This window comes from Dipodomys merriami, unplaced genomic scaffold (assembly GCF_024711535.1).
Source record: "Dipodomys merriami isolate MVZ:Mamm:240054 unplaced genomic scaffold, mDipMer1.0.p SCAF_32, whole genome shotgun sequence".
NCBI classification, from domain to species: domain Eukaryota; kingdom Metazoa; phylum Chordata; class Mammalia; order Rodentia; family Heteromyidae; genus Dipodomys; species Dipodomys merriami.
In genome coordinates, this window is record NW_027204715.1 from 6,266,901 (window position 1) to 6,553,951 (window position 287,051).

Sequence of the window (287,051 nt, forward strand, 5' to 3'; positions counted from 1 at the left end):
CTTTGGGCCTGGCTTACTTCACTTAATATAATTTTTTCCAAACCTTTCCATTTCCTAACAAATGGGGAAATGTCATTCTTTCTGATGGAGGCATAGAATTCCATTGTGTATATATACCACATTTTCTTGATCCATTCATCTACTGAGGGGCATCTGGGTTGGTTGCATATCTTAGCTATGGTAAATAATGCTGCAATAAACATAGTTGTGCTGGTAGCTTTAGTGTGGTCTTGTTTGTGATCATTTGGGTAAATGCCCAAAAGTGGGATTGCTGGGTCATAGGGGAGTTCTATGTGAAGTCTTTTGAGGAACCTCCATACTGCTTTCCAAAGTGGTTGAACAAGTTTACATTCCCACCAACAATGAAGTAAAGTTCCTTTCTGTCCACATCCCCTCCAGCATCTGTTGTTGTTAGAGTTCTTGATTTTTGCCGTTCTAACTGGAGTGAGGTGGTATCTCAATGTTGTTTTGATTTGCATTTCTTTTATGGCTAGGGATGTTGAACATTTCTTCATGGTAGCACACTGTCTTATGGGCGGGAATTTGGATGGGCTCAAATGGACAGCCTCACAGCTCATTCTTCATCTGTGACCAGCTGCCATGGCTCTGCACCTGGGGCCATCTGACCACTAGCAGGACCAGCACAGGTAACACTGGAAATTGAGCCATTACACCCTGCCGGCTGACCAGGCACAAGGCAGCATGGGACTATGGAAGGAGCCCCAGGAGCAGCCCAAGAACAAACCCTGGGAACACATGCCTTCAAAGTCCACACTTCTCACATCTTGCACGGATGACTCTGGGTTAGATCTTATCATCAAAATTAACCAAACTAAAAATTAAAATGTTGACTGAAATAAGAAGACACTAATAATAATCATATTCATAACTTTACCTTGAGAGCACAATCTACATATAGATGAGTTAACTGAAGTATGATTCTGATATATAATGAAGTCAATACAAATTAATTTTTCTCTAGGGAATATGCACCATTTTCAATATCATTGGAACATGTATAGAAACTGATCATACCTTTAGACCACAAAGGACAATCTTGTTATATCTAAATTAGAAGATACATGAGCCATAATTTCTGACCACTTGGAAATGACAAAATTGACAGAAATTAACAAAATATATGAATAAGAAATTTTAGATAAGAAATTAAAATCCTTTCCCGGATAATTTTAGAGGTTTATAATTGGAGGTATTTTTGGAAAAGCAAAATAATAGCAAAATTTTATACTAAAATACGGAATGCATCATATTAGGAGTCACTGGACTTTTCCTGTGAGAACTACAAAGTGTGTGAAGGCACCACCCATCCACATCCCATAAACTGGGACATATAGACATGTTGAGGTAAAGCTTTATTTACAAAACAGACACCAGGCTGGATTTGGCCCGTGACTGTGGTTTTCCCAAACTCTCCTTTATATTAATCAAATGTTAAGTATTTAGAAACTTCTAACATCACATGTTTTTATTACCAAACAAGAAGGACTATAAATCAAGGAAATAAGCAATGGTCTCTAGAAGCTAGAAAAATAACAATAGTAAAATAGAAAAAGTAAAAATGAAAAGTAATGAATCTAAAAACATAATAAAATAGAGAAATTGTTGCATTAATAAACATAATATTTGATAAGGTTGATAAGACCAACAAATCATAAAAAGTATGTCAATAAAATGAAAAGGAAACACAAATATATATTATCAAGTATCAGAAAGGGATTACAGATGCAGACAACATTAAAAGTCATACATTATCAACAAATACTGTGAAAACCTTAAAAGTCATATGCTATCAACAAACATTATGTATACCTCTGCAGTAATAAGTGTTTAGCTCTCAATGAAATTGAAAATTTTTATCTAGGAATAATGTATGAATTCAAATGGGCATGGGTAGGGTCATGAATCTGTATAAATTCTGAATCAGAATAAAACAAGAATAGGAAAAGATTTAACCTTTCTCCAGCATTTGGTTTGGTTCAGTATTCTTTGGCCTAGAGCTTTATTATACTATCTGAATTAATTTGCCACAAAATCTCAGGATGTAAGTGTACCATCTTACCATGCTTTCTTGTTCAGGTGAGGGCAGGAAGGTTAGAAAGCTTAAGAAACTGCCTGCAGTGTGTTTATTAGAATCGGCACCCTTCACCCAAGTAGTGAACACTTTCTGGCTTGAGCTGAGTTCAAATCCCAGCACTACAAATAAAAAAAAAATTTTGACAAAGAAAATGACAAATTCATCTGGAAATTATGGATATAAAAATGTTATCATACCAAATCTAGAAATATATTAAAATAATAACATTCTGAACATATATAGTTTGTAATAAAATGTATATATGGCTGATAGTGCAAATTAAATTCTGAATATGTTATGCTAACAGATTAAGAAATGAAAATGATTCTCTTGAATAGACTCTAAATTTTATCTCCTGATTGAAGAAAAAAATTAGGAAGACTAGGAATGTGGCTCAAATGGTAGAGTACCTGGCTAGTAAGATATGAATCACAAATCCCAGCCAAAAGAGAAAACTAGAAAAGGAGAAAAACACTAATATTTCTTTTTATGTTAGATGTCTTCTTAAGCAACAATCAGCATGATCTTTACTACTAAAATACCATGATAGTGTTTTCTAAAGTAAATAAATCCATTCCCATTTGGAGATTCAAATTATGCCTTACAGGATTAAATCTAGAATGATAGCAAAAATAACAAGTAAATACAGAACAAAAAGACACAAAGATCTTATAAATACACAGTGCTGGATTCTGCAGTAAGAGTGACTGGAGGAACAGACATATAAAACATTCAGAACTAGTAGCTGATCAATAGGCTATTTTAAAACAAGAAATAAAGATCAGAGTTTTCAATAAAAAGATATTGAGACATCTAGAGCATAGACAGAAATACATATACTTTTCACATTTCGAGCTTATACTTTTTTGAAGTGCAATTGCCTGATGACTTTAACTTATCTGTCAAAAATGAAATCATAAAGGTGGTTTAAGGCAACACTGGGATTTCAGGTATGAAAGTGACTGTGGAAGTGTTGGACTCTTTCTCCTCTCCCCCCCTCTCCCCTCCCCACTCCCTCCCCCTCCCTTCCTCTTGGTCTCTCTCTTCCACTCTTCTCCCCTTTCCCCTGCCCTTCCCCCCCCTCTCCCCCTCTCCCTCCCTCCTTCCTTCCCTCCCTTCCCTCTTTCCCCTTTCCCCTTTCTCCTGGAAAGTATATAAGCAACAATAAGTTAAAAAACCTGTGAGGCTGTGGCACATGCCCCACCTGCTCCTGCCTCCTGGCTGGCTCTCCGGTGGTCGACTCGAAACCCCACTTCAGCTCTTTATTGGGGATGATGGGGTTTGCTGGAATGTGTCAGAACATTCACCTCCCAGAGTTCTTCATGTCTGCGGGACATCAACGCTTAACAGAGAAAAGACCTGGCCCATGGAACTCCCACGCCTCAACCAAGAAGAGACTAACCAACATGCAACCTAATAGGAGACCAACACCTAAGAACAAAGCCCCCATGTCCGTGGGAAGCAGCCAGAGAAGACAACCACCTACCTCTTCCCCATCTCCTCTGACAAGTCTAATCTTTTTACCTCCAAAGACCCAATAGGAAGGACTTACCTCTCCCCTCAGAGCCCAGTCGTCCTGCATTTCTAAAGATGGACTGTGAAGGATCGACTCCAGCCTTATTCCTGCAGGTCAAGCAAAACACCAGGTGCACACTCAGGTGCTTCACCTCAGGCAGGTCAAAGCCCCTGACCCCAGGCGGACCGTTCCACTGGGCCTGGCTAAGGGCACCCGCCTTTGGTCCCCAAGAGATCATAACCTATTTTTAGTTTTCTGCTTCCTTGTTGAGACCCATAAGAAGCCCAACCCCAAACCCACCCCCTGGCACAACCTCCATTCCTGCCACTCACTGCTGTACCTCAACAAACAGGCCTACCCTGTTAAAAACAAAACAAAACTGTAACACCTTCCTTCTCAATGAAATTTGGAGAGAAGTTTTATCCACAGATTTTTAAAACACAAGATCAAAAAGTATCGCTGTGTCAGACACCAGTGGCTCACACCTGTAATCCCAGCTACTGGGATCTGAGGATTTGGGTTCAAAGGCAGTCAGGGCAGGAATATCCCTGAGACTCCTATCTCCAATTAACTACCAGAAAATTGGAAGTGGGGCTGTGTGAAGCCTGAACTAAATATAGCAATGTTAGGTTTGAATTCCATTTTGTCCAGGAAATGTGTCAGCAACTCCCTTTGATTCCCTTGGGCCTAAATTCCAGGAACAACCCTACAGTAAATTCCACTAACTACAGCTAATTAGCAGATAACAGGAAAATCCCAAAGTTCCAGATGTTCCTGCAAGTGAAAGACCACTCAGTTGTGGCTCAGACCATCTGCTTTAGCCAATCGTTTCATTTCGAAGAGCATCAACCCCGTGAACCAGCCAATCCCCAGTACCTGGTCGGTTCTGCCACTGGTGACGCTAATCATCTTTTAGAATTATTTTATGATTTCCCTGCGGTGTGATATGACGTGTTAAGTGTTGCAATGATGCCTAGAAATCCCTAAAAACCTTATAAAAACCCTGCTAGAGGAAGGGTCAGGGCTCTCAACTCTGACCCGCTGCATCGGTGATGGTTGTGAATCCAGGCTCGAGCTTGTAATCAATGGAATCGGCTCCTTGGTGGTCTTTGGGTATCTTTATCTGGGCACAAGAGCTGTGGCTCAAAGTGGTAGGTTTAAGCAAAAGAGCTCAGGGATAGTAGCACCTAAGCCCTGAGTTCAAGTCCCCACAACCAACAACAACAATATATATATACTTATTTATTTATTTATATTTATATGGGTGACTTCCTACAAGCCACTTGGATAGGAAAAAAAGGAGAAAGTAAAGATACACTGCCATCAAAACTCAAAGACTGCCACAACAATGCCCCACAAAAGAGAAAAACCCATGCCTTACTTTCAGTTGTGTCATTAATGAAGGACAGTAGTCATGAAAGATGGGAGGTGGGTGGAGCCAGTGGCAAGAGCCCCTCCTGGCCCAGGTCTGGTTGTCAGAAGCCCAGAGGGACCTACATAAAGGAATGTTTCGAAGGCCATGCTTGTCTCTGGAAAGCAACCTTAGCCCATTTTTCTAAAAAAAAAAAATTACAACCTCATCAAAAAAAATGTGACCATTGGATGATGCATAATAAGAGAAATTAGCCCAGCTTCACACAAAGATGCTCCAGCAAATACTTTGTAAAAGAGCAATAACATTTATCAGTAGGAAGAACAAGAAAAATGTTGCTCACAGAAAAGACAAAACTTTAAATATTTCACCATGAAGTTTAAAAGACTTAATGAGGCCATTATCTCCCTGAGGGAAGTTCAGAAATACAGGAATTTAGGGAAGATGTGGTACTCATCAGAAAGAACTCCAACACAAGCTGACACAAGGAACAACAAATGGCTGGGGATGGGTTCAAGTGGTGGAGGATGAGCCTAGCAAGTGGAAGACCTCGACTTTAAACTCCAATCCCAGCACCAAAACAAGAACAAGTGAACAAATATTAAAACAGTAAAAAAAAAAGAACACGCTAACAAACACAAAATAAGCTAAATGCCAGTGGCTTCTGCCTATAATTCTATCTACTGAGGAGGTTACAATCTGAGAATTGTGGTTCAAAGTCAGCCCAGGCAGGAAAGTCCATAAGACTTTTATCTCCAACTAAGCACCAAAAAAAAGCCAGAAGTAGAGCTCTGGCTCAAGTGGTAGAGTGTTAGGCTTGGGTAAAAGCAGCTCAGGGATAATGTCCCGGCACTGAGTTCAAGCTCCAGGACAGCACGCGCAAATGTGCACACATACACACAATGTTTCAAGTTCAACAGTGCAATTCCACAACAAAGATATAAAGCACCTCCCTCTGTCCTTCATGTAGAAAAATTAATGATAGAACACCTACATAGCATAGCTAATAAAGTGGGCTTGGTGTACATATCCTCAAATGCATACATGCAACCTAAAAAATGAGAAAAACATCTTCAAAGGCAAACACCATGCAAGTGTTCGAATGGGACCTGATCAGGGCCTTCCTGGGGCTCCAGCCAGAACACAGGTGTGAAAGACACCCCAAGAGGCAGTGAGGCAGGCAAGAAGGCAAAGGCTTAGTCACTCTTCTCCAGACAACACGAGTGCAGCGTTGGAGCGGGAGGGGTCAGGGCTGGATTTCTAAGCATTTCAGATGAGAAGGAATTCGCTGCCAACGTTTGTCAGTCTGGCTTAGCTAGTTGACCCAGGAAGCTATTGAGGTAGCCAGTGGTCTGAGGTTTCCACCAAGGCATTGGTCAGCATGTACAAACCTTCTGGGAGGTACGATGTCAAAACCAGACACAGACAAGACTCTGCTGGAGTTCAGAAGAATCATCCTACAAAATAAACAACCTCCCTGCCTGACAGAATGGAGTCCTTCACAAAACAGACTGAGTTAGGCTAATAGGAGTTGGGGGCTTGCAGTCAAGCCTAAAAGAAGTGTCTAAGAAGCAAAAACAGCAGAAAACTTTGTGGGGCTGGGATGTAGCTCAGTGGCAAAGCGCTTGCCTAGCAAATGCAACGTCCTGGGTTCGATCCCCAGTACCAAAAAAGAAAAGACAAAAAAAATACAGTTAAGAAAACTTTGTGATCCCAATGCAATAAAACCGGAAACTTCAAATCAAATCAATATTTTTTTCCAAAAAGCCCTTCTACCAGAAAAACAGAACACTCATAAACAATACTGAGGCAAAGAAACTAGATAAGCAGAAATGCATAATATCTCAAACTCAATAATGTGTGCTTACACACAAGAATCTGTGGAAAGAAGCCAAGCAAAGCTTAACTTGATACACAAATTCTATTCTGTAAAGAAAGAAAAGAAATGAAGGGTGAATAAAGGTAAATTAATAAATCATCCAACTCAAAAAAAAAACTTAGGAAGAGAATGACAAAGTAAACTAAATAGAAGCTAAGTGATGAATTATAAGAGAAAACATAGAAATGTGTAAGTTTGCAATCAGAAAAGCAAAAAATAAAACTGCAGAAATCAGGAAACCGTAAAGGTGTCAGCACAACTATGTTCATTGCAGCATTGTTCACCACAGCCAAGGTATGGACTCAGCCCAGATGCTCCTCCGTGGATGAATGGATCAAGAAAATGGGGTATATATACACAATTGAATTTTACTTGTTCATTAGAAAGGATGATATTGTACCATTTGTAAAGAAATGGAAAGATCTGGGAAAATTAGTAAGTCAGGCACACAGAGACAAAGGATGCTTGTTTTCCTTTGTATGTGGAAGCATGATTTAGCTTCTAAACTTATAAGTAAATACGCTGGGTGGTATGCAAGTGTATACAAATACATTAACTGAAATACAGTAGATTCAGGGGAGAACTCAGTATAATTCCTTCGAAATGCAAAATCAATCATCAGCAAAATAAAATACCAGGAAGTAGACACTCAAAAGAGGTAGGTTGAGCCACACCAGTGGCTCACGCCTGTAATCCTAGCTACTCAGCAAGCTGAGATCTGAGGATCACGGTTCAAAGCCAGCCTGGGCAGGAAAGTCCGTGAGACTCTTATCTCCAATAAACCACTAGAAAACCGGAAGTGGTGCTGTGGCTCAAATGGTAGAGCGCTCACCTTGAGCTGAAGAGCTGAGGGACAGTGCCCAGGCCCAGAGTTCAAGCCCCACAACCACCCAAAAAAAAAGGGAGGGGGTGGTTGTGGTCAAGGTGATAGGGCTGAATGAATGAAGAGAAGAGGAAGAGAATGCAGGCAAGAATCCAATGAATATCTACAAAATTAAGAAGAGTGAAGGTAGGTAGGAATGATTAGGGAAGGGACGGATGAGAATATTGAAAGGAGTGACATTCATCAAGATGTATTCATAAACTGCTTTGTTATGTTAAATGACAACTCCTTTGTAGGACTACTGAACAATAATAAAAATATACTTAAAAGAACTGAACAAACACTAAAAAGTAATAATAAAGAGAAGAAGAAAATCTGCAGGTGGGCTTTGCTCAGGGAAGTTTGTTTGGGCCGCCTCACTGTTCCTAAGATTTCATCTGCACACCTCTACATGATTATGCCCCAGGAAAGGAAAAGAGAATTTCAGATAGAAGGCATTCATGACACCGAAGAAATTCCCGGGACAGAACCAGGGCGGACCGTGAAGACAGCCCTGAGTTATTGGGAGGATAAGGTTAGAGAGCTTTGTGGGGAGCTAAAGTGAAGAGTACGGGTTCTAGATGACATTTGAGAGGTGCACGGCAGAAAAAATGAGAGGCATAGAGCACAGTAAGTGTGAGGGTTAAGGACGGCGTGCTGCACCCACTCTGCTGACTGCATTTGCACTTGGGGTGCACCCTTTCCTAACTCCCCACCACAGGCCGGAGAGCAACCTCGGCTCTCACACACCTGAAAATGGCTGTAGTCACACTCCAAACCCATGGAGATATTAAGCACGGTGCTCTGGTGTAATTCTAGTGTGAAGTGGTTCTCCCTCCAGATTTTCAAGGTGTTACTCAATTTGTCTTCATATCCTCTGTTGAGCAGTTAAAAGAAACAGATCAATATAGACTCAAATGGATAGCTCTCCAAGGCACAATGCTGAATGAAAATTGCAAGTTCGGGGTAATTTACAAGAGAAGAGGTGGTATCTTTTCCATCCAAAGGATCTGCAAGGAATTCGCAGTGCTACCCTGGAGAGCAGGAGTAGGAACCCTAATGTTGGGAAGGGAACTGTTAAAAGGAGAGGGGACAGTAGACTAAATGTTGCTAGTCTCCAACTTATCAGAAGAATGTCCTCTTATCAGATACTTAGTAAGTGCACAACGCTAGGTTCTTATAGCTTACCATGTTTGATACTTTTTTTTGCCAGTCCTGTGGCTTGAACTCAGGGCCTGGGCCCTGTCCCTGAGCTTCTCTTGTTCAAGGCGAGCACTCTACCACATGAGCCACAGTGCCATTTCTGGCTTTTTCTGTGAATGTGGTACTGAAGAATTGAACCCAGGGCTTCATGCATGCTAGGCAAGCACTCTACCACTAAGCCACATTCCCAACCCCTGTTTAATACTTTTAAACTTAACTTCCTAATACAACTGGAACGTATTCAGGTGTATAATAGGTCTTGGTAGCTAGATAGAATTTTTTCCCATTTCCTTATCAAGAACATTGAAGGTATGTATTATCATCCACTACACCAACCCAGTAGTTTCTTAATTGTCTTTGTCTTAGACATTGTCTTTCTCAAATTTTAAAAATATTTTACATTTCTAACATTGTTTTGTGCTTAGATTTGATCCAGGTTAAAAAGTTTGTTTGGTTTTGCTTATTTTCTGGGGCTTGGCAGAAGATAGGGAATTAGTACTTAAGTTCATTTATTCACTCAGCAAACTTTGCCTGACGCTGCTGTGGTTGGGATGTGGTTTCCATGTATTAGACATTCTTCCCCAGTGTGGCGATGTGAGAGGTGGTGGTACCTTTAAAAGGCATGGCTTAGAACAGGTGGTTAGGTCACATGGAATGTGCTCTTGAAAGAGATGAAGGTAGTTCTAAGAGGACATGAGTTCATTCCCAAAAATCTTACAAGGAACTGGGTACCAGTGGCTCATACCTGTAACCCTGACTAATCAGGAGGCTGAGACCTGAGGATCACAGCTTGAAGCCAGCCCAGGCAGGAAAGTCCATGAGACTTTTATCTCCAATTAACCATCAAAAAACTAGAAGTGGAGCCGTGGCTCAAGTGGTAAAGCATCAACCAGCCTTGAGCACAAAAGCTCAAGGATAGTACCCAGTCCCTGAGTTCAAACCACAGGACCAGTACCAAAAAATAAAACCTGACAAGGAAAGAATGACTCTGACCCTGACTCTCTGAGCTCTCCTGTCGGGTCACATGATCATTCACACAAGCACCTGCCATGTTCATGATCTTGAATTTAGCCTCCAAAACTGATTAAATAAACCTCGTTTTGCCAGGCGCCCATGTCTCACACTTGTAATCCTCACTACTCAGGAGGCTGAGATCTGAGGATTGCAGTTCAAATCTAGCCTGGGCAGAAAAGTTTCCGTGAACCTCTTTCTTATCTCCAATTATCCACTAAAAAACCAGAAGTGGTGCTATGGCTCAAATCATAGAGTACCAGCCTTGAGCACAAAGAAGCTCAGGGGCAGCACCCAGGCCCTGAGTTCAAGCCCCACAAAATAATAATAATAATAAGCCTCTTTTGTTAATAAGGTACCCTCACAAGGCATTTTCTTATAGAAGTGGAACAAGCAAATACAAGCACCTATCACATTCTGTGTCCTGTTCCCACACAGATGGTGTTAGAGATGAAGACAAGGGCTCCTCTTACTACACTTTCAGACAGGATGCTCCTTATGTAGCCCAGGCTGGCTTCAAACTCATGATCCTCTAGCCTCAGCTTCCTGAGGGCTGGGATTCTACGCGTGTACCACCACACTCAGCTGCCTCTTACTTTTTTATTTTTAGCTATGTAGCTTTTCAAGTGTTTACAGTTTAGTTATTTGATCCAGCCACCCTGGGGCCCTGTGTTTCACAGGAGCTGCTAATGCCTCTCCTTTGGTTTGGGAGGACAGTTACTGACTTTCCATTGGCTGCATTGCTTCTCCAGGAAGCCAGGGCTTACTCAGGCCACAGCCTGCTCTGCTCCCATGATAGAAGGAAATATCATTTGGTAGAAGTATTAAGCACAGTGTGCCAATGTCAGACTAAGAGTCCTCTTCTTCCCCCTACCTCCCTCAAAACAAAAACAATTGACTATAAGATCTACTGTGCTCTTCTCCAACAAGAGTCCTTGGAACACAGACAACATCCTATGAATACTTTGCCACCCTTTCCAGTTAGCTCTGATTTATTATACAAACGGCAGGCCTCTACTCTCCCATGGTTTCATGAAACTCTCTGTGGTCTTCTGGATCTATAAACCAATGAATAGATATTACATCTAGCCATGGGAGTCAGCTGCTCATCCACAGTGAGCACAGAGTAATGCAGAAGAGCATTCTCCATTTAATAAGCCATTTAGATGCAGGAAGTGACTGTAGGAAGGAGGAGGCTCCTGGTAGTAGCTTAACTCTTGCTTGGAAGAACTGAGTTCAGTGGAAATCCAAGCAAGGTGGTTTTTGGTGTTTGGATCTATGACAAATCCAAAAACAAACTAAAAGTGGTCTGCAGAAGGTCATCATTTCCCTTACTGCTTTCACCGTGTGCATTTATGTCATTTAAATAAATGATGCTTCAGACCAATGTGCAGATTTTCTTCATAAAGATAAGAATTGTAACCTGAAACAGCCTTGGTAAAGGAAACTGCCTAGGCAGGTGCCCCGATGCAGTGGCATTTGGCAAATGGATTAGAAATGGGCTTGGGGGCATGACTCCTCAGCCCTCAGAACACTAGCACCCAAAATCCTCACCCACAAGCATGCGCAGTTTGCTCCCTGTGTCCCTGCAAACATGGCTGTTTCTGCAAAGGTCATGAAGTGGGAAAGGTAGAAAGGAAGTTCTGCAACCATGTAACTTAAGCCAAGGAAATTGCTGTGTCAATTTTAGAGAGAATAGAAAAGGCATTGGGCAAATCATCAAAACTGAGGGCATTCTCGATGTGCAATAGGTTTTCCTATTTTCTTCCTTGCCGTAAGTTTGCCAAGAGGAAAATGGTCCTGAAAGCAATGGCTCCTTGCAAGTAAACATCTGCACCCTGCGGGTGGGAATGGGAAACAGCGCAGCTGCTACGGAAAGCAGTTGGCAGTTGTTCAAAAACTTAAGCATAAAATTACCACATGACGCAGAAATTGCATGCTTAGGTATAGACCCAAAAGAACTGAGAATTGTCAAACTATGTGTGTATGTGTGTGTAACATGCATATTCATACTAGTACTATGTACAATATCCAAAAGATGAGAGCAGCCAATATGTGCATTAAAAGATAAATAGAAAAACTGTGGTATGTCCATATGGTGGAATATCATTCAGCCATAAAAAAAAAAAAAATGAAAAAGCCAGGCTCCGGTGGCTCCCACCTGTAATCTTAGCTACTCAGGAGGCTGAGATCTAAGGATTTCAGTTCAAAGTTAGCCCAAACAAGAAAGGCTGTCCAATTAATCATCAGAAAGCCAGAAGTGGCACTGTGGCTCAAAGTCATAGAGTGCTAGCCTTGAGCACAAGAGCTCAGGGACAGCGCCCGGACCCTGAGTTCAAGCCCCATGACTGACAGGAAAAAAAAAAAAGAACGAGTATGCTTCAAGGAGATGAATCTTTAACATATTGTGCTAAGTGAAAGAAGCCCAATGCAAAAGGGCACATGCTTTACGTTCCACTCACACGAAATGTCCAGGATAGTTCCATCCACAGAGAAGAGAATACAAACTGGGGCTCCCAGGCCGGAGGAAGGGTGGCATTGTCGCAGCTGCGTCATCTGCCTGGGATTCTGTCTGAGGTGATGAAAAGGATGGGAGATTGGAGATGGTCAAATGCACTGAACCCAAAGCTGCTGGCTTTTAAATGCCATGTGACAGAACACTAAGCCACTATAAAAAGGAAAACAGAACCAGGCACTAGTGGCTCGCGCCTGTAATCCAGCTACCCAGGATGCTGAGATTTGAGGATCGCAGTTCAAAGCCAGCCCAGGCGGGAGAGACAGTGAATCTCTTATCTCCAATGAACCACCAGAAAACCAGAAGTGGTGCTGGGGCTGAGTGGTAGAGAGAGTTAAAGGATGCAACCATTGAGCCTGTCTTCTTGGTGGCCCTGGTGGAGCCTGGTCACTGCATGGCACTTGGGGAGAGAAGCTCCCAGGTGAGTTTCCTTTCTCCTCTCCCTGCAGGCTTCCTGCTAACCAGCCCATGCTGCAGACATCCACCAAAGCACCACATCCAGCCCCAGTCCAGAAGTCCAGGAGGACTTCCCAGGGCCGGCCCCTGCTGACCCAGCCAGCTGGTGTCCTGTCCCTCCTGACAGAGGCAGGGGCAGGGGGAGGGTCTACCCTGCACCCCTGCACCCCTGCTTGCGCCAAATTTGGGGAGCCCAGGGCAAGAGATGCAGTACTCAGGACACTGCAGTGCCTAGCAAACCTGCTCTTCGATGCCGGACAAGCAGCGGAGTCTCCACCCAGGCAAGTCCTCAGACAAAAGGTAAAACAACAGCCATGTCCGCAATGAGCCCCATGCCCAAAGCAGACCTGATGTCCACAGGTCTGTGCAAAACAGGCTGCACCAAGAGCCCCCAAGCTGTCCAAGACAGACAGACAAGTGTGATGCCTCTTCAGCCACCTAGTATTTTAAGGTTTATTTTCCAGGGTGCTATAACAGTTGACCGCAGCCCAGGGGCTTCAAGCAAGGGGAAATTTTCCTCCCACAGTTCTGAGCGCGGGCGTCAGCCGGGCTGTGATCCCAGGGGAGCAGGGCTGGTCCCAGCCCCTCCCAGCTTGCCAGGGCCACCTTAACCTGTGTCTGCATCACTCCACTCTCTGCCACCGCGGTCACCTGACCTCCCAACAAATCCCATCACTATGCCTGTTTTCTCTTCTCAGGGCACCATCCCCCACCAGCACGATAACCACATCTTCAAGGTTACCTTCGGGCCAAGAATTCTGTTCAACACAGTGGGGCTGGAGGATGTGAGGGACTGGAATAGCAAAATAAGATTTGGGATCAGATCTAACCATCCATTTATATCCCTAGCTCTATAGTCCTATGAATTATCTGATGATCATTCAGTTATGAGCTGTGTTTAAAGACATTTTCAGATTTGTTTAATGGCTTTTTAAAAACACAACTCTAATGCACTTTAGATGCTCCCGTGAGGTACTCCTGTGCCACAGAATGCAGGAGTCTCGAGCTCTGTAGTATCCCTTCCCTGTAATCTTTGAACACAGTATGAGATGTCCTATTATAGAAGTATTACATGAAGATACATTGACGATAGCCATAAAGTATGAATGATTTATTTATCCTGGTTTTAAGTATCTAGTTTTTTTTCCACTTATAAGTGAAATGTCAAATGTTTTACAGCATATAATTTTTCTTTAAAAAAATAAAATCATATTCCCCTAAAAAGGAAGACTTGGGGTCAGGATGAACAGTGATCATCCCTTTCTCTACAGCCTCCGTGTGTCAGGCAATAAGCCCTCCCCACCCCCAGGAAACCCCAGCCACGTGCGCCCTCTGCGCCTTCCTCCTGCTCTCAACCTCTGCCTTCCTCCAAATCCCTCAGCCTTCCGTCCTCAGCTAAGTGTAAAGTTTGTGGTGAGAAGATTAAATCTGATTTTTACCTGCTTCATTTCATTCTCATTTTTTTTTCTGGTCATGGGGTTTGAACTCTGGGCCAGGGTGCTGTCCCTCAGCTCAAGGCGAGCACTCTACCACTTGAGCCACAGCACCACTTCCGGTTTTCTGGTGGTTCACTGGAGATAAGAGTCTCAGGACTTTCCTGCCTTGGCTGGCTTTGAACCAAGATCCTCAGAACTCAGCCTCCTGAGGAGCTAGGGTTACAGGCGTGAGCCACCAGTGCCTGCCTACATTCTCATAATTTTGAGTCTCTGGGATTCCCAATATGAAAGGAAATATTTGGACATAGCAAAGCCCACGGGGCAGCCCCAGATGGCAGCCGGAGGCCCCTGGAAGGGTCTGGAGGTAGCAGAGAGTGGCCCCGTGCATGTGTGTCCCTTGAAGCCACTAGCTGACTCAATAGATGGCCTCAAGAGAGATGCAGTAATGGCCAAGAGTTTTCATCAGAATTTCATCATAAAATAAAAAAAGAAAACTCCAAGGGAAAGAAAGCCTTTTCCTGTCATCCTAGCTACTCAGGAGGCTGAGATCTGAGGATCATGGTTCAAAGCCAGACAAGACAGGAAAGTTTGTGAGTCTCATCTCCAGTGAAGTGCCAAAAGCTAGAGGTAGAATTGTGGCTCATTCGACAGGACATTAGCCTTGAGTGGCAAAGCTAAGAGACAAACACCCAGAGCCTGAGTTTAGGCCTCCATAATGACACAAAAGAAAAATAGCTACATAACTTGAGTGGGAGATTTTCCTGGATTATCAACATGGACCACAGAGGACTTTCCTGGCTGAGCGCAGGAGAGCGGTGAGGCTGCGGGGGCTCAGAAAGGTGGAAAACACCAAGGAGGTGCGCCGCTGGCCGCTGCTGGGTTTGAGGATGGAGAAGATCAGGAGCCGTTTCTGGAGGCTGAGGGCAAGCCCTTCCTGACACCCAGAAAACGCAGCCCTCAGTCCTGAACCTGTAAAAAACAGACTCTGTTCCACAAGATAATAAATGGCTGCTGTCTTAGCTGCCAAGGCTTGGAGTGAACTGTTATAAGGGAAAATGAATACACAGAATGACACAATTTTCTCTCCATGTGTCCTTTCTGAGAAAATTGCCTGAGGATGTGCTCTTAAAAAGAAAAGGAAAAGTATAATTCAAGAAGATGATGTGCGGAGGGGGCTAGGAAATCATGTTAACCGGAGGTCAGCGCAGCGCAGCGCAGCGCAGCTGTGGCCTCCCCGAGGAGGCCCTGGGACGCACCCAGAGAGCAGCTTGCAGGCCCCGCCAGGGCAAGGGAAGCGGAACTGGTTGTGTGGGCAGCCGCACCAGTTATCCACCTCCTGGTCAGTCTGGAGGGGCCCAGGGGGTTCTCTGAAAAGGAGCTGCCCCATTCAGCAGTCCCCAAAATAGACAGGTGTGAAGAAACCTCCAGGAAGCAGAGACATGTCTGCCTAGGAGGGCTGACAGTGCTAATGGCTCCTCCCTGCAAATCTCAGGGGACAGGAGAGGACCGACCCTGGGGCCTTAGGGAGGAGTTTGTTCCAAAGCCATTCTGCTGGTTCCCTTGAGTCCAGGTAGTAAACATCTGTGGGGAGGGAAAGGAAAAAAGGAAAAGGGAGGGAGAGTGTTTTTCTGGTTGGTCTGAGAGGAAATGGACATGTAAATACATTATTTAGTTACCCATTCAGAGTAGAACTAAACAAGACATGTGGCTGTGAGGAGAAGGAAGGAGGCAGGCCCTCATCTGCTTCAACCGGGAGCCAACAGACGGAGTCTAGAACTGATAAATCAAGATCGCTGCACGAACACCTCAGTACTAACCCCAGACGATTAACTAGGACAGTTAAAAGCAGCCCCTTGGATAAATGAACCAGGCTCAGGAGGATCAAGGAAAAGACAAAGTATCTAACATTATATGCTCTCTGTACTGTTTGGTGTTGTAATCCCACACGTGAAGTCCTTTAAAATAGAATGTTTTTACAAAAGAAGGGAGGAGAGGGGAGAGAGGGGGGAGGGGAAGAAAGAGAGGAAGGAAAAGGAAGAGGAGGGGGAGGAAGAGGGGGAGGAGGAGGAGGAAGAGAGAAGGGGGAAGAGGGGAAAAAGGGGGAGAAGGAAGAAGAGGAAGGGAAGGGAGGGGAGGAGAGGGGATATCCCCGCATCCCTGCCTAGACTTACATCACAGGATCCAAGGTAGATTCTGCAGGGGCCTGCAGCTGGACCTCTCCGGGAGCTCTGCAGTGCCACCCTCTGCACTGTGGGGCGCACTGCTTCAGAGATCAAGATGACCTGACCCGGCTCCAGAGAAGCCAGGTCCTGGGACAGAGGACCCGTGGTCAGGAGGATAAGGTTGTGTGGACAGGAGGGTCTGGGCGCTTACTAGGACATTCCAGAATGTGGGAGTCAACTCAATGTGGACCAGTGAGTCCAGGAATGAAATCTAGAGAATAGCCCTTTCCCCAAACATTCTAAAAGGACGTGTGGCAAAGCCAGGAAGGGCCGGCTGGTGAGCAGTTTGCACCTGGGCAGCCGGAGCAGGGTCTCTCTGATACACTAGTCGTCATCCCTGTTGGTGAGGTCTGTGTGGGTCTTCACAGGCTTCCTGGCCCATGGATCAGGCCCAGGGGTGGGATCTGGAGCTGGGCAGTTGCGCTCGCCAGTGGGATTGTCCTCTGAAGGTTAGGGAGCCCCCTAGGGGCCTGGATGGGAAGCACCAGCATTCTGCTGTAAAGCAGCCTGACCTCTGCCAGTCCGACTGCCATTCCCACAGCCTCCCTGTTCTGAGACTCTGGTATGTTGGGCTGCACCGGGGGTTCACTGTGCCACAGGATCCTGTGTCCCACTGGGATTTTCCTCCTCCTGGATCAGCATTCCTGGGTAGCTTTGATGGCTCAGTCATACAGCCCATTGGCAAGAAGCCTGGCAAGGAGAGATGGGAGGGGAGGGCTGGGATCTTAATAAACCAACATGGGTCACTGAATCCACAGGTGGAATCAGTCCTGGGAGGTCGTTTTGGGTGCCCTCTTTAAGTTACCCCAGGAGCTGGCAACAGGAAGCAGGTGTGACTCCAGAATCTCCATGCAGAAGTTAGACCAGACAAGGAAACGGCAGCCAGATCTGTCCCCCACCTGTCCAAGAACATTACTAGAGCGAGCCTCTTCTGGCTAGAATGGGCTGCTCAAATCCTCCACAGATACATGCATATACGCTGAGGGCACCGGCACACGTTTAAAACCACAGAATACTGGCCATGGTTCCAAATGCACCAAGAAAGGGTGGGGGACAAAGCAGCAATTTTTTCATGAAAGCAATCCAAGTCTGCTTGGGCTAGGTGACACCGCCTGCCCTGGGACCCCTCCCTGTAATATGTAAACAAGACGTGTGCGTGGGCAGCACACACACCCTTCTGCAGCTTCTTGGGGCAGTTATAACACAGAAGGTAAATATGGGACACATTTCTGCTTTTATTCCCCAGGCCCCCCAGGCCTCCCATTGCATGTGTCTTCCCCCGTGACATCTGATCGCATCACTACTTTCAAACCACCCTAAACTCAGTGATTAGAAAGAAAGGAAAACAAAAGTTGGACCAGGCTTTGGTGATTCGTGCCTGGAACCCTAGCTACTCGGGAGGCTGAGTATTGCCGTTTGAAACCAGCCCAAGCAAAACAGTCCATGAGACATGTTTCCAGTTAACCACAAAAAGCCAGAAATGAAGCTGTGGTTCAAATGGTAAAATGCTAGCCTTGAGCACGAAAGTTCAGGGACAGTGTCCAGACCCAGAGTTCAAGCTCTAGGACAGGCAAAATGGGTTTTTTGTTTTGGTATTTAAGAGTGTGTGTGTGATGTGAAGGGTAAACAAAGGAGGAGGCTGCAATGCTTGGTAAGAAATGTACGCATTATCCTGCCCATGTAATTGTAACTCCTCTGTACAGTATGTTCACAAATAAAATTAAATTAAATTAAAAATAAAAAAAATGAAAAGCTTGATACAGTTGACTCAATATTAAGAACTGTCAGGCTGGGAAGGTGGCTCAGTGGTAGAGCGCTTGCCTTGCATGCTCGAGGCCCTGGGTTCAATTCCTCAGCACCACATAAGCAAAAAGAAAAAAGCTGGAAGTAGTGTTGTGGCTCAAGTGGTAGAGCGCTAGCCTTGAGCTGAAGAGCTGAGGGACAATGCCCAGGCCCAGAGTTCAGGCCCCACAACCGGACCCCCCCTCCCCCCCAAAAAAAAGAATTGCCATTCATCAAAAAGAATTGTTTAAGGGCACTAAAATGTAATTTAATAACTAAGGAAAGGTATTTGTAAAAGAAACACCAAGATAAGGACTCAAGTGGTTTTTTTTTCTTGCTATTGTTTCTAACATATTTATAAGGTGATTTTTTTTTTGTTGCTTTGTATGTCCCTCCCCCACGGTATAACCCCTGTTTCTCTGTATTTGCTGTTGGTATAATTTGGGGAGTGGAAGGGAAAAAACAAATTGTTTAAATAAGGATACAGGTGGACCCATTGCAGCAATGAAATGTACAACATGCTATGTCAAAAAAAAAAAAAAAACTTTACAACTTTGGCGGTGGGGGAAAGCTGGGAGGACAGGGATGGTAAGGGGAAACAAAGAAGGAGGCAGCAATGCTTGATATGAAATGTACTCATTACCTTGCTCATATAATTGTAACCCCTCTGTATGGTATTTTCATAATTAAAAAACTTATTAATAAAAAAAAGTGTGTGTGTGTGTGTGTGTGTGTGTGTGTGTGTGTGTGTGTGTGTGTGTGTGTGTGTGTGTGTGTGTGTGTGTGTGTGTGTGTACTTGTCGTTTGGGCCTGAACTCAGGACACTGTCCCTGAGCTTTTTGGGTTTTTTTGCTCAAGACTGGTGTTCTACCACTTGAGCCTCAGCTCCACATCTAGCTTATTTAGAGATAAGAGTCTCACAGACTTTCCTGCCTGGGCTGGTTTCAAATTTTGATCCTCAGACCTCAGCCTGCTGAGTAGCCAGGATTCCAGGTATGTGCCATCAATACCTGGCAAAATAATAATAATGTTTGCAAATTCTAGGATCAGAAATTCTGGCCAGGTACACTACGCTGGCACTGACTTCCTTGTTCTCAAGATCTCTAAGATCCCTCTCAGGAGAACTTGATGATCTGATCTAAAAGCTGGGATTGAAATGACCTTTTTTCACTGTTTTTTTTTTTTTAATTTTTGCCACTACTTTTGTCTTGAACTCAGGGCTGGGCACTGTCCTTGAGCTTTTTCACTCAGGGTTAACATCCTACCACTTAAGCCATAGCTACACTTACAATTTTTTTTTTAATTTTATTTTATTTGAGAACATACTGTACAGAGGGGTTACAATTACATTGGCAGGATAATGCATACATTTCTTACCAAGCATTGCAGCCTCCTCCTTTGTTTACCCTTCACCTCCCTTCCCAGCCTCCCCCCTCCCCCCCACCCAATCATACCCCCCTCCCCCCCACTCCGACATTGTAAAGCTTGCTTTGACATGACATTTTGTAATTCTCCTTGTTACAACAGGTCCACCTGAATCCTTAAACGACTTGTTTGTCCCCCTCTCCTCCACATGTTACTTACAATTTTTTTGCTAGTTAATTGGAGATGAAAGTCTTGCGCACTTTCCTGCCCAAGCTGGCTTTGAACTGTGATCCTCAGATCTCAGCCTTCTGAGTTAGCTAGAGTAACAGGCATAAGACACCTCACCTGGCTGTCTTCAGACATCTTTGCTGATGCATCTTGTGTTCTTAGTGGAGTACTGTCTGAGGGCTCAGAAGGCCTGTGGACCCAACATCTACACCCACCCACACACACACAAACACACAAACACACACACACACACACACACACACACACACACACAGAGTCTCTGCACATGGGCTCCTCAGGGCTCCTCACAACTTGGCCACCAAGTGCTAATAAAACACAGCTGACACACATGGCAGAGTTACGATCTGGCTGTGGAAGCCATACAGAGCACTTTGACTGAAGTCACAGTTGCCCAACCAGAAAAGAGAACACAGGCTCCGCCTCCTTAGAAGAACTTCTGGGATGGATGATATTGTTGGCGCTTATACGATTACTGCTGAGCTCTCTTGATTACCCATCTCCATTCTCCATCTTCCTCCGCCTCTCAGATCTCAAAATCCAGCTTCCTCAAGTACACAAAACAATTCAGCGCTCCTTTTGTCTCTCCTGGATATGCCCTAGAAAACCTCCCCTCTCTGTCTTCCAGAGTGGTTTTCTACCTAGTCAGCACTATTAACAGCACACAGGTGCACACATCTAGGAATTACCATGAAATACCTAGCCAAAAGAGGATCTTCCAAAAGATAAATTAGGTGCCGCTGAAGGCACACAGGAATTGTTTCGCCATGATTTATTGAAGCTGCAGCCACAAAGCTGTATTCATACTTTACCCATAGTTGGGGGGCAAAAATATTTAGTGAGTGAATGGATAAATAAATGAATGAATCAAATCTGGACTATCAGCCGAGACATGGAAATAACCTCATTACTCTGAACTGAGTGTTTTAATGTTATTCATTAAAATAGATTCTATCTGTGTTTGTGATAGATGTACTCTTAAAATTCATGGGGAAAATGAGCATTTTAATTACAAAATGCCGTGATCATTAATAATTTAAAGATCATTATTCGGCATCCTTTTCTAAGTCACTGAGACCACTCAGCCTTTATTGACGTATCACAACAGGCAAGCACACAGGGGTGGGCCCAAGGGAAAAGAGGAAGGGAAGGAATGAGTGTCAAGAGAGTTCAAGGCCAGCCGAGCCCCATGTGAGTTCTGGGATGGTGTGGGGAGGAGGAAGGGCAGAGGAGGATGTGGGGCCCAGAAGCTCCAGCTGGGCTGGGTCTCTGCTGAGAGGCCACGCCCCTCCACACCCTTCCACCCTGGCAAAGATGGCCTCCCCTTTCTGTCCCCTGTCCCCCATCTGGAAACAATCCTGCATCTTCTACCTCTCATCCCCTCCACCAAAGAATCTCACACTGGCTTTGCCTCCTCCACAAGGAAGGATCTCTCCTTAATTTTTCCATCTACTAAATCAAACTCACCTATGGGAAGCCCTCAAAGGTCACACTCTCCAAGAACCAAGGGGTCCTGCACACTCAGCTCCCCTGCTCTACTTCCTCTGCGCTGCCGGTGTGGCTCTTTACCATGTTCTCTGTATCTACAAGGCCCAACCTTTGGGCTCCCACGGCTAGCTCAGCCCTCACCCACTCAGTGGCACAGCATCGCCCTCACTTCACTGAGAGACCAAGGACCAAGAGTTCAAGCCTTGCTTGGGCCCCATACCAGGGTCACCTGGAGCTCGGAGGTCTGTTGGGGGCCTGGGCAGGGGCCACACTAATGAGAATGTGCACACGTCCCATTTTTAGGCTCCCTGTCAGGGTCTGGTGCCAAGTGAGGGGGAGGTGCAGATCACATTGCTTAACAGAGCAGAATGTGTACTGAAATAAGGGACCACAAATACCTTCTGTCACCTAGACTCACCCTTGAAGGCAAGTTGCTTACAATGTTGCCAAACACCAGGAGGTTAGTTATACTTTATAGGCACAGAACATACACGTGTTCCAGGTTGGCTGGACTCTTCATGTAAAAAAAAAAAGTAAATAACAAGTAACTATTCAAGCATCAGTACAAATATTTTTTTAAGTAGACCCATCCCATCTGTCCTCTCAGAGTCAAAGTAACCTTTTAATTAGTACATGGGAGAAGTGTGATAGGCAGTTTCTGAAAACAGACAAGGAAATGTTTTCATTATTACACGACCTTGCTGCCCCTGAACAAGGTACGTCCTCTATTAAAAGACTCTCATCACACTTAAAAGTGAATTTCCTAATCCATTTAAAAGATTTCCAAGCAAATATTTCCAGAGGATTTTGAATTCCATATGTTCAGAATTGCTCGGCTGGTAGATGGGATTTTCAAAAATGAATTTCATGGCTTGGTAAACAGGGCCATATGGACCCGCAGATATTTGTGGGAACTCGCTCTGCTAAGGAAGCGCTGAACACCGTGTCAAAATAGGCTGCACTTAGAATCGAGACTTCAGATCGCTAAGTCACAACACAGTGAACAAGATTTTCATGACGGTATCTTTGATCATACTGCTATTATTAAAATTCCTTAAGACAGTTCAGGGAAACCACAAAGGAAACGGGCCCAAAATTTTCTATATCATTAGTAAGGGAACGGAAACACATTATTCTTAAATGTTTGCATGTTTTAATCTGTATTTTACTCTGTGTGTGTGTGTGTGTGTGTGTGTGTGTGTGTGTGTGTGTGTGTGTGTGTGTTTGCACGCATGTTTGCACTGCTACTGGGGCTTTATCACAAGGGCCTGGGTGCTGCACCTGACCTTTTGCACTTGAGCCACAGCTCCACTTCTGGGTTTTGTTTTTAAAAGGATTTTTAAAAAACAATCAGAGGGATTTCAGTTCCGTGAGTCGGTCGGAGAGTTCATTTCCTTTTGGACAATGTCCCCCTTCCCTCACTTCCGGTTTTGTGCTGCTTAGTTGGAGATAGAGTCTCGTGGGCCTGCCTGCCTGGGCTGGCTTTTAGAACCTTAATTCTGAGAGTTCAACCTCCTGAACAACGAGGTTTACAGGTGTGAGCCAGCGATGCCTGGCTCTTCATCTCACTTTTATATGCTATTTTCATACATTTTGTGGCTGTTTTGTGAGTACCTTCCAGAAAAGAATCGTGGCAGGGCCAGCTCAACAGTTGAGCTAGTGGATCCAAGCAACGGTAGTAGGGGAAGTCGGGTCCTCTGGCTACCGTAGAACCATTAAAGTATTCAGAGGCTCTCCCTGTCTGCCACCTCTGCCTAATGACTACAAAAAGTAAAGTAAAAAATGGAGGGGCCCCCTCTTTCAGGCAGCCATCCTAGATCAGTCTCTGCCCTGAGCCAGCCTCTCCATGGCATCTTCTGCTCTGCTTTGGCCACACTGTATTTCAGAGCTCCACGGGACCCCATGGTAAGGCTGAAGGACTCAGATCCACCACCCAGTCTCCAAACTAAAGCCTGGAGGTTCAGAGAAGCATCACCAGCGCTCCACTCTCTGCACCCAAGGAAGGGCAGCCCAGCTCCTCCCCGCAGAATGTAGGCTCCACCCACCCACCAGCCCAGCACCCGCTGATCAGTCAGATAAAATGTAGTCTAGGCACCAGCCTTCTTCCCGTGTGATGTGCCTTTAGCCTGCCCAGTAGGACCTGCCACCCACTGGCTTTGCCCAAGCTGCTTGCCTATTTCCCCCTGCCTTTCTCTGTCTCTCCAGCTTCGGTGACAAGGATTGACTCCTATACATGCACATACACTCGCACACACATGCTTGCACACATACACACACGTGCACACACACGTGCACACACACGCATATTGGAGACTTCACTTACTTTGAGTCCTTTCATTCAACTTTCAAAACCCCTGTAAAGTGGCCATTTCCTTTGGAACCAAAACTCATTCTATATTGTGGGTCCTGGAAGTGTATAAAGAATGGAGGATGTCCACGGAGCTTTCTCTCAGTGTGTGTGTGTTAATGTCTGTGGCAGGGCCTCGCGGTATCACAGAACGAGGCCGGCAGATGGTATGAGTGCCTTTCAGGCCTAATTGGCAGTCATCTCTTAAGTAAATCAAAGCCTGAAAGATGGTGTGGCACGGTGCTTCATTCCACAGTGAACCCAGGGAGAGTCCTCAGGGTACCACACCCAGGCCAGCAGCTGGGCTGGAGAAGAGAGACCATGGGTGGCCAGAGGAGCATCACGGTGCTGGCTGCTCTCTTAAAATCAAAGAACAAGGTATAGTGATCAACAGGGTCTAACTGGGCCTTCAAAATAGACCAGGTCCGAATGCTCTGTGCCTGTGACTGTGACCTCATTTGGAAACAAGGTCCTTACATGCTCAAGCTTAAAGGAAGTCATTCCTGTGGCTAAGGACCAGGTCCTTATCAGAAGAGGAAGTTGGAACAGACACAGATGTCCCCAGGGGGAAGAGATCACAAAGCCAGAAACGTGAGCATGGGAGACAGGGACGGGAGAGATGCGGGTGCAGCCAAGGAAGGCCGGGGAGCCCAGACTCCAGCAGAAGGGAGGAGGGATGCTAGTTGTCAATGAAGAAAAACATAGGCCAAAAACAATACTCATCAGTGTCACCCAGAGAATGGTCAGGGAGAGTGTCCAGCAGCTCCTGAGATGGACGGGGCAGTCAGGACAGGCTCCCTAAGAAGGAGATTCGAGCAGAGATGAATGAGGAGAATGGCTGTTTCCTACCAAAGGCATGGCTGAGATGGAGGTCCTGCGCTCCAGCCTCTGGCAAAGCAAGCCTCCATCCGGAGCAGAAGGGACAAGCTCAGCTGAGACGAGCGACAATGCTCGGCACCAGTGTACATGAAAAAGTCCAGGACTGGGGGCGTGGCTCAAGTGGTAGAGCTCCTGCCTAGCAAGCATGAGCCATGAGGCCCCGAGTTCAAACCCCAGTACTACCAAATAAGTGGCTACTAGAAAGGGGTGAAGGGGGGTCAAAGGGAAAGGAGTAGACAAAGAGGAGACAAGGGGGGAGAAGGCAGTCAAGAATTCCATGCACATCCTACAGAACCAAGAAAAGTGGGGGAAGGAGTAGGGAGGGGAGGGATGGGTGAGAATGTGGAAAGGGGTGACTTGGATCAAGATGCCCTGTCTTCATAAACTGCTCCGTTAAATGGCAACTCCTTCGTGCAACTACTTAAAGATAAGTTAAAAAGAAATAAATCCTGCAGGTCAGGCTAGGTCCCAGCACTAGCTGTACCACTTTTCTGTGGATGGCCTAAAAAGAAAGTTATTCCCTCTGAGATTGGGAGACCGGAAGAAAGGTATGCCCTCTAAGACTGGGAGACCAGAAGCCCAAAATCAAGGTGTCAGCAGGATGGATCTACTCCTTGGGAGGCTCTGAGGGAGACTGTGTAGCGCCCCTGGCGGGGAGGAAGTTGAAGAGCAGTAGAAACAGGCTGCCTACTTAGGCACAGAGTCGATGACAATGACTGAGAAACAGAGGCAACAGCACTTGGACACAAGACCACACATGGCCCCGGGAAGGAGACCACGAGACCACCTGACATCACTTATCAGCAGCAAAGCAGCATGTGCCCCAAAGAGACTACAGGGAAATGGAGCCGGTCCCTCCCAGCACACTCCCTGCCTGTGCTAAGGGCCTGGCACGTGTCCATAATCAGATGTGGCTGGGACAGGGTGGGCCTGGCGTGGGGTTCAGCCTCGGGGGAAATGGCACAAGCCAGCCTAGCACCTTCTTCCCGATGGCCCAGGCTCGGGACCCTCACCCTGACTGATGGTAGGGAGAGGAGGCAGGGAGAAAGACAGAACTCCATTGTTAACAGCTGCAGGACACCAGCCACAGCACTACCACCTGCAACCAGCCAACCAGCGCGCACGTAGAGGTGGGATTTCCCCCAGACCTGCAGCCTCGGGAAGGCAAATGACAAGGCGGGATTGACAGATAGCGCTGGACTCTGGGAGGAAAATCAGTTCCGTGGAGCCAAAACTGCAGAGGCCTGCTGCTTCCTGCCCTTCACCTACATAAACGTTTAGAAAGTAAAATACAATCACACTTGTGCAGCTGGAAAACTGAACATTGTCAACCCTCTCCTTATTCCAGTAGTTGAAAGGAATTGGACTATCATGTTTCAGATGTGTTTTGTACCTTTACTTACCTATAAATACCCATGGGGAATATATAATACCAGTGCATTTGTGACCTATGCCCCTTGGCGTATCATTCCTTAACTTGCTCATTTTCATGCAAAGTATTCCTGAGACTCTATCAATGCCAGAATATTGATTCTGCATGTACCATTAGCTGGTGAGTAATATTCCTGTGTGTGAATAAATTGCATTTAAGCATTTGACTATTAGCGGGTAGCTATTTCCAGTTTTCTGCTACAACCATCAAAAGGTCAATGAATGTTGTTCTTTGCATTTCTTCTCATACATGATGTTCTTTTCTTTTTGTGCTTAGCCATTCACTTACTAAAGACATCGGGAAAGTAATGATGAATAATGCTGCCCTGAACATGTAGATGCAGGTTTTTATTTGAATAGACATTTTTTATAGTTTGTTTGGGGCGTATTTTGTTGTTGTTTTTGCCATTGGACTCAAGGTCTTGTTCTTGCTAGACTTTCCGCTTGAACTATGCCCTCCGATTTTGGCATTTTGCTTTTTGTTTGTTTGTTTTTTGCTGTTGTTCTTTTAGATAGAGTCTTGTCCTTTTCCCCACGTAAGCCTTGGATGGAGATTCTCCTTCTGCTTCCTGAGGAGTTTAGCTTACAAGTGTGCCTGGCTACCATAAACCTGACCGTGAGTTTTCAACTCACTTGGATAAAATAAATAAGTAAAATAAAGAGTTGTGGGCTATCTGTCAGAGAACGTTTAACTTTATAGGAACTTTCAGCCTGTCTCCCGCTGCACGCCGCACCAGCCATGAGCGAGCATTTCTAGCAGTCCCCCTCCTCCCAGCATCACACTCCGAGCCCGACGACTGTGATGAGTGTGTAGCGCTTCACACTAGGTTTTCACACATGTTTTTTAGGTTCTGGCGACTTTGTTGGCATGAGTGAGTTAGAGGGATGTCAGTATTACCAATAAATAAGTAAGCTCTCTTTCTCCTTTTCCTTTCCCCCCTCCTCTGTTCCCTCTCCTACACGTTCCCAACAAGACAGGGCAAAGATGTCCAAGGCCAGCGACTTGCTCCACGAGTTCATCAGGGAATGGAGTATCTTCTGCCTTCTATCACCTTCAGCAGAGAGTTTTCACAAAGAAGCCATAAGAAGGCTATTGTACTCCTGGTGTCTAGACCATATTCTAGGCAGGAACAAGGCGAAAGAGCCAGACCCCACCTGCTCACAGGTGCTACCTTTTTACCTGGTGAGGACTCCTTGTTTGCATTTCACGGAGCTCACCTTTATCACATGGCCAGCACTAGGTGCAAAGGGTTCTGGGAGGGCATGTACTTTTAGTATGTTGTCAACCCAAACAAATGTTTATTTTTTTTGTTCTGAAAAGAAGGAAGGAGAGTATCTAGGCCCTTGGCCCGATAGGCACAGGTCTATTTCAGGTCCCTGACCGACTTTCTTTCTGAAATGCATATGGTCTTTTTTCTTTAATTTTTTTTCAATTTCTTATTGATTCTTGATAGAAGAAGAATCTTTACAAGTTCTAATTACATTCAGCACTCCTGCTAAACTAGGTTATGTGTGCTAATTCTCTGCTAAGTGACTCTTTTGCTTTTTCAAATTGAACAGTTGGTCTTAGTACTTCAGAGAACAAAATATCTGAAAACATTGAATTACTCTCCCATTCCAATTTTATTTATTCCTCTCCAATTATATCTTCCTTTCCTTTTTTTTTTTTTTTTTTTTTTTTTGCTTTTCCTGAATTTTGACAAAAACATATAATGTAGGAAAACGGGCCTGGTTATAATTTTGTTGCACTGTTAACTACATGGTTCCTGTAGTTTGTGAGCTTCTACCCTTTATCATTCCAGGGATGATTCCACATGCGTAGCTTCTATTCAGTTTTCTAGGTGCTTCAATCAAGAATAAATGTCTATCAAAGGGAAAAACAGAGAGGAATATCAACTGTGAAAATGACAGAGTTAGCCAGGCGCTGGTGGCTCACGCCTGTAATCCTAGCTACTCAGGAGGCTGAGATCTGAGGATCGCGGTTCAAAGCCAGCCCGGGCAGGAGAGACTGTGAGACTCCTATCTCCAATAAACCACCAGAAAACCGGAAGTGGCGCTGTAGCTCAAGTGGTAGAGCGCTCGCCTTGAGCTGAAGAGCTGAGGGACAGCGCCCAGGCCCAGAGTTCAAGCCCCACGACCGACCAAAAAAAAAAAAAGACAGAGTTTTCTCTGTCTAATCTACTAGCTCATTTTCTCTGTGCCAAAACATATACCTCTATTAATAAACTATAGGAATTTATTAATATTTTCTTCAGAAGTCTAATAAGCCTTTCATTCTTTCTTGTGTTTCCCTGTCAGGTTTTTATAATAGGATTTTTACTCACTTTGTAAAATGTATAAGTTAGCTTTCCATCTTTTTCAGAAATCTAGAACAGCTCTAACAGTTGTTTTCTCTGGGTTATTTGTCCCATGCATATTGTCTAGAACTCATCCATGACACCCCAAGGACTTGTTACCTCTTGAATAATAATCTTTTATCTCTTCCATTCATTTTATGATTACATCTTTATTCAGGTACCTATGCTAAGATGAATTTTGATCATTTATGTTGTCCTAATAAGTTTGCCACACAGCTACCATCAGTGTATTAGAATAAAGATCTTTCATTCTTTCACCAGTTGAAGGTCAATTATATCTACAGATCTTTTGTTGTTTCCTTATGGCATTTATTTGTGCCTTGTTTCTCTTTTATTAATTATACCAGCCAAAAAAATCAATCTGTTTTATTAATGATATTATACAATTTGCTTTTGGTATGGTTAGTTAACTTTTGGGATATTTTATTCATTTGTTTGTATCTTTATTATTTCCTTCATCATACTTGCCCTGAATTTGTGTTGATTTTTTTACTAGTTTCCTAAGCTGAAAGCTGAGCTAATTTCTTTAAAAACCTTCCTGTTTTCTAATAAATGTGGTCTAGCTCTAAGTACCCCTCTGAGCACTTCTTTGGCCTTAGCCTATAAACGTTTTATATGCTGGACTTTTACAGTCATTTGGTTTTAAGTACTGCAGCTTCCATTTTGATTTTTCTCTTTGAGACATAAATTACTGAGAAGGGACTGTAAACCTTCCCTTCTTTGTGGAAGGTACTTTTGTTGGTTACTATTTTTATTGCCTTGCCCCGTTAGAATGAAGGACAGGTGACCTCAGCCTTGAGAATCACAGGGCTTCTGTGTGGTCTCCTGAATGCTGAATTTTTCATGAATTTCCCTCTGTAATGAAAATGAATGAGTACACTCAGATACCAAGTTAAGTTCTTCAAATCCTTTATGGTCTTCTACTCCTAAGTCAGCTTTTGAGAAGCATGTTCATTTCCTGTGGCTGCCATCACAGAAAACCACCAACTTGGTAGCTTAAAGCAACAAAAAATTCATCCTCTCACAGTTCTGGAGGCTGGAAATTCAAAAGTAAGGTGTTGGTAGGGCCACATGTTCTGGGTAAAATCCATTCCACGTCTCCTCTAGTTTTGGGTGGCTGTCCATCTTCCTTGGCATTCTGTGGCTGTTACTGGAATCTCCACCTCCATCTTCACCTGGCCTCCGCCCTCCCTGCCTCCCTCTAACCAGGATGCTGCTGGCGGGATCTAAAGCCCAGGTCCCATGGCCTCATCTCAATGCTTAAAGTGATCACATTTGCAAAGACTTCTATCCAAAATAAGAGACTATAAGATTCCGGAAGTACAATGTGGAAATACCCTTAAGGTCATCATGCATCCTGTGCAAGAGAGAGTAACCCCACCTCTGCTCCTCCCCCGCCCCCCCCTCCCAGTCAGCACCTCCGTGTAATTCAGAGAAACAGCTAAAGTACTTCCAAGATGTGCTAGCAGGAACACAAGAGGTCAGCTCTCTTCTACTGCCTACTGACTAGGTGTGTTTTCCTTCATTAATGTGATCTCTCTCTCCTTCTCTCTGTGTGCCCTTCGTAATCCTTTGCTTCTTGAATTATAATTTATCTGAGTGCATAAATGTTACTACATTCCTTTGCACTCATTTTTTTAAACCTTCTGAGCCTGATTTTTTTTTCTTTTATGCCAGTACTGGGACTTGAACTCAAGGCCTAGATGTTGTCCTTAAACATTTCTCGTGGAAATTTTTTGCTCTACCACTTTAGCCACAGCACTACTTTCAGCTTTTGATAGTTAATTGGAGGTAAGAGTTTCACAGTCCTTTCTGACCCAGACTGGCTTCAAACCATGATCCTCACATCTCAGCCTCCTGTGTAGCTAGGATGACAGGCACCTGGCTTTTGATTTCATTCTTACACCTTCGGGGCAGATGGGCTTATTTCTGCCACTGCAACATGTTTTTCCTCTTGGCCCTGCTGCCGGCTGATTTCTGGCTCCCCCTGTGGTCCCACAGTCTGACTTCTATTTATTTCTCTGCACAGCTGGGGCTGGGGCCTAGGGTGTCCCACGTCCAGTCGTTGTTTCCAGGGGAGGTTCAGATTGTATGAAGGATGAAGTCACTCCCCCCGACATGCACATTGGCACATCTCCCTACAGGCACAAGATCGGAAGAGAAGGGACCTGTCACCACGTGTCCCCCTTTGCCAGAGCCAACCTTATCCCCACAGTCCCCCCAGCAAACCCCTCACTCCAGAACACGTTTCCATATAAATGCACTATTTAAAACGACATCTAGTCGCTCCTTTCCTTTGTCAAAAAATAATGATAGTCATCATATGATGTTAAGGTTTGAAAGTACCCCAAAGATGTAGCTTTTCCCCTTGCACAAGCTAGGGGAAAAGCTACCAAAGGTGCTGAGTTTTATAGACAGTAAATGACAGCCAAATGGAGCCCTGTCATCTGAAATTGTCACCCCTGACTTTTCTGAGCCAAGCTGTGGCGTGTTGGTGGTGAAGGGGGCAGAGTTACATAAGGGGCCAGTGTGTTCCGAGCGAGCGCAGCCCCGCAGGTGGGATGAAGCAGTCCGGCCTGCGTTTTCTGGCCGCCCGGAGCAAGCTTTCTTGGCTGGCTGCTACTGCAGCTGCTGAACTAGTAAAATCCAAGAAAAGAAGGAGCTAGTGAATAAAGCAGACAGAAATGAAAGAAGAGGGCGCAGCCAAGAGAGTCTCCAGATAAGGCCGAGGCATTAGGGAGAAAAGGAATTTATAACTCAGAGAATACACTTAGCTGGGCTTTTCTCACATTTCCACGCTCGCGGTGGAAATGATCCGGGTTGGAATAAAGGAATGCTCTGTCCTGGATGTTATTCATGTTCCTCTTAAAGGCACAAATTCCAGCAGAGGCAATTTCTGTGGGAACTGAACTATTTATTTACTGGCGTCTAGCTTACGCGGCCAGTGCAGCAGGCAAGCATGAAAGCCTTCTGCAGCCCCCCACCGGCGTCCTGCGGGGTATGGCTTTGGGGGGGCGGGAGGCCTTGCGTGACCCAGCGCCAGCGCTGTGGTCAAACTTGGCAAGGCCGCGGGCAGAGGCAGGAGGGAAGCCATACACCGGGAGGAATGACGTCCTCTCCTGGAATTTACTCCTTGCCTGGGGTTTAAATCACGGGGTGCCCCAATTACCACAACTGTGGATGGGTGACCCGGGCATCTGCAAAAGCAAAGGCGCTGGGAGGCCCTCATGAGCGGATTAGGCTTCCTGGCACAGAGTGATGAAGAAGAACCCACAGACGCCCCCTCCCCAGATGGGGTGCGCCACACACCTCGCAGTGGGGCTCCTCAATTCTCTGCTGCAGAACGCGAAGGATGAATGGTGGGGAAAACAGGAGAGGACCCTGGAGGGAAACGAAGGGGGAGGCTCTGCCTGTCATCCCAGACCCATTCCACAGGGTCTGTGTCCCCAGCTCCGGGGCCAAGGAGCCCTGCTGCGTCGCCCATCCCAGAGTGGGCACCCATCCCAGTGCCCATCTGACCCCAGCCACACTTGCTGATCGCCAGGGCTGGCGAGAGCTCCCTGCTGGGGTTCTTCACAGGAGCAGCCAGCTTCAGAGGGTGTGGCTCCCTGAGTGTTTCACCGGAGTGCTGCACACGGTCCTCCCAACGCGCCCCCCACGACCACCACAGAGAAGCCACATCTCCATGGTCTGTCCCTTCCTCTATGGCTTCCTCCTCCTCCCCCTCCCATCATCCAGGAAATCAGGCCCCGGTGTGGTCCCCAGGAGCTCTGGTCCCCTTGGTGCTGTCTCCGTGACCCTGGCATCTGGGGAAAGCCATCCTCACCGTGAGGCTAGGACTCATCCCAGGACTCTGTGCTGTTCTGATTATGTTCTGGCACTGTGGCTTGAACTCTAGGCTTGGGCATTTGTCCCTTAGCATCTTTGCTCCAAGGCTGATGCTCTACCACTTGAGCCACAGCTCCTCTTCTGGCTTTCTGCTGGTTAATTGGAGAGAAGAGCCTCACTGCCTTTCCTGCCTCGGCTGGCTTCAAACCTTGGTCCTCAGACCTCAGTCTCCTGAGTAGCTAGGATTAAGGCATGAGCCACCAGCATGTGGCTCATCTTGGAATTCTGTAATAGATCATTGGCAAGCTGGGCATCATTCTTCATCCTAGCTGACCCTGGGCCCTCTTCCAAGGAGACCTTATGCTGTCTCTGCCCTATGGTCTTTCTTTTTTTTAATTTGGTCAGTCATGGGACTTGAATGCAGGGTCTGGGCACTATAGCTGAGCTCTTTTGCTCAAGGCTAGCACTTTGTCCTTTGAGCCACAGCATGACTTCCTGTTTTCTGGTGGAGATAAGAATCACACAGGGGCTGGGAAGGTGGCTCAGTGGTAGAGTGCTTGCCTTGCATGCATGAGGCCCTTGGTTCGATCCCTCAGCACCACATAAGCAGAAAAAGCCGGAAGTTGGGGTGAGGCTCAAGTAGTAGAGCACTAGTCTACAGCTGAAGAGCTGAGGGACAGTGCCCAGGCCCAGAGTTCAGGCCCCACGACCAACAAAAAAAGAAAGAATGAAAGAAAGAATGAAAGAAAGAAAGAAAGAGAGAGAGAGAGAGGAAGAGAGAGAGAGAGGAAGAGAGGAAGGAAGGAAGAAAGGAAGGAAGGAAGGAAGGAAGGAAGGAAGGAAGGAAGGAAGGAAGGAAGGAAGGAAGGAAGGGGAAAGAAAAGAGAAGAGAAGAGAAGAGAATCACACAGATTTTCCTGCCCAGGCTAGCTTTGAACTGAGATCCTCAGATTTCAGCCTCCTGGCATGAGCTGCAGTGGCCAGCTTCCTTTGGTCTTTCTGAGATGGAAGATAATGGTGCTGTGAGGCCCTGGGGCCAGATAAGCAAGGGAGGCCCTGTCTCACCGATGGGTGGATGTGGGCAGTGGTCATCTCCATCCCTTTCCCCGCCCAGCCTGGATATTGCCTGCCCTGGTGAGCCTGGATCCCTGCGTGTCCATCAGCCAGAGGCATCCTCGCTAGACTTTCTCCTGAGCCACATGTCAACTTCCACCAGCTTCCATCAACTCCCTGTGACAGGCAGGGCTGGATCTGAGATGTGAACCAAAGCCACCCCTAGAAGCTGAGGTAAGGACACAGAAGGTCCCACACAGACTCGCCCAACTTCATGATCTTTTTTGCTTTTTCAGTGACCTGTCTTCCAGGCCCGACCCCCTGCTCCCAAGCTGAACTTCTATCCTTGTTCTTTATTTGAACTTACAAACTCAACTCTGTCTCTTCAGTCCTCATCTGTGGTCCCCCAGGGTCAGCCTGGGACCCTGGACTCCTAGGGAGTCTCACTGGTGCCTGTTTTAGTTAGTTTTCTGTTATTATAACAAAATATCATAGACTGGGTAACTTATAAAGGAAAGAACTTCAGGGTGGGTGTGGTGGTACAGGCTTGTAATCTCATCTACTTGGAGAGTGAGTGTAGGAGGAAGAGAAAGAAAAGAAGGAGATGGAGGAAAGAGGAGAAGGAGGAGGAGGAGGAGGAGAAAAGAGGAAGAGGAGGACGAAGATGATGACGAGGAGGAGAATGAGGAGGAGGGAAGAGGGAAGAGGAAGCAAAGGTGGAGAAGGAAGAGGAAGAGGAGGAAGAGGAGGAGGAAGAGGAGAAAAAGAAAACGAAGTTTATTTGGGCTCCCAGTTCTGAAGACTGTGAAATCTAAGAACAATGACACTGGCATCTACTTGACTTTGTCATCCTCTGGTTGCATCATAAATGGCAGAAGGCATTGTGGGAGAAACCAAATTTACTCTTAGAACACCCTTCTCCTATACTAAAGGCTGCGTCTCTGTGCAGATCAAAACTTCTCAGACTACTGTGGACAAAAACCAGGGTTGAACTTCTAATGTACACAGAGTAAGTTTTTTGAGAAACTATTAACAATAAATTCCTGGAATAGTAAAAGGAAACGAAGGGGGCTGGGAAGGTGGCTCCGTGGTAAAGTGCTTGTCTTGCATGCATGAGGCCCTGGGTTGGATTCCTCAGCACAACATAAGCAGAAAAAAAATCCAGAAGTGGTGCTGTGGCTCAAGTGGCAGAGCGCTAGCCTTGAGCTGAAGAGCTGAAGGACCGAGCCCAGGCCCAGAGTTCAGGCCCTATACCCAACAAAAAAAAAAAGGAAAAGAAGACATACAAAGCAGGCCCCTAGATAGTTTATCATTAGCTTTGACAGCTGTAAAATCACTTTATCAGAAGGCTGTCAATGGCTCTAATCACTCTCCAATATACTCTTCCATCAATATCTACCACAGTGCAGAAAGTAACACACATCTCTGGAAAGTGCTGCCCACGCAAGAGTCAGGGCATACCTGTGCAGTGACCGGCTGAACCCTTCGCAGCCGGCGTGTCATCCAGGGCTGTTCTGGTGGTGCAGCAACAGAATCGATAGTTGAGACACCCATTCACCAACTGATCTTTTACACACACACACACACACACACACACACACACACACACAAATGTTCACCAATCGCACTGCCGCTAACTTAGGAGATGTCATTCATCCATCTCTGAGGTCCTCTTGGAGATGTGGCCACCTCCAGAAACCATGAGAATTCCACTGGCAGCCAGGAGGAGCTGGCGTTTGCCCAGCATGTAGCCCCCAGGCCGGCCCTATCAAACAACAGAGGTGTGTTTTCCTAGTTCTTGGGCTCAGGCTCTTCGAAGGGCTGCACCCTTCCAGGTGTCCAGGCCGGAGCCTTCCTTGTCTCTTGCGGCCCCTGGAGCCCCTGCCCTGTCCCATCCTCTGGCTGCATCACTCTACAACTGTGGCCACATGGCCTTCTCGTCTGTGTCTGCCTTCTGCACATGGTCACTACACCTGCTGCTGGATGGAGGACCTGTCTGGAAAAGCCCAGATGATCTTGTCTCTGGCTCATTGGCCTGATTCTATCTACTGAGATCCCACTCTACAGAAGGTGACATTCACAGGATCCAGGATGGATAGGTCACAGGCAACTCCTGGAGCCTCCCGTTGGACACACGGTGCGCCTCCCACGCCATCCCCATCGCACGTGTATGAGGATGAATAACTCCAGGACAACAGGCAGGGGAGAGATGCCGCGGACCCGGCCCGTCGCCAAACGCGCTGCGTGCCCACGGCCCGGGCGCTGCGCCCACGCAACGCACGGGCTCCCACTCTACCCACTCACGTCCTCCAGACATCGAGGCCGCCGTGGGATCTGGCTGTCACTGGTATTACACCTTCCAGGGGAAAAGACTGCGCAGGGTGACAACAAAGGTCACGCAGGACAACTCAGCTCTCAGAACAAAGCCATGCTCACAGCGACTGTACTAAGCAAGGCTGTAGAATGGCAGACGGATTCCCAAAGCCGAATCCCCACCGAGGTCTGTCAGCACAGGGGATCAGGCAGAAAAGCACCCCACGGATGACCTCTGGTGGCCTCTGGGAACTAAGAGTAACCCTGCGGCTCAGCCTCACGGGGAGGGGGGGGGGCGGCTCCACACGTGAGCACAGGCCTAACCTCTTGCCTTGCCATGGATGACACTGCTCTTCCTCTTCCTATTCGCTGGCCAAAAGTAGACACATGCAAGGGGGTGCTGCACCCCACGAAAGAGACCCAGAAAGTGCGGGTAGATGGAGCCCCACAGATGGTAAAGCCATTTCACCAAACCTCCCATTCTTGGGGCTTGTCTTGAAGGATGGGAGGAGGGAGGCGGAGGGCGGCCGCCAGTGAGCGGGGCGCAAAGGCGCCTGCTTGAATCGGACAGCAGAGCTGCCGCCTGGAACGCCGCAGTGATCAGGTGCAGCCCACGGGGCTCTCCGAAATTCTCCTTCAAGACTCATCACCCCTGGGCTCGGCTTAGAACCAGCCGGTTTACTGCCCCACCTGCTGGAAATGTAAAGTACATCCATGGCCACCAAGCGTATGAGGGGACATGGTGCCAGATGAGCTGCAGAGGCCCAACGGATCAGAAGAGTTCAGAGGCTCAGGGGACCTCAGAACGGACCTAGGGGTGCAGCTATCGCCCTCTCCTCATTCACCTGCTAGTGGAGAAAGGAGGGGAGGAGGAAGACAGGAAGCCACCCTTCCCCTCCAGGGACACACGGGGCCTCTTTACAAACCCAGAGTCTCATGGACTTCCCTGCATGTACTGGTGTCAAACTGCAAGCCTCAGATCCTCCTGAGTAGTTACAATTACAGGCGTGAGCCACCAGTGCCCAGTTCTGTCTTCAATTTAAGAAGAGTTACAGTTGGCCCTACATCATCTACATATGTTGGACAGGAGAGAAGGAATTCTGCTCTGCACTTTGCCAGGAAATAAATACATTGAGATTTAGAAAATATATATGTGGCTAGGACATTTTCTTTTCCCACAGTATTCCACTAACACAGCCAAATAACCAACAGAGACATTAATATAGGTTTAAACAAGTATATCTCCTAAGCAGATCCTTAAATTCCTTTAATTTTACATTAGGATATAAAATTGCTCATTTTAATGGGTGACTAAATGCATAGTCCTTCAAAACATCATTGATGAAAACACAGTCTAGGCAGAGGAAAATATACTGTTATTTCTGCTCCGGCTGTATTTCCATTTCCTAATAACAATAATGAACTTGAAGCATCGTATTTGCATACAGATAGGTCTAGATTCCCATTCGGCTGCCGCTATACAGTTAAGCATGTCACTGATGTGCACTTCCCAGCCTCAAAACACAATTTAAAGATCACTTTATGGAGTGTCGAATTACAGCAATGTGTTTTAGCATTAGGGCTGTGGCTTTTCTAAAAATGGTTGGCAACACCGCCAAGTTCTATGGCCCATAAAAGCGTATCGCAAAGTTCTGAGCTGCTATAGCTCATGGCTGCTGTGGTTCTTTCCGTTTCTTTGTGACACCTTGCGCAGGGCATGGCCACCCACTCTGTTTCCCTGCTCCTTCCTTCCCCGCTGACACAGTCACAAAGGACTGCTGTGGCCATGCACAGAGCTGGTCACCATGTAAGCTTAATTGTGCACAAGTGCCAGCCACCATCGACTTGGTGTGCCTGGGCCAGCTGGAAACTTAACATAATGCAAGGTGGACACAAGGGGCCTGAGAGTCACCATGAACGCTTGAACATGAGCTAACAAGAAAATAACAGGATGAGAAGATGCGCTAGAGATGACATCCTCCACAGTTATCAAAGTACAGAGGTGCATTGAAAGTAGAGATGTGCAATGTTCTTGGAGGCAGAGCATGGTGAGCAGGCATATGAAAGGCAAAACCAGATAATGACCATCCTTTAATATGGAGCCTATGTGCTCATCTGACAGGCAGCAGGCAGAAAGGGCATCAATAGGCCTTATTGAGCCAGGTACCAGTGGCTCACACTTGTAACCCTAGCTACTCAGGAAACTAAGAGCTGAGGATCACAGTTCAAAGCCTGCTTGGTCTGTGAAATTCTTTTTATCTAATTAAGCAGGAAAAAAAAGCTGGAAGTGGAGCTGTGGCTCAAGTAGTAAAATGCTAGTTCTGAGCCACAAAGCTCAAGGACAATTGGTGCCCAGGCCCTGAGTTCAGGCCCCAGAATTGACACACACACACACACACACACACACACACACACACACACACACACAAGTCTTATTAGTTTGGTGGGCCAATTGTTACTGTAGTTAAGCAAAATAACTTTTTACAAATATTTTGCTTTAGAGCCACAGCATGCAGGACAATGGAGTTCCGTAGAGTAAGAGAAGAGAGAGAAAGCAAGGAGATGAACTTGCTCAGGTACAAACCCCAAGTTCTATGTAGAGGAAAGCACGGGGGGATGGAGGTCAGAGACTGTCACTGAGAAACAACTAGAAGCTGATTTGCCACAAGCTTAGTATCTGCATGGATATAAAGAAGAGCGAAAATGGACAAAAGGTGTCCACCTTAAGTATATACACTGAAGTTAAAGCCATTTTCTAAAGTCAAGAATATCACACACAAAAAAAACCAGCTTAGGGGAGCAGAATAACTCAATAACTCAGACTTGCCCATGCTCCCGCCATCCATGTGGAATTCTCCTTGGGTGGGACATGATGAACTCAGCTGGCAACACACAGCAAGATGGGCTCCTGAGAACAAATGGCATGGGAGTCTGGAGTCAGGGGAAAGTGGGGGAACGGGGACAACCATATCCGTCGCCATGGTAACATGACCAAAACACACGCTGGATGCAACAGGTAACCACCAGGAAAGGGCCTACAAGGTTGCTGGAAAAGCCACCAGGATGGCATTTGCCTTGGTGAACTCTTTGGCTGGCCGCTCCGAAGAGAGTAGAGACCAGCCGAGGCCCTGCCCGCTGGCTCGGGTCACCAAAGCCAAGCGCTAACGAAGGACCTGGATCTGACACACCAACAGTGAGAACTGTAACAGGAGCTGGTCACTGCTCAGGACAGCCACGGCATTCTCCCGGTGTGGATAAGCTGGGGGCGGGGGGCGGGGGGAATGAATGATGAACTGGTGACCTAGGAAGTGGGGGACCAGCCCCACAAACTATGTGGTCTCCCTTTGAGAAAGGAAGGGGTGGGTGGACCCCCGAGTCCAGCATCCCAGCTTCTCACCCAGGAAGGAGCGTGCACACCTGAGCAGCCCCTGTTCTCTCCACATGTCATGTTCAGCCCTTCCTCCTCAAGAGTCCCCGGTGCCTGGAACAAAGCCCAGAGGCCTTCACAGGGCTACCCACCCAGCTCAGCTCACCATGCCCACAGCACTTCTGAGGAAGATGGTAGCTATGTCTATCTCCACACAGTAGCCCCCAGCCCTCATTTCTGCGAGTGCATGTGGTACCGTGACTGAGCACTTCCCTGTGCCAGGCAGTGTGCCACGGTCTCAGAAGTTCTCAGTGCATCTGATGTTCCTCTAGCATGGCTGCTTCCAATCCTAGGAAGGTTTGGGGCATCATGAAGCCCGTGTGACAGGGGAGGAGTCAGAAGAATAGAGAACGTGCTCAAGGCCACCCCAGGGAAGTGGAGTTCAAGCCACGCATCGCCACCGTCTGAAAGCACTCACATGTGGACTCCACTGGGCTGGGCTTGCCTCATCGATGCATGAAGCCTCTGCACTTATTCTGTAGTAAGTGTAGACTACAAAACTAGGAAAATGAGGGAATGGGTGGGATCAGAGCAGATGGGGAGAGAGTGATGGCTATGTCGAGGGGCACTGTACACACAAACGGACATGCTGGATTCAAACCCCTCTGTACAGCTGTTAAACACGGTTTCTAAATGTCGATTTGAATTTTTAAAAATGTCTTTTCTCGTATCTCCATTTAACCACCAGAAAACCAGAAGTGGTGCTGTGGCTCAAAGTGGTAGAGTGCTAGGCTTGAGCAAAAGAGCCCAGGGACAGCGCCCAGGTCCTGAGTTCAAGGCCCACAACCAACAACAACAAATATGTCTTATTATTTAGAAGAGCAGATATTTGGGCTAAGGATGTCACTCCGTGCTTGCCTAGTTCTGGCTTCCATTCCCAACACCACACACATACACACACTCCACACACACACACACACACACACACACACACACACACACACACACACACACTTTTTTGAACAAACAGTAAACTAGATCCTCAAGACTCTTGCTTGGGTTTAAAAGCCCCATTTAATTTACTCCACACACATCTCCTAGGAGGTGGAGAATTGCATTTCTTGTCAGCCACTCTGACTGCTCCTCCCGCAAGCCCCTAAGTTAGCCAGATTGATGAGGTTTTCCTACCCAGTGGCCCTCAGCTGTCAGGCAGCACAGAGCCTAATGTCCCAACTACTAAGTTTGCCTCTTGGGTGTGAATACTGGCTCTGCTATGAAACTGCTGGGTAACCTTGGGCAAGTCCATTAACCTCTCTGACCCACATTGCTTCATCTATCACATGGAAGTGATCGTCACCACCCATCCATCTTTCGGGGTGACAGACACAGAGACCCTGGGGATGGGACTGGCACAAAGTAGACGCTAATAATTACCACCTGATATTATTCCATACTGTGTCGGAAAAACACCGTTGGGATATTTTGTTTGAATGTTAAAGTGGGATGTAAGGCTTTCTTTGCTCAATTCCATGCAAGAAGCTCTTGGGAAAAATGGTAAATATAAATGATAATGAAATCTCCTGCTTACTTTGGACCGATGGCCCGCCTTACTTGTTTTCTCCTCTGTGGCCCCGCAGGAAGAGGCAGCCATTCTGCGCCTGAGCCACACCAGCAGACACTAAATGCACGGCTAAAAAAGAGGAGAGCTCGAGACGTTAAATTCTGACTCCTTCAAACAATCCTACCACTCTCCCAACAGTGCGCCGACATCATGAAATACTTTAAAATCAATGAAAACACATTTGGCAGCGGGAGGCAATTATTCATACATTATCTGCAAACAATAAAGTAAAATATACCTTCCACTCAATTCCCAGGCCCATCGATACTACAGGTGAGCATTTATTTTTGGCTGACTTTCCCCCTTTCCCTCTTTTTGCACCAGCGGTTACTTTGTGAGGGTCAGAGAGAGTTCAGTTGTATAGAGAGAGTACTAACTACTGAATGGCTCTGTCAGGGTCCTGTATTTAAGGAGACAGAATTGCATATTACAAGAAAATGATTGTTCAGCTACCTTTTCATTAACAATTTGTCTGAAAGGAGACAGACTTAACTGCCTCTATTGAAGTTGGGAAGCAACAAATTGAATGTGTTCCATAAGGGTTATGTCATTCTTCAGACATATGGTGCACTCCAAACACCAGGATAGCTCTCTTAGAAATAGTGGTGGGATCGCTATATTGTTTGGTGGCTGTTTAATTGAACAGCCATAAATACTACTAAAAAAAATGGGGAAGAAAGGAAGAAACTGTCATGTTCAGCACAGTCTCCGGTGAAATATTGTGATCACATTCTTCTACATGTATTTTTGGTCCCTGACACATTAAAGAAAAATTTCTTTGGAGGACCTAGACTAAAGGTTGTTATGGGAACACTAGCTATAAAATGCGTGCACTTCCATGTTGGAGTTCAGAGTAGACAGTCAAAAATTAGGATAGGAAAGAATCCTAAATAGCCTTGGGGTTCGTGTAGATAGGCCTTAATGATGCCCCCCAAAACAGAGTGGTCCCTTGGGCTTGCTTCTGCATCTGTCTACACAGAAAGTCTGGTTTTTCCACATCTCTGTCCCAACAATGTTCTAAACTTTGTTAACACACCAAATGACAGCACTGACCTAAGCACTTTCAGAAAGCACTATGTGATTGTGGCTGCCGTGGCTTGTAAGACCAAGCCCAGCCTTTTGCCTATAAGGCTCTGGATCGTAGCTCAAGGAGTCTAGGTTTATTCTGTGTTCACATTATCATTTTCCCAAAAGTCTCTTGAATGGAATTGAGCAAAGACAGCCTTACATACCACTTTAAAATTCAAATAAAATATCTATCCCAACAGTGTCTTTCCGACACAGTGTAGAATAATATCAGACGGTAACCGAGAGGTTAATCTGCTCTTTCACAGTCACTAAATATTGCCGTTTAATGCTCATTGGATATAAAGTTCCTGTGCTCAATACCAAAGCAAGCATTCTGCTCTCTTCCTGACTAGAGAGAGGCCTCCACTACAGGTTCAGAGGGAAGAAGAACCTATTCCGTACAGAACAAAGGATGCCCAGGAAGACCACATTGGCAAAGCTGGCTCCAGCTGTCAGCTACAGGGGAAAAGCAGAGGTCTGTGGAGAGGAAGGAAGGAAAGATCCTTTCTGACAAATTTTAAAAAATAGTATTTTGATGTGACTTGTTGTTAAAACTATAAAGAAACAGAGCAGTTGTTCTCTAAATGCAAGTCCTTTTTATAACAAATACTTTGTTACATGTCTGAAATGTAGTTTGTGTAAAATATAATGGTAGCTACTATCAAAAATACAGAAAATAACAAGTGCTGGCAGGACTATCGACAAATTGAAACCACTTTCCACTGTTGGTGGGAATGAAAACTGATGCAGCCACCATAGGAAAAAGTATGGTAGTCTGAAGAAAATGTAAATGTCAATGTACTCCAATAATCAAGCTTTTGGATTTATACCCCAAGGAACTTAGAGCAAGATCTCAAATAAATAATTACATACTTTTAATAGAAGCACAATAGCCAAGAAGGAGTCCCAAATGTCCACTGAGAAACAAATGGGTAAACAAAATGGAATATATATACATAGATATGTAAAACAAAATATTGTCTAGAACCAGGCACCTGTAGCTCATGCCTATAATCCTACATACTCAGGAGACTGAGATCTAGGATCCCAGTTTGAAACCAGCTCAGGCAGGAAAGTCTGAAAGTGGAACTATGGCTCAAAGTGGTAGCATGCTAGGCCCTGAGTCAAGTCCAATGACAGACAAATACGTGTGTGTGTGTGTGTGTGTGTGTGTGTGTGTGTGATATACATATGTATGTGGTATATCTATATTTATGTGTGTGTGCATGTATATATGTATATATAATCTAGACTTTAAAATGGGAACTTTTACTTCAAACTATATTACAGAACTATAGTTATAAAACATTAGGAAGCTAGCAGGAAAACAGACCCCGAGACCAACAGAACAGACTAAAAGACCTAGAAATACATTCACACACCTTCAGCTACACTGATCAAGATGCATTCATAAACTGCTCTGTTAAGTAGCACCTCCTTTGTACAGAGATGCTTAAAAAATTAAAGAATATGAGCAGCAACAAATATTGGCCAGCATGCAATGTAGAAGGCACTCTAATACACTATTGGTGGGAATGTAAATTAGTACCACCACTATGGAAGACAGTATGGATATTTCTCAAAAAAAAAAAAAAAAGTAACCATAGAACTATGATGCAGAAATACCACTCCCGAGCATTTATCTGAAATTGCAAGTCAGGATACAATAGAAGCACCTACATACTCATGTTAACTGTAGTACTATGCACAACAGACAAGTTATGGAAACAGTCTGTAACTGTTTCTTACAGCTATGGTTTTCAACTGACAAGAGGATCAAGGAAATGTGAAATATACACTCACAATAGAGCCTCATTCATCTAGCAGCAATGATGAAAACTGGGGTGCTATTTAACTTTTGGGGGAGCTACCTGCTTTGCTTGGTGGACTATGCCCACACTGAGGGGAATGTCTGTGTAGTTTTTACTTTGTGATCGTCATCTCCTGCTGTTTAGCCAGACTGTTCTGATGCCTAGTAGCAAATCAGGCAGCTATCCCAATGCCAGTGGCACAATGAGTACGTAGAGAACTCGAAGACAGGGGGCTTACTGAGGGATGTGTCACAAAGAAACTAATATTGGCCACATGTCCTGTACATAAAGAAAGCCCCCTCACCCCCCACAGGGCTAAGGCCACGTAAGAAGCATGCCTGAGACATCTTAATGCCAGGCAGTTCTCTCTGTACCCACGTACTACATATTCATTTATTGCGCAGCTGTTGTGTACTGGTAGGAATACTAAAATTGTCTTACAGAGAAGATAGTCAGCGCCTGTATCCACTCAGTTTCATTGTAGGGTGCTGGCTGCTGTCACAAAGGCAAATAGAGCATCTTCAAGAACATGGAGCAGGGGATGATGGAAAGAGTTGGCAGTTGACAGCACAAATATCCAACAAATGAAATGCGGGAGATGAGGGGACAAAGGGTTTCTGTGGCTGACTGACAACGAACAGTAAAGACTGGAAGCAAAGGTTCATGTGGAGACAGAGCCGCGCCAAGGAATCATTATTTGATATGCAGTTTTCCACTTAGCAGAGCAGGTACACAGAATTCAATTTGGGAATGATCTGTACTCTATCCCGCTTCCTCCGTAGCACTCAGATGGAGGCAGGGATGGGGGCGGATTTATCTTCCTGCAAATTCCCTCCCTCAGGGTCCCCTGGCTCCCCGGCAGGTCTCAGCACTAGCTGGGTGGGAGGCAGAGCAGACAACAGCAAGGAATTACAGCCACAGATCGCCCCATGGGAGTCCTGTGGTGAACCTGGCAGCTTCTGCCTGCTTCTACACGCTTCTAGAATCGCAGAGTCTAAACCGCTGCCAGGAGAAAAAAAAAAAAAAAACACCTACCTGCAGAAGGGAGAATCTTCCCCAGCTCCCCCAAGAAGCTGGCCTTGCTCTCCTGTGGAGCAGTAAATCTTTCCTAATACAACTTTGTGGGCTAAAACATTGGGCCATTTCAGAGCGCTTTTATCATTTTTAATTTGGGGAGGGGGTGGGTTTTGCAGTCAAATTGCCTATTTTAAGCGGTAGAATTTCTTTTTCTCCCTGCCCCTCATACCGTCATCAAATGGATAATGTGCCTTGCAATTAGTAACATCTTAGGATCAAGGAAACTCAATCATGGCCATGATTTAAACTGCATTTCCATAGCGCGAGAAGCGAGCTGAGAGGCTCACCGTGGCTTCCCAGGCCCACCCACCATCAGTGGCTTGTGTTCACAACTCATGTGCCACCCACTGGTTTGCCTTCGGCAATCCCTGGGGAGATGGGCCTTCCCACTGAGTTGGCCAGGCAAGTCTTCTGGCCAGGACAACCCAGGCAGGAGGAAGCTGCCTCCATCCCTCCGAGGGGGCAGTCTGAGGCGCAGACATGAATTTCAGCCACCGATCTCAGGAAAGCTGTGGCCCTCACCTCTTCTGACTTCTGCCTCTGGTGCAGCCATTCGAGATCAGGCCTAGAATCTGCAATGGTCAGTAACTGTCCCAGCTGTCCACAACGGAGCTGCAGAATGCTCAGTGGCTGCCAAGTTTCATGACAATTCCAGGACAATGGTCTGTGTCTTGGACACAAGTGTCTGAGAACTCTGGTCTTTGGGGAGAAATATCCAGAAACCGCCATGCCAGTGACCCACTCCATGACAACACAGATCACTGCGAACCTCTCACTGCATGGTGGGATTTTATTCATCTTCCATCCTTGGGGCTGTTCATGGCTTGGAAATGAGGTCTCTTATCTGGAGTCTCCTAAAGGGGTTCACTACAAAAGAATTAGTAGACTGAGGGCTGATGGCTCACACCTGTAACCCTTGCTACTCAGGAGGCTGAAATCTGAGGATTGTGGTTCAAAGCTTGCAGTGGCAAGAAAGCCTGGAAGAGTCATCTCCAATGAACTACCCCCAACAAAAAGCCTTAAGTGGAGCTGTGGCTCAAGTGGTAAAGCACTAGCCTTGAGCAAAAAAAAAAAAGCTCAGGGACAGAGCCCAGGCCCCCCAAAAAGGAATTAGTAATGATGAACTATAGGAACTTCTTTGCAATGCATTGATATTAAGAGTAGGCCAAAAATCATCTGACCTGGTATAGGATTTTCATGACAACCAACCAACTGTTAAAATGAGTACAAACATCGCCACCCCAGCAGACAAACTGGCAAAGGCTGAGTCTCGGTCAGTCCGTTTCACAAGCTATTAATAGCCCGAGCAGGAACACAGAATTGACAAAAACAGTGCCCTCCACAGTAGCCTGTGGGGGCTGTGGGGACTGTGGGGGGCTGTGGGAGCCTGGGGGCACCAGGCATCTGTCAAAACACCTACAGACCCAGGCTCTCAAGGGGGAAGACAGAAGAAGAACATTGCAAGATAGCTGCTGTGTCAGGAAAGGAATGCAGTGTCCTGAAAAGAAAAGGCGAAAGGGAGAATGGCCAGCTAATACTTGAGAGTCTAAACATGTAGTGCTTCTCTGCTGTCTCTTTAAAATTAAAAATAGATATACTGAGGAACCAAAAAGCCCAACCTCAAGTTGTAAACACATTGTATTTCTTAGACACCGTTAACGGTACAGCATACTATTGCAACATCAAAATACAAAAACCACCCCCAGACATGCACACTGTAGCCCAGGACAGAAAAGGGCAGGGCTGTGGGAGGAGAAGGCTTTGGTTTGGTCTGAAGCCAGCTGGACGCTGGTTCACGAGATGGAGAGAACTTACAGACAAAGGCACTCACCAACTAGGGGCACTCTGACCGGAGGTGAGCGAGAAACTGAGAAATTGAGGGGCTTGCTTGTTACAGTATGGCGGGACCCTCACACCCAGCTCTGAGCCTTGGAGCATGCAGGATGGAGTCAGCTCCCAGCTAAACCCTGTCTCTTCTTCATTCCACAATCCCATCATTTTCTACAAATATAATGGGCCATAGATGTGCTTGCATACGGGGACATTCATATTTTTCCATATGCATACTCTAATATCGCTTTGATAACTGTAATGGATGTCCAATCTTTTTTTTTAATGCAGGTCCTTGGGCTTGAACTCAGGGCCTACGTCCTATCCTTGTCTCTATGTTTTCTTTGCCCAAGACTAGCACTCTACCACTTGAGTCACAACTCCATTTCTGGCTTTTTGGGGGTTAATTGGACCGAGCTGGCTTTGAACCATGATCTTCAGATCCCAGCGTAGGATGAGCTAGAATGACAGGCCTGAGCCACTGGCTCCCAGCCCAAGTCCAATCTTAATGAAGTCCCCTGTGCGCTCTGAGCCTCTACACTATCACCTGGGATATCACATGCGATTGCCCAGTACCAGATGGTCTATCCAGACTCCAATTCAGCAGTAGTGAACACAGGGCCTTACTTAAATTTGCTTTGGTTTCTTACCACCCAGCCAGTGAGCTGTGTATGATAAAGATACAGAGATATCAAGACCCCACACACAAAAAGCTAAGAGACAGTGCCTTGGCCCTAAGTTCAAGCCTCAGCACAAAAAAAAAAGAAAAGAAAAGAAAAAAGAGTCACACAAAGAGCTGGACACTAGTGACTCATGCCTATACTCCTAGTTACATAGGAGTCTTAAGATCTGAGAACTGAGATTCAGAGCCAGCCCAATCAAACTAATCCACAAGACTCCTGCCTCCAATTAACTAGCAAAAATACCTGAACAGGAAGTGTGGCTCAAGCGGTAGAGCACCAGCAGCAAGCAATGGGTTGACTTGTGGAGATAGCATGATACAGCCTTGCCATGCATGGAACACATTGCCACCTTGACCTTGGACCTGCCAACCTCTGGGATGGTGAGAAATGGACACCAGCCATTCTAGTTGTCTGGCCCAGCATTGGACACTGGCTTGTACATAAAGCTTGCTGTGAGCTGGGTTCAGAAGCCTGTGCTACCACTGCAGAGCGGAGCGGCGGTGGTTGTCTCCCTCAGTTTCCCTCATTCCCTTGGCTCAAGTGTGTGATGGGAAATCTGAAGGGGCGGCAAGAGCGAAAGTGAAGAAGCTGCTCTCATTAGGAGAGCACTCAGCCTGCCACGTACCCCAGCAAGGCATGGCTCAGCTACCGAGTGCCATTTCTTTTTGTGTGTGTGTGTGAAAATACCGTACAGAGGGGTTACAATTACATGGGCAAGGTAATGAGTACATTTCTTTTCCTGTCACAGTTTATCTGAACATATTTGCCTTTTCATTACAAGTAAACATATAAAAGAAGTTTCAGCCCCCATCATTTTAGGTGTTTGAGAATTTGGTAGAGCTCTATTAGCCATCATCTTCCCAAGTTCAATCTTTTCCATCGTAATCAATCTCAGGAAAAATAAATAAAAGTAAATGATGGATATATGATGTCATTTCTGATTCTAATGCTACTGCGGGCCTAATACATGATTTTTATGTCTTTGTTAACATCATCATCTACCTTTGTGCAAATAGATGGAAAATATGTAACATTGTACAAAAAGATAACTATAAAAATGAAAGCTCTAGGCAAAAAACCATAAGCAGAAATAATCAGCTACAAAAAAATGCCTCTCAAGTTGAATAAAAGTTGAAGTTCTAGCTAAGTATCCATCTTGAATAGGAGCACGCTGCTGTAGTTAGCAGATCAGCCAAAAAGGATATTTTCTTGTCCCACTTTTCAAATTACAGTGTGAGCCTTTCGTTAATGGAGGGCAGGTGGTGAAGTGAAAAGCCCCAATGTGAGTGATGTAACTAACGTACCTCAGCAGAGCATGGGGCAGAGAGCAGTGTGCGGGCGTTAAATGCGGCTGGCTTTACTCTCACAGAAGAACTTGCCACACCTCGGCTCTCAAAATCCAAGAAACTGGGTCACGAGGAGAAGTGGAGGGGCAAGACTTAGAAAAATAAATACTGGCATATAAAATACGTTTTCCAGGGCTGGGAAGGTGGCTCAGTGGTAGAGTGCTTGCCTACCATGCATGAATCCCTGGGTTTGATTCCTCAGTACCACATACATAGAAAAAGGACAGTGCCCAGTCCCTGAGTTCAAGCACCAGGACAGGCAAAACAAAACAAAACCAAAAACCTATGTGAAAATATGTTTTCCAAAATTAAAATGAGTCTTGGTAGAGCTGATACTGTAGCTCAGTAGTAATGTGTTTGCCTAGCATGCATGAAGGTCAAGCATGACCTTCAGCACTGTGCACACACACCACACGCATACACACACACACACACACACACACCACAGCTTGTTGGCTGGGAGTGCCACTCAGTGGCAGAGCATTTGCCTAACATGGGCCAGGCCTTGGGTACCATCTTCAGCAACACCAAACACACACACACACACACACACACACGCACACACACACACACACACATACACACACACACACACACGGCTTAACTGATGAGAATTAGCAATAGGAAATCATAACTGTGGTTCAGGATGATTTCATTTCTCCAGAAGTGATAAATATTCAATTCATTAAACTCATTAAACTGATTACTTACCTAAAATTGATAGACTTCCAGTGAAGAGGAAGGAGGGAAAGAAGGAAGGAAGGAAGGAAGGAATGAAGGAAGGAAGGAAGGAAGGAAAGAAGGAAGGAAGAGCAGGAGGGAAGGAGGGAAGGAAGGAGGGAGGGAGGGAGGGAGGGAGAGAGGGAGGGAGGGAGGGAGGCAGGGGAGGACAAATGATGATATGGAGATAGATAGATAGATAGATAGATAGATAGATAGATAGATAGATAGATAGATAGATAGATGGAATATCTATGTGTGAGATACCATGAAGCCTTTTCAACAATTAATGTGCACCTTAACAAAAAAAGAAAGTTAGGAAGTTGAAAGGTCCTATCTGGGATGCAGGCACGAGTGGGAGGAGGGCGGGCAAACAGAAAGGGCGAAGGAGGGAGGTGCATGTGTGAGGATGGAGCAGGGGAGCTCCTGCAGATGGGGTCCGGAAGGCACGTGGGGGGAGGGGACCAGCTGAGTCTGTCAGTGCCTTGCATGCATAGTGGACATGTCAGAATGAAACCCCCTTGATTGATACCAGTTTTGAAGAACGAACTCTGAGCAGGCTGGGTGCCAGGCTCAGGTCTGTAACCTGGCAACTCAGGAGGCAGAGATCTGGAGGATCATGGTTACAGGCCAGCTCAGGCAACAAAGTTGACAAAGCCCCATCTCAACCAACAGCTGAGCATGGTGGTTCACATCTGTCATCCAGCCTATGAAGGAGGCTGAGATTGGAAGGATCAAAGTTCCAGGCCAGCCCAGGCAAAATGCAAAACCCTATCTCAAAAGGAACCAGAGCACAAAAACAAGTCTAGAGGCAGGGCTTGCAGTACAATACATGCACACAGCACAAGCATGAAGCCCTGAACTCAAACTCCAGTGCCGCCAGTTTAAAAAGCACATTCTATATTGTAATACATATGTCAATCATACCTCTTCAAAACTGGCAAAGAATTGGGCTGGGAATATGTCTTAGTGATAGAGTGCTTGCCTAGCATGCATTGAAGCCCCTGGGTTTGATTCCTCAGTACCACATGAAGTGGCGCTGTGGCTCAAATGGTAGACATTAGGTTTGAGCAAAAGAAGCTCAGGGACAGTGCCCAGGCCCTGAGTTCAAGCTCCAGGACTGGGGGGAAAAAAAACTAGTAAAAGTCTACCCAATTGAGCCAGGCATTGGTGGCTCACGCCTGTAATCCTAGCTACTCAGGAGGCTGACATCTGAGGATCAAGATTCAAAGCCAGCACAGGCAAGGAAAGTCTGTGAGACTCTTATCTCCAATTAACCACCAGAAAACTGGGAGTGGCATGGTGGCTCAAGTGGTAGAGCGCCCACCTTGAGCTGAAGAACTGAGGGATAGCACCCAGGCCCAGGTCAAGTCATACGACGGGAGGGGGTGGGGAGACTAGTGGATAAAGAATAGCTAATAATCTTTACTAGCCATACAACGGACAAGGGTCTCATATCTAAAATATACTTGGAACTCAAAAAATTAAACCACCCAACAACAAATCCTCAAAGAAACAACTGCCCAATAAATAAGTGGGCGAAAGACTTAAAGAGAAGCTTCTCTAGCCGGGCGCTGGTGGCTCACGCCTGTAATCCTAGCTACTCAGGAGGCTGAGATCTGAGGATCGTGGTTCAAAGCCAGCACGGGCAGGAGAGACCGTGAGACTCCTATCTCCAATAAACCACCAGAAAACCGGAAGTGGCGCTGTAGCTCAAGTGGTAGAGCGCTCGCCTTGAGCTGAAGAGCTGAGGGACAGTGCCCAGGCCCAGAGTTCAAGCCCCACGGCCGACAAAAAAAAAAAAAAAAAAGAAAAAAAGAGAAGCTTCTCTGAAGAAGAAAGAAGGATGGCCAATAGACACATGAAGAAATGTTCAACATCCCTAGCCATAAAAGAAATGCAAATCAAAACAACATTGAGATATCACCTCACTCCAGTTAGAACAGCAAAAATCAAGAACTCTAACAACAACAGATGCTGGAGGGGATGTGGACAGAAAGGAACCTTACTTCATTGTTGGTGGGAATGTAAACTTGTTCAACCACTTTGGAAAGCAGTATGGAGGTTCCTCAAAAGACTTCACATAGATCTCCCCTATGATCCAGCAATCCCACTTTTGGGCATTTACCCAAATGTTTACAAACAAGACCACACTAAAGCTACCAGCACAACTATGTTTATTGCAGCATTATTTACCATAGCTAAGACATGGAACCAACCCAGATGCCCCTCAGTAGATGAATGGATCAAGAAAATGTGGTATATATACACAATGGAATTCTATGCCTCCATCAGAAAGAATGACATTTCCCCATTTGTTAGGAAATGGAAAGGTTTGGAAAAAATTATATTAAGTGAAGTAAGCCAGGCCCAAAGAAGCATAGGTCCCATGGTTTCCCTTATTTGCAATATCTAGTATAGGTATGAGTCAAGCGGAAAAGGTCAGATAATGTGATGTTAGGAAAATGAACCCTTAAATATGTATTTTAATGTTTTCGTTTCTTTCATGCATGTGTTTCTAACGCATTTATAAGATTATTTCTTTGTTGCTTTGTATGTCCCTCTCCCACAGTGTAACCCCCGCTTTCACTATATTTGATGTCAGTATAACATGTGGAGGAGATGGGGACAAACAAGTCGTTTAAGGATTCAGGTGGACCTGTTGCAACAATGAGAAGTACAAAATGTCATGTCAAAACCAGCTTTACAATGTCGGTGTGGGGGGTGGAGGGGGGTATAATTGGGTGGGGGGAGGGGGGTAAAATTGGGTGGGGGGAGGGGGGAGGCGGGGAAGGGAAGTGAAGGGTAAACAAAGGAGGAGGCTGCAATGCTTGGTAAGAAATGTATGCATTATCCTGCCCATGTAATTGTAGCCCCTCTGTACAGTATGTTCTCAAATAAAATAAAATACAATTAAAAAAAAAAAAGAATAGCTAATATGACATTTTGTTGTTTTGTTGTTGGGCTTATCTTTTTTTTTTTGCCAGTCCTGGGGCTTGTTCTTAGGACCTGGGCACTGTCCCTTAGCTTCTTTTGCTCAAGGCTAGTGCTCTACCATTTAAGCCATAGCACCACTTCGAGCTTTTTCTATTTATGTGGTACTGAGGAATCAAACCCAGGGCTTCATGCATACTAAGCAAACACTCTACCACTGAGCCACATTCCCAGCCTGCTAAGATGACTTTAATAGGAGAGAAATACAGGAAGATTATTTGATTACCAAAACAGGTAGCTTCTCGACCCATGGTGGCTACCCCGGGTGATAGGAAGGTAAGTAGAAAGGATTGCTCCGACAGCAGGAAACAGAGCTGCGCCCTCCGGAAGTCTGGAAATTAACAGATCTGTCCAACAAATGGTGCCGTGGAAGTTATTTCTCCATGGGGAAGAATATTCAGAAGTCAATTCCTACATCCTGCCCTAAACAATAATAACTTTCAATTGGATTATATATCTAACTTTAAAAAGCAATACTTTGAAGTTGTTCAAAGAAAATATAGGCAAATAGTACCTTGGAGTAGGAAAAAATTCTACAAACTTGACAAATCATAAAGAAAATAATTGATTCCTTAAATTTCTGCACAATGAAATATGCCTTTAAAAGGTGATAGGAAAAAATAATAGACTAGCAGTAACTATGAACATCAAATCAAATGATTAATTCCCAGAATCTAAAGAACTCCTACAGATCAATAGGAAAAATACAAAGAAGAGCAAAATATGCTTTTTACAGGAAACACTAAAGGCCAGGAAACAAACTCATATTCAGCAAAATTTAAAAACGTTCCGTTTAACACCACAGTTAACCAAGTGTCAGTGGCTCATATCTATAATCCTAGCTCCTTAAGAGTCAAAGATCCAGAAGATCACAGTTCCAGACCAAGTGGGCAAAAATAGTAAGTTTGCAAAGCTGAGCACAATGATGCATACCTGCCATCCATCCAGCTGTGGTACAAAGCACAAATAAATAGGGATCTCTGTCCAGGCCAGCTCAAGCACTAGGAATCTAAGTGCCATACTACAAATCTCAAAACAATGCATTTGTAGAATCATACCATTTAAATTTTAAAAACATAAAATAGCACTCTATAATATCTACTCTTATTTACAGAGTGAACTCATCCAAACACATGGGAGGGAGACATGGGCATGCTGTGTGTCCACAGGTGTGTCCGCTCGCAGAGGTACAGGGGCTAGTGGAATTCACAGACACACAGTGTAAAGGGGTTCCCAGGAGCTGCAGGGGGCATTGGGGACCAGTCATTCATGTTTAGTTCTAGACGTGAATGATGGTGACAGCCACACGACCATGTGACTATCTAACGACATTGACTTTTCTAGTTAAAGATGGTTAAAATGGCCAATTTCATGTTGTATATATTTTAGCACAATTAAAAAGTAATTGTAGCTGAGTGCCAGTGGCTCATGCCTGTAATCCCAGCTACTCAAGAGGCTGAGGTCTGAGGAGCGTGGTTCAAAGCCAGCCCGGGCAAGAAAATCCATGAGACTCTTATCTCCAATAAACCACTCAGAAAACTGAAAGTGGCACTGTGGTTCAAGTGCTAGAGTGCTTGCCTTGAGCTGAAGAGCTGAAGGACAGCACCCAGGCCCAGAGTTCAGGCCCCACAACCGACAAAAAAAAAAAAAAAAAAAGTAATTGTAAAAGAATACTTTCGTATACCACCAGGAGATAAGACAAGCAGAAGAAGATGTCACACAGACACAGAGCCGAGGCCCTGCCTTGTCAATGGACAAGTGCCCAGACAGGGCAAGGTGCCCAGAGCCCCAAACGGCAAACGGCCCATAACCTGGGAGCTTGGTTCTGCCATTTCTCTTACTGTCTTCGTCATGTGTGGTGGATAGCTGTGGCCGCGAGAAGTCTAAGAGTCCCAGAGCTGCCTGTGGAAAGCTGGGGGCAGCAGCCTCGGGTTGTGCATCCAAACCCGCACCTGGGACAGGCACCTAACACGTTTCACCTGTGCTTAAGACATGGGCGCCTAACTGGAGGTCAACCATGTGTTGGTGTCCAAATTTTTACAAGGTCGCTCCCTCCCTGCATTACTTCAGGCAGAAGGTCCACGCCCCAACACAGTGCAAAACCAAAGTGCACGGTTCCTTGTCCAAAAACTGTTAAGAATTATGGGCAGCGGCCGCAGAGCCAATGAGGCAGCAGGCGGCATGCCCACAGAGCCAGTCCTGATTTGCAAATGACAGAGGCTATAGGGTAAATACAGGCTTCATGCTGGCTTCCAAGAAAGTGCTCCAGGCCTCACGCAACCACAGCAGGGATGTTACAACTTCAGTTCTTCACCAAAGAATACCACTAAAATAACAAGTACGAATGAAGGAGAAACGTTGCACGCACGCACGCGCGTGCGCGCGCACACACACACACACACACACACACACACACACACACACACACACACACTTGAGGTTTTCTGCTTTCTGAAATATTATTAGAATAAACAGCCACCTGGGGGAGAGGGAAGAGGAGGGAGAGTGACAAAGGACAGGAGTCTGATCACAGTACTTTGGATCCTCATACAACTAATTGATGCTGATAAAAAAAAAAAAAAGTGTGGCAAAAACAGCCAACTATAAAAGACCATAATGCAGTTTAGTCGATAGAGAGATTAAGCTAGTCTTTACTATGGCTAGGTAATAGAACTACAGGTGGCGTAGATTCTTGGTCAATCTTTTTTTTTTTTTTTTTGGTTGGTCGTGGGGCTTGAACTCAGGACCTGGGCGCTGTCCCTGAGCTTCTTTTGCTCAAGGTTAGTGCTCTACCACTTGAGCCACAGTGCCACTTCTGGCTTTTTCTGTGTATGTGATGCTGAGGAATCAACCTAGAGCCTCATGCATGCTAGGCAAACACTCTACCACTGGGCCACCTTCCCAGCCCCCTCTTTGTCAATCTTATTATTCAGAGTTATGCAACAGTTGCACCTTGGGTCCTGATCCCTTGATTTGCTAACCCTTGTGAGCTGGGAGCTGCCTTGCCCATCCTTATTCCTGACATATGGCTTGTGCTTGAGCTTAACACAGCCTGAAGATGCAGTGGTAGCTCTGCTTCTTTGGGGCCAATTCTTCACGTTTGTTTGCTGTACCCAAACTGAGTGGAACTGATGCTGTGAATCTGAGGTCGGGCTTGTCTCTGATCAATGACTATATACAACCCTCTCCCCGCCAGAGGCAGCTGAGCAGAGAAGCATGGGTGGTTTAAAGAGAATCCATCACCACTTCTGACAAATTAACTCAAGACATGTTCTTCTGACAGTGATTCAATAGTATCACCTTTGGATACAAAGCGTAGGCCCATGATCGATGGGCATCTTCTCGTGTCAGCTCTACTTCTTTAATTAATGAAGGACCAACTCCAATGCATTGAATTAATTGGTTATATTATATAATCGAAGTTTATGAGAGGTTTGGAGATTTTTTTCCCTATCCTTATTATGGATTAGGTCAGTCAGGATAGACTTGTTTACACAACAATAACAAACAATCCCCAAACTCCAATAACTTTAAATATTTCATCTTACCTATATCTCTGACTATCGTAGATGGCTGGAAATCTGCTCCATGTCGCCAGGCTGACAAACACTGGCCACCAGGATGTCACGGATCAGTATGACAGGGAAGGGAGCATGGTAAATTGTCCTTTCCACCCTTAAGAGATTCAGCCTAGAAGAAATAGCTGTCATCTGTGCTCACATTGCATTGGCTAAGTGAGCCACATGGCCACGCCTAGACACAAGTACAGTCCTGCTTTGCCAGCATATTGGTGAAGAATTGTGATGATAATTACAGCCCACTCCTCTGGTCACCCAATGAGCAGCTCTATTATCTTCCTTTAAACAAAATATACCTGTTCTTTCCCCCAAGAAAGACCATTGCAGACATCTCCATGGAGGACGTTCTGTAGTATTTTCTTTCATCAGGAACGTGGCTCACGAGAACCATGACCACAAAACACCACAGACTTGGAAGGGTGTACTACTCACAGTGCTGGAGTCTGGAAGCCCAAGATCAAGGCCTGTTCGGATTTGTTTTTTCCTGCAGTCTCTCCTCCTTGACTGGCGAAGGGCTAGCATCTCCTCTGTCCTCACATGACGCGCAGCCTTTCTTTTGAGGAAGCATTCCTGCTGTCTTCCTTTTTTTTTCTGTCGGCCATGGGGCTTGAACTCTGGGCCTGGGTGCTGTCCCTCAGCTCTTCAGCTCAAAAGTAGCACTCTACCACTTGAGCCACAGTGCCACTTCCAGTTTTCTGAGTGGTTTATTGGAAATAAGAGTCTCATGGACTTTCCTGCCCACACTGGCTTTGAACCATGATCCTCAGATCTCAGCATCCTGAGTAGCTAGATGACAGGCATGAACCTCTGGCACTCAGCTAAGGCTAATTTTTTGTTGTTGTATTCCTTTTCAGTATACGTTGATTTGCACACGTAAAAGAATGCACACTTATTAAAGTCTGAACTCCAATGGTGACCTTGACAAATCCAAGTCAATTCCTAAAACAGGCAATAGTTTAAAATACTGAATGGCATTGTGCCACACAGAGCAACTCGGAGACAATGCCCAGCAAGCAGCTGGAAGCTCCTGTGTCACAAAATATGTGAAGAGAGATCCTCTCTGTCAGTGAGCCATGCTAGAGCCAAGCGGAAAGGTCCTGTGGGAATACATCTTCAACTGGGAATATCCTGTGCTGTACATGTGTGAGTGCTGGTTTGCTGTACCCAAGGACCCAGCCATGCCTCTCTATAGGATCAGCTTTGGAACATGCTGTAATTGTATCCACTGTCTTCTGACTCGCTCTCCGGTTGTTTAGCTTCTTCCCTTGCAGGACTTACATTTTCCCGTTGTGATGTCAGTGCCCTCAGAATAACTGCACTGTCCCCAAACCTTGCCAAAGACACATATGTAAGAAATGGCAGGTTGTTTTTCTGGGGAAATGCATGACTTGTTTTTTGTTTCTTCCTGAGGAAGTCTCTTTCTGGAAACAAAACAATCCATTCTCCATCACACGTAGTGGTGTTCTAGATGCTTCTGGATTTGAGGCATCGCAATGCTGATGCTTATTGGCAATGATGAGACTTTCCCCGCCGTATAAAGAAGTCTGTATACAACTTAGAAAATAATTCCAGAGTTTGTGCAGCTAAGAATATGATCCATGAGCCATACCATTTGAGCACCACCAGTGCCCTGTGTTGTGTGCAAACATCTCAGGCAGCCTGATGGTTCACCAACATCAATGCTTCATCTTTGGATATCGCTTCAACATCTTCTTCCCATTTCCGTCATGGTCTGCCTAGCACCCCATCCCCGGGAAGCCACCCTTCCTGAAAGTCATTCACACAGGATGCCTTCGAGAATGTCCCAGAACCGCTTCATCTCCAGCACCCCCACGGGCTGCAATTGTCACTATATAGCAGATGTCGGATGAAGAGCAACCAGGATGTTGACCATGAAGGCAAATCCCATCAGGGCTTATACTCACATCCGGCCCAGCCAGGGAGCTTCCAGTGCAGTCACAGCCATCCTCCCATTGGATAGAATGTCTTTCTCCAGTGCCCTGTCTCAGGCTGGCTAGGGCCCAGCCCACATCATGAAAACCAGAAACATGGGAAGAATTCCTAGTTGTTGGAAGAAGGAAGCGTGACTGATCTTAGTTGGCTCCAAGGCTCCACCAAGACGCAATTATAACATGTTTCATTGCCAAAAGGCTCATCCAATTTTGTCTCCCATTATTTGGAATCGAAAATTAGTGAGCCTCACATGTCCCATTCATGCCTGCTTGGAATCCTGCAGCTTCTTATCTGACTCATCTCATAGTACTTTGTCAAATTCAACCAATAGAAACCCATCCCCACTACAAATATGCCTCTTTCCCTAGAGCTGTAAACTCATCGGGCATATAATCTGCCTTCTAAGACACCATGTTTGTTTGTTTTTGGTTTTTGTCAGTTGTGGGGCCTGAACTCTGGGTCTGGGCGCTGTCCCTGAGCTCTTCAGCTCAAGGCTAGCACTCTACCACTGCTTATATGGTGCTGAGGAATCGAACTCAGGACCTCATGCATGCAAGTCAAGCACCCTACCACTCAGCCACCTTCCTAGGCCCTTAACCAACTCTTAACGCCTGTATAACCTACCATCTCTGTAGATTTCATAAATTTATTTACTATTTAAAACTTCAAACCCATGACAAATAATACTTTTACTATGATAGCACCCTTCCCCTGGTAGCAACCTCTGTATTAGTCAGAATAAAACTAAGTTATAAAAATAATAGATGGAAATGTAAATAATTAATTTTCTCTCTAGTTGCATGTCCATTATACAGTAGCTGGCTGGGGCGGAGGGAGGGGGCGGTGGTGGAAGAGCCATGTTGCTGTCAGCAAGGGCAGCAGTCTGATGACTGGAGCTATGATGGACAGAAGTGAATGTCAGGGCCAGAAGCTGGTGGCTCATGCCTGTAACCAAAAAGCCAGAAGTGGAAGTGTTGCTCAGCATGGAGTGAACAAAGATAAGCTAGAGAGCTCAGGCCTTGAGTTCAAGCCCCAGGATTGACACACACATGGAAAAAAAAGACACAAATGTCATTGATGCACTAGATCATAAAGACTTTCACCCATGTTTTGTCGGTTAAATCACCTCACATAGCCTGCTTTCAAGGAGATCGGGAAGTACCATGACTCTGGAAAACACAGTATTGGAAGAGAAATGAACACTTTTTTTGCCAGTCCTAGGGCTTGAACTCAGGGTTTGGGCACTGTCCCTGAGCTGCTTTTGCACAAAGCTAGTGCTCTACTCCTTGAGCCACAGCACCACTTCCAGCTTTTTCTGTTTATGTGGTACTGAAGAATAGAACCCAGGGCTTCATGCACGCTACGCAAGCACTCTACAACTAGGCCACATACCCAGCCCCAGCACATTCATTTTTTTTAATTGAGGTACTTAAGAATAAACTCCAAATACCTTCCCACAAGACATCTAAAAAGGGGTATGAATGTTCGTTGATGTTTCTACCTGTATTGAGAATGGCCTTCAAAGCATAAGTTCTATTGAATTTTAAGAGATACTATGTGGAGAAAAAAAAAAGTGTGTTCTAACAAAGCTGATAAAAGGTGGATAAAAGGTGCATTGCCAAACCATTCAAAGCCTCTCACGGACCTGGTGTCACCTAAGTAACACCTTAGAAAAAACAAAAAACCCACAGCTCAATAAATGAATATATTCTGGGTTATGTGCTAAGTTCTTGTCTCTTGGGTGAATTAGCTCTGAATGTGGTTATTTTTGGAAGGATTATAGGCCCAAGAATCACCAGTACCTAGCAAAAGCATCTCTGTGCTGTGGCTCTAGCCTGCCAGCGCTGCGTGTGCTCTTCGGATGTGGGGAAGGATCTGCCAGTGTTTCCAGGGAGAATCCGTAATTCTCCCTTCCCAGATTCTCTTGGCTCTCCTCTTCTGTTCCTCCATCAGGCAAAAGTGTGGAGCTGATCCTTTCTCTAGTGCCCTGGTTATCCATGCAGGAGTTATTTTTCTATAAATAATATCCTGTAATCATAGTACTGTAATTTCACTCAGTGACCCGTAGAAGAAAGCTATTGCTATATTCTATAGACTCCATGATTCTGACCTAACTCGCTTGTGCAACCTCACTGGTACTAAGCTGGTACTCTGACATATTCCTCCTGAGAACCTTAGCGATTGGCCACAGTGTAACCATGATGCCTTAGTTCTCTCCCTAGGGAGGACAGAGAGGCCATGCGTGACATTTCTCCCTCTTTGTGTTCTTGATTTTGGAAATGCAACACTGACTTACCTCTTGTTACTAAACCTGACCATGAGAAACTTCATGTCTGTTACACTGGGGAGAGTGAGTCTTCTCCCTTTCTATTCTCCTGACTTATTTATTTCAACAGCACTGGGATCTTGCTGGAGAAGGATAATGCACATGGTTATGACTTCCCTGGGAGCTGCAGACAGGACCAAGCCAGTCTGCCGAGTGTACGCATATGGGGATTCCAATGCGAGCAGACAGAAGCTCTGCTGCTCAGTGAACAGAATAAACTGCAGCTGCTCTTAGTTCTGGCACAGATCAGAACTTGTGACTTGTGCCATCTCCAAGGGCTGGTTAAAGCTCTGATTCATGCATGAGCCACCCAGGCCATATGGGGGAGGCAACTCAGAGCTGGAACTTTCTATTGAAATTTTATCAAGTCCAGGAAAATAGTGCTTCCCATACCAATCCATTACCATTTTCTGGTGATCACTTGAGCAGAATCGTTTAAGGCCATACACTTTTCATTGCTGAAAATACAATCTGGCTTGCTCATAGAAAAAAAATCTTTGTTGTTCTCCCAACCAAAATGTCATCGCCATCTCTTTAAACAAAGGCATTTGTCTCTGGCATCTGTCTCCTGCCTTGTGTCCCAGCCCGTCACGAGCAATGTCTTCATGTGCAGTGTGGTTAGCATCCAGAAGGGAATCCAGAAAACATTTCCAAACACTGGTGAGATTCTTTTTCAAAGTGTACGTTTTAGCTGGTGGCTCATACCTACTGAGCTATTCAGGGGGCTGAGATCTGAGGACAGAGGTTCGAAACCAGCTCTAGCAGGAAAGTCTGTGAGATTCTTCCCTTTAATTAACCACTAGAACACTGGAAGGGCTGCTTGGCTCTAAGTGGTAGAGCACTAGTCTTGAACAAAAGAGCTCAAGGATAGCACCCAGGCCCCGAGTTCAAACACAACTGACAAAAAAAAAAAAAGAGTAAATTTTGTGTTCTAGTTTGTAGCTCCTTGTGACAATTTTAGTAAAAAAGCAAATAATGATGGCAGTATTTCTCTCACTCAGGGTCTTGTCAGGAAATAGAAACCACACCTATAATTTTAATAGAGAATTTAATATCAAAAGTTGATAATCGGGTTAGGTACCAGTGGCTCACACCTGTAATCCTACTCAGATGGCAGAGATCTGATCTGGTTCAAAGCCAGCCCAGGAAGAAAGGTGACTCTTATCTCCAAAAAGCTGCAAATGGAGTAATAGCTCAAGTGATAGAACACCAATCTTGAGCGAAAAGCAAAGAGACAGAGCCCAAGTCCTGAGTTCAAGTCCCAGTACAGGTATGCACACACACACACACACACACACACACACACACACACACACACACACACAGAGCTTATCATCAAGCTCTGATGAGCATAAAGATGCAGAAAGCAGCTAGCACACTAGAGATCGAAAACAGATTGGGTTTATGAAACCTAGAAGCAGAAAGGCCCCACCCCAGGACTGGGCCAAGGGCTCTGAGGAGGGGGTTGCATGTCTGAGTGGGTGTGTTTGCAGGGTGGAGAGGCAGGTTCTGGACATGTGGGCAAAACTGCAATGTGGAAGCAATCATGGCTGCCCAAACTTCTGCTTCTCATCGTGGGGTACAGAACTGTCACTAGATTAGAGCTGAAAATGAGAAAGGGGAGATGTGGACTCATTCTGCCAGCCCTGCAGGCACCGTGTAGCACCCCCTCTTGGCAGGACCTAACGGAGCAGCTGCAAACAAATGTGCTTGTGGAGTCTCAGCCTGGCAGCCTCCAGCTGGACAGGGAGGCCAGGAGCAGAGAGGAGAGGCAGTAACTTAGCAGCCAGCAGAGGCTCTGCCTGCTTTCTGTTCATGGATCTATTGAGTGATGCTCTAGGGTGCAGGGCCCTGGCCTGTCCTTGTCTGTGTGCGCCTCTGCCAGGTGTGGTGGAGTTGTGACAGTGCCCCGGCCTTGGCCACAACCACCTCGTGGGATCCACACGGGGCACCGAGCAGCCCAGGGGCTCCAGTGCCTCCATTCAAAGGAACTTTTTAATGACCTAGGGCATAAAAGGCCACTCTCTCGGTTTCCTCTTATGTAACAGGAGGAGATTGGAACACATGTTCTTTAAGTCTGCTCCAATTTTAGAATTCCTAGAGCACATCATGGGAAATTCATCTTTACCGGTACCGTGTGTGTGTGTGTGTGTGTGTGTGTGTGTGTGTGTGTGTGTGTGTGTGTGTGTGTGTGTGTGTGTGTGTGTGTGTGTGTGTGTGTGTGTGTGTGTGTGTGTGTGTGTGTGTGTGTGTGTGTGTGTGTGTGTGTGTGTGTGTGTGTGTGTGTGTGTGTGTGTGTGTGTGTGTGTGTGTGTGTGTGTGTGTGTGTGTGTGTAGAGGACCTCAAAATGGACATTTCTGAGAGTAATGGGATCCAGAAGAAATGAAGGAAGTACACAAAGGAGGAGAAAACAAAAACCAGGATAAAAGGTGGCCAAGAGAAGTGTGTAAGGGTGTCAGGGACAGCATGCACCAGAGCAGGAAGAGGTGAAGGTGGCACTCTACCTGCCCACCAGGGCTCCCAGGACTTCTAGTCTTTGCAAATGGAGCTTTTCTATGTTCTACAATCCTGTGAAGACTCAAGATTGAACAGATGCCATCCCACTCCAAGAAAGGCCAGCCTTCCATCCTCCTCCTCCTCCACCTCCTCCTTCTCCTTTCTTCTTCCTTTTCTTCTCCTTTTCCTCCTCTTCTCCTCTTCCTCTTCTTCCTCTTCCTCCTCTTTCTTCTTCTCCTTTTCCTTCTCCTCCTCTTTTTCTTCTTTCTCTTCCTCCTCTCCTTGTCAGGAACAAATTAGAGTCCCAGTGTTAAATCTTCTCTTCCCCCTTGGGCAGAACTGGGAGAGACCCAGGAATAGTGTCATCTGCCACAAAACAGTTGGTGACATCCAACCTCCATTCTATAGATTAAATACCTTGTGAAGAATAGTGTTGATTCCATGCAGCATACATGACTCACTCCCTTGCTGGGGAACAAATCACTTCTAACTGCATCACAGAAATGACAGGTGCATACCAAGTGATAGACAATGCTTCATGATATCCTCTCTGATTTAATGAGGGCCAACCCCATCATAATAGATTGCTCATCTGAGCTGGTGGTGTTTCAGCCCTTTGTTTCACTGTCAAAGATTTTTTATTACTATAAGATATTTGGTAATATTCTTTATTAGGCTGATAAGTTTTGAATTGCTTTTCATTTTATTAGCACATTAGTTCCTTCTTAATGGTTTTACTAGAACTCAGAAGTCTCTCGAGTTTTAATAACCTCTCTTTTTTTCCAGTACTTATAGTCATGGAATTAATTGTATAAAATCATGATCCTTCACTGAATATGTCACTGGGCCAAAAGAAGAAATTCAATAAGAAGAATTAGACCTTGAAGAGTGATTAACGATTCATCTTGGTACAGATTTTTCACTTCAGGATTTTCATTTGCTTTGCAGTAGCATGATTTCCCTTTTTCCTAACTCTAAGAATATTCTGAAGACTGAGGGATACTTTGGAATTCTCTGACGTGTAGGGCAATAAAATCAAACTTTTTAAGACATTGGCTGGCTTTATAAAAACAAACATATATGTGTGTATATATATAAGTACTGAGGTCAAATCTTCTTTATTAAATCATAATGCATTTTAGTTAATGTTAAAGGAACAAGATGTCAGCTAGAACAAGCTATGAAAGAACAACATTTTTAATGACCCCTTATTTTGGTATTGTCAAACACCGAGACTACCAACTGGAAATTATCGAGTTTTCTAAAAAGAACAAACAATTAAATGCCCAATTATAGGAATCAGAGTTGAACAAATTGAAATCATCCTTACCATAAAATAATTTTCAAGAGAACAATTATCTGGGGTGATCAGAAACTTGCACTTTCCCCGGGGTTTAATTGGAATACCACTATTGTCTTGCAGCAGCAAATCAGAGCATTATCCTTGTGTCAGAATTTCTCTTCCAAATCTGTCACATAAGGGATGAGCAATAAATGTCTATTAAATGAATGGGTTTGTTCAATTAATGGTTTTAATCAGATAAAAGAGAATGGCACCCATCAAACACAACTCCTTAGCCTGACAAAGCTGTAAATCATGGAAGTAGTTAATTATTGATGGATACGTTATATGGAGATCTGAATTCCTTCTAAAGACATGTAAATAAGAAAACTCTTAGGACACTATCAATTAGTATGTTAGTCGTTGATGCACATAAAGCTAAACACAGATTGAAGTTTCTTCAAAAGCATCAGGTAAACAAATGGCTTCCCTGGTGAATTCATGTTGTCAATGTTTAGAGAATAATTAACATTAATCCTTCACAAACTCTATAAAATAAACTGCAAAAACTCAAAAGGGGGCACACATTGCCCAATGCATTCTTCATTATTATTCATTCTTCATTATTACTCTAATACCAAAGATACTGTAAACCAACAAATTTACATATCAATGTCTTTTGGCACAAAATTTCTTAACAAAATACTAAAAACCAACAGGAAGATATTTTTTAAATTGTTCACCATAAATACTTAGGAATTCATGGGGGGAGTACAAGATTGATTCACTACATGAAGTATTACATTATCAACATAACACCAGACAGAAGGGAGAAAAAAATTACCACTCGATCATCAGATAGATAGACAGACAGACAGACAGACAGAGAGACAGACAGATAGATAGACAGACAGATACATACATACATACATACACACATACATACATACATACATACATACATAGATTAAAAAGCACTGGAAAAACATCTAATACCATTTCATGATAATACTTAACAAACCAGGAACAGAAAAAAAAAGTCCTCATACAAAACATACAAAACATCATATAATATTAAAATATTGAAAGAGGTACATAATAAGAGATACACAAATAAACTATTAGATGCAACTAAATATTTACAAGACTTGTATGCTGATTTAAAAGAAAAAAACAAAAAGGATGAAAGCCAAACACTGGTGGATAGACCTATAATCCCAGCAACCCCATCTCCAAAATAACAAGTAAAAACAGGGCTCAACTAGTGGAGTTTCATCCTAACAAGCTTAGGGCTCTGGGTTGAAAACCCAGGACTTCCCAAAATATGTGCCTGGGTGACTGTGTGGTTTTCTGGCAGGGCCTAACAAGTACAGAAGAAGTTTTTGTCACCTTGACAAAGATGTTTTTGGAGGTAACACCTAAGTATAATTCATTTTTTTCAAGTTTTAGTTGCCACTGTTGCTATTTTTATTTTCTTTTCCTTTTGTCTTATTTATGTTTATATTTGGGATGGTAAGGGAGCACACAGAAAAGGTAGAGCAAGGGTGAACAAATACAATGGTGGTACTCACTAGACACTATGTGGAAAATGAACTATACATCGTGTGGATGAGGGTGGGAGGGAAAAACTGGGAGAGAGCGAGGGAAGGGGAGACATGGTTGAAAAGAACTGTACTCTATACTCATTACCTGATTCATGTGACTGTAACCCCTCTGTACATCAACTCTACAATAACAGATTTTTTTAAAGTTGGATTTTATCTAAACTTAAAATCATTTTTCAAAATGATTTTAGTGCCACAAAGCCACATGCTGAAAGAAATACTGGCAAACACATACTTGATAAAGAATTTATATCTTAAATAAACAACAATCAACAGGCACCGGTGGCTCACACTTGAAATCCTAACTACTCTGGAGACTGAGATCTGAGGATCATGGTTCAAAGTTAGCCCAGGCAGGAAAGTCCATGAAACTCTTATCTCCAATTAACCACCAGAAAATGGAAGTGACACTGTGGCTCAAGTGGTAGAGCACTAGCCTTGAGTTGAAGAGCTCAGGGACAGCGCCTAGGCCTACAGTTCAAACCCCACAACCACCACCACCACCAACAACAACAACAGCAACAAACTATCAACAAGCACCTGTGGCTCATGCCTATAATCCTAGCTACTCAGGAGACTGAAATCTGAAGGATCATGGTTCAAGTCCAACCCAGGCAGAAAAATTCACTAGACTCTATCTCCAAAATAACAAGTAAAAACAGGGCTAGAGGTGTGGCTCAAGTGGTAGAGTTCCACCCAAACAAGCTTAGGGCTCTGAGTTGAAAACCCAGGACTTCCCAAAATAAAACAAAATGAAATATCAAAAATCAGAGTTAACAATCCAACTTTTAGTTGAACAGACATTTCACCAAAGATAATGTACAGGTAGCAAACAAGAATATGAAAAGATATACCATATCATAAGTCGTAGTAAGAAACCAGGGCAAGCCCATCAGAGAGGAGGCGAAAGAACCAAGGACTGCCAGGGACCCAGAGCCCTGGAGATCTCACACATGACTGGTAGGTGATATCAAGTGGACAGGTTGATCTGGCAGTGTCTTACAGAGTTAACAAGCAACCCAGCAATCCTATCCAAGACATTCAGCCATTTCAACTTAGTGAACTCATAAAAGAAAGCCCTGTGCAAATGTTTAAATGAATTAAATATTAGGAATGCTTATTCATAATCATCAAAAACTGTAAAAACAGCCAAAGGTTTTTGTACTAATGAATGACAGTCAGATATAACCGCACAATGCCCCCCAACAAAGCAATAAAAATAATAAATATTCAACAACAACAATACATATCAAATGCATTTCTCCAAGCACAGGAAGCCAGTATCCAAGAGCTACATTTCTATGATTCCATTTACACGACATTCTGAAAAGACAAAACTATAGGAACAGAGAGTAGATCAGCAGGGAAGCAGGAAAGAGTCAGAGGCAGCTGACTTCATGGGAATTGTATGAATAATGGAATCCTTTTAAGTCTCTGTTGGAATGATAGCCATGTGAGTATATAAAGTGTCAAACTCACAGTACTAGGAACTAAAAATAGTGAATTTTTCTTCCTTAATTTTTTTTCAGTTGTGGGGCTTGAACTTGGGGCCTGGGTGCTGTCCCTGAGCTCTTTATGCTCAAGCCTAGAGCACTACTATTTCGAGCCACAGTGCCACTTCAAGTTTTCTGGAGCTTGATTGGAGATGAGTCTCATGGACTTTCCTGCCTGGGCTGTCTTTGAACCACTATCCTTAGATCTCAGACATCTGAGTAGCTAGGATCATAGGCATGAGTGCCAGCACCCAGCAAAAGATTAAAACATTTCTATACCAATATTTATATATGTTGTCATTATCTGTCTATCCACAGAAGAGATTACTAATTTCTTTGGATACCCTAAAGGATTTTCTGAACAAAGAAATGAAAACTGAAAGAAAAATATAATCCAGCCTGTTTTGATCCTGTTTCCTTCTGCTGTGGGCAAAATGTGTTTGTAAACTGCAGATCATTGACTGGGAATGGGCTTAGTGGTAGAGTGCTTGCCTAGTATGCATGAAGCCCTGGGTTCAATTCCTCAGTACCACATAAACAGAAAAAGCCAGAATTGGCGCAGTGGCTCAAGTGGTAGAGTGCTAGCCTTGAGCAAAAATCTCAAGGACAGTGCAAATCCAAGGACTGGCAAATAAATAAATAAATAAAAAGCAGTCCACTGTCTATCATTCTCCTTGACATACAAATGGAGCAGTATAGTTTTGATTCCTTGAACAGTTCATTTGCCTCTGGAGAAAAATTGATCATGATCAACACAAATTCTTTTCTTGTCTTCTAGCTGTCTTCAGGATTTGACCAATAGTCACACAGGTAATTTGAGATATGTGTTTGTTGATATCAGTCTAAACATAATGCACTAGGTTGGAGAGCAAAGAAACTCTTTATGCCTATAAAAACCAGAACCATCTGTTTTCATGGAAATTCTCCTTACATAGGATCAAAATTTCATATCTTAAATGGCATCGAATAAAAACCAACCTGAGGAAATGATCACCAAATCACTGAAGATACAGAGTGAGCCCCACTGTGCAGCAGGATGAAATACCGACCTGCCTTGTGCTTATCTCCTCCTGGAGAACTGCTAAAGTGCTCTGGCATTTTGCTTCTTTTCACCTGAGCACTAAGTGAGAGGAAATGTTTTCCTCTCATTTACTGGAAACAAAAGTCGTGCTGTATCAGCAGATAGCTAAGCCATAAAACACACCAGAAACCAAGATGATGCCTAGTTAAATGCAAACAAAACAAATGACAAAGAAGCTTCATTAGGGTGTGAATTTTGCAACTAAAAGTCATATTCAGGAAAAAGTTCAATTGCGGATATAAAAGGTCTAAGATCTCAACAAGGACCGAAAGAGCAACAGCCTCAAGGGGCCCAAGATATAAGGGGAGGAGGAGAAAGGAAAGAGAAAAGTCAGCAGGACCAATTACTATGTGGGGAAAACTATTCAGTAGGATAGAATTAGTTATAAATCAAAGCAGAAACATGGTAACGTGAAATACATAGTCTATACTTAGAACCCACCCCTCCAAATATGTATTTTAATTGACATATGATAATTGGAAAACTGTTAATACAGGAAAATGCTCTCCTGATTAGTTATTATACTAAGAGAGTACTTTTTCATTCCACATTTAGATCCATTAACTGACAGAAATCATGCTGCTACTGATTAACAGTCCAGGGAAAACCCTACATGCCTGTCCTTCTTCCAAAAGCTGAAACTTTAACTAAAGCTGAGAGTTTGGGAAGAAATAGTTCTTAAGCATGACTGCCTGAGGCCCAAGGCTGTCTCCCTTCCAGCTGGACAGGAACCTGCCCTCTTGCTCTTCCTTCATCTATTATTTATAGACAGAAGAAACCTAGTTGTTCCTCCTCCTTATTGGAATTTACATTGCAATGTTTGAGCCAAGTTTGTTTCCTCTAGAACTACAAGCGATGTAGCCTACAGGCTGATTCTACCAAACTCTGAGGGGAAGATTACCAGACAGGCAATATTTCAAAACAGGATAGGTTTTAATATACAAACCACAACCCCAGGGCATATGAGTGCCCTGATGAAAATTAAACGCTAACCAGACACTGATGGTTCACTCTTGTAATTTTAACTACTACAGGAGGCTGAGATGTGAAGATGGTGATTCAAAGCTAGCCCAAGCAGGAAAATCCTGGCTGCAATTAACCATTAAAAAAAAAAAAAAAAAAAAAACAGAACTGGAGGTGTGGCTCGAAGAGGTAGAGTGCCTACCTTGAGCAAAAAAGCCAATCAAGAGCACAAAGCCCTGAGTTCAAGCACCAGCAAAAACAAAACAAAACAAAAAAACACTAATTTCTGTGTTTATTATTCCAAAATATTCAGCCAACAATGCTGTGTATGCCCAAATCAATGCAATGTCTGACTATACTATGAACTTGGAGTCCCTAGTCCTCTGGATGCACATTGTAAAAGCAAACAATAACTTCCTTTTACTGTTTCCATACTTATAATCATGGGGTCAGGGCGCAGGGAGATATTAATCTGTTGCTGTATTTCCTACTATGTCTCACTGGTCCAAATCGATTGCTCTATTCCCACATCATGGCTCCTACTTAAACACAACTACGGATAGTTTTCTATCTCCAAAGGATGTACCCCTTCTTCAGGGGTCCCTAGATCATCTAACGGGATGATCTGAGCTGTCCCCATCCACAGAGCAGCAGAACAAGAGACTCCAAGTCCCTGAAAGATCTCAGTGTCTCATGTGCTTGAGCGGGGTATGATGATACAGTGAGGCATGAGCAATGGCTGCCATTCTTCTAGTCACATGCGCATCTATGCGCCTTTATAGTCAAGACACAGAAATGTGTCATGGACACTCTGAAAACATTACAGGATGGAATAGGAGAAACCCTAGGTCTCCTTGGCTCAGGCCGAAATTTTCTGAATAGAAACCCGGAAGCACAACAAATCAAAGAAAGGTTGGACAAATGGGATTGCATAAGGTTGCAGAGCTTCTGCAGGGCAAATGTCATAGCTAGCAAGATCAATAGAAAGCCCACCGATTGGGAGAAGATCTTTACTAGCCATACAACGGACAAGGGTCTCATATCTAAAATATACTTGGAACTCAAAAAATTAAACCACCCAACAACAAATCCTCAAAGAAACAACTGCCCAATAAATAAGTGGGCGAAAGACTTAAAGAGAAGCTTCTCTGAAGAAGAAAGAAGGATGGCCAATAGACACATGAAGAAATGTTCAACATCCCTAGCCATAAAAGAAATGCAAATCAAAACAACATTGAGATATCACCTCACTCCAGTTAGAACGGCAAAAATCAAGAACTCTAACAACAACAGATGCTGGAGGGGATGTGGACAGAAAGGAACCTTACTTCATTGTTGGTGGAAATGTAAACTTGTTCAACCACTTTGGAAAGCAGTATGGAGGTTCCTCAAAAGACTTCACATAGATCTCCCCTATGATCCAGCAATCCCACTTTGGGGCATTTACCCAAATGTTTACAAACAAGACCACACTAAAGCTACCAGCACAACTATGTTTACTGCAGCATTATTTACCATAGCTAAGATATGGAACCAACCCAGATGCCCCTCAGTAGATGAATGGATCAAGAAAATGTGGTATATATACACAATGGAATTCTATGCCTCCATCAGAAAGAATGACATTTCCCCATTTGTTAGGAAATGGAAAGGTTTGGAAAAAATTATATTAAGTGAAGTAAGCCAGGCCCAAAGAAACATAGGTCCCATGGTTTCCCTTACTTGCAATATCTAGTATATGTATGAGTCAAGCGGAAAAGGTCAGATAATGTGATGTTAGGAAAATGAACCCTTAAATATGTATTTTAATGTTTTTTTTCTTTCATGCATGTGTTTCTAACGCATTTATAAGATTATTTCTTTGTTGCTTTGTATGTCCCTCCCCCACAGCGTAACCCCCGCTTTCACTATATTTGATGTCAGTATAACATGTGGAGGAGATGGGGACAAACAAGTCGTTTAAGGATTCAGGTGGACCTGTTGCAACAATGAGAAGTACAAGTTGTCATGTCAAAACCAGCTTTACAATGTCGGTGTGGGGGGGGGGGGGGAAGGGGGGGGAAAAGAAGGCTTGGGATTGGGGGGGAGGGGGGAGGCTGGGAAGGGATGTGAAGGGTAAACAAAGGAGGAGGCTGCAATGCTTGGTAAGAAATGTACGCATTATCCTGCCCATGTAATTGTAACTCCTCTGTACAGTATGTTCACAAATAAAATTAAATTAAATTTAAAAAAAAATACAAATGTGGGCTGGGAAGGTGGCTCAGTGGTAGAGCGCTTGCCTTGCATGCCTGAGGCCCTGGGTTCGATTCCTCAGCACCACATAAGCAAAAAGAAAAAAAAAGGTAGTGGCGCTGTGGCTCAAGTGGTAGAGCGCTAGCCTTGAGCTGAAGAGCTGAGGGACAGCGCCCAGGCCCAGAGTTCAGGCCCCCCCGACTAGACCCAAAAAAAAAAAAAAATACAAATGTGCTTGAGAACAGCAAAATGTCCTTAATACTGATTAGTAGATACATGAACAAAAACCATGTGATAAAATGATCAGGGTAAGTACCAGGGACAAGGTATAGAGGAAGCAGAAGGGATGGTCACCAGCAACCTTCAAGCTTTACCATCGTGCAGTTTAGCCAGCTGCTAGCTACACATTACCAGGGTTCAGCCTACTGCATCCTGCCACACCATCTCTCCTTTAACTTACATCCCACATGAAAAGCACTTCAAAGCTCTACTTACCAGAAAACTCTCAGACCCCACCACGAGGCTCTATCCACCAAGTTTTGGAGATACATATTTTTTTCTGACATAATTCGGCTGCTCAGTTGTTCATCCTGCAATACGACAGAGAAGAAAACTAACCTAATTCCTCCCTTCCATCCTTGAATTAAACCTAGTGATCAATGAGCCATTGTTTTATCAATCCTTCCAGGATAATGTTCATACTGTAATATTAAATTAGAAAAATAAGACATCTAATTTCCCTCACCTATAAAAGTTATCTGACCCTTTGTTCATGTTCAATTTGCCTCAGTTCATTGAGTCCCAAGTGTGACAATTCCAAGAGTCACAATCATAATGTGTCATTATTACAGAGCACTCAGTCTAAAGGTCTAAGAGGATTCTCAGATCAATAGAAATTAGTTTACCTGAGAAACTTTATTGTGTTATTTGGGTGTAGCTACTCTTACATTTATATAAATAACTATTTTTCTGTTTAAATATACAACCCACTCTGTTCCTTTTGCTTAATACCTGCAATGAAAGTAGTATTTTCATTGGTCATAAAATTACCTTCTTTATAAGCAGAGTTCTTCAAATGACGGGTCTCTGTCTGAGCAGATCTGGAGAGCTACTTGGGCCAGATAAGGCTCAGCACTCTTCGCAAGCTCTGCTCCAGACGCCTGCCCATGGAGGTGGATGAGGCCCCTGGCCGAGCCCGCCCCTTCAGGGACATGGCCTGCTCAGAAAAGTCTGTTCTGCCTCATCTTTCTCATGACTGCTGCAGTTCCTCTCTCTTCCACCTTGGACTTTCAACTTTGACTCCTCTGTCACCTAGTTCAAATCCTTGATGTGGCATCTGAGTACCCATCTCAGTTTTCCGCCAGCCGCTTTATTTTGGCCAGCCAACAGTCGGCCTGGACTCAGATGCCTGATCCTGCTTCCATCCACTGGAGGTCTGGGGAGTGTTTGGTCGCAGCTGCTCCTGTGATAAGGTGCCACAGTGTCACTAAAGCAACAAGGAATTACCAGTACTGACACACACCCACTCTTGGTTCCAAACACTGTTCTAGCTAAATCCTCTTGAATTCCCAAGTCTAGCTCTCCTCTCTGAGGACTCTCTTCATGGCTGCTGTGCTGATACCATGCACTTTCATTCATCAGCTTACCAACATTTTGACTACTTCCTAGTATCAGAGTGAAAAGTAGCCATATCTGCCTCATGTCTGTGGCTGTGTGGTTTTGTGTGGGGCTGTGTGAAACGCCTGTCTCGGAAGGCTGCCTCGAGGCTCCGCTGAGGTCCGCTCAAAGGATGCTGGCAGTCCTGCTAGGACAGGAAAATTCACGGTCACTTTGGGTCCTCGTAGGACTCCATTGCTGCTGTGGACGATCCCTTCTGCAACATCTCCACCAAGTGGCAGCCTCTGGCCCACATCTCCAGGGAGAAGGACACGCTAATCGACAGGCAATCATCTTAAATGAGTTTTTTAAGAGTATACTTCCTATTGAACTTAAACTTCTTGTCCCTTTAGCATCCATCCAAAACCCTGGCTTGCTCCTCAAAGCCAGTCCAAACAGTCCAACTTCAAAAAAGCAGCTTAGATGATTAAAATCCATGTTTGTATTTGCACTGGGGTTTGACAGGACAGCCATTTGGATTGAAGTGGTAGAATACCCATCTGATAAGCCTGAAGCCCTGAGTTCAATTCTTAGTACCACAAAAAGAGAAAGTGGGGAGGGGGGGATAAAGGGAGGGAAAAGAAAAGGAGAAAGGGAGGATGAAAGGAAGGAGAGATGGAGAAAGAAAGAAAGAAAGAAAGAAAGAAAGAAAGAAAGAAAGAAAGAAAGAAAGAAAGAAAGAAAGAAAGAAAGAGAAAGAGAGAGAGAGAGAGAAGGAGGAGGAAGGGAGGGAAGGGAAGAAAAGGAGAAATGGAAAGGAAAAGAAAATGAAAAGCCAAATGCCAGTAGCACATACCTATAATCCTACCTACTCAGAAAGCTGAGATCTGAAGACTTAAGATTTTCCTGGAGCAGGAAAGTCAGTGAGATTCTTATCTCCAATTAACCACCAATACACACACATACTCTCTCTCTCTCTCTCTCTCTCTCTCTCCCTCTCTCTCTCTCTCTCTCTCTCTCTCTCTCTCACATTTGTCTCCTGCTTCCAAAATAGAAATCCTATGAATCCATGGGGGCCTGGTACATCTGTTAACCTGAACCAATAGACCTTACAGAGTAAAAAAGCATACATAAATGACTGACTAAATGAATATATCCCCAAATAGTTCTCATTTACATGGAAATTATCAAGTTGACCATATCTTTGTCAGTTTAAAGATACAATCATTATTTTTTATTGCATCTTCATTAGGACAGTTTGGTATTTAGGTTATGGGTTTATTACTGAGTTCAATTCTTCTCTGTAATAAGTCGATTATCTGAAACATCACTCAATATTCATTTTCTAGAAATATGAAGCTTATCTACTCAAAAGTTTCCCTTGTCTTTTATCTAAATCAGTCAAGACTGTCTTCATAAGTGAGAAATATTAAACAGCTGCTTATAAAAATCAAAAGGCACTAGCAGAAGAAATATGCAAGCCAGGAACTGGTGGCTCATGCCTATAATCCTAGCTAATCTAGAGGCTGAGATCTGAAGATCACAGCTGAAAGCCATCCCAAACAGAAAAATATTCAAGACTCTTTCTCCAAAATTAATCACCAAAAAGCCAGAAGTTGAGCTATGTCCTAAATGGTAGAGCATCAGCCTTCAGCTAAAAAGTTAAGAAACAGAGCCTCAGGGTCAAAGCCTGGTACCAGTACCCCCCCCAAAAAAAAGAAGAAAAGAAATCTGCAACTTCCATGCATAAGCTTTTCCTTAGTGTCTAACATAATACTGAATGCCATTTACTGAACCAAAGACTATGTGTTGTGAGCTTTGCAAATTTCAGTGAGTCATTATCTACAGTGGCAGAGATATGCAGAAAACCAAGGCTCAGAGGCAATAATGTGTTGTGCAAGGCCCCCTGTTGAGGACAGAGCAGAGATCTTAACCCAGGCCAGACTCCGAGTGAAGTTCACAATCATTATTTTATTATTAAGCCTTACCAATTATTCCATGGTGTTAGGAATCTTTTCCAAATCCCAAATTTCACCAAATTCAAGATGCTATCAATTGTATGCACAGTTACCCCAAGAGGTACAACACTGCCAGTTAAAGCTATAACACAACTTCGACACACTCATTCACACATATATACTTGTATACATATACATATCTTCAATTAAACAACAATCTAGCCCTGGAGAAAATTATTCCTTATAAATATTATAAAATATGAATAGCTCTGAATCCTTTAGAAAATTAATTTTGCCATAAAGTATAGAAAAGAGATAAATCTTACATATGAAGTTGCAGAAAACAGCAAATTTTTCCTAATACATACTCTATTTAAAAATCATTTGTCTACCAGGTGTGGTGGCTTATGCCTATAACCCTACTCAGGAGGCTGAGATCTGAGGACCACAGTTTAAAGCCAGCCCAGGCAGAAAAGGCCAGGAGACTCTTCTCTCCAATAAACCACTCAGAAAACCAGAAGTAGGGCGGTGGCTCAAGTGGTAGAGCACTAGCCTTGAGCTGAATTGCTGAGGGACAGCGCCCAGGCCCAGAGTTCAAGCCCCAAGACTGACCAATAAATAAATAAATAAATAAAATTATTTGTCCTCATCTGTAATATTAAACCATACTGCTTATAACGTAAAAAGCTGTTGACATTTTCTGATCCATAAACAGGACATATTTATTTACATTTTCATGCATTCCAGCATATGAAAAGACAGCACATTTATTGGAATATTCCAATGAAAGTAGATTTTAAGTCTACTTGTTTTCTTAACTCCAGTTTTCTCTAAAAGCTACAGGAAGAATAGTGATCTGCATTCTTCATTAAAGAAAAACATGTTCACTGACAGCTGTATATTTCTCTTACAGCTGTAAGTAAGAATCTTTAGCTGAGGACACAGCTCTAAGTATCTATGAAATCTTTACTCAGAAAAAGATTTTTAGTGAGGCTTCTATCTGAATGACCAATTGAAGGCACTCAATTTTCAGGACTCTTTCCCCTTCCTCGAAAAGTGCTCACATCATAGGCCCACACAGTGTCTGTCCCCTCTCCAGTGATGTGGTCTGGTGTCCAGTGAGGAAAAGGGAACCGGCAAGCAATGACTCTTGCATCATCCTCAAGTTCAAGTTCAAGTTTCTTCTCCAACTGCAGCATCTGTGCAGAATAATAGCAGCCATTAGTTAAGTGAATGATTTGACAGAGAAATGATTCCATGTTGCCCTTCTATGTTTACTGAGTTTCTTAAAGTACTTAGAAAAAATATCATGTACGGCACAAATACATTATCAAACAAATTATTAACAAAAAGACATATTAACAGCAGTAGTAAGAATATCACCGATTATTAATTATATAATGTGCTAGTTTTAGTACTGTCAATCCTGATTTCCAGTTTTCTAACTAAAACCATGATATGACAATAGATTTAGTCACCTAACATTTTAGTATACTTTGTGTCATATAATTTAGACAATTTCCAACATGTTTAGTATCTCCAACACTGGGATACATTATATTTTATATTATTTTAGGATTATAACTGGCAATATTATTTCCCCCAACAGCAATGGTATACTTTAATGTCAACAACATACATAGTCAATAAAATGTGATTTAGGTAGGCCATAAAAAATATATACATACTGTATCAACATGTACAGATACTGTGAAATATTTCCTAAGTTTTTAAATGTCATAAAATACTGATGAGTTAGTACAGGGCTTCATACATGCTAGGTACCTCTCTACCACGAAGCTACACCTCCTCCAGCCTTAATAATGAATTCCTGGACAATCTAACGTACCTCTTTTAAATCATTTTATTATTAATCTACCAATGAGGCAATTTTAACATTTGCTATTAAATGTTGTCTGCAGTTCCTAAAAATACATTAATACTTTCATATCCTAAAAATACTTTTTTTTTGGGGGGGGGAGTCCAGTTGTGGGGCCTGAACTCTGGGCCTGGGCGCTGTCCCTCAGCTCTTCAGCTCAAGGCTAGCGCTCTACCACTTGAGCCACAGCACCACTTCCGGCTTTTTTCTTTTTGCTTATGGGGTGCTGAGGAATCGAACCCAGGGCCTCATGCATGCAAGGTAAGCGCTCTACCACTGAGACACCTTCCCAGCCCCTAAAAATACTTTTAAAATTCCACTTTCTTAGTTTAAGATGTGAAGTTTATAGATAGGTTGCAAAGAAATGTACAGCTTTACCGCAATTCACCAATTTCTAGCAATTCACCAATTTCTAACATTTTGTCATTTTTATTGTTTGTTCTATTCCTGTCGCTCTGAATTCTTTTTCTAAACTATTTGATAAGTAGTTGCATTTTACATCCATGTTTATTTCAATAATGCCTCAGTGTGTATTTTCTTTTTTTTTCCAGTCCTAGAGTTTGAACTTAGGACCTGGCACTGTCCCTAAGCTTCTCTGTGCTCAAGACTAGCACTTTACCACTTGAACCACACACTTCCAGCTTTTTTAATATGGTACTGAGGAATCGAACCCAGGGCATGCTAGGCAAGCACTCTATCACTAAGCCACAATCCCAGCCCCTCAGGGTGTATTTTCTAAGAAACAGAAAATCTTCTTACATAATCCCAGCATAGTTTTCATATTCAGGAAACCTAGCATTGTATCCCAACTAATCCCAATTACACCCCAATTATTTTTTAATATATATTCTTTATTGTTAAGGGGTTACAGTTACATGAGTAAGGTAATGAGTACATTTCCTATTGAGCATTGTTACCCTTCCTTTGTTTTTTCTATACCATCCCTTCCCGCCCCACCTCCCCAACTCCTCCCTCCCTGCCACCCCCCCACCCCAAATTGTAAAGTTCATTTCCAATTATTTCCTTAGCTCAATAGTGTTTTATAGAATTTCCTTCAGGACAGAATCCAGTCCAGGATCAGTTTTTGCATTTAGTGGTAGTAGCATTTCACTAGTCTTTTTTATCTGAACAATTTCTATCTTTGTCTTTCCTGACAAAGGACCAAATGAACCATATTTTGGGATCCCCTGGTATGTGGTCCTGATGTGCTAGGTGCATGTGTGTCTCTGGCAATGCCACAGCTCTGCATCTGTGAACTTACTAAGACTCCAGAAGCCCAGCAGATTCTTCTGCTCCTGGTGGTGGTATTAACCATGCAATTTGTGGTCAATACAGTAACTCCACAATGCAGTAATTAAGTTTGCTTGTGGGAAGAAATTTGGAGATGACTTAAACATCATTACTTATTAGACCATCCCTGCACTAGAAGTTGCCTTCCCTGATGATTCTGACTGGAAGCCATTTTTACTATAGCAACTACAAAGTGGCAATTTTCTAATTCCATTATTTCTTCCAGATGTATAACTATCATTATACTGTAAGAAAGAGCTTTCCTTTTTCCTTTCTCCCTCAGACTATGTATCCATAACTACCTGGTATAAGCAGTCACATTATTACTCATTCAGTGGGTAATAATCCACTAATGTCCTTGCTTATTCTAATGCCCAGATTGTCCTAAATTGGCCACTGAAAACCTCCTCCAACTGGCTTCTCAATCCTTCAGACATATTCGTGTAAAATATTTTGAGTACTTCCTTATATTCTGGCTCAGTAAGATGTTCCAGGTGTATCTTCCTTTCTCCTGCCTTGGATCAGTCCTTCCTCAAAGATTCTTAGTTCTTCTTAGTAAAAAATGGTGCTTAGAAACCAAGATCTAGGCAAAAACTACTCCCCAGTCCCTTTAAAAGTCACCAACTTGCTGGGCACTGGTGGCTCATGCCTATAATCCTAGTTACCAGGAGGCTGAGATTTCAGAGTTACAGTTCAAAACCAACCTGTACAAGAAAGTCTGTGAGATTTTTACCTTCAACTAACTACCAAAAAAGCTGGAAGTGGAGGTATGGCTCTAGGAGTAGAGTGCTAGCCTTGAGCACACACACACACACAAAAAAAAGGCTCAAGGGCAGCACCCAGGCAGAGTTCAAGCCCCAGGACCAACACACACACACACACACACACACACACACACACACACACACACACACACACACACACACACACACACACACACACACACACACACACACACACACACACACACACACACACACACACACACACACACACACACGTACGTTACCAACTAAAGCAAGACAAACAAATCAATAATGCTCTTGTAGAGGTTTTGTTGTTTACTTACATCTTAGAAAAGTGGCTAGGAAAAATTCCTCCATGTGACTATTGCTGGAGTGAGCCAAAATTCTAATTCATCACTAGAATCAATACCAAGATAACAAAGAATAAATTCTATTAAGGATGGGAAGTTTCTATTTTTCTAACAGCCAGTAAAGTTTTTTTTTAAGTTTTATTCTTTGAGAGAAAATTAAATAAGCAAAGGATGAGACAATATGTGCTTCTCCAAAATATCAGAGGTTTCTTATGGAAATCTGGTTCATAAGAAAAATAATTGTAAGCGTATTTTCATTATTATTATTCTTTTCTCTTTTATTGTTTCTTTTATTTCAAAATGATTGTCACATACTAAGTCAAGATAAACCTAAAAATGAAAGAAGCTATTTCAATCATGAGAAATGAACTGACTAAATTACACATAAATATGCAATGAGTCTGGTTCTTGATATCATACACAAAAAGAAGCAGTGATGTGTCATGCCTGTCTAATACAATTCAAAATTATTCATATAATTATAGGCTCCAAAGTGACACAAACTCATCACATTCTAGTTGAATCTTCAAAGCTTTAAACACAAGCTACAATCAGCTTGAAGCCATGAAACAAATCAGGCTTGACCATGATCAACACTGACCCACGACCTCATATGCTCCTCTTGGCTATTAAGGTAGCTGTGCCACCAGGCGCCTCTCGAGTCCCTGGCTGGCCACCCCTAATTTCTCATACCTCAAATGTTAGCACAGAGCCTAGGCCTTGGACGACTCTCCTCTGAGACCTTTGCTCATCCTGGCGATCTTTCTCCTGGGCTTCCTCATATCTGTGCACTGATGGCTAACATGTTCATTTTCCACCACCTTCTCTCCAGACTTCTTACCCAGTTTTCCAAGCCCACATACACTCAAGACTTCCCATGCCCATACCGTACTTCCTCAGTCAACTTTACCTGCGCCTCTCCCAGGTGAGGTCTTGGCACCTCCAATGCCAGGAGCTCAGCCAGACACCATGGGCCGCCCTGGACTCCTGTCTCACACTAGATCTGCCTATTAAACATCCATCTTTACAGTGCATCATCCACAATTTGATCTCTTCTCACCCGCTCATCTATTCTGGTCTAAGTCTCAATACCAGTCACCTGCACACTTACAAGAGCGCCTCCCTCCTGGCTTCCACTAGGTTTTCCCAGGTCAGCTCCAAGCAGTAACCTGTGATTCTTTTCAGCTCTGGAGAGTTCTCTGCCTGGTCCTCAACAACAGCACACATCCATCCTTCAGGCCTCTCTCCTCCCTCGTGCTGCCCAGCCTTACTGGTCTCCCATGTGCTTCCTGCTCCCAAGCACAGCAGACACACATGCCCCTTCAGCCCTTTCACAACTGCCGCCCTTTGCTGACCATTCTTGCATGCACGGCTCCCTCCCCTCACTACTCCTGCTTTGCTTCAACTACTCTGCAGGACTCATTTTGTTTGACTGTATGATACATTCTACATTGATGTAATATGTTCTCTCCCCAATAGTACCAAAGCACCTCCAGGCAAAAGTGTTGTTATTCACTGAGATATTACAAATAATCACAGTGCTCATACTTACCCAAGGAACAAAGGAAAGACTGGTATGTTGTTCAGTCAGGAGTCACTCATCAGAATTCCTAACTAAAATCAGTCATTCTTTTAAGTTATGAAAGTTTATAGCCTTCTAGGGAAAGTATTTCTATCACATTCATTAATTAATAGTACTTACTGAGCCAGGTACCAGTGGCTCTTGCCTATATTCTTAGCTACTCAGGAGAATGAGATATGAAGACTGAGGTTTGAAGCCAGCCCAAGCAGACAAATCTGAGATTCTTACCTCTAATAAATCAGAAAAAAAGCTAGAACTGGAGATGTGGTTCAAGTGATAGATTACCTGCCATAACTAGCAAAAGCCAAGTAAGAGATCAAAGCACTTAGTCCAATGGTACCATTAAAAAAAAACAGTACTCATTGAGTACTTATTCTGTGCCCAATGATGCCATGCTAGAGGTCAAACAGCACAGATGGCTAAGCATCAGATCCTTGAGCTCTTAGGTTCACAGTACAGCGACAGAGCAAAGCCTGTCGGAGGTAGCAGGCAAAGAAGATGTGTTCTGATTTTGAAGAGCCTTAGGCTTGTGTTAATGAGGATACTTGCCATGTGAGTGGTGGGTTTACCAGACCCACAAGAACTCCTCATGCCAGTTTGATACATGAGTGTGATAATGGTGGCTCCATTGTCTGCTACAACTGCACACAGCTGTTAGGCCTAATCAAAAGAGCATCAGAAACAGGGCTGAGGACTGCAACAGCAGGGTGTCCTGCTCTACTTGTCACCAGCCTCCATCAGACACGACGGGAATTAGTTCACAGATGCTAGCTTTGCTGAGCTATCCAGCCACGACTAGAATGCTGACCAGCACCCAAAGGATGGGAATACAGTTTCATAGATGCATGACACAGTCAGGCCCAAACAGGGAGAAAGCACTTTTCCAGGGTCACCCAACTCTTGAAGGGCAGACCGGGCCTCCAACTTCCCAGCCAGCATGTTCTCCTCGCCCCCTTCCCCACTACCTCCTCTTAGGCAAAGCTTGATGAGAGTTGAAAGTGGGCCCTCTAGACCAACAGAAGCTGGCTGTGCTCTCTGCATCTGGATGAACCCGCTAACATGGAAAACAGGTTGGCTGAATCTCTATTATTACAGAAAATGAGAGTCCCTGTGTGTATTTCAGCTGCTCCCTGCTCTCCTTGGGATTCTCTAAGTTCCTTGCTTATGAGGTGTCTATATACAGAAGAACGGGCAATAATTGCAAAAGCACTTATTAAAATAACCAGACTCTCACCACCGCTAAGGAAACGGCTCAAAATCGTGTGTGCGTCTCAGACCTGACAGCAGGAAGCACAGTGGCCAGGACAAGTTAGGTAGCCATGGCATTACCACAGGCCCCTGCTGCCCCCAACTGGGGCACGGTAGTATGGTTTCAGAATCCACACCATTAAATATCCTGTCTCTCCAGAGTACACGGACATCCTGGTAAAGAGTAACTCTATTTTCACAAAATGTGGAACTTAAGAGTTACTTGTCTTCAAAATACTAATTAGTCCATGTTAGAATGAAAACTAAAATATTCTAATAAATAGTAAATCACCATCAAAATTCTGCATCTAGTCTATGATCCCAAAAGCTGTTTTCAAAGGACCAGGAACCATGCTTCCAACCTGTCTTTACTTCTAGGACAAAAGTATAGGTATCCAAGTTTGACCTTTATCTCAGGCCTAATATCAACCACAAGCATACAAAATTCTGTCACTTTCAAGAATGTGCAACTGAGGCATTTCCAAATTGTTCTTAAATTTTAAAAACATGGTATTATATTAAAATTCCCAATAAAAAAAATCCCAATAGTAACAGTACATTTCTTAAGCACTGAAACATCTTCTATAAAAATTAAGGTATAAGTAAGAAAGCAAAACAAACAAAATTCCTTTTTAAAACTTAAAATGATATCAGTTATATAGTGCCATTTCAGCAAACATCCAATTCTGCCAAGATTATTATAGCTATCATTACAGACTTTGAAGAGTAAAAAGGGATTTATTCTTTGGTCTATAAGCCAGCAATTACAGTAAAAGCATCCCACCCTGACCATCTTTCTAAAGGCTATAGAGGACCATTTTCACTACAATACTGTGGCATTTTCACTTTTGAAAGTACATAATCAAAGTTCAATATTCAGTTCTTTGGCAAATCAGTCAATTGAGGCAAATTGAAACTAGTCAATGCTCATCCACCCTGAAAATTATCTTCTAGCAAAATTGGAGGAATGATCAATTCAAAGGGAACATCCCATTAACTTCCCCAAGTGATTCTGGCTGGGTATAAGTGAGCAGCCATGAAAATCGCAAACTACATTCGACACTGGGACCTCATAAAGCAGTTTTCAAACTGGGAAATTTTAAGGATTATGAGATTTTTATCTGAAACAAAAGTTTGAAAATATGACTGAATCATTTACGACTAAACTTTTAAGGACTTGTAGTATTTTATTAAGCCAATGACCTGAAACCCCAAGTGTCCTCAAAGTCTCTAGGAGGCCATCACTCTACCCGTGGGTGGAATACTGGTGCTGAGGGGGCCTGTGGCACCACCTGCCCGTACAGAGAACATACTCACCATCTGGGGCACGCCAAAAATAACCACATTTGAGTACTGCGAAAAGGTAACCTAAAAATGAGATGGGAAACAATGAGCAGATTAGTCCTAAAAAGCCAGACACTCACTTCTTTCACAGATGTGAATTTTCCATTCTGCCCAATGGTGGGCTTTTATAGACTTCTAAAAAAAATGTCCTCCTCAAGATGGCACAAAGAAAAAGGCAACTTGTCCCCATTTTCACTTATACTAATACAAATTACCAGTCTCCCAAAAGCATCCCTGTAACACATGTCACTTTGTCCTCAAGGGGACAGCAGGTAGGGCATGCCTCAGGTCCTGTGTCAGAATGGCCAAGGGCTCCCAGTGACCAACTGCTGGCCATTCCTGGCACTGAGTCACACGGTCCTTTGCTACTCCACTAAAGCATCTTGCGAGAACTCAGCAGATTTCAAAGCCACCAGTTTTGTGTTCGACCACCATCCTTAGAATTCTAATCCTTTTCCTTTTCTCTAAAACACTATGTAGAAAGTGCAATAAAATAGTCCTTCAACGGTTGACAAACTGGGGGTAAAAGTGCTTCAACAGTCAAAATTCTTATTGCCCAATAAAAGTCTTACTTACTCTACAGAGACTGTTTACTTCTATATGGTATAAAAAAAAACAATGCAAGTAAAACGCAAGTGGATTTTTATAAGCAACTGATGGCAATATTACAATAAAAAATTCTTATTTAAGAAAAAGCATTTTATGGAGTTTTCCTAAAGCAAAATTACAGGGTTTTAGAGTACAGATAAATTTGCAAGTATCTCATCCTCTGAGGACAAAAAGTAACCACAAGAGCATAGTTAGCACATTCTTTCTCTTCTCAATTATCTGTCTCACATACCTGGAAGGGTCAAACAGGTACCCAGAATAATTTATGAGAGTTCCACATGAGGGCTGGGAATGTGGCTTAGTGGTAGAGTGCTTGCCTAGCATGCATAAAGCCCTGAGTGATTCCTCAGAACCACACCAACAGAAAAAGCCAAAAAGTGGTGCTGTGGCTCATGTGGTAGAGTGCTAGCTTTGAGCGAAAGAAGCCCAGGGACAGCACTAGGCCCTAGCCAAAACAAATAAAAAGTCTAAAATATGTGTGCATTTCATTATTTCAAAATATCCATTAGATTTCGATGTTTTAATACACTTATCAGTCATTCGTCATATTAATTGTGAATTTAAGAGTTTTCTGCCTTACATACCTTCCACAGGTCTGAAATGTAAAACTTGGCGGAGCCATGCACACCTTCTCGCCATGCGCGGTACCTGGAGTACCAAACTAGCCAGGGATTTAATTCATAACCAACAGCTGTGAAGCCTTCCTTTGCTGCTGCTATCACCTGAAGAGAAGGATTTGTCCAAAAGAAGAAAGTCACCTTACATGTGACCTTACCAAATAATATGAGTATTTCCTACTTATGGTTTATAATCCTAAAACAACCTGTCAAAAAGCACTGCATTTGAAGACACCATTTAAAAAAATATTTCTCAGGGCTAGGAGGTGGCTCAGTGGTAGAGTGCTTGCCTCGTATGCATGAGGCCCTAGGTTCGATTCCTCAGCACTACATAAATAGAAAAAGCCAGATGTGGCGCGGTGGCTCAAGTGGTAGAGCACTAGCCTTGAGCTGAAGAGCTGAGGGACAGTGCCCAAGCTCAGAATTGAAGCCCCCTGACCAAAAAAAAAAAAAAAAATCTCATCTACATGCCAGCAGCTCATACCTTAATCTTTGCTACTTTGCTGAGATGGTTGAGATCCCTGCTTGAGGTCAGCCCAGGCAGAAAAGTCATCAGACAGCTTCTCAAGAGCTGTACATGATAGTGTGAATCAATTATAAAAACTACTTAGAGAAGTCTGGCACTGGTGGCTCACTGTAATCCTAACTACTCAGGCAGCTGAGATACAAAAAGGGAGGTTCAAAGCCAACCCAGGGAGGAAATTCTGTGAGACTTTTATGTCCAATAAACTATTAAAAAAAAAAAAAACACATCAGGGGCTGGGAAGGTGGCTCAGTGATAGAGTGCTTGCCTAGCATGCATGAAGACCTGGGTTCAATTCCTCAGAACCACAAAAACAGAAAAATCTGGAAGTGGCACTGTGGCTCACTTCCCAAGCCACACAATGCCACAAGGAAATTATCTTCTTAGAAGCCACAAAAGTACTGTTTGAATATGGGAAGAATTCAAATGCATATTCAAAACCTTCCTTCTAACCAGGCATTGTGCCAAACGCTTATAATCCCACCATTCATGAGCTGGGGGGGGGGGGGGGGGCTGCCTGGGTTACATAGCAAGACCTTGTCTCAAAAAAATAAAAACCTTGCTTCTGATTAACATATCTATTTCTCAATATCTTTTTTTTTTTTTTTTTGTCCGTCATGGGGCTTGAACTCTGGGCCTGGGTGCTATCCCTCAGCTCTTCAGCTCAAGGCTAGCACTCTACCACATGAGCTACAGCACCACTTCCAGTTTTCTGGTGGTTTATTTGAGATAAGAGTTTCACAGACTTTCCTGCCAGGACTTGCTTTGAACCAAGATCCTCCAATCTCAGACTCCTAAGTAGTTAGGATTACAGGTATGAGCCATAGGTGCCTGGCCTATTTCCCAATATCTTAAGAATCTACACTAGTGGTTGCCAGAGGGAAAGAAGGGAACAAAGAACTGATTTTCTTTTGGGGGGGGGGGGGATGTCATGGGGCTTGAACTCTAGGCCTGGCACTGTCCCTGAGCTCTTCAGCTCAAGGCTAGAGCACTACCACTTGAGCCACAGCGCCACTTCTGGTTTTCTGAGTGGTTTATCAGAGACAAGAATCTCATGACTTTCCTGCCCTGCTGGCTTTGAACCATGATCCTCAAATCTCAGCCTCCTGAGTAGCTAGGATTACAGGTGTGAGCCACCAGTGCCCGGCAAGAACTGCTTTTTAATAAATTTAGTTTCTATTTTGAAGATGAAAAGAGTTCTAAGACTGGTGGTGGTGCTGGTTATGTGAATGTACATTCAATGAGAAGGCACCTAATACACTGGAATGGATACCTAAAAATGGCGACAATAGCAAGGTCTGGTGCATATAAGCTGACACTGTATCAATTCTGGTTCCAAACCCGACCAGGCATGGGCATTACTCACAATGCGTCCATCACCACTGCCAATGTCCACCAGAGAGCCTCTCCTGTGTCCCAGCATCCTCACGACATTTTCAATCTGCTTCGAGGTTGCAGGTACAAAAGGCAAACAAACTTTTCGGAGGGCTGGTGTAATAAATGGTGTAGCTATAGCGTACACAGCCACTAGAGCCCCCCCAACAATCCCAGTGCATAAAATGCCCCAATTGCTTCTCTTCAAGTTGTGGCCTTCCACTTCCAAACTAGTAGGAGAAAATCTCAGCGGTCCTTCTTGTTGGGGCATTTCTGAGGTAGCTGTACCTATATTGAAAGCAAACAGAATTGCATGTAGCCCTACATCTGAAACCCAAGGCTGTATTTTGTTACTCCCTCCTCACCACCACCCCCATCCCCCCGTCCCCGCTGGTGCTAGGAATCAAATTCAGCACCTTGTACATGCTAGGTAAGTACTCTACCCCTGAGCTAATCTACAACCCCTTTTCCTACAATTCTTACTAACAAATTCATACTTTTAAAGGGCAGTTTAGTTGAATAAAACAAAAATTACAAGTATAAAATTATTCATGAGTTCTAAGTAAGTTCCACTTACAAAACTAAAGTGATTTGGAAACATTCATTACTAACAGAAAAGTGAAATCTTTTCTTCCCAATTATTGATTTTATTTGTGTCTAGGAATCATCCTGAAGATATATTAAGAGTATTCAAGTCTAGTAATTTATCATTTCAATATCCACTAGTGCATATTTTAACCATAAACCAGTTTTGTGTTCTGAATGAAGAACAAATAAGCACACCAAAATTTTTCTATCATTTGTAATTTGGCTGCCCAAATGCAATTTTGAAATAACAGAAGTTTTTTTTTTTTTTTTTTTTTTTAAAGCAGGTCTTGGAGAAGGACGGGTGAGAATGTAGAAAGGGTGATGTTGATCAAGATGCATTATATTCATAAACTATTTTGTACAACTCTTTTGTACAACTACTTAAGGACAATAAACACACACACACACACACACACACACACACACACACACACACACACACACACACACACACACACACACACACACACACACACACACACACACAAACAGGTCTTTCCAAACTTTTCATTGAGTGTGGCCACAGTCTTTAAAGCAGATGCAAAACAGAAAGAAATTGTTACAAAGCTATCAGAAGCACAGAATAAAGCAGATGAACTCTAATAACTGATTACAGAGAAATGAATGTCACCTTAAATATTCTCCTCTTGCATTTGTCCTCCAAAATGCATTCCTAATGGGATATGAAAATTAGGTTATGATGTTATTAGAATTAATGACAACACAGCACAGATTAGCCAGCCCAGGCTAAGATGCCACCTCTGTTCCTTTATTAACAGTGTGACTGGGAATCCCTTCTCCTTGCTGAGTCTGTGGCTATAACGTCGGTTTGCAGGGATATTGTGAAGACAGAATAAGTGAGTGTAGGTCCAGACACCAGGAAAGCAGAGTGTGTCATCTATTATGTTCTGAACAAGGAAAGCCTCCACATGGTCTGTTTGCTATCATGTACACACTGCTGCAGCCAGGCTGAGCCCCAAAGAAAACCAGAGCACCTTGGTCCTGAAGCAGCAGTGCACCAAGTGGACATGAAACCATAGCTAACAGGAAAAGGTGAGGGGATGATGATACTCAGAGCTTATCAGCAAATCATGAAAAACACTGGTTGTACTCATTTTAAACTGCTGAAAGAAACTGCCATACACTTCCTGGCTTAACACTGCACCCACTTATTCCCATTCAATGCTGGAGGGCAGATTCCACATGGGTTGGGCAGGGCTGACTACCTCCTAGAGGTTCTAGGGTATTTACCAGCTTTACATTCCTTGGCTCTGGACCACGAACCGCTGTTCCATCTTGGTACCCCATGTGTATGCATATGCCAGAACTGGGGCTTGAACTCAGGGCCTTGTACTTACTAGACTAGCTAGAAACCACAGGGACACCCTTCTAACTCTGCTTTTTGCTGGTTATTTTTAGAACAGGGTCTGATTTCCTACCCAGCCTGCGCTTGGGCCCATCCACCCACTTTCAGAACTCCTGTCATTGCTGGGATCATAGGCATCCAGTTCCCTTCACAGAGACCTCACCAAGTCTTTTCTGAGTAGCCTCCCACATACTTTGGGGTGATAGGCATGCGACAGACCCTAGCCAGTGTGAGAAGGAATTTCATGAATTTCTGCCTGAGCTGGCCTTAAACTATACTCCAGTTCTCAGCCACCAAAGTAGCTACTATTTTATGACTAAGACACCATTTCCCAGATTGTAGCACAAGTCAACTTTAGAACATTTTCATTAGCTCCACAAGAAACCCCCTTAGCCTTCAGCCATCATCCCCTTATCAACCCTCTGCCCCCCTCCCCCCCCCCCCCACAGCCCTAAGCAATCCTTACTGTTTCTAGTCACTTAGTCCAGATTTACAGGAGTGGTATCCCTTTGTATGTGGCCTTCTGAGATCAACTTGTTTTTCAGTCAGATGTCCAGCTTTGGGCACTATCCCTGAGTTTTTCTGGATAAGACTAGCACTCTACCACTGAGCCACAACTCCACTTCAGGTTTTCAGATGGCTAATTGGAGATAGATCTCACAGGCTTTCCTGACCTGGCTGGCTTCAAATCACAATCCTCAGATCTCAGTCTCCTGAGTAGCTGGATTACATGCATAAGCCAACAGGGCCCAGTGATCAACTTCTTTTACTTAGTCCAACGGCCACAAGATTCATCTACACTGTACCTTCTATCAGTACTTTATTGCTTTTTGTGGCTGAATATTCCATTGAATGGATATTCAAAACTTTTCACTGATTCATGTAGAGTTTATTAAATATACTCAAGTCAGATGATCCAAATTCTTTTTCACCTATGCACACATAAACCTCTCATGAAGTCAGGCGCCGGTGGCTCATGCCTTTAGTCCTAGCTACTCAGGAGGCTGAGATCTGAGGATCACGGTTCAAAACCAGCCCAGGCATGAACATCCGTGAGACTCCTATTTCCAATAAACCACTAGAAAATCGGAATTGGCGCGTGGCTCAAGAGGTAGAGCACTCGCCTTGAGCTGAAGAGCACAGGGACAGCGCCCAGGCCCAGAGTTCAAGCCCCACAACCAAAAAAAAAAAAAAAAAAAAAACCTCTCATGAAACCAGCAAAATACATAAAGGCTGCCATCTAGCCACCAGCGTGAATGGTAGAGTCCAGTGGAAGCAGATTCAGGTCAGATTGTGAGAAAGGATCTACTATACACAACACAGTGGGAATATGGAGAGCTACAGAAGGAAGATGAATTCCAATAATAGGGCCAGTAGGTATTGACAAAAAGCCAGAATTGGACCTACGAGCAGGGAACAGTGGTAAAAGGCAGGTGTATGAATACCAGAAGTGTGCATTTCACTTTGTAAGCACTAAAATTGAACTTTTTATGCAAAGCCACTAAAATATCTGTGAAGAAAAACAATGTCAAAGCAAAATACTGACCACTCATGCCTGTAATCCTACCTATTCAGGTTATAAGCTGAAGGATCATAATTTGAGGCCAGCCTGGGCTGAAAAGTTGCTATACTCCATCTCCAAAACAATCAGCCAAAAGGAGCACAGGAGACATGGCTTCAGTGGTATAGCACCAACCTAGCAGGTGTGAGGCCCTAAGTTCAAACCCCAGTACACAAAAATTAAAGTAAGAAAGGCAACACCAACAGCCTTGACAAAAAGTACTAAATCTCAACTTTTTATGCCTGCATGGTTTGCAAATGTATAAATTTACAGAGAAAATCTGTACCCATTGCCTAGGTTTTTGAGGACTATGTAAATCCAATGTCCAACGATAAGCTCCATTTGATAAAAGATGTACTGCTTTTATTAGTGAAAATTAGTCGCTGAACATTCAAAATTAAAGTCAAGACTGTTCCAAATATTATATATTGGTACCAGTGCTGGGGCTTGAACTCAGGGCCTGGCCTGTGTGCTATCCCCAAGATTTTTTTGCTCAAGGCTAGTGCTCTACCACTTGAGCCAAAGCTCCACTTCCAGCTTTTTTTTAGTAGTTAATGGGGATGAGTCTTTAGAGCTTTCCTGCTGCTGCTGGCTTTGAACCACAATCCTCAGATCTCAGACTCCTGAGAAGCTAGTTACAGGCATGAGCCATCAGCATCCAGCTCTATAACTGTTTTATTGGTCCTTGTTTAGCTTGTCAGACTATTTACTGTAATACACATAAACGGCAAGAAACTCCTGCCAGGTGTACTCTTTGGAACGCCAAACTACAGTGAAATAAGAGCTGCGGTAGCCACTCTTTTCATTGAGCATTTAGGAGTCCATACGTGAAAGTCAAAGACAATACAAGGTTAACTAATTCATACTGTCTCTGGGCTTCAGGTGCCTCCTTCTGGTTAATTTTCAAGAACAGATCTGAAGCTGAAGCTAAAGGCAGTGACTAAAATGCTAAATGCCAGAAATATAAACTCAATGATATTGGTTCACAAGACTCATCTTCAATTAACCATCAGAAAGCCCAAAGGGGAACTGTGGCCGAAGTGATAGCACACTGGCTTCGAGAGAAAAAGCTCCGGGATGGCGTCCAGGCCTTGAGCTCGGTGCATGACGGTGTGATTCCATGTGCAGCTAGCCTCTAGCCCGACACATATTGGGGGTTAAATATGAGGATTCATGGATCGACCAACCGGACCGAGTCTGAAAGCCAAGCACCTGTGCGTTCATGCCAACATTCTCGAGTAGGTAATAAACACGGGAAACAGCGCAGGGGCTGTCCCCTGGCCACTGAGGCTGAAAAGGCTCGGGAACCCACACCAAATACGCCCCAGGCTATTAAAAAACAAAATCAAGAGGCAGTGGCGATGCGGGGGACGCGGTACTGTGTCGATGGGGGTGCAGGTCAGACCCTCGCGCGGCCGCACACCCTGCACCGGGCCGGGGCCCCGCCGGCACGGCGCTGAGGGACGACGTCCCGCCGGACTGGCTGCACCTGGGCGGGCCACCGGGTCATCCGTGCAACTCGGAGCCCCGTGAGGGGGACACCCTACTGTAACCCGCAAAGCCCGTCAAGCAGACGGGGAAACCGAGGCACGGCTAAGCCCCGCCGGTGAGAGGCGGGGCGCACCCCACGCCCCGTGGCGCGGTCCCCCTCTCGGGAGAGCCGCCACGCGGGGGGCCCGCCGGACCCGGCGCTCGGAGCCGGCCCGGGCCCAGGGACGGACCCTGCTCCCCGAGGGGAGGCGGCGCCGCGCCCGGACGCGCGCCACAGCAGCCGCCCGCTCGCCGCAGCCCGACGCCGGACCCCGGGGGCTCGGCCGCGGCGCCCCCGCGGGCGGCGGGCCCCACGCCGCGGGCGGCGACCTCCAAGCGGCGCCCGCGCCACCGTCCCACGACCGACGGGAGCGGCCGTGCCGGCCAGGCCTCACCTCCTCTTCCTGCCATCGCGAGATTTCCGGGCCGGAAGCGGAAGTGGACTCTACCATCGTCTCGAAGTCGGGGTGGGAGGACGAGGGAAAGCGTCGCGAGCCGACGAGGTCCTCAGTGAGACCTCCCCAGCAGAAGGCCCAAATTATACTGTTTGACGACATGGCTAAATTAGTGCTAGACTTGTGGGCTCGAGGAGTTCCGGCCTCGAATTCCCCCCTACGGCCTTCTGGGTGATGGAAGTTTCCAAAGGCCGGCGCTTCCAGAAGGTACTGTCTGGCGTTAAATTAATCGCCGTTGAAAAATAAGTCTCGCGGGAGCTGCCCTGCGCATGCGCGCGCTGTGGATCCTTTCCCGCGAGAAGGCGGCGCGTTCGCGGTTCCGGGAGTGGTCTCTGCCGGCGCTGGGCAAGTAACTCCTGCTGCTGCACCATGACGTCCGTGGGGACCCTCGCCTTCGACGAATATGGGCGCCCTTTCCTCATCATCAAGGACCAGGACCGCAAGTCTCGTCTTATGGGACTTGAGGCCCTCAAGGTAACGGCCCGGGGCCCGCTAGCTGGGAATGTAGGCAGACGGCCGCCGGAGCGCCTGTGCGCCTGCGCGAACCTGGGAGCGGTTCTGCCATGTGCTGCCCGGAAGGGCCGAGCACCTCCTCCTTTCGGGGAGTCGGGGTCCGCGCTTGGCGCTTCCTTGACGGATGGGGGGTTAGGGTGTGCTGCGAGCGCCCTCGGAGTCGGGCGGGGCAGCCTCACTGCGGTTCCCGGAGGAGCCTCCCGCTTCCCCGCACCGCGCCGGCCCTGCCCGGGTCCCGCCCCGCATCGCACCGCACCGCGCTCCGGGAGAAGCCGCGGCCGCCTGGCCCGGCCACGCTGATCTCCACCTGCTGTGCTCTCAGCAACCCCCAAAGGGGAAGGACGTGTTCTTTGTCTCTTTCTTTGTAGATGTGGCCCTTCCCATCCCTGAGTGCATTTGCGAATGGTGCACCCCTAGACTCGGCGCCCTAAAAACTAGCGTTACTCCTCAAGGTAGAAAACTCGTAAGGACGAGTGAGTGGCAGGAAAGAGGAGGCCCCCAAGGGCAATATTTTTGAACAGGCGAGAGCTGGAGCCTCGAGAGATGGAACCGTTTGGGCAGGAACACGCAGGACGGTCAGTTGAGTGGAGGAACAGTGTGATGGTTCCAGTGCATCACTGGGTACTGGAGGCTATAATCGTTCGTCATGAATGCTCCCCATAGCAGACTTATTTTTTTGTCGGTCTGAACTCTGGGCCTGGGCGCTGTCCCTCATCTCTTCAGCTCAAGGCTAGCGCTCTACCACTTGAGCCACAGCGCCACTTCCCTCTCTTCCTGCTTATGTGGTGATGAGGAATCGAACTTAGGGCCTCATGCATGCAAGGCAAGCACTCTACCAACTGAGCCACTTTCCCAGCCCTTTCAGCAGACTTTTAAGTAGAGCAAATCAACATTTGATACAAAGTGAAAAAAAGGGATAAGGAAGGCAAAGGAATTTGAATCCGTGCAAAGCTAGAGAAGGAATGAAGGCTAGATGATGGATCACCCACACATATGTGCACCAGATCTGAAATGTGCTTCTTTATTTGGTGTCTTGTGGTTTTTACTTAAACTGGTTTAGAAATCATAGAGGTCCTCAGACTTAAGACATTGCAGTTTTTTCATCATGCTGAAGACTTGATAGCTATTAAATAGGGTCATTTGAAGAATTGGCCACACTGTAGTTGAGTCTTGATAATCAGTATCTGTTTGTTTTCCAGGGCTAAAAGAAGTTGCAAGCTATCTGCATTACACATTCAATTTCATTTTTCACCTAAACAGACTCCCAGTACATACATAACAAGTTAAAGTTAGAGCCAGGAGGGAGCTGGTGGCTCACAACTGTAATCCTAGCTACTTAGGAGCCTGAAACCTGAGGATCGTGGTTCAAAGCCAGCCCAGCCAAAAAAAAAGTCCTGTAAAGTACACAGAAAAAAGCTGGAAGTGGCACTGTGGTTCAAGTGATAGAGCACTAGCCTTGAGCAAAATAAGCTCAAGGACAACACCTAGATCCTAAGTTCAAACCTCAGGACCAGCAAAAAATAATAATAAAAATCATTACAGCTGCCATTTTGTGTTAATTATGGGTTGTTGCATGTACGCTCACTTTGAAATGGTTGAGTTTGCAAAATCAAACGCTTAGAACCAGAGTAGTTGAGAACTTAGACAAAGCTACTAAAGAGCACAGTGGTGGTCTAAGTCCATTTCTGAGTCAGAGGTAGGGATCTGGAACAGTGTAGTAAGACTGCACTTTACTGGCATTGCTAACCAGTGTCCATACATTGTCCTGTTGAGAGACAACAAATTGACCCCAACCCAAGAAACATTTGCCTATGATTATTATCCTCTTTAAAATTCTATTGTTTCCTGGAAGTGATGCTGTGGCTCAAGTGGTAGAGAGCTATCCTTGAGCAAAAGAAACTCAGGGATGGTGCCCAAGCTCTGAGTTCAAGGACTGGCAAAAGACAGGGGCCTCCTGAGTTCTGTAGGCTTAGGCTACCAGTCCCCTGCTAGTTGTGTCTTTTACAACATAATAAATGGGGTATCAGATAAGGATTATTGAACGTTTGAGTTGTTTCTAGTGTGTGTGTGTGTGTGTGTGTGTGTGTGTGTGTGTGTGTGTGTGTGTGTGTATGCACGTGCGCGCGCACACACACCTGGCGGGTGGGGGTGAGGGGGACATGGCAGTACTAGAGCTTATACTGGGCTTGGGCACTGTCCCTCGGCTTTTTTACTCAGGACTACTAGCACTACCACTTGAGCCACAGCTCCACTTCTGATTTTTTGGATGGTTATTTAGCGATGAGTGTCATAGGCAGGGACTTGGATGTGCTGCTCCTGCTGGCTTCAAACCACCTACAGACTGAGCCACTGGCACCCAGCTTCAATTGTTAAAAGGTTGATTGGCTCACAGCTCAAGCTGATAGATCATATCTATGATCATATCTACTCAGGAGACTAACATCTAGGGATCTTAATTTGAAGCTAGTCTGAACAACAACAAAATTCTGAGACTCTTTTCACCAATTAACTAGCAAAAAAGTCAGAATTGGACATGAATCTCAAATGATAGAGCACTGGCTGTGAGCATAAGAGTGGGTCTCAAGTTCATACTTCAGTACTGCCGCCCAGGTTTGCTCAGGATTTTGCTGGGTGGGGAGCTTTCTGTGTATCACTTCTGAGGGAATGAGAAGATATTTGAGGAACAGTCACAGCCTGTTGTCCCCAAAAAGAAGCTAAGTCTGGGATGTGAAGAGCTTTGAAAACAAAGGTGGCACTCTTCAACTTGAGCATATCTGCGGAGAATCTGGCTAGCTAGATGTTTGGTGAACCTGAATCAGAGGAGTGAAACAAAACACATCTTGGCATTCCAGAGGGTGCTTTGGGTCTCAGTTGGGTTGGTGATGGCAAGAGTGGAAAAGAAAGGAAGGAGCCTATAGGAAGGAGCCTATTTTGGAGCAAATAGCCTAGTTATGTTTGGGAGCATGGAAGATCTTCTCAAGCTTGGTTACCTTTAGGTTTTTGTTGCCATTAGCCTAAATTTTAGTGGAAGGAGCCTGGCAGGAGAATTTCCCCACAAAGTAATGAACCTGCAGTGAGGCTACCATTGATTTTCCTAGAAGGTGGAAATCAGGATTTAAGGCTATTTGGACAATTTCATGAGCATTTGTTTCTCTAAGGTTGGCCCACTTGAGTGCTATTGAAGCCCTGAGTGTAAGGATATGTACTTGTAACCCTACAAGGGGAGACCAAAGGCCATGACACACTGAAGACAACATTGTAACCATAATACCTTGAATGGGTAAAGGTTACACTTTTTCCCTTAACATTTAGAGCCATAAAAGGCAGCAAGTATTTTGTTAAGACTCTTCAGTTGTATATGACACTTCGCTGTATAGTAACTTTTCTTAAAAATACAAACAGTAAGGCTGGGTGCTGGTGGCTCACCCCTGTAATCCTAGCTACTCAGGAGGCTGAGAACTGAGGGTTGCAGTTCAAAGACATCCTAGGCAGGAAAGTCCATGAAACTCTTATCTCCAATAAACCACCAGAAAACCAGAAGTGGCACTGTATCTCAAGTGGTAGAGTGTTAGCCTTGAGCTGAAGAGCTGAAGGACATCTCCCAGGCCCAGAGTTCAAGCCACATAACCAACAATATATATAATATATATATATATATATATTCATACACACACATACACATACAGTACTTGGTTTATTAAGGGGTCATGTTCTAAAACTGACTCAAAACAAAGCAAGCTAAATACCTTCCTCAGCCAACAAAATCTTAGAGACAGGCACAAGTGGATCATACCAGTAATTGTAGTTGCTCAGGAGGCTGAGCTCTAAAGAACATGGCTCAGAGACAACTTTGGCAGATAAGTTCATGAGACTCATCTCCAGTTTACCACTGAAAAGCTGGAAGTGGAGCTGTGGCTCGAGTGGTTGAGCACAAAAGCTAAGAGACAGTGCTCAGGTCCTCAGTTCAAGCACTCCAGGACATACAGAATCATGAATCTTTTTACTGAATCTGTAACTGAACCATGATGCCTTGATCTTTAAATTTTGTCTATAAAAAGAAGAAAGATTTCCACTTTCCCAAGCTGTAAGGCAAACCGTATTTTGGTATCTCTCCTATTTGCCGTATTACCTTATCTACTTCTCTTTTCCCCTTAAAACATAATTTGTAACTGGTTGCCAGTGACTCGTGCATGTAATCATTGCTCTTCAAGAGACGGAGATCTAAGGATCATGGCTTAAGCCAGTCTGGGCAGGAAAATGTGAGACTCTTATGTCCAGTTCAGTTAATTAGCCAAAAGCCAGAAGCAAAGCTGTGGCTCAAGTGGTAAAATACTGGCCTTGATCAAAAATGCTGAATGATTGCACCTGCCACTTAGTTAAATGGAGTGAGAAGGATACCAGATAATTTACTCTAGTATTTCTGATGGCTAACTCTGAGCTCTAATTGGAATTTCAAACGTGGAAGATTTTTCAGGCACAAGAATAAGCGGGGTAAACAGAACAGTCTACCTGATGTGTGCCCTCAGAATCCCTGCTCATTGGTTGTTTACTATTCAAGACTACTTCGGCAGGCAAGGTTGGCTGTGTGGAGATCCTGTTGGCCGAGGAAACTGTTTGTACAGTGGGCCTTGGTGTCAGAGTTCACGGTGCTGCATGTTTACAGTTAGACTCTGCAAGACCTATGGTTGGTGTGTCTGTGTTTACTGTCAAAGGGATTATGAAAGGACCTACCACCTTGCTGTTAAATGAGATGATACAAAGAACTTGGTTCATAGAACTTGCAAATGTTAACAGCACTTAGATGTATAGCCTCTAAATGTAGAAATTTCTAGAGAGTAGAAAAAGGTTTTATAAGAAGCTAGGTGCTTCTACCTATTAATAATTTGTATCTGAATATTTGCTTTTTTGGTGTTTCATTTAGTCTCACATCATGGCTGCAAAGGCTGTAGCGAATACAATGAGAACATCACTGGGACCAAATGGTAAGAGCCCTATGTATTTTTTAACTAAAGTTTTAAATTGTAATCAATACAGCCTCTGGAAAGGTGGAGGAGGGAGGGAGGTTTGGGCTTTAGTTCAGTTGTAGACTGCTTTTCTACAATTCATAAGGCTCCAGGTTCATAAAAGAAAGCATCTGTTAGAAATGTGCAGGGAGGAAGTGTGAAGCTACTCTGACCCAGACATGGTATTTAGTGTGTTCCAGGCTTGTTAAAAGTTATAATGTGCATTCAGCCTTTTCTCCCCTGTGGTTTAGCCAGATAGCTCTTTCCAATGTGCTGATTTTGGTTAGCCATTCTAAGAATGTCTTAATGCAGAGGGCTGGGAAGGTGGCTCAGTGGTAGAGCGCTTGCCTTGAAATGCATGAGGCCCTGGGTTCGATTCCTCAGCACCACATAAGCAAAAAAAAAAAAGAATGTCTTAATGCAGAATTTTTTTATGCTGTTGAATTATTTGTTTCTAATAGTGTAAAGATGATAAGTGATGGAGGAGTGTATCTTTCTAACTACTTCTTGGATTGGTTGCCCAGAAACCTAAACATTGTTGTCTTCTAAGGGCTGGATAAGATGATGGTGGACAAGGATGGTGACGTGACCGTGACCAATGATGGCGCCACCATTCTAAGCATGATGGATGTGGATCATCAAATTGCCAAGCTGATGGTTGAACTGTCGAAATCCCAGGATGATGAAATTGGAGATGGAACCACGGGAGTGGTTGGTAAGAAGATAAAATACCCTTTAAGTTTTAATTTTACACAGACTACTTACACATCAGCCTGCACTCAAGTTTTACTATCCATATAATAAACTGAGTGGGTCAGTGGAAGATAACAGCTATTTAAAAATCAATCACAGGGTAGTATTTTCTCTGAATCATATTATGAGGATGGGTTGGACAAATCCAAAACAAGTGGTCTAGACTTCAAAGCTTAAGTCTGGAGGAAATGAGGGCGTTAAACAATATGACAGGACAGCCAGTGATAATGTGCAGTTTTTGATTGGGACTGGTCAGTTTGTTGAGTTACAAAGAAGGGATAGGGAGCCTCTGGCCCTGGAAGTCATTCAGTGTGTGATGGGACAGGCACCACAGGCACCTAATGTTACACTTCTGCTGCTCCAGGCCTGTCAGGCTGTGTTGATAATTGTGTATGGTCCACAGATGTTTGGGGTTTTTTGTTGATTTGTGCCAGTCCTGGGGCTTGAACCTCAAGCCCTGGATGCTCTCCTTGAGCTATCACTCTGCCACTTGAGCTACAGCTCCATTTATAGGTTATTGGTGTTTCTTTGGCTCTAAGAGTCTCATGGACTTCCCTACCTGGGCTGTCTTTGAAGCATGATCCTCAAATCTCAGCCTCCTGAATAGCCAAGATTACAGGCATGAGCCTCCAGCACTCAGCCACAAAGAATGTTATAAATATCCAACTGGCCCTTGCATAAAAAAGGTTCCTTGCCCCTCAAGGATGTTTGAGACAAGTGGGTGGACTTGATTATGGATTATGGATTATGTAGTAGTATCAATGTTAAGTGTCCTGGGTATTACTGTTAAATTGAAGTTTTGTTGGAGAATATCCTGGTTCTCAGGCTACATGCTAAAATACAGAATTCTAACTTTCTGCAGCAGATTCCCAAATGATTGAACAAAGAACAAATAAAATAGGACCTGGTGGCAGTCTGTAGGTAGCACTGGGCAAAAGCATATGAGATAAGCCAGAAGGGCTACAAGTGAGGCACAGCTGATAGTATGCTTGCCTGGCGAGCATGGAACCCTGAGTTAGTTCAGAGCACCAGTACTGGTCCCCCTCCCAACCAACTGTACCCTGGCATGTGGTGCATGTCTGTAATCCCACCCATCCAGAGGGTTTGAGACCAGTGTTAGAAAAGTTGATCCTGGCCCTACCTCAAAAAACAAAATAAGAACAATTGGGCTCCAGGTATGGCTCAAGTGGTACAGTGCTTGCCTCTCGTACCGTAACAAAAAATACATACGTGTTTGACAGGCATCAAAATGAGCGGAAAGGAAGGGAGGGAGAGTGAATTAAAAAGACAGATTTGTCAGTCCTCTTAATACCAGGATTATTTCATTATTTCCCTAGCCCAGGAATACTGCTTGTTTTTCCTTTAAAACTATTCTTGCAGGCACCGGTGGCTCATGCCTGTAATCCTAGCTACTCAGGAGGCTTAGATCTGAGGATCATGGTGAAAGGCAGCCCAAGCAGGAAAGTCCAAACCACCAGAAAACCAGAAGTGACACTGTGGCTCAAGTGGCAAGAGCACTTGCCTTGAGCTGAAGAGCTAAGGGACAGTGCCCAGGTCCAGAGTTCAAGCCCCAAAACCAACCCCAAAAAATACATAGATATGTGTATACATAGATATGTGTATATATTATTCTTCCAATATTATATTTTCTAGTTAACATGTCACTCAGGGAGAAGTAACATTTGTCTATAAGAGAAGACCCACCAATTAGACCTTCACCAGAATCAAAAGTGGGGATGGAGTCCCTTTCAGAATAGTCTGTTCGGTTTATTTCCAGGGTAGCTTCTAGCTCGTATTGATTGTCCTACTCTAAAGGTTTGTGTTTTTCCTAAACTAGTGGTCTGTTGCTCTGCCTGCAGTGCTGGCTGGTGCTTTGCTGGAAGAAGCTGAGCAGTTGCTGGACCGCGGCATCCACCCAATCAGAATTGCAGACGGCTATGAACAGGCAGCCCGTATTGCTATTGAGCATCTGGACAAGATCAGTGACAATGTCCTTGTTGACAGGGTTAATACTGAACCCCTGATTCAGACGGCCAAAACTACACTGGGCTCCAAAGTGTGCGTGTCATGTTGGTAGAGTTACAGTTACACATTGTATATGAGAACCATTGGTTTCTAAAGGCAACAGTCAATTGGCTGGTGCTTGGTATTGATTTTAAGTTTCTGTGATTTTGAATCCCCTTGTTTTTAATGTGGATGTAGATAATATGCATCTTGTGTTTTCATTGGAGGCTGACTTTACTGTTGGGTTTTAAATCGTCAGGACAATATTTGTATACTTAATAGTACTTTAGTAGTTTAAATTTTTGACCTATTTGGTCATTCTGCCAATTGTCATGACACTTTCTCATGTTTTTCTGCTAGAAAGTCATGGTAAGGGCTTACAAATTTTATTCAAGCAAATTCAGGAGTCCACAGTTTCAATTTATACTAAGGAGAGAGAGGCTTCTTTTACTAAAACTTACTTATTGTCCGCACACATTCGTTACAGTAGGGGAGTTTCAATGTGACATTTTCATACATGCCTGCAATTTACCGTCAACCTCGCCTCGCTCTTTGCCTTCTCCCTTAAAACAGTTTCAACAAGTCTCATTCTGTTTTTATATAGAGATATAAAGTACTTCACCCACACCCATCCTTTTTCATCCTCTCCACCCCTGTTGATACCTATACCCAGCATGGCCTTGTATGTGTGTTTTTACCAAGTAGTTTCCCCATGTAAATGGCGACACACATGCATATGTTTGTTTTTTTTTTCAGTCGTGGGGCTTGAACTCTGGGCCTGGGTGCTGTCCCTAGCACTCTACCGCTTGAGCCACAGCTGACTTTTTCTGCCTGGGCTGGCTTTGAACTGTGATCCTCAGATCTCAGCCTCCTGAGTAGCTAGGATTACAGGCCTGAGCCACCGGCGCCCGGCATACACATGCATATGTTTTGATGAGAATAACCCCTTCTATTTCTCTTTCTCTGACCCCTCATCGCCTGTCATTCAGCACCTTTCAGTGAGATGACTTAGCAATCTTCACACATAGATGTAAAGTATCTTAGTATTACAGCCAAGGAAAGATAGTCTTAGTTGATTTGCCAGGTGATTTCAATGTTTGCATAATTGCTTCTGTTTGCTGGCTTCCCTGGTGTCACCAAGGCATAAAATCAAAACTTATACAGAATTGCCATAAGGTAGTATAACTGTAACAATGAAGTATGGTAAGCTGGGCACCAGTAGTTCATGCTTGTAATCCTTGCTACTCAGGAGGCTGACATCTGAGAATCACAGTTCAATCAGCCAGGCCAGGAAAGTCCATGAGCCTTTTTTTTTTTTTTTTGTCGATAGTGGGGCTTGAACTCTGGGCTTGGGCTCTGTCCTTCAGCTGAAGGCGAGCATTGTATCACTTGAGCCATAGCACCACTTCCGGTTTTCTAGTGGTTTATTGGGGAGATAAGAATCTCCTGGCAGGCTTTGAACAGCAATCCTCAGATCTCAGCCTCCTGAATAGCTAGGATTACAGGCGAGAGCCACCACGCCCAGCGGACAAATGATTTTATTTTTTAATTTATTTTTTTGTCATGGGGCCTGAACTCTGGGCCTGGGCACTGTCCCTCAGCTCTTCAGCTCAAGGCTGGGTCACCATGAGCCGTCTCTGGCCCACTTAAGTCCTCATGAAAAAATGGTATTCTTATTACTTAAACTACATGAATCTTAACCTTTCCGTTTAAGCTGAACCTGGTCTATTAGAGCCCTTATATAACCCAGCTGTATTCTCCCACCCCACCCCACCCCATTCCCCTTCACCCCCAGTCCTGGGGCTTGAATTCAGGGCCTGGGTACTGTCCCTCATCTTTTGCTTAAGGTTAGCACTCTACCACTTGAATCACAGCACCACTTCTGACTTTTTCTGTTTATGTGGCATTGAGGAATCGAACTCAGGGCTTCATGCATGGTAGGCAGGCACTCTACCGCTAAGTCCACCCAGCTGTATTTATAGGTCTTTGCTATAGAAAATGCTCAGATTGTCTTGATAGTGGTCAAATGAAAACAGAGGAAAATACTTTGCTTTGATGTTGACATTTTTGGCTCCCTGTTTCTCTTTTCTGGATGACATGAGATGTCAGACATTGCATTTTAAGTGCTAGGCTTCCCTGTGGTTTTTCCGGACTAAATTTATCCAGCAGTCTTCAAGTGTTAACAGCTCAGATTTAGTACTTTGCCTACGTGATTTGTCTTTCCTATTTTAGTTGAACTTAGGAAACTATTGTTAAAATGTTTGTCCCATGCTACATTGGTCTTTTGTGTACCTTAAGGAAACGGTAACTTTCAGTTAGTAAAAAGTGAACATTTTTCTTCACTCACATTATGGTCCACTCTTGGGGTCCATGGACTAGGTTGATAGTTACTGCCCCCAAATGGTTGAAAATGTAGGCTATAATCTCCCTTTATAGAAAAGTGGACATCTTTAGATTTGCAAAATACTGTGAATTCTATTCGGTGATGGGTTCTGCTCCGGTCACAGCAGTTGTGAAATGTATGTGAGAAGTTCTGTGGTGTTTTTATCAGGGTTAACAGCTGTCACCGACAAATGGCTGAGATCGCTGTGAATGCAGTCCTCACTGTGGCCGACATGGAGCGGAGAGATGTTGACTTTGAGCTCATCAAAGTGGAAGGCAAAGTGGGCGGGAGGCTGGAGGACACCAAACTGATCAAGGGCGTAATTGTGGATAAAGATTTCAGTCACCCTCAGATGCCGAAAGTAAGTCACTGCTTTCATGGCTTCATTCTGTGTTAACTCTCAAATCCATTTGATAGGAGCTGGGTGTCTGTAACTCATGCCTATAATCCTAGCTGCTCAGGAGACAGATCTGAGAATCTGTCTATGCAGATAAATCTATGAGACACTTCTCTTCAAATAACCAGCAAAAGGCTGGAATTGCAAAATATCTCATGGTAGAGCATCAACTGTGCGCCAAAAAGCTAAGCAAAAGCACACAGTCCTGAGTTTAAGCCCTGGTACTAGCACCAAAAAAACTCCCAATGTGTTGAATTGTTTTTCTTTTTCTCCATAGAAAGTGGAAGATGCGAAGATTGCAATTCTCACATGTCCATTTGAACCACCTAAACCAAAGACAAAGCACAAGCTGGATGTGACCTCTGTGGACGACTACAAAGCTCTTCAGAAATACGAAAAGGAGAAGTTTGAAGAGATGATTGACCAAGTAAGTAGCAGTCCTTAGTGAACAGTAAACTCCCGGACGACAAGATTTCATACATGAGTGTGGTTAGTGTGGCACTAACCTTAGTTGCCATCTTGATGCTTCATTTTTTTGGCTACAAATAGCAGACAGTATAGTCTGTTCAGGTGAAGTCATAAAAATAATAACATGAGTCAAATGGGCCTGCATTTTGGCAAAGCAGTTCCTTTTGGGAATCTACTGGGGAATTTTAAGCACTAATCCTTTAGGGTATGTGAACAAAGATGATGGTTGGAACATTATTTATCATAGCAAACACTAAAGGTTTTTTATTCTCTTAGGGAGTTACTGGATTCACTTTTTTTTTTTTTTTTTTTTTTTTTTTTTTTTTTGGTCGTGGGGTTTGAACTCTGGGCCTGGGCACTGTCCCTGTACTCTTCAGCTCAAGGCGAGTGCTCTACCACTTGACCCACAGCATCACTTCCGGTTTCCTAGTGGTTTATTGGAGATGAGTCTCAGGGACTTTCCTGCCCAGGCTGGCTTTGAACTGTGATCCTCAGATCTCAGCCTCCTGAGTAGCTAGGATTACAGGCATGAGCCACTGGCGCCTGGTTCATTTTTTTTTTTTTTAATTTTTTTTTTTATTTTGCCGGTCATGGGGCCTGAACTCTGGGCCTGGGCGCTGTCTCAGCTCTTTAGCTCAAGGCTAGCGCTCTACCACTGGAGCCATAGCACCACTTCCAGCTGTTTCTGTGTATGCGGTGCTGAGGAATCGAACCCAGGGCTTCATGCTTGCAAGGCATGCACTCTGCCGCTGAGCTACTTTCCCAGCCTCTGGCTCATTTATTTCTTAATGGTGCCTTTTATTGTAGGCACTGGTGTATAACTGAACCAAACTCTTGTTAACACAGATACTGCTCAGAGAAGGCCTCTAGGAAATGAGAGTGCCGTCTGTGAGGAGCATTCCTGGCTGAGGCAGGAGCATGGCTCACTTGCATAAGAATAGCCAGTGACTGGTTGAAGCCTATTGGCAACCTCTGAGCTGGGCCAGGGGAATAGTGGCTGAGACACTGAAGGAGAAAATGACAGTTGGAAGTTTGGATAGGTCAGGTTGGGCATTCGCAGGTGGCTAAGAAAGAACCACTGCATACTGAATGCTGTTGATTGTTGATAGCCTGCATTCCTAGAGGGCAGATAGATACCAGGTTGGGGCGGGGTGGGGAGGGGAGGGGATTTGTCCTGCAATAAACCATTCAAGTGGTCTCCACGGGAGGGCCGGTCTATTTGTCACATTGCCTTCTTGAGAAAAAGCATTTGTAGGCCTTTACTTGCACAGTGGATATGTGCTTCTTACCAGAAGCATTCCTAACCACAGCATTTAGAAAGCAGAGACAAAAAGACCGTGAGTTCAAAGCCAACCTTAGCTCTACAGATCATTCATTAAGAAGCAATGTTGAGCTGGGTGCTGGTGGCTCATACCTGCAATCCTAGCTACTCAGGAGACTGAGATCTGAGGACCACAATTCAATGCCGGGCAGGGACGTCTGTGAGTCTCTTATCTCCAGTAAACCGGCTCAGGTGGCAGAGCACTAGCCTTGAGCTGAAGAGCCTGAGGGACAGCATTCAGGCCCAGAGTTCAAGCCTCATGACCACCAAAAAAATAAAAAGCAAGGTTGCTTGTCTCTGGATCTGTAAACAATTCTTTCTTGATCCTCGGAGTACTGTTCCATTCCAGTGAGGTAAGCAAGGGGCAGAAAAACATGTCATAACACTGATTTTATTTCAAGCACACAAGTGAAAAATACTTTAAGTGCTTAGGACAGGGCAGAGCTGATAAACCCACCGGGTGGGCATTGGCTTTCTTGACACGTCTTTGTCTTGCTTCTTAATAGTGAGTTTGGCATGAATTATTGTTTGTAGCTAGAGATTGGAACCAATAGAAAAATAAGCATTCGTGTGTTTCCCTCTTTCTCTTTTCTCTGCTTCACCCACCCCCTCACTCCTGGACCTGGGACTTGAACTCTGGGCCTTTTTGTCCAAGACTAGCACTCTACCACTTGAGCCATAGCACTACTTCCTGCTTTTTCTGTGATTAATTGGAGATTAAGAGTCTCATAGACTTTCCTGACTGGGCTGGCTTTGAATTGTGATCCTCAGATCTCAGCCTCTTGCCCCAGCTAGCTTCAAATTACAGTCATCAGATCTTGGCCTCCCAAGTTGCTAAGATTACAGGAGTGAGCCACTGGTGCGCAGCTTCTCTGTTTTGTTTGCCAGCCAGTCCTGGGGCTTAAACTTGGCCTGGATGCTGTCCCTGAACTCCTTTTGCTCAAGACTAGCACTCTACTACTTGAGCCATAGTGCCACTTCCTGCTTTTTCTGTGATTAATTGAAGATAAGAGTCTCACAGACTTTCCTGAGTGGGCTGGCTTTGAATTGTGATCCTCAGATCTCAGCCTCCTGAGTAGCTAGGACTATACGTGTGAGCCACCAGCACCCAGCTTTTATTTGTACCTACATGACAATGATGCATCTTTTTTTTTCCCAAACTCTGTATGTAAGGCTTAATTTTTGTTAATATGATTATGGAATTTCCTTTCCCAGATTAAAGAAACTGGTGCTAACCTAGCTATTTGCCAGTGGGGCTTTGACGACGAAGCCAATCATTTACTTCTTCAGAACAACCTGCCTGCGGTTCGCTGGGTTGGAGGACCTGAGATCGAGGTAGGGAGCCCCACAGGAGCACCTTCCTGGGCGTGGGGCTGAGCTTTGGGTGTGCACAGGATTCTGAAATAACTGACCTCATGCGAGGCTTGGGTTAGGGGAGCAGTAGGAGCTAGAGAGCAAGGAAGTGCTAGAAGCATGGCATCTTGAATAGCTTTCCAGTCCTCTCCCCTGGCCTTCTTGTTGCCTTTCTGTGGTGACTGAGTACTAACAACCCTCCTAGCATGGAGGATGTGAGCTGAGGGAGGGAGGGCTATGCCAGTAAGAGCCGGGCAGCGCCAGAGGAGACCAAGACACACCCAGCACTTTAATCTGTTCACCTAATGAGGTACTCACCATGCACAGGAAATTTTCCCCCCATCATAGTACAGTAAGGAAGTGGTGCTGTGGCTCAAGGGGTAGAGCGCTAGCCTTGAGCTGAAAAGCTGAGAGACAGTGCCCAGGCCCAGAGTTCAAGCCCCACGACTAACAGTTAAAAAAAATAGTACAGTAATTCTGTTGACAAGGGAGTCCTAGGTTAGGTTTAGCTTACTTGTGACCCAGTTTTGAAAGATCGCCAGTATCCACCAATACTTGTCTTCATCCTTCTTTCTGCCCCACCCAATTAGCTGATTGCCATCGCCACGGGCGGGCGGATAGTTCCCCGGTTCTCGGAGCTCACAAAAGAGAAGCTGGGCTTTGCCGGTCTCGTACAGGAGATCTCATTCGGTACAACTAAAGACAAGATGCTGGTCATCGAGCAGTGTAAGAACTCCAGGGCCGTAACCATTTTCATTAGAGGAGGAAATAAGATGGTAAGACTTCCATTCTTTGTTCTGATTTTTAAGGACATTCTTGGCTTTTTTGCACATAATGAATTTGACTAAGATAAAGTTATTATTTCTTTTAAAAAACCATTTTTCTCAAGCAATGGTGTATCATGGGGTAAAGTTACAGAAGACTAGCTGAGCATGGTGATAATTGCCTGTAAAGAGTTCAAGGCCAGCCTGGGCTCCATAGTGAGGTGCTGTCTCTGAAACCAGAGGCTTAGGGTTGTAGTTCAGTGGCAGTACAGTGGTCCAGCATGCACAGGCCCAGGGTTCAGTCTGTAGCCCTGCAAGGAAAAAAAATTACTAAATACCACTAAGATGCCAAGTTGCTTTCCTGCTGTCACTTAGAGAGAAAATCGAAATAAATGCTAATGAGATTTTTAGCATATTGTGATAAATGTAGATTGTTGTAAGAATCTTTTTCTAACTATGTTATGAGAAGGAAAGGTATGATAGAGATTGGGATAACCTACCCTTTCTATTTGTTTTTAACCACGATGGTTAAAAAGATGGACCCTTGAGAATATTGCTGGGCTTGGTCAGCACTTAGCCTAACCCAGACATAGCAGATACTTGGCTCTGTGGCAAATGGTCTTGGCCACACTAATTTACATAGAATTTCTCCCCAGATCATTGAGGAAGCAAAACGGTCTCTTCACGATGCTTTGTGTGTCATCCGGAACCTCATCCGTGATAATCGCGTGGTATATGGGGGAGGTGCTGCAGAAATCTCCTGTGCTTTGGCGGTCAGCCAAGAAGCAGACAAGGTAAAAGACTTAGGCACCTTAGGCACTTCTAGCTTGTGGAATACCACAACTGCTAACTGAATGAACAAAAGCAGCCTGAGTCATATGTAATGGATTTTAACCTAAATTGATTCTCATGCTATACCTTATTCAGGTCACTGTAAGTTAGTATTCCTTGGCCATTTTCAGCCATTCCAGATTAATGGAATGATTTAAAAAAGTAAGCATCTATATCTTTATTGTGTAGTGAATGATTGCTTGATCTTCTGATGTGTTAAAAAGACTCAAGCAAGCTAGGTGCTAGTGGCTCACGCTTATAATCTTAGCTACTCAGGAGGCTGAGCTCTGAAGGATCACAGTTCAAAGCCAGCCTAGGCAGGAAAGTCTGAGATTCTTAATCGCCAATTAACTTCCAAACCGCTGAAAGTAGAGCTGTGGCTTAAAGTGCTAGAGCATCACTAGCCTTGTCCACAAAAGCTTAGGGACAGCACCCAGGCACTTATCTCAAGCTCCAAGACTGGGGGGGGGGGGGGGGCGGGATGCATGCCAGCAGCTCCTGTCCTCCTAGTTACTCAGGAGGCTGAGATCAGAAAAGCATGGCTTAAGCAGGCATGGGTAGAAAAATCTGAGACTGAATCTCCAATTAACCAGTAAAGTGTCAGACTGGTGGTAGGATTCAAATGTTTAGAGGTACAAGTTACAAGTGAAAAAGCCAAGCAAGAACAAGCGGCCTGCTGGGCACTGGTGACTCACCTGTAATCCTAGCTGTTTAGGAGGCTGAGATCTGAGGATTGCGGTTCAAAGCCAGCTAGGGCAGAAGAGTACCTGTGAGACTCCAACTAGCCACTCAAAAACTGAAAGTGGCACTCTGGTTCACAGTGGTAGAGCACCAGCCTGAAGAACAAGAGGTCTTAAAGATCAAGCCTCTGCCATCACACACAAACACAGACACACACACACTGTTCAGGAGACCTTATTCTTAAATTCTTCATGAGTTTTTCACTTTGTAGTATAGTTAGGCTTACCTATAGTAAGTTTGGTTTTGCCGCATGTATTCACCGCCCCTGTGCCTTGCCAGTGCCCAACCTTGGAGCAGTACGCCATGAGAGCTTTCGCAGATGCATTGGAGGTCATCCCCATGGCCCTTTCCGAAAACAGCGGCATGAATCCCATCCAGACCATGACTGAAGTCCGAGCCAGACAAGTCAAGGAGAACAACCCTGCGCTTGGGATCGACTGCTTGCACAAGGGGACAAATGGTGAGGGACTGTCCTGCTCTTTGTGTGACATGTATATTTGTATTTTTACATTTAGTATTTGTGTACTGTGTGCATGTATAGCATAATACACAGTGGGTTTTCATCTCTTCATGTCCACAAACACACTGGGTAGTCAGGTCCTGGGATGTGGAACGTTTAAGTTGATTACCTAAGGAATGATCCGTTGTAACAACATAAAACTCAGTTTGATAGAAGCGTAACTGCAGTGTTTCCAAAGAAATGTTATAATGTTCTAATTCCTGTTGAACACAACCCTCTATCAAAGTGGTTCTGATGTCATACAGACTGTGAGTTGGACTGTTGAGTTTATGCATACTATATGGTGATATCCCAAAGATGATGGCACTGACTGTTGTGAAGGACAACCAGCTTTGTCATTTGTTTGGGGTGGGGGGGAGCCTTTTAGTTTCTTGAAAATGTGGCCCTGGGATTCCTGTATGCGGGAGGCCATTTCCGCATTCCTGTGAGTCAGTATCAAGCACAGGATTTGACAGTTCCCACACAGAAGTGGGTGTATGTTCTGACTTCATGCTGGGATAGGTCTCAAGGATTGTAATAATAAAACACATCAGACATGCATTTGATGTCTCTGAATTGAAAGTCTCTGGGTATTAGCATCTTTTTTTTTTTTTGCCAGTTCTGGGACTTGAATTCAGGGCTTAGGCACTGTCCTTGAGCTGCTTTTACAGTACTCAAGGCTAGCACTCTACCACTTGACCCACAGCACCACTTCCAGTTTTTTTCTGTGTATGTGGGTCCTGAGGAATTGAACCCAGGGCCTCATGCATGGTAGGCAAGCACTCTACCACTAAACCACATTCCCAGCCTGGGAATTAGCATTTCTTTTTTTTGGGGGGGGGGGTCCGGTCGTGGGGCCTGAACTCTGGGCCTGGGCACTGTCCCTCAGCTCTTCACCTCAAGGCTAGCGCTCTACCACTTGAGCCATAGCACCATAGCACTTCAGCCTTTTTTTCTTTTTGCTTATGTGGTGCTGAGGAATCGAACCCAGGGCCTTATGCATGCAAGGCAAGCGCTCTATCACTAAACCACCTTCCCAGCCCGGAATTAGCATTTCTCAGGAATATTTTGCATTTCGGCACCTTCGCAGGTTGGGAGTCCTTGCAACCTTGTTGCCTCAGCTTCCCTTGTAACTGGGGCTGCAGGCCTTGCAGGCCTACACCGCCATGCCCACCCATACTTCTTAACCTATGTAATCCTTATGTTGAAGCTGCTTGTTGATACCAAGTGTGTGTGCTAAGATTAACTCCTTTGCTTGTATTTTTCAGATATGAAACAGCAGCATGTCATAGAAACCTTAATTGGCAAAAAGCAACAGATATCTCTTGCAACACAAATGGTCAGAATGATTTTGAAGATTGATGACATTCGCAAGCCTGGAGAATCTGAAGAATAAAGAAAAAAGGTAGACATGTAGCCGAAAGATCCACTGGTGTGATTAAATAAACAGGTCTCCTGGGTGCCTCTGCCGTTATTTACCACGTCCTTTCTCAGACACTGGTGGGGGCTCACGAGGCAGCTGCTCGCCTCTCACTTGGTCTCACGTGTTCAGAGCTGGGTAAGTGCAGACATAGTGTCCCTGGATTTTGTATTCACTATAAGGAGATCTGTTGGAGCAGCCTTTGTCTTCTCTTCAAGAAACACTTACTGTAAGATTAATTAAATGCTGCCTTAATTGAAGGATTGGAGATTTTTTTCAATGTAAAGTTTCAGCAGCTTAAATGTTCTTGGGATTGACTTCAGCATGGGGAGGAATGATTCTCTGCCCGTCAAAATGGTGGGTCCTTTGGTTACAGAGGTGAGTCATAGACAATAAGTATGATCACTAGGCTAATCGAACACACCTGTTGGTACTGTGCTGGGAGAACCGCAGTGTGTGGCAGGGTGAAGTGAGAGTTAAGCAAAGGGGATGGTGAGACGGGTCGTTAACGGCGGTTCCCTGGCTTGGTGGGCAAAGCCATGCCCCAGCAGGTGCTCAGAGCACAATTTCAACACTGTTGTTTTCTTGATAAGAGGACAAAGGAGGTGGAGGTTGGAGTTCATTGTACAAAAAATAAGGGAGAACTCTTCAGAACTAAGGGGAAGAAGTGGCTTTTTGTACAGCTGGACTTGGGACTGCTGCTTCCTGCAGTAGCACCAGCCACAGTGGTCCTAGACCCTCTCAGGGCCGTGGCACAGTGAGGACCACTTAGTCTGAGTAAGTAAGTTCCTGTCCACACCGCACACAGCTTTCCATCATCTGCTGGCATCTCTCTAGTAAGTTGTAGAACAGGTTTGTTCTGAGCAGTCTAGCAGCGTTCCAGTGCTGCTACCGTATTCTGCCCCTACATGCTATGTGTGGTTCCCTGGACTTTTCTAAAAGAATGGTTTTTCCAGAAAATCATGGTGGCAGCGGCAGTTACATGCCATGCAGACCAGTCAGACCCCTAGAATTAGGAACAACCCTTAAATTGGCGTAAGTGACATTGAGGGCTGTGAAGCTGGACACAGCCACTTACAGCTACCATGTCCTTGTGTTTTCTGTGTGTGTAACATCGTGGAGTGCTTTGCTGAATCTTGAGGATTCAGAAATACTTGTCAGTTTTCTTCCTAAATGTAGTTTGTTCATGTGACCATACGTTTAGGAAAGTGCCATTTGCGCCTCTACATTCTGGTCCGCCTGTGAGTGCAGCCACTATGCGTTCAGAATCCAGTCAGACCTGCCTAGTCAGCTCTCCTGACCTTGTTTCCCCCCTCCAGGCACAGATGCCGGCCTGCTTGGCAGTAGGACAGGAAAAGTGTGGGCTTGCACTGGGCCTGGCTGGAATTCACAGCAGCCCTAGCGGGTGCAAGGACCCATACTGAATGTTCGCTGAGCAGCCTGGTGCGCGGCCCTTCTTTTACATGCTGCTCCTCATCCCCACCTGGTAAAAAAAAGGGCCAGGAAAGTCAAGTTACTAAATCCCTGAACACAGAGTGTCCCCTCTCTCTGCTCTGAATCCAGCATTTCGCTTGAAGCCATGCTTAGTCACCTTTGACAGCTTCTCCACCCGGTTCCTCAAGATTGTGGATCCATATTTGGACCTTGCACAACCACAAGCAACTGCCTGTGGCAGTGAAGCCTACCCTGGTGACCCCGGACAACAGGCCTGCGTGCACCAAGCCCTGTTACAGGCCAGCTCAGTCAAGGCTCCTGTTCACCACTTCCACTTGACCCTGTGAGGCCTGCTGCTCTTGCGTGGCCTGTAAGAAAACACTGTTCAGTTGAGTTGCCTCCAGATCAGGGCTGTCCTAGAGGGAAAGCCACAGGGGCCATCTTGGTGGGGTAAACCAGACACCAGGCAGCTGACTGGACCCCATCTTGGGTCACACCTTGATGCATTAAGCTGTCCAAGATGAAGTGTGCTGGGTGCAGTAGTGTGTACCTATAGTCCCAGCTACCTGGGAATCAAGGCAGGAGGGTCACTGGAAGCAGAGGTGAAAGCCAGAGGAACATCCATGACCACACCCAAAGCTCCATTTGGACAGGGCTGGAGTTTACAGCCACCATTATGGGAGACCACAGGACCTCCCCTTCCCCCCACCCCCCATCCTGCTGAGGGAAAGCAAGCAGCACACACTAGGACCCAAAGCCCTGGAGACAGAAAGGTGATAACTGCCGCTCATGGTTTTGTTAGCTTAAGGAAAAAGCTACAAATGAAAAAGTTCAAACAGTTTATTAGCTTGAAACAAAGTGGAAACTTAAATTTAACTTTTCATATTACAACATATAAAGGTGAGAATTTCAGATCTCAACACAAAGATCAATGTCTACAAAGTAAGTTTTTTTTGGTTTTTTGTCGGTTGTGGGGCCTGAACTCGGGCCTGGGCGCTGTCCCTCAGCTCTTCAGCTCAAAACAAGCACTCTACCATTTGAACTATAGTGCCGCTTCCAGCTTTTTCTGCTCATAGGGTGCCGAGAGAAATCCAACCTAGGGCCTCATGCATGCAAGGCAAGCACCCTACCACTGAGCCACTTTCCCAGCCCCACAAAGTATGGTTTTAACCTACCCCAGTTTACCCTTCCTGTCTGTGCAGCTTCGCAGCACTAGTCACTTTTCGTTATTTGGTGTCCTTGAGTTCAGGGCCAAGGGGCCCCCTGGGCTTTTTCACTTCAGGTTTGAGCCACACCTCCACTTCTACCACCTCTACCAATTGAGCCATACCTCCACTTCTGGCTTTTTGCTGATGAACTGAAAATTCTCATGGACTTTCCTACCCTGCTATCCTCAAAGTGTGATCCTCAGATCTCAGCCACCTGAGTAGTTCGGTGGCTCAGGCACCAGCTCCCAGTAGTAGTTTTAAAGGTATGCAGCACAGACTGGAAACGCCATACCTGAGCTTTCAGCTGATCACTGAAGAGCCCCAAGTTCTTCCCTACGGATGAGGGCCTAATCTATCACATCTTCAAGTAGTGATCTGTTTTGTTTTTTCTTATGTAAGAATACCTTCAACTTTGATCTGAAGTTTACTGTTGATTTATATGTGAAAGTGGCAGCTTCTGATAGTGAAAAATTGATACAGGACTTTTCAACAATATTTCTTAGATCTACTGTTATTTCCTTAAATACATGTTGGGAATTTTTTGTTAGAACTGAGTAAGTGCCCTGAGAAGGAAGGTGGAGGGAGGCTGCATTTCTGAGCACCCGAAGTTTCAGGTACTAAATTCATTACATTGTATGCTTTCTCCTATCTTACCTAGGCAATTATTTCTCTTCCCTTGAAGGGTTTCTAAGGAACCTTTATCTTCTTTATCTCTTTTTATTATATGCTGAATTCTTTGCTCAATAAATGCTCACACTTACACCAAAAAAGTATTATTCTATATTAACATTTTCTACTGCATATGTGCCTTCTACGGAATATGAAAGAAGTTTCAGAATCCCAAAGCTATATAAGGTAAAAGAAAAATGATCCAAAATGACTGTATGGCAAGCTTTTTAATACACCTCCTTTGCACAAGCTTGTGCTTGATCACCAGTCACTGCTAAACATACTTGTTCAGCCACTCGATTAAATTCCTTCGGGCCTCATCAATGTAGGGTTTGTCAGCAGGTAAACAATCTTCTTTCTTCCGATGCACGAAGCCATGAGTTTGCCCAGAAAATGTTTTAATCTGATATTCAACTTTGCAGTGTTCTTTCAACTTCTGGGTCAGCAAAGAGACCTGTTATGCAAAAGACATTGTACCGATGGCATGTTAACCCTTGCAAAATATTGCCATTCTCTAATTCTTCAGTAAATATTCATAAGAGATGTAAGATCAATGCAAGTTCCCCAATACTTTGCACTCATAATTAACACGGTTCTTATCTCTGACAAAAGATTTTTGTATGAAGTATTACAAGTCTGGGCAGATACCGGTTATCCTAGCCACATGGGAAACTGAGTTCAGGAGAGATCACAGTCCAGGCAGAAAGGTTATGATACCTCATCTCAGTGGATGAAGTTAAGCAAATGGTGATGTGCACCCATCATCCCAGCAACAGGTAATAAGTGAAAAATAGTACCATGGAACAGGCACATGACTGGACAGACCTATGACCCTATCTCAAAAGTAACCAGTGCTGGAGGTATGGTTCAGCAGTAGAATGCCTACCTGCCTAGCAAGCACGAAACCTTGAATTCAAACCCTAGTACTGCCAAAAAAAAAAAAAAATTGTGCCGGGCGCTGGTGGCTCACGCCTGTAATCCTAGCTACTCAGGAGGCTGAGATCTGAGGATCTCGGTTCAAAGCCAGCCCGGGCAGGAGAGACCGTGAGACTCCTATCTCCAATAAAACCACCAGAAAACCGGAAGTGGTGCTGTAGCTCAAGTGGTAGAGCGCTCGCCTTGAGCTGAAGAGCTGAGGGACAGCGCCCAGGCCCAGAGTTCAAGCCCCACGACCGACAAAAAAAAAAAAAAAAAATTGTGTGTGTGTAACAGCAATTAAAGTTATTTTTTATGATGGGGTCTAAACTTAATAAATCACGAACTGAAATATTGTAAGATCAAAAGCAAATTTGTAATGAGCTGCTGGTGGCTTAGGCCTGTAATCCTAGCTACTCAGAAGGCTTGAGATCTGAAGATGTAGTTTGAAGCCATCCCAGGCAGGAAAGTCTGTGAAACTTTTATCTCCAGTTAACCCCTGGAAAACTTAGAAGTGGAGCTGTGGCTCCAAGTGGTAGAGCACTAGCCTTGAGCACAAAAGCTTAGGGACAGTGCCCAAGCTCTGAAGAGTTCAAGCCCCACAACAGACAAAACATCTGTAGGGGCTGCTGTATGACTCAAGCACTAGACACCCACCTAGAACCACAAGTCCCTGAGTTGAGTTCAGTTCTACAAACAGACATCAATGTACCTCATGCAGTAGAATGGGTGTGGTGGTAGCAGAGCACTTACTTAACTGTACATGTAAGGTGTGTGTTCAACAAACTAACAACTCCAGAAAAGAACACTGAGGCTTAGTGATAGAGTGCTTGCCAAGCATGCATGAAGCCCTGGGTTCTATTCCTCAGTACCACATACACAGAAAAAGCCAGAAGTGGTGCTGTGGCTCAAGTGGTAGAGTGCTACCCTTGAGCAAATAAAGCTCAGGGACAGTGCCCAGGCCCTGAGTTCAAGCCCCAGGACTGGGGGAAAAAAAAAATCCGGTAATACTCCTGAGGTACTGGCCATCCTGGCTTAGTAATCGCACACTACAGACATTGCTTGTTTCCCTCATGACTGAGGGGCTGACTGCCTATCACTAGCTCTGGAAACAGAAACTGAACAGCCATAAGCAAGCCCCGTCGAGGTGGGGACTCTCCATGTCAATCTGTGTGTGCATTCACACCAAGTCACTGGCCATCCCTCTGGCTTCCAGTTCTGGGGATGCCACACAGGACCTTGGTGGTGCTAAGCAAGGATGAGCGCTCTACCACCGAACTATACCCCAGCCCCATGACGGCCTTCAACTCAGACTCTCCACTTTTCCCTCACGCACTCACTGGACTTGGCAATCCATCTTCCAGATAACATGGAAAGCTCGTGGCTGACTGGGGGTGAGGCAGAGGCTGTGTCCTGGCCCAGTGGCCAGGCCGGGCCGAGAACACTTCAGATCTCATGCTAACTAGGTATATTTTAGTGGTTACAATTCTACTCTGAATCTCATTTTCAAAATGTCAACACTAGAAAACAATACGTGAACTGTTCGGGACTCCACGCCCAGGGGTAAGTTACAGTATTAATACACAGCTGAGAAGAGCGAAAGGCAACCTACTTGCTCTAGTGGAATCACAGCGTCATTTTCCGCAAAGATGAACAGCGTGGGGTTCTTTAAGTTGTAAACATCTTCAGAATCTCTGACAATTCCTGAAAATGTGCATTCAAGGGTGAGCGAGTGTGATTTTCTGTCAAGCCACAAAACTGTGACTAGATTTGGATGGGTTTCTCAAAATATGTGCTTTGAGGGCTTTTTCTTTTAGCAATTTTACTAGAGGCCTGGCCTATGAAATGATAATAGAGGAGCAAAAGACACTGGGTGTCAGTGGCTCATACTTGTAGTTTTATCTACTCTAGAGGCTGAAATTCAGAGGATCATGGTTCAAAGCCAGCTTGGGCAGAAAAGTTTGAGAGATTCCATCTCCAACTAACTCAAGGTGCAAGGCTGAGGCATGGCTCAAGTGGTAGAATACCAGCCAAGTAATCTTAAGGACTCTGGTATGGGCACCTACAAACACACACACCATCTGACTTAGCTTGTCCCACTCCAGCCAAGTAATCTTAAGGCTCTGAGCTCAAACTCTGGTATGGGCACACACACACACACACACACACACACACACACACACACACACGCGCGCGCACGCACACACACACACACACACACACACACACACCTGACTTAGCTCGTCCCACTGCTCATCTCATTCACTGGAAATCAGGCCATTAAATAATTAGGGTTGGACACTGCAGAATGCTTGGTCTGTAAGTAAAGACCAGGGAGCACTCAGATAACCTTGTGGAAATGCACCTTCATAGCCAGGTACCTGTGGCTCATGCCTGTAATCCTAGCTACTCTCAGGAGGCTGAGATCTGAGAATCATGGTTCAAAGCCAGCCTGGTCAGGAAAGTATATGTGAGACTCTTATCTCCAATAAACCACCAGAAAACCAGAAGAGGCGCTGGGGCTCAACGTGGAAGAGCACTAGTCTTGAGCTGAAGAGCTTAGGGACAGTGCCCAGGCCAGAGTTCAGGCCCCACGACCGACAAAAAAAAAAAAAAAAAAAATCAGAAAAGACAAGCATGCAGCTGCTTGAAGGGGAGCCATTTTGCAAACGTTAGTTTTGGCTTCTTATCTTGGAATTTTAAAGGCCAGCAAAAAACATGCTCTGCCCAATACAGGGGTTCTGAACAACCTGAAGATACCCACTTCTGGGAAAATAACTGAATATATTGTAATAAGCTACTATTTTCAGATAAGTAGAAAAAAAACATAACTTCTTTGCTAGGTGCTGGTGGCTCACACCTGTAATCCTAGCTACTTAGGAGGCTGAAATCTGAGGATCGTGGTTCAAAGCCAGGTTGGGCACCAAAGTCCATGAGACTCTTATTTCCAATTAACTACAAAAAAGCCAGAATGGAATTGTTGGTTAAGTGATAGAGTACTAGCTTTGAGTGAGAAAGCTCAAGGACAATGCCCAGGCCGAGTTCAAGCCCTAGGACCAGCAAAAATAAAATAGGATAAAAAATTTTAAAGGAGGGAGGGAGGGAGGGAAGGAGGGAGAAAAGTACTTTTTTCCTACTTTTTCCCATTTCCAGCCACTATACAGAGAAGTTAAACAGGAAACAAAAACAAAAAAAGATGACCACACTCCCTGCCTCACTCCTGTAAAACTAAAAAAACAAAACAACAACAACAAAAACAACAACAACAAGGAAAATCGTGGCTTTTTGGTGGACATCCCCTGGGCATAAGCTCTGCCAGGCCCTTAGATGTGCATGCTGCATAATAGCCACCACCAGATGGCAACAGCGAGACACCTACTCAGGCTCTCTTGTAAATTCACACAAAGCCACCTTTGAGCTAGAAAGGCATTGGCCCATAGCAACTATCTATTGAATTTGTTTCGTTTTATGTAAATATTTACAGGCTTTCTTTTAAGCTAAAAGCAAATAAAATACCACCATCAGGAATTACTAAGACAAGAATAACTATAAATGTTTAACTACTGTATGTCATTTCTGGGTACACTCTAACATTCCTGTTTCACAGCGTAACTGGTTTTCCTTTTCTTTGCACTATGAATGTGTTCAGGCATGCACACGCATGCACACATACATGCAAGTTATTAGTTGAAAGAAATCCAAAAATGCTTTCTCCTTTTTTTATGTTACTCACAAAAATATTGCTTGGGCTTGGTGCTGGTGGCTCACGCCTAAATCCTAGCCACTCAAGTGGCTGAGATCTGAGGATCAAGGCTCAAAGCCAACCTAGGCAGGAAATTACTTGAGACTCATCTTTATCTCCAATTAGCCTCCCAAAACCAGAAGTGGACCTGTGGCTCAAGTGGTAGAGCACCAGCCCTGAGCAAAAAAAAAAAAAAGCTAAGGAAAGTATACAGGCCCTGCATTCGAGCCCCAGGACTTGCACACGCACACGCACACACACACACACACACACACACACACAAATTGGTATTGTCGGCTGGGAAGGTGGCTCAGTGGTAGAGCGCTTGCCTTGCATGCATGAGGTCCTGGGTTCGATTCCCCAGCACCACATAAGCAAAAACAAAAACAAAAACAAAAAAAAAAACAAATTGGTATTGTCCTCACAGGAAGAAATACTATTTCCGTTGTCCTAACTAAAGACATGGAGAACTCAGGGTGGGTGACCTGACCAACCACTACTGGGATCTGAGCCCTGTCCGGACATCCGCCAGTGACCTCATGGTGTAACTTCTGCCTCTCTCTGTGGTCTTGTGTTAAGTTATGTATCTTTGACTTTACTTCTTTGGCAGCACTGGGGATGGAACTCAGGCCCCAGGTGTGCCAGGCCAGTGCTCTACCACCCAGCCGCACACCTCTGCCTGCACCTGCAGATCCTGCAAGCCAGGTTCCCTACGCTGTCTGCCTGCTCACTCTCCGGCTTGTGTGGCTCTGTGTGGAATGGGCCTGGGCTTCCTCTCACTGCACTTCCCCGGGGTCTTGCTGAGTGAAAATGCACCCCACTGGCTTACCATAGAGTGACACCCCAGCCCTGACTTCGGGGTATGTGGCCATGATGTGGTGCACAGCGACTCCGCCCCAGCAGAACCCCACCACGCCAATCTTCTGGGCATGACATTGGTCTTTCAGGTACTTCAGGGCAGCATCAAACTCTCTAGAACAGAAAGAAAAGGCGCTTAAGACTCCAGGGTCAGCCAGGCTTGGCTGGGCACACCTGTCCACCCAGCACTCCAGAGACAGAGGTCAGCCCGGACTTCACAGCAAGACAGCCTCAAATGTGTAATCACACACACACACACACTGAAATAATAAAGATGCAGGGTTATTTTGTGAGCCCCCTGCAATGGCTGTGCTGCTCATAATAGGGCTGTCTCACATTTCCTGTGAAGTTGTCCTCTTATCCAGTGCTGCATCGCCCAAGGTGTCCCAGCAGGTCCAGCTCTCCTCCCACCACGTGGAGAGCTGCAGCCACGTGCTCTCTTCCAAAACAGATCTGGGCAGCAGCCCTAGATCCTCAGCCCTCCCCGCCTCCGCCCTTCAAGCCTCTTTCCTCCTTGGGCTGAGCCACCCACAGCCGGGTCCACCCAAGACTTACCTGTTGACATGCCTGGCATTTCTCGTTTTCAGCCACTCGGGGAACGTGGACCAGTCGCCAGAGGGGCTCCAGGGCTCCTGACCCACGAAGAAGTCCGGAACGAGGGTCCTGTGGAAAGCAGACATTCCATGTTGGGCGGGGCACGCCACACGCTAGGGGGCAGTTGGGCGGCTCTGGCGGAGGGAGGGGTGGAGAGCAAGGGTCACGGGGTGCCTGGCCGGTGCAGGCCAGGTCTCGTGGATTTCACAATGGCAGTGCACAGCCCAGCCCTGGGGGGGCAGGGTTCCCCAGGAGAAGTGGGGCCCCTGGATCCAGGTGGTGTGAGCGCCTGCCTAGCCCCCTCCGAGCTGCACCGTCAGGGGTGGGGACCCCGGCCTTCCCCCCAGAGCCTTCTGGGAGGAATGCCAGCCAAGACCAAGCCATTATCCCAAGCCCTTGCCCATGCTGCCAAAGGCGGCTTCCTGCCACAGAAGATTCTAGAAGAATCTACCCAGCCAGGCCTGAGTCCACAGCATTCCCCCACAAGTTAACCTAGCAGGGATGATACCAACATCGCTCCAAAAATCCAAGTTCAAGTCTCAGCACAACCACAGACTGCAAGATAACCATTTTTTTTTTTGGGGGGGGGGTCCGGTCGTGGGGCCTGAACTCTGGGCCTGTGCTCTGTCCCTCAGCTCTTCAGCTCAAGGCTAGCGCTCTACCACTTGAGCCACAGTGCCACTTCCAGCTTTTTTCTTTCTGCTTATGTGGTGCTGAGGAATCGAACCCAGAGCCTCAGGCATGCAAGGCAAGCACTCTACCACTGAGCCACCTTCCCAGCCCAAGATAATCATTTTTTAAAAACTTTTTTTAAATTTTCCTTAAAAAGTGATGCACAGCCGGGCACCGGTGGCTCACGCCTGTAATCCTAGCTACTCAGGAGGCTGAGATCTGAGGATCGCGGTTCAAAGCCAGCCCGGGCAGGAGAGACCGTGAGACTCCTATCTCCAATAAACCACCAGAAAAACCGGAAGTGGCGCTGTAGCTCAAGTGGTAGAGCGCTCGCCTTGAGCTGAAGAGCTGAGGGACAGCGCCCAGGCCCAGAGTTCAAGCCCCACGACTGACAAAAAAAAAAAGTGATGCACAGAGGGGTTGCGTCACTTACGTCAGGTGAAGATCCATTGCTTTCTGGACAATGCCGCCCCGCCCCTTCCCTTGCTCTCTCCTTTTCTCCTTCCCATCCCCATTGCAAGGTAACCCTAACAGGTCACTCAATGGCTCCCAGCCTCACCTTCCCTCTAGGTCTGATGAATAGCCTTGTAGGGTACAGCGCCCCCATTCTGACGTGTTGAGGGAGTGTGGACCCACACAGGCCCACCGCTGGCTCTTTGCTCCTAGGTCCTCTCCCTCAGGGATAACCACATGGCCCCCAGCACGTCAAGCACTGTTCAGCCTTTCCGGCACCCCTGGGGGGGGCGCGATGCCTCCCCCACCAGCTGTGGCCTCCACCCAGGAGGGGCCCTGGGACGCCAGGAGACACATCATGAGACGCTAGGCCTGCATTGTCTTGCAGGAGTTAAACCAGTTTCTCTTTTTGGGAAAATGAGGTAGGGCTGCCCAGGAAGGGGGGGAGGGGGGAGGCTTCTCTTAGGAAATGGGAAAGTACACCTGCCCAGGGCCCATGGGATTTTGCTTCTGGAGGCTGGAGAGGAAGTTCCTCCTGGAGTCTTTCTCAATGGACAGAGGAGAGGTGAGCAGGGACAGGCTCCTGCACCGGGGCCACGGCCACTGGGGCAGAGGTACAGAGTTCAGGTGACAAGCAAGCGCCCGCTGTGCCACCCTGGGCCTCCATGACAGGGCTGTGACAGTGGGGCTTTAGGCTAGGCTAACCTGAGGAGACCCTTCTGTGCACACAGAAATCTGCCCAGAGGCTGGCTTCAAAAGCCAAGTCCTGAGTGCATTTCAGCGCTGGTGCTCTGCAGGCTGGCCTGGAACTGGGCAATGCCCGTGTTGGGAAGGAGTCTGCATCTCACAGGACTCCAGGGCCAGGCAGCTCAGGGGGACCTGAAGCCCAGGGTCAGATGGGAGCACTTGGTCCATCAAATGAGTGTTTAATAAGTTCCCAATTGCAGCAGGGCCCAGAGGCTCACCCCCACAATCCTAGTTATACAGAAGGCTGAGATCAGACGGATCATGACTAGAGGCCAGCCCAGACAAAAAGTTCACGAGTCTTTATTGCAAACAACGATGGCATGGGCCTGCATCATAGTCACACATGGCAAGTGTGGCCATGAGGACTGCAGTCCAGTGAGCCCACAGAAAAGGAAGACTATGTAAAAACGAAGTAAAAAGCTGGGCACTGGTAGCTCACGCCTGTAATCCAAGCTACTGAAGAGGCTAAAGTCTGAGGATCTCTGTTCAAAGCCAACCCTGAGCAGGAAAGTCCAAGAGAATCTTCAATTAACCACCAAAAAGCTGACTCAAAGTGGTAGAGCACTAGCCTTGAGCAAAAAAACAGCACAGGGGCAGTGCCTAGGACCTGAGTTCAAACCCCGGGTCAGCACTGGTCAGTTGCCAGGGTTCATGCCTGTAAGGCTAGCTATTTAGGAGGCTGAGATCTGAGGATCATGGTTTGAAGCCAGCCCAGATAGGAAACTCTTTTTTTTTTTTTTTTTTGTCGGTCGTGGGGCTTGAACTCTGGGCCTGGACGCTGTCCCTCAGCTCTTCAGCTCAAGGCGAGCGCTCTACCACTTGAGCTACAGCGCCACTTCCGGTTTTTCTGGTGGTTTATTGGAGATAGGAGTCTCAGGGTCTCTCCTGCCCGGGCTGGCTTTGAACCGAGATCCTCAGATCTCAGCCTCCTGAGTAGCTAGGATTACAGGTGTGAGCCACCAGCGCCCGACCAGATAGGAAACTCTTTAAGACTCTTATCTCCAAAGAGCCTGAAGTGGAGCTGTGGCTCAAGTGGTAGAATATCAGCCTTGAGTGGAAAAACCTCAGGGACAACACTCAGGACCTATGAACTAGCCCCAGAACCAGCAGGAAGGAAGGAAGGAAGGAAAGGGGGAAGGGGAGGGAAGGAGAAGAGGGAGGGAAGGAAGGGAGGGAATGGGAGGGAGGGAGGAAGGAAGGAAGGAAGGAAGGAAGGAAGGAAGGAAGGAAGGAAGGAAGGAAGGAAGGAAGGAACTAAGTTCATTACCATTTACCTCATCACAGTGAGAAAAAAATAGGTTGGTTTTGGTTTCCAGTTTTGCCTTTCTGAAGGGAACAAAATGAATCACAGAAATTCCCATGGGTTTAAGGGAAGGAACAGAAATCCATACATACGTGTATCCATTTCCTGCGATCATGTCAGCCATATACCTGGTGTTGGGCAGCTTCCAGCCAAATATATCTTGAATGATAACCACAGCCTTGCCTGCGTCGACAGGGGACCTGGTGACATAGGCCTGGATGTGGCCCACCTGGACTTCATGGCCCAGGCCCCCATACTCCAGCCTGTGGCCAATGTCACATGGACAGGGCTGAGCCTCGTTAGCCATTGGCGGTCCTGATGGTGGGCTAGAGAGAGAAAAACATTCTTGATTTGCTGTTTTGGGGGCTTTGGGGGTTTGTTGTTGTTTTGTTTTGTTTTTGGTGTCAGTCCTGGGGCTTGAACTCAGGGCCTGGCACTGTCCCTGTAGCACTAGAGCTACAACTCTACTTCCAGCTAAGATTCTCATCCTGCTTGGGTTGGCTTCAAGCCACAATCCTCTCAGATCGCAGCCTCCTGAGTAGCTAGGATTCCAGCATGAGCAACTAGTACCTGGCAACAGCAGTCAATTTTATGCCACACTGCACAACCATTTGCTAAGAAGCAATTTCAGCAGCTGATTTCTTTCTTACCTGGGTTGTACTGTAAGAACTTAGGTCCCGCAGAGAGCTTTGGACATTCCAAAGCAAGCTTTAGTATGTCATGGGAAGCAAGATTATTCTCCTGCAGAAAGAGGTCGTGGCCAGCAGAGGCCAGGGAATGCCACATGTGGAAAGCTGGACGCCTGCCCAGACCATTCCCGCAGGCCTAGCTGCTGAGCCAAGCTTGTATCTAGGGGCCAGGTTCACTTTGGGAAGGGTGGATGGCACTCCTATCGACCAGCCTTCCTGGGGGGCACAACAAGGGTTAGAGAACAAATCTTTGACCTTTGACTAACTACACAATAAATACATCTTGTACTTGGGGATTTTTGTTTTTCCCCATGACATAGTTACGACAAAATCATTTTCAGAGCCGGGAAAAAAGCCATCACTATCCTACAGACCTAAAAGTTACTGCACACTAAGAATTTTATTTTAATAGGATTATAGGAGAGAACAAAGCAGACATACTAACTAGCTATAAAGAAAAGTCACAAGAGCACAAATTCATATGCTGCAAAGGAATGTGGAATGAGATGCAAATGGAGACAAAGTATTCTTCTAGGAGAGGAAAAGCATTCTAGGAGATGTGGCAGAATTTACAGTTGTAACACTCTACCAGCTCCCCCTGGCTTACAAAGAATTGCAAAGACATCATGAAAGGGGCTCGGCACAAAAGGCCCAGAGGGTGAGCCATGGCTGATGGACACTTTTCCACTTTTTAAAGCAGGGTATTTCATCGTAAGTCATGGGACTTTTCTCCTCCTGTGCCAGGCAGGGCATGTGCACTGCGATCCACATGGTTTCCCCATCAATCATGTGGCTCACCATACAAGAGGGAACACAGTGAGTGGTCACAGGGGCTCTCCTGCAGTGCCTTGGCAGCCCACCCTCCCCCCACCCGCCTCCGGCTCCGCCTCCCCTGGGCCCTGACCCTCAGTAAAATTCCAAACCCCAAGTCTCTGGGGTCCCTGTTGAGGAACCAATGTCCCTCAATGTCCTATGTGTGCCTCCCCAGGGCATTCCTTTAGAGTTTATCAAATTGCACTTACTGATTTTTTTTTGATGGGGGGGCAGTCCTGGGGCTTGAACTCAGGGCCTGGGCACCATCCCTGAGCTTCTTTTGCTCAAGGCTAGTGCTCTACCACTTGAGCCACAGCGCCACTTCCAGCTTTTTCTGTTATATGGTACTGAGGAATCAAACCCAGGGCTTTGTGCAGGCTAGGAAGCACTCTACCACTAAGCTGCATGCCCAGCCTTATTGGCTTCTTTATCAAGTCACTAAAACAAAATCCACGTGCTTGCTTTTCTATCTGCACAACAGGCATGATTTTATCTTTGGCTGAAAATTTACCTTTTATGACTGTAACTAAATTTTACCTATCTTCCTCCCCACTAAAAGTCAGAAATGGTTGGTGAAGGACGGTCGGAGTGTAGTTTTTTCTGACTTCAGACTCCAAGGATTTGAATAAGTCAGAATAAGTCAGAAGTCTCAGCTACCCCCATATAAGAGAGTTCTCCAAAAGAAACAGAAAAAAAAAAAAAAGAAGAAGAAGAATCAAGATGTGGAGCAGCAAAGGAGCTGATGCAGACAGAATTGTAACAAGCAAAGAAATCTAGGAATGAAGTCATGGAGGTTTTGAGATGAACAAGAAGAAATCATGGCTGGGCACTGGTGGCTCAAGCCTATAATCCTAGCTACTCAGGAGGCTGAGATCTAAGGATTGCGGTTCAAAGCTAGGTCAGGCAGGCAAGTTGGTGAGACTCTCATCTCCAATAAACCACTCAGAAAACCAGAAGTGGCTCAGTGGCTCAAGTGGTAGAGCACTCACCTTGGAGCCCCATAACCGACAAAAAGAAAGAAAGAGAGAAAGAGAGAGAAAGAGAAAGAGAGAAAGAGAGAGGGAGGGAGGGAGGGAGAGAAAGAGAGAAAGAAAGAGAGAGAAAGGAAGGAAGGAAGGAAGGAAGGAAGGAAGGAAGGAAGGAAGGAAGGAAGGAAGGAAGGAAGGGAAAGAAACCGTGCATGAGTACAACAGCAGCAGAGGTTCAAGGCACTCTGGATAAGGTAGAAAGGACCTGGGTGTGTACAGGTTACTGGTGAAACTTTGTAGGAAGTTGCTGTTGTTTTTCATGCCTGCCAAGGAAAGGCAAGACCGATATTGATCCTTAATTTGTCTTACCACCAGCGTCTCCTCAGTCCTCACTCTTGATTTGGCAGGGGACGTGTGGTTTTAGACAGAATTAATTAGAAGCCAAATGGCATTGGCACGAAGCGGCCTACCTCCTTTAAGATGCCAAGCACGGCCCTGTCTCTGGCCTGTTCCAGTTACATTCCAAGTTCATTTCTGACCACCTTATTTGACATGAGCTCTGAAAACAACAGGTGGCCTTTTCTATCAGCAAGAGAACAGAAACTGCAGTACCCACATTGGCAAGGCCCTGGGCTGTGAACAGTACTGTCTTTCTTGGCAAGATTCAGCCCGCATCTAGGATGTCAGACTCTGAATATCACAGTGCCTCTCACTGGGCGCACCCCAGGAAGTGCTACCAATGATTTCCACACGATTTCTTTCTAGTTTCATGCTCATCAAAAATACACAAACAGAATGTCCAGCAATAGGGAAATGTTACAGACAGTGTTTGCCACATGGAGAAGGGCAACCTTGATGCCACACTAAATTCAAGTAAGAACACAGTTTGTATACGAGGTGATTTCAACCACGTGATAAAGGCACCAGGCTAAACACTTACAGGAGAACAGATCTTCCTGTAGAGAACCAGCTGCCTGGAACAGGTAGCGTTAGGGCAAGCGCTTTTCTGCAAGAACAAAGCATGCATTACTGTTATCAGGCAAAGTCCTTTGCCACCAATCATACCCCTGTGGGAGTTCCAGGAATGCAGATCTCTAGGCTGTGTGGTCTGCAGCGACGCGCACCTACCTTGTCCCACGGCCTGGGCAGGGGCTCTGCTCTGCACCCAGGGACTCAGCAGGAAGCGGGAGCCCGCCCTCCAGGGGAGGAGCCTGGCCCAGGGGGAAGTGGACACAGTGACCCAGGGGGCGGGATTCTGGGACTGGGCGCGGGAGGGGGAGGCTGGGAGCAGGGAAGAGGAAGGGGAGGAGGGAGTATGCAGGGATGGGGAAGGGGGCTGGGTGTGGAGGCAGGTGTTGGTGAGGAGCTGACTAGTAAAAGGGAAGAAAGAGGGGCTAGAAGGTAAGACGGTCCTAAGGGGTGGGGGGATGTTGGGGGGGCAGGAGACCGAAGCTAATGCCAGCCTGGCTGGGACCTTTACATTAAGATTTAGAACCTCTCCATGGTAAATCACAACCACACTAATTTTTAGAAACAACTATTACATAGGATATACTTCACTCCTTCCTGTCTTTTTCTTTTCTTTCTTCCTTTTTTTTTTTTTTTTTTGAGGTACCGGTCCTCTGACCCAAGTCATGATTACAGATTCTGTTGACTCTAGAAGAAGGTAAAGGGAGAAAACAATGGGAAAAGACTTGTCCCTGCAATCCTAGGTAGCTACTCAGGAGGCTGAGATCTGAGATCTCAGTTCAAGCCAGCCTGGACTTTTCCATGACATTCTTTTTCTCTGTTAACCACCAAAAAGCCTGAAGTGGAACTGTGATTCAAGTGGCAGAGCACCAGCCTTGAGGGAAAAAGCTAAGGGACAGCACCCAAGCCAAGTTTAAGCCTCAGGATTGGTGCATGTAGTGCCGCGCGCACACACACACACACACACACACACACACACACACACACACACACACACACACACACACACACACACACACACACACACACACACACACACACACACACACACACACACACACACACACACACACATATACACAGAGCAGCTTCTTAACTTTCACCAAAAACCTGAAGATAAGAAAACTGAGAGGGTGAATCTGATCAAGCTTCAATGTATGTACGGACATGCAAGCATGTATAGACATGCTTAACTGAAACCCCTTTGTCCAACTAATTGATTAAAAAACAAAAAAACAAAAACATGATGCTGCCAGGTTCCCATGGCTCACACCTGTAATACTAGCTATTCAGGAGTCTGAGATCTGAGGATTGTGGTTCAAAGCCAGCCCGTGCAGGAAAGTCTGTGAGACTCTTTGTCTCCAATTAACCACCAGAAAATAAAAAATAGAGATGTGATTCAAAGTAGTAGAGCAAAAAGAGTTCAGAGATAGCACCCAAGCCCCACAATAGGAAAACAAAAAGAAAATAAAAACACGATGCTAAAAATAAATAAATAAAAATGGGTGTTAGTGGCTTAGGCTATAATTCCAGCTACTCAAGAGGTTGGGATCCAAAGAACCATAGTTCAAAGCTAGCCCATGCAGAAAAATCTGAGCTTCTGTGGAATCTGTAAGATTTCATCTCCAAAATAACCTGCAAAAAGCGTGGCTCAAGCAGTATAGTGTCAGTGAAGCAAGAAAACTAAGCAAGCCCTGAGTTCAAACCCCAGTACCTAGTACGGGCAAAAAAAAAAACAAACAAAACAAAAACAAAAACTTGAAAGCTGGTGAAGCCTAATTGATTTAGCTATGATAACTGGAAAATGTGTGGAAGCAGGCTGATCACCTGACCCTTAAGACCTCTTATTTTTACATGGAGCACAGTCAGGACCTTGATACAAGGAGACCACTAAGGTGAGGTGCGAGACACAATTCAGACAGCTAACTGGTAATTTTAAGAGAAAAGACCACCAGAACTACTTCTCCACTGGAACTCACTAACTGCAGGAATTGTACAAGGCTGCAGGACACGGAAAGACAAGCTCAGCAGGAGGGGATCATCTAGACGAACAGGATTTTCCACTGAAGCAAAGCTTTTCCTGTAAGACTGTTTTTAAGCAGTCCTTCAGTACCTTTGACACTCCATTTACAAGGAAAGAATAGATATGACTAATTGTATATCTATACTAGTTACATATCATTTTTCTCTATTTGCTAAATTTAGCTGCTAAGCATCACTATGAACTTCTGATTCAAAAACACTGTTATTAATAGAAGGGATTTTATATTCACAAGCCTGCCTTGCCACAGTTTTCTGGCCTCCTATTAAATTCAAGAGCATGCTTCAGAAGGCCTGGTCTGCTTGGAGAAAGAACCCAGGGACCTGGTGGCCAGAGGTGGCTCACAGAGGCTGGGCCCGGTTACCTGGGTTTCTGGGCCAGGAATCATCTGGCTGATGCAAGTCTGATTTCCACACAGGTATAACCTGAGCCTGAAAATGGATGGACACCTCTGGCTCCCCATTCTGAGTTAACCCAAACATATACCCCCATTCTCTTGGGACTCAATTTCCTTACCTGTAAAATGAGAGGATTAAACCACATTTTGGTTTTCAGTTTGGCATATGAATCTCCGAGGGGCTAAACTGAGGAGTACTGAGCCCTAACCACAGAGCTTATCATTCAAGGGAGATGCAGGTAAACCCTAAGAAATCCAACCCCTGGGAGCTGCATGTACAAGCATTACACATACAATTGTAATTACAGGGGCTAGCAAGAAGGAACCACATCCAAGGCTTTAGGCCAAAGTTCAGCCAGGTGTGGTGGATTACACCTATAAACCCAGTTACTTGGAAGATTAAGGTTCAAGGCCAGCCCAGGCGAAAACATGAAACCTTGCCAAAAGGAAAAAAGAAGAAAAAAAACCTTAAAGCACAAAGGGTTGGGGATGTGGTTCAAGTAGTTAAAAACACCTGCTTTGCAAATGTGAATCCCTGAGTTCAAATCCTAGTACTGCAAATACATAAAATATGAAAAGAACTAAAACTTGATAAGCAAAATCCCATTCCATCCTTGTGGCATCATTTGTGTCCTGCAAAAATCCAGGGGCTCAGGGCTGGGAAGGTGGCTTAGTGTTAGAGTGCTTTCAGAGCATGCATGAAGTCCTGGGTTGGATTCCTCAGTACCACACAAACTGAAAAAGCCAGAAATAGCACTGTGGCTCAAATGGTAGAGTGCTAGGCTTGAGCAAATGAAGGTCAGGGACAGTGCCCAGGCCCTGAGTTCAAGTCCCAGGACTGGCAGAAAGAAAGAAAGAAAGAAAGAAAGAAAGAAAGAAAGAAAGAAAGAAAGAAAGAAAGAAAGAAAGAAAGAAAGAAAGAAAGAAAGAAAGAAAGAAAGAAAGAAAGAAAGAAAGAAAGAAAGAAAGAAAGAAAGAGAAAGAAAGAAAGAAAGAGAAAGAAAGAAAGAAAAAGAAAGAAACCAGGGCTCTTCACCATGGAGTGCAACTCTCACACTTGTTATAGGAGGCTGAGGAGCTAAAGGATGAAGGAAGAGAAGAGGAGAATTGAAGGCCCTGCTGCTGCTTTGCCCCCTGGGCTAAGTTCACAGATCAGCAGTTATAGGGTGACTGAAAAGGGAATGCTGGGACATACAACTCAGTCTAGACTAGGGAACGTGTTACTAACCCATGCCAGCATGGTAGTAGACAGCTGAGCCCTCGTGAGTGGGACTCACGTCCCTGGAGAAAAGCCTGGGAACCAGAGCTGCTTTCTCATCTGGGAAGCAGAGGAAAGCACCCAAGCCTGACCAGCTGTCACCCTGATCGCATATGCCCAACTGTCCGAAATGCTTGTGGCTTAAGCCACCCGACCTATGCAGCTTTTGCTACAGCAGCTGGATGGGGTGAAGAAAACTAGCCAACCCACTAGAGATATGCTATTCGCTTTCAAACAAATGCCTGCATATCCCAGTCAAAACAGTCTGGAAGTAAACTGTTCACTATCTTGGGATTTCTCCAAAATAATACATAGGGTTTTTGTTGTTAACATCTGAATAATTAAAAGAAGTGTCAAGGTGAATAAATGAGGATGCAACTTTAGACACACATTCTTTCTACCTGAAAAACAAAAACAAAAAATCACCAATTGCTTGCAACACTTAAAATGACAGTTTTCAACTTCACCAAAATTAGTTTCAGACTCAACTGAAAAATCCATCACATGAGTGAATATTTAACCCTAAACTTGTGGCTTTGAGGCAGGGAGGCTGAATCTAACTGGCACCATTTTGGATGATAGGGTATTGCGTGCCGTACAACTGTTTGTTTTGGTTTGTTTCTTGTTGGTACCAGGGCTTGAACTCAGAGCCTTGGTCCTGTCCCTTAGTGACCCCCCAATCCAACCCCAGATCAAGGTGAGTGCTCTGCTGTTTGAGCCACAGCTCCAGCATTTTGGTTAGCCAAAGATAAGAATCTCACTGACCTTTTCACTTTTGTGCTCTGGTTGGCTTCAAACTGAGTAACTACCACGCCTGTCTTAACCCTAAACTCTGTTTTCTTTTCTTTAGCAGGTCATGAGGCTTGAACTCAGGATGTGGGCGCTATCCCTGAGCTTTCCACTCAAAGATATCACTGTACCACTTTGAGCCACAGCACCACTTCCAGTTTTCTGGTGGTTCACTGGAGATAAGAGTTTCACGGGCTTTCCTACCTGGGCTGGCTTCAAACTACGATCCTCAGATCTCAGCCTCCTGAGTAGCTAGGATTACAGGTGTGCACCACTAGTGCCAGGCAACCCTAAACTGTTAAAAAAAAAATGAAGTCCAGGTTTCCTTTTTATGGAATATCTATCTCCCCAAAATGTCACAGAATTCCTTCTAAATTAAAGAGCAATGATTCAGCAGTTACTGCCAGTTATTCTTGCAAAGCTGTTTTTTATTTTTTCATTATGAAATAAGTAACTAAATTCCAGAGCTGAAATGAGTCCAAGCTGAATTAACAAACTGGACAAGGCCAAAGTTAAAACTGCTGACTCTCAGGCAGCCCCTGCAATGCGCTGACCTTGACTCAAGGTCAGGAAAAGAACCCCACGGAACTCCTCCTCCTGGAAGACTTAGGAACAAAATGAGAAGTACTGCTGGGGTTCAGAACACCTCCAACCAGTACCTGAGGAGAACACATTCCACCTGATCTTGTGCAGGTTACTGCCAGGCTGCTGACTCGGCCCTGGCTCCTTGCCTGGAGCAGGCTGGGTGCTGGCAAGCTAGGTCTGTGGAGACAGGGTGGGGCTGGGAAAACAAAGCAGCTGGTTGCTAGAAGGCTCATGAGCCACCTTGTTACCCCTAGACAACCTAACTCAATCTCTTATTTAACTTGATTATGAAATATGCCAGTATCTATACAAGTAAATGGAAGACAACTCCTATAGCCCCCAGGTGTAGATACAGTTATAACTAACATTTGACTAAATGTGTTTCCTTGATATTTTTTCCTGAACTATGGAAATTATAGGGATAAAGACATTTCATTCCTTAGTAATTCTGGGGTAGAAAGCCTCAAGATGACCTGTCTCTGAGAATTCACACCGGAGTTGTCTCTTCCCATACTGCATCTCAGTGGGTCTAGGTGATCAGCAATGCAGAAGTAATGATGACATTTCTCTTCCAATTAGGTTATAAAGGGCTCTACTATACTCCTCTCTCCCTCTCACCTTCTCCCTCTCCCTCCCTCCCTCTCTCTCTCTCTCCCTCTCCCCCCTCTCTCTTATACACACACACACACACACACATATACACACACACACACACACACACACACACACACACACAGAGTCCATTTCCTGTTGCTATAACAAAATAGCTGAAGCGAGGTACGGTATGAAGAAACGAGGATAATAAGCTCTCTATTCTGATGGTTGAAGAATCCATACAAGAGTGTCCTAGTGTGTCATCACATAGCAGAGAAATGGACAAAGGACCGGCTGCATGCAGAGGGGACCAAGTATATGGATGTCCTCACTTTTTAACAAGGTGCTCTTGAGGCATCACACAAGAACTACATTAATCCCTTCCAAGAGCAAGGACTTCACCTGCTCCCACCTCCCACTATCTTACAGGTTTCCACATCTCATAATACATACTCCACACACATCAAAGTCACTGACATCAATGGCTCACACTGCAAAGAAAGATCAGACTATAGCCATCAGGCTAGTGATCTTGGGGACAAGTCCCCTCTCCCCCATCAGGAGTGAGATGGCTGCATCCCCATCTGATTTTTTTTTTGTCAGTCATGGGGCTTGAACTCTGGGTCTGGGTGCTGTCCCTCAGTTCTTCAGCTCAAGGCTACCACTCTACCACTTGAGCCACAGCACCACTTCCGGTTTTCTGGTGGTTTACAGGAGATAAGAGTTTCACAGCCTTTCCTGCCCAGGCTGGCTTTGAACAGCGATCCTCAGATCTCAGCCTCCTGAGTAGCTAGGATTACAGGCATGAGCCACCGACACGTGGCTCCCCAGCTGGTATCTTGATGGTAACTGGGAGGCACTAAGTCAGCACTACCCAGCTAGGCACCTCCAAGACTCTGCACCTTTGAAAACTGTGCAAGTAGTAATGTGTATTATTTCTAGCGGCTAAGTATGGGACTAAATTATGGCACAGCAATTTTAGTGAGTGCAGATGCTGATTCCTAGGAGAAAGTGGTGTTGGGACAAAACCTTGAGTGTGGGAGTAGCTTTTGAACAGGGCAATGGGCTTGGTCAGGAGTGATCCTGAAACCGCAGTGGCTGGACGAGGCTGTGAGTAAGAGGCTCAGGTCTTACTGGCTGTAGCTGCACACTGGAAGGGTGAGGCAGATGATATTAGAGACTGGAGGATGCAGTCCTTCGATACGCTGCAAAAGCAGAGCAATGCTGTGGCTTGCAGTCCTGAGGACTGAAGACAGTGTACTGGTAAGAAGATTTTCAGTCAGAATGTGGATGCGCTGTCAGTGTCCTCTGGCTGCTTCTATTAGAAGCAAAGGTGCAGGGGCCTGTCAGAAAAACGGGGCAGAGACCAAGGCCAGAGCTGAACTGAGAATTGTGACAATAGCCTTGTAGCCATCCATCCTGGACATAGCTCCTTGAGCCTCCATGAAGTTCAAGCTGTAGCCCTGGGTACAATCCTGATGGGGAATTCCTGAGAGACACTGAGCCACTCTCAGAATCTGTACTTTCATGACAAAGGAGCTAAAGAACTAAGAGTAAGAGAAACATACTTCAACATAATGGAGATGATATGACAAACCTATAGGCAACATCACACTAAACAGGTAAACCTGAATCAATTTCCTGTAAAGTCATAAATGAAACCAGGACATCTACTTTCTCCACTTTTACTCAGTGTAGTACTTGAATTCCTTGCCAGAGCAATAAGGCAAGAAAAATAAATAAAAAGGACACAAAAGGTCAAATGACATTATGTAAGATCCTCTACTTAGCTGGAGCACTGACAGTTCATACCTGAGTTGCTAGCTACTCAGGAGCTGAGATCTAGGAATAGAGGTCCCAAGCCATCCCAGGCAAGGAAAAAAAATCCTATACTTAAAAACAACAACAGCTGGCCGGGCGCTGGTGGCTCACGCCTGTAATCCTAGCTACTCAGGAGGCTGAGATCTGAGGATTGCGGTTCAAAGCCAGCCCGGGCAGGAGAGACCGTGAGACTCCTATCTCCAATAAACCACCAGAAAACCGGAAGTGGCGCTGTAGCTCAAGTGGTAGAGCGCTCGCCTAGAGCTGAAGAGCTGTGGGACAGCGCCTAGGCCCAGAGTTCAAGCCCACGACCAACCAAAAAAAAAAACAACAGCAACCCTAAAGACTCTACTAAAATCTAGATCTGATAACTATTTCAGCAAAGTAACAGGATACAAAATCAACATATAAAAATCAGCTTTTCTATATACCAACAACAAATGGACTGAGAAAGAAATCAAAAGAAAAATCTCACTCATAATAGCTTCAAAAAATAAAAACAAAAGAAGTAAAAGACCTCTAAAACAAAAACTATCAAACCTTGAAGAAACTGAAGAAAATACTAGTCAATGGAAAGACCTTCTAAATTCATGGACCGGCAAATTTAATGTAGCATAAAAGGCCATACTAAGGGCTAGGAAGGTGCTTGCCTTGCATGAATGAGGCTCTGGGTTTGATTCCTCAGCACCACCTAAACAGAAAAAGCTGGAAGTGGCACTGTGGCTCAAGGGGTAGAGCGCTTGTCTTGAGCTGAAGAGCACTCAGGGAGAGCACCCAGGTCCAGAGTTCAAGCCCCATGACCAAGAAAAAAAAAAGGCCATACTACTAAAAGCAATCTACAGATTCAATACAATCCCACCTACCAGACTTCAAACTATACTACTGAGTCATTGTTTTTTTTGCTTTTTTTTGGGGGGGGGGAGGCTCTGGGCCTGGGAGCTGTCTCTTAGCTCTTCAGCTCAAAGCTAGCACTCTACCACTTGAGCCACAGCGCCACTTCCAGCTTTTTTCTGTTTTGCTTATGTGGTGCTGAGGAATCGAACCCAGGGCCTCATGCATGCAAGGCAAGCACTCTACCACTGAGCCACCTTCCCAGCCCACTACTGAGTCATTATAATAAAAACAGCAGCAGGACACTGGTACCAAACAGACATGTGGGCCAATAGAATAGAATAGACAACTAGACAACCAAGAGACAAACAGACAGCAACAGCCACCTGAATTTTCACAACAGTCAAAAATCTCATTTTGGAGAAAATATAGTGCTGCCCTAACCTCAGTTTAGACCTTGTCACTCCATGGCACTTTACTTAAAGCAAGTTAAGCAAGAAGTAGAGAAACAGTTCCTACTTCTTGACAGTGCAAAGGGGGAAGGACACAGCACACAGTTTACAAGGGCCATCCTCCACACTACTGTCAATAATAGTGCTTATATAAGCATTCAGCAAGCTAGCTCTTGCTCTAAACCCATGACCTAGATAAAACTAGGCTAAAGGTGAATTTTGAGTCAGATTCAGTCCAGTGTTAATAGACTGCATTGATTTTGAACTGTTAGAAAGCAGTAGCAGTAACAGGTAAGTCTGAGAATTATGATCCCATTTATTTTATGAGGTTTGACCAACAACTAAGAAAAAACTCTGTAGAACTCATTTACTTTTTTTTTCCTCCCTGCTAGTACTGGGGATTGAACTCAGGGCTTGAACTCAGGAACCTGGGCATGCTTGATGGCTCTACCACATGAACCATACGTTTAGCCCACTATTTTGCTATTATTATTATTAATTTTTTTGGTCAGTCATGGGGCTTAAACTCTGGGCCTGGACACTGTCCCTCAGCTTTTCAGCTCAAGGCGAGTGCTCTACCACTTGAGCCACAGTGCTACTTCAGGTTTTCTGGTGGTTTATTCTGGTGGTCTCACGGACTTTCCTGCCCCAGGCTGGCTTTGAAAACCATGATCCTCAGATCTCGGCCTCCAGAGTAGCTAGGATTATAGGCATAAGCCACCCGTGCCCGGCTCCATTCAGTATTTTTAAGTGTATTATTATTATCTAACTGTAGGTCAGTTCTCTTTGGTTCCTGATATCTAAACATGTCACAATGTTGTAGACTAATGAAAGGATCCAGTTCCCAAAAGGATTGAGCAAATAAGAACATAATTGTTCACTAGAGCCCAACTATTGTTAAGTCCCTTGGGCAGAAGGCAAAGAGAAAAGTCAGGATGAAATTCACAAATACAGCTTAGACTTTGCCCTGTTATTGCAGGCTATGAACCCTGCTGCACTCTGGCAATGAGGAGTAATGTCTGGATGAGGCCAACATCCAACCGGACACCCATCTTTGCAGCCTGGGCTCATTCCAAGAAGTCCCAGCAAGAAGGAACCAGGCAGGAATACCAAGTTGAGGAAACATTGACAAACTACTCCCAGTCAGTCACCCCAGTCAACCAAACTCTTCACGCTCCTTCCCACTTCAAAGCTTTGGAACATGGAGCTAGGAATGTGGCTTAGAGGTAGAGTGCTTGCCAAGTATACATGAAGCCCTGGGTTGGATGCCTCAGTACCACATAAACAGAGAAAGTCAGAAGTGGTGCTGTGGCTCACGTGGTAGAGTGCTAGCCTTGAGCAAAAGAAGCCCAGGGACAGTGCCCAGGCCCTGAGTTCAAGTGCCAGGACTGGAAAAAACAAAAACAAAAACAAAAAACCTCAGAATAAGCACTTCTCTTTCATCTTGAACTTGAACCCCAAGGACATGTAGGTAAGCAATGAAACTCAGGAATGTAATCAAGGGCTTTGAGGTCTTGTCCCCTCTGACCTCCCATTCTGTAGCTTCCAACCCAGAATTTCAGCCTTCGCCCATCCTGAGAATAATTTTTCTTCTTATTCTCTATTAGGAGGCCTCTGTGTAAACTCCAGTTTGTGCCTGAGGCAGGGATCTCTTTTATTTTATTTTTTGTGCCAGTCTTAAGGCTTCAACTCAGGGTGCTCTTCCTGAGCTTTTTTGCTCAAAGCTAGCACTGTGGAGCTACAGCTCCACTTCTGACTTTTGTTGTTGTTGTTATTGGTCCTGGGGCTTGAACTCAAGGCCTAGGCACTGTCCCTGAGCTCTTTTGCTCAAGGCTAGCACTGTACCACTTTGAGCTACAGTGCCACTTATGGCTTTCTGGTGGTTAACTGGAGATGAGTCTTACAGACTTTCCTTCCAGGGCAGGCTTCAAACCTCGATCCTCAGATCTCAGCCTCCTGAGTAACTAAGATTATAGGCATGAGCCTATAATCTGACTTTTGGGTAGTTAATTAGAGATAAGTGTCTTACAAACTTTTCTGCCTGGGCTAGCTTCAGGCTGTGATCCTCAGATCTCAGCCTTTTTAACAGCTAGGATTACAGGCATGAGCACCTGGCCAAGTCCAGGATCTTAACGCTACAAGAAGCACGGTGCTACTCTGACACAACTTTCCAGGGACACCACACAGCTGGTTAGGTGCTTACAAACAAGGGAGAAGAAAGAGAAATGAGAGAAGAAAGATGAAAGAAAGACAGTATCTGGAGGCAGAGGGCTCCTTCTTACATACTGCCGCTACAGGGACAGGGGTGGCCTTCAGTGGCCAGAGGGAAGCCTGACCAATGTGTGGCTGGGAACAGGGCGGATATGTGCCATGGAGAGGGCCAGTCCTGCATAGCCCAGCAAAGCAGAGAGCAAAGCATCTGCCAGAACAAAAGAATCGGCTAGCCTCCTCCTCCATGCTCTGAGTTTTCTTCTGAACTACCTTCATCTCAGAACTCAGCTGTAAAGCAGTACTATGCGAGCCCTGGGGTGATGGAAACAGCTTTCACCCCAGAAAAAGCAGCTGAAACTTTTAAAAGTCAAAGCAGCTCATCTCTCCCTTACTACTTTCCATTGTTACCCAGCCTGCCTCCTCCTCCCTTCACCCTCCTTCATCCTGTCCTCCCCTCCCTTCCTTCATCCTTCCTTACCCTGCCTCTCCTCTCCCTCCCTCCCACATCCTCCTTCCCAGGCCCCACTGGCCCCATATCAGCATCTCTGGCTCCCTACCTCCAAGAGCACAGGTCCAGCGCAGAAGCTCACTTCCCTGCCCTACCCCAGTGGCACCCAAGTGACAACAAACTCTAGTGTGATACCTGACATTGTGTCTCAGTTTCCCTCCTCTAGCCTGTTTTCCTTATCCTCTTTTTCTCACCACTACTCTCTCATGGCCAGGCTTTAACCTAAGCCGTTCCCTCCCCCCAAATTTCCCTGACCTGTAGCCAACAGTCTGACTATGTAGAGGCAAATCTTACTCCAGCTGTAAATCCCGCAGCCCCGTCCCCAGCTGAGGGAGGCCCCCCGCTGAGCCAGCCTCTGCCGTGTGTTCTGCACTTTGTACTAAAACATCTGTAATGGGTTATAGCAAGAGATTGGGATGTCTGCCTCTCTTCCATCCAGCCTCTCCACTTGGAACTGAACTTTCCAATATAGTGAGCAGGTATTTGTTGTTATACTCAGTTGTCTATAGAGAAGTCTCTGCTTATTTATCGGTGCTGTTGCAATTCTATGCATTTGCTTTTTGAATGGGCCTCCCCACTTTCCCCAATTAGGTCTTTAACAATTCCTTCAATATGTGACTTAGTGTTACCATAGGACCAGCAATCCTGCTCCTTCAAGGCATAAAGCCAAAAGAATTAAAACCATATCCACACAACAATAGGTATATGAATATTCGTATCAGCAGTGTTTCTAATGGCACAAAGTAGAAAAGCCCACGTGTGGGCTGGGAAGGTGGCTCAGTGGTAGAGCGCTTGCCTTGCATGCCTGAGGCCCTGGGTTCGATTCCTCAGCACCACATAAGCAAAAAGAAAAAAGCCGAAAGTGGCGCTGTGGCTCAAGTGGTAGAGCGCTAGCCTTGAGCTGAAGAGCTGAGGGACAGCGCCCAGGCCGAGTTCAGGCCCCACGACCGGACCCAAAAAAAAAAAAAAAAAGAAAAGCCCACGTGTTCATTAACTGAGGAAGAAGATAAAATATGGTGTACTAATACAATTTATTATTGTTTGATGATCTAAAGGAATAAAGTATCAATGCATATTACAACATAGATGGATATTGAAAATATGTAAAGTGAAAGAGACCACAAACAAAAGATCATATATTATCTGATTTCATTTACATGGAATATCCAGAAAGATAATAACAAATGGGAATGGCTTTTTTTTCTTTTTTTGATACTTGGCTTTTTCTCACATGGCTGGTGCTGTACCACTTAAGCCACACTTCTATTGCTGTCCTTTTGCTAATTAATTGGAGATAAGAGTCTCAAGGATTTTTCCTTTTTCTTTTTTTGTGGGTCATGGGGCTTGAACCCAGGGCCTGGGTGCTGTCCCAAGCTTTCTTTTTTCTTTTCTTTCTTTCGTTCTTTCTTTCTCAAGGTTAGTGCTCTCCACTTCCAGCTTTTTGGTACTTAATTGGAGATAAAAAGTCTCACAGACTTTCCTGCCCAGGCTGGCTTTGAACCATGATCCTTAGATCTCATCCTCCTGAGTAGCTAGGATTACAGGCATGAGCCACCAGCAGCTGGCCAGAATCTATTCTGCATTGGATGTGGTCATGGTTGCATGAGGTGGTGCACTAACCCACTGAGCTGTACCCTTTACATGGATGAAGGGCATAATAGGTGTGCAGACTGGCCTTTGAGCATTGTCCAAATATTCACACTTAAGGACTGCATACCACTTCTCTTCTAAGCACAGAAAAATGGCCTCAGCTTGCAAGGCAAGCATCTTCTCACTTGAGTCCTGCCTTCAGCCCTTGCCATACTTCTTCTTCTTCTCCTCAGTGATGGCAGTGGGGGGTGGAGTGAGCAGGGGTTCCTGAAGAGCCCAGGAGAGAGGCTGACCCCACCACTGTCCTGAAGCCTCCTAGGCCAGTTCATGTCCTTCTCGACCAAAGCTGTCTGTCAACCAAAATGTATGGTGTCCTATACACCTTTCCTGTCCCCAGGAGTGGGAGACACTGTCCCCCACACCCTCATACACACACACACACACACACACACACACACACACACACACACACACACACACACACACACACACTCCACGTCCTGTTTGCAGTAACCCTGCAGGACCATCTGCCATCAGAGCCTGCCACTTGGTTGCCATCCCTCCAGGGATAGCTGGTGATCTCAGGCTTCAGGAGGAGAAATGACAAGGGCAGACCTCGCCTAGGCACAGGAGGGATTGCGTTCTGGAGTGCCTCCCCCCCATAGCCTCTAGACCCACCAGAGATGTAAGGGAAGGTCGGGGAGAGAAACACAGGCAGCAATTTGGCATGCTAACATGCCCTTGGGTGGTCCTGGAATAAAAGGAATGCAGAATGGATGCCTTAGCTGCTGCCCTTTCCCCAGGGGTTCCTGGCTCTCTTGCTTGCTTGCTGGGCTTGCTCGGCTTGCTCGCACCCTCCGCCCTATTCCTGGTTGCTGCCTCTGCAGCTCTTCAGCACAGCCACATGGGAGCTGGGGCAGGGTGCCAACAAGAGAGCTGTGTTTGGGGCTGGGAAGGTGGCTTAGTGGTAGAGCACTTGCCTTGCATGCCTGAGACCCTGGGTTCCATTCCTCAGCACCACATAAGCAAAAAGAAAAAAGCCGGAAGTGGTGCTGTGGCTCAAGTGGTAGAGCGCTGGCCTTGAGCTGAAGAGCTGAGGGACAGCGCCCAGGCCCAGAGTTCAGGCCCCACCACTGGACCCCCCCCAAAAAACAACCCAGTTCTTGGGTTCAAGCCTCAAGACAGGAACAATTAATTAATTAATTAATTAAAGGAGGCAAAGCTTTTCCTTCTGCTAGGACATCAACTAATTAATAAATATGGGAGGAATCATGAAATGGGAAAATACCACTTAGACTTATCATAGTAATCATTATATCAGAGAGAATAATCAATATCAATGGATAAATGATGGGGAAAGTTTGATGAGAAACAGGACTTACATATGGTCTTAAACATACCAACACCAAAGGGAAGACCCTTAACTCTGCAGTGGAGAAAGCTGACCAGCCTTAACTGAGCCTTGCACTGGCAGCAACAGGATAATAACAACCTGTGGCCTGATGCAACACACCAGAAACAAAATGTCTCAAAACAAGCGGGGACATTACAGAACACCTGGTCCACAGACATATCCATGTTATAAATGACACAGGAACACTTCCTCCGTCAATGGGACTAAAGAGAGTTAATAACTACATGCAAAATAGATTCTGAGAACTGGACCAGGAAAAACCAAAACTTCTTCCATTATGAAGGACATAAGTTATGGCATGGATGAACCTTAAGGATATAATGTAAAGCAAAACAATTCAGTCACAAAAGGACATTTGCAGTGTGATACCACTTATTTGAGGTATTGGGAAGAGTCAATTTCACAGTACAGAGAGATAACTGGGAGGGGAGAGGAGGGGAGCGGGGAGGGGAGAGGAGGGGAAGGGAGAGGGGAGGGGAGGAGATGTTGTTTGATGGGTACAAGGTTTCAGGCTGGGATGAAGAGAAAGTGCATAGAGGTGATAATTGCACAACATTTTAAATGTAATTTATGTCATATATTGCATACTTAAATGTAGTTAAAATAAATTTTAGACTTTATATTTTACCATAATCAAAATAAATTTTTAAAAAACTGCAAGGAGACATTAATAAATGATTGACACTGTGTAATATATAATAAGGATGATGCTCTATGTATAATTCTTTTGTGTTACTGAATATACTGCTCTTTTTTGTCAGTCGTGGGACTTGAACTCAGGGCTTAGGTGCTGTCCCTGAGCTTTTACACTTAAGGCTAGTGCTCTACTACTTTGAGCCACATGGACTTTGCTGCCAGGGCTAGTTTTGAATCACTATCCTTAGATCTTAGCCTTCTCAATAGCTACGATTAAAGGTATGAGCCACCTGTACCCAGTTTATATTATTGTTTTCTAAGAAAATGACCTTTGCCAGGTGTTGATGGCTCAAATCTGTAAGCCTGGCTACTCAGGAAGTTAAGGTCCAGAATCACAATTTAAAGCCAGCAGGAATTAAACAGCAAAAAGCTAAAATGGAGCTGTGGCTCAAGAGAGAGTGCCAACCTTGAGTGAAAAAGCTGAGGGACAACACCTAAGCCTTGACTTCAAGCCCTAATACCAGAACACACCACACCACACACACACACACACACACACACACACACACACAATTAATTTCCTTTTTTGTGATACTGAAGCTTAATCTCAGGACCATGTGATTGCTATCCATGTACGCTACTATTTGAGTCACATTAGCCTTTTTGCTGAAAAAAATTTTTTTATAAAGGTGATGTACAGAGAGGTTGCAGTTACGTAAGTCAGGTGACAAGTACATTTCTTTTCAATGTTACTCCTTCCCTTGCTCTCTCCCAGTTCTCCCCTCCCATCATCACCCACAAGTTGCGTAATTCACTTTCAGCATAATGTCTTGTGAGTGCTGCTGTTGCATTTGTTTAATTCTGTGCCACTGTTTACCCTCACAAAAACAGATAAATGGACAAACAAGACAAAAGAAAACAAAAATAGCAACAAAATCCTTTGTTTCCATTTCCTGGAGCTCATTTCAATAAATTTTATTTTATATGATCAGATGCACATAGGCACTGCGCCTTTGCTTTTGTTGTGTTTTAAATAGGGTCTCACTTGTCATGGGCTGCCTAGGCTGCAATCCTACTTATGCTTTCTAAATGGCTTGAGTAACAGGCATGAGTCACCACGCCCAGCTTAAGAAAAATGTCCTTGAAAAAGAGGAAGGTAGGGAGGAAGGAAGAAGGGAGGGAGGGAAGGAAGGGAATAAGGGAGAATAAGGGAGGAAAGGAATAAGGGAGGGAGGGAAAAGAAAGGAGGGAAGAAGGGAGGGAAGGAGGGACACACACACACACACACACACACACATAAAGAGCTAGGTGCAAAAAAAAAGGGGGGGGGCTAGGTGCTTGTGGCGCAGGTCTGTAATCCTAGCTACTCAGGAGGCTGAGATCTAAGGATCAAGGTTCAAAGCCAGCCTGGGGAAGAAAGTTCATGAGACTCTTATCTCCAATTAACCTCAGACAACTGGAAGTGGTATGGTGGCTCAAAGTGGTAGAGCCCTAGCATTGAGCAAAAAAGCTCAGGGACAGTACCCAGGCCCTGAGTTCAAGCCCCACAGCTAACCACACACACACACACACACACACACACACACACACACACACACACACACACACACACACACACACACACACACACACACACACACACACCATATTGAGGTATTTAGGAGACATGTTTACAATATACTCTCGGGGATTTAGAAAAATAAATTTATATGAATTATGCATATAAACAAAGAAAGAATGGCAAAGAAAATATGGCCAAATACTAACTTTTAGGGACTGGGGTAAATGTCTATCAGAATTTGTACTACGAATCTATGAATCTACTATGTCTACCAGAATTTGTAACTTCTCCATAACTAACTGAAATTACTTCCAAGTAAGAATTTTCAGAGCAATTGAGAGGTAGGGAGGGAGGAAGAGGAGGGAGTCAACTGACTAGAAAGAGGGATCTCTGGAGGGAACACAACTCAAGTGCCTTCGAGTTCCCATGCAATGAGCCCCCTGAACAGCTTCCACTGCGGGCGGGCGTCCTAACACAGGCTATGTCAGCTATCCCGACTGATAGGACTGAAAGAGGCTGGGAGCCATGGCAATGGAAGTGATGGTATCCCCATTCACCAGCAGAGATGGGCCAGAGCAGGATGAGCATGGGTTCCCGCAAGTATGCTTTCATGCAGGGGGTTTCAGTGGAGACAGTGAATCCAGGGCCTAGTGAAGTTCTGTCCTGCCAGTGCTGTGGCTGGCAGGGGAGGAGGGACTGGTGTTCATCAGCATCCCATCCCTCCTCCTCTTACTGCCTATACAACATGGGAAAGCCTCACTGACACGTGACGATGAAGTCAGTCAGACACAAAAGGTTCATACTATGTCATTCTTCTAAGTAAAGTTCAAAAACAGCAGGACAAAAGGATGGTGATGAAAACCATAAGTCTGTCCCAGTTGAGTAGGTACTGCCTGGGAAGGGCAGGAGGGAACTCCTTGGGACTGTGGCAATGTTTGCTTTCTCTATCTGGATCTGGGTGTTTATTAGAATTGATCAGAATGTGCCCTTTTGCTGTAAGTACTTTTTCCCAATGCATTACTTCTACGTTTGGAAAGGTTTGGGTCACCCTCCCCCCACCCTGGCACAGAGCCCTGAGATTGCATCCACATAAAAAAGTGAGGCATTCATGCAGATTCAATGGAGATTGGATTTACATTATTTGTTATTTTGTTGCTAAGCAACGTAGTCTAAGCTGCACAACCTAGTGAGGCCAACTATTATAGACAACATGGCAGGGGTGGGGAAGCGGGGTGGTATACTAAGCTAGGGTTCTCAGAGTATTCCCTGTAACTACTGTGCTCTCAGAGCTTGGGAATGGGAGTTGGGGGTCCAGCAGCAATACAGCAGAAGGCCAACCCCTTCTCTCAGCGTGGGCCGGCTTCAGTGAGCCTGCCTGACGCATCTATCACTATGGCAACTGCTTCCCAGCACTGAGGCTAAAATGAGGCTCTGTAGGTCTCCAGCAGTGATTGGAGTCTCCCCTGCCACGATGAAGAAACCAATGAGTCATTGCCCAGAAAGGCCAATTCTTAAGTGCCATGATTTCTATCAAAATGAGACAGATCTGAGGCTGACAGACCTCAAAAAGAGAAGAGGGGAAGGTTGTCTGAAGGCCTGGGTGGGCAGGACTCCAAATGGAAGGCCTAAGGGCCTGCTACTAAAATGAAATGGGGACAAAGACCACCCAAATGAGAACAAGCGAGGTCTATGCAGGGCCTCCTGCCAAAGAAGCCTGCCATCTTCATTTGTATTTGGCCGAGATTCAAAAGCAGGCAGAGCAGAGTGCTTTGGAGTGAAATAAAGGCAGCCTCTAGGGCTGCCCTGATTAGAGGCCAACGGTGTGGAAACGCTGCAGGAAGCTCACAGAACTGGGGCGTCCAATGGCCTGGGTAGGAGATGAGTGTTTGTCTTCCTCTGGCTGGTCAGTGGCAAGACTCAGGGAAGCTGGTGGTTATGGACGAAGTCCTGAGGTGCCAGGCTCCTCAGTCCTGAGGATGCTGCCTGGTTTCCTGGACTGGCTGTCACACCCTGGCAGAGTTCCATTGTCAGACATGGCCCAGCCCGTGTCAGCCTGTAGAGACTGTACTGCAATCTACACTCAGAAATTGGACAGCTCAAGAGAAGGGTCCCCACAGTTAACAAGGAGAGGGGACGTGGGGCAGAGTAGGAACACAGTTTCAGGAAGACACTGGAGATCTTGGAGCGTGGGGCCTTACAGGAGGAAGGGAAGTGAGGTTGAACACCCAGCTTGGCATTGTGGGGAGGAGGAGGACACTTCTGACAGTGAGATCACTTCTTGTGAGATCAGGCCACCATTAGCTCCCAGCACAGGCTGAGCCCACGGAGCATGGCCACGTGAGCAATGTACTCGTCCCTTCTCAAATTGAATATATCTCAAATTGAATGGTGCCAGTACTCAGTCAGCACTTGATTACTTTTGAGCTTATGAATGACTGGCTAGGATATGAAATACAAATACTGCGGGGGGGGGGGGGCTCGAAGTCAAGGCAAGGCATCAGAAATTCAGACTCGTGGTGGGTGGAGAAGGGTGCTGGATAACGGCAGCAGAGGGAGCATGCCCCAGGGGAGGGGTGGCCCCCTGCTATGGAACTGGCTCAGGCCCTCTGATTCCAGTAAGCAGGAGTGGCTTTCTAAAAGAAAACTGGGTGTTATTTTGACAGGGAAAGGAGATCACACAGGAAGGAAAAAGCTACAGACATGTGTTAATTCTAATACTGTAGACATTCTCAGAACCCAAAGTTATCTCTAAGTGGTCAGAATAGTACTCATTACTGGATTCCCCAAATGAAGTTATAAATGAGTCTTCCCAGGAAAGCAAGGCAGCAGTTTCTAATCTAATTGTAATGTTCTATGAGGGAGGAAATTGGGTTTTAGTCCGGCCCAACATGCTTATCTTTACAGTGTAACATAGTGTTCAGAACAAAACTTCAAGGAATGTTTGATAGAGGCAGGCGCTGGTGACTCACACCTATAATCCTAGCCACTCAAGAAGCTGAGATCTGAGGACTGCAATTCAAAGCCAGCTGCGGCAGGAAAGTCTATGAGGCTCTTAAAGCCACAAGTGGAGTTCTGGCTTACATAGTACAACACTGGCCTTGAGCAAAAGCAGCTCAGGGACAGAGCCCTGGCCCTGAATTCAAGCCCCAGGACTGAAGTGTGTGTGTGTGCGTGTGCGTGTGTGTGTGTGTGTGTGTGTGTGTGTGTGTGTAATTGTCCTCAGGGACAGAGCCCTGGCCCTGAATTCAAGCCCCAGGACTGAAGTGTGTGTGTGTGTGTGTGTGTGTGTGTGTGTGTGTGTGTGTGTGTGTGTGTGTGTGTGTGTGTAATTGTCCTTATCAGTTGAAGTGTGTGTGTGTGTGTGTGTGTGTGTGTGTGTGTGTGTGTTTGAGAGTAATTGTCCTTATCAGTTCAAGCTCTATAACAGAGTATAACTGACTTGAGTAGCTCATAAACATATCTCAGGGCTGGGAAGGTGGCTCAATGGTAGAGTGCTTGCCTTGCATGCATGAGGCCATGCATTCGATTCCTTAGCACGACATAAGCAGAAAAAGCTGGAAGTGGCACTGTGGCTCAAATGGTAGAGTGCTAGCCTTGAGCTGAAGAGCTGAGGGACAGCGCCCAGGCCCAGAGTTCAGGACCCACAACTGACAAAAAATTAATTAATTAATTAAATTTAAATTAAATAAAAAAACACATGTCTCATAATTCTGGAAGAACATAGAAAGTTCTAGGTCTAGGGGTTGACGTTCTGGTGACGATGGCTTCTTATTGTTTGCAGGTGGCCACCTTTTTGCCATACTCTCATGTGGCAGGAAGAGAGAAAAGTGGGGGTGGGAATATCTTCTTCACAAGGCTCCCTCCTAATTTATTGGTTCATCTAAAACTAATGACCTCCCAAAAGTCATATTTCTTAGGAGACCACAGTCCATCCCATTGCAGATCAGGGCTTTAATACAGATGCAAACATTCCATTTACAGCAACAATGAAGGTGACAGAAATTTAGCTAAGGAGCTTGATGTTTTCTTGTAAATAAAAGAGTCACATTTACTTCTGTTCAGTGTTCCCTACAAGAAAAGCCATGTGAGTCTTAGGGAAACTCCTGGTGGAAGGTGTGTGTACAGACATCTAAGCTTGGGCAGAGTTTTGAAAGTGCACCTTCTTTATTTTTGTGCCAGTCTTGGGGCTTGAACTCAGGGCCTGGGTGGTGTCCTTGAGCTTTTTTCTCAAGGCTTAGCATCACTTTATCACTTGAGCCAGATCTCCATTTCTGGCTTTTTGGGGGGTAGTTTATTAGACATAAGAGTCTCACAGACTTTCTTGCTCAGGATGGCTTCCAACTATAATCCTTAGATCTCAGCCCCGTGAGTAGCAAGGATTTACAGGAATGAGCCACTGGTACCTGCCAAAGTGCTCCTTCTTGCCCTGGAAACATCCAAACATGTCAACTTTATTCAGCAGAACAAAACCACTTTTAACAATCTGTTTACCTTTTGGAATCTTCTTGCCCTTAGATTTTGGTCTGGTAGTCACTTCACTATTGCTGTTATCTCTTTTGTGCACGGAAAAATATGTATTTGGTATTTTGCCTATTATATGCAATTCTTGATTTAAATAACCTAGCTTGCCACATCTTGGAAAGGTAAGTGAATACCATCATTTTTAAATGAGTTGTTTTGAGACAGGATATTGCTATGTAGCTCAGGCTGGCCTACAACTAAAGGTCTTCCTGTCTAGTCTCCTGAATGTGGGAATTATAAATGTGTGCTACCGTACCCAGTTGAAAAAGCCTTTTTTTTTTTTTTTTTGTCGGTCGTGGGGCTTGAACTCTGGGCCTGGGCGCTGTCCCTCAGCTCTTCAGCTCAAGGCGAGCGCTCTACCACTTGAGCTACAGCGCCACTTCCGGTTTTCTGGTGGTTTATTGGAGATAGGAGTCTCACAGTCTTTCCTGCCCTGGCTGGCTTTGAACCGCGATCCTCAGATCTCAGCCTCCTGAGTAGCTAGGATTACAGGCATGAGCCACCAGCGCCCGGCTGAAAAAGCCTTTTAACCTGGGGGTCTATGCTTGGATTTTTTTCTTGAAATTGTAGGTAATGTATTGACTTAATGAAAGTTATCTGGGAACAAAGTCCATAAATTTTATCAGACTGCCAAAGGTGTGATTGAGACCCCAGATTTGGGAACTATGGCTTGGCTTTAGAGTTTTATCAGTACTTTCACTTTTTTTTAAGCTTACACTAGTTATAGAGGGAGAAAGATTTCATTGTTACTTTTCTACACATGTTTACATTATATTCCAATTATTTCACCCCCTCTATCAGTAATTAATATTTTAAAAAATTGATTTTTAGGGCTGGGAATGTGGCTTAGTGGTAGAGTGCTTGCCTATCATGCATGAAGCCCTGGTTCAATTCTTCATTACCACATAAACAGAAAAAGCCGGAAGTAGTGCTGTGGCTCAAGTATAGAGTGCTTTGAGCAAAAGAAGCTCAGGGACAGTGCTCAGGCCCTGCATTCATGCCCTAGGACTGGCAAAAAAAAAAAAAAATTATTTTCAAATAATTTCAAATTCAAGAAAAGTTACAAGTATAGCATAAAGCAACTCCTGTCCTGTCCTCACCCAGATTCAACAATTACTAAACCATCAATCACTCTCATAACATATAGTTTCTCTGAGCCACTTGAAAACAAGCTTCAGAACTGATTTTCTATCATTTTTTTCCAGTATCTCCCCCCAACAAGCAAGGATCTCTCAAAATAGGAAACAACCATACCATACAATGGTTCACATTCAACTGTCAGTTTGCCAGCTGTCCCAAGAATGTCTTTTTCTCATTCATTCATTCATTCCAGTACTGGGTTTCAAACCCAGGGCTTTATGAATGCTAGACAAATACTCTACCATTGATCTATATCCACAGGTGCATATCTTACTTTCACATTTTTTAGGGTTTGCCAATACTGGGATTTGAACTTCAGGCCTCAAGCTAGCTGGACTTACTTTCTCATCTGATGCTCCACCATTTGAAGGTTGAGCCTCAGAAACTTTTCCGTCTATCCTGTATTTGAACCACAATCCTCTGGAGTAGCTAGGATTACAGGGCGTGAGTCTCCAACATCGGCTTTTTAATGTTATTATAAAGATGATGTACAGAGGGTTATAGTTATGTAAGTCAGGCAAAGAGTACCTTTCTTTTTGGACAATGTCACCCCTTCCCTCACTGTCTCTCCGTTTTTCCCTCCCACCCCACCCACAAGTTGTATACTTTGGACATAGCAACTACTGTTAGTTTGTCTGTGTAAGTTTTCTTGTTTAGGATCCAATCCAGGAACATACACTGCTTTTAGGCTTTTAGCTTTCAAGGGCAGTCCTTCAGATTTCTCCATGTAATTATGTCCTTGACAGTTTGAAAGAAAACAGCCCTTCTGGTTTGTAGGCTAATCTGTACTGCAGCCCTTCCGAAGGGAACAACTCAACCACACATTCTTGGCAAACTTTGCTTTTTTAATTATGTCCATCCATCCTATACTGGTCATCTTAACCTTGATCATCTACTTACCTCGATGTCATCACTGTAAAGTTCTGGTTTTCCTCTTCTTACTTCTGGAACATATTCCAACCATGTGCCTGTTCCTACCAAAACTTCATTCACCAGTTGTAGCTTCCATGAACGAAGATCCTTTCAGGGGAACTGAAAAAAAATTGATTAGGAAATAACACATATTGATACATCTATATCCATATGTAACTATTTCTAGAGCTACCTATTTACATTTTTTCAAGTGAGTTCATAATAATACTTGTGTTTCTACCCTGTACTTTTCCATGTTGACATTTTTTTCTCTAACAGAGGAAAACCTAACCATCTGTATTCTTTTTATGTATAAGGCAGGGAGGGGTAGTAGGACTTGAATTCAGGGCCTTACTTTTTTTTTTTTTAATCAAGCCTGGCTCTCTACCACTTGGCTCTCTAAGCCCACTGTAGGCTGGCTTTGAACCATGATCCTCAGATCTCAGCCTGTTGAGTAGCTGGGCTTACAGGCATGTGTCACTGAGGCATGGCTAACCATTTTTATTCTTACTATGTTTACAATTGTTCAACTAAATGAATTTCCTTCTCTCTTTTCCTTTTGGTGATACTGGTGTTTGAATTCAGGGCCTTATGCTTGCTAGGCAAGTGTTCTACCCTTCGAGACACAACTCCAGCCCTACTCTCAAGTTATTTCTTATATTGCACTTGGGTCTTACTTCAAGGAAGAGAAATAGAAAAGAAAGATGAAAAGAAAAAAAATAGGAAGAGAAGCTGAGGTGGGGGGAATCTAATGTTTAAAATTTCATAAATTGCCTTTAATAACTTAATGCGAAAAATGTTAAACTTTAAATGGTTTGTGTGGTGGTGGTGGTGGTGGTGGTGTGTGTGTGTGTGTGTGTGTGTGTGCACGCACACGCAGAGCTTGAACGCAGAGCCTCACGATTGCTAGGCAACTTCTTTATTACTTGAGCCACACCCCTAGTCCTTTTGCCTTTATTTTGTTTTCAAAATATAGTCACTATAACTTTGCCCATCCTGAAATTAAACTCATGATCTTCTCTCCTCTGCCTACTAAGTAGCTGGTATTACCGGTGTACACAACCACACCCAGCTATGCTTCTTCAGCAGCAATTCTATGCCATTGTTGGAAGGTCACCTGCTGGCTATAATTTTAAACTCATAATTAAAAACTAAGGGTTTAATGTTAGTAAGATGCCATAGATGTTAAATCAATGAGGCTTAAGTGAAGGCCAGAAGTCAGACGTGTCCCTTAATTCTTCTTTCTCTTCCAGTCTGGGTACAGCATAAGGCTAGTTACTAATCTACTGTGAATCTGATGGCTCATCTGTAAAATGGGTATATTACCTTAGGTGAGTGTTACTCATATTCACTGGATGTAATAAGAAGTTTGGTTAATCACTGTTATTGTTATAGTTAGTGTCATCCCACGTGTCCCTTCTGTTTGAATTAGTTTCTCATTACTATAATAAAATACAGCTTTTTTTTCTTTCTTAGTACTGTCAGGCCAGTAGGTAGTTTACTACTTGAGCCACAGCTCTGGTATCAGACTGCCATCACCCTACCTATGCCTCCTGTATCCTTGAGATTTCAAGGAAGTCCCACCATGTCTGACTTGCTTGATGAAATGGGGTCTCACTAACTTTTTTTTGTTATTAAGCCTCGAATGACTTGAAACTGCTATCATCTGGATTTCCAGAGTAGCTAGGATTATAGGTATGAGGCACCACGCCTAGCCTGACACATGCTACTCAGAAGGAAAAAGACTTATTTAGCTCAGAGGTTTGAGGTATCAGGGCACTTGGTACCTACCTACACAGGCTATTGTAGTGGGGTAGTGGAGCAAGTGGTTCTATCTTGATTCAGGAGCAGAGAATGTGGTTGGGGGCCAAACTTGGGCTATTTTTGTTTTTGAGAATCACCAGATCACAGGACACATTCTCATTCTCTCCTTTCTCCCCACAATAAACCTCTAGACCTTACCTTTGTCTACTGCCAGGAGATTCACATACCTACCCTAAGTATATTCAGTTCTTTTTTTTTTTTTTGGGTCCGGTTGTGGGGCCTGAACTCTGGACCTGGGCACTGTCCCTCAGCTCTTTAGCTCAAGGCTAGCGCTCTACCACCTGAGCCACAGCGCCACTTCTGGCTTTTTGCTTATGTGGTGCTGAGGAATCGAACCCAGGGCCTCATGCATGCAAGTCAAACACTCTACCACTGAGCCACCTTCCCAGCCCTATATTCAGTTCTTCAGCAAATCTCTCTCAATCTTTCCCTCTTATGTAGTTAATCCGATGGGCCCAATGATTCTGTTTTGTGTTCTATCATTGGCTTTACAGAGTGTGAGTTCTTGTTGGGGATGGGTAGGAAGGATGGGGTTATGGAAAAGTAGCATCAAATTTAGCTTCTTAGGAAAAATACAAATACCTTTACAGAACGTCTGCACAACTTTCAAGGTCAGACCTCAAAACCACTGGGTCCTTGTTACTGTGGCAAGATGAGTTTGCCTTGATTAGTATGATTTTGTCAAATGGGTGACATTACCAAGGGCTACTGTTTTTGAAGAGCTCCATTTCATTTTCTTAATTTTAAGCCTCCATATCGATAAGGACCAAAGACAGGCCTTTCTCAATTCAATATTAATATTCTTGAAGCTCTTTTCAGTCTGTTATTTTAAAACACAGGTTGCAAAGCCTTTCTGGCTTCTGATCAGACAACTGTAAGGTGCAGTGTTTCTTATCTGTATTTTGCACGAGCACACAGCTGTAATAAGTTGGGTTTCATTGTGATGGTTCTTTTTTTGTTTCTCCCCAGCAGTGGTGGGGGTTGAACTCGGGGCTCCGTGCTTGCTAAGCAGGCCCTCAACGGCTCAAGTCAAGCCTCTGCCCTCACTGTGATATTTCCGCATGTGCACCTAATGCACTTGGAAGACAAAAAAAAATCACCCCATCATCTTCCCATTCCTCCTTCCCCTCCTCCTCTCCGGCACTTCCTCAATTTAGAGAAGCAGCCAAGGATTCTTGGCCAAGTTTGCTCTCCTCGCTCTCTCGGCACCGGCGTGGCGCGGGCTCGGTGGGCGGCCTCCGTTCTCGCCGGCGTCCGCGCCAGGTTACCTGAGGGGCGGCTCATGCCCGACTCAGCCTCAGCGACTTCGCGGAGGGGTCGCCCCGACCCACTGCGCCGGGAGCCCCGCTAACACCCTGTTTCTTTTTCCCGTCTTTTTGCCCTCCGTGGCGTTACTGTGCCTCCTCAGACCGAGCACCCACGACCCGCGCGCCGGAGCGCCCGGAGCGCCGGCCCGGGATGCTGCGGACGCCGGACGCCGGGCCCGCAGAAGGTGCACGTGCCGGGAACCCGGGGGCCGCAGCACCGGAGGGCGGGGCCTCGATCCGCACGCGGGCCGGGGCGCGCGCCGCCCTCGCGGCCTCGCCAGCCGGCGCTCGCTCCCGCCGCTCTCCTGCGCGGCTTCGCGCTTCCTTTGTCCCCGAAGATCACGCAGCAGCTTGGGATCCAATCCCCCCGCCCGTCCCCGCCGCGCAGCCGTCACCGCGACGGGCTTCACCGACCGCCACCCGACGTCGGGTGCCCGGGAACGCGCGCGCACGCGCGTCACGGGCACCGGAAATGACCTGTGTCGTTGGCTCCGCCCCTTCCGGCAGAGCGCCCCGCCCAGGCCTCGCCTCTCGGCCGCGCGCCCTCCCCCTCCCCCCCAGCTCGCTCTCCGTCAGCCCGGCTCCCTCTCCCCGTCTCCGGCCTCGGCTTCCTCTCCCGCACCTGGGCGCACGCACCTGCTGGGGCCGCTCCCGCTCCCTCCGCCCCGCTCCCCCTCCCTCCTTTCCCGCCGGGCCCGAAGGCTCGGGCCGGGCCGCGGGCGCCTCGCGGCTGCGTCACCGCCGCCCCCCAGACAAGATGGACACCGCGGAGGAAGGTAAGTCGGCGGCGCCGTGGCGCCCCGCGCCTGGGCCGCGGCGCCGGGGTTCGGGCCGGGCCCGCGCGGGGCCGCGCCGCTCGAGGCGGGCGGCGGGGAGCTCCGGCGGTTTGCCCGCCCGGGCGGCGCGGGGGGCGGCCGGGGCCTCGGGGGGTGGGGGGGCGGACGGCGACCCCCGCGGCCCCGCCAGCCGTTTCCCGCCGGCGACGGCGGGGGGCCGGGACCCCGGCCGCGGCCCGGGAGGCGGGGGCGGCCGCGGAGGCCGGGGCGGCCTCCCTCCCGCCGGGGTCGCCGGCCTCCGCGGCCCGGGGCTCCCCCTCGCCGGGAAGAAAACTTGTTTGTTGACTTGGAAACTTCCCGGACCGTAGCGCGCCAGGTGACGGCCGGCGGCGCGGACCGAAGTGACCCCCGCGGCTGGACCGGGGCCCCCGGCCGGCCCCCGCGCGCGGGCCTCCCCGGGAGCGGGCGCCCCGGGCAGCCGGGGGGAGGGGGCGGGGGCCCGGGCCCCGGGAGCTCGCGATCGCTTTTGTTGTGGCGTCGCCTGGGTTTCTGCTGAACCCTCCGCCGCGGTGAGCCGGGCCGGGTCCGAGCTGCTTCGGGACTGCCTACGTGGGTGTGGAGACGTGGCCGGCGGTGCCTCCGCTCGCCCGGTGGACCGGAGCTCGGGGGTAAACAGCTCGCCGGGCCGCGTCGCCCGCTTCCTTGAGAGCAGGTTTCTGTCGGTGGAGGGAATTGCGGGCCTTGCGGTCCCCGGTCCTCGGCGCAGATGGGTTGGACGCCCTGGGGACCAGGCCTCCTCGGGGTTGTGGAGTGCGGTTTGGGGGACTTGTGGTGGAAAAAGGAATCCTTGAGCCACTGTCGTGGAGTCTAGTGAGTAATCAGAAGCTTGGTATTTCACGACTTGGGCTGATTCAACATGATTCCTACTTTTAAAAAGTCTTTCCTGAATTAAAAGCTCACGGTGCAGACGACACGGGGCATTTGATAGTTTCCCAGGTGTACTCACATTCCCATTTCCTCTTGGTATCAGCCCTGAGGAAGTAGGTAGGTCTTACTGTCTTTTATACCTGTGGAAATGGAGGCTTACTCTTAACAGCCGGTCCAGGGTTCACATGAGTCGTTGGAGACAGATGTGAACTTAGGTATTCGGATCGAGAATAGTTGCCCTTTCATCATGTGCTGATCATACGCATTGAGTTGTAAGCTACTTGCCGCTGCCCAGTCCTTTGGAAAAAATAGTAAAGGGAACCAGCTGGAGATTAGGAAATCCTATTCTTCCTGAAAGGAGGACTTTGCCCCTAAATTTCCATCCACACAGGGTTTACATCCATTTGGATTTGAGATACTTTTGCTACTTACCCACCTCCACCCCCCTTCTTCAGGCTGGCCAGGAACTCTCCTCCCTTAGTCTTCAGAGGGCTGTAGTTTCAAGTGCACTACCCTATCTAGCTTGGATTCAAGTCCCCCTCATCTCTCTTCTCCCACCCCACCCCCCACTCCCTTCTCTCCTCTATCTTCTCTCCTTCTCTCTCTCTCTCCTCTCACCTCCACTTCTCTTTTCCCCTCTCCCTCCCTCTTCCCCTCCTCATCTTCCTTTTCTTGGCAGGTTCCTGGTTTTGAACTCAGGGCCTGGAGCTGGGTTGGGCTATTACTGTACCACTTGAGTCATGCCTCTAGCCCAGCTTTTTGCTGGTTATTTTGGAGATGGAGGCTCGGGGACTTTTCTGCCCAACCTGTGTTAAAATTGCAGTCTTTGGAATTTCAACCTCCTGAGTTGCTATGATTACAGGCATGAGCCACTGGTGCCCAGTGAATGTATAAATGTAAAGTATATTATTAGATATGTATTGGCATATTAAAAGCCCTATTCTTTTAGTTTGGCAACTTAGTAATTGCTTACACTTATAGTCTGGGAACTCAGAATGTCTGTGGGTTATGAAATGAACAGTATGCTTGTAACCCTTTTGAATATTGTACTATATTAAATTAGTATTTATTGAAGAGTCACTGTGTGGTATTTTCTGATCTACGTGTTTTATAGACATCTCTCGTAATTCTGTGAGCATTTTTAGGTAGCACTATCCTTGCTTACAGGTGAGGAAACGGAAGGTTTGGACAAGTAATTTGCCCTAAGTCACACAGGCAGTAAATGGAAAGGGCAAGATTCAAATTCATGTCAGATCTCACATTTAAATATTTGTAAGTGGAGCCCAAGTGTTCAGTATAGAGATAACTTGTTTCTATCACTCTGTATAAATGAATCATTAATAAAAGTTTACAAAAACCTTATTTTACACTTATTTTGATTGGTTATGACATGAAAGTGAATTTTAATACTTCTCACACCTGATTTTGTAAAATTTTAGTTTTGTAAAATTCCAGTTGGAAGTCTTGAAATTTTATAATTTAAGTTTAACTTGAGCTAGCATTGGAAGGAAAAGGATTTCATGATTTTATATATATATATATATAAACTTGCCAGATGCTGGTGGCTCCCACGTGTAATCCTAGTTACTCATGAATGAGGCTGAGATCTGAGGCTCAAGAGTTCCAAGCCAGCCCTGGCAAGAAGGTCTGAGAGACTCTTAACTCCAGTAAACTACTCAGAAAAAGTTGGAAGTGGTGCTGTGGCTCTAGTGGTAGGGTGCTAGCCTTGAGAAAAAGAACCTCAGGAACAGTGCCCAGGCCCTGAAATCAAGCCCCAGGACCCACAGCTCCCCCTCAGAATAGTACCGTATATGATAGTGTTATGCACAGGATGTTTTATATTGGTGGTAAATTTTGTCTTCTTTTTAAATTTTATCTTTTAAGTAGTTGTACAGAGGGTTTTCAGTTCAACATGTCAGTTTCTGAGTACATCGTGTCTTGATCATTGTCACCCTCTTCATCATTCCTCCTAATTTTTGCCATCTCTAAAATGATTATAACTTACATTTTTTGTAAAAATCAAATTTATAATTTTGTAACACAGAAGTAAATGACTCCAGACTGGCAGATACCTTATATTAGTAATCTCTTCATTCATTTGATCATGCAGTGCACTGAGATTTTTTTTCCAGTTTCAGAGAAAAAGCTATCCTTAACTCAAGGGTATTTTTCTATTCTCCTTAAAGGAAGAACACTGTAATTTCAAATTAGATGTTGCAAGCAAGAACTGATCTACAAAGACATAAAGTTATTAAACATTTTGCCATAGTTGAGTGCTTACATTTTATCTCAATTATACACAAAGTTGTTTCTGTCTGTTTTGCTCCTTACATTAGTAGAACAGAATATAAAATCATTAATTTTTTCATAGGATTTGCAAGCAGTTGTACTTTTTTTTTTTTTTTTTTGGTTGGTCGTGGGGCTTGAACTCAGCCTGAGCACTGTCCCTCAAGTCTTCAGCTCAAGGCGCACGCTCTACAAACTTGAGCTACAGCACCACTTCTGGTTTTCTGAGTGTTTATTGGAGGTAAAAGTTTTCTGGACTTTCCTGCCCAGGCTGGCTTTGAACCTCGATCCTAAGATCTCAGCCTCCTGAGTAGCTAGGATTACAGATGTGAGCCACTGGCGCCCAGCTTGTACTTTTTTTCTTTTTTGGGGGCGGGGGGGGGTCCGGTCGTGGGGCCTGAACTCTGGGCCTGGACACTGTCCCTCAGTTCTTTAGCTCAAGGCTAGCACTCTACCACTTGAGCCACAGAGCCACTTCCGGCTTTTTTTTTTGCTTATGTGGTGCTGAGGAATCGAACCCAGGGCCTCATGCATGCAAGGCAAGAGCTCTACCACTGAGCCACCTTCCCAGCCCTGTACTTTTTTTTTTTTTTTTTTTTTTTGGTCCAGTCGTGGAGTCTGAACTCGGGACCTGGGCGCTGTCCCTCAGCTCTTCAGCTCAAGGCTAGCGCTCTACCACTGGAGCCATAGCGCCACTTCTGGCTTTTTTCTTTTTGCTTTATGTGGTGCTGAGGAATCGAACCCAGGGCCTCATGCATGCAAGGCAAGTGCTCTACCACTGAGCCACCTTCCCAGCCCTGTACTTTTTTTTTTTGCATGTAGAAAATTACTCATTTGGAAAACACGAAGTTGAAGTGTATTGCAGTTGATGTCATTCTCTGTTCACTATGGCAAAAGCTTGAAGTAGTTTCATCTAAGGAGAAATGACTTAAAAGGATGGGCAGATGTCAGATGCACTAGTTCTCCCCTTTACACTGTTTTCAGAACTACCTGCATCTTTCTTACTGCAGGTTAGCTTTCACTCCTTTGATAATACTTGTGTCCAAGCATACATGCATTTAACTGGGAACTCTCTAATTGAGCATCTACTATGAGGCATTATTTTGTATGCTTGGGCTAGTGAAATAAAATAGAGAAAAATCATTTTTTCCCGTAAGTTTACATCCTAGTAAGTTCGGTATGGGAGGAAGACAAGACAAAAATAAAATGTAATTGTATGGCATAAGTCAAATGTTACAAGTTCTTTGGAAAACAGAAAAACGGAAGGGTATAAGGAATGCTGGGATATGAGAGCAAGGGTTGTAGTTTTTCAGTCTTGACAGCAAGGGAAGTCTTGAAGGAGCAGGAACACAGGAGGCACTAGCCATGCAAATGCTTTTGTGGGGAGCATATTCCCAGCAGAAGGAATGGCCAGTCTTTAAGATAGGAGCGTGACAAGACTGTTTCAGAAATCACTGGGACAGCAGTGTAGTTGCAATGGGGGAGAATACTATGAGATCAGGGAGATCATGGGACAGGAGGATCCTAGAAGGGATACAGCATGTTGGACTAGATTTCTACTTTAGTACCAGAAGCAGAGAGTAATGGAATCGTTCTGTTTTGAGCAGAGCTGAGACAAATTGTCCATCTGTCACTGGCTACTTCCCCTGTATGTACTTACTTGCTACCAACTGTTAAGCCCAAATTTCTGGGAGGTGGTACTGGGAAAGGTAATAATGTCAGATAAATATCATGACTGGCTGTGTATTCTTTTTTTTTTTTAATTTAATTTTATTTTATTTGTGAACATACTGGCTGTGTATTCTTGAACTAGGCAAACATCTCCTAAAAGATGCCTGTTGTATTGTTTGTTGAACTGGACCACTTAGGATGAAATGCCATGCATGGTGGCTAATGCTGGGCTACCAGATACCCTGTCCACACACCATTACCCTTTCTTTCTGACCACACTATTACTGGTTTTTACTTCTCTCTGATAAGGACATGAAGATCACTTATTTGAGTTTCATAAAGAAAAAGGAAAAGTTGATAAAAAGGGAACAGGAAGAACTAAGGAAACTTTTATGCCAGCTGTATTTAGATTGCTATTGCAGTGGCTAGGCTAGACGTCACAGGAGTTTAACACAGTGGGAAAGGAAAAAATGTACAAGAAGCAGACTGGGCTGGAATTAGTAGAACATAGTAATTGATGAAATAGTCCAAGGAGGAATAAAAAATGATTGATTTCTAGAGTAGCTTCATCAACCAAGAATGGGAAAAGTTCGATTTTGGTGATTGTTTTAGTTTTCAGGAGTTAGCAAACAAAGTACCATAAAACTGAGTCCTTAAATGAAATGTATTTTTTTTTTGGGGGGGGGGTCTGGTCGTGGGGCCTGAATCTGGGCCTGGGCGCTGTCCCTCAGCTCAAGGCTAGTGCTCTACCACTTGAGCCACAGTGCCACTTCTGGCTTTTTTTTTCTTTTTGCTTATGTGGTGCTGAGGAATCGAACCCAGAGCCTCAGGCATGCAAGGCAAGCGCTCTACCACTGAGCCACCTTCCCAGCCCATGAAATGTATTTTTTTATAGTTCTGGAGGCTAGAAGTTTGAGATCAAAGTGTTTGACAGGGCTGATTTCTTCTGAGACCTCTCTGCTTGGCTTGCTTTTTGTCCTTCTGTGTCTTCACGTTGTCTTCCCTGTGGTCTTTGTCTCCTCTTATAAGGAGGCAGTCCTACTGGATTAAGAGTCCACACTATTAGAACCTAATCATTATCACCTAATAATTGCTCCACATGATCAGGTTCTGAGGCACTGGAGGTTAGGGCTTCAAAATGTAGGGTTGGGGGGTGGGGGTGAGGAATGGAGTCGGGGAGAAGCACAATTCTGTCCATAAAAATGATAGTTTCTGGAAGACATTAAAGCATTTCCTGTACCTTGATTTCTTATACCTTAACTCAGAATATCCTTTTTATTTTTCTGTTTCTCTTTCTTCTCCTACCTGATGGTGTGTGCCAGAAAAATAGGGCCAAGTTAATAAGGAATAATTTATACACAGTGCAATACAATTTAGCCCTTTAAAAAAAATCATTTGTGGGGCTTGGGCGCTATCCTGAGCCTCTTTGTGCTCAAGGCTAGTGCTCTACCACTTGGGGTCACAGTGCCACATCTGGGTTGTTGTTGTTGTTGTTGTTGTTGTTGTTGTTGTTGTTGTTGTTTTTTGGCCAGTCCTGGGGACTGAACTCAGGGCCTAGGTGCTGCTCTTGAGCTCCTTTGCTCAAGGCTAGTGCTTTGTCACTTGAGCCACACACAGCTCCATTTCTGGCTTTTTGGTGGCTTTGAATCTTGAACCTCAGATCTCAACCTTCTAAGTTACTAGGATTGCAGGCATAAACAGCAGTGCCTGGCTTGAACACTTTTGAGATGGAAGATTTGTACATTCTATGCTTTCTGTGCTTTGTTCTCCATTTACCAAATACTGAACATCTGTGTTGTTCCTAGGACCTTTGTCAACAGTCCTTTTTCTGCATAATTCTTTTCCCTTTCCTCAGACATTGCAGAGTACCTAGAGGCACTTTAATTTTTTTTTTTTTTTTAGTGTTATAGCTTTGCAAGTAATAATGCTATAACAGTTGAATATCCATAGACCAATTGGATGGAGCATTTTGAAGGGCCACTGATGAAAAGATCATTGGTTCTCAGAGTTTGACTTCAGAGCTCCTTTATAGTTAAAATTGAGGGTAAAGAGCTTTTGTTTTTGTGGGTTGTATATATAGATATTTACCATGTTAGAAATGAAAAATGGACTTTTTTTGTTTGCTTATTTTTTTTGGGTCCGGTCGTGGGGCCTGAACTCTGGGCCTGGGCGCTGTCCCTCAGCTCTTCAGCTCAAGGCTAGCGCTCTACCACTTGAGCCACAGCGCCACTCCAGCTTTTTTCTTTTTGCTTATGTGGTGCTGAGGAATCAAACCCAGGGCCTCAGGCATGCAAGGCAATCGCTCTACCACTGAGCCATCTTCCCAGCCCCGAAAAATGAACTTTGAAAAATTACTTAGAATATTTAAAAGTAACTTTGAGTATGTAACTATGATATATAGTTTTAAAGATGAAGTCAGTGTGAAGGGTAAATAGTATTTTGTGTGCAGGTAAAGGCTGGTGTGCTGTCTCTTAGCTTTTTTGTTCAAGGCTAGCACTCTACCACTTGAGCCACTTGAGCTTTTTTGGGTGGCTAATTGGAGATAAGAATCTCATGGGCCAGGTGCTGGTGTGGCTCATGCCTGTAATCCTAGCTATTCAAGAGGCTGTGGCCTAAGGATGGTGGTTTGAAGCCAGTCCAGGCAAGAAAGACCTTGAGACTGATCTCCACTAGAAAACCAAGTTGTATTATGGCTCAAAGTGGTAGAGCACAAAAGCCCAGGGCCAGAGCCCAGGCTCTTGAGTTCTAGCCCCACACCCAACAACCTAATGGACTTTTCTGCTCAGCTGTGTTTGAACAGTGATTCTTAGATTTTTAACTTCCTGCATAGCTAGGATTTCAGATGTGAGCCACCATTTTACATTTACATTTTAAAGATCTCTATGTCTGGATTATTAGAAGTCCTACCGTTTGAGCCACAGCTCCATTCCCAACTTTTTGGTAGCTAATTGGATGAAGACAAGAGTCTTACAGACTTTTCTACCCAGGCTAACTTTGAAATGGAATCTTCAGATCTCAGCCTCCTGTATAGCTAGGATTACAGGTGTGAGTTACCAGTGCCTAGTCAAATGATAGTTTTTTAATCAGTGTATTTGAGAATGTGTTAATTTGTGTTTAATTTAAAAATTAATACTATTAATCCACTGGTCTGATGATGTAAATTGGACAATAGACCCAAAATATTTAGACGGTATATATTTTACAGAAGTGTAAAAACAGTTTCACTTGAGAAAGTATAGGTTTTTTTTTTTTTTGTCATTCTTCTGGCTTGAACTCTGGGCTTGAGCATTCTACCACTTGAGCCACAATGCCACTTCTGGTTTTTGAGTGGTTAATTGGAGGTGAGTGTCTTCACAGGGACTTTTTTGCCTGGTTGGCTTAGAATCACAATCCTCAGATCTCAGCCTCCTCAGTGGTGTGAGCCACCAGCTGTTTTGTTTTTAAGAAATGGTGCTGCATGGGCGCCAGTGGCTCACGCCTGTAATCCTAGCTACTCAGGAGGCTGAGATCTGAGGATCGAGGTTCAAAGCCAGCCTGGGCAGGGAAGTTCATGAGACTCTTACCTCCAGTTAACCACCAGTGAACTGGAAGTGGTACTATGATTCAAGTGGTAGAGTGCTCACCTTGAGCTGAAGAGCTGAGGGACAGCACTGAGGCTCAGAGTTCAAGCCCCATGACTGACAGCTGGCGGCTGGGAAGGTGGCTTAGTGGTAGAGTGCTACCTAGCATGCATGAAGCTCCGGGTTCGATTCCTCAGTATCACATACACAGAAAAGGCATTGGCTCTGTGGCTTACTTGGTAGCGTGTTAGCCTTAAGCAATAGAAGCTCAGGGACAGTGCCCAAAAAAGATGCTAACACAAGGAGACACTGTGTTTTGAATTTATAGGAACTCTAATCTCATATTTCTATAAATCTCAAACCATTCTACAAAATAAAGTCTACTAGTAATAAAAATCCTTAGATTTTTCACTAGTTTATTGCCAAAACGGTGAATTGAGATTTTGAAATAGAGAACTTTCAAAATTGCTAATGGCTTAAGAGTTATATACTCACAGCTTTTAAAGCTCCCTCCCCCCGCATTGTAGGCACTTAATATATGTCATTGAACTGGATTGGTGGCTAAGAAAAACTAACCTACTTGATTCTCCCCCATTCCACTAGTAGCTTCTTTTCCCTCTTATCTCTTGGGCTTCTCTGTGCTCAAGTCACTTAAGAATTTGAAGTTTCTTATTTTAAAAAGTTTATTACTTGTGCTAATACTGTTAGGAACTTTAAATGATATGATTGTATGAAGTTACAAGGTATTCAAATCAAGCAACAAAGTTCCCTTAGGATAAAATAAGACAAACTTGTCTTTGAAAACTAGGAGCCTTATTGTTTCTAAGCAGGGTTGCAGTAGCTACAAGAAAGACACAGTTTGGCCAGGCACCAGTGGCTTACACCTGTAATCCTAGCTAGTCAGGAGGCTGAGATCTGAGCATCACAGTTCAAAGCCAGCACCGGGCAGGAAAGTCTGTGACACTCTTATCTCCAATAAACTACAGAAAAACCGAAGTGGCAGTGTAGCTCAAGTGGTAGAACGCTAGCCTTGAGCTGAAGAGCTGAGGGACAGCTCCCAGGCCCAGAGTTCAAGCCCCATGACCCACCAAAACAAACAAACAAAAGACAGACAGTTTTACTTTGGCCTAAGCAAAATTTTTAGCTTTATTGTACGTGTGCAGTTTTACTGTACATATGAGAGCCTAACTTTTTATGAAGGGCCTCCGGCTACACCTTTTGTTGGTGTCACTCTTTTTGTAACCTTGGTTCTTGTTTACCCTGCTGAAATTTTGATTTTAGTTATACTTTCTTGGCTTTATGTTTTGGCAGTTGTGTTTGCTCTTCGTTTTCTTTGGTTTGCTGGCTTGTTTTTGAAATTGCTAAGGTACTATATAGGCTAAGTTGTGTTCCCCTAAATCTCAGCACCTTAAAGCTACCCGTGAGCTGCTTACTGACATCACAGTGTGGATGTCCACATTAGATGATCCAGTGCTCCTTTGGCAGTATTAGAGTTTGAACTCAGGGCCTTGTGCTGAGAATTAGGGTTAAGGTTAGTGACCAGCAGCTGCTCCACTGTGTGCCATGCTCACAGCTGGAAGGAAGTTACCTTGCTAACTGTGGTCACTTTAGAGTACCAGCTTGACAAAAGCACCATTGCTTGCTTACTAAAATGCCTCCATGACAAATGTGTTACATTGGAAGACAGGGTTCAAAAGTCAACATTCCACTTGACTTGTGAAACAGTAACCCTTCATACAATATCTTCATAATTTTTTTTTTCTTTTGCTGGTCCTGGGGCTTGAACTCGGAGCCTGGGCTCTGTCCTTGAGCTCTCTGTGCTCAAGGCTAGCGCTCTATTACTTGAGAGCCATAGCGTCACCTTTGGCTTTTTCTGTTTATGTGGTACTGAGGAATTGAACGCAGGGCTTTCATGCATGCTAGGCAAGCACTCTACCACTAGGCCACATTTCTAGCCCTAATTTTTTGTTTTGTTTTGTGGGGGTGCTGGTCCTGAGGCTTGAACTCGGGGCCCGGACACTGTCCCTGAGCTCCTTTAGCTCAAGGCTAACACTACCATTTGAGGCATAGCACCACTTCTGGTATTTCTGGGTAGCTTGTTGAAGATAAGAAGTCCATGGACTTTCCTGCCTCGAGTTGGCTTCAAACTGCACTGCTGACATCTCAGTCTTTTGAGTAGCTAGGATTATAGTCATGAGTTACCAGTGCCTGCAAATATATATATATATATATATATATATATATATATATATATATATATATATACATACATATATACACACACACACACACACACATATATGTAAGTATAAAGTTACTGCATGATTCTACTCATGACATGGCATTTTGGAATTTGAATGTTGTACTGTTGCGTATACTAGTAGTTAATTCTTTTTTTTTTTTTTTCTTTTTTCTTTTTCTTCTTCATTCCTGGGGCTTGAACTCAGGGTCTGGGTGCTGTCCCTGAGATTTTCTGCTGAAGGCTAGCACTGAGCCACAGGTCCAATTACAGCTTTTTTGTGGTTAATTGGAGATAAGGGTCTCATGGGCTTTGCTGTCTGGGATGGGTTTGAATCGCAGTCCTCAGATTTCAGCCTCCTGAGCAGGTAGTATTACAGGCGTGAGCCACTAGTGCCTGGTGGAAGATTGTGTGGGTGTGTGTGGGCGCGTGGGTGTGGGCGTGAGTTGCGTGCGTGTGCTCCTGGGGCTTGAACTCATGGCCTGGGTGCTGTTCCTGAGCTTTTGTACTCAAGGCTAATGCTATACCATTTGAGTCATGTCGTAGCTCTGCTTCCAGGGACTTGAACCTCAAGGCTTAGGCACTGTTCCTGAGCTTCTTCAGCACCACTTTTGGCTGTTTTTGTTTATGTGGTACTGAAGAATCAAACCCAGAGCTTCATGCATGCTAGGCAAGCACTCTGCCACTAAGCCACATTCCCAGCCAAACTTAGGGCTTTTTTTAAGGGTGCTTAACTGTAAGTAAGAATCTCAAGGACTTTTCTACCCAGGCTGGCTTTGAACTGTGGTCCTCAGATTTCAGCCTTGTGAGTAGCTAGAATTGTAAGTATAAGTCACTGATGCCCAGCTAAGAACTTTAATTTTTTTAATTAATATTTTTATTGTAAAAATGTTGTGCAGAGGGGTTACAGTTACATGAGTAGGTAATGAGTACATTTCATAGTGAGCATTGTTACCTCCTCCTTTATTTTTCCCCTACTATCACTTCCCTCCCCACATCCCCAACTCCTCCCACCCTATAGTGTCCTGTACATCTCGTCATCACAATGAGTCAGCCTGCATGTTTATTTAAGGATTCTGCAATCTCCCCTCCCCTCCCCAAATTACAAAGTATATTTTGCTTAACATTATCTTATATTAAGAATTTTAATTTTTAAAACTATTTATTTTTGTCATTTGTAGGGCTTGAACTCTTGGGCCTAGACACTGTCCCTCAGCTCTTCAGCTCAAGGCGAGTGTTCTACCGCTTGAGCCACAGCACCACTTAACATTTTCTGATGGTTAATTGGAGATAAGAATCTCAACAGACTTTCTGCCCAGGCTGGCAAAAAGTAATCCTCAGATCTCAGCCTCCTGGGTAGGTAGGATTACAGGCATGAGCCACCGGCAAGAATTTTAAACTTACTTACAATAACATACCATTTACATTTTCAAAAAAGCATATTTTCCAAAATCGGTGATTTGTTTTATGCAGATCTCAGCCTCCTGGTTAGATAGGATTACAGGCATGAGCCACCGGCATCCAGCAAGAATTTTAAATTTACTTACAATAACGTACCATTCACATTTTCATAAAAGCATATTCTCCAAAATTGGTGATTTGTTTTATATTTGGTTTAACGGCAAGCAGGTGAAATTTTTTATATGGATGCATTCAATCCATTGCCTCACATATTATGTAGAAAATGCCATTGTTGGGGCTGAGAAGGTGGCTCAATGGTAGAGCACTTGCCTTGCATGCATGAGGCCCTGGGTTCGATTCTTCAGCACTACATAAGCAGAAAAAGCCAGAAGTGGGACTGAGGCTCAAGTGGTAGAGCGCTAGTCGACAGCTGAAGAGCTGAGGGACAGAGTTCAGGCCCCACGACTGGAAAGAAAAAAAGAAAATGCCATTGTAAATTTGTAAGACAATGAGTAAAAAAGATATATTATTATTATTCAGAATAATTTTGACTGTGCAGTCTTTTTTTTTGTTGTTGTTGGTTGTGGGGCTTGAACTCTGCCTCGGCGCTGTCCCTGCAGTCTTCAACTCAAGGTGAGTGCTTTACCACTTGAGCCACAGCGCCACTTTCAGTTTTCTGGTGGCTAATTGGAGGTAAGAATCTCACGAACTTTCCTGCCTGGACTGGCTTTGAACTGTGATCCTCAGCTCCCAGCCTCCTGAGTAGGATTACGGGTGTGAGCCACCAGTACCCGGCCCTGACTGTGCAAGAGACTCCAATCTCTGGGATCCAAGTTCTCTGTACCATTGTTTTGAGCAGAGCCTGGTACTTGATTTTAGGTTTGCTGTATTTGCTTAGTATTGTATTTGTAGTTTGTCATTCAGAAGGATGAGGGTCTTTTTGGAAATTACCGTCTTGCCTGATTCTAGGTGTATCTTCTAAGTAGATCTCTTCTCCACCTGATTTCTCGTCAGCCACTTGCCTACCAGCCATTGTTTGGAGTAAGTAGTACCTTTTGAAGATGATCACTCCAGGAGTTTGCCACGGCCTTGGTCTCACCTCAGCCTTCACTGGTCACACAGAGCTGGGTGGCTTTGCAAGGGTCTTCATTGTCGAGTGAACTCACCAAGAGTCCAAGCAGCAATGTTCTTGCCTTCTGTTGACCTTGCCTCCCGAGTGGCAGTGGATTGCCAACTCCTATCTTTTTCCTTCCCCAGTACTCAGTTGATAGCTTATCAGTAACCCTCATTCATGTGAGCCTAGTCCCCACTTCCTTCCTCAGTACCATGTCTCATGGGGCATGCTAGAGAGGATTCCTCCTCTGGTACTGGCTTACCGGTACTTACACCGCTCCTGCCTAATGAGTTGATTTTATACTAGTACGTGCCACTCAAAAGTTATTCTCTGGGCATCTTAGTACTCTGGGTGATGGCTTTGGGCATCATTTGGCTCCAACCTGGATAACTGATAATTCTAGGGCTAATCCATATCCACAGTGCCCAATGGCTTTGGTAATTCTAGATTACTTAAATCAGTTGCACAGCATGATGGCCCATAATTCTAGATAATTTAGATCGGTTGCACAGCATCATGGCCCCAATCTGGTATCTAGGTGATGGGGATTTTGTTTCAGTTCCATAGAGGGAGCAGGGAGCATGCAGCTTTCCCAATCCAAAAGGGCAGTGATAAAACTAGATTCTTCCAAGGTGCTGTATTTGGGGGGATTGAGTTGCAAGGCAAATCTGGTGTTGGTATCTCAGGTAGCTTCATTTTCAGTGTCTTACATTTGAATTCACTAAAGCTAAGAACACTTATGCTTGAGTCTCAAGCACAGAAAAGGGTGGCCCATTAGGGAGTTCTGCACCTAAGGTCCTCTAGGCTCTGAGATTGAATTTCCTTGGTACTAAAATGCATACTTGGAGGAAATGGAGCATCCAAAGAGTAGTGGGCTGCCTAGATACTATTGCTTAGAATTGTGGAATGGGAACTCAGTTCTATTTTGTTTGTGTCGGAATTTTGCATCTGATTAAGCAAGCAGCTCACTGGTATGTGTACCACTAGAGCACTTCATGAGACTAACCAAAGGGAAAGTTTTGCTAAAGATGTTTTCATTAATCAAGGATGAAGGTGAGAAGTTTACAGATGTTAGGATCCCACGTAGTTCTCACCATAAAGGAGGGCAGCTTATCTATGCCCACCAGCTACTTCTAGAAAGTCAAAATCTTTAGGATGCCTAGTACTGGTAGTTCATGCCTGTAATCCTAGCTCCTCAGGAGGCTTATATATAGGTGTTGCAGTTCAAAGCCAGCCGGGAAAGAAAGTCCATGAGACTCTTAATCTCCGGTTAACTACCAAAAAACTAATGGGGAGCTGCAGTTCAAGTAGTATATTACTGTACAAAAACTCAGGGACAACACCCAGACCCTGAGTTCAAGCACCAGCACCCAAAAATTTTTTGGGGGGTGGCAGGAGGTGTGGGAGTGTGTTATGTGGTATTCTCAATAACAACAACTGAACCAAGACTGAGCATCACAGACTTGTAATGATGATAAACATCCAGGATCACATACTGCACATGCAAATCCAAAAAGGGTATTACATCTGTCTACAAAAGAAATTTAGATTGTAGTTCTTCCTCAATAAATAAGGAGTTCTTAGAGTAGGTCAAAGTGAACTTCATGTCTCTTACCCCTATGTACATGCCTGTTACACCTGGAATTGTCCTCTTGGGGTTAGAATTCGGCTCTGAGGGATAGCTGAGATGCCGTCCTGCAGAGGAAGGTGTGCTCAGGAGGAAATAAGCAAGTGAACAAGCATGACCGATCAGTTGCTGCTCTGCTGGCTGTTGATGTCTACCCCAGGTGGGAAGGCAGGCAGGTAGATGTGTTCCTACTGCTACTTGTTGCTGGGGGTGGGCATGGGAGCTGCCATGCTCTGGATCTCAAGATCCTTAGGTTCCTGTAGCATCTACGCAAAGCAGCTTCTGGCTGACCATTCATTCTCTGGTTGGAGTTTCTGTGTATTGGGTATCCCTCACATCTGAGGGGGAAGAGAATATTAAGAGAGAGATTAGGAGATTATTCCTGTCCCTTGTTCTTGTAGAAAGGGACATCAACTGTGCCTCAAGTGTGTTTTTATGGAGCTTGTTCTGTTAGGATTAGATTTAGTGAGGATTTTAAACTATTAGGACTGTGGTTAAGGACACTTAAAGAGTAACCTGATTTGTTTTGGTATTTGTTATGGGTGAGCACAGTTTCAAATAGAATGTTTTAGCTTTAGGTTTACAGAGGTGTTAAGCAACAATTTATGTTTTAATGTTTTTAAAGGAAACTTTTAGTTTCAAGTATATAATTTTCATCACAATTTTTAGTTCTCTGTGCTGTGATTAATGTTTTTCCAAGTGACATATTGTTACTTTAACACAACATATTTTCTTTTTTGTGGTCTATTTTTTTAAATAAATGTTATAACCAAAGGTAATTCATTTTTCCTGTTTTATTAACAGACATATGTAGGGTGTGTCGATCAGAAGGAACACCTGAAAAACCTCTTTATCATCCTTGTGTATGTACTGGCAGTATTAAGTTTATCCATCAGGAATGGTAAGTCCTGTAGTTAGAAAATGTTATAATTTTGAGCTTCATTTTTGTCATCTATACAACAGTAATGATCATTTTAAAAGAACTTGCTCTATAATTAATTGCTTTTGAAGTTTCTGTAAAGAAGAAAAAAAGCCAGGCACTGGTGGCTCATGCCTATAATCCTAGCTACTCAGGAGGCTGAGATCTGAGGCTCACAGTTCAAAGCCAGCCTGGGCAGGAAAGTCTGTGAGACTCCTATCTTCAATTAACTACCAGAGAACCAGAAGTAGGGCTGTGGCTCAAGTGGTAGAGCACTCACCTTGAGTTGAAGAGCTAAGGGACAGCACCCAGGTCCAGAGTTCAAGCCTTTCAACTGACTTAAAAAAAAAAAAAAACAGTGGAAATTACCCATAATCCTTAATACTTGTTACTTTGGTAGATTTTGAGTTTGTTTTTGTTCATTTCTTTGCTCATGGGAAATACTGTACTTTCCTAGTTTTGAGTGGTATGGTAGCAGCTCATGTTTAGGGTGTACTCTGGGCCAAGAATTATTCTCAGCTCTTTTTTTTTTTTTGGGTCCGGTCATGGGGCCTGAACTCTGGGCCTGGGTGCTGTCTCTCAGCAATTCAGCTCAAGGCTAGTGCTCTACCACTTGAGCCACAGTGCCACTTCCGGCTTTTTTTTTCTTTTTGCTTATGTGGTGCTGAGGAATCGAACCCAGGGCCTCATGCATACAAGGCAAGCGCTCTACCACTGAGCCACCTTCCCGGCCCATATTCTCAGCTCTTTACACATCTTTTAACTAACTTTTCAAAGAAACCTGGGTGGTGGACTATTATGTTGATGAAAAAACTAGGTTAAAATAACTTGCTCAAAGCCCAGTAGCCCACCAGTTAGTGACAACCAAACCTGTCTGTCAGCAGACCCCCAGTCACATGGTCTTAGTATCATCAGACCAGTATTAAACTGATATTGATGTTTGTGTTCTTCAATATTCATTTAGCTCTGAAGAGATTATAATTTATACTAATTGGATTCTTCCTAATGCTGTAGTAATACTGCTTATGTCTTTAGCTGTTGTAAATTCTGTACTCTTTAGAAGGAAGTTCTAAAAGGTTGGAGAATATTCTAAAGGTGAAATGGTTACAATTATAAAAGCTGTAATCTATATGATTTTAATATAAACCAGTTTTCAATGAAACCTTTTGTTTGTTGTAAACCCAATGTTTATTAATGTATTTGTAATTACAGCTTAGTTCAGTGGCTGAAACATAGTCGGAAAGAATACTGTGAATTATGCAAGCACAGATTTGCTTTTACACCAAGTAAGTTCTTTAAATGTTTTCATTGCAGTTATTTTTGGCAACAAAAGGTGTTTAAATGCTTTCAAAGCAACAATACTGAACTTCATTGTCTCTCCATGCTTATAGAAAAATCTATTTAGGAAATGTTTTTAAAAATTTTCATCTTTTAACACAACACATTTTGTAGGGTATTCTTTTCCTTCTTATTTTCTTTCCTTTTAATTATAGAGAAGCTCAAACATATGCAAGGGAATAAGGACCCCATGATGAACCCATCTCTCATTTTCATCTGTCTTTCAGGTGTTTATGATCCACTTTGTCGTATCAGTGTTCTCATTCACCTTTCATTTTTTCTGTCTTTTTTCAGCTGCATATTTCATCTTAAATATTTGGAAGACTATACTAGCAAGATACTAATGTTTTGGCATGTGTATCTCTCTCCTTCCTTCCCCCTTGAGAATTGAATCCAGTGCTTCATGCCTCTTGTGCCTTGTTGTTGTTGTTGTTGGCTGCTGTGCTTGAACTCAGGGCCTGAGAACTGTTCCTGAGCTCCCATTTTGCTGAAGGCTAGTGCTCTACCACTTTGTGCCATTTTTTTGGTGGTTTATTGGAAATAAGAATCTCAGACTTTTTTTTCTTGGGCTGGTTTTGAAAGGTAATCCTCAAATCTCAGCCTCTTGAGTAGCTAGGATTACAGGCATGAGTCACTAGCATCTGGTCAAGTTTTATTGTTTTTTGTTTGTTTGCTTGCTTGTTTTGTCGGTTGTGGGACCTGAACTCTGTGTCTGGGCCGCTGTCCCTCAGTTCTTCAGCTCAAGGTTAGCACTCTACCACTTGAGCCACAGCACTACATCCAGCTTTTTCTGCCTATGTGGTGCTGAGGAATTAAACACAAGGCCTCATGCATTCTACCACCTTCCCAGCCCTGTTTTTTGTTCTTTTTTTAATGAATGTTTTATTGTTACTGTTAAGGTGATGGGCAGAGGGGTTATGATTATATAAGTCATAAACAGTACATTTTTTAAAATATATTTTTATTGTGAAAATACTGTAGAGAGGGGTTATAATTACATGGGTAAGATAATGAACACATTTCTTATCAAGCATTGTAGCTTCCTGCTTTGTTTCCCCTTCCCATCCCTTCGTATCCTCCCCCTCCCCTCTCCCCCCAAACAAACAAAAAAGTTTGTTTTTCAATATAATGACTTGTACATCTCATTGTTGCAATGGGTCCTCCTGTATCCCTGTTTTAACAATTTTAAACAGTACATTTTTTTAAAACAGTGTCACCCCTTCCCTTGCTCTCTCCCAGTTTCCCTCCTATCCCCACCCACAACTTGTACAATTCATTCCAATATAGTGTCTAGTGAGTGTCACTGCTGCTTTTTTTTTTTTTTGTCGGTCATGGGGCTTGAACTCCAGGCCTGGGCGCTGTCCCTCAGCTCTTCAGCTCAAGGCGAGCGCTCTACCACTTGAGCTACAGCGCCACTTCCGGTTTTCTGATGGTTTATTGGAGATAGGAGTCTCATGGTCTCTCCTGCCCGGGCTGGCTTTGAACCGCGATCCTCAGATCTCAGCCTCCTGAGTAGCTAGGATTACAGGCGTGAGCCACCAGCGCCCGGCTGTCACTGCTGCTTTTGTTCACCCTTTGTTCCACCATTTCGGTGCCCCCCACTACCCTCCCAAAAATGGAAAAACAAACAAGACAAAAGAAAGCAAAAGGAAAAAAACCCTCTTGTTTCTGTTTCTTGGAGTTCATTTCAGTAGATATTCAGATGTACATAAGCGTTGTGCCTTTGTGTCCCTCTGAGCCACATTTTAAGTGTAATTTTTCATGTTGGGGTCCTAACACATTTATTATCCCTTTCTTCTCTGATTTTTTTTTTTGTGTTTTAGATTTTTATTTTTTTAAGCCTCTTAAATCGTGAGCTGCTCAAAATAAGTACTATAAATTAGTGTTTTACTTTGTATTTGATAAATATTAATGATTTAATGATTAAGGTTACAATTATTGTCTTTAAAAATGTCAGTTGCATTTGGGGCTGGGAAGGTGGCTCAGTGGTAGAGCACTTGCCTTGCATGCCTGAGGCCCTGGGTTCAATTCCTCAACACCACATAAGCAAAAAGGAAAAAAGCTGGAAGTGGCGCTGTGGCTCAAGTGGTAGAGCGCTAGCCTTGAGCTGAAGAGCTGAGGGACATCGCCCTGGCCCAGAGTTCAGGCCCCACAACCGCCCGCCCCCCCCCACCCCCTGCCCAAAAAACAACAACAACTGTCAGTTGCATTGTTTTGTAATCTTCAGTTTTCTCTAGTGTATAAAAGCTTTGTTTAGTTTTAGTGGTCATCCTGGGTGCTGTCCCTGAGTTTTTTTCTCAATGCTTGCATTCTACTATTTGAGCTACAGCTATACAGGTGTACACCTGGCTTTTGGGTGGAGAATCTTATGGACTTTTCTGCTTTGGCTAGGTTCAAAAAGTGATCCTCAGATACTAGCCTCCTGAGTAGCTAGGGTTACAGACATGAGCCACCTGTCTTAATGACTTTTTTTTTTTTTTTTTTTTTTTTTTTTTGCTTGTCCTGGGGCTTGAACACAGGACCTGGGTGCTGACCTTGAGCTTCTTTGTTCTTTGTGCTCAAGGCTAACGCTCTACCACTTGAGCCACAGCATCATTTCCTGCTTTTCTGAGTAGTTTATTTTAGATAAAAATCTCATGGGGACTTTTTTGCCCTGGCTGGCTTTCAACCTCAGATCTCAGCCTCCTGAGTAGCTAGGGTTACAGGCGTGAGCTACTGGCACCTGGCATGACTTTTTAATACTAAGTATTTTATTGAAAGTTGTGATCTATGCATTTCATAAAAAGTTGCCCTTTGTTGATTGTTTACTTCTTAATGTTTCTAAAAGGTGAACAGCTTTGTATATATAGTGCTCTTATACATTTTATATTTACTACTTAATTTTATTTTCTGCTGCTGGAAATCAGACCCAACCAGGGCCATTTACAAGTTAAGCAAGTGCTCTGACTCTGAGCACATACCCAGCTCCGTCTTAGAAATTTTGCATAATTGATTTTGAACTTTACACATTGTCATTTCTTGTGTGGCCTCAGTAGAAAAAGGAATTTGTTAGAGAGGAACCTTTTAAATAGTGGGGGGCGGGGTGTTATTGCAACCTTTTTTTTTTTTTTTTTTTGCCAGTCCTGGGGCTTGAACTTAGGGCCTGGGCGCACTGTTCCTGAGCTCTTCTTTTGCTCTAGGTTAGCACTACTACTTGAACCACAGTGCCACTTCTGGCCCTTTCTGTTTATGAGGTACTGAGGAATCAAACCTAGGGCGTCATGCATGCTAGGCAAGCACTCTACCACTAAGCCACATTCTCAACTTTAGAATCACTTTCTAAAATGTAACAAAACCTTTCTCCCCATGTAACAAAACCTTTCTCCCCGTGTGTATTGAACTACATCTTCAGATAAATTATAAGGTCTGAATTTGTCATGTGAAATTTTAAGTACAATGTTAAATACAATCAGAGGAAGAGTTTGCTAGCATATCAGTGGGCTGTACCACATGTAAGGACTTGACTGTGGATTGTTGTACTCTTTGAATGTTGTTTCTAATGCTTGTATTTGGGGGAGCTCTTTCTTGATGTCATCAGCTTCAGCTTTTGTATCTATTTTCTTTACCTGTTCTTTTATAGCACCTGTTCTTTTATACCTTATTGTCTGAATGCTGAAATGCATTTAAACATTGCACAAGTTTCATGGCTACGGGCAAGGGATGTGAACCTTTTCCAGTTGAATCTTTTTTGTTTTTTAGTTTAGAGCTTTTTATTGATTTTCTTGAGAAAATGTGATTCAATAAATTGAAAAGCGCAGTACTTAAAAGCTAAATATTGAAAGTTCAGATAGCTTTATATGCCTATTTTGTAGTTCTGAATTCAACCATTTTTAAGTCTTTATGAAATTCTGTATGCATTTCTCTTCTTATAGTTTATTCTCCAGATATGCCTTCACGGCTTCCAATCCAAGATATATTTGCTGGACTGGTTACAAGCATTGGCACTGCAATACGATACTGGTTTCATTATACACTTGTTGCCTTTGCATGGTTGGGAGTTGTTCCTCTTACAGCATGTGAGTATTCATGCCTCCTGTTGGAGTTTATTACAAAAATATTGCTTCATTGTTTAAACTATTTTTAATTATATTTTTTTCTATGATGGGGGATATTGGAGATTGAATACAGGGCCTCACACATGCTAAACATGCACTCTACCACTGAGCTATGTCCCAGGAGTAAGTTTTAAGTACACCTGTTTTTTTGAATGAGTGAGAGAAAGAAAAATAAAATGTACAGAGACTACTAATAGAAGTTCATGAAAGAATTGAGAAAACAAAATCAAACTATAAACTACATTGGTGCTTATAAGTTGTCTAATAAATGAATTTTCCGGAGATTTTCTCATCCCAGCTCTACCTCCCTTTTACATTACATATATAATGGTCCTGAATAACCAGGAGATTTAGCTTTCAGGCATAGGGGGCTCTCTGAGAGGTGGTGTAACTTAACCATGCCTCTTAGGTGATTTATCTTGTGTTTATTTTTCTTAAAGACATGGAAAGGAGTAGATATCATAATGAATGACATGGTATATAGATATAATCCGTTGGAATTAAAACAAGTTTCCTAAAATAAGCATAATTAATATTTTCATGTCTCCATGGGTAAAACTAGCTTGATCACCCATGAAATGAAAATCTTGAGAAATACACAAAATAGCAGTATTAGTACCTTTGAAGAGAGTCAGTAGGGAGACAGAAAACTGAGCCTGGGTCTCTCTGATATTATTCAAAGGGGCAATTCCTTTTTTCTTTTTTCCTTTTTTTTTTCATTTTTGGGAGGGGGTGTTGGTTGTGGGGCTTGAACTAAGAGCCTGGGCATTGTCCTTGATCTCTTTTGCTCAATGGTAGTGCTCTACCACTTTGAGCCACAGTGCCACTTCTGGTTTTCTGGTGGTTCATTGGAGATAAGAGCCTCATGGACTTTCCTGCCCAGGCTTCAAACCCTGATCAGATCTCAGCTAGGATTAGCCTGGCCAGCGGTGATTTTTATCATAACCAAAAGTGGTAAATTTTCAAATATGTTCTTGAACTTTTAGTGGCAACCTCAATCCTCCTGTCTATGCCTCCTACATAGCTAGAATAGAGGGTATAAATCGCCATGCTCACTCATTTGTTGAGGTGGGATTTCAGTGATTTTTTTCCCCCTAAGCTCGCTCTTGATCCCCAATTGAGGCCTTCCACTTTCTACTTACCAAGTATGGGAATTAACAGGTGTGATCAACTATGCCCTGCCCATTAGAACCCTTTAAAAGCACACCTTTCAAAAATCATGACAATTTTTCTTTGGGATGTGTTGAACTACATTTTACACAGATGTGCAAAGATCTAAATTACATTTGAAATTTTATGTACTGTGTTAAAATTGAAGAAAGTGTTGGCTAAAATTGAGAGAGGCTAAATCCAGTTGTTCTAGTGACTTTAGCAAATTCATAGTTCTATAATGTAAATATGATGGAAATGGAAATGATGTCTTTTATGTTGAAAGACAAAAGCCTGGCCATGAGAAAGAAAAAAGACTTAGAAACTTAGTTGCAGAGTTAGACAGGGTGCTGCTGGTGATAGATATTTCATTAGATGTAAGGCTTCAGAAAGTGTACTACTATAAGCTACCATTCTACAATAATGAAAACCCTGTTTTAACCTATACTTTGCAACTTGAACAAGGAATCCAAGAAATATGTGAGATTCACAGAAAAAAGACTGCTAGGAAAAAGAATAGGTAAGCTTCATTATTGTTAATCAATACTAACTAATCATTTTAGGTAACAGCCTGGAACTAAATTTCAAGTGATTTTAACATGGGAGAAATTTTAAGGAGAATAAAAATGGAGAAATAGAGATAGAAATAGAGAAATAGAGATGTTATAGTTGCTTTAATTTTGAGGGAGCCTTCTGGGTAGCTAGAAATGTTGAAGATCTTGTTCCAGATGGTAGTTAAAAAGATAGACCCATGTGTAAGAATTCATTTGGAAGCTGGGTGCTGGTTCATTCCTATAATCCTAGCTACTTAGGAGGCTGAGATCTGAGGATCACAGTTCAAAGCCAGAATGGAAAGGAAAGTCTGTGAGACTCTTTTATCCAGTTAAGTGCCAAAAAGCCAGAAGTGGAGTAGCGGACTCAAGTAGTAGAGCACTTTTCCTTGGGCAAAGAAGCTTAGAAACAGCAGCTGGGCCCTAAGATCAGGCCCCTGGAACAGCACCAAAAAAATAAAGAATGTGTCTGGCTACTTAAGATTAATGTAAAATATATCTTAGTTTAAACAGTAACAACACATAGGGTACTGCTAGAATAGAAATAAGATGATTAGTTTTCATTTTAGAGTGAGAAACAGCAAATAAAGTTTGCTATTTAGGCTGGACATGGTGGATTTCTCCTGGAATATACCAGCATTTGGGAAGCTAAGGCAGGAGGTCTTTAGTTTGAGGCTAGCCTTGGCTACATAGCAAGACTTTCAAAAAAGGGGGCAAGGTTTCCAATCAAAGACAAGAAAGCAAGAGAATGCAGAGGGAAGGAAGTAAAAGCAACAGAGAAAGAAAAGCATTCAGTCATAATGGAAGACCAGTATGCCACTCTGAAGCCAATAGATGAGTCAAACACAAGCCTAGAAAGAATCTAAACATCGTTGCAGAGCACTTACCTTCAGTCACTGCTTTTATGCTTGTCCATGATTTTTTAAATGAATTGTCTTGAAACTCAGGCCTGCAAAAACCAAATGCTTATTTCAGTGTTAGATTATTCTTCTGAAGCAACTGGATGAGTTCATTATGCTGTTGTGACTGTATACCATCATGCCCTCTTTTGGTAGGCCGCATCTACAAGTGCTTGTTTACTGGCTCCGTGAGCTCACTACTGACACTGCCACTAGACATGTTGTCAACGTGAGTATTGAACCTGTGCACAGTGTAAATAATGATACTTTTGTTTTCTTTGTATACTTATAAATTTGAAAATTCGTATGTTCTAAGAATTATAACCATAGAAATAGCTGATATAAATAACTGATCTTTCTTTTCAAATACTCATTTTAAAAGATCTTTTGGTAATGGCAAGATGACTTGTTAAGCAGAATATCATGCAGATTGAGGTATATGCTAGTACGTTCTCATGCTGACATTAATGCTCACACCTGTAATACTACCTACTCAGGAGGCTAAGATATGAGGATCATGGTTCAAAAGCCCAGGCAGGAAAGTCCTTGAAACTCTTATCTCCAATAAAAACTACCAGAAAACCGTAAGTGGCGCTGTAGCTCAAGTAGTAGAGTGCTCACCTTGAGCTGAAGAGCTGAGGGACAGTGCCCAGGCCCAGAGTTCAAGCCCCGTGACTTAAAAAAAAAAAGTTTCTTCATATGGTTATGGTGTATATGAATAAAGACTTATCTATGATTGTTTTACTGTATATTCAATTTGACATTCATGTCATTGGGCTTATTGTCATTGATCAGAGATCAGTGAGGAGGACAGGAGGGGGAAAATGGGAGAAAAAGAAGGAAGGGGAGAGATTGACCAGAAACGTTGTACTCATTGTACTCAGAACCTGACTTGCAGAATTGTAATCCCTTAGTATAGCTACTTAATAATAAAATCTGTAAGAAGCAGTTAACTGTTCTCATTGCTGAAGGCAACAAGAAACAGAATATTTTAGTCCCAGTCCATCAAAATTTTAATAGTTTGAAAAATTCCTTAACAAGCAATGGTTACTATTTCTCTTTTGATAGACCTGCTTTCTTAGGAACAATCCCAGTTCAAGTTTGCAGCCTCTAGCATAAGGTCGTACAGTCTGACCCTTGTTACTACATGAAAGTAGTAAGTTTCCCAAAGGCTACCAAGGTTTCCCAATTACCCTTGAGTTATACTGAAGGACAGGAAAAGACCAAAGGGATCTTCAGTATTACAAAAAAAATTCCGTGTATTTCCAGGGACCTAAAGGGACCCTACTTTGCCTCTTTGGACTTACTGAGGGCTTGATATATTTGTGATACATGTTTCATTAGAATTAACACTTGAAGTCAGGCGCCAGTGGCTCATGCCTGTAATCCTAGCTACTCAGGAGGCTGAAATCTGAGGATCTCGGTTCAAAGCCAGCCTGGGCAGGAAAGTCAGTGAGAGTCTTATCTCCAATAAACCAACCGAAAACCGGAAGTGGCCCTGTGGCTCAAGCAGTAGAGCGCTTGCCTTGAGCTGAAGAGCGCAGGGACGGTGCCCAAGCCCAGAGTTCAAGCCCCACCATCTACCAAAAAAGAATCAACACTTGATTCTTTTTTTCCTAAATGAAAATTTTCTGCACAATATATTACAGACTACTTTGCCTTATATCTAGTATATTGAGTATCTCTTGATTTTTATTTTTTTACATTATCAATTAGTGTATCTGTAGAGGAAATTTCTGATTTGATGATTCTGTTAGTTTGTGTGGAGTTGGGTATCATCTAAACTTGTATGTCAAGTAAGGATCAGAAACTTCTTTGTAAGGGTTTGGACAAGGCTATTCATGTTTAATAGATTATATAAAATTTAATGCTTGGCTGTTGTTGAGTATTTGTCAGCTTTGTGCTTGCCGCCCTCTTGGATTTTAGCCATATTAAAAGGAGAGGTAGTTGGGTGCTGGTGGCTCACATCTGTAATCCTAGCTACTCAGGAGGCTGAGATCTGAGCATCAAGGTTCAAAGCCAGACCAGGGAAGAAAATCTGAGAGACTCATATCTCCAGTAAACTACACAGAAAAAGCCAGAAGTGGTACTGTGGCTCAAGTGGTAGAGCGCTAGCTTTGAGCACAAAGAGGCTCAGAAACAGCACCCAGGACTGGCAAAAAAATAAGTAAAATGAGAGGCAATGGATAGTTTATTGCTTTTAAAACATATTTGTAATATGTGTGTTAGCCAGTTTATAAGATAACATCATCATTATAAATACTTCTTTTAGAGAAACTGATTTTTACCCTAAAAATTGTAGTTTCTTTTTCTGGCCGTTTTCTCAAGTGTTCTTTGTGTTTTTTTAAATAGGGAAAATCTGTTGGCGGATTGTTTGCAGGGTTGTTTTGTGGTAACATGCACACTGTGTGCGTTCATCAGTCTGGTGTGGCTGCGAGAGCAGATAGTCCACGGAGGAGCACCAATCTGGCTAGAGCATGCTGCTCCGCCTTTCATCGCTGCTGGGCACCATCAAAATGAGGTAACTCCTATCTCTACATTGGTTTTAGTTAGGTAGGACATAAGGTTTGAGACCCAAACCTTTGGTTCCCAGGTGCCACATACATTGTGCTCTTGTCATTTAAAGGACATTGGTAGGCTTGGGAAAAGATTATAGAAACATGAAAAATGAAAGTGTGATTTGGGGACTTTGGGATCAGTATTAGGTAGAGGCTTTAAATCTAAACTTGTTTCCTGCTACCTCATATACACAAGAAACTGAGCCTCTGTCTGAAAAAAAAAGACAAAAAGGAACTACAGGTGTAGCTCAGGTGGTAGAATACCTACCTAGCAAGCACAAATACCTGAGTTCAAATTCCAGTATCACCAAGAAAAAGAATCTTGTACAGTTTTTTCTTTATGAGTTATAGAAGGCTATTTGTAGAAGTGTTAAAGAGAAGGTAGGTTAAATGGTGTATGTGTGTGTACACATACATGCTGGTCTTGTGTCTTGAATTTAGGATTAGGGCCTATCTATTCTTTCTGATCTTTTTTGCTCAAGGCTAGTGCTCTGCCACTTGAGCCACAGCTTTCACTTCCAAGTTTTTAGTGGTTAATTGGAGATGAGTCTCTCAAGCATTCATGCCTGGGCTGGCTTTGAACTATGATCCTTAGATCTCAGTCTCCGGAGTAATTAGGATTGCAGATGTGACCATTGGTAACCTGTCTGGTTAAATGGTTTTAGTGTTTTGCTGAGAAATTACAAACTTGAAAATGATTGGCTATTTGGTAAAATGAAAAGTTTACTTTGTAAAAACTTTATTAAGAAAAATTTCACCATAAAATTCTCAGTGATAATTAACAATCTTTGTTTTTAGGGCTGTTTTGCTTTTTTCAATGTGTAGATTGATTTCATTGAATTCCTTTTTTTTTTTTTTTTTTTTTTTGTCTACAGACACTTCTCCATAAACAGTGATCTAAAAAAGAGAATGACACTGCTTTTTTTCATTTGCTAGCTTGTTTTCTTTTTCTTTTTTTGTCGGTCATGGGGCTTGAACTCTGGGCTTAGGGACTGTCCCTGTGCTCTTCAGCTCAAGGAGAGTGCTCTACCACTTGAGCCACAGCACCACTTTCAGGTTTTTTTCTGAGTGACTTATTGAAGAGTCTCATGGAGTTTCCTGCCCACGCTGACCCTGCGCTAGCCTTGAGCTGAAGAGCTAAGGGACAGTGCCTAGGCCCAGAGTTCAAGCCCACAACTGACCAAAAAAAACCCAGTTCATTACAATTTTGTATTTGCATTTGGTAGGTAGCAAACTTTTATTTTGTTTGTTTTTTGGTGATACTGAATTGAGCATGCTCTGAGCAATGCCCCTAGGCAATTCTTTACTTTGAGATAATTACCTGTTACATTCCCCTGGTTGGCCTTGAATTTGCCACTGTCCTACCTAATCTTTTTTCCCTCCCAGTAACTGTGGTTGCAGGTGTATGCTACCTTGCTCAGCTTGGTAGTAGACATTGGAAGAGCCAGAGGAGGGACATTTGAGAACTGAAAAGTCTTATCTACTAAACAGAAATTTGAAACCATTTCCTCATGTGTTAATAGCAAGATTAAGTTTTATATAGATGTGTTCCAGAAGTGGTCTACTCCCGAGCCACATTCCTAGCCCTTTAGACTTTGAAGTTTATTTTTCAGGTAGTCTATCTGCCAGGTCCAGCCTTGGACTACAGTCCTGCCTCTGCCTTCAGCAGAGCTGGCTTTATAGGCTACCACCTCAGGTTGTTAGTTGAAGTGAGGTCTGACTGACTTTTTCTAGACCTAACTTCAACCTTTAGCCCTCAGAATCTTCAGATCCTGCAGAGCTGGGGCACCACACCCAAGTTAGATGGAGAATTTTTGTGTGTGTGCCAGTCTTGGGTCTTTTATTTTTTGGTCGGTCATAGGGTCTGACTCTGGGCCTGGGCGCTGTCCCTCAGCTCTTTAGCTCAAGGCTAACTAGCACGCTACCACTTGAGCCACAGCACCACTTCCAGCGTTTTTCTGCTTATGTTTTGCTGAAAAATCAAAACCAGGGCCTCATGCATGCGAAGCAAGCACTCTACCACTGAGCCAACTTCCCAGCTCTAGTCTTGGGTCTTGAACTCAGGGCCTGGGCACTGTCCCTGAGCTTTTTTTCTGTTCAAGGTTAGTGGTCTACCACTTGAGCCACAGCTCTACTTCTGGCTTTTTTGTGCTTAATTGGCGATAAGTCTCATGGACTGCTGGCTTCAAACTGTAATTCTCATATCTCAGCCTCTTAACTAGCTAGGATTACAGGTGTGAATACTGGTCCCCTACTCTAGAAGGAGATTTTTTTTGAAAACAGGTTTTTATCTTTTGTGGGGTGTGTTGTGTGTGTGTGTGTGTGTGTTTATAATTTTATTTAAAACAGGTGTTTTTGTGTCTGTGTCTGTATGTGTCTGTCTCTGTTTCCCCTGGGCTTGAACTCAGGGCCTGGGCACTGTTCCTGAGCTTTTTTGCTCAAGGCCTAGTGGCACACCTCCACTTCCAGTTTTGCTAAATAGAAAAGTTTTTTGTTTTTTTTTTTTTTTTTTTTTGATCGGTTTAGGGCTTGAACTTGGTTTGGGTGCTGTCCCTGAGCTCTTTCACTCAAGGCTAGCACTCTACCACTTTGAGCAACAGTGCCATTCTGATTTTCTGGTGATTAGTGGAGATGAGAGTCTCACTGACTTTCCTGCTGGGCTGGCTTTGAACTGTGATCCTCATGTCTCAGCCTCCTGAGTAGGAGTACAGGCGTGAGCTACTGACACCCTTGCTCTAATGGTCTTTGGACTTTAAACATATGTGGGCTTAGGCTTTTATATAACAAGGTGATCTGAAACCAAATACATTTAGAAAAGATGACCTTTACTAAAAAATCCAAGAAAAACAACTAAAAGTGATTCTGGAAGGTATTTATTTTTTGAATCCTAGTGGGGTTTGTGTTCAGTAGTTTTGTTTTTCTAGCAGGGAGATTGTGAAATAGAGCAAAGGTAAGACAAGTTAGCTAGATTTTTGGGCTCTTCTCTCGTCATAGGCTCCAGCAGGAGGAAATGGTGCAGAAAATGTGGCTGCTGATCAGCCTGCTAACCCGCCAGCTGAGAATGCAGTGGTTGGGGAGAACCCAGAAGCGCAGGATGATCAGGCAGAAGAGGAGGAGGAAGACAATGAGGAGGAGGATGACGCAGGTGTGGAAGATGCTGCCGATGCTAACAATGGAGCCCAAGGTATAATGCTGTTGTATGCTTCACCCTAAGGGTTGGCATTTTAATGTTTTCAAGTTCTATTTCAAAGTAAGTTTTGCTTTATTTTATCAAAATAGCATGTACAGATACCAGCACTAATAAGTATGTCTTTTTTTTCTGTGTTGTACAGAAAATTTTGCTTTACAGTTCTCTTTATAGAATGGATAGAGAAAACTATTGCTATTATTGTTGTTGTTGTTGTTGGTGGTGGTGGTGGTGGGGCTTGAACTCAGGGCCTGAACACAGTCCCTGAACTTTATAAACTCAAGGCTAGCATTCTACCACTTTGAGCTACAGCTCCACTTCCAGTTTTCTAGAGGCTAATTGGAAATAAGAGTCTCATGGACTTTCCTGCCCGGGCTGGCTTCTTGGAACTGCAATCGTTCGATCTCAGTTCCTGAGTCAGATTACAGGTGTTAGCTACAGGCACCCAGTGAAAATTATTTTTAAAAAAGGAATAGATCTTTTTTAGGGGGAAGAAATTAAGTGTAAGTTTATCTTGCTTCATTGCTTCTATTTTTATGGAGTTAAGTACAACTTCTTTTTATGAGCCATAAATTGGAAAAAAAATAAAGGTTCTTGGGAGTATGGGGTCTCTTGCTCAAAAAAACCCCAAAAAACCTAGAAGCATCTCGGAAGCCCCACTCTGCCAGCTGTGAGAGATGCCATCCTTGATAACTTGGGGTTTCCAAGTAGATGAGAGGACCTGTGTGGACCTGGGCACAGCCAGCTCCTATAGCTTCATTTGAACAAAACCCAGCAGAACAACATGGAGTACTGGGTGAAGTATTTCTGATGTCTTAAAAAGCTCATGGACACAAGGCACTAGTGGCTCATGCCTGTAATCCTAGCTATTCAGGAGGCTGAGATCTGAGGATCACAGTTCAAAACCAGCAGCCTGGGCAGGAAAGTTCATGAGATTTTGTTTGTTTTTTGGTTGGTTATGGTGCGTGCTTGAACTCTGGGCCTGGATGAGCACGTCCCTCAGCTCTTCAACTTTGAACCGTAATCCTCAAATCTTAACCTGAGTAGTTAGGATTACAGGCATGGCTCCATGAGACTCTTAACACACACACACACACACACACACACACACACACACACACACACACACACACACACACACACACACACACACACACACACACACACACACACACACACACACACACACACACACACACACACACACACACACACACACACACACACACACGGCTCCATGAAACTCTTAACACACACACACACGCATGGCTCCATGAAACTCTTAACACACACACACAAGCATGGCTCTATGAAACAACACACACACACTCACACACACACACACGTTTCCAGCCATCACCAACATCAGTTTTACTTTGATGCTGAGAATCTCTAGCTAGGCCTTGAATTCTGAGTTTAGCTTCATCTTGAGCAGCAACTGAGAGATGATGATATTTAACTTGAATTTAACTCATCTGGCTTCTTGCTATTGGACTTCACAATCTTTTTTGTGTGGGGGGAAGGGGGGAGTTGTGGGGCCTGAACTCTGGGCCTGGGCGCTGTCCCTCAGCTCTTCAGCTCAAGGCTAGTGCTCTACCACTTGAGCTACAGTGCCACTTTCAGCTTTTTTCTTTTTGCTTATGTGGTGCTGAGAAATTGAACCCAGGGCTTCATGCATGCAAGGCAAGCGCTCTACCACTGAGCCACAGGTTTGAACATACCTGGAGAGTTCGCTAAAGGCTAACACTCTTCCTTTCAGAGCCACAGTACTGCTTCTGATTTTCTGATGGTTAATTGGAGATAAGAGTCTCATGGACTTTCCTCCAGTGTTGGTTTTCAACCAGGATCCTCAGATCTCAGCCTCCTGAGTATCTAGGATTGCAGGTGTTAGCCACTGGCACCCTGCTGGACTTTACAATCTTGACGCTCATCATGGCCTTATCCTTGAGGGAGTACCACCTTAGGAAGAGCCCTGGGTTTCTTGAGAGCTTCTCATACCTCACAGCTCTAGAATTGATATTTGAAGTGTATGCAGGCCAGGTGCTACCCAAAGGCCTTTTTTCTTTTTTCATTTTCTAGCAGTGTCAACTCCAGAATGTAAAATAAGGTCCAAGACTAAATTTGCCAATCTGTTAGTAATAGTGCATGCCTCTCCTTTGCTCATACCACTACAGAGTTTTCCTGACAATTGCTACACTGCCTATCAGTTCACTTGACATTGTTCTTTGTCTCCTCAAGACTTTTTTTTTTTTGTCAGTCATGGGCTTGAACTCTGGGCCTGGGTGTTGTCCCTGAGCTCATCAGCTTAAGGCAAGCACTTGAGCCACAGTGCCACTTTGGTTTTTCTCTAGTTTATTGGAGATAAAAGTGTCACGGGCTTTCCTGCCCAGGCTGGCTTTGAACCTCGATCCTTAGATCGATCTTCAGCCTCCTGAGTAGCTAGGATTACAGACGTGAGCCAGTGGCGCCTGGCTCCTCCTTAAGACTTTTAAGTATATAAATAAATATAAAACAGCAGGTGTCTGCCTTGGTGTGGGGGTCCTAGTCTTAGGGAAGACTAGAATGTGTACATTGTGATAAGGGTGATAAAGGTTGCTCTGTATCTACAACTCAGGTGAGATCTAGTTTGCATGCAGATTGCCAGCAAGCTCAGAATAAGTATTTATTTATTATTTTTTGAGAAAGTAACTTTTGAGCTGAGTCCTAAAGGATGAGAAGAAATAGACCTTTGCAGAGAAAGGTTAAAGGAAAAAGTGAAAGACAGATTTGTCTGCCTTTCATACTTTTCCTCCCAGTGTAGGGGCTTGCTAGGCCACCGTTAGAGCCACACCACTATTTCTTTTGCTTTTATTGTTTATTAAGATAAAGTCTTGCTTTTGTTCAGACCTTCTGACTAGCTTGAATTCAAGACATGCACCATCACCACTCCTGGCCCCTATTCCCGCCCCCCACCTTTTCCTTCCTCCACTCCCACCCTTCTATTTTGCATAATCTCACTTTGAAACCCAGGCTAGTCTCAGCTCTTTGTCCTTCTATGCTAGGATTATATAGACGTGGGCCGCCTGTCCAGCTCTGCCTTTTATACTTTTATCCTCCACATCATTCAGAAAGTTCTAGTCTCTGGTTTCCTTACTCTTCTCAAATCATTAGATTAATTTCTGACTCAGAGCTACTGAATTCCTGTTGCAGTCTAGGATTACACACACATACACACAACACACACACACACACACACACACACAGATATATATTGATACATAGTATTTAACTAATAAAGAAACAGTATACAAATTTTAAATATGAGCCAGGTCCCAGTGGCTCCTGCCTATAATCCTAGCTACTCAGGAGGCTGAGGTCCAGAGGATCTAAATTTGAGTCCAGTTTAGGCAAAAAAGTCTATGAGACTTCATCGCCAGGTTAACCAGGAAAAAAAGGGTTAGAGGTATGACTCAAGTGGTATTGTGCCAGGTGGTATTGTGCCACCGACAAGGAGCAAGTCCCTGATGTGAGTTCAAGCCCTATACTGCTAATAAATAACAATTTAAAAGGTAGTTCGGCTTTCCAAAAGCTAGCTTATAAATGAAAGAGTTCTGTTATTTATTCAATTTTCATCAATAATCTTTAATCTGCAATTTATTTCTAGATGACATGAACTGGAATGCTTTAGAATGGGACCGAGCTGCAGAGGAGCTTACGTGGGAAAGAGTAAGATGTGTTTTAATCAGTGCATTTGGTGCATTTAGTCCTAGTGTATTTTAAAGTTGGGCATATTTCATTGTGTGCACTAATTTCATAGTTAATATTTGATGAAGATAGTTAATGGAATTTAACTTTACAGAAATCAAATGATATATTGTTTCTGGTTATGACACTGATGGTTGTCTTTTTATCTTCTGGTCTTTAGTACAAATATTGCTCTGTATGGGTAGTGTTTTACTTGAAATTGTAAACTTTTAGAAAACCAAATCGCAATTTAACTTTAATATTTTTATATTTTGCATATAATGATATAGTTCTATCATGTACTGGTTCTCTAATGTGAAGATGAAACCCTAGATAGAACCAAAGTAAATAATTGTAAAGATTTGGAATAATAGATCCTTAGCAGTAAAATTGTAGTAACACTTTTTATTATGAAAATCATAAGTATTGGAATGTAGTGGAGACGTGTGTAAAGAGACTGAAACAAAAATAAACCTTTTTGTAATAGTAGAAAATCCTGCTGCGGTTCAATTAATGCGTGTTATTACTATTATTTTAGATGCTAGGACTTGATGGGTCACTGGTTTTTCTGGTAAGTAAAACTTTTTTTTATTGTTGGTCATGGGGCTTGAACTCAGGACCTGGGGAATAGTCCTAAGATCTTTTGCCCAAAGCTAGCACTCTACTACTCTGAGCCACAGCTCTGCTTCCAGTTTTCTGGTGATTAATTGGAAATAAAGAGTCTCATTGGACTTTCCTGCCCAGGCTAACTTGGAACCAGAATTCTTAGATCTCAGCCTCCTCAGTAACTAGGATTACAGGCGTGAGCCACCAGTGCCCACCTAAAACTTAATTTTTTTTAAAAACAGAATTATGACCTTGTTATTTAGTTCAGCAACTTCAAGTGTACAGGGTTTGTTTCTTTGTTTGTATGCATACACACTCCTGTCCTCGAGTTTGAACTCAGGGCCTAGGTGCTGTCACTAAGATTTTTCACTCAAGGCTAGTGCTCTACCACTTTGAGCCATGGTGCCACTTCCTTCTAGTTTTCTAGTGGTTAATTGGAGAGAAGAATCTCACAGACTTACCTGCCTGGGTTGGCTTTGAACTGTGATCCTTAGATTTCAGCCTCCTGAGTAGCTAGGATTACCAGAGTTCGGCTTAAAGGGAAATTATTACATATTTGACTTTTAGGAAAGAAAATGAAGTCCACAGGTAATGGTAGTTAAAAAGATCTTGATCTTCTTTAAAGTTCAGTCTAGCAGTATTTAATACCTGTGCTGATGAGAACAAAGCAGCTTTGTATATTTTCACAGTGAGCACCATAGTCTGATCTCAGGTTGCTGTTGTTTGTTAACTAGGAACTCTGTTATGACTAAAGATTACAGTGTTAAGGGAACAGTTCTTGAAGGCGACATGCTGGTGTTCAGGTGATAGAATACAAAACGGCTTGGTGTGTGGGGTTTGAAAATCCTTGATTCCCCTCCACCTACCCCAGGAAGCATTTTTGTCTAAAACTTGAATTCTTTGAATAAATTATAACAATACAATTCATACCAACTTTTTCTGTTTTCTCTATATAACCATTTTACTTGGTGATACTGAGTTTTGAATTTAGGGCTTTATTCTTGGTAGGCAAGCACTCTTAACATTTGAGCCACACTCCCAACCTTTTGTTTTATCTACTTTTTGGATAGTGTCTCAAGGTTTGTGGGACTGTTAGTGGACTCAAGCATAACTGGGATTATAGACACATGCTACCATGCTTAGTTACATTATTTCATTAGGACAAGCTTTTTGAAGTGTACATTCTACAGGGTTTTTGTCCCTGAGCTCTTCAGCTCAAGGCAAGCGCTCTACCACTTGAGCCACAGCACCACTTCCGGTTTTCTGGTGGTTAATTGAAGATGAGTCTCATGGACTTTCCTTGCCTGGGCTGGCTTTGAACTGTGATCCTCAGATCTCAGCCTCCTGAGTAGCTAGGATGACAGGCGTGAGCCATGGGCACCCGACTTCTTCAGGTTTTGATATATCTTAACAGCTCATCTTCCAGAAGGACATTCAATATCATCTTATCTGCATGAAGAGGGGGTATGTGTGGTAGATAGAGATGACTAAAGGAGAAAGTGTACTAAGAAAATAATTTGTTTACTGAATATTTTTTGAGTATTATTGTGAACTAGGGTCAGCTTCTGAAGATACATTTAAAAAAGAGACTGCTACATTTGTTTGTATATTCTTCTTACACTGGGTCTGGGATACACCTAGCTTTGTAGGTGAATTAGCTAACATCATCACAGTGTTCCCTAAATGACCTCTTACTTAGGACACTTAGGGACAGATGGAAGTGGGTTGTATCACTGGCCAGAGGGCTGTTAGTAAATGGGGCATCATTAAACCACACTTTCTTTTCTCTGCTTTTTTCTGTACAAATAATCCCAGGAGCTCAAACACTTGATTTGCCAGACTGCCTTGTAGGAAGCTTAACAGCTATTTGTATTAGACACCCTTCCAGTTGGATTTATGGATAATTAGACAGGGAAAGAGAGTAATATTTTTTCTTTTTTGTTTAATTGGTGTGGGGCTTGAACTCAGGGCCTGGGTGCTGACCCTGAGACTCAAGACTAGCACTATATCACTTGAACTATACTGCCACTTCCAGTTTTTGAGTGGTTAATTGGAAGTAAGAGTCTCACAGGGACTTTGCTGCTTGAGCTAGCTTTGAACCACCATCCTTAGATGGTAGCTAGGATTACAGGCGTGAGCCATGGCACCTAACTGAGAGTAATCTTTTTAAAAAAGAATTATACTGTGTCATCCCTCCTGGAAGAAGAAAGGCCTAGATGATTGGGTTTCTAGTGATTGTCAGCATGGAGCATGGTTGAAGTGTTTATGACATAGTTAGAAGGACAGTCATCTTGAAGGTGGTAATATATCACCAGTGGACTAGGTGCCAAGTGAGAATGTGTTTCTGAGGATGTGTTTAAAGTGGTAGGGTACTTGAGTGTGAATTCAAAACTCCAGTACCACCTGTTCCCCAAAGGAAGAAAACAAGCCCATGCACCTAGGGAAAAGAGGAAGCAGAACAGAGAAGAGCCAGGTAGTTTTCCAAGGGGCAGGAGCCAAGCAGCAGTGACCTTTCCAAAGTCATGGAAACAGAATGGATACTGCAGTTTACATTCATATGTTGTTCAGCATCTGTGTGGATTTCAGATTTTTCTCCTTGACATGTTTCAGCCTTATTTAATTAAAATGAAATGTAATTTATGAAAATCCTGAGTTCAAACCCCAGTTTTAAAAAAATACAAAAATCCAAAGTTTGGTGAATTATTTCTCAAAAGGAAATGTTTATAAAAATTTATTTTTTCAGCTGGGCGCTGTTGGCTCACGCCTGTAATCCTAGCTACTCAGGAGGCTAAGATCTGAGGATCACAATTCAAAGATGGCCCAGGCAAGGAAAGTCCGTGAGACTCTTATCTCCAATAAACCACTAGGAAACCAGAAGTGGCACCGTGGCTCAACTGGTAATGTGCTCGCCTTGAGCTGAAGAACTGAGGGATAGCGCCCAAGCCCAGCGTTCAAGCCCCACGACAAACAAAAAAAAAATTTTTTTTCTACATGTAACATTGTGAACATTGAGTTTCTGATAAAAAGTGAAAAGTTGCACCTAAATTGCCAAATTGAAATATAACAAAGAGGGAAATTATGATTATTGTTTTTTTTTTTTTTTTGTCAGTCATGGGCTTGAACTCTGCTGGGCTTGGGCTCTGTCCCTTCACTCTTCAGCTCAAGGCGAGCACTCTACTGCTTGAGCCCACAGCGCCACTTTCTGGTGGTTTATTGGAGATAAGAGTCTCACAGACTTTTCTGCCAGGCTGGCTTTGAACTGTGATCCTCAGATCTCAGCCTCCTGAGTAGCTAGGATTACAGGCGTGAGCCATTGACGCCTGGCTGGGAATATTATTTTTCACACTTATCTGAAATTTAGCTATAACACTTAACCTGTAGCTAAATAAATAGAGTAGTCCAATTAACCATACCAAATGTGAATGGATTTTGCCTTATTCTCTTTTCCTTTAGGAACATGTCTTCTGGGTGGTGTCTTTAAATACACTGTTCATTCTTGTTTTTGGTAAGATGTGTTTATGCTTTTACTTCTTATGTATTATAATAGAAGTTTGATTTCCTAGAAGTCTGGTCAGAAGTTTTTGTTTATAATTTAGGAGTATTAAGGAATGTACAATAGAGGTTTAAAGACCAGATCTCTAATAGATTCACTCTGACTTTCTGAGCCAGTGGTGAAGTCATCCCTTTTCCACTGATTTGCTATGGGGTTAAATTACTGTTACCATAATTGAAAATAATTATATTTACTTGAAAAAGTAAAATTTGCCCAGCTTGAGGAAAATAGTATAAGATGTTTTATACTTATGTATGTGTATATATAAAGTTTATAAATGAATGAAAACTTGGTGAATTTTTTCTCAGGCGAAATGTTTATATAAATTTGCTTTTGTCTACATGTAACCTTGTCAACATTGGGTTTCATACATTATCTAATGAAAAGTTATACTTAAATTGCCGAATTGAAATTTAATATAGAAGGAAAATTATTTTTATCACTTAGTTACAGCTTAGATATAAAACTTAGCTATAGCTAAATAAAGTAGTCCAATTAAATATATCAAATACTTGGCTCTTTGAGTTTGTTCAACATGGTCTCCAACTCCATCTACTTGTATACAAATGACATAATTTTTTTCCTTATGACTGAGTAATATTCCATTGGGTGTGTATCATATTTTCTTTATCCATTCATCAGTTGTTGGACACCATTCAGCTATTGTGAACAAAGATGTAATAGACTGGTACTTACTGTTTTGATTATTAGACTTACTGAATCTTTTCCTTCCTTTAGCATTTTGCCCTTATCATATTGGTCACTTCTCCCTTGTTGGTTTGGGATTTGAAGAACATGTGAGTATAATACTTTCACCAAGCTTACCTTCATCAGTTATTCACAAATTATTATTTTCTGAGCTAGTAATATTCTGAAGAGTTACTTTATTTCTGTCTGCTCTGTGCAGAGGGCTTATTTTCTTTCCTTAGAAAAAAAAAGGCTAGCAGAAGCCAGCCTGGGCAGGAAAGTCTGTGAGACTCTTATCTCCAGTTAACCACCAGGAAACTGGAAGTGGTGCTGTGGGTCAAGTGGTAGAGCGCTTGACTTGAGCTGAGGAGCTCAGGCACAGTGCTCAGGCTCTGAGTTCAAGCCCCACGACCGACAAAAAAAAAAAAAAAAAGCTAACAGTTGCTTCAGAGATAGTTAAATCCTGTTGCTAGCTAACTGGTATGTGTGCAACACCATAATGTACTGTATTCCTGTGGTGGACTACTCTTCTACCCAATGCTCCTTTCTCTCCCTGCCTCAGGTGACCCATAGTGGATTTAAAGAGGTAACAGTTTGACTGACCAGTTTGTAAAAGGGAATAGAATATCTTAGAATAATAGGCTATCTTGTTTTTTAAAGAATTCGCTTAAGTTTTCTGTCCTTAATTTCTAAAGTAGATAGCTTATTAGATTACTGTTTATTGTAGGGGTCTTAGACCTCTTTTAAGGAAGAGCTGACTTGGATCTTGTGTTCACTTAGGATATAGGAATTACATTCAAGAACTTGAAAGGTTCATATGAGTGTTTTGATAAATTTTGACTTTACAAACTGTTACCATTTGCTTCTTGAGAATCTGGAACAAAAAGATAAACATGGGCTGTATTTGTCATTCTCTAAAGTCTATTCTGTGTCACTAAGAGTTTTGCAGTTACTTCTAAGGTAGGAAATAGGGTAGGTTGGCCAAATTGGGTGGTATGCTATTGTTTAGCAGTTGGCCTTTAGCAAATCCTCAGAGTGAGCTAGTAGCACAAGTTATAATCCAGTGGTGGTTTTTTTTTTTTTTTTTTGTCAAATTTCACTTTCTGTTATTCTGCAATATTTCTTGATCCTTTAGTAACATTTGGCAGCCCAAAAGGGATTTGATTGATTGATTAATTGATGAACTCAGAGCCTAGACACCGACCCTGAACTCTTTTGCTCAAGGCTAGCCCTCTACTACTTTGAGCCATAGCACCTAGTCTGGTTTTCTGTTGATTGATTAATTGATGATAAGAGTCTCAAGAACTTTTCCTGCCTGGGCTGGCTTTGAACCGTGATCCTCAGATTTCCACTTTCTGAGTAGCTAGGATTTCAGGCATAAGCCACTAGTGCCTGTCCCAAAGGGGATTTTTATAGGTATTTTCTAGTTAAATATTGTTAAGAGACCTTACTTTTTGCCATCTACATTGTTTAATTCAGTGACAAACTGGAGTATAGGCCATGTAGTAAAGCTAAATTATATCTCTTTGTGTTTCATTTGCAGGTTCAAGCATCTCACTTTGAAGGCTTAATCACAACCATAGTTGGATATATACTCTTAGCAATAACACTGATAATTTGTCATGTATCCTTTAATGAACCAAGTTGGGAATACAGTAATATTTATATGGAAGAGTTGGTCTCATTAAAAAAAAAGTTGTTTTCTTTCACCTTGTTCTCTTAGTAAAAGTTGAAGTCTTCGTGAGTATGTGTGTACATAATTTGCAGAAAATGAATTCTGATCCTTGGATGTATTAAGTTCAGTTTAAATCATTTCCTGCTTCTTTGTACACTTGAGTTTTCACTTTTTCCTTGACTAGGTGCTGCAGGGTTTGGCAACGCTTGTGAAATTTCATAGATCTCGTCGCTTGCTAGGAGTCTGCTATATTGTTGTTAAGGTAATTTGTAAGTTAAAACTGGAAATGGATTCTCTCTTTGTCTCTTTCTCTCCTTGGATGATATTTCTGACCTTTATTTTTGCTTTAGGTCTCTTTGTTAGTGGTGGTAGAAATTGGAGTGTTTCCTCTCATTTGTGGCTGGTGGCTGGATATCTGTTCCTTGGTGAGTTTATTTTATCATATAATTTCATAATTTTAGTTTTCAAAAGAGGAACTATTTAGAATGCTTGCATTTTAAAAGAAAGTAAATATTTGATAATTTGCTTATTTTTTGAATCATATCACTAGAATATTCAGTGGCTAATTTTCTGTACTTGATTTTTTTTTTTTGGATTTTGCACATATGCTTAGGATATTTTTATAGGAACTATCTTAATAACCATTGGAAATTTTTCTTACTCAATTTGCTCTCTTAACTTTGTGATAATGCTAGCTATTTCATTAAGATGTTAAACTTTAATGACTATTAGTGATAATTAAAAATATGTTGTATATAGAAAAACTTTGGTTCTAAGACTAACATTTAACCTTTCACCTTACTATTGGTTAAAATTTCTTGTGAATACAGACCTTTGTCTATATTGATAAAAAATTGTTTTGTTTGTTGGTCAGTCATGGGGCTTGAACTCAGGGCCTGGGTATTGTCCCTGAGCTTCATTGCTCAAGGCTTAGTGGTCTACCACTTTGAGCCACAGTGCTACTTGCTATTTTCTGGGTCTTAATTGGAGATAAGAGTCTCACAGGCTTTACTGCCTGCCTGGGCTGGCTTCAAACCTCAATCCTCAGAACTCAGCCCCCTGAGTAGCTAGGATTACAAGCGTGAGCCACCAGTGCCCCGCTCAAAATAGTTTTTAAAGCTGGGTACCTGTGGCTCGTTCTAATAATACTAGGTACCTAGGGGGCTGAGATTTGGGGGATTGCAGCTCAAGATCAGCCCAGACATATATAGTGAACTTTTTAACAGCCAACAGCTATATAAGGTAGCATGTGCCTTACCTCCCATGTAGGAGACTGAGATTGTGGCTCCAAGACAGCCCATACACAAAAGTCCACAAGACTATGTCAGTGGCAGGAAGTGCCACATGGTGGCATATGCCTGTCTTCTCATCTACAACAGAAAGCTGAAAATAAATGGTCCAGATCCAGGTGAGCACCTAAGCAGGAAGCCAGACGTTGTCTCAGAAAGAGCCAGTGCACCTACGTGCTGGTGGCTCATACCTATATTCTCAGCTACTCAGGAGGCAGAGATCTAAGGATCATGGTTCAAAGCTAGCCCACACAGGAAAGTCTGTGAGACTCTTACCTCCAGTTAATCACTAAAAAGCTGGAAGTGGAGCTGTGAGTCAAGTGGTAAAGCACCAGCCTTGAACAAAAAACCTCAGGGACAGTATCCAGGCCCTGGTACAGTAAAGACAAAAAACATGAGTGTAAGAAAGAGCTGGAAGCATGGCTTAGTGGTAGAGTGCCTGCTTAACAAAGCCTGAGGCCCTGAGTTTAAACCCCAGTACTATCAGAAAATAAGCTTAAAAAAATTAACAATAACAGTATTAGTAAAACTTGTAAACTGATTGGTTTGTCATTCTTCATGTTGAAAATTTTAAAATGTTGTATACATGTAAAAGGCAGTAAACCCTGCACTTTGAGAAAATTGCACCTCGTGTAGATTCTTTAGTTCTTGGAAGGTGGAAATATTACTTAGGCAAATGTAAAGTAGTACAAATCTTACCTGTTCACTTTTGGCTTAGGAAATGTTTGATGCTACTTTAAAAGATCGAGAACTAAGTTTTCAGTCAGCTCCAGGGACTACGATGTTTCTACATTGGCTAGTCGGGATGGTGTATGTGTTCTACTTTGCCTCCTTCATTTTGTTACTGAGAGAGGTAAGTTCAGCAGGGAAATGCTGACATTGCATGCTTTTGAAAAGGAAGTTTTTCTTTGCCAATCAGTCATGCTTAAAGGCTATAATGGTTTCCTAACACATAGTTTGTAGTATTGGAACTTAGCTTGGTTGTTTTGAACTATTTTCAGATGTTTGTGTCAAAAACTTGTCAATGTAAGTTGGGCACCTGTGGCTCATGCCTGTAATCCTAGCTACTTAAGCTGAGATCTGAGAGGATTGCCATTCAAAGCCAGCCCAGGCAGTAAAGTTTGTGAGGCCCAATTCTCCAATTAACTACCAAAAAGCTAGAAATAGAACTGTAGCTCAAGTGGTGGAGCACTAGCCTTGAGCAAATAAAGCTCAGGGAAAGTACCCAGGCTCTGAGTTCAAGTACAGAGGTCGGCACCAAAAAATAAATATGTTGTCAAGGTGAACATTTTAAAGATGATTAGATTGAGAAAGTACTTTATCTTGTGCCTATCTTACTTACTCTATAATGTAAACTCTTAAGTTTGTGGACTAAGATTAAAGGAGATATACTGGAAATAATCCCAAAGGATAAGGACTTAAGAATTGAACATGTAGAATGGTTTTGAAATAGGTACCTCGAGTATAGAATTACAGTATAAAGATCCACTATGATGCTAGTTTTTTTGCCATCAGTACCTTTACTAATGCAGTTTTCAGAATCTGCTTCTTAATGATTTGAAGATGGAGAAAGCAGATTAGTACAAACTCGGTATCAAATTGTGTCTTACATGCAGGGGTAATAAGCATACTTTCAGTTCTCAGTTCTTGGGTGTGAACAAGATCATTAACAAGTCAGCTTATTCTACTGAGACTGGTGATGGAGATGTGCAGGGCTAAAGGAACAAATTGACATGTACAGTGGGGATTGAATACAAAAATCATGAAGGCTGGGGCTAGGGCTGGGAAGGTGGCTCAGTGGTAGAGCACTTGCCTTGCATGCATAAGGCCCTGGGTTCTATTCCTCAGCACCACATAAGCAGAAAATGCTGGAAATGGTGCTGTGGCTCAAGTGGTAGAGCGCTAGCCTTGAGCTGAGGAGCTGAGGGACAGTGCCCAGGTCCAGAGTTCTGGCCCCACAACTGACCAAAAAAAAAAAAAAAAAAAAAAAAAAAAGAAGGCTGAATGCTGTTTTCTGTATACTTTGCTCTTTGAAAGATTTGAAGAGGCAAATCATGCAATGGAAGCTTGTATTCTTTTCTTTGAAACAAGTGATTGAACTAAACAACAAATACAGTGGTGGGGAAGACTGAATTCAGGGCCTTGTACTTGCTAGGCAAGTATTTTTCCATTGGGCTCAGATCCCCAACCTCCTTGAATGAGTTTTTCAAAACTACAATTGTCTGAACTCTTTTTTTTTAAATTATTTTTTATTGTGAAAATACTGTACAGAGGGGTTACAATTACATGGGCAAGATAATGAGTACATTTCTTTTTTTTTTTTTTTTTGGGTCTGGTCGTGGGGCCTGAACTCTGGGCCTGGGCGCTGTCCCTCAGCTCTTCAGCTCAAGGCAAGCGCTCTACCACTTGAGCCACAGCGCCACTTGGGCTTTTTGCTTATGTGGTGCTGAGGAATTGAACCCAGGGCCTCATGCATGCAAGGCAAGCGCTCTACCATTGAGCCATCTTCCCAGCCCATGAGTACATTTCTTATCAAGCATTGTAGCCTCATCCTTTGTTTCCCCTTCCCATCCCTTCCCAGCCTCCCCCTGCCCCCCATGAACCCTTAAATTATACTGTTAAGTGGTAAGATACAATGTTTTATGATGAATTTTAAATTTTGTTAGTGTGATAGAATTTTGTTGGTAAAGAATCCTAGTATTAGCTGGACATTGATGATTCTCACTTGTAATCTCTGTTCAGGAGACTGAGATCTGAGTATCTCAGTTCAAAGCCAGCTTGGGCAGGAAAGGCTGAGAGACTCTTATTTCTAGTTGAGCATCTAAAAACTGGAGTGGAGCTGTGGCTCAAAGTAGTAGAACACTAGCCTTGAGCAAAAATGCTCAGCAACTACTCTCAGGCCCCGAGTTCAAGCCCCAAAACCAATTAGAAAAAAAAAAGTCCTAGAGTTAAGCCTTAGAGATCCTATGTGAGGGTATGACTCAGTGCTAGACTGCCGGCCTAGCACATGCAAGGACCTAAGCTCAAACCCTAGTACTACTCTACCTTCTGCCCTCCTCACCCACCCCCCGTGGGGACAAAAACTTTATAGGTCATATATTGTAACCTCTTTTAGTTGGAGAAATAGAGATTTTGGCAAATTAGATACTTTATACAAGGTATATTCTAGAATTACTTGAATCTTGACAGGCTAGAACCCAGACTCACTTATTACTTATTACCATTAACTCCCATACAGTTCTTGTGTGATGATTTCCCATTTAAAAGGGGAAGAGGATGTAGGGAATGAAATAAGGACAGAGTATATAGTGTTTCTTAATTAAGATAACTTTTTTTTTTTTTGGTGGGTCGTGGGGCTTGAAGTCTGGGCTTGGGCACTGTCCTTGCACTCTTTAGCTCAAGGCGAGCGCGCTCTATCGCTTGAGCCACAGCGCCACTTCCGGTTTTCTAGTGGTTTATTGGAGATAAGAGTCTCACGGACTTTCCTGCCTGGGCTGGCTTTGAATGGCGATCCTCAGATCTCAACCTCCTGAGTAGCTAGGATTACAGGCATGAGCCACCGGTGCCCAGCTTTAAGATAACTCTTTTGGGGAAGCATAAGACTGAAATCAGATCTTATGTGGACATTTATAAATTGCCAAGTAATGCAATTACTACAGTAATACTAACGGTTGTATTTGATACAATAATATTACTAGATGGTATAATAAAAGTATGTACTAATGGTTGTATGTATTCAACACAATAATATTGCTAGGTGATAAGTAATAGTATGTAGTAATGGTTGTATGTATTTAATACAATAACATTAGGTGCTACAGTAATAGTACTAATAGTTGTATGAATTCAACACAATAGTAAAAAGTAATAGTATGTATGAACAGTTACTAGTGGTTGTATTTGATACACGAGTTGATAAAATAATAGTACTAGTAATGGCTGTATGTCCCAACTTATATTTCTTTATAAGTTAGACCCAATGAGTCACTTATAAACATCAAACAGAGCAGTGTTCTTAGAGGTTCTAGTTAGGACTTTCTTTTTCCTCATGAATTTTCTGGGGCTCATTTTAGATGCCAGAATAATTTTCTGTTAATGTTATAGCTCATGTACAGAGCCTGAAGATATTACTGAATATTTATAACAAAATATATTTTCAGGTACTTCGACCTGGTGTTTTGTGGTTTCTAAGGAATTTGAATGATCCAGATTTTAACCCAGTACAAGAAATGATCCACTTACCTATTTATAGACATCTCCGAAGATTTATTTTGTCAGTGGTGAGTAAATCTTCAGATTAAAAATTTTCACATATGGGCTGGAAAGGTGGCTCAGTGGTAGAGTGCTTGCCTTGCATGCATGAGGCCCTGGGTTCGATTCCTCAGCACCACATAAGCAAAAAGAAAAAAGCCGGAAGTGGCACTGTGGCTCAAGTGGTAGAGCGCTAGCCTTGAGCTGAAGAGCTGAGGGACAGCGCCCAGGCCCAGAGTTCAGGCCCCACGACCGGACCCCAAAAAAAAAAAAAAAAAAAAAGTTAAAAAAAATTTTTTTTCACATATATGGTTATTTTTATTTATATATATTTTTTGTTTTGGGGGAATATTTTTTAGATCAGGAGGACAGCATATTGAATAACATCTAAGCTTTTGAAGAGTTTGTCAATTATTTGTCTTATTGTTTATATTCTTAAAAATAAATAATAAAGCAAAAATGCCAAATTATGAATTTGCCATAACTTGTCAAATTGTGGATGCCTATATTACATTAAATTTGCAGTAGTAACTATTAATAGGTTGTCACATGTGGTGGTGCATGCCCATGTTCTCAGTACTTGGGAAGCAGAGTCAGGAGGAATGTGAATTTGAAGCCAGACTGGGTTATATATAGCAAGACTTTGTCTCAAAAAAGCAAAAGGGACTAAGGTGGGAAAATCAATAAAAAATAAGCCTCTATTGAAAGAAACTAAAAACTCTACCCCAACTGGAAGAAAGAATTGCTAATTAAATCTTAAGTTTTTCCAAAATACAATTGCTTCCTTTGTAAACTTAATGGTTGATTTGATGTCAGTGCTGGAAATTTAACCCCCCTTGTGTGCTGCTAATCAGGTGCTCTACCTAAGCTACTCCCTTAGCCCTTTTGGAAATTTTTATAGCCTTTAATATAGGTCATGTCTTACATGGTTACAGGTAATTTATTTAGTTGTAATGAGTTGTACTAGAGAGAAGTACACACTGTTCATTGATTACCCCGTGGTTCTTATTTTAGTTCTTGTGACTAGAGAGCAGGGCAAACTCTTCCATCGAGGAGAGTAGCCATCTTCAGCATACAGTTTTATACACTGTGACCCAAGGATTTCTTGTACAAGGGAGGATCACTCCAGTTTTGAGTGACACTGGCTTGGACTTGGTTGCATATGTTTGGAAGCCCCCTTTTCTTCATGGGAGTGACAAGTACTTACAGTGGGGTTGTGTCATTTCTTTCTGCAGATTGTCTTTGGCTCCATTGTACTCCTGATGCTTTGGCTTCCTATACGCATAATTAAGAGTCTACTGCCTAATTTTCTTCCCTACAATGTCATGCTCTATAGGTAAGTTTTGTTTTTAATTTTTTGTGGTTCTGGGAATTGAATGCAGGGGTTCATGTATGCTAGGGCAACTGTGCCTGCATCCCTACATGGCAGTCTTGAAAAGTTAGAAAGCTTTACTTATCACTGATAGGATTTAATACTCAGATTACAGCAAACATTTAAAATATACATTTCTTACAGATTTTAGAAATCATCTCACAGTTACATCTTGTCATATTGTAGATCACATGAATATTAGTTTGCTAGTTTTTTCTGCATATAGTATGTATTTGTTCAGCATTGGAGTGTTTTACCACTTAATGGGAGTATATTAATAGCATCATTGAAAAGCACACCATAAGGCATGAAGCCAAAGGTGCACATTTAATTATGGATTAAGAATAGGATATAGGAGTAAAGGAGGGATAATAGAGTGTGTGAATATGATCAAAGTATATTATGTGTAGATGTTATGATGAAACGTCTGTGTATAATATATACCAATTAAGAAAACAGGATGTAAGGTTTAATTTTAATTTACCTGTGGCCCAATCTGTACACCTCTTCTTTATAGTCCCTTTTTAGTGGTTTATACTGTCCCATAGTATCATCCCTATTGAACACAGGGGGCTTGCTTCCTCAAATTTACTTCTATACATCTTTTAAGTATTGTCAATTCTGATATGAAGATCTCTTACTGATCCATTTGATATACCTCTTACTTAAGCCCCTTTTTTGCTTTCTACTTACAAGCTGTTTCCAACACTGCTGCTGCTAGCTTGTCTAAATATTTGATTATGTTACTCCTCTGTTTAATTATAAGCAGTTTCTGTGTACTATATATGATATTATCTAGATCAGTAGACATGTTATAACATGTTATAACACTGCCTATTAGCATATTGTCCAGCATTGTCTTGGGTCCAGTCATGGGGCCTGAACTTTGGGCCTGGGCGCTGTCCCTCAGCTCAAGGCTAGCGCTGTACCACTTGAGCCACAGCACCACTTCCGGCTTTTTCCTTTTTGCTTATGTAGTGCTGAGGAATCGAACCCAGTGCCTTAGTCATGCAAGGCAAGCGCTCTACCACTAAGCCACCTTCCCAGCCCCAAGTCCAGCATTGTCTTATATAGACTTTGTTTCGTAGCCATGTCATGCTGCTGCTGAGTTTTTCACTGTTCCTTTGTCTTTCATTTATATTTGCTTGCTACACTTTTGTTTTCGCTCAAAAATCCAGTTAAGGAGCCGGGCGCTGGTGGTTCACGCCTGTAATCCTAGCTACTCAGGAGGCTGAGATCTGAGGATCGCGGTTCAAAGCCAGCCCGGGCAGATGAGACCGTGAGACTCCTATCTCCAATAAACCACCAGAAAACCGGAAGTGGCATTGTAGCTCAAAGTGGTAGAGCGCTGGCCTTGAGCTGAAGAGCTGAGGGACAGCGCCCAGGCCCAGAGTTCAAGCCCCACGACCGACCCAAAAAAAAAAAAAAAATCCAGTTAAGGTTTTATTTCCCCTAACCAGAACAAATCATAATTTTATCCTTCAAAAACTGTCTCCATTGTTAAACCTAACTCTTTTTATAGCATTCATTATATTATATTAAAAATATTTATTGCTTTATCCAGGATAAAATAAATAATTTATTTGGATCTTAATGTCTTATAGCAGGACCATAATTGTTCAAAAACAAAAGGTTTATTGTTGCATATGCAGTAAAATCTCAGATTTGTATTCATTAAATTAGAACTCTTAATTAAATTAGATTTGTGTCTTGATTTTTTTTAAATGGCAGAAAAATACTAGGGACTCATTCAAAATGGAACATGTCTTTTACTTTTTAAACAATTACTCTTGAAATAGATTATATATATATATATATATATATATATATATATATATAAGGTTAGGACTTTTGTCAATTTAGAGGTTAATTCTCTCATTTTTCACTTGATAAATAGTATGAGATCCAGGAAACAAAAATCTAGCTCTACGCTAGCCTTGAATTGAAGAATTGAGGGAGTGCCCAGGCCCGTAGTTTAAGCCCCAATGACAGACAATAAATAAAAAATAAATAAATGAATAAATAAATAATCTGGCTTTATGTACTATTGGGGTAAACTCATTGGGATAAGTGGGTTATACCTTAAAGTTTACAAAGCTCTTTTTTATTCTAACTATTAGAATTTAGGGTTCAAAATATGTGCTGGATACAGTGAACAAAACAAGAATCAAGAAATCCCTCATCTCGGCATCAGTGGCTCACATCTGTAATCCTAGCTCCTCAGAAGGCTGGGATCTGAGGATTACTGTTTGAAGCCAGTCTGGTCAGGAAGTCTGTGAGACTCTTATCTCCAATTAACCAACCAAAATTGGAAGCTGGGGCTGGGAAGGTGGCTCAGTGGTAGAGCGCTTGCCTTGCATGCATGCGGCCCTGGGTTCGATTCCCCAGCACCACATAAGCAAAAAGAAAAAAAGCCAGAAGTGGTGCTGTGGCTCAAGTGGTAGACGGCTAGCCTTGAGCTGAAGAGCTGAGGGACAGCGCCCAGGCCCAGAGTTCAGGCCCCACGACCAGACCCAAAAAAAAAAAAAAAAAAGCTGTGGCTCAGGACTTGAACAGAAAGCTCAGGGACAGCACCCAGGCCGTGAGTTCAAGTACTGGCATACACAAAAGAAGAAACATCTCTGCTCTTGTGGATATTGTTACATGTGTGGCAGGAAGACAAACTTTAAAACAGATTAAATGAATATAATTTCCCAATGATTATAAGTACTGCAGGGGAAAATTATACTAAGGAAAGAGAAGAGAGAGAGAGAATAGTCAGATGCATCCCTGATGGCAGAGTGTCCTTGCAGGCTGTCAGGCAAGGATAACAGCATCTGTGTCTGAGGAACAGCAGGGAAGGAATTTTGTCTGTGAAGAAGGGGGGAAATTAGGGAGTTGGTCTTGAAATGAGGGAGGCCATGGAAGCCAGCTCCTGGAGGGCCTTGGATAGGCAACCACCTTACCTTGGTGAGTCACAATGCCTGTGTACAACTAAGATGATCACTGACTGCTGAGATGGAAAGAGATATAATCAGTATCATCAGTTCTGTAGTAGGAGGACAACACAGTGATCATGGTAGGAAGTGTGTGAGGGTGGCAGAGCTGGAGGAGTAGCAGTGGAGGCCAGGAAGAAGTTAAGATTTAGGATAGCATTAAGGAACAGTCATTAGGATTCTAGCTGTTTAAACGTAAGGTATGAAGGAGGAGACAAAGATCAAAAGTTGGAAGGAGGGCTGGGAAGGTAGCTCAGTGGTAGAGTACATGCCTTGCAAGCATGAGGCCCTGAGTTCGATTCCTCAGCACCACATAAACAGAAAAAGCCGGAAGTGGCGCTGTGGCTCCAATGGTAGAGCACTAGCCTTGAGCTGAAAAGCTGAGGGACAGCGTCCAGACCCAGAGTTCAGGCCCCATGACTGGCAAAAAAAAAAAAAAAAGTTGGAAGGATGGGGATGCATTTCCTGAGATGAACCAGACTTTGGGATAAGCAGAAGTAAAGGGGGAAAAAATGGGAAATTGGATACTGAGCATGGCCATTTGAAGTTGTCTAGTATATGTCTGTGTGAATGCTGAGCTGGAACTTCGGCTGGGAAGGTGGCTCAGTGGAAGAGTGCTTGCCTTGAATGCATGAGGCTCTGGGTTCGAATCCTTAGCACCAGAAAAAGCCAGAAGTGGTGCTATGGCTCAAGTGGTAGACCGCTAGCCTTGAGTTGAGTGACAGCGTCCAGGCCTAGAGTTCAGGCCCCACGACCAACAAAGAAAAAGAAGGAAAAAAAGGAGTTAAGGAAGATTGCTCAGTAGTAGATGGAAATATCAAGGTGATATTTCAAGGTCAAATTTACACAGAGAGCAAGCTTGAGAGAGGACAAAGCATGAGCCCTTCATTGTTCCCAGATTGGGAAGATGAAGGGGAACAAATTGATCTTGGAAGATGTTCAGGGAGAAAGTGTTATGAGGACAGATGTGTGTGTGTGTGTGTGTGTGTGTGTGTGTGTGTGTGTTAGATATTAGTGTATATTATAGATACATATAACATATGCATATATAAGTATGCTACTAGTACAACAAAGCACCAAACCTGAGCATCAGTTTAGCAACAGAGGGCATTGGCACCTCTTACCAGGAACAAATTTAGTGGGATTTCTGGGTAAAGCCGTAGTGAGTTGGAGAGAAAATGGAGGATGTAAGGAGAAACTGAGTTCATTTGACTTTTATTTTTTAAATCTCATTAAATATTTGGAATATTCTAGTTATAATGGAAGATAGAATTCATAATAATTCATGGCTTTTTGTGATTGTCTTAGTGATGCTCCAGTGAGTGAACTGTCCCTTGAGCTGCTTCTGCTTCAGGTTGTCTTGCCCGCGTTACTGGAGCAAGGACATACGAGGCAGTGGCTGAAGGGGCTTGTGCGAGCGTGGACTGTTACTGCTGGATACTTGCTGTGAGTATGGACAGCCAACTCCCTAGACGTGGATGCCACTTGTGTCCTTCCTCTCTTTCTCGCCCACACTCCTCCTTTCTCTGGTACTAGGGTTTGAAGCCAGAACATTCATCTACATCTCCAGCACTGTTCCAATATTTGTTTTGAGACAAAGTCTTACTAAGTTGCCCACGTTGGCCTTGAGAGCACTATGAAGTCCAAGTTAACTTTGAATTTGTGATCCTCCTGCTTAGCCTTGTGACCTCAGAACTGACCCTGCTGCCACTGGTTGCAGTCCTCAGATTGATTTTTCTAACCATGATAGTTTCCTTGTCCACTGAAATTCTAGTTATAGTTCCCTCTGTTGGGCATTCCATCTCTCTTGCAATTCTGTCTATTTGAGTAGCCACCTCAGCCAGGAAGCACAGGGCCACCCCCACTTCCACCATTACCCCACTGTGATGTGTTGCCCCTCCTGTTGTAGCCACCACGATTCCCAGGAGCTCCCCCTCCAAACTTACCTTTTTGCTTTCCTCTTTATGTTGCTCTAAAAGTTTTTAGGAAGAAACTTAAGTATTGTGTCTGTTATTTTTATTCTGACCTGAAGTGACACTTTCCATTAATGTAATTTTTTGGCACAGGGATCTTCATTCCTATTTATTGGGAGACCAGGAAGAAAATGAGAATAGTGCAAACCAACAAGTTAACAATAACCAGCATGCTCGAAATAATGCTATTCCTGTGGTTGGGGAAGGCCTGCATGCAGCCCACCAAGCCATACTCCAGCAGGGCGGTCCCGTCGGCTTTCAGCCTTACCGCCGGCCTTTACATTTTCCACTCAGGGTAGGTACCATATGGACTTAGCCAGAATTGTTTTCCTTCAGTTTGTTGAGAATTAATGCTTTTGGCATTAAGTTATATAACTATGTCTAAAAACTCACGTTTTATTACCTTTATGATGCAGCATATCCCAGGAACAGGCACATTAGACTTGGCAGGCTTGCACCCACAGATTCAAATATATTTAGAGAATAGAGTATATACAAGGGGAACAGTGAAAGATGGGGTTCTTGGGTAGTTAATGAGTCAGAGTGAAGGGCTTTGAACATCATGTACCCTAGTCAGCACTGTATTATGTTTCCTGCTTTCTCTCTTTCTCTCTTTCTTTTTCTCTTTTGTCTCTCTCATTCTCATTCTCATTCTCTCTCTGGTCTTCCCTCCCTCACTTTCCCTTCCTCTCTTTTTTCCTCTGCTCCCTCCCTCTCCCCCCGATATACAAAGGTACTATGTGATCACATTGACACTCCCCACTCCCTCAGTACTGGGACTTAAATTCAGTGCCTTGAACTCTTTTTAGGCTTTGGTTTTTTTTTTGGTTTTTTTTTTTTTTGCTCATGACTGTACTCTACAACCTGAGCCACGTTTCCACTTCCAGATTGTGGGTGGTTAATTGGAGATAAGAATCTCATGAACTTTCCTGCCTAAACTAGATTCTAATCCCATTTTCAGATCTCAGTCTTAAAAAGTAGGTGCCCAGCTTCATTTTTTTTTTTTTTGGGTCCTGTTGTGGGGCCTGAACTCTGGGCCTGGGCGCTGTCCCTCAGCTCTTCAGCTCAAGGCTAGCGCTCTACCACTTGAACCACAGTGCCACTTCCAGCTTTTTCTTTTTGCTTATGTAGTGCTGAAGATCGAACCCAGGGTCTCATGCATGCAAGGCAAGCACTCTACCACTGAGCCACCTTCCCAGCCCCTTAAAGTTCTTTTTATGTGAAATTGAAAGAATCCTAGAAATACAAATACAAACAATCCTTCCTTTCTTCCTCCTTCTGTCCCTTCTCCCTTCCTAGTCTTTCTGGTCTGTTTTTGTTTTTGAAGACAGTTTCTAGCTACATTTAAGCCCAAACCGGTTTGCCTTTGCCTCCTAAATATTGGGATTTTAGGAGTATACCACCTCGTCAGTGACAGTGTCCCTCCTCCCCTTTGTGCTGGTTCTGGGGCTTGAACTCAGAGCCTGAGTACTGTTCCTGAGCTTTTTTGTTCAAGGCTGGTGCTCTACCACTTGAGTCACAGCTCTACTTGTGGCTGTTTTGGTGGTTAATTGGAGGTAAGAGTCTCACAGACTTTTCTTTCTAGGCCAGCTTTCAAGCACAATCCAAAAGTCTTAGCCCCCTGAATAGCTAGGATTACAGGTGTGAACCACTGTTGAATGGCTGACAGTTTCTTTTTAATAAGAAAATTGTGTTGTTTCTTTAAGGACTGTCATTAACTACATTGAGGACATATGAACCATGTCTTTTGTTATTTTTACCTTGCAGATATTTCTGTTGATTGTCTTCATGTGCATAACGTTACTGATTGCCAGCCTCATCTGCCTTACTTTACCAGGTATGTTTTCCTAGCTTTCAGCTTTAGCATCTAGATTATTTTTCTTTAAAGTTATGTCTTGAAAGATTTGATTTTTTAATCAAATACAAATTTAAAAGATTTATTTCATGTCTAGTTGCATATAGAATAATGATCCATCTAGAATCCTTTATCTTACTTGACTCGTATTGGAGCATTGGACTCCATACTGGCTCATAGGCAGACAAAGTAAAGACAAAACTTATGAGTTGAGTTTGAGAATAAAGCAATCATTATTCAGTTTTCATGGCTGTATTACAGTCCAATTATTTTCAATACATTTTTATTACTTTTTTGTTGTTGTTGTTGGTGGTGGTGGTGGTGGTAGGGCTTGAACTCAGGGCCTGGGTGACATCCCTGAGCTTTTCTGTCAAGGCTAGCACTACCATTTTGAGCCACAGCTCCACTTCTGGTTTTCTGTTGGTTAATTGGAGAAAGAGTCTCACAGACTTTTCTGAGCAGGCTGGCTTCAAATCTTGATCCTCAGCTTCCTGAGTAGCTAGGATTACAGGTGTGAACCATCAGTGCCCAGCTAACTTAATTTTTTAAGCTATCTTTTGTTGTTAACTTTGTTTGCTCTTATTATGTAATTTTGCATGCTGCTCTAGATAATACTATAAAGCCAGACTATTTTTCTTTATAATCTAGTGCTCACATCCTAATCTTTTCTGGCATTATTAGAAATTTCAGATGTTAATGCTATCTAATTAATTAAGACATTGTGGTTGAATGTAGTATCCAGAAGTCAGGGACATGTGCGATAACTGGATCCTCATTTCCTTATCTCCCCTTTTTCCTCATCCACAATAAGTGTGGAAAAATGGTAAATCATGTTGATAGAACCACTTAGGTGAGCATAAAGTGGAGGATAATTTCCAACTCTTTTTTTTTCCTTTCTCTTTCCTTTCTTTTTTTTTTGTTGGTCATGGGGCTCGAACTCTGGACCTGGGCACTGTCCTTCAGCTCAAGGCTAGCATATTCTCTCTCTCTCTCCTCTCTCTCTCTCTCTCTCTCTCTCTCTCTCTCTCTCTCTCTCTCTCTCTCTCTCTCACTCACTCTCTCTCTCTCTCTTTCTCTCTTTCTCTTTCTCTCTCTCTCTCTTTCTCTCTGTCTGTCTTTGTCTGTAATCTGTCTGTCTGTGTGGTTTTTTTGGTTGGTCATGGGTCTTAAACTAAGGACCTGGGTACTGTCCCTGAATACTTTTGCTCAAGGTTAGTGTTCTACCACTTTGAACCACAGCTCCACTTCTGGTTTTCCAGTACTTAATTGGTGATAAAGAGTCTCAAGAACTTTCCTGTCCAGGCTGGCTATGATCCTTAGATCTCAACCTCCTCAGTAGCTAGCTTGAACTACTAGCACCTGGCTAAGAAAGATTTTTTAATTTAAAATTTGATTTTGTCGAAGCTGCGCACTGGTGGCTCACGCCTCTAAGCTACTCAGGAGGCTGAGATCTGAGGATCACTGCTCAAAGCCAGCCCAGGCAGGAAAGTCCATGAGACTCTTATCTCCAATAAGCCACTCAAAAACAGGAAGTGGCGCTGTGGCTCTAGCGGTAGAGCGCTTGCCTTGAGCTGAAGAGTGCAGGGACAGCGCCCAAACCCACAGTTCAAGCCCCACAACCGATGCCAAAAAATAATTTTTTTAAATTTTGTCCATTCAACTGGAAAAAACAATTGTGCTGTTTCTGTATAATAGTGTGTGTGTGTGCACCCATGTGTGCCTGCTGGCAACTGTCACTTGAACTCAGGTCTTTATGTGTCTCCCTTGGCTTTTTCATTCAAGACTGGTATACTTCAGCCATGTCTCCACTTCCAACTTTTTGATAGTTAATTGGAGATGAGCCTGAGTAGGTTTACATGCATGATCCACTAGTGCTACTTGCGTAATTATTTTTTTAACTTTTATAAGACTTTGTTCTTTAGCTTACTAAAATCATAGCTGTTAAAATGAAGAAGTTTAACTATTTGAGTTTAGTAATTGTGGTTTTTTGTGTCATTTTTATTTTTACCAGAAATATCTTTTAAAAATTAACAAAGGAAGCCAGGCACTGGTGGCTCCCACCTGTAATCCTAGCTACTCAGGATGAGATCTGAGGATCATGGTTCAAAGCCAGCCCGGGCAGGAAAGTCCGTGAGACTCTTATCTCCAACAAACCACTAGAAAAAGGGAAGTGGCACTATAGCTCAAGCGGTAGAGCGCTCGCCTTGAGCTGAAGAGCGAAGGGACAGTGCCCAAGCCCAGAGTTCAAGCCCCACAACTGACAATAATGAATAATAATAATAATAGAATGAAATCAAATCTTCATGATTTTAGTTGGTAATGTAGATTCACTTAACTAAATTATTTCCCCTTAAACGCTGAGGTTTAGTCTTAGGGCACCTGACGTTGCTAGGCACGTGCTTTACCACTTGAGCCATGTCCCCTCCCCATTTGTTTTTTGCCAGTACTGGAGCTTGAAACAGGACCTCGGTGCTGTCCCTGAGCCTCTTTGTGCTCAAGAGCCTCCTGAATAGGATTATATACGTGAGCTACTTGCGCCTGGCTCCCATTTTAGTTATTTTTCAGATAGGGTCTCAAGTTTTCTGCCTGGGCCTCAACTATGTTCCTCTTCCCTGTGGCTTCCTGCATTGCTGGGAATATAGCATATACTATCACATCTAGCTTTACAACACATGTGTTCTTGATGAGAGGGTATGTGAAGTACAGAATAAAAACACAGACTTAAAACACATGTGAAAACCTCAGAAACAAAACCCTAAGTTGAAACATACCTCGAGATTTGCCAATGATGATTTTGATATCTTTGACAAGAATTTGTGCTTATTTCACACAACTTTACAATTATTAGTCTTTTGAACTAATTATTTTTACTATTACTATTAATGCTGAAATTGCACATCTTAGGCAAGTATAACTTTACCACTGAGCTATACCTCTTTGCCTAGCATTTATCTTTAAAAGAATTTATACACCAAAGCTCTTTTTTGGTCAGTTGTGGGGCTTGAACTCAGGGCCTGGGCACTGTCCCTGAGATCTTCAGCTTAAGGATAGTACTCTACCAGTTGAGCCACAGCACCACTTCCAGTTTTCTGGTATTAATTGGACATACGAGTCTCATGGACTTTCCTGCATGGGCTGGCTTTGAACCAAGGTCCTCAGAGCTCAGCTTCCTGAATAGCTAGGATTACAGGTTTGAGCTACTGCCACCTAGCCAAAGCTATTTTTTGAGTTGGCCATCTGCTCAAAATGGCTGACTATGGAGCTTCTTTTGTTCCTTCAGGTATTCAGAAGTAGCATCATGATATATACATAGCAAAAACCAAAATAGAAAAACCCCAAACAACAAAAAAGAAACCAGACATCACCACTACCGCTACCACCACCACCACCACCACCACCACACTAGAGTTGTCTTGTTCTCTTAAGCATTATTGAGAAGTAATTTTGTAAAGAAACTTACTAAATTAAATGATCTTACCTGAGCAATTGTATGGGTATACTATAGAATTTATTTCTAACAACCCCTAGCTCGTAAGTCTATATCTTTTTCATTACAGTATGTGTAAGTGGTTTTAATTTTTTCAGAGTAAGTTTATATGGCATTCTTTGATTGTTGTGCTTTAAAATGTTATTGTGCCATTATGTTCACAAGTATTAAAGTAAGGTAAGTTTCTGTGATGATAAATGATGATAAATTTGGAAGAAAGTTACTCTAAATTTGTATTGTAATGGTCCTAAATATTTAAGTGAAATAGTAGAAAAGAAAAGAAATTTTTCACTTTTTTTTTTTTTGGGGGGGGGGGGGTCCGGTCGTGGGGCCTGAACTCTGGGCCTGGGCGCTGACCCTCAGCTCTTCAGCTCAAGGCTAGCGCACTACCACTTGAGCCACAGTGCCACTTCCAGCTTTTTTCTTTTTGCTTATGTGGTGCTGAGGAATTGAACCCAAGGCCTCATGCATGCAAGGCAAGTGCTCTACCACTGAGCCACCTTCCCAGCCCCATTTTTCACTTTTTTTTTTTTTTTTGCGGTTGTGGGGCTTGAACTCTGGGCCTGGGCGCTTGTTCCTCAGCTCTTCAGCTCAAGGCGAGCGCTCTACCACTTGAGCTACAGCACCACTTCTGGTTTTCTAGTGGTTTATTGGAGATAGGAGTCTCAGGGTCTCTCCTGCCCGGGCTGGCTTTGAACCGAGATCCTCAGATCTCAGCCTCCTGAGTAGCTAGGATTACAGGCGTGAGCTACCGGTGCCCGGCCATTTTTCACTTTTTATTATGTGCATAATTTAGTTGGTGTTAAAAACAATGAAAACAATCCCTTGGAAGCCTTTTCAGGCTAGAAAGAACATATAATGGCATAGCAAATCAAGACACATACCCTTAGAGGAGCTAGATCCCACTGACTTCTTGTTTTAGTTGTGCTTTAGTGAAATAATTATATTATTAAAGATTGAGTTTCTTATTTTTTCTAATGTAAAAATGCTAATTAGATATCCAGATTACAGATCTGTTTACCTGGCCACATGTCTCATTTGTCAGCCTTTCTATTTTCAGTATTTGCTGGCCGTTGGTTAATGTCATTTTGGACGGGGACTGCCAAAATCCATGAGCTCTACACAGCTGCCTGCGGTCTCTACGTTTGTTGGCTAACCATAAGGGCTGTGACAGTGCTGGTGGCATGGATGCCCCAGGGGCGCAGAGTGATCTTCCAGAAGGTTAAAGAGTGGTCTCTCATGGTAGGTTTTTATTATAACAGAATGATCTTTTCTAGTAGTTGCAACCATTGTATAATAATAACTGTATAAATAATGTGGTACCTTGTGATAATTCAGTACAAATATACAGTGTGTATTGGTCAAATCAGCATACTTCATATTCCTACTTAATGTTAGTAAAATCCATTTTATAAAGAGGGATTTGTTGTATTTTAGAAGCATAGGGGTTTAAATGCTAGAGACACAACTATATTCAAACTCTATTCAAAGAGTAAAAATCAGCTAACTGTGGTTTTCATTTGATATTCTAACCTATTACAATTTACCATGAACCAGATACTATCAAAATTCTAGACTAGAGGCTGGGAAGGTGGCTCAGTGGTAGAGCACTTGCTTTGCATGCATGAGGCCCTGGGTTTGATTCCTCAGCACCACATAAGCAAAAAGAAAAAAGCCGGAAGTAGTGCTGTGGCTCAAGTGGTAGAGCGCTAGCCTTGAGCTGAAGAGCTGAGGGACAGCACCCAGACCAAGAGTTCAGGCCCCACGACCAGACCCCCCCCCCCAAAAAAAAAATTCTAGGCTAGTATTTTGGGGGTTATACTTGGGTTTGAACTCAGGGGCCTCTTGGCCAGCTAGGCAGGCAGTGTAACACTTGAGTCATACCTTCAGTCCTTTTTTTGCTTTGCTTTGCTTTTCCATAGGGCCTTGTGTTTTTGCCTGCCTGGGACTTCAGTCTTCCAATATACATTCCCCAAATATCTAGAATGGCAAGTATGCACCACCATACCTTGCCTATTCGAGGAGATGATATAGCTAACTTTTCCCCAAGCCAACCTGCATCCATGATATTCATCTCCCAAGTAGCTATGATTATAGGTGTGAGCTACCTTGCCTGGCCCAAAACTACTTTAAAGAATGATTTCATTGGGCTAGGAAGGTGGCTCAGTGGTAGAGCACTTGCCTTGCATGCATGAGGCCCTGGGTTCAATTCCTCAGCACCCCATAAGCAGGGGGAAAAAAAGCCGGAAGTGGTGCTATGGCTCAAGTGGTAGCATGCTAGCCTTGAGCTGAAGAGCTGAGGGACAGCGCCCAGGCCCAGAGTTCAGGCCCCATGACCAGACCCCCCCCCAAATAAAAAAATAAAAAAAAGAATGATTTCATTGTCAGGACTTTGTAGTTGCTATTTCATTTTTGTCACTTTGCTCATTTTCACCTGATAGAAAATGTCAAATACACTATTTATGTGGCTACATGTATTGGACAGATGCAGACCATTTTGATAATGTGTTCTCTTGGATCAAACTATTCTAAAGGAAGTCAGATAGATAATTTTGGTTAATTACATTAATAAAATTAGAGATCTTCCCCTATACCAGTCTATCTCAGAGGTAACAAGTGAACCTGTGAGTTGGACCACTGTTAGGCCAGAAGAAAAATCACTCTCCCTTCCTTTTTGTGTGTGTGTCAGTCTGGGCCTTGAACTCAAGGCCTGGGCACTGTCCTTGAGCTCTTCCATTCAAAGCTAGTGCTCTGTCACTTTGAACCATAGCTCAAATTATTTGGAGATTAGTGTCTTATGGACTTCCTGCACGAGCTAGCATTGAACTGTGATCCTCTGATCTCAGCCTCTTGAGTAGCTAAGCATGAGCCATAGGCACCCAGCTCTATCACTGCTTTCTCTTTGGTAGACAAAAGCCTAGGACAGATAATGAAACTGGGAGGAAATAGTGTAGCCGCCTGGCTAATAGGAAAAATGAATTTTCTATACAATCCCTTTTGTAGTGACAGTGCCTAGTGTTTTCAGGTTTTCATTTTTGCTTGAGCTCATATAGTTAAACACATAACGTGTATAAGTAGGATGTGTGTCCCAAGCGGCAGAACAACTGCCTAGCAAACACAAGGCCCTGAGTTCACCCCAGTACTTCAAAGAAGGGAAGGCAGGAGGAGGAAGAACAGAGGGATAAAGGTAATATAGTTGTGCTGTTAGGTATCAGATCAAAGGGGAAAATAAACCTGGACGTCAGTAGTGTGAGTCAAGGATCTCCTCCAGTGACAAGGTCCCTTGCTTCCTAATAGATAATGAAGACTTTAATAGTTGCGGTACTACTGGCTGGAGTTGTCCCACTCCTTTTGGGGCTCCTGTTTGAGCTGGTTATTGTTGCTCCCCTGCGTGTACCTTTGGATCAGACTCCTCTTTTTTATCCATGGCAGGTAAGTGCATCTTTTTGCCTTATGAGATAAATAGATGTTGTTTTTGGTTTTGTGTTTTAGGTATTTGGGATCAGAAAAATATTCTTAATTATGTCGAATGATTTTTATGGTTGAGGAATCTTGAAAAATTCCCTTTAGTCTTTGTGTGTGCTTGCATGCGTGTATGAGAGAGAGAGAGAGAGAGAGAGAGAGAGAGAGAGAGAGAGAGAGAGAGAGAGAGTGTGTGTGTGTGTGTGTGTGTGTGTGTGTGTGTGTGTGTCCCAGTTCTGGGGCTTGAACTTCGGGTCTGGATGCTGTCTCTGCGTTCTTTTGCTTAATTCTAGTGTTCTACTACTTGAGCCTTGGCTTCATGTGAAGTCTGTGGTTCACTGGAAATAAGAGTCTAATGGACTTTCCTACTCTGCCTGGCTTTTAACAGCATCCTCAGATCTCAGTCTCCTGAGCAGCTAGGATTATAGGCATATGCCATAATTATAGGTACCCAGCTAATCTTTGCCTTCTAAAAGTTACAGGTCACTGAGTGTAGTGGCCTTAGACCTATAAGTTAGTTAGCTATGTAGGAGGTAGATCAGGAGGACCATGGTTTGAGAACAGTGTAGACAAAATGTTTATGAGATGCTCATTTCACCCAGTAAAAAGTTGACATAGTGGTACATGCCTATCATCCTACCTACAATGGGGGAAATGTTAATAGGAGGCTCACTATCCAGGCAAGACCTTGCATAAATGGAGAAACACGATGTGAAAAATAAACCATAAAGGACTCGGGCATGACTTAGTAGGAGTTTTTCTGCCCAGCAAGCTCAAGACTGAGTTCAAACCCTGATACCACAAAAATAAGAAAAAAAAGGTAAAGATCATATAACACCTTTTTGTTCATAGTAAAGGTTAAAATAACCCACTATTTAGGCTTATTCAGTATTTAAATATGTAAATATAAATCTTTTCAATTTTGGACTAAAGTATTTTGCTCTTTATGACTTTAGTCTTTTTTTCTGTGCTGGTGTTGGGACTTGAATTTAGGGATTAGATACTGTCCCTTAGCTTTTTCTCTCAAGGCTGGTGCTATACTATTTCAGCTAAAGTAAAGAGTGTGCATGTGTGTGTGTGTGTGTGTGTGTGTAAAGAGTTTCAGACTTCTGGTGCTATACTACTTCAGCTAAAGTGAAGAGTGTGTGTGTGTGTGTGTGTGTGTGTGTGTGTGTGTGTGTGTGTGTGTGTGTGTGTGTGTGTGTGTGTGTGTGTGTGTGTGTGTGTGTGTGTGTGTGTGTGTGTGTGTGTGTGTGTGTGTGTGATACTGTCCCTTAGCTTTTCCTCTCAAGGCTGGTGCTATACTACTTCAGCTAAAGTGAAGAGTGTGCGTGTGTGTGTGTGTAAAGAGTTTCAGACTTCTGGTGCTATACTACTTCAGCTAAAGTGAAGAGTGAGTGTGTGTGTGTGTGTGTGTGTGTGTGTAAAGAGTTTCAGATTTCTGGTGCTACACTACTTCACTAACGTGAAGTGTGTGTGTGTGTGTGTGTGTGTGTGTAAAGAGTTTCAGACTTCCCTGCCCTACCTGGGTTTGAACTGTGACCCTCCAGTCTCAGCATCCTGAGAAACTAGGATTACAGATGTGATCCACAAGCACCAGCTTACAGTATCACTTTTTGCTACATCATGATAGTTCTAGGATCACAAAGTTTGGCTCAGACTCAAGGGAACGTAGATCTGGTTTTTGATTGGAGAAGAATTTGGGGGCATGTTTTGATACCAGTAGAATGGATGATGGTTATTTATGTGAGGGCAAACCTGTCACTTTACAGAGTACTTGATAGTCTCAAAGGGAAAGACAACTTTACAGTGGGAAGAGTCAGGCAGGTACTGCTGGCAGTAATTATTCCTAGTATGAGAAGGAAGAAGGACATTACATGTCTTCTAATGTTGTACAGTGTTCAGCTCTGCCATTGAGGAGCTAGGCTGTTGTTACCTGCCCCTCTGGAGCTGTTAGACACCGTTTCACAGAACATCAGCACTGAAAATCACTAACCCTGATAGATCAAGAGACAGACAGAGGACGACCCTCTGTAGTCAGAAACATTGTCCATACCATCCCCTTCTCCTGTTGATATAACAGGCTGCTGCTTCAATATCAGTCTGTCTCTTTTCTACAGAAAGTCTATTGGTGGGCTGGGACGGTGGCTCAGTGGTAGAGTGCTTGCCTTGCATGCATGAGGCCCTGGGTTCAATTCCTCAGCACCATATAAGCAGAAAAAGAAAAAGCCGGAAGTGGCGCTGTGGCTCAAGTGGAGAGTGCTAGCCTTGAGGTGAAAAGCTAAGGAACAGCACCCAGACCCAGAGTTCAGGTCCACGACCGGACCCCAAAAAACAAACAAACAGAAAGTCTATTAGGATAGCTAGTCCTAGATTACTCTGACTTTAAAGTGTGTGATACAGAACAAAGCCCTGCATCCATAAATCCCTCCTTAAATTCCTAACAAAAGCTGAAAACCTATAATAAGCCCTTTCTAATGCTAAGGAGCCTGAAATTCCCCATGCGATATCTTCTTTTTTGCTAGAATGAATAATAAACACAAGAACTAATGCACTGGTGCCTGCCAGTCATCCCAGAAGTCAGGAGGCTTAAGGTACAACTGAACATCTGTAATAAGCCCTTTCTAACACATGCACAGCTAGTGAATGCTATATCTTGGTAAAAAAAAAAAAAAAAAAAAAAAGAATAGAGTCCGGTGCTGGTGACTCATGTTTATAATCCTAGCTACTCAACAGTCTGAGATCTGAGGATCACGGTTTGAAGACAGCCTGGGCAAGAAAGTCCATGAGACTCCACCCCCCCCTTTCCCCAATAAGAGTCTTATCTCCAATAAACTAATAAAGAAGCAAGAACTGTGGCTCAGTGGTAGAGTGCCAGCCTTGAGCACAAAAGCTCAGAGACAGTGTATAAACTCTTGAGTCCAAACCCCACGACTGACTAAAAAAGGTGGGGGGTAGCAAGCACTAAGAATGGTTGATGAAATAAAGCTAGAATTTATTTACTTACAGGGTTTTTTCTATTAATGTCCAGACTTTTTCTAATTACTGTAAGGAAATGTAGATATCTGAAAGATTGCACCTAAGGAGTTGTGATAGGATTAAACTTAACCTGTTATGTATTGATCTTTTGTAAAACGGTCACTAGTCATGCAAAACTTCCGTTTTGAAGTAAAATAGTGTAAGAATGAAAAACAACACATAACGCCGAAAATGTTTATTACCCTAGGACTGGGCACTTGGAGTCCTGCATGCCAAAATCATTGCAGCGATCACGCTGATGGGGCCTCAGTGGTGGTTAAAAACTGTCATTGAACAGGTAAGCAAAGAGTTTTCAGAGAAACACACATAGTTTATGATTGTTTGGCTAGAAGAATTTTGAGTTTTCATATTTCTACTTCCATGAATTTTTAAATTTTATTGTAAAGGTTACATACAGAGGAGGGGTTACAGTTACATAAGTCAGGTAATGAGCACATTTCCTTTTGAAAGTATCACTCCCTCCCTCATTTTCTCCCAGTTTTTCCCCTGCTAACTCCCCTCTTTTATAAGTTTTCTCTCTTTTCTTTTTTTGCCAGTTGTAGGACTTCAACTCAGGGCCTGGGCACTGTCCCTGAGCTCTTCAGCTGAAGCTGAGCACTCTACCACTTGAGCCACAGAGTTACTTCTGGTTTTCTGGTGGTTTATTGGAGATAGTATCACAGACTTTCCTGTCCATGCTGGCTTTGAACCGTGATCCTCAGATCTCAGCCTCCTAGCTAGGATTACAAGCGTGAGCCACTGGCACCTAGCAACAATAAATTTTTTTTTTTAATTTTTAAATAGATTAGGAAAACAGGAAAAAAAGGTTATATACAAAGTATGTAATATTTTTAACAAGAAAAAATTGTAGTTTCAGAAAAGCAATAGATAGGGCTAGGAAGGTCGCTCAGTGGTAGAGTGCTTGCCTTGCATGCATGAGGCCCTGGGTTTGATTCCTCAGCACCACATAAGCAGAAAAGGCCAGAAGTGGTGCAGTAGAGTAGCTCAAGTGGTAGAGCATTAACCTTGAGCTGAAGAGCTGAGGGACAGTGCCCAGGCCCAGAGTTCAGGCCCATGACTGGCAAAAAAGAAAAAAGAAAGAAAAGCAATAGATAAGCCAACGAGAAAAGGCTTTTGAAATTGGTAGTGGGGTCAGTGGCAGATAAAGGCTAGTTAATGGAGCCTGCAAGCTAATGTAGCTGCTATCTCTAGGCCTGTAGGTTCAAAGTTGTCATTAATGGCTAACTTTTGTCCTCCTTGGTTGAGGGCACACATAGGTGACCTTTGGTCTTTGTAAATTTGTGTCCTACTTTTAAGCAAACAGAAGATAGCGTTTTTCTGTGTATTTCTTCCTGGTTGTCTTCAGCTCAGGTCAATTCTTCTTTTTTTTTGGTGGGTCATGGGGCTTGAACTCTGGGCTTGGGCACTGTCCCTGAGCTCTTCAGCTCAAGGCAAGTGCTCTACCACTTGAGCCACAGTGCCGCTTCTGGTTTTCTAGTGGTTTATTGGAGATAAGAGTCACAGACTTTTCCTGCCTGGGCTGGCTTTGAACCTTGATCCTCAAATCTCAGCCTCTTGAGAGTAGCTAGGATTACAGGCGTGAGCCACCTTCTCCCGCCTCACAATTCATGTGATGAAGAGATGTATCTATATATTTCCCACATCACTGTTTTATTTATTTATTTATTTGGTTGGTTGGTTGGTTGGTGATGGGGCTTGAACTCTAGGCCTGGGCGTTGTCCCTCAGCTCTTCAAACCCAAGGCTAACACTCTACCACTGGAGCCAAAGCACCACTTCTGGTTTTCTGGTGGTTTATTGGAGATAAGAGTCTCAGGGACTTTTCTGCCCCAGCTGGCTTTGAACCGGGATCCTCAGATGTGGGCCCTCTAAATAGCTAGGGTTACAAGTTAGAGTCCCCAGCATCCGATGTCACCATTTATTTTTATCAACCACATTTAAGTCTCATCTTAAGGTTACCAGGTTAACCAGTAACTTAAAGTTCCAGGGACCCTGAGGGCAGAGTGATCAAATGAGCTTGCCTCAAGGCAGGACTTTTCATTTCTAGACCTTTTATAGATTGGAGAGGAAGTTCCTGCTTGAAAGAATAAAAAGGCAGACTGGTTTAGCAGTGTTTGGGCTATTTAACACCTACAATCTGATTATGAGGAAGTAACAAGATATTTGGTCAGTGGACTAAAAACATATATATATATATATATATATATATATATATATATATATATATATTTTTTTTTTTTTTTTTGGCTGGTCCTAGAGCTTGAACTCTGCACTGTCCCTGACCTTTGTTTGGTTTTGTTTTGTTTGGTTTTGTTTTGTTTGTCATTGCCCGAGCTCTGGGCCTGTGCCCTGTCCCTCAGCGCTTCAGCTCAAGGCTAGCGCTCTACCACTTGAGCCATAGCACCACTTCCGGCTTTTCCTGCTTATGTGGTGCTGAGGAATTGAACCCAGAGCCTCATACATGCAAGGCAAGCACTCTTACCAGTGAGCCACATTCCCAGCCCCTAATTGTGCTTTTGTGCTCTGATACTAAGACTAGGAAGCAGGATAATTCATTTGGGAAGAGTTCTATCAAAAACAGCTGACATAAGATATTTTGGCTTTTTTTTTTAAGCTTTAATTGTCTAAAAAATTTACTTAAGGGTAACTCATTTTAAGTTGGTGTCAGATGAATAAGGTGTAACATCTCTAAGCTTCACTTGTGATAGATAGCAAAGGCAACAATTCAACCCAGTGTGCACAGGAAAATCAGTCATCATAATGCCTGCACCTTAAGTTTTAGTTCTTAGCAGCAGAAATGAGGCTGGTGAGGTGGGCTGATGTATGTTTGCATGTACCATCAAAAAGTGTGCACTCTTGGAAGGTTACTAAGAATGAGACATTCATTCCGGATGGGCATATGAACCAGTCTACTTCAGATTTTTAGCAGTCCTAGCAAAGGAGTGGTAAAGGTCTGTTCCTGGGGGAGAGGGAGTAGGCAGTTAACATTATTGGCCTTTGTAGTTGTCCACACTCACTGGAGTGGGGAGACCCAATTTCACTGTAGTACATGTAGGTTAATTATATTAGCATGCTTTAAAAGCTTCAGCCTGTTTGAACATCATTCCCAGGGTCATAGGGTTGAGTCCCATTACATCTTGGGCTCTGAGAAGGGAAAGAAGGGAGATTGGTGCTCTTCCATTTCGCCTTTACACCCATTGTGACTTTCCATCTTGCATCTGTTCTGTCTACTACTAGCTAGTAGTAGTTTGTAAAATAGTATGGAAATAATCTGGAAGTAAATGGAAACTTTAATATCCACTGTAGAATTCTTCTGTACTGAGCTTTTTTGAAAATAACTTTGACTTGTTAAACTACGATAAAAGCTTTTCAGAAGCACATTTGCTCTGTTGACATCTTTCTCCTGTCATGTTCAGATAAAATGCATGGAATTTAGAAAATCATTCACAAAGTATTTGTGAAAGTGTTTTAAGAATGAAACTTTGTGAAGTGTTATTTGATGTTACAAAATACAAGGCCAGTACAGATTATTAGTCTACATTAGTGTTGTGTTTAATCGCTTAGACTTAACTAAAATGCTAGGCATAGTGGCTCAAGCCTGTAATCCTAGCTACTTGGAAGCAAAGACCAGAAAATGGTGGTTCAAGGTTAGCTTTGGCAAATAATAGTTTAGGAGACTCCATCTCAACCAGTTAGGTGGGTTTGGTGGTACGGGCCTATTATCCCCAGCAGACTGGGGAAACATGAGTGGTACAACTGCAGCACAAGCTAACCAAGGCATAAAAGAGACCCTACTTCAAAAATAAGCAGTGAAAAGGGGCTGAAGGCTTGACTCAAATGGTGTGAGTATAAACATCAGGTGCTGAGTTCAATCCCCAGTAGTTCCAAAGAAGAAGAAGAAAATATAAAGTGTTAGTGAATTAATAATTTTCTTTAAAAACAACATCATCATTTGGATATAATACCAGCTTAAGTTTTATTGGATGTTGTACTTTTTGCCCAGCTATCCTGGACTGTGATCCTCCTACCTATTGTTATGTAGCTGGTATTATAGGCATAATCCCACTTCTGGCTTGTTTTTTGAAATAAGATCTGGCTAAACTTTGCTCAGGCCTGGCCTCAAACTACCATCCTCCCAATCTCTGCCTCCCTGGGATAACAGGTATGTACTACCACATCCAGCCCTCAAGGCTTATTAAGTTTGTGCCTTAGAATTTGCCTTGACTTAGGAAAAATAACCAGTTTGAATCCTTCTGGATTGATAGATTTAGTTCTCTGTGTCTTGGATTCAGTAGATTGCTGTATTTATTAACCTGAGGATTTGTCTTGTGTCTTTGTTTTAATCTTTTGTTCTCTTCACTGTTTCAGGTCTATGCAAACGGCATCCGGAACATTGACCTTCACTATATCATTCGTAAACTGGCAGCTCCAGTGATCTCTGTGCTCTTGCTTTCCCTCTGTGTACCTTATGTCATTGCTTCAGGCATTGTCCCTCTTCTAGGTAGGTGATGCTTGTTGCAGATTTAAAAGAGAGCTTTTATTAACATCATGGCGTTCTTGTCACATCAGCTGTTTGACTCCAGATACTTTTCTGTTAATAGACACTAGAAATGATCGGCTTCAAAATAACTTCCGTTCTTAGATTTGACCATGCAGGGTAAGATTAGAAGGATCTTAAAGCTCTTTGATACAGTTTGTTTCACTAGGTGAGAAAGTAATGACATTATACTATTTCTTAAAATAGGCAGGATCAGATTTCCTTCACATTTTCTCCTTACTAGTTCAGTAATCACATACACTTAAGTAAAATAATGGTATATTTAATTTTAAAATATGTCGGCAAAAAGGAAAAAAGAAAACCAAAGAGCAGAGACTTAATCTGTGACCTCAGTTACTTTGGTCCTGAAGAATCATCAAAGGACATTAAACCTAGGATATTTCCAAAATAACTTCACAGATTTTCTTTTCCTGATTTATCAAGAACTACATTATTTTTTTTTTTAATTTTATTTTACAAGAACTACATTATTGTCCAACAAATTGCCTAAGTGAGAAACCTTGAACTCGGCCTGGGCGCTGTCCCTCAGCTCTTCAGCTCAAGGCTAGTGCTCTACCATTTGAGCAACAGCACTACTTCCAATTTTCTGGTGGTTTATTGGAGATGAGAGTCTCACAGACTTAGCTGCCTGGGCTGACTTTGAGCCACAATCCTCAGATCTCAGCCTCCTTGGTTGCTAGGGTAACAGGCTTGAGCCACCAGCGCCTGGCTAGGTGAAGTCTTTTATTTATTCCTCTGTGGCCTATAAAATTCAGTCCAGCTCATTGGCATAGATGATGGCTCCTCCTCTAGCTTTAACCTTGGCTCCAATTTTCCTAACTCTGTGTCTCACTCTGGTGCACTCTGACTTTCAGCTAAACACACACCAAATGGCCTCTACTCCATCATGCTTCTCCCTACATCATTCTTCATACTTTTTTTTTTTTTTTTTGGTCAATCATGGGGCTTGAACTCAGGGCCTGGGCATTGTCTCTTTGCTCTTCAGCCCAAGGCTAGTGCTCTACTACTTCAGCCACAGCTCCACTTCCAGTTTTCTGGTAGTTAATTGGATAAGCGTCTCAGGAATTTCCTGCCCAGGCTGGCTTTGAACCTCCAGCCTCAGATCTTAGTCTCCTAGGATTACAGGTATGAGCCACCAGCACCTGGCTCATTGTCTTACTCTACCAAGAAATGGCCTTTCTTTCACATCTAACCACAGGACAGACTCAGACAGCAAATTTTAGTGTGGCATGGACACAGTGTAAATTTGCCAGCTCAAGAAATAGACCACCTGTAACCCCGTAGGAGCCGAGGGTCACCACTGGTGTAACTTCCAACAACCCCCTTCTTTCTCAGCAAATAGACACTGGCTTGGCAGCAAGCTTAGGCACCTTTGTAATGAGCATTGTGTCCTTTGGCCTGCTGGAGGACAGGGGACATTGTTTTCTGGTTCTTTGTGAATCAAAACACCAGGGCTTCCATTTGGTGTGAATTGTCACTGCCAAGTATTATACACATCATACTAATATGTAATGCAAAGGTACTACTTAGTTGACAGACCATTTCGTTAAAATTAATCTTTTTAGATTCATTGGAATTACATTTTTTTTTGGGGGGGGGGTCCGGTCATGGGGCCTGAACTCTGGGCCTGGGCACTGTCCCTCAGCTCAAGGCTAGCACTCTACTACTTGAGCCACAGCGCCACCTCTGGCTTTTTTCTTTTTGCTTATGTGGTGCTGAGGAATCGAACCCAGGGCCTCAGGCATGCAAGGCGAGCACTCTACCACTGAGCCATCTTCCCAGCCCCAGATTCATTGGAATTACATTTTAAGTAAAGGTAGATTATTTTATTTTCTAGTTTACTGTTTCAGCTGTAGTAGGAATGTACAATTATTTTTTAATATTCTGCTCATTAATGTATATTATGTTCTGCACATTTATGATATGTAGAATTAAGAATTAACTTTTTAGCTTTCCAAACCTAAATTTTTTCATTTTTGCGTCATTAGAAATCTCATTGTGAGCTCTGTTGGAAAGACTGTATACAAGAGAAAAGGTATGCTAAATAAGATTTTTTGGTCAGGTTCAGCCAAGCACTGGTGGCTCACAACTATAAATCCTAGCCACTTAGGAGCCTGAGATCTGAGGACCAAGCTTCAAAGCCAGCCTGGAAAGAAAGGCCTTGAGACTCTTCAGTTAACTACCTGAAAACCAAAAGTAGTGCTGTGGCTCCAAATGATAGAATGCTAGCCTTGAGCAAAAGAGCTCAGGGACAGCACCCAGGCCCCAAGTTCAAGCCCCACAACTACCACCACCACCACCATCCTTCTCCCCCCCCCCAAAAACAAAAAACAAAACAAAAAAAAAGGTCAGGGTCATAGAGATAGAGCTTCTTATCAAAATTCTTTCCTTTTTTTGCTGGTTCTGTGGCTTGAACTCAAGGACTTGGTGTGATGTCTCTGAGCTGTTTTGCTCAAGGCTGATGCTCTAACTACAGTTCACCTTCTGGCTTTCTGGTGGTTAATTTGGAGATAAGAGTCTCAGACTTTTCTGCCCTGGCTGGCTTTGAACCCGCAATCCTCAGGTCTCAGCCTCCTGAGTAGCTAGGATTACAACCACCTATGTTGGACAGCAATTCTTGAACCCTTGAGAATCACAAGGCATATCTAAACAATGTCAGCATAATATATAAAATTGTCCTTTCTTGGTTTTCCAGGTGTTACTGCGGAAATGCAAAACTTAGTCCACCGGCGGATTTACCCATTTTTACTCATGGTTGTGGTCCTGATGGGAATCCTGTCCTTCCAGGTCCGCCAGTTTAAGCGCCTTTATGAACACATTAAAAATGACAAGTAAGTCTTCGATTCATTTAGCCACTCTTATGTAGTTGTTAGCTCTCAAATTTTGTTTTTGTGTTTAACATGGTAGTCATTAGGGAACAGTATTCGTATTCTGGATATGTGTTGAGGTAGGACTAGTAGGATTCACTAACAGATGAGCATGGGATGTGAGGGAGCATGTAACCAAGAGCTCCGATGGTTCAAGCGGCAGAATCAGGAAGTTCTCTACGTTCAGCTGGCTTGGGGACAAAGAGTGATTTAGTGCCTGTTTTCAACCTGTTTTTGATTTTTTTTTTTAATTTTATTTTATTTTATTTGAGAACATACTGTACAGAGGAGTTACAATTACATGGGCAGGATAATGCATACATTTCTTACCAAGCATTGCAGCCTCCTCCTTTGTTTACCCTTCACCTCCCTTCCCAGCCTCCCCCCTCCCCCCCCCCCAATCATACCCCCCTCCCCCCCCCCCCCACCGACATTGTAAAGCTGGTTTTGACATGACATTTTGTACTTCTCATTGTTGCAACAGGTCCACCTGAATCCTTAAACGACTTGTTTGTCCCCATCTCCTCCACATGTTATACTGACATCAAATATAGTGAAAGCGGGGGTTACACTGTGGGGGAGGGACATACAAAGCAACAAAGAAATAATCTTATAAATGCGTTAGAAACACATGCATGAAAGAAATGAAAACATTAAAATACATATTTAAGGGTTCATTTTCCTAACATCACATTATCTGACCTTTTCCGCTTGACTCATACCTATACTAGATATTGCAAATAAGGGAAACCATGGGACCTATGTTTCTTTGGGCCTGGCTTATTTCACTTAATATAATTTTTTCCAAACCTTTCCATTTCCTAACAAATGGGGCAATGTCATTCTTTCTGATGGAGGCATAGAATTCCATTGTGTATATATACCACATTTTCTTGATCCATTCATCTACTGAGGGGCATCTGGGTTGGTTCCATATCTTAGCTATGGTAAATAATGCTGCAATAAACATAGTTGTGCTGGTAGGTTTAGTGTGGTCTTGTTTGTAAACATTTGGGTAAATGCCCCAAAGTGGGATTGCTGGATCATAGGGGAGATCTATGTGAAGTCTTTTGAGGAACCTCCATACTGCTTTCCAAAGTGGTTGAACAAGTTTACATTCCCACCAACAATGAAGTAAGGTTCCTTTCTGTCCACATCCCCTGTTATTGATTTTTTGAACTGGCAATTTATTATGTTATTTTAGATAAAAACTAGATGCTACCATTAGCAACTCCCAGGTTACTCTATTGCACAGAGAGGTTCTAAAGTTCCTGCAAGTATCTGAGAAAATCATTGAAAATTGCCACCTGATCTCAGTGAAAGATGGGAGGGATCTGAGTGTGAGTAAAAAAGATCATCTTGGCATATAGCTATTGCAAATTTCATATCTTAGAGGAAAGTTGAATCCTCTGCTTTGATGGTATCTAGCAAAGCAAGTTTTTCTTTATGGTGTGTAATAAAGCAGTAAGTGTTTCCTTTTTGAAACTGGTTCCTTGATAGTGGATTGGATGGTAAACTTGAATAGAACAAGTAAGACAGAAAGGGATTAAGTACTGAGGTCAAAGAAGCAGGGAGATTAGTGTGCTTTATATAAGGCGAAATAGGACACTGGATGCCCCTGTGTGCTGACAGAGGACAGGTGAGAGGTCTGGAAGAGGAGCTGGGGCTGTGCAGCAGCCTGAGTGCACCTGGGCCTTTTGTCAGGCAGTGCTGCAGGTGCAGCCATTCTGTACAGTATTCGGGTGGTGTGAGTACTGCCATCACGCTCAGAGGTGTGTAATCCATGGCCGCTAGGCAGCCCATTGTGCACAGAGTTCTTCACCACAGATGTAGTGAGCATGCCCATGCCCAGTCTGACCTGCTGCCTCCAAAGGGTAGGCATTCACACTAGTGCCAGCCCCAAACACTTGCTGCCAGTCTGCCTTGTCACCTGCCACGCTCCCGTCCTCTTGCATTCAGTGACCCCCTCCTTGGCAGCTTCCACTCCCATCATGTTGGAGACACGCCCATCTCCAGCCTAGTTAGTACCATCATCCCAGCCAGTAACTTCTGCCTTACTTTTGCCAGCCCCATCCCTTTCACCAGTCTTCTCCCTTTTATGACATCATCTATGTCTTTATTCATGAGCCATCACCTCCTGCCATTCACATTCACCGTGCTTTTAACACGTAAGTTGGTTTATATAATATGAATCATAGCACATACATTCCCTGCATTTATTTAACTTACTGTAACACTTATTTCCTCTAAGTGTCCCAGTTTATGAGACCCTCGAATCTATGATGGTACATGGCTCCTGCAAACCCCTTCATCCCTCTGAGGTGCCTGCCCTAGACACCCCTATGGTCATTGGGACTGTTGACTGGTTGGAAGTAGTAATACTGTGATCTCATTTGCATTCATATCTATAACCCTAGCTACTCAGGAGGCTGAGATCTGAGGATTGTGGTTCTGTGAAACTCTTAGCGTCAATTTACCACCAAAAACCGGGATGTACACACACAACATAAGCCAGAATAGGGGTGTGGTAATGCCTGTGGCACACACTTAAATTTCCATTTATTTAGAAGACAGAAGCAGGAAGATCTTAAGTGTGAGGCCATCTCTAACAAAAGTACTAGTGATTCCCTACCTCAAAAACAAAATACTAGGCTGGCTGCTGGTGGCTCATACCCGTAATCCTAGCAATTCAGGAGTTTGAGATTTGAGGATCGCTTTTCAAAGCCAGCCCAGGCAGGAGAGTCTGTGAGGCTCATCTCCAGTTAACCACCAGAAAACTAGAAGTGGTGCTGTGGCTCTAAGTGGTAGAGCACTAGACTTGAACAAAAGAGCTCAAGCAAGGGCAGCACCCAGGCCCTAATTTCAAGTCCCATACCAACTAGATATGTGACCCATGATGTAATCCCAGACACTTAGGGAGCTGAGATCAAAGAATCCTGGTTTAAGGTCAGCTAGGGCAAAACCTATTTATGATCCTAACAAAGAAAAAGCTAAGTATCACTGTTCCCACTGGTTTGCGAGGCGGGGAGGCGGCAGGACAGCAGCAGCAAAACACTACAGACTCTTATTTGAGAAATAATGACAAAAGAGTGGAGGTGTGGCTCAAATGGTAGAGAACTTACCTAGTAAGCACAAGGCCCTGACGGGGTTCTGACAAGGAAGGGCTGTGGGGGCTGAGGGCAGAGCATAGTTCAAGTGGCAGAGTGAGCTCATTATGCAGAAAATAAAGTACTCTTGGCTGCTCTTTGAAAACTGTCATAGGTAAAAGCATACATGAAGTATGACCTCCCTGTTTTTATAACCTAGATACCTTGTTGGGCAACGCCTGGTGAACTATGAGCGGAAATCTGGCAAGCAAGGCACATCTGCGCCACCTCCACCGTCGTCCCAAGAATAAAGTGGTTGTCTCAACTCCTTGACCTTCCCCTTGCCTTTACGTGTCCTTTTTTGTGGACTTCTCACTTTGGAGATTTTCCCCGTGATCTCTCAGCATTGTTTTTAAGTTAAATGTACTTGACTTGTGTCCTCAGCATTCAGAGAGCAGCTCTAAGCTCCGCTGCTCTTCCTGCATCTGCCGCCATCACTGCTGTCTGAGATCTGTATATGTGTAAATAGAAGCTCCCTGATGCCCCGAAACCTTGGATTAAACAGAATGTGCATTGTACATCTTTAAACAAAATGTATATTAATTTATTAAATCTGGTTGTCACTTTACTTTGGACCTGCTGTGATCTCGACAGGAAACATGCCACAGAGCAGTTTGTGCACAGGCGAAACTTTCCACCAACGCCATGGAGCGCAGTTGGTGGAGCACAGTTCTAGCAACCCCAGTGAACTGTACGTTGTTCTGTCTTTCTCCACTATTCTGACCTTACCAAGAACCTAAAAGGAAACAAGCAGAAATGTACCACAGAGTGAGTGTCTGTGGTAAGAGAAAATGAACTTGGCGCTTCACTGGCAGTCGTTTTGAGGAAATTATTTTGTATAACACCAAAGCTGTTGTACATTTTCTACTGCCTGATGTTTTTCATGTGTCTGTGTTTGTAATATTGTATAGTATCTTGTGCTAGGTGAAAAGATTGTTTTAAATTTTGATAATTTAATATTCCTAATGATCAGCATTGGGAGTTGGGTTTTGTGCTTGTTAGGGGCATGTCTATAACTTAGAAGATAAAAAGGTACAAATGGAGATTTCCATTAGTGTCCCTCCTTCTTCCATGCAGCTTTCTTTGTTAGCAGCTGCCGAGAGGCATGCAGGATCATAAATCTTAGAGTAACATCACCAGCCACACCACTCTGACTAGCTGGAGGCAGTTCTCACATGCTGAGGAAGTGTGCTATGCTGTAGTCTTGGGTGACAGAAGTAGAGAAGTTGGGTTGGAGCCCCGCCCTGCTGGCTAGCGCAGCAGTGGCAGGGTAAATATTAGAGTCCATTTCTTCATTTGCATCAGTGAATCCCAAAGTTTCCACAGCTTTTTGTTTACAGAATAAAATTGCAAATTAAAACCGATTTTTATTTCTCTAGAAGGAAACTTGCTAAGCTGGCCTTTTAACATAGGAATGTATTTCATTGAGACTGCTATAAAAATCTCAGAGAACTAAACACTAAAATCTGGTTTGAAGTATAGAGGACTGGAATGGTTAGCACATGATCTCTAAGTATTGAGTAATCTAGTAAAGGATAGTATTGGTTTGTGAGTGACAACTTAAGCGTTTTCATGGACAAATGAATTCCATTATAGTATTATAGGTTAAAATCTGAAAATCTTAAAAAAAAAATGTATGTCAGCCAAACATAAGCTACGAAGATTAAGAGGGAAATGTTATTGTGGGCTTTTTAAAAACAATTTTTCCCTAAGCATTATAAGCAAAACACTTTAAAATATATTTTGAATGTCAGTATATGAGAAAATGCTTGACATAGGGGTCAGTGTTAACACCACTTTGCAGCAGCCTTTCTTTGTCTTGTACTGGAAATGAAGCCTTTCTATCAAGCCCTGCCTTTATTCAGATATGCAGTCCCACCGAGAACAGCAGCAGCATTCTAGGATGCCTTGTGGTGTAAGTCTACATAAGCTGTTCTCTTTAAATATTAGTGATTTGGTTTTTGAAATTGAATTTTAAAGGCTTTCTAAGTCTTGATATAAAATTGTTAGAATGCACTAACAGAGCTCTAGGCAGATACTACAGGTTAAAAGTTGTTTATTCTATGAAGTTTTAAGTGACTCTTACTAGCTGCTATATATTTTATTGGCAGATAGCTTTGTGTTGTCTTAGTGAGGAATGTCCCTAGGTGTCGTGCTCTGTCTTGCTGTTTTCAGAAAGATGGGTCTTCTGGTGAGGAAAGCATTCTTGGCCCGCCTAACTCAAGTCTACTCCAGCCACATTCAGGCCTCAACACTACCCAGCAGTCTTATTTAAACCCCACAGTTCAGAAGGTGCTCATATTGGTGCCCTTCTCCACATAGGAATTACAGCATTTGCAGTGTCATTCTGTTTCCTTTTACATTAGGCTAAAACTGTCTTCAGGAGGTTTATTTACTTGAAAAGACCTCTTTGCTCTTTGTTTACTATGTAGAAACTGAAGACAAATCAACCTTTGGGCAGAGTTTCATAGCTAGTTATCAAATGGTCATGGTGTGAAGCGTGCAATTCTTCTTCATTAGGAAATTATGTCTTTTTTTTTTTTTTAACTATAAAGTACTAATAGTTGAGATGAAAATGAGCAAAATGCCAATTGAAGTGTTTGTATAGCTAGCCGTAAAGCCTCCATGTTTTTAGGTTTTGATTTTTATTGTTTCCTGTTCTCTGGTAAAACAGAGGAGACATCTTGATTCCAGATGTAAACTAGTTATTTTTATTTCAACACTTTAATAGAACTGCTGTTACTGGAATCTTTTTCTTTCCCTCACACACCTAACAGAATAACTTTCTCTCCAATGAATGGTCCCAGATATGTCATTTCTGTAGTGGAAAAATACTATTAAAGACTAATTGCTGAATTAGATTGAATTGATGACTCTGTAAAAACAAAACACTGGACATTTCTATACTGCACTGTGTGTACACACACAAATGAGACTCGTGCCACTATGTTACCACTGGCACTTAAAAAAAAATTCACAAGCAAGTCACTTATTTTCAGGATTATCAAGCTGTTTACTGTGATACATTGTTTTTACATTGTAAAGTTCAAGCATTTAAAGTACTCCTTCAGAATGTTACCCAGTCATTATCAAGAAAAGACAAACACTAAAGTGTCTTACCCCTGGAGTATTCTTAAAAGCCTCATTTGTGGAGATTGCTCTTCTTTGGTTAAGCTGTCTTATACCTGTCTACTCACTAAATTTTCTACCTGCTAGGGTGTTTTTCCCCACCTGTTACTGTTCTATGTCAGTTTTTTACACAACCATCATGAGTAAGGACTTCTTTCAAATAACCCCTAGTGGTATCTTTGGCATTAAAAATAACCTGAAGACTATGTCTCTGTGTATGTATAGATGTAACGTTTCTATTCATGTCTTCTTTTGTCTTGAGTGCCTTTTTGTAGTCATGAAAGCAATAGAATATGCTAGACAAAAATGTAATAACTAAGGCCTAGGAATGACTGTGTAGAGTCTCACTGGAACATTTAGTGTTTTGGAATGTCAGTTTACTTTTACATCAAACATCCTAGATACACAGACCAATTTTATGTGCATCTATTTGAAAATGCTCCCTTTTTTATGTGGTCATCTGTTGCCTTCTGAGAGGAGAGTACAAAATTGAATAAAGTGAATGTTAGTTGTAGTTATAGCCTAGGTTTTTAATTGGTTTGTTTATGCTTTGTTCCCTGGGATTGTTTTAAAATTATAGAAATCTGGGTGTTGTAGCGTCTACCTGTAGTCTTAGCTCCTGGTGAGGCCCAGGCCCAGCTGCTCCCCTACTGTTGGATGCACAGGTAGCTCCCATCTAGACGAACCAGTTCCTCCCAGGCCACTTCCCTAAAACCCCTGGTGGAGGGCCCTTGCACATCACCTCACATTGCTTGATTGTCCTTCTGAAATGTCTTCCTTTCCAGTACCCATGTTTCTCTTAAGGGAAGCTGATGAAAGATGCTTCTTACCCAGAACCCCCTTTGCCCATCTGTTCTTTGGTCAGTAGATCAGTCCTTCTGTGGCTGGCTGTGTGTCTGACGGAGTGGAAGAGCAGAACTGACCCATATATGTAGACAAATAGTTTTTGACAGAGATGCAAACATCTTAATAATATGAAATAATTGGATGTGATGCACAAGACTCAAACCCCAAACAGATTATAGTCCTAACTAGATGTAACTTCCAAAAGAAAACAAATAATATGTAGTGATTTATCCTGAAAATCAAAAGCACTATCTATGTGAAGACTTGGGCCTCAGTACTTATCGCTGAGTAGATGAGTGATTGTCCACCTCAGCATGGAAAAAGCCTTCACACTTAAGTGAAGTATACTACTAAGTGAATCAGGAGGTGGCTCGCGCCTGTAATCCAAGCTACTCAGGAGGTTGAGATCTCTGGATTGCGGTTTGAAGACAGCCTTGGGAAGTAAAGTCTATGAGACTCAGCTCTCAATTAGAGAAAAAGCTGTTAGGTGGTGATGTGGCTCAAGTGGTGCTAGCCTTGAAGAAAAGGAGCTCAGACAGTGCCCAGACCCAGAGTTTAAGCCCCAGGACCAGGAGAAGGGGGAAAAAAAAAAAAAAGACAAACTTACAAACTAGAAAATGCAAAGTAGTCCGCAGAAATGAACAGAAGGGGCGGGGGGACTTGGAGCACAAAGGGACGGAGATAGAGGATGTTGATGTGTTGGCTCTCTCAATATAGTTCTGGTCTGACATGACATTGGCTCTTTCACCAGTAGATGAGCTCACAGCTGACCTGGTGGTTTGGAGGTGGGATCTAGCTGGAGACCACACATTGGCCCTCACCTTCCTTTCTTCCCCTGCTCCCTGCCTCCCTCATGTCTGCCATGTGGTATCTGTCTTTGCTCAGCTGCTTGTCTTGCAAGTTACATCTCAATTTTAAAAGTAATACTGTTCTTATATGCCCTTTGTAAAGAACAATTTCACACTTGTGTGCACCCATCCTTGGCCTTGAACTCAGGGTCTGAGCTTTGTCCCTGGCCTGTTTGCTAGTGTTCTACCACTTGAGCCACAGCTCTACTTCCCATTTTTGTTTTTGTTTTGTTTGTAGTTTAGTGGAGATAAGGGTTTCACAGACTTTCCTGCCCCACTTGGCATCATACTATGAACTCCAGAACTCAGTGTCCTGAGTAGCCTGCTCATGGCTTATTTTTGTACCTCTTGAAGTGCCACTTTTTTGGGTAATGCTGGGGTTTGAACCCAGGGCTTCATGCTTGGTAGGCACTACCAGCCCATCCTCACATATGACTGATGGTTTGCATTCCTGTCACTCTCCATAGAGAAGATGGAAGCAGCTCAGGCACATTCAGCTGTCCCTGTCACCCTGCTCCCTGATCTGAGTGCCCTCAGGGTGCATGTGGGGCCTGTGCCTACCCTTGGTGCAGACCACAGTGACGGCCCCTCCCAGGCTGGTGTGAGACCTGGGGACTCTGCCTCAAGGCAGACAAATCCCCCTGTGCGGTTGTTTCCAGCACCGTTTGCCATGGCTGTGATACCTTCCCTCAGAAACATCACCGCGGCCTTCACTGAGTTCCCTGTGCTCGCCAGACAGTCTCCTGGTTTTCTCTAGTGTCCCTGCTGAACGCTGGTGCTCTCTCATCTGCCCTTGCCTGACACCTTTCACCACCTCTCTCCATTGAAACCATCTATTTCAGCTGCCAGAGCCCTGCGCTCTCCTAATTTTCTTTTTGGCTGTCTAGAATCAAGTTTTTTAATGTCTTTGCTGGCTCTCCCAATGGTTACAAACCCCGGGTCTTCTGAAACCCAAGCCTCCTGCTCACCAAGTCATCTTAGTCTCCAGCTAAGATGGCCTACATGCTCATCACTCTAGGTGCACTGCACACACGTGTGCATGCACATGCACTGCCTGCCTTCCCCAATCTCCAGATAAGTGCACTTGTTTGTGGACATCTTCCAGTCGTTTTACATTGTTGACTTGTCATTCTACACTAAGTTGGCCATTTCCTGAGCCAGAGCATCTCCTTTGGTAAGGCGTGAGATGCAAGGATGGCATGTGTTTAAAAGCATGAGTTGGGAGCCGGTGGCTCCTGCCTATAATCCTAAATACACTTAGGAGGCTGAGACCTGAGGACTGTGATTCAAAACTAGCCCTGGCAAGGAAAGTGTGTGAACCTTTTATCTCCAGTTAGTCACCAAAAAGCTAGAAGTGGAGCTGTGGTACAAATGAGCGAGCACCAGCCTTGAGGGAAAAGGCTGAGAGACATCAAGTTCTGAGTTCAAAGCCCCAGTACTGGCACCAAAACAGACTGGATACCATGGATACTTTTCCCCCCATGCCCCGTACCCAGGATGACAGTGAACCTTACACCTTGTGGACAAGCATGGAATCTATGTAGCTGGGTCCCAGCACCACCATCCTCCTTACACCTGCCTATTTATGCTTTTTCTTTTTCTTTTTTTTTTTTTGGGGGGGGGGGTTCCGGTCGTGGGACCTGAACTCTGGGCCTGGGCACTGTCCCTCAGCTCTTCAGCTCAAGGCTAGCACTCTACCACTTGAGCCACAGTGCCACTTCTGGCTTTTTCCTTTTTGCTTATGTGATGCTGAGGAATCGAACCCAGGGCCTCAGGCATGCAAGGCAAGCGTGCTACCACTGAGCCACCTTCCCAGCCCCTATTTATGCTTTTCCTACGCTTGCTGCCTCTGCCGATGCTCTCCCCCTCATCACAACATAGAGTCCTGCGTGTTCCCATTAAGACCGAAGTCAGATCCCACCAGTCCTGAACTCAGCTATCCGGAAGTCAGAGTCCACATTGGCCTTCATCATTAGGCCACGTGAGGCTTCCTTTTCTCCTCTGCCCCAGTGCTCCTATGTTCACTGCTCTAGGGGCCCAAGTTCTCCAGGCATTTCCCAGTCTCCTTTCTTTCCTGGCATGCCTTTCCCAGTGAGGGTCCCTAAAATTGCAGCATCTGGGGCAATCCAGTCTCATCTCCCTGAGTTTTTCATTCTTTTTGACAGGCTCTAGGTGTACTTTTTTTGTGTACATTTTCATGTCTTCCCCACAGGAAAGTAAGCTGCAGAGGTTTCCTTTTTCCCTCCCTCCCTCTATCCCTCCCTCTCCCCTCCCTTTCTTGTTTGTCACTATTACTGTGACTAGAACTCAAGGTCTCGCACTCTCGTTTTTTTGTTCAAGGCTGGTACTCTACCACTTGACCCGCAGCTCCTTTTTCTGGCTTTTTGATAGCTAATTGGAGATAAGCCGTACAGGCTTTCCTGACTTTGAACTGTGATCCTCAGATCTCAGCCTCCAGAGTAGCTAGGATTACAGGTGTCGACAGTACCGGGCAAGGCCCTACCTTTTAACATGATTAATTTATTTATTGCAGGCTGAGCTGCCGAGTTCTCTACCACTTGAGCTGCGCCCCTCCTTCTCTTTAAAGTAAGTTTGCTTTTCATAAATCATGCATGTCAAAAACCACAGTGAAAACCCTTGATGGCGGGGGAGGAGGGAGGAAGTGGGAAGGTTATTAAAGGGCGTTGAGGAGGATGAAGGTGATGGCGGTAGATGCAGGTGTGAAAATAGAACAATGTAACCTATTGAAACCGGGAAAGGGAGGGAGGAGAGGGAGGGGTAGAGGTTCTTTAGGATACTGTGTTCACCTGCTGATGTGCCGAGATAAAACTCCCTTTGTGCACCTAGGGTGTAACTCTGAGACGGAGTGTTCCGCTGCTTGGCCCGGCTGGCCCCGAACCCGCGGCCCTCGGGCCCTCGGCTTCCCTGCGCGGCTGGCCCGGTTTCCTGCGGGTTTCCCGGTTTCGCGTGGAGTGCGGGCCTGGGCCCGACGTTGCGGGGGTAGCCTCCCGGGTGGCCGTGACCGGGGGCTCGGGGGAGCGGGGGGCCGGCCGGGGCGCCCCGGCCCGGGGCTCGCCCCGGATCGCGCCGATACCCCAGCCGGGCGCCCGGGCTGGGGTCCGGGCCTGGCCGGCCTTCCTCCAGGCGCGTTCGGATTGGCTCCCCCGCCGGGTCTTACCTGGGAAAACAAACCGAACCTTGTGGTTGTTGGGACCCGAGTGCCGAGAGGTCTGAGCGGGCCGTGGGGAGGCGGTGGGGAACCCGGGGCGGGCGGGGGGAGGCGGGCTCCGCACCGGCCCGCGCCGCCCGAGCGAGGAGAGGGCCGATCCGACTTCCCCGTGCCCGTCCCGCGGTGGAAAAGTGATCAAATGACACTGCTCTGAAAGAAACGTGCAGCTCGGGGTCACCCGTTGGCCGGGAAAGCGACTTCCGGCACCCTAAGACGCGCTCCCCGGCCCGAGCCGTGTGCGCACGCGCAGGCTCAGGGGCGCGGCCCGCGCGCGTCCCGGTTGCCCGGGTGCCGTGACGTCACAATGGCGCCGCCCCGCCCGCGACCACGCGTCTCGGTTGCCTGGAGACCGCGACGCCACAGAAGAGCGGCCCAGCCCTCGAGCCGTGGGGCGAGCGGAGTCGCTGCTGGGGCGGTTGCAGGAGGAACCGCTGAGTCCCGCCGTCCTCCCCGGCCCGTCCCCGGCCCGAGCTCCGCCGACGGCCTCCGCCCGGTGTCCCCGTCTCCCTCGCCGCGGGCCGTCCCGGTCCGTGGAGAGCCATGCCGCTTCCCGACACCATGTTCTGCGCGCAGCAGATCCACATTCCGCCCGAGCTGCCGGACCTCCTGAAGCAGTTCACCAAGGCCGCCATCCGCACGCAGCCCGCCGACGTGCTGCAGTGGTCCGCGGGGTAAGCGGGGCGCGCCCGGGGCCGGGGACGCCGCCCGCTCCGTCCCGGAGCCAGAAACGCTGGCAGAAGCTGAGCTCTGAGGATGGCGGTTCGAAGCCAGCCCGGGCAGGAAAGGCCGTGAACCTTTCACCTCCCAGAAACCACCAGAAAACCGGAAGTGGCGCTGTGGCTCTAGCGGTAGAGCGCTCGCCTCGAGCAGAGGAGCTGAGGGACAGCGCCCAGGCCCTGGGTTCAAGGCCCAGACCGACAGCAGCAACAAAAGTGCTCTCCTGCGCCCGTAAGGGCCAGGCGGTCAGGTCAGGTGTGGAGGCAGGCGGAATTACACCCTGACTTCCTTCATGAAATGGCTTTTTTTAAACAAGGGGAATCTCAGCGGTGTTCCTCCATAGACTCCTCTTAGCCGGCTTAGTTTGCTAAAACCGTTCCTTCACAGCGAGCATCTTCCAGTTCACCCTCTTCTAAAGAACTGTGGGTTCATTGTGGAATGACCCAACAATAATAACTTCCATCTAAGATCCTTTATTGCCACTTGAGTATCATTCATAGGTACTAGGAATTCTGGTCTGGGTATCTTTGGGGCACTTATTTAACCCACCAACAGGGCAGCCTGTTAAACCAGTGTTTGCCTTCTGCAAAATACTTTTGTTGATTGCCTCTGAAATATTCTCAAGGTAAAAATTATGGTCTGTGGCTTTAATCATTAAAGCCTAAATAGAAAACAGGATTGCCACGCTCTGGTGGCTCACACCTGTAATCCTAGCTACTCAGGAGGCTGAGCTCTGAGGATCATAGGTTGAAGCTGGAAGGTCTGTAACACTCTTCAATTAACTACCAAAAAAGATGGAAGTGGGGTTGTGGTTCAAGTTGATAACAGTGCCATCAAAATAGCTAAGTTGATAACAGTGCCATCAAAATAGCTAAGGGACAGCACGCAGGCCCTAACTTCAAGCCCCAGAACCAACACACACACACACAGATTTATAAAAGTTTTATTTGTACTTTACAGAAAAGTAAAAAATTTAACCAATTTTTGAGCATGCAGTTGTATTTGGTAATTCTTTAGAGAATCTTCTGAGTGTTCCATGCCACTGAATTGTCTTAAGAACAATGTAGGAATTTAGAACCTGGTGCCAGTGGCCCATGCCTGTAATCCTAGCTACTCAAGGAGGCTGATATCTGATGATCATGGTTCAAAACCAGCCCTGGCAGACTCTGAGAGACACTTATCTCTCGTTAACCAGCAAAAAGCTCAAGTTGTAGAGTGCCAGGCCTGAGTGAAAAGGCTGAGTGTAAACATAGTAAGCCCCAGTACCGGCACGCAAGCACAAGACACAAAAACCCCTCGGCCAAGCAAGTCACTCATCCTAGAGCCTGGCCCCTCGGGTCTTCAGCCTTACCTTTGTGGCTGGCTGGCTGGCTGACTGGCTGGCTGGCTGGCTGACTTCATGTGGCTTTCCCTCTGATCCTTAGTGAAGCCACAACATGGAGCAGACATTGTCTTACAAGCATGAGAGAAGAGCTGTGTTTCAGGGTTTAGAAAATGGACCAGGTAGACATGCCCAGCCGTGACATTTTTAGGTTTCTAATGATCAGATCTTTTAAATGCATGCCTGTGGTCCTTGTGCCTGTCCTGATGTCATTTCCCTGGCTGGGCTGTCCCTCTGCCAGGAAGACCCTTCCTGGCACCCTCTCTCCCTCCCACCCACCTGAGGCCCACGAGTCCCCTCACTTGACTTGTTACCCTGAACTCTTCCCATGGCTTGGCTTGTGATAACCTAAGAGGGATTGACAGTGTCTCCATAAAGAACCAGCGGGGCAGCAGCCACAGCTCCCATTGTGGACAGCGGATGAGCTTTGTGTGCTGGGCTGGGCTCCGGTGCCCATACAGAGGTGTCCACAGACCACCTCAGAAAGCAGCAGGCCCAGCTGGCAGGGGTAGCTGATGTAGCCTGACCTTAGACTCAGTCAGGACAGACCCAACCTCACACCTCGCTGACTGCCTTTCAGAAGCCCTTGGAGTCCGTCCTCTCTGGGTAAGAGCAGGGTGGGTTGGAGGAGCTGCTTCTGAGCAGGTGGACCTGGGCACAGAGGAGCTTAGATGAGAGAGTGAAGCAGAGGCACTGCGACTGTAGGTCTTCGGAAGTCTCCCTGTTTCCACCGGTGTCTTAGACACTGCCTGGACGTGGGATGTTTCATGTGTATTGATGAACTTTGGCACCTCTCTTCTTTTCAGCTATTTTTCAGCTCTGTCCAGAGGAGATCCACTTCCAGTCAAGGACAGAATTGAAATGCCCGTGGCTACCCAGAAAACAGACACAGGCCTGACACAGGGGCTTCTGAAAGTCTTGCACAAGCAGGTAAGAGAAGGAAGGGGCTGCCTCTGTCTCGTCACCTGTGCGGCTTCCGGGTTGATGAGCCAGCCAGCCAAGCTGCTGGGACCCGCTGCCTGCCCGACCCCCTTCCTCCCCCCCCCCCCCCAGCCTGGGTCTTCAAGGCCTATTTCTATAGAGAAGTGTATGAACTCTGTGACTCTGTCTAGTGAAAAGAGCCCCACATAGCTCTTCATGGGTAGATGTCAGAAAAATGAAACATGATTTCTTTTCAACTCACAAGGAAAACAGGGCTGGGAATGTGGCTTAGTGGTAGAGTGCTTGCATAGGATGCATGAAACACTGGGTTCGATTCCTCAGTACCACATGCATAGAGTCAGAAATGGCGCTGTGGCTCAAGTGGTAGAGCGCTAGCCTTGAGCACAGAGAGGCTCAGGGACAGTGCCTAGGCCTTGAGTTCAAGCCAAAAATAAAGACTAAATGTTAATCTGGGTATGATGGCCCATGCCTGTAATCTCAGCTATTCCAGAGTCAGATCAGGAGGATCTCAGTTCAAGGACATACTAGACAAAAATGTGGTGAGACTCCAATCAACAAGAAGAAAAAACCTGGGTATAGCCTGGCACCAGTGCCTCACACAGGAGGCTGAGATCTGAAGATTGCAATTTGAAGCTAGCTCAGGGAACAAAATCTGTGAGACTCTTACTCCAATTAGCCATTGAAAGACAAAGTGGAGCTGTGGCTCAAGTACTAGAGTAGTACTACCCTTGATTACAAAAGTTTAGGGACAGTGCCCCTAAGTTCAAGCCCCAGGACCAGCGCAAAATAAACAAATAAAAATGAAAAGCTGGGCATGGGGAGGCGTGCCTGTCATCCCAGCTAGATGGGATGTGCCAATAGGCTGGCCCCAGCACAAATGTAATACCCTACTTGGAAAACGCATTTCCAGCGATGATAGCCCAAGGGGTAGCGTGGCGCCAAGCAAATTCAAGGCATGAGTTCACACTTGGGAACCTGGGAAGAGGGGAGCCATCACCAGGCCTGCCCTCCACATTGAACACATGAATTTATAGAAAGTTTGTAGTGGAAGGGGTTTGGGCCATTTGTAATGTGAGGTCATGGTGCTAAAACTGGCACCGCTGGTGTGATGTTGACTTTTAAAGCATTGGCTCCAAAATGCATTTTGGAGAAGTGTGCTGTTTCCAGGCCCAGCCCACAGAGTCCTATGGTATCAGTGCTCTCTCAGCTTGAACAAACCACAGATGTGGGCAATCTCTACGAAGATTCTCTAAAGTAGCAGACCGGGAAGAAGCACATACCCAGTATCTGTACACTCCTTTCATGTGGTCATACCACCATGAGCTATTTGCTCCCTAGTCATTTCACTTCTTTTTACTTTTTGCTGATCATGGAGCTTGAACTCTGGGCCTAGGTGCTGTCCCTAAGTTTTTATACTCAAGGCTAGTGCTGTACCATTTGAGCCACAGCTCTACTGCTGACCTTTTGGTGACTAATTGGAGAAAAGAATCTCACAGACTGCTACTTGGGCTGGCTTCAAATCACAATCCTCACTTACTCAGCCTCCCGAGTAGCTAGGATGATAGGCCCTAGCCACAGGGCAGCGCCAGGCTCCTTTCCTCTTTTTACCGACATAGACATTACCGACATCTAGCCAGTGGCCACCTCCCTCAACTTCCCTACCCTACCTGGGGGCTGCCCTGATGTTTCCACTGCCTAGGGTCACTCACAGGGTGTGTGACTGTGTTCTGTTCTTCCATGGAGTTCTTGGACTCTGTCATACTGTGTTTTCTCAACAGTGTGGCCACAAGGAATTCGTGGAATTAGATGACCTTGAGAAGAAGTGGAAAAATTTGTGCCTGCCTGTGGAAAAATTCCGAGCGCTCCTGTTGCTGGACCCTTGCACCGAGAGGATAGAGTGGATGAAGTTCTTAGCACTGGGCTGCAGCACCCTGGGTGGGGTACGTACCCAGCCGCACCCTCAAAACCAGATGCCTCGCTGGAAAGCAACTTAAGGAAATGCTTTCCTTACCTTAGCAATGAAAATTAAGTACCTGAGTTGGACACAAGTGACTCACGCCAGTAATCCTAGCTACTCAGGAAGCTGAGATCTGAAGATCACAGTTCAAAGCTAACCTGGGCAGGAAAGTCCATGAGAGACTTATCTCTAATAAACTACTCAGAAAGGGCCAGGCATGGCACTGTGGCTCAAGTGGTCAAGCGCTAGACTTGAGCACAGAGAGTCTCAGGGACAGAGCCCAAGCCCTGAGTTCAAGCCCCAGCACCAGGAAAAAAAAAAGCCGTACATGGAGCAGTGCTAGCTTTGAGCAAAAAGGCTCAGGGACAGTACCCGTGTCCTGAGTTCAAGTGCTAAGATGCCACCAAAACCAAAAACCAAACACTTAGTACCTTAAGCAATGAAGAAGGTGTGCACCCTGGGGGGCGGGGGTGGATGATTTTTTCCAGGCCTATAGTTATTCTTAAACGAGTCTATGAATACCTAACTCAGTTAAAAAGGCATTCTCTGCAGAGGGAGTACACAGATATTTGAATTGAATACAGGCTTTAGAAAAGAAGTTTGAAAAATTAAACATTTTCTTCCTTTCTGGCTTTTTAGTGGTTAGTTGGAGATGAAAGTCTCACAGACGTTCCTGCTCTGGCTGGCTTTGACTTAGATCTCAGCCTCATGAGCAGCTAGGATTACAGGCAGCAGTGAGCCACTGGCTCCTGGAATTATTTTATAAACTGACAATCGGTTTCCTCTATCTTTGGGGAGAGACAAATTATTTCATATGTGAATTACAATGTCACAAGTAGAAAATATAACGGCTGTCACAATAACACTGTACACAACGACCTTATGTAAGTTGGGGCGCTCCTCAGTTTGTAAATCTGCATTTTGGGGCTGCAGTAAGCTCCTTCTGCCTTCCGATGCGGGGGGAGGAAGCAGCTGTCTGCAGCGGTTTGAGTGGCACGGGGAGCCCCCAGGGAGGGCGTGAGTCCCTCCCGAGGTGGGCGGGGCTCCAGGCAGGGGCGGGGCTCCGTTGGCTGGGGCAGGTTGAGTGGCACGGGGAGCCCCCAGGGAGGGCGTGAGTCCCTCCCGAGGTGGGCGGGGCTCCCGGCAGGGGCGGGGCTCCGTTGGCTGGGGCAGTTGGAGTGGCGCGGGGAGCCCCGAGGCGAGTTCGTTGAATGAGGAAGGGGCGCTGTCGTCTCGGTGCGCCTCCCCGGCTCCCCGTTTGGACCCCGGAGTTGAGGACGCGGCCCATCGTCCTGCCCGCGCTGGTTTCTCTTCGCGGGCCGAGCTGTGGCCTCCGGACGGTTGGCGGCTTGGGCTCGGTGTTCATAATTGACTGGTGTAATCCTGAGCAGTAACCGGCTCGGTTCGAGGGCGCTAGGTGGAGACATTCGTTAAGGGGAGAGAGGAAGCGCGCGCATGCGTGCGTGCACACACACACACACACACACACACACACACACACACACACACACACACACGGGCACACGCGCCCGCGCCCACGCCCGCGCCGCTCGGGCACCCCCTCCCGCCCCGCTGCCAGGCTCCCTCCGGGCTGGGCTCCCGCCTCACCCCGCCCCGCGGGCCCTGCGGCGGCCAGCCAGGCCCTGCGCCCTGGCTCTGCACAGCGGGAGTTGAGGGAAGTGTTTTGCCCTAGCAGCCCGAGCGAGCTGACGGGCGTGCTGGGCCGTGGGGCCCCGCTGGCCTCTGCTCCCCGTCCAGCTCCGGAGGGTGAGGTCCCGCGCGGCCTGGAGCCCCAGCGGCGGCGCGGAGCGCCCGCCCACGGCGCGTGGGGTCCCCCTGCCCCGTGCCGCCCCTGGGAAGGGCCGAGCCGTCTAGGCGCACCCCCAGGCGCTCGTCCCCGAGGCTGGGAGCTCGGGGCTGGTGCACTGCGGACGGACGACGTCAGGCGGGTTGGAGGCTGCCCAGGCCAGGCACGGTGGCTCATGCCTGTGAAACCAGCGTGGGTGGCGGAGACAGAGAGGATGGCCACTGAGAGCCACCTCACACGGAAAGTGACACCCCACTCAAACTAGAAGCCAGAAGGACTCTAAAAGCCAGGTGGATGTGAACTTGCAGCCATGGTCAGGTGTGCTGGGCTCTGAGCCACTGAAACCATGAGCTACAGACCCTCTCGTTTCCTTCATAAGTAGCTGCATTTCTGCTACACCGTTAAGAATCCCAGACCTTAGGCTGGGCCCGTGGCTCATGCCTATCATCCTAGCTACTCAGGAGGCTGAGATCTGAGGATCATGGTTCAAAGCCAGCCCAGGCAGGAAAGTCTATGAGACTTTCATCTCCAGTTAACCACCAGAAAGCTGGAAGTGGTGCTATGGCTCAAGTGGTAGAGTGCTCACCTTGAGCTGAAGAGCTCAGGGACAATGCCCAGGCCCAGAGTTCAAGCCCCACAACCAACAAAAGCAAAAACAAGATACACTGGGTTGATAACTTTGTTTTCCTTCAGCAGGCAGCCATTCTAGCACATGCAGACTCGGCTCTGGGGCGTATGGGGGGGGGTTGTGTAGCTTTTTTTTCTCTCTCAAGGCTGGCACTTTGCTACCTCCTCCACTTCTGACTATTTGGTGGTTAATTGGAGATGAAATGGACTTTGCTGCCCAGGCTCAGCCTCCTGAGATTCAGCCTCCTGAGTAGTTTAGGATTATAGGCACAAGCCACTGGTACCTGGCACAGTTCATGTTTTTATTCTCTGGCTGGCTGAAGGTGCCCTCAGGGAGGTGGGTGTGAGCTGTAGTTGGTGAGAAAGTAGATTTCCCACACCTGGATACGGAGCTGAGTGGGCCACTCCCTGCCCCCTCTCTCCACCTCCCTGCCCGCCTTGGTCTCGCCACACCCCAGGACATATTTCCATTATGAGAGCAGTTCGCCTGACTGCCAAGGAGATGGTCCTTTCTTGGGCAAGCAAATGCCCAGCCCTTTGGAGCTGAGAAGAGTGTGTGTGTGTGTGTGTGTGTGTGTGTGTGTGTGTGTGTGTGTGTGTGTGTATGTGTGTGTGTGGTGTGTGCGCGCACACGCGCGCATTCCTGGGAGAAGATGAAACGCTGATCCCGTCAGAAAGGGAATGGGAGAGTGGCACACTGTCTGTGCTGACACGCTCTGCTGTGTCTCCCTTGAGTACTTCCTCCTGGATCCTGGAGCCTCTCCTGAGAGCCCTCCGCCCCTCCCCCCCTCACTGTGTGGTCAAGCCACCCTTGCAGCACCACCCACGACTCTCGATGTTGGGGTCCCTGTGAGCAGCTCCAGGGGGCCAGCAAGGAGCAGGGGTTAGAAAGCTCACAGCTTTATTTTTAGCAAATCTCTCAGCCAGAGACACGGCTTGTGCAGTCGCCGCGGGGCAGAAGGCCGCCGTCTGTGCTGCTGTTGCTGAGCGAGTGCCCGGCCCTTGAAGCCCCACGCACACCAGAACACTGCTGCCCCACCGTGGTACACCCTGAATGTGGGAAGCGGGTTTCCAGGGGTGGGGGGCGGGACACTCCACGGAGCGGCCGCTGATGGTGACTAGGTCAGTATGGCTCAGCGCTCCTCTTGATTCTGGAATGTGACAGGGGTTCTGACTCTGTCCCTGGCACCCTGAGAGCTGGCCCCGTGACTGCTAGAGGGGTGGGGTAGAAGGGCTGCTGGGTCAATCCCCGTCCCCCTCCCACCCCCCCAGCCTCTGGGCCAGTGAGGATGATGGCAGCTGGCCCCCACTGGGTGGGGGATGCAGTCAGGCTCAGAGACACAGCCCCGCACACCGCGGCCCCCGCTGTGGAGTGGCTCTGTAGTGACTGGCTGCCGTCTTCCCCCATGCCATGCTGCCCAATCAGCAGCAAGTCTTGTAACCTTAGCAGCCTTAAAAATCAGCCCAGAGCCGGGCACCAGTGGCTCACACCTGTAGCTACTCAGGAGGCTGAGATCTGAGGATCACAGGTCAAAGCCAACCCGGGCAGGAATGTCCTTGAAACTCATCTCCAATAAACCACCAGAAAGCCGGGAGTGGCGCTGTGGCCCAAGTGGTAGAGTGCTTGCCTTGAGCTGAAGAGCTGAGGGACAGCGCCCAGGCCCAGAGTTCAAGCCCTGTGACTGACCTCCCCCCCCCCCAAAAAAAAAACTCAGCCCAGACTCTGCCCCTGCTTCCAGAAGGTTCCAGTGGCACCAGGCTGAGTTCCCAGCTTCCATCCTTATTGCTGGCCCCTCACAGTGAACACCAGTGCCCCCATGATCTGCACGCTCCCACAGGGCTGACCACGCCTCTCCTCGCTACCCGCCTTGAGCATCACTGAGTGGCCCAGACAGGGTTGGAGGTGGGTGACTGAGGAACAGTGAAGGGAGCCATGGGGGCTCCCATGCTGACCAGGATGGGGAGACAAGGGAACCGCTCCCATAGACAGGCATGTGACTTTGGGGACAAGGACATGCGCCTAGCTTCAGGTGGAGTGACGGAGGGGGTGCTGGTGAGATGAGGCCGCCATCTTGGTGAGCAGGCAGTGGGGCAGCATGGTGGGGTGCCCAGGCGGCAGGGGATGGAGGCCTGGGGCTCCTCTGGGACTGCGATGGGCACCGTGTGAGGGCAGAGTGTGGACAGCACGGCCATGGCGGTGCCACCACTCCTGGCTGTCCGATAAGCATGTGGGACAGGCCTCCTCCTCGGCCTGACCCCCCCATGATAAAGTTCCCCCACTTCCTAGAGTGTCCCTGGGGGCCACTCTGGGTCTGCCGGGGCCCCATGGTTCTGCCTGGTGTACAGAGTTGTTCATTAACCAGCTGGGGTGCAGCTCCGTGGTACGCTGCCTGCCCGGCATGCGTGACACCCCGGATCTGTGCCCAGAAGCACAGGGCAAAAGAAAGTTCATCTTGAAAGACACTGAGGCTGTGTCTTATTCGTAAGACAGTCATGCGTGTTTACATATGCAATCAAACGCAAATTCACATCTGGTTTCTGGCCAATGACCTACCTTCCTTCCTTCCTTCCTTCCTTCCTTCCTTCCTTCCTTCCTTCCTTCCTTCCTTTTCCTTCTTTTCCTTCCTTTCCTTCTTTTCCTTCCTTTCCTTCCTCCCTTCCTTCCTTCCTTCCCTTCCTTCCTTCCTTTCTTGCTTGCTTGCTTGCTTGTTTGCTTGCTTTTGGTTGTAGGCCTTGAACTCAGGGCCTAGATGCTGTCCCTGAGACTCTTTGTGCTCAAGGCTAGCATTCTATCACTTTGAGCCCCAGCGCCACTTCTGATTTTTGAGTGGGTAATTGGAATTAAGAGTCTATTGGGGACTTTTCAGTCTGGACTGGCTTTGAACTGCGATCCTCGGATCTCAGCCTCCTAAGAAGCTAGGATTATAGGCGTGAGCCCCCAGCACCTGGCTCCCCTTTTTCTTTTATGTTGTGGAAGCGATACGTGTGTGTGCCCTTAGGGAAGACCAGATTGTGGCTCAGGCAGACACTGGCTTGAGTGTTTCTGCGGCTTTAAATCTGAGTGACTTTGGGACTCAGAGTGACTGTGCCTTCCCATTTCCAGTCGCTGATCACCGCCATGAAGCATCTCTGCGAGATCCTCACCCAGGACCCTGAGGGAGGCCCTGCTCGGATCCCATTCGAGACTTTTTCCTATGTCTACCGCTACTTGGCCAATTTGGACCCTAGCATCACTTCCTCTGAGATGGAATCCTATCTTGCTAATTTAAAGGGGCATGTGTAAGTACGACCATGGTGGGATTCCCTGCTTTCCTCTGAGAATGCCATCCCATGGTGAAGACGCATGTGTGGTGCCCAGTGCGGCTCTCAGCAAGGCTGGGAGTCAGACACTGTGGAGGGAAGGTGACTGCCGCACGGCCTTTCCTGCCCTGTGCTTGGTTTGGACCAGTGCAGGCCTCTGGTTCCATGTTCTTTGACGAGAGACTTGATGTATCCTGTCATTAAGAAAAGTGACCTTTCTTCTCTCTTTCTCTGCCCTTCCCTCCCTCCTCACCTCTTCTCTCTCCCCCTCCCTTTCTCACTGTCTCTCCCACCATTAGCTCTGGGTTTTCTCAGCTGCAGTGTTTCCCTCCACAGCCCAGGCTGGCCTTCAAGTTGGGATCCCCCTGCCTCAGCCTCTCCAGCGCTCTGGGATTATATGGGCCTGGGCTACCCTACCCCGCATCCCTGATTATTCCTCCAGATTCTCCTTGGGAGAGAGCGGCTGTGTGGGTGGTCAGCATCAGCCACGTGATGGGTGACCACTGGTGACCCTGAGCGCAGAGGGACAGAAATCAGGCTGCAGGAGCGAGTGGCCAGGAGATGGGAAAAGTGGAGGCTGAAGCCTGCCGCATCTGCATGGGGCCCAGGACTCCCGGGAGGCGCAGAGAGGGAGCCGAGGATAGAGGCTGGGCCAGGGGAGGACACGTGCCAGCTCCTTCCTGTGTCCTCCACCAAGGAAAAGCCACCGGGGCACCGCGTCTCCATGCTGGGCGAGGCCTGGTAGTGAGCTGAGCCTACAGGGCTCCGGGAGCCCTTACTCCTTCGATGGGGAGGGAATGCATCAATCAACCAGGGCCAGGGCAGGGCCGGTGATGGACAGTGCAGCAGGCAACGAGGACCCACTCTGCCAGCTCCTCCCAGCCTCTCCCCCCTCCTTAGCTTGTTAATGAAGCGGCTGAAGGTAGGAGTGAATTCCTAAGTGCAACTACTATTTAGTAATCCATTTACTTACCCCGGGGTTCATCCATCCACCCCCCGTGCCCACATGCTTCCTGCTTGGGTTCCAGAGCATTTGCACCTCTTGGCACCTCCTTGGGGACTCAAGCTGTCACCACTGGGTCTGTCATCCTGGTAGTGTGGGCACAGATGTCCCGGATCCTTTCTGCCTCAAGGACAAGAGAGGGGCAGGCCAGACTGGTGGTCTGGGCACTGGCCGGGGTAGGACTCCTCAGGGCCGTATCTTGAACCCCAGGAAAGTTAGGGAGCCCCTTCCTGTCACCGGAAGGATCCTGTTGCCATGTGTTCTTGGCAGCTTTGGTCCTCAAGACTCAGATGTTCCAAAGTCCAAGGGCCAATTAGAAATGTCCATTCAGGTACCAGTGGCTTGCACCTGTAATCCCAGCTGCTCTGGAGGCTGAGAACTGAGGGTTGCAGTTCAAAGTCAACCCAGACAAAAAAGTCCATGAGACTCCAGTTCACCACCAAAAAGCTAGCAGTGGAGCTGTGGCTCAAGTGGTAGGACACCAGCCTTGAGCAGAAAAAGCCAAGCAAGAGTACAAGTCCCTGAGTTCAAATCCCAGTCCCATCACACACGGACACACATAGGATCATAGGATGTTTTGTTTTGGGTGGTTGGAATCAATGACGAGGCTGCGGCCACCAGCTTGGAAGGGAACCTTTGAGATTGTCAAAGTGGTACTAAGTGGGCTGGGAGAAATTACTAATTATGTCTCCATCTGTTTCCAATGCAGAGAAGCTAGAAAGAATGGCATGATAGGACTTTCTGATTTCTTTGTTCAAAAGAGGATACCTTAGAAAACCTTGAAGAGAAATCTCTGCAGATGTGGACCATTGATACAGAGAAGAACACATTCTAATGTTGAAATTGTGCTTTTCCAAACCTTGGCACCAAATACAAGTTGTCATAAACCACTTGAACTGGAATTGTGAGCTTCTCTCTTAATGGAGCCCTTCGCCAGCCTTGGACCCTTCTTGGAGCAGCCCACAGCCGTGAGACAAGTCAGTTGTAGTCAAATGACCAATTTAAGGATTGCAGGGTGGGAAGTGGGGACCGATCTCCTCCTCCTAGCCCAGAGCTGGCACATGAGCTCAGTTCTGCTTCCCAAGAAGCATGCTGACGGGGGGCCAGGCACAGTGGTGTCTGCAGAACCAAGGAATAACTGGACCTTTTTTTGTTGTTGTTGGTTGTGAGACTTGAACTCTGGGCCTGAGCGTTGTCCCTCAAGGCAAGCTCTCTACCACTTGAGCCACAACACCACTTCCAGTTTTCTGGTGGTTTATTGGAGAGTCTCACAGACTTTCCTGCCTAGGTTGGCTTTGAACTGCGATCCTTAGATCTCAGCCTCCAGAGTAGCTAGGATTACAGGCGAGAGCCACCGGTGCCTGGCTAACTGGATCTTTCATTTGTCTTTTTCTACAGGCTTCCATATGGCAGGATCACAGAATGCATTTTAGATTATTTTTCTGAGAACTTGATTATGGGTTGGCTTGTTCTTTGTAAACCTGGTTCCCAATTTTAGAATCCTCTACAGAGACAGAGGGTTTCACCTCATGAAAGAGAGCTTTCCTCTTCCCATGCTGACTTCAGGTTGACTCATCCATGTGGTCCTTTATCCTAGGCAGTTATGTCTTGTTAAAGTATCAGGAAGCCCAGCTTTTGATCAGATTAACAGTGCCTTTCGGGAAAGCTCAAGTGGTTTAACTACTATACTATACAAGCAATGTTGACACTCAAACTGTTCAAGTGACTCCTCTAGGAGGAGGCCAGAATGATGAACCTCTGCCTCAGGCAGGCTGGGATGGGGTCTGCGAGGCCCTTGGGGAGTCTGGGGGCTCTGCTCCCCAGCAGAGAGGAGGCAGGCAGCGCACAACTGGAGTTAGCTCACTGCACCTTGCTCACTAAAATCAAAATAAAACATCCGGGCACTTGTAAGGTGTGGTCCGGATACCAGTTGAGTTTGTCCCCTAAAGGCATATTAGAACTTTGGTCCTCAAGGATGCGGGCAGTGGTGGAACCTTACGAGGCAGAGCTTAGCGGGAGATCATTAGGTTGCCGCCTTCTGAAAGGCTGCGGTTGTTTTGAGAGAACCTCTTTTGAGAGCAAGGATTTGGAAAAGCTAGCTGGGCGCCTGCACGTTTCCTGTCTGGTCAGCTTATGTCTCCCTGTCATGTATGATCCTAGTGCCTTGCACGGAACCTCTGGGACTGTGAGCTAGAGACTGCTTTTCTTTATAAAGTAACCCACTATAAAAACGGACTAACACAGGTGGGCTTAAAAAATAGCTGCTTAAAATCCCTTAATTGAAGGAGACCTGGAGATGTAGGCTTGGAAAAGCCAGAGGGACAAATGGGAGAACTGGAAACCTTGGTCTTGTGACTTCAAGGGCATTCTGTTCCACTGAAAAATGTTATAAGCCATCACAGTGGCGACTAGGAAATCTCTTCCTATCAACTGAGCTCCAGCTGGTGTTTTTTATTATTGTTGTTGGTGGTGGTGGTGGGTTGTGGGGCTTGAGCTCTTCAGCTCACAAGGTGAGCACTCTACCACTTGAGCCACAGTGCCACTTCCAGTTTTCTGGTGGTTTATTGGAGATAAGAGTCTCATGGACTTTCCTGCCAGGACTAGCTTTGAACCTCAATCCTCAGATCTCAGCCTCCTGAGTAGCTAGGATTACAGGTGTGAGCCACCGTCGCCCAGCTATCTGGTAGTTTCTATATTATTCATCTCCAGGCACTGGTGGCTCACAGTTGTAATCCTAGATGCTCAGGAGGCTGAAATCTGAAGATCATTGTTCAAAGTCAGTCTGGGCAGATCAATCTGAATGACAGCTCCAATTAACCAGCAAACAGCTGGAAATGCTGTGGGCTTCTCTCTCTCTCTCTCTCTCTCTCTCTCTCTCTCTCTCTCTCTCTCTCTCTCTCTCTCTCTCTCTCTCTCTCTCCTTTCTTTCTTTCTCTCTCTCTCTCCTTCCTTTTCTGAATTGGTATTTATGATGGATAAGTAAAAGGCAGAAACGGTGAGTGGAAATATGTGATTTCACAGTGCAGTGGAGTTGCAAAGGAGTTGGGAAGGCTGAGTGATTTTGCTCTTGAAATGATTTAACTTTAGGTTAATCATTTACCTTCTGATTAGCTGTTATTTCCTAGCAATTGCCAGCATACTTGTGAATCCTTGCAAAGAGAGAACATCTAACTTACAAATGGTTTTCAAATGTAGTGAGATTTGTATGTACACTCGATTTAACAATTAATGAAGAGTGGATGTATAAATTAATCTTCTTCCGTAACTTGCAGCCAATATTTTCCAATCTTAAACATCTGCAGAGGACCTTGAAGGCCCTGGAAGCCGAGTCTCTCCACCTTGGTGTCTAAGGAGAAAAGGGGATCCAGATTCTCCCCCAGGGAGAAGCCCAGCTTGTTTTGTTGTTTTGTAGAGTTGCTTCTCCCTGTGGAGGAAGGGGACCCTCACCCCACCTTCCCCCAGGAATGCCAGGGGCATGGGGTTCGGGCCCACCCTCCGGCCTCCGCTCCTGCTGACATCTGCTCAAGTCCCTGTGCCCCTTTTCTGAGTTTCTGTCACTCTCGGTAATCTTATTTTTGTGCATTTTGTTTTTTGCGTATTTTTTTAATAATCCAGTCTTAAAAAATGGATGTATCTTTTAAGTGATATTTCAAGATGAATCACAGGAGTTAAAAAAAGTTTCAGAGGCTCTAAAAAGAGAAAAGCTGAGCAAAGATGATGACTGGTTTATGCATAAATATGTTCCGATGTCCGTGCACATTGCACGCTTCATCGAACAAGGTAGGTCAGGCTCTAACAAGTAACAGATGGTTTTGATCATAGTAGAATCTAGACCTAAAGTAGTGTGGTGCTGGTGGTGCTGGTGGTGATGAAGATGATGATATGATATGAATGTAAAAGGGAGATAGATTGGTGTGAGGAACCAGTGTGCAGGGAGAAGGGAAGGGGGGAGGGGTGGGGTTGTGATCAAATCACATAATATATGAATGTAGATAGCATAAGGACGGCTCCCCGGTGGCTCATGCCTGGAATTCTAGCTACTCAGAAGGCTGATGTTGTTTTAAAGCCAGCTGGGACAGGAATGGCTGCAAGGCTCTTATCTCCAATGAGCCACCAAGAAGCCAGAAATGGAGATGGAGCTCAAGTGGTAGAGTGCAAAAAAGCCCAAAGACCTTGAGTCCAAGCCCCAATATCAGCATTGAAAAAAAAAAAGAAAACAGCATAATGAAATCTACTAAATACTATTTAGAAGATGGAGAGGAGGGAGCAGAGGACAAAATCAGTAATAGAATGGGTGAGCCAAAGGACATTACACACACGTATGGAAATACCACCGTGATCTAAGTAGATGACTCCAAGGCCCACACCCACAACCGTGATTTTCCTACCCTCTGTAGTAGTTTGTGTGTGTGTGTGTGTGTGTGTGTGTGTGTGTGTGTGTGTGTGTGTGTATGTGGTGTTTTGTCAGTCGTGGGGCTTGAACTCTGGGCCTGGGCACTGTCCCTCATCTCTTCAGCTCAAGGCGAGTGCTCTACCACTTGAGCCACAGCTCTACTTCTGGCTTTTCCTGCTTATGTGGTGCTGAGGAATTGAACCCAGGGCCTCATGCATGCAAAGCAAGCGCTCTACCACTGAGCCACCTTCCAGCCCTCTGTAGTAGCTCTGTTTACCTACAATCCTAGTTTATCTCTCCCCATGGAGATGAGTTCTCTTCACCACCTTCATTATTGAATTTATTTCCCAAGCAGCTATACCCAAAAGCTTGAAGTCTGAATAAGCTCACCTTATCACCTTGAGTAGATCTAAGTGCTTAAACTCACAGAAAGATAAATTATCTCAGAAAAAGCAATAAATTATAAATAATCTGATATTTGGAATATAATAATTTTTTTGGCCAAAAAAATCCCCACAAAAAAGAGAGAACTATCTAAATGAATCCCTTTGTAGAGAAGAAGAGAAAGTAGGAAAGGAGAGAGAATTGTGTGTTTATTGGTGGTTATAGCAGAACATTCTAGTGGGAGACATGGGCAGATTTCTGGCAGCATGAAGCCCCGTAACTCTTGGATTTCATCCTGGGTCTCTTCTTACACCTTCCCAGCCTCTGGAGTACTTCCTTAGTTCATGTAGCTCTTGTACCCAAGTTGTCTTTTGGGTCCTCTGCAGTTCTCAGCAGTCAGCTGTTGGGTTTGTGTATGACACTTTACTGGGTTTGTATATGATGCTTTCCCTGTTCAGATCAGTGTGTCTGCTCCGTCTTTATCAGACTCAGATGGATATGCAAGTTGGCCAAGCGCCAGGTGGGCAATTGAGATGGCATGGTATCCACGTGACACAGTGCGCATGGGAGCAGGGCCAGGCTCTGGACTGTCAGGGAAGGGACAGAGGGTCTAGACCTGTTTCGCATCTTCACGTGTAACTAGCACAAGGTGTAATAGACTAACCACAGCACCGTTAGCTGCTGTACCAAAGCAGCCATTCACATACAAGTGTATCTTCAAAAGTCCTCCATGGAGGGTCCTCAGAGATGGGGCTGCTCTGCTCCACGTGTTCTCTCAGGGACAGGAGGGGACGTGGGGCGTGTCCCCCGGCCTGCTCAGCTCCCCAGGCCTGTGCACATCGGGAGCACAACTCTCACAGGCTCCACACACAGAGTTTGGAAGAGATTTCCGCTTGGTGGGAAAACTGTGCCTCCTGGTTCTGTTTTCACATTTTCAACTCAAGATGCACAGAACTTGCAGAAAAGTCCTTTTCATGCTGAAAAGCAGGAAGGTGGCAGCGGTGACTCACAGTCCTCGCTGCATCTGCTAGGGAATACAGATTTTTTTCCCCCTCCAATGGAACAAATTCCAACCCATCTGGGTTTGTAAAGTCTGAGCTAAGGCTTCCTGGAACGGTTCGCCTATGAGCAACAATGCTGAGTTAAAACGATGAGTCAGTTTTAAGGAACTTCTCCTGTGTGTCAGGTGGAAGCGGGTCCGCAATTTACCCGATTTGCAGTGATGCTCAAGGATGGTGGTGGCTTGTAGATTCAGGGAGGCCCAAGATTAGGATAATGGCCCCAAACCTACCATAATTTGGATCTCAAATGTCTCCTAAAGACCTGTGGTTAAAGATTGGGTCCCAGGATGGTAGACTCTTGAAGAGATGGGGCCTAGTGCGAAGTCTTTAGGGCATCAGGGTCAGGGCCTTGAACAGGGACTGTGAATCCACAACCCGCTTTGTTCTCTTTTGCTTCCTGACCATTACGTGAACTGTTCCACTCTGTTGTGCCCTTCCGCCATCTGTAATGTCAGCACAGGCCTAAGAGCACAGGTCTGTTCAATCAGACACTGAAGATCTAGGAACACCTGCCAGTATAAACATTTTTCTCTTTATGTTGATTATCTCATGTATTTTGTTATCGTGACAGAAAACCAACACCTATCTGTGGTACTTCAGTGGGCCAACAAATGAGCTTAAAAATAAGCTTCCTAATCTTCACAAAACTATCTTGAGATAAAGACTGTGATCCACATCTTAGAGGTGTGGAAATGGAGGCAGAGGGTGAATGACTTCTACAGTTACCCAGCTGGTTAGTACTATAGTTCAGATTTGAAGTTAGATGGTTTGATACAGCATGTATGCCAGGGTGCAGCAAGTTTTCCTTTAGAGCATCAGATTGCAGATTGTTTTCAGCCTTGCAGATCATGCTAAACTTCTGTGGTAGAACAAAAGCAGTCAGTGACAGTGTTAAAACAACCAATGCAGCTGTTACAATAAACCTTTATTGAAAAAAAACAAACTTACACATTCATGTGTCTTCACCATGCCATGAAGTATTCTGATTCTTTTATTTCTCCAGTTACTTAAAAAATGTAAAAACCATTCATAGCTTCAGGGTTGTTGCTTGCAGGGTCTTGCCTTGACCCTCTGGAAGGCTTAGCCACACTACTGACCAAGATGCAGAGCTACAGGCTCTCCACGCCCAGGGTTACCAACTTGTCACCCTCCCCTAGGAGGCAGGTCCTGCCCTACCATGCGCACTAGATGAAGAAGACACGGTATATCCCCAGCACTAAGAGGGCAAAGGTCATGCCAGGAGCAATGCTGAGACCTGATAGTGGGTGGGAGGGCTCAGATGGCAATCAGGGCACCATAGAGCATTCACTTGATCAGTCTCCGAGGAATGAAGGGCAAGGGAGGGCTACCGGGAGATGAGGTGAAGCTAATACTCTACTCCATAGTCGTCTTGGCTGGAACCCACTGAGAGAACCTTTGGTCAGAAGAGAGTGTGTTGCGGATGCTGGGTGGCTCACCTGTATGTGTGTGTGTGCACCCGCGTGCATGCGTGTGTGCCAGTCCTGGGGTTTGAACTCAGAGACTGGGTGCTGTCCCTGAGCCTTCTTGCTTAAGGCTAACACTGTACCACTTCCACCACAGCTCCACTTCCAGCTTTTTGATGAGGAGAGTCTCACAGACTTTCCTTCCTAGTCTGGCTTCCAACCACAATCTTCAGATCTCAGCCTCCTGAGTAGCTAGGTGAGCACTCTCCTGGCAGGATTGATGGGCAGATAGGGTTTATGGAATGGATGGGTGCGTGTGCATGCCTTGATCTGCTGGGTTTTGCACAGATGAATTTGTGCATGCTTCTCATTCTTGAACTGGGATCCTGGGCACCATGGGGCTGGAAGGTCACGGTAGGGATAGAGGACAGGCAAAGTTAATAAGCACATGACCAGGCAGTGCAATGCACTCTTATCTCTGCCCCTGCATCTCTGCACCATTTTAAATGTTCAATGTTGAGTTCATTAAAAGACCTCTTTCATGTGTGGGGACCTGACGGTATGTGATACACACACGCACACACACACACACGCACACGACTATTAGGCAATATTAGGACAGAAGAGTGGCTGACACACATCTGGCCTTTCAGCACATCCTGGTGATCAGCACCAGGTGCTCAGCGCTGAGGTTTTCCAGGTAACGCTCTCTGGAGGCAAAAGTGGCTCTCAATGCAGCCTTTCACCTTTGGGGCAGGAGATATGGGGACCCAGCTTGACTACTATGACTGGGTGTGTGGGGTGGGGAGAGCCATGTGCAGGGTTTCACACCTGCTGGGAAACAATCCACACGGAGGATCAGATCATCTCCGGGCTGGTGTGCAGCTGGCGGCCGAAGGAAGTGAATGGAGTGGGTAGATGGAGTCTCAGGGATCGGATTTTATAGGTAATAGCATCTCTGATCCAGCACTGCCCTGTGGCAGGGATGATGGGTGCTTACAGAATCAGATGACTCCCTCTGCTGAGAGACAGGAACCTCGAATGAAGCAATGACAGAAGAGAAGGGTGGGGGGAGACAGGAAGAGGGAGTCGGGGAGCAAAGAGAATGTGAATGACAGGAGCAATTCTCTGAGCTGCTTCCCGGATGTCAGGTGTCATAGGTCCCATCGGCCTCCTGGGCACAGAGAGGTGGCATTTCCCCCACTTGCCAGAGGTGGGGGGCAGGGAGGCCCAGGGCTGGTCCTGACATCTGGAAAACGCATGTTCCCAGCCGCTGAGTCAGAATGCTCAGGGACATGGAGTGCACAAGCCGTCGCGAGTGTGGGAGTTCCCTCCATATCTGTTAAGGTGTCACCTGTTCCAGGAGAGGTGGACCTCAGCCAGCTCCTTTGCACCAGGATTTGGCATCTTCAGACACCAGATGCTGGTGTGTGTGTGCGGGGGGGGGGGGAGGTCTCCTGGGGTTCCCAGTTCCCATGCAGAGTTCAGGAAGTTGAAATCCACACATAAAAGAATTCCAAAGAGTCTCAAAAGGCAGAAGTTTTAGCAAGGATTTAATTGAGTATAACTGGATAAAACCAGGGTGATACTGGGGAAAAAAGGGAGAGACATTACCTGCTCCCCTGCGAGAAGTGGGAGTAAAAGGACTCAGAATGGCAGGTCTTGTCCATGGCTAGTTGCACGCACCCTAATCCTTAGTGAATTTTGGTGGGTAAGATAATGTTGTTTACAATTTGAAAACATGGAGGTGTGGTCTAGATTTTTCCAAAGCACAGAGACAACAGGTGACTTGGGAGCTATTCTTTGCCAGCCGTGTCTGCCAATCTCAAACTGTTTACCAGTTTACTTTTCACAAGTACAGTGTTCTAGCTTCTCAATGAAGGCATGCAGAGAGACCCATTTGGTCTCCCATTCAATCTTAGTTTTACATCTAAAAGTAGGTGTAGTAGGGAGAGAAGCCAGTTGCTGTGGTTTTTCAGTTTTGTTTTTGTTTTTTGGTTGGTTATGGGGTTTGAACTCTGGGTCTGAGTGCTGTCTCTGAGCTCTTCAGCTCAAGGCCAGCGCTCTACCACTTGAGCCACAACACCACTTCCTGTCTTCTGGTGGTTTATTGGAGATAAGAGTCTCACGACTCTTTGAACCATGATCCTCAGATCTCAGCCTCCTGTGTAGCTAGGATTACAGGTGTGAGCCACCAGCGCCTGGCAGTTTTTCAGTTTTTTACTTCCCAGTTTTACTGTCTCAATCTGGCTCTTAATACTTATTAATTTTAATTTTTCCCATCTCCTTGTCCATTTATCCTATAATTCTGAGATGGACTGGAGACAGAATTACAAGGCCTATTATCCCTCTGAAATGGCCACAGCTTATATAGAGAAAAATCAGGTAAAACCAATCAGAATGAAATGGGATAGAACCTGGCAAATGTGTAGGTGCTGAAGTATTGAAAAGAAATGGAAGATCTGGAAGAGCCCAGCACATGCCCAGCAGAAACTTAGGATCGCTGTTTAGGAGTCTGCACCTTGAAGGTCAAATGTAGGAGCTTAACTGGATGGAACCTGGGTGACAGAACTCCCAAGGGACAGAATGCTGAAGACAGCAGGAGGGAGGGTGTCGGGGGAGGAGGGGACCCTGATTTGTCTAGTTTTAGTCGCTTGTCAGTATTAGACCAATTACCATGGCTGGCCAAGGGCACAAAGTATTTTACATAGGCTGATCTAAGTCACGTGACTGTCTCGTACCCTGGGTCATGTGATGGGAGGGAGGAGGCGGGCATACTGTGATTGGCAGGAAGACAACATTCCTAAAGGACAGGAAGGAGAGATGGGCAGACAGACAACAGCTGTTCCCCACTGGGAGGAGGGCTCATCAAATCAGATGAATTTTAGAGATTCCTGGGCAGACAGCCATCAGGAAGGCTGGGTGAGATGCTGGGAGAGCCTGGGAGCTCCGAGATCAGCCCCGCAATGAGTTTCTCAAGTTTGTTAAACGCAAGCTGGCTCACCCCACCCTGGATAAGAATAACAGCCTAGGCCTCTTCACAATGTCATCTGAAATTCAAAATACATCCAGTCTCAGGACGATAAATAAGCCAAGCTGGCTCTGCCTGGCTCCGTTCCTCTGGGAGGTAGATGTGGGTAAAGATTCTTCCCCACCTGCGCCTTCTCCCTTTGGATGGGCTGGGGGAGGGGGCGTGGGCATGTGTCTTGAAGAAAGACCGAGAATCTGTGCCAACAAACTTCCAGGTCTTGGTGGTAACGGAGGTCCTGGACACCCAGTGAGAGTGGCGAGGATTAGAGTCTGGAATCACCTGAGCTGGAGAACAATGGGTTATGTAATTGCGGGGAGCTGATTAGGGAAACCACGCACATGGCTGTGTGCTGAGTCAGCTCTGGTTTCATGTCAGACTAGCCGGTGAGGGACTGGGCCAGCTGATGGACTATCTCCAGCCCGGGCCAGTCCAGGCTCTCTGAGCTACTCATACCGGCTCCGACACACATGGAGTGAACTCATGAGACCCACGTGGAAGCGGGGCGAATCCACTCTCGCTTGGTATTTGGATTATAGTCCGAGGAGCTCCGTGGGGTACTCCTAGGAATACTGTGGGGTGAAGGGGGTGTTCCCCTAGGCTCTTATGTCAGCCTGAGTCACACCTGGTTGCTTTACGTGGCCACTCTGTTCTAAACTGAATTATTGCCTTCCTGAGACAGCAGGATTTAATCCTTGGAAGCTGTAGTTATTACTTATATGGCTAAGAATTTGTAGATGTGATTAAAAACCTTGAGATGGGGATAGTATCTTAGATTATCCTGGCAGGGAGGGAAAGTAGAGGGAGATTTGACCAGGTGGTGCTACCACAAACCAAGGCAGGCTGGCAACCCTCAAAGCTTAATAAGATAGGAATGGATTTCTCCCCAGAGCCTCTAACGAGAAGGTGCCCCCTAACACCTTGATTATATTGCTGGCCTCTAAAGCTATGAGATTATGTTGCCAAAAGCCTAGGCAATCCAGGCTAGACTACCCCCCCCCAAATAACACTTAAAGAGATGAGTATGATAAAGGGCAGAGAAAGGAGATTTAATCAGCATGGCCACATCAGGGGGAAAAAAAAAAACTAGTAATGATCCTCAGTGCATCTTCAGAATACTGACATGAGCTTCCAGATTAGAGAGGGAAAAGGGCAGGAAGTGCGCATAGTCAATCTGTCTGGGTCATGGTGGTGTCTGGTTGATCCTTATGTGAGGATTTATCAAGGAAGGAACCTGTCATGGTCAGAAAGCCAGGTCTGCTGTGGGTTGAGGATAGACTTGACTCTTCCAGTAAGATTCTTTTCACTCAGTCCTGCTATGCAGGAAATCAAGGTGACTGCTGGAGAGAGTCAGGGGAAAGGACTGAGGAAAAACTGAGCCAGAGAGGACAAAGTGAAGACCCTAAACTACAGACTCCAAATATATTTCTCATCTAAAGCTACCCAGTTTGTTACGGCTGCCACAGAAAGTGGTTTGAGTGATTGATTGCATAGATAAAATATTACCTGAAGATCAAAGGTTGCGTAAACGTGGTTAAGGACCATTCCAGAACCGGTGATAAAGGTTGGCATGTTGGGTTAAATTGTATTGTTGTTCTCCCCCAAATATAAATTGAAGTCCTAAGCCCCAGGATCTCAAATATGACCTTATCTGGAGAAAGCTTTTTGCAAATGTAATAAGCTAAAATGAGGTCATAGTGGAAGAAGACAAGAATGGGAGGCCAGAGCCATATGGAAATGGCTACCTGGGACAAAGGTGGAGACAGAGGGCTGTGGCTGTAAGCCAAGGAGCTCAGGACTCGCAGCAATCGGGCAAGAGCTGGGACGAAGCAAGGAAGGCTTCTTCCTGGGAGCCCTGCTGACACCTGGATCTTGAGCTTTCAGCCTCTAGGACTGTGAACTGATCCCTTTCTATTGCTCATTTCACCCCGCTTATGATACTTTGTCATGGCATCCCAGGCTCTGTCCCTTCTGTCATGAGCAGCTGGGGGGAGGGGGCTTCTTTTCCCTCCCACAGCAGGCACATCAATCATTTCCCCTGGAGGAATGGAGCAGAGGTGGGAAGTAAGGAGAGGGAATGTGAAGGTAGGCCCTGTGTTTGTGGTTTTCTTTTTGGCAATTGGTTGTGGGTCTTGAACTCTGGGCCTGGGCGCTGTCCCTGAGCCCTTTAGCAGCTCAAGGCAAGCGCTCTACCACTTGAGCCACAGTGCCACCCGGTTTTTCTGGTGGTTCATTGGAGATAAGAGTCTCAGGGACGTTCCTGTCTGGGGCCCTGCATTTGGTAGCTCTTGAGGACCTTTGTTACCCTTCAAAGGAGGAGCCTTGAGAACAGCCCAGGCCTTTCCCAATGTGGCTCTTAGTCACACCTGACTTGCCTTAGGACCAGGTGACAATCGCATAGATGTCATGTGGCCACATGTTAGATTTGTCCCCTAACACAGGAGGGAGTTTGAAGGGTCAATCGCCTGGTGCAATTCTCAAGACACTTTTGGCCACTTTCCAAACACTGGTTCTAGGCCGGAGGCGCAGGGCTGTTGAAGTATCGGTGGGGGCCAGGCTGGTTCCTGCTCTAAGCTGCTCCACATTGTGTACAACGCCCCCTTCAGGCTGTGTCCATTTCTGAGCGACTATTTTCTTTTAGCAGAAGTTTGCTTCATTTTGAGTGCAAATGTAGAGGTAGAATGACTCTACATCTCGTATCTGCAATAGACTGTCTAGCACAAATCATGAAGCAGACTGATAACAGATTTACATAAAATTTTAAAAATTACTATTATAAAGGTGATGTGCAGAGAGGTTACTCTGGGCCTGGGCACTATCTCTCAGCTCTTCAGCTCAAGGCTAGTGTTGTACCACTTTGAGCCACAGCACCACTTCCAGGTTTTTGGTGATTAATTGGAGATAAGAGTCTCATGGATTTTCCTACCCAGGCTGGCTTTGAATTGTAATCCTCAGGTCTCATCCTCTTGAGTAGCTAGGATTACAGGTGTGAGCCACCAGCACCCGGCAATGACTGCATTCCTTTTTAACAAATGTCACCCCTCACTTAAGAACTTTTTAAACTGAATCAATAGCACATGGATACATGGATATAATGAACTCAGAAACACCAGACCTGTGAGCTTATCTTCCACACCAGACCAAGGAACGACACAGCTCCTCACCTAGATTCAGGAAATAATTGTATGTATATTCTTGGTATTTTTTTTTTCCGGTCATGGGGCTTGAACTCTGGGCCTGAGCGCTGTCCCTGAACTCTTTAGCTCAAGATAAGCACCCTACCACTTGAGCTAAAGCAATGGTGGTTTATCAGAGATAAGAGTTTCATGGACTTTCCTGCCCGGGCTGGCTTTGAACTGCAATCCTTAGAGTTCAGCCTCCTGAGTAGCTAGGATTACAGGTGTGAGCCACCAGCACCCGGCTTGGTATTTCTTTTAATAAAGTCTGACCTGTACACAGGAAGGCCCTTGAGCCCATGTCTAGCTGGAATAATTACACATTTATAGCCACCACACCCACGGTGCCCAGGAGCTCCATGCACCTGCTCATCATTACCTTCAAATTCTCACTTCCATCACCTGCATCTACTTTGCCTAGTTAAAAAAATACTGCCATTTATTGAGCTCCTATCCTTGCTCATATTGACTCTAACAATGATGTTGCTAGTTGCTGTTGTTTGGATGAGTGTCCCCAGAGTCCCGCATGCTAACACCTGCTTGAGCCCAGGCCACAGCAAGGGCTGAGCCTTCAGGGCATGGCTCTTTGTTGGAGTCAGTGGTAGGAGGTATGCCCTTGAAGAGGGTCTTGAGACTGTGTGTGTGTGTGTGTGTGTGTGTGTGTGTGTCTGTCTGTCTGTCTGTCTGTCTGTCTGTCTGTCTGTCTGCCCTGTCTGTCTCTCTCTCTCTCTCTCTCTCTCTCTCTCTCTCTCTCTCTCTCTCTCTCTCTCTCTCTCTCTCTCTCTCTCCCCCACTTCCTTCTCCCTCCCTCCTTTCCCTTCCTTCCCTCCCTTTCTCCTCTTGAGGTGAGCATGTGCTCCCATGTGAAAAAGCACACACAAGTGCTTTTCACCCCAGGCCCAATAAACTGACCATGGATTGAAATCACCAGCTGTTTATAAACCCTTTCCTCTTTTCAATCTGGTTAGCTCAGTTATTTTGCTATAATAATGGAAAGCTGACTAACACAGCCAGCTTATCATTTCTGGCAAAGCAAGAATTTTGAGATGATTTGTAACTGGTCCTAAGTCTGGAAATTAGTAGATGACACATTTCTCTTAAACTTTTTCTTAAGTACAATATACACACAGGACAACAGACTTTACAAGCCAAACACACTCTGGCCATCAGCACCCAAAGAAACAGACCACTGTCAGCAAGAGGTAAACTGCTCCTCGACCCCACGTATGCCCGGTAACCTCCAAAGGCGACCATCTGACAACCCCTGACAACCTTTGGCCTGCTCACAAACTTCATATAAACGGGATGAAATTGTATAAGAACTTTGAGTTTTAGTTGTCCTTAGAAAGTAGCTGGCAAGACTGGAGTTTGCCCAGTCAGAAATTCCACTGTTCAAATGTGTGTCTTCACCCCATCTCCTGTATTAGGCTCAGATTCAGTCAGTGAGTACAGCTGTGTTGTGATTTAAGGTCTTGCTGAGCCTTTTGATGATACACATTCACTCCCAGGGTATGCTTGGGACTAGATCTGAGACATTTTGGGTGTGTGTATGCTTAGCGTTTTGTTGGTGGTGGTGGTTGTGGAGCTTGAACTTAGGGCCTGGGCGCTGTTCCTGAGCTCTTTTAGCTCAAGGCACCATTCTTTTTTTTTTTTTTTTTTTTTTTTGGTACTGGGTTTGAACTCAGCCTCACGCACGCTAGGCTGCTGTGGTGTTTAAGTCGCACTTCCAGCCCTATCTGTCACTGGTTATTTTGAGGCTAGGGTCTCCCCACCAGGTGCATGTCTGAGCTGAGTTTGGCTTTCTCTCCATTGCTGGGACAGCAGGCACATGCCACAGCTGTGGGTTGAGAACTCTTCTGCTCTAACTGGCCTTGAACTGCAACTCTGGAAGCAGAGTTCAAGTGGTGGGGGATTGATCTGACTCGTGTGAGGCCTCGAGTTCAAATCCTAGCATGGAAAAGATCAATGTCTATCTGTAACTATGCTCACCTCTGTCTCCCTGGAGGGGGTCTTATTAGCTATTGTCCTTTGGGTGGGCTTTTGCTTTTGAAATCTGATTCTGGAAGCCTTCTCCTGCATAATTTGTTATATTTATAAGTGCTTGAAGAGGAGGTAAACAAATGAAGGAGACAGTCATGAAAAGCTGACCGATTCTGATCAGCAAACACCGACTGACAGACTGACAGCACACAGCAGGGGCTGATCCACAGGTGTCCACTGTCTTCTGCAAGGAAAGGTCCCCGCATCCAGCCATCCAGGCTGGGGTCTTCCTCTCCCTCTGCTGCGTGGACTTCTGAAGAGGTGGGCCAAGCATTCTTCAGGGACAAAGAGGTGCAGGCATGGTGACACAGGACTATAATCCCACTACCGGGGAACTGGAGGCAGGAAGGAAGATCACAAGTTGGAGACCAGCCTGGGCAACTGAATAAGACACTCAAAATTTAAAACATAAAAATGAAAAGGTGCCAGGTGCCAGTGGCTCACGCCTGTAATCCTAGCTACTCAGGAGGCTGAGATCTGAGGACTGCAGCTCAAAGCCAGCCCGGGCAGGAAAGTTCATGAGACTCTTATCTCCAATTAACCACCAGAAAATGGAAAGTGGCATTGTGGCTCAAGTGGTAGAGCACTCACCTTGAGCTGAAGAGCTGAGGGACAGCACCCAGGCCCAGAGTTCAAGCCCCATGACTGACAAAATAAAAGAAGGAAAGAAGAAAAAGGAAGGAAGGAAGAAAGAAAAGAAAGAAATAAAAAAAGAAGAAAGAAAAGGGGTGTTATATCTGGGCTAGAGTGCTTGCCTGGCAAACGAACAAGCAAACAAGAAGCAGGCTTTGGCTGGACAGCCTGAAGGATCTGCATTTGTCTTGGGAAATGGTTTGCTGGTGCTGGGATCCCAGGCACCTGGCCCTAAAGGAGATTTCTCTGGTTGGTTGGTTGACTGAATGGTGGACTCCCCCCCTTCCTCCCCCTCCCCTCAATGTCAGCTACACCATCCAGCCTGGAAAACAGGCTCAGGATGAACAGGTGCCTAAGAGTTTGCAGCCTCAAACTGGGCTAAAAATAGTGTAATTTCTTAAAATGAAATAAAGCTTTGATTACAGTGTTTGTGTGGGTCTGCCCGGGCAAAGGAGCGCACACCATGGCCTAAGTGAAGACCAGCTGACCCCCTCACACTTCTGCTGGCCGGAAATCCCAAGTCAGGCTGAGGCCTGAGGCTCGCGGCCCCAGGGCCTTTGATTGGTAGCTGCCTCAGCCGCCCCCGCATGCGTCTCTGTGTGCTTTGCTCCCTTTCCATAAGGACAGCAGTCACAGGATGAGCGCCCACTCTGTTCCAGTATGACTTGATTACATCCACAAAGACCCCCATCTCCAAATACAGCTACCGATTTAACCCACTCTAGAGAACATTTCCTGTTTTCAAAATAAGTTCCGGCTGCATTTCATTTGCTACATTTGAGCATCTCATCCTGTCCTTCCATCACCTTGGACAGCTCAGAAAGCTGGAGAATGTGTATGGGGAAGTTGGGGTGATGTATCTTGGCGGGTTAGGGTAATAGCCACATTTGTCCCTTGTGGGATGCTCACAGTGAGTGAGTGTGATGCACAGCTGATGTCTCAAAGTGGCGATGTGGGGGTCTAAGCCTCTCCCACGTGTGGCCCCTCCATCTCCCCATGGGATTTTCAAGGTCACTGGAGAGGGGGTGCACATAGAGCATCCCCTGGGGCGGCTTCAGAGGGCCAGGCCATCACGTACAGTTCCTGGGCCCGGTTGATAGCAAAGGAAGCTGGGAAATGTAGTCCAGTCGTGCTCCCAAGAGAACCGGTCAGGGGCAGAGGCAAGGTTGGGACTGAGCAGCTTCTCCCAGGGCAGACTTCCTTTGGGCTGATTTCCTCCGCTTTCTCATCTCCACCTTACTGAGCACTGGCTGGGCTTTGGTCTCCAAACCATGTAATACTACTACTTTCAACAGCACAGGGCTATCTATCTTCCTTTTAAGGGGGGACTTGGGAAGAACAAAATCCTAACGAGCATAACTTTGGGGTAGTCGTTGGGGTAGTTTTTCAAACTACCAGGCAAAGCCATTTGGCCCCAAAGCTTTAAGAATAAAACAAAGCCGGGCGCTGGTGGCTCACACCTGTAATCCTAGCTACTCAGGAGCCTGAGATCTGAGGATCACAGTTCAAAGCTAGCCAGAATAGAAAAGTCTAGGAGACTCTCATCTCCAATAAATTACTCAGAAAAATCTGTGAGTCACTGGTATTCAAAGTGGTAGAGTGCTAGTCTTGAGCAAAAGAAGCTCAGGGACAGTTCCTAGGCCCCAAGTTCTAGCTCCAAGACTGGGGAAAAAAAAACCCAAAAGAATAAAATGAAAATAAAACCTACTAGAAAAATACCTCCCATAAACATGGTAATAGAAAGTATTGTTTCACAAAACTTTATTTCATTTTATATGTGCATGTTCTGAGTCAGGTCATAAAACATGAATCCCTCAGCTCTTCAGCTTAAGACTAGCACTCTACCACTTGAGCCACAGCACCACTTCCAGTTTTTTGGTGGTTTATTGGAGATAAGAGTCTCACGGACTTTCCTGCCCTAGCTGGCTTTGAGCTATGATCCTCAGATCATGTAGCTAGGATGACAAGCGTGAGCCACCAGCGCCCAGCTGCTTTCTTATCTGTAAAAGGGTGACCATATTGTCTTGAGGAGGAGGGGGAGGAGAAGGAAGATGAACCAGAATCTCAACCTCTACTGAGTGCTTCTCACCCCAGGATTTGTTCTGCATGTTTGTTATGTCCATCCTATGCAGTGTCGCTCTAAGTAAGTCCTAGTAGCTTTAGGTTGCAGATAAGGAAACCGAGGCACAGAGAGGTATTGTAGTAATGCACTTAGGGGAACTAATGGACACAAGAACCCCTGATCCAGTGTTGAGGCAGTAAATACCTGTCCCACTCTAATTGTGTTACCCTTCATTTTGTTTCAAGTGCTGTGAAGTCTTCTCAGAGATAGGTGGAAGTATGAGCTGGCCAGGGTGGAGGGCCTGGGGCGCTGCGGGAGCATCGCAGCCCCTGGGAAGCCTTACTTTCAGAGCCCGACCTCTGCCCCGCTGGTCCCGGATGGCTCAGCAATGGTTGCTGGGGAGAGCGAGAACAGATGTGGGAATGGTGAAGTGAGTTACAGCTGCACATTAGAGGCCCAGGAACGCCGGCCCTGCCCACGCCCAGCCGCCTCCTTCCCGCAACAGCCTTGATGCAGCAAAAAGTCAGCACTGAGGGTCCCACCCCGGCCCCTCCCCTCCAGGACAGGCTGTGGCCTCCACTGTCTGGAGGCTGGGGAGGGGTGCGGATGGCTGTTCCCTAGGGGGACAGCACCTCTGACACGTAATTAGGCCACACTGCGAGGGGGATTATTCACTGCTCTCAGAAGACAACGGAGCCGGGAGGGCTGCAACAGGCCACCGGACGCTTGTTCTGAACACACAAGCTGGTCGGCTTCAATCAGGGTGCTCTGCGAAGGAGACTCAGGCGGGAGTCGGAGGCTCCATGCCCTGCTTCTTCCAGATCGGGTTACTGCACCACTGTCGTTACATAACGTAATTTATGCCATATTTAATACAGTCGTCTTTTTATAGAATGGATGACTTGGCTTTTGCTTCATCAACAGAACGCACTAATGTACCTTGTGTACTGCGCGACCATGCTGGGCAGGAGATGAATGTGTGCGGCATAAGGGGACGGGGACGATGATAATAATAAACACAGTTACGTAATACCCATGAAGCCTGACTCGTTGCGGCCTCAGCCTTCTGTCTCAACATGCAGGGCTTGCCTGAGGAGGCTGCGGCCAGCTAACTAGGAAACAGCTACCCCCCGCACACGCACGCACACACATGTGCACACACATATGCATGCACACACACATCACTCTGGGGTGTCAGGTTAGGGAGAGGGGAGGATGGTGGGAAAAAAGAGCACAAAGTGAAGGAACCCCGAGTCTGAGCAGGGCAGGGCAGAGCCTGGCACAGAACCCCCACCCTTCTCCACCCTCCCTCCTCCCTTCCCAGAGCAGAGATGGCTTTGCCAGTGGAGGCCTGTGGTTTCAGATGCCCAGATGGGCCCTAGCGTTAGCATGGGTCGCTTTGGGGTCTGGGTACCTGAATGCGGAGGTGGCCTGACCCGCTGGCCTCCCAGGGGACAGGCGGCGCCGGTGACGGTCCAGGCTCCCTGCGGCCATTCCCTCGGCCTTGCCCTCACCCAGCCTGAGGGGAGCCGGAGCCCGATCTACAGCTGCCATCAGAAGCTGGATTCTGAGACCAGAACAAGAGCGCAAGTTAAGCTTATGAGACCGGCGAATCCCTGCACACCGTCTTGGCCTGTTCAGGCCACCATACTCAAATCCTGCAGCCTGGATGGCTTAAACCACAGGCGCGGATTTGCTCAGTTTACAGACTGGCAGCTGACTGTCAGGGTGCCGACAGCGCTGGTGTCCTGAGGAGTCTTGCCGGCCTCTCCCGCGGCCTGTGCCGGCGCGTCCCCGCCTCGCTGCCCACTTGCACAAGGACACCAGTCCTCTTGGCTTAGAACCCCTCGAAGGCCTTGTTTAACCTGAGTCACCTTTCACATCCCCAGCCCCAAAGACAGTCACACTGGGGGTACAACTTCTATATATGAATTCGGGGGTGGCTGGCACAAGCCAGTCCATGACACGATGTGTCTACCAAGAGCTTCCATCTTGGGTCAGATGCCTACACTCTGTGTCTGCTGCCCGGGCCTGTGCAGCCCTGCCACGGACGCTCCAGTGAAGGAATCTACAGAGGCGTCTTTCCCCCTTCGAGCCGCACTCTCTGCCTCCGTGCGTCTGTCTGGGTCGGACTTGGGGAATTCGCATTGATCCCGTCAATCAGGTTAAATGACTGTCATCTTAATGGGCGTGTTCCACAGACGGGCTGTCTGTGGGATTATCAAAAACCATCTGCCAGCCTAACCAAATCAGCCAAGCCTTGTCTACTCCTAAATCGGGGATTAAAGACGAAAGCCGGTGAGCAGGACCCAGGTTAGCACAGAGCAGATTGCATGGCTCAGCTCGCTGGCTTCTCTGTGAGGGGAGGGAGGGGGGTGGAAGGGTGGGAGGGAGGGACCGGAAGGGAAGAGAAGGGGGGAGGAGAGGAGAGCGGAGGAAAGAGAAGGTTTCAGGAAAGACATACATTCTTAGGGACCCCATTTCAAGCCAGTGCAGGCCCTCCTACCTATAAAAACTTAGCTCTGAGTTGGGTATGGTGGCACATTGCTGTAATTCCAGCACTCAGGAGGGTGAGTGGGCATATGCTAAGTCCCAGGCCGTCTCCGCTCTATGTGAGACCTTGTCTCAAAAAATAAAAACAGCCCTACCCCCTTGTACAGCTAACATGATAGTAAGAGAAACTGATTTAAAAAGTAAACAAACAAAATCTCTCTGAATCTGGAGGTGAGGACTCAGGCCACGGTCCCCTGTCCTGGGCAGGGTCTGTGCTGGGGTGGGGGAGTGCTCTGGGGGTACAGGGAGTCAGAACAGAGTCTCTGAGGTGGTGGCCTCTAGGAGCACGTGGTCTAGATTTGGCACCTCGAGACCCTGGCTTAGCTCCAGCATCTGCAGGCCTTGCTGCCTCAGGCCTTGATGACCCTGGAAGTCGCTCTGGGTCTCAGGGAGCAAACCCAGGGCTGGCAGAGGCGGTGGCGTGGAATTCCGTGTTCCTGGTCTATTCGAAGACCCCGGCAGCACCTCCAGGCATGGAGCACAATGCGAATGAACGAGGAACCGTGAAATTCCTTGTTCAGTAGCTGCCTCAGCAACAGAGCAGCTCCCATGTGTCTACCTTGTGCACAATTCATTGCAGCCCTGAAAGTCCCGAAGCCAGAGCCCCTCGGCGTCCAGCACACCAGGACGGGCAGGCGCCCTTCCCTGAGACAGAAAGAAGCCCCCACAAGCGTGGAATCGTCTGCCCTGACGCACGCAGGCCTGGGTGCAGGTTTGCTGTGCAGGTAGCAATTGTTACCGGAGATGCTCAGTGAAGATTTGAACGTCCCTTTGCTGTGTTCAACCATATCATGGCTTACAGATTCAAAGATTTGTCTAAGCGGTCACGGTGGCATTTGGGAGGTAGGTTTGGAGACACCAAGGAGCTAGTGGCCTGCACTTTAGGCTCTGGAGGGCTGGTCTGGTTCTCACATCAGAACAATTTCCACATCTGCCCAGGTGCCAGTGGCTCACGACTGTGAGTCTAGCTACTCAGAGGGCTGAGATCTGAGGGTCATAGTTTGAAGCCTACTCAGGCAGGAAAGTCCATGAGACTCATCTCCAGTGAACCATCAAAAAGTTGAAAGTGGAGCTGTGGTGCAAGTGGTAGAGCACTAGCCTTGAGCAAACATGCTCAGGGACAGCGCTCAGGCCCCGCGTTCAAGCCCCAGGACCAACACACACACATGCACACACATACACAGAGACACAACATGCATGCACACAGACAGACAGACACACACACATACACAAGAATTTCTAGATTTGCTCAGACATGAGGGGCCAGAGCAGAAAGAGAAATGGTGGACGAACATGACAGGGAAACAAAGACCCTCCATGGCACCAGAAGCAGCAACTTCACAGTTATTCCTGCTGAAAGGAGCAGACTCTAGACCCTAGACTAGGAGAGGAAACACGATTTTCTTTCTTTATTTAAAAAACATTATTTTCTTTAAGTAGTGGTACAAAGAAGTTCCCATTCTACAAAACAGTACGTGAATACACGGTGTCTGACAACATTGTCCCCCATCCCTCCTAACCCTTCCTTTCTCCCACTTTTTTTTTTTAAATTGAGATAGGCGATTAGATAAATTTCACATATGTCACAGTATTGTGTTACAGCGACACTTAAAGTCACAAACACAGTTTAACCTTCACAAGGCAAATAAATGATCATTATCATGGTCTATAAAGTGTGTGAATTCTACGAGCTTTTTCCCACCTTGGGTGATGTTTTCATTTCTTTCCTTAGCTTAGTGTGGGCTGTTCCCTCTTTCCCTCTCACTCCTCCCTTCCCCTCGCTGTCTTTGGTTGCTTAGTTCTTTTTCTTCTATGTCCAGTGCAGCTGATGCACCCCTTTGTTGTGTGGTTCCATTTCCCACTTATTCTGTTCCTCCTCCTGGCTTCCCTCTGCTGCGTGCATGCATCTACCATCTATATGGTCAAGAACACGGAGTCATTTAGTGATGATATGAGAAAATGAGTGGCTGTCCTTTGTTTCTTGAGTCCTGTTTACTTTGTCATATCTTCTTGCATTTTGGCTTTAGCATCTTCATATCAGGGAGACCATGTGCCATTTGTCTCTCTATTCTTGGCTTACCTCACTCCAAATAATTTTTTCTAGTTCCATCCATTTCCCTGCAAACACTATTATTTTGTCCTTTCTAATGGCTGACAGTATTTATTCCATTGTATATAGGTACCACAATTTTTGGATCCACTCATCAGTAGTGGGGCATCTGGGTTGTTTCCAAATCTTGTCTATTGGAGATGCAATTTTCTCTTTTCTTTTCTTTTCTTTCTTTTTGTCGATCGTGGGGCCTGAACCCTGGGCCTGGGCGTTGTCTCTCAGCTCTTCAGCTCAAGGCTAGCGCTCTACCACTTGAGCCACAGCGCCACTTCCGGCTTTTTTTGCTTATGTGGTGCCGAGGAGTTGAACCCAGGGCCTCATGCATTCGAGGCAAGCCCTCTACCCCGAGCCACCTTCCCAGCCCCGACACGATGTTCTTAAGAGCACAAAGGAGAGATGGAAAGGTCAGCCCACAGAGGGTTTTATGGCCCTTATCTCCCCCTTTCACTGAACCACAGCGGCAGCCGTGAGACCCCACGGCTAAGACTTTTCCATGACTGTCCAAGCCCGGAGCCTTCTAGACACATCTGTCACTGGTGACCCAGCCAACAATGCCAAAAGACAAGGAAAGAGCCAGTGCAGCGGCCTGCCTGCCTCCAGGGCCTTCCTGCCCTGAGGAAGAGCCTCGGGAGGTTTTTCCAGCTGTGATGGAAGGTGGTGTTGTGCGTGGCTGGAGCAGCGGCCTCTCCCCCTCCGGCTGGCCAGCACAGTTTACACCAACATCACCACGGATGGCGCGCTCTGGTATCGTTGCGGTGGCTGATTTGCTGAGTGTGATGTGTCCATGTGAATGGCCCTTAATAAAAGCCTTGGACTGGAAGCTGGAGGCCAGTGGTTCACACCTATAATCCTACTACTTGGGAGACTGAGAACACGAAGATGGTGATGGAGGCCAGCCCTGGCAGAAAAGTTCATGAAGCTCCATCTCAATCATAGCTGGGCACTATGCCCTGTGCCTGTCATCCAAGCTCCACGAGAGTCTGAGAGAGAGCAACGAGGTCCCAGGCCAATCCGGAAGGAAAGTCGCTGAAACTTCATTTCCAGCGAAGAAGTTGAGCATAATGATGTGTGCCCAGTAATAATGGGAAGGGTAAAATAGGCAAGATCCAGGCAGGAAGTAAGACCTTGAAATCTCACAAATAACCAGCGCAAAAAGGGCTGGGGTGTTGCTCAGGTGGTAGAGCACCTGCCTCCCAAGCATGGGGCTCTGAGTTCAAACTCTAGTCTTGCCCCAAACTAATACTGTAAAGCAAAAGGCTGAGGACACAGCGGCTTGCCTGGGTTTCCCTGGCAGAGGGAAGCACTGGCAGTCTCAGAGGAGGACGCAGGGAGCCTGGGCCCGACTGCTGTAGATTCCGCTTTATCTCTGAGTCTTGTCCTGCCACACCTCACAGCCAGGAGTGTAACTGACGATGGATCCTTCCAGCAAGTCACCATGGTGAGGGCCTCCAGCACAACACACAGAAGCGGACCTCGTAACCCTGCGAGGCGCTGTCAACGCTGATACCCAGCCAGCCACACACTCTCCCAGCGCACGCCTTCCAGATTTGGCGGGAGCTCTTAGAAGCAAGAGTTAAGATAATGGCACACAAACCAGTCATAACCCACGTGGGCACGCTCTCCAGCTGCGGCCCCAGGGTCTGTCAGCTGGGACAATGTGTCCGATGAGAGAGGGAAAGGGAGACGTCTCTGGAGAACAAATCTCAGAGATGATTGCCTTTTGGAATCTCTGGTATCTGTGAATTCAGATTAATTTATTAATCTGGGATTGTAGACTCAGATTAATTATGTCTTGAGGTCTAAACTCGCTCCGTCCAGCAAGCAGCCCAGGAGTCCCAGCTCTCCAGCCCCTTCTACGTGTGTGCATATTGTGTTCATAACCCAGAGACACGTTGCACACGTCTCTTTCTCCGTTTTTTTCTGTCCTTAATATCTCTATAAGTTGATGAGCATAATCTTGGACAGGATGTCAATCAAATGAATAAAAAGAAGTCTAAGTAAACAAATAACAATATAAGAAATATAAGAAAATGAGCAAACTCAACAATGGTACAAATAATTGCTATGCTGAGAAAGTTCCAGCATTTATCTGGTGTAAAAAGTGAGTGGCTCATCCAGAATCTCACACAACAGTCTTGAAAAACAGGAACCGGTGTCAGACTCACACTTCCTGATTTTACACCCTAGTACACAGCAAGGCAACCACACAGGGGTATTGGTGTTGAGTGGGCATTGGACCAGTGGAATGGCTAAGAGGTAATTAGAGCTGTGTCTATTGATGGTCCGTCGAATCTCAGCAAGAATGCCAACACCATTTAGTGGGAAAAGAACATTTTTCTGATTGGGTAGTGGTGCTATAACTAGATAGTTGCATGTGGAAGATAAAAATGGGGTGAACTGGGGCTGGGAAGGTGGCTCAGTGGTAAAGTGCCTACCTTGCATGCATGAGGCCCTGGGTTCGAATCCTCAGCAGCACATAAGCAGAAAAAGCCAGAGTGGCACTGTGACTCAAGTGGTAGGGCCTTCAGCCTTGAGCTGAAGAGTTGAGGGACCGTGCTCAGGCCCAGAGTCCAGGCCCCACAACTGGCAAAAAAAAAAAAAAAAAAGGAGGGGTGAATTTTGACCCTTACCTCATAGCTATAAAAAATTTAACCCAAACTGGAGCAAAAATGTAAGTGTAAAACTTCATAATGTTGGATTTGACAATGCCTTTGAAAAGCACCAAAAATACAAATGACAGAAGAAGAAAAAATAGGTAAATTTTATTTCTCTTCATCATGATCAAAGCTTATTTTCCAACCATCGAGAAAGTAAAAAAGGCAGCTCAGGGAGTGGGAGAAAACATCTGTAAACACATATGGAGGAAGAAGCAAACGTCCAGGAGAATTCTTACAACTCAACAGTAATCAGACAACTCAATTTTTTGTTCTTTTGGTCTGTCCTGGGGCCTGAACGCTGGGCCTGGGCGCTGTCCCTCAGCTCTTCAGCTCAAGGCTAGCGTTCTACCACTTGAGCCACAGCTTCACTTCTGGCTTTTTCTGCTTATCTGGTGCTGAGGAATCAAACCCAGGGCCTCAGGCATGCAAGGCAAGCACTCTACCACTGAGCCACCTTCCCAGCCCCAGACAACTCAATTTAAAAGTAGGGACTGGGGTGCCGTTTGTTGATGTAGAATGAGGTTGGGGGAGAAAAATCACTTCTGGGCAAAGCAAGCTTCTAGAAGAGTCCAAGAGCCCAGAGGCTCCACCCAGGTCCTTCCAGTATGCAACGCAGCTGAGAACCAGGCCAGCAGCCTGGGTTGAGTTCTCTGAGGATGCCGGAGGGGCTGTTCACGGGCCTTCAGGCCGCCCGCCTGTGTGTCCTGTCACCATTTCATTGCTTGTGATGCGCAGGCACACCTCAGTTCACAACCAAAAAAACTGGTTCAGCCAGTTGACATCTCACGAGGCTGTAACTAGGCCCGGGTGTTTCACGTTTCCATGTCAGGCTCAGGCTTCTGTGCTTTCCCATGAGCAAGATTATTGCCAAGTGCATGTGTGGGAGGGCAGAGAGCGCGAAGCCTGGGGTTCAGTCCTGGAGGCCCGGGTTCGTTCATTCCTGTGCCACAGGAAAGAAAAAGAGGGAGGGAGGGCAAAGAGAGGCGGGCGGAGGACGGCTCCGTTCTCTCTGGGAGAGAGAACCGCAGCACTTGGTGGCCTCTTTTTGAGTTAAGGTACCCTTCGTGGGCCCACGGCCAAACGGTCTTGACTGCTCGTCATCCGGTGGCGCACATGGGTCCCAGCTGCTCCCCAGGAGCCTCTGGGCCCAGAGCTTCTGGGTCTCCCCTCCTGCAGGGCAGGGGTTGGGGGCCTGGGAATGAGGGGGCTTTGGCTCCCGGGGCACCCCTCAGGGCCAGGCAGCCTCCCTTTTCCTGGTCACCATGAACCAAGGATTCTGTGGTCGCTGGCCAGCTCCGCCTCTGGTGGCGCGTGGCATCGGACGCCACGCGAGCTGAGCTGGCGTCCCTGAAGACAGGGACAGCGGCCTGCAGTCCCCAGGGAGGCCGGCCGTCCCCAGGGAGGCTGGGCGCCGTGTGAAAGAGCTTGCCATTACTTTGGTGAGAACGTGACTTAGGCTAGACTCGATTGCACGGGGAACCTGTGAGCAGATCATCTGCTGTTATTAAAGCCCGTGGGCTGCTGGCTTCCCCACAACCACCTAGCGGCTGTCACTAATCCCAGACACGGGGGGGGGGGGGGGGGGGGGAGGGGGAAGAAGGAGGGAAGGAGGGAGAGGGAAAGAGAGAGAGAAGCAAGGGGAGAGGGGGAGGTGGGGAGGGAGAGAGGGCCGGGGAGATGGAGCGGATCTGAAATTCACGTTGGGTCTGGAACGGCTAAGCCGCCCTGTGCTAAGCTTGGCATCCAGTGGGCACTTGCCACACGTGTGTGGGGCGACAGGGGGTGATATCTGGGTAAAAGTCATCGTGCTTACGAGGCCCTAATAAAAACCTTTCCAATGTCAACCCTCCAGCGGCAGCAGCTGGGATTTCCTCCCATCCACGCCCAGCGCAGGCCGGCGGGGTGAGGGGGACCCCTGTGTTACAAGCAGGGGAGAGAAGGGGAAGAGGGGGCTGGGAAGGTGGCTTCGTGGCAGAGTGCTTGCCTAGCATGCATGAAGCCCTGAGTTCGGTTCCTCAGCACCACAAACACAGAAAAGGCTGGAAGTGGGGCTGTAGCTGTAGTGGTAGGGTGCTGGCCTTGAGCAAAGGAAGCTCAGGGTCAGCGCCTGCTGCTGCGGTGCTGAGGGTCTGGCTTGGGCGGGGGCTCAGGTGGCCTTGGAAGGAGTCTGGAGTGGCATACAAGTGTGTCCCCAGAGGAACTCTGAGTTCCTAGAAGCCACCAACCCTGGGGGCCCCATCCAGGGACAGCACCGTGGCTGACTGATGCATCACCCACCCACTTGCGGGACGCTGGACACTGGAGGGGCGGCTGGTCCCACCCCCATTGGTGGTGCGGTAAACAGCGGGCTCCTGGGATAGGAATCCAGTGGACTGATGGGGGGGGTTCTGTCTATCTAGGGCCCTCCCCTCTGCCCTCAGTGGGATCCTGTCTTCTGGATGGCTCCGGCTCATTGCCTGCCTTTCCGTCCCGCAGGAGTGCAGGCCTTCACGCCCGGTCAGCTCTGACGGGCCAGCCGAGAGACCACCAGCTGACTCTGCAAAATCTGCAGAAGTTGTTTGCAATGCAGTTCCAGTGTGTGTGTGTGTGTGTGTGTGTGTGTGTGTGTTCTAGCACTGGGGGCTCAAACCACTTGAGCCCCAGCTCCACTTCTGGCTTTTAATGGTTCATTGGAGATAAGAATCTCCCAGACTTTCCTGCCAGAGCTGGCTTTGAACCTCAATCCTCAGATCTCAGCCTCCTGCATAGCTTGGATTACAGGTGTGAGCCACCAGCGCCCGGCTTGGCTTGGTTTTTTGAAAAATGTATTTTCCTGGGCTTATATGAACTGCCGAGATTTCTCGGACAAAAGGAACACATCATTTAAGCATTAGTTCCTGAGATAACCCAGAGCATCGTTCATCCACAGGGAAAATCTAGGCATACTCTTTCCTTCTAACTGCGGGGGTATTTATTTCTTGTCACAAGCAGCACTTACAAAACAAATACCAATACACGGGGACACTCCCGCTCCTGCGAACGCATCGCACCGCCCTGCAAACATAGCTCGCGTGGGAAAATAATAGGTTTTGGTGTAGGCTGGCTCCTTCCCACTTTCTCTACTTTCTGTCTTCACAAAAGGGGCAGAGGCTCAGAGTGATGGAGCCTGTGCACAGTTAAGCCCTGATCCCGCCCATCTGGCAAATGGCTGGATTTATTAACAAGAATCAGTTATTTACTAGAACTGTTAGAATGTATGTGCTAGCCCCTCTCCTGCGTAACTGTATTCAAGGCCTTGGGTGGTTTGTGTAAGGTCCGCTCCTGGATGGCTAGCAGACTCCTCCCTCCTCGCAGCAAAGTCTCCGCCCAGTTACCTGCATTACCTAGGCAACTGGGACACCTGGAAGAGGTCACATCTGCATCTGCTGAGGTCACATGTGAATTTGATGTGGCCACACCTTTCTCCGCCCATACCTTAGATAAGGCCTCGCCCAGGCCCAGATGCTTTCTTTTCTAGCTCTTTCTCAGCTCTTTCCTTCTCTTCTCTCCCAGCTCTCTCTCTTCTCTTCCCCAGCTCTCTCTCTCTCCCAGCTCTCTTTCCCAGGCCTTTCCCAGCCATGTGGAGGGACAACATGGCCTGGTGCCAGCCAGAACGATGAATAAACCTACCCTTACCTGAATACCACGTGTGTGCTGCTGTTCTTACTGGGCTACCTCTTTTTAAAAACCTAACATAAATGGTACCGTGATTCGGATAAAGGGCTTAAAGTCAGGATAGGTGGGATTCCTCTCCAGTTTTTTTCCTCTTTTTTTCTTTTTTAGTTTGTTCTTCCCTTTTTGCTCTGAGGAATACCCACAGTTCTGACGGCCTTTTGCGAACCCGTCTGTCTGCTGCGGACACAGCGCATCGATACCATTGCTGCCTTCACATCCACGTCCACACCACTTCTCTACTCGGGCGAGTGAAACTACTCTCTATGGCTCTCTGTTGCTCAGTCTCTGTCCAGACGTGGTGCCACGCCAGAGAGCTCCTACGGCCTTTAGCCGAAAGGCCGGTCACCTCTGAAGCCGAGGACGCTTGGTTTTGGGGGCTTGGCCATTTCTCTCTAGAGGGCTCTGGGGGACGTCGGGACGCGGCTTCTGCCTGGTCAGCTCTCCTTCACTCACCAGACTGACTCTCCTACACATGTAATGGGGTGCTGCGAATCACGCCCGAGCGGTGAAACCCCTTTGAAATGCGTCCTGCGCTCCCTGGAAAGCCAGAGCGCCTCATTTTTATGCCATTCTCAGGTGTAGACAGTTTTTGCCACTGCAATGGTAAATGGTCAGAAGTCTGTTTATTTTTAGGCTCTCTTTGCTCTCTCTCTGCCATGCAGATTCACTAGTGATACCACTCAGTCTCCATCCCTTCTCTCCTCTTTGCCAAGAAAATCTCTTTGTGTTGTAGCAAAATTCATTCTTCTGCAAAAGCCCATTGAAGGAAAGCAAAATTCAACAGATTTCTGGGAACGTTGGCTCTCTTGATATAAGGCCTCCTTTTCTCTTATTAATCTTGCTGTCTTGAAGGCACACAGCGTGTCTGGAGCTATGGCAGCCCTTATGAAACCAAGAGGAAAGCGGCTTGGTGATGAAGAGCTAACCTGACGTGGACAGGGACACATCTAGATTCCTGATGGCATTGCGCCGCCATGAGAGCAAGGCGGAAACGTCTAGTGCCTGTGCTGTGACGTTGGTATTGGAGAGGCTGACTGCCAGCAGTAGACAGAGCTGCTGACACGTGGCCCCTCCTCCGTGCAGTGAGCATGAGTGGACCGACGGACGGACAGACCGACAGGGAGCTTAGGGCTTCCTGCGGCTTGGGGGTGGGCATTTTCAAACGGCTGATGAATCTTCTCACAGAGAGAAAAGATGAGGAGAGCCGCAGGCTCCGAGGCCTCTTGTCTTTGGTGGGACAGGAGGATCTGGGGGTTCGGCGTGTGCTGGCGCCCTACCCGAGAGGTCACATGCGTCATCTCTTCTGGTCCCCACAGCCCGGGGCTCTCTGTTCCACATCTGGGACTCAGGTCTCAGAGAGGGTGAGGCCTCTGTCTGGAGTCACACAGCGGGGTGAAGCAGCTGGCCAGCGTCCCCGTCCTGTGGGGTGAACGCTGTGCCTGGTGGCTGAGGTCACCCCCTGTGCTCGGTGGAAACTGTCGGCAAAGCGCCCACGGGCGACCCGGAGCGCGTGTGTCCACCTGCGACCGGAGGGAGCCGCCCCCGGGGTGTCCCCGAGCTGCACGTGGTTCTCTGCCGCCTGGGAGAGGAGGGGCCTGCGCAGAGCCTGGGGTCATGGTGACTCAAGGCGGTGCGTGCGCGCCTGCGGGATCGCGTGCGGGGGGACAGGCCGCGGCCCAGCTGCTCGGGTCCCCGCTGTTACAGAGGGAAAAACGAAATCCCGGAATCGTGGTGGAGAGACCGCGAGGCCAGCCACGAAGCAGGGCTTCCCGCGTCCACCGTGCCGGAAGCCGGCTGCGGCGGGCAGGCGTGAGTGCGCACGGCGTCCGCAGGCGGCTGGAGGAGGCTGGAGGTCCGCATGGGCGCCGCCTACATCCCCATCTCGTGGGGGTCTGGCGGAGCCCCAGGGAGGGACCAGGACCCGGATCGCCCCCACCCTGTACCGTTTGGGGAGATGTGCCCCGAGTTCCTACACCCGCGTCCTGACCCCACAGAGTTCAGCGCATGGAGACGGGGTGGACGCAGGCGATCAGCTAAGACTGATGCTGTGTCCGAGCAGGCCGGGTCCCTAGGGTGCCTGAGAATGCCCAGGAGACTTGGGAGCAGACAGAATCACACACACACACACACACACACACACACACACACACACACACACACACTGTCGTGAACACAGAGGCAGAGGTTGGAGGGAAATGTCTACAAGCCAAGAGACACGAAGGTCGAAGGTCACCAGCAAAGCTGGAACAGACCCCCCGCCAGCCCCAGCCCCGCACACTCGACCTTGCCTTGCAGCCTCCAGGACTGTGAGACGCGAAGTTGCTGCCATTGAAGCCAGCTGGTGGGGCCCAGTACCGCGCAGGCGCAGGGGAAGCGCGGCTCTGGCCGGGCGCCGGGAGCTGGGAGCTGGGCACTGGGCACTGGGCGCTCTGGGCACTGGGCACTGGGCGCCGGGCGCTGGGCACTGGGCGCTGGGCGCTGGGTGCTGGGTGCTGGGTGCTGGGTGCTGGGTGCTGGGCACTGGGTGCTGGGCGCTGGGAGCTGGGCACTGGGCACTGGGCGCTGGGCACTGGGCGCTCTGGGCACTGGGCACTGGGTGCCGGGCGCTGGGCACTGGGCGCTGGGCGCTGGGTGCTGGGTGATGGGTGCTGGGCACTGGGCGCTGGGTGCTGGGTGCTGGGCACTGGGCGCTGGGCGCTGGGCACTGGGCGCTCTGGGCACTGGGCACTGGGCACTGGGCGCTGGGCACTGGGCACTGGGCGCTGGGAGCTGGGCACTGGGCGCTGGGCACTGGGTGCTGGGCGCTGGGTGCTGGGTGCTGGGCGCCGGGCGCTGGGCACTGGGCGCTGGGAGCTGGGCACTGGGCGCTGGGCACTGGGTGCTGGGCGCTGGGTGCTGGGCGCTCTCCCAGGTCTCCAGTTCCGCTCCTCGATTAGCCCCGCGGCAGCACACTCGCCGGGCTCTTGGTGCCCGTCAGGCCCCTTGCTGGGCCCTTGGGGAAGCCAATCCCAGCCGCGCTGTCCCCCACAGTGCTCATTCCTGCGGGGGCCTCCTAACTCAGGGTGCCTTAGTCCATCCCATGCTGAGTGAGTGTTAGGTGAGCTCAGCAGCACTTTGGGATATGAACATGTGAGCACTAAGCAGTGTGCATGCGTGTGAGTACAGGTTTGTGTGTACACAGTGTGTGCCTCTGCGTGCGTGTGCACACTGTGTGTGTGTATAGGTTTGTATGTGAACATAGTATGTGGCTGTGTATGTATAGATTTGTGTGTACACACAATGGGGCTGTGTATGTATAGGTTTGTATGTGCACACAGTGTGTATAGGTTTGTGTATGTACACTGTGTGGCTCTACATGTATAGGTTTGTGTATGCACACAATATGTGTATAGGTTTGTGTGTGCATACTGGGTGTGGCTGTGTGTACAGGTTTGTGTGTGCACACACTGTGTGGCTTTTGTTTAGGTTTATATATGCACAGCGGGTGTGACTATGTGGACAGGTTTGTGTGCACACACTATGTGGCCGTGTATAGGTTTGTATATGTACAGCGGGTGTGGCTGTGGGTACAGGTTTGTGTGTGCACACTGTGTGGCTGTGTGTATAGGTTTGTATATGCACACCGGGTGTGTGTGTATAGGTTTGTATATGCACACCAGATGTGTCTGTGTGTATAGGTTTGTATATGCACACCGGATGTGTCTGTGTGTATAGGTTTGTGTGTGCACACTATGTGACTATGTGTATAGGTTTGTATATGCACACCGGGTGTGTGTGTATAGGTTTGTATATGCACACCGGGTGTGGCTCTGGGTACAGGTTTGTGTGTGCACGCTGTGTGGCTATGTGTATAGGTTTGTATATGCACACCAGGTGTGGCTGTGTGTATAGGTTTGTGTGTGCACACTGGGTGTGGCTGTATGTACAGGCTTGTGTGTGCACACACTATGTGGCTGTGTATAGGTTTATATATGCACACCAGGTGTGGCTGTGGGTACAGGTTTATGTATGCACATCAGGTGTGGCTGTGCGTACAGGTTTGTGTGTGCACATCGGGTGTGGCTGTGTGTGCACACACTGTGTGGCTGAGTGTATAGGTTTGTATATGCACACCAGGTGTGGCTGTGTGTATAGGTTTGTGTGTGCACACCAGGTGTGGCTGTGGGTACAGGTTTGTGTGTGCACACTGGGTGAGGCTGTATGTACAGGCTTGTGTGTGCACACACTATGTGGCTGTGTATAGGTTTGTATATGCACACCATGTGTGCTGTGGGTACAGGTTTGTGTGTGCACACACTGTGTGGCTGTGTGTGTGGCTGTGTGTGTATGTGCGCGTGTAAGGACAGTCTGGATTCACCCCAGTAAGAAGAAAACTGCGGAAAGGTCCCTTGGTCACATGTGGACTGGGCAGGGCCCTGTGGTCCTGGGGGCAGGTTGGTGTCTGAGGTGTGGGAAGTAAAGGACTCTGTCAGGGATCAGTGCACTCTGATCCCAGGGTGCTCTGACCCCAGGGCTTGGTTGTCCAGGGAGCTCCTCACCTGGGTCTCCAGGATGATGAGCTCACGAGGGAAAGATCCTGCAGGCCCAGCAATTTTAGAAGAAAACATGGAGTCGCACATGGCTCATGGCTGTAGATTTAATCAGAAGCTGAAAGTTCACAGGAGGGGAAATGAATTGTGAGAGGTTTTCAGCACTGCGGGGAATTGGGGATGATGGGTGAAAAGTAGAAGTCAAAGCGGTGCTGACTTCTGAAAATACAAACAATAAGTCAGATTGCTAACTGCCATCTTTGTCTCTAAAGACCAAAGGCAGGCGCAGAGTTCAAGGGGAAAATAAGCTTAGGTGGAGATGGCAATACCAACTACAGAAAAAAGTATAGGCAGAAAGAAACAGAAACTGTTGGAAGTCAAAATTAATCAATCTTAAACCTTTAAAAGAAAGAAGGAGTAAACTTTGTGCTCACATAGCTAAGAGCTGGGAATTTCCTCTCCAAGACAGAGCAATTAGAAGGTCTTTCTCTCTCTCTCTCTCTCTCTCTCTCTCTCTCTCTCTCTCTCTCTCTCTCTCTCTCTCTCTCTCTCTCTCTCTCTCTCTTCCTCCTCCTCTATTTTTTAATGGTCATGGGGCTTGAATCAGGGTCCTGGCTCTGTCCCTCAGCTCTTCAGCTCAAGGCAAGTACTCTACCACTGGAGCCATAGTGCCACTTCTGGTTTTCTGGTGGTTAACTGGAGATAAGAGTCTCATGGACATTCCTGCCTGGACTGGCTTTGAATGGTGATCTCAGCTTCCTGAGTAGCTAGAATTGCAAGCATGAGCCTTTATGATAGAAAATATCACACGCATGGAGACAACTGTTTAATGATGGGTGAGTCATTGAATAGATAAAAGAGGAAACCCAAAAGTTTCTAGAAACCAATAAAAATGAAAACATAGAATTTTGGGGACACAGGAAAGCCAGTTATAAGAAGTAAGTTTATAGCTATAAATAGCCTATATTGACCAAATAAACTTCAAATTAATATCCTAATGATACATTTGAAGCTCTTAGAAAAACAAGAACCCAAAACTCAAATCAATAGACAGAAATAATAAAGGTTAGGGAAGAAATCAATAGTGTACCTACTAAAAAATCTATACCCCCCCAAAAAAATCATCAAAATAAAATGTTGATTCCTCAAAAAGACATAAAATTGAACTCAAGACCCAGAATGGAACACACACCTATAGCCATCTGATTTTTTTTTTTAAACAGAGGAGCCAAAAACATACGTTGGAGAGATCATAGCCTCTTCCAACACATAGTGTTGGGAAATTGGATATCCATATGCAGAAGACTGAAACTAGATCCCTGTCTCTCACCTTCTAAGACTACCAGAAAGACAGCCAGACACAGAGAAAAAGGTCCCAGCATGACAGAGGCCGGGACAGGAGCTCTGCAAGCAATGTGTTTCCCAGTCCACCCACACGGAGGACTGTCAGTCCTCAGTCACAGGGAGAAGCCAGAAACAATTCCCCCTCTACACTTCTACAGAGAACCAATGTGGCTGACACTTGATTAATCCAGAACAGCAAGATAAAAAACTGTGCTGGTTATTATTATTATTATTTATCATCCATTCTGGGGCTTGAACACAGGCCTGGGCACTGTACCTGGGCTAGTGCTCTACCACTTTGTGCCACAGCGCCATTTCTGGCTTTTTGGTAGTTTATTGGAGATATGAGTCTCATGGACTTTCCTGCTGTAGCTGGCTTTGAACTGTGATCCTCAGATCTCAGCCTCCTGAGTACCTAGGGTACCAGGCATGAGCCACCGATGCCCAGCAATTTCTGCTGTTTTTAAGCCCCTTGTTTGTGACTGTCTACTCTAGTGGCCACAAGAACTGAACACAGTGAGCCACCTGCGTGTCCTCAGCTCAACCGGCCACCTGTCCTGGTCCAACCCCAAGGGCTTGCTGGGGAGAAGCAGCATCATCTAAAAGCAGCAAAGTCCTGGCCAGGTGCAGGACAGGACCAAGGCCAGACATCAGAGGACACTTCGTGGCTTCACAAACCTTCCCGCTGGCCTGGACAAGAGAAGGTCAGGTGATTAGATGGTGCTGGGAGCCGGGGTGTAACCTGCCCACTCTGCACAGGGGAGCAAGGACTAAACTGCAGGTGGAAGAGGCCCTTCTCGGGGCAGCAGGGACGCTGCCAGGTGCCTGAGGGCTGTGGGTTCTGGTGCCCGGGTGGCCGTGCCCGCCACGCCAGCCTCGGCGGGTCTCGCCTGCAGGCTCGGCCTGCCCAGCTGTCAGGGGTGATCCCAGCCTCCTTGCAGCGGCTTAGTCCTTCCGCCCCTCAGAACTGGAGCGGAGGAGATTAGCGTTGCTAATTTGGAACCAGGAGCTGACACACTATAAAAAGCAAGGAGTCTTTGGGAGCGGGTTGGTTTGTTAAGTAAGCCATTTTAGAAACTCCGTCCCACACACGGGCAGGATGCACTCAGTGGGATCCGTCTCTCTCCTGCCCTTTTCCTCTTCTAAGCAGTCTCCTTCCAGTCCCTCCCCCAGCCGTCAGCGGCGTACCCTGCATCCCTGGCAGAAGCTCTGGGAGAAGCAGGTCACAGCCACACTCCAGGCCAGGCTGGCAGCCTTGGCTTTCTTCCTGCGAGTCCAGAGGACACGCAAGAGGCCAGCAGGGAAGGCGTGCGAGTCCTGGGTGATAGGAACGCGTGGCAGGATGAGCGCCCCAGCCAGCAGCCACTGTGTGGGAATTCACACCTGCATGCAACATCTGGCACAGGAAGAACTCTTGGGGACCCTGTTGAAAACCAGGGTAAAGGAAGTGGCGCTGTGGCTCAAGTGGTAGAGCGCTCGCCTTGAGCTGAAGAGCACAAGGACAGCGCCCAGGCCCAGAGTTCAAACCCCATGACTGACAAAAGAAAAGAAAAGAAAAGAAAAGAAAACCAGGGTAAATAATGGCCAGGTACCAGGTGCCGGTGGCTCACGCCTGTAATCCTAGTTACTCAGGAGGCTGAGATCTGAGGATCGAGGTTCAAAGCCAGCCGGAGCAGGAAAGTCTGTGAAACTCTTATCTCCAATAAACCATCCGAAAACCAGAAGTGGCACTGTGGCTCAAGTGGTAGAGCACTCGCCTTGAGCTGAAGAGCTGAGGGACAGCGCCCAGGCCCCGAGTTCAAGCCCCATGGCTCACCAATAGTAATAATAATAATAATGGCCAGGTGTTTTGGATCCTCGTGGGTGGCTGGGCGGGCACAGCACTGCCTCCTTTGTGTGCAGCAGGCTTCCTAGAGGAGGCGCTCAATGTTCAAAGAAACAGACCATCGGAGATGACTTGGAAGGCTGACTCCAACAGAGAGCAAATGAACATCTGCTCTCACACACACATACACACACACGCACACCTGCATGCACACAGCTGCATTACAGATGCACACACACCTGTGCTCACACATGCATGCATATACACACCTGTGTATGTGAGCACGTCCACACACACATGCACTCACAGGCACACAGCCCATCCTGAGGGCAAGTTTCTGATTGCTCAGCAAGCTGCACAGAATCCAGGGCCCGGAGGGCACGGTTCCAGGATCTCCGCAGAAAAGGTGGGAAGCGGTTTTCATTTTGTGTGTTTGAGATGCACCCCACCCCTCCTAAGTCTCTTGTGCGCAGGAAAACCATCCTCCTTTGAAAACTCCGAACTGTGAAGGGGTCTCTGCATCCTGCCGTAGCCACTGGGAGCAATTATGAGCCACCCTCAGGCAGTAGCTTGGACTTCGGAGCCTGATGATGTGTGTCACGGTGATCATTTCACCTGGGAACCCCAGGCCAAGGGCCTGGAAATGGGGGAAGCCGCAGCCTTGTTTGTCTCCTGCCCTCCTTTGCCCTCTGGAGATTTGAAGCTGCTACTGTCCTCTCAAATCCAGACTCAGGATGTCCCTGTCACAGTGTGGCGGAGGGAGGTGGCAGTACCCAGCACCACAGGCAGATGCTTTCCCCGACCTTGCCTTCCAGGAAGCAGCAGCTTCCGCAGAAGAAAACCCAGCCCCAGCCCAGCCCCAGCCCAGCCCCAGCCCAGCCCCAGCCCAGCCCCAGCCCAGCCCCAGCCCAGCCCCAGCCCAGCCCACGTGTGGGGATGGAGGGGGACCAGGACGAGGTGCCCGGCTCTCCACAGGCATCTCCCGACCGAAGCCTGCTCTCTCCCACCTTCTTCGCTTTCAAAGTCAGTTTCCTGAAGTATAATTTACATTTATAATGTGCATTTATACTTTATGTCGTATTTAGCATCACATAATACAATAATAGAGCACAGGTTAGGCAGAGTTCTTGCCTTACAGGTGTAATGTCCTCGGTTCAAGCACTAGCAGCAGAAACACAAGTCAGAAAGCCATATGTAGTACACTAATGTATCCACGCATGCTAGATGACATCATAGGCGGTCTGATAATCACATGGTGTCATTCATGTAATATAAGTTACAGTGTCATGTCATTGATAGGGCATACCAGCCTTTGACTTGGCACTGATACACGCACTCACCTTGTCGCTTTTCTAGTGTTATAATGTTATAAATAGGGCTGAACAGACTCACCCCTTCTAGAAGCCCCTTTAGTGGGCCAGGCCCTCCCCAGCCTGACCTGTGCTCCGGCTTTCAGCCCCCAGGCCCGGCCCCTTCCCATACAGGAAGTGACACGGCACTCTGTCCCCAGATCCTGGAACCCGTGGCTCCTCTAATGTTTCCAGGTTTTTCTGTGTGTGTGTGTGTGTGTGTGTGTGTGTGCGCGCGCACACGTGTGCACATGTGTGCACGCGGTGGGTTGGGGGTTGGCTTTTTGAGAAAGTTTACGTGTATTAGCTATATAATGTTGCTTATCAGGTTTTAATAAAAGCAGACTGGGCTCCCTCATATGTTAGAAAATACTTCTTAGCTCCTCTCCTTTTCTGCTTGACAATTCACCAGGAGCGAGCAGGTGACAGTTCTAATTTCCATTCATGTCAGCTTCCTGAAATGAACTTCACAGTACCTTCTAGTGACTGGCATTGTTAAAACATGCCGTGGAGATGCATTTCCAAATTCAGCCACAGCCACACATCACCCCTCCCCCTCCCCAATCTCTCCCTCCCTCCCCCTCACACACACACACACACACACACACACACACACACACACACACACTCACACACACACACACATCACTGCTTCCCGAAGCCCGCCCCTCTGTGGTGGGTCCAATGCCACCGGCCTCCTGGCGGGCGGGGTAGCACTGTCACTCACTGAGGAGGTCACATGTCGCCCGCCCGCACCAGGCTGCAGCTGAAAGGTGGGAGGCGGCCATGTCTGCCAAGTGTTCTCTCCTTTCTTCTTTATATAAACACTTATGTAACCCAGGGCCCACTCTCTGCCGGCCTGGTTTCAGCCTGCCTCGTGTTAATGCATGGGACCCCATCACCCTCTGCCGGAAAACTCTGCTCTGGGCCCCGAGGGGAGTGAAGTCAAGAGTCAACAGGAAAACACAGGATTCCTCGCCTGCTTTCCGTGGAGCTCGGCCTTTCCTTGGCCCCGCTGTGTGGCCCGGGACCAGAGGCTGGGCTGAGAAGGGTGAGATTTTGAACGGTGAGGCCTAGAATGAGGAAACTCCAGGAGGGGAAGATGGCAGACACCATGGGAGAAGGAAAGGCATGGGGCTTGGGACGGGAAGGCAGGGGTCTCAGAGTCATGGCCAGCGGGAGACTTGGGGTGCTGACTCCTGCCCCATGTCTGCCTTCGCTTTCTTCTTGTCTAGTGAACGCAGGGACACTTGCCCAGGTGGGCAGCCGGGGAGGGAGGGCTCAGACCCTAGAAGTCCAGGGCAGGAGACCTGGGACCAGGGCTGGACAATGAGGAGGTGACCGGACCTGGTAATCGGTGCCTGACTCCACCGGGCTGTCTATGATTCTGTGTGGCAGATTTGAGAGGGAAGGAGAGGGTGAAGGAGAAGAGGAGAGGAGAGGAAAGGAGAGAGAGAGAAAAAAAGAGAGAGAGAGAGAGAGAGAGAGAGAGAGAGAACAAGTACATCAGTGTGCATG

The 287,051-nt window shown here is 45.4% G+C and overlaps 5 protein-coding genes and 2 long non-coding RNA genes across 14 annotated transcripts; 3 read left to right on the top strand and 4 right to left on the bottom strand.

Annotated features, from left to right (window-relative positions):
* Window positions 1-3,343: 3,343 nt before the first annotated feature.
* LOC138841410 (uncharacterized) lies at window positions 3,344-72,703 on the bottom strand. The gene is made up of 4 exons (XR_011376417.1): window positions 72,233-72,703; window positions 71,678-71,772; window positions 3,648-3,718; window positions 3,344-3,421 (listed from the first exon to the last, which is right to left on the bottom strand). It is a non-coding gene; the product is annotated as an uncharacterized lncRNA (long non-coding RNA).
* Window positions 72,704-74,723: 2,020 nt separating this feature from the next.
* Atpsckmt (ATP synthase c subunit lysine N-methyltransferase) lies at window positions 74,724-91,761 on the bottom strand. Of its 6 annotated transcripts, none has more exons than XM_070042181.1 (6): window positions 91,739-91,760; window positions 87,518-87,559; window positions 86,291-86,586; window positions 84,369-84,506; window positions 83,149-83,199; window positions 74,724-75,935 (listed from the first exon to the last, which is right to left on the bottom strand). In XM_070042181.1, exons 3-6 carry the CDS (start codon window positions 86,567-86,569, stop codon window positions 75,759-75,761), a joined length of 645 nt encoding a protein of 214 aa, XP_069898282.1. In that variant the 5' UTR covers window positions 86,570-86,586; window positions 87,518-87,559; window positions 91,739-91,760; the 3' UTR covers window positions 74,724-75,758. The 6 variants fall into 6 exon arrangements, with proteins under 6 accessions (XP_069898282.1, XP_069898281.1, XP_069898280.1 ...); XM_070042180.1 differs by lacking the exon at window positions 91,739-91,760 and adding an exon at window positions 91,026-91,355; XM_070042179.1 differs by lacking the exon at window positions 91,739-91,760 and adding an exon at window positions 89,820-91,004.
* Window positions 91,762-92,087: 326 nt separating this feature from the next.
* Cct5 (chaperonin containing TCP1 subunit 5) lies at window positions 92,088-110,292 on the top strand. The gene is made up of 11 exons (XM_070042174.1): window positions 92,088-92,272; window positions 97,233-97,293; window positions 97,865-98,029; window positions 99,927-100,125; window positions 102,623-102,815; window positions 103,129-103,278; window positions 105,856-105,975; window positions 106,584-106,769; window positions 107,414-107,551; window positions 108,609-108,789; window positions 110,097-110,292. Exons 1-11 carry the CDS (start codon window positions 92,168-92,170, stop codon window positions 110,222-110,224), a joined length of 1,626 nt encoding a protein of 541 aa, XP_069898275.1. The 5' UTR covers window positions 92,088-92,167; the 3' UTR covers window positions 110,225-110,292.
* Window positions 110,293-112,503: 2,211 nt separating this feature from the next.
* Window positions 112,504-126,520, bottom strand: Cmbl (carboxymethylenebutenolidase homolog). Of its 3 annotated transcripts, XM_070042183.1 has the most exons (7): window positions 126,442-126,519; window positions 126,254-126,319; window positions 122,936-123,169; window positions 119,630-119,737; window positions 119,046-119,188; window positions 116,087-116,178; window positions 112,504-114,013 (listed from the first exon to the last, which is right to left on the bottom strand). In XM_070042183.1, the coding sequence occupies exons 3-7, from the start codon at window positions 123,148-123,150 to the stop codon at window positions 113,834-113,836; spliced, it is 738 nt and encodes a 245-aa protein (XP_069898284.1). In that variant the 5' UTR covers window positions 123,151-123,169; window positions 126,254-126,319; window positions 126,442-126,519; the 3' UTR covers window positions 112,504-113,833. The 3 variants fall into 3 exon arrangements, with proteins under 3 accessions (XP_069898284.1, XP_069898286.1, XP_069898287.1); XM_070042185.1 differs by lacking the exon at window positions 126,254-126,319 and having other exon boundaries at window positions 126,442-126,520; XM_070042186.1 differs by lacking the exons at window positions 126,254-126,319; window positions 126,442-126,519 and adding an exon at window positions 123,494-123,517.
* A 20,550-nt stretch (window positions 126,521-147,070) lies between these two features.
* LOC138841482 (uncharacterized) lies at window positions 147,071-152,877 on the bottom strand. The gene is made up of 3 exons (XR_011376438.1): window positions 151,335-152,877; window positions 149,532-149,663; window positions 147,071-147,396 (listed from the first exon to the last, which is right to left on the bottom strand). It is a non-coding gene; the product is annotated as an uncharacterized lncRNA (long non-coding RNA).
* Window positions 152,878-153,226: 349 nt separating this feature from the next.
* On the top strand, window positions 153,227-231,129 carry Marchf6 (membrane associated ring-CH-type finger 6). The gene is made up of 26 exons (XM_070042182.1): window positions 153,227-153,450; window positions 169,080-169,176; window positions 170,407-170,480; window positions 174,444-174,587; window positions 177,382-177,454; window positions 179,578-179,746; window positions 182,778-182,967; window positions 186,614-186,675; window positions 187,232-187,264; window positions 190,753-190,804; window positions 191,591-191,649; window positions 193,083-193,163; window positions 193,408-193,476; window positions 193,565-193,639; window positions 195,222-195,356; window positions 198,664-198,783; window positions 199,990-200,090; window positions 204,410-204,547; window positions 205,168-205,369; window positions 206,842-206,911; window positions 211,477-211,658; window positions 213,714-213,848; window positions 217,105-217,194; window positions 221,284-221,416; window positions 224,169-224,304; window positions 227,647-231,129. The coding sequence occupies exons 1-26, from the start codon at window positions 153,432-153,434 to the stop codon at window positions 227,735-227,737; spliced, it is 2,730 nt and encodes a 909-aa protein (XP_069898283.1). The 5' UTR covers window positions 153,227-153,431; the 3' UTR covers window positions 227,738-231,129.
* A 4,769-nt stretch (window positions 231,130-235,898) lies between these two features.
* Window positions 235,899-248,168, top strand: Ropn1l (rhophilin associated tail protein 1 like). The gene is made up of 5 exons (XM_070042187.1): window positions 235,899-236,209; window positions 238,443-238,566; window positions 240,357-240,518; window positions 246,073-246,248; window positions 247,982-248,168. Exons 1-5 carry the CDS (start codon window positions 236,079-236,081, stop codon window positions 248,043-248,045), a joined length of 657 nt encoding a protein of 218 aa, XP_069898288.1. The 5' UTR covers window positions 235,899-236,078; the 3' UTR covers window positions 248,046-248,168.
* The last annotated feature ends 38,883 nt before the right edge of the window (window positions 248,169-287,051 follow it).

Excerpts from the sequence above, each read along its gene's own strand:
- Atpsckmt (XM_070042176.1), bottom strand. Across the intron at positions 83,200-84,368 it reads ACATTTCAGACCTGTGGAAG|GTTACCTTTTCGCAGTACTC; the intron begins GTATGTAAGGCA and ends TCTCATTTTTAG. Across the intron at positions 75,936-83,148 it reads TTTTTGGCGTGCCCCAGATG|ATGCTGCAGTTGGAGAAGAA; the intron begins GTGAGTATGTTC and ends TATTCTGCACAG.
- Cct5 (XM_070042174.1), top strand. The coding sequence starts at position 92,168 with ATGACGTCCGTGGGGACCCTCGCCTTCGACGAATATGGGCGCCCTTTC. Across the intron at positions 97,294-97,864 it reads AACATCACTGGGACCAAATG|GGCTGGATAAGATGATGGTG; the intron begins GTAAGAGCCCTA and ends TTGTCTTCTAAG. Across the intron at positions 106,770-107,413 it reads TTAGAGGAGGAAATAAGATG|ATCATTGAGGAAGCAAAACG; the intron begins GTAAGACTTCCA and ends ATTTCTCCCCAG.
- Cmbl (XM_070042185.1), bottom strand. The coding sequence starts at position 123,150 with ATGGCTAACGAGGCTCAGCCCTGTCCATGTGACATTGGCCACAGGCTG. Across the intron at positions 119,738-122,935 it reads ATCGCAGGAAATGGATACAC|GACCCTCGTTCCGGACTTCT; the intron begins GTATGTATGGAT and ends TGCTTTCCACAG. Across the intron at positions 119,189-119,629 it reads AATGCCAGGCATGTCAACAG|AGAGTTTGATGCTGCCCTGA; the intron begins GTAAGTCTTGGG and ends TTTCTGTTCTAG.
- Marchf6 (XM_070042182.1), top strand. Across the intron at positions 187,265-190,752 it reads ATGGGTCACTGGTTTTTCTG|GAACATGTCTTCTGGGTGGT; the intron begins GTAAGTAAAACT and ends CTTTTCCTTTAG. Across the intron at positions 190,805-191,590 it reads ACTGTTCATTCTTGTTTTTG|CATTTTGCCCTTATCATATT; the intron begins GTAAGATGTGTT and ends TCCTTCCTTTAG.
- Ropn1l (XM_070042187.1), top strand. The coding sequence starts at position 236,079 with ATGCCGCTTCCCGACACCATGTTCTGCGCGCAGCAGATCCACATTCCG. Across the intron at positions 236,210-238,442 it reads GTGCTGCAGTGGTCCGCGGG|CTATTTTTCAGCTCTGTCCA; the intron begins GTAAGCGGGGCG and ends TCTTCTTTTCAG. Across the intron at positions 246,249-247,981 it reads GCTAATTTAAAGGGGCATGT|AGAAGCTAGAAAGAATGGCA; the intron begins GTAAGTACGACC and ends TTTCCAATGCAG.